Source organism: Sarcophilus harrisii, chromosome 2, assembly GCF_902635505.1.
Source record: "Sarcophilus harrisii chromosome 2, mSarHar1.11, whole genome shotgun sequence".
Lineage (NCBI taxonomy): Eukaryota > Metazoa > Chordata > Mammalia > Dasyuromorphia > Dasyuridae > Sarcophilus > Sarcophilus harrisii.
Genome location: NC_045427.1, coordinates 426,187,490 through 426,475,847, shown reverse-complemented (window position 1 = coordinate 426,475,847; position 288,358 = coordinate 426,187,490). Strand labels below are relative to the sequence as shown.

The window sequence follows — 288,358 nt, the reverse complement described above, 5'->3', positions numbered from 1 at the left end:
ATTAGTCATGCTACATTAAAAAATGGATAAAAAGGGGAAAAAAACCACAAGAAAAAAAGAAAAAGCTAAGGAAACAAAAAACAACAATAACAAAAAGGTGAAAATACTGTACTTTGACCTAAATTCAATCTCCATAGTTCTATCTATCTCTGGATGTGGATGGCACTTTACATCAAAAATCTGTTGGAATTGTCTTGAATCATCTCATTACAATCCATTTCTTTCTTTCTTTCTTTTTTTGCTGAGGCAATTAGGACTAAGTGACTTGCCCACGGTCTAGAAAGTGTTAAGTGTTTGAGATCAAAATTGAACTCGGGTCCTCCTGACTTTAGAGCTGGTGCTCTATCCACTGCAGCACCTAGCTGTCCCAAGATAGCTGTTTTTTTTGTCTTGGATCTTTTTTGTGAACTTTCTCAACCAGATACCTGATCTGTGCCTGCAGGCAGGACAGATGAAAAACTGAAAAGTAGAGGAATAATGACTTATGTGGTCATGATAGGTTTGAGTTCATTTCTAATTCAAAAACTGCTATTAATTTAGATAACATATGGGACAAAATGGTGGACTTGTATGCCACAATATATAATAGCATGTGTTTTTACTCCATGTAATGGCTTAGTAGAAATGCACCAGTTTTGACTATTTCAATTCAGTAAAAATTAATTAATCAGTTGCAAAGTGCTTCTTTTCATGTCAGTCTGCTCTCCCTTTTTTCCAAATTCATCCCACTTCAGGGATGCTTAGGAACTAGTACTCTTCACCTAGTGAAACTTGTAGACCTTACTTTATTTATTTATTTTTCTTTTCTTTTTAAATTTTAATCAAAGTTTTTTTTTTAATTTTCAAAACATATACATGGATAATTTTTCAACAATGATCCTTGCAAAACCTTGCATCTCAAATTCTTCTCCCTTCCCCCATCCCCTTCCTTAGTTGGCAAGTAATCCAATATATGTTAAGTATGTTAAATCCAAAATATACATACACATTTATACAATTATCCTGCTACACAAGAAAAATCAGACCAAAAAGGAAAAAAATGAGAAAGAAAATAAAATGCAAACAAACAACAACAAAAAGAATGAAAATACTATATTGTGCTCCACACTCAGTTCCCATCTCTCTGGGTGTAGATGGCTCTCTTCATCACGAGATCATTGGAACTGGCTTCAGTCATCTTATTATTAAAGAGACACACTCATCAGAATTGATCATTGCATAATTTTGTTGTTGAAGTATATAATGATCTCTTGGTTCTGTTCATTTCACTCAACATCAGTTCATGTAATTCTCTCCAAGCCTCTCTGTATTCATCCTGCTGCTTATTTCTTACAGAACAATAATATTCCATAACATTCATATACCACAATTTACCCAACCATTCTCCAATGGATGGGCATCCATTCATTTTCCAGCTTCTAGCCACTACAAAAAGGGCTGCCACAAACATTTTGGCACATGCAGGTCCCTTTCCCTTCTTTAGTATCTCCTTGGGGTATAAGCTCAGTAGAAACACTGCTGGATCAAAGGGTATGCACAGTTTGATAACTTTTTGAGCATAGTTCTAAATTGCTCTCCAGAATGGCTGGATGTGTCCACAATTCCACCCACAATGTATCAGTGTCCCAGTTTTCCCACATCCCCTCCAACATTAGTCATTATTTTTTCCTGTCATCTTAGCCAATCTGACAGGTGCGTAGTGGTATCTCAGAGTTGTCTTAATTTGCATTTCTCTGATCAGTAGTGATTTGGACACTTTCTCATGTGACTAGAAATGTAGGCCCTGCTTTAAAACGTGATTTGTAGCATTCACCAATTTCCAAGATATAAATATTCTCACTGAAACTTTAAGTCTACTCTCTATAGCCAGTCTAAGCTAGTTCCTCCCACCCTGCCCACAGCTTCTACCAGGAGGAGTTGGGCCCCTCCCTTGCTCCCTAAAGGTTTTTCTAATTAAAGGGGCAGAGCACCGAGAGGTCCTAGTTTCTTGTGAAAGGTATCTCTCCCTCTCCAGGGGCTGATCTGGGCTTTCCCCAGTCAGAAGGGGTGAGGAAGGGACAGTTGTAGACGTCAGTCTTCCCTTTTCTCTGTGAACCCCAGAACCAAACATCTGGAGCATCTGGATCCAGGTGAGAAGAAATGGATGGCAGGAGACCAGGAATCCCACCTGGAAGAGAGAATTGACTTGGAAGGGGACTGAAAGGGGGTGCAGGATTTGTTCCAAGGTCCAGCTAGTTTCCAGGAAAAATACTGTCTAGTGATTAAAGTACCTGGGGGTGGTATGACGCTGGATCTGTGTGTCTCCTGTCTCTCCCATCCCTCCATCCCTCCATTTTCTCATCCTCTCTTCCTTGAATATTCTGAAGCCTCAGACTGGGAACTCACACTCCTGGGGCTCCAGGTTCCCTTAGTTGGGTCTCTGAAGTAGCATTGCCTGTAGGGATAACTGGTATAAGGAGTGAGAGGGTACCAATAGCCAGAGATCCCTCCATCTTAAGTCAAGGGACACAGGGAAGGGAAAATCAATGTAATAACTGATCTTGCTGGCTCCCCCCCCCCCCACATCCCTACTCCCACCCCAATCTCAGGTTAGAGAGTAAAAGTGTGAAGGAATCTTTTTAATTTTAACATCACTTTTAGAAATGGATTGTAAGTCAATTAGCACGAAAGGCTGGGTAGAAATAGGAATTTAGATGGGCAGGAAAGACCCAGATCCAACCTAGCCAGCCGAACTACAAGAATTGGCTTGGAGAAAAGCCAAGAGACACAAGCAGGGATAGAGAGGATTTTTATTGTGTGCTCATCATATAGTCTGAACCTGGAATGTCCTGGGTTTTTTTGTTTGTTTCATTGGTCTTGCTCAATAAATTAAACAGTAAATGAATAAAAATAAATGTTCAATAAAATAATTTTTAAAAAAAGTCTTTCCGGCTGAGGGGATCATCACATCTTGTATCTGATACATTCTAGCAAGTCATTTAACTTCTTAGTGTTTTCCAGGGAACTCTCAAAAAACCCAAGTTCCAGTGCCATTTTGCATCAGTAGACAGATTTTTCCATTCCAAGAGTTATTCTTTCTCTCTCTCTTTTACTTTCTCAATATATATATACATATATATATATATATATATACATAAATACACATGTATATATACCTGAATATACACACATACATATACTCATATGCAAAAATGCATACACACATATATTTATATATACATACATACATACACATATAGTCTGAAAGGGGCAGAGTCAGGGTGTGCTAGTACATTTTAACAACTATCTCTCCAAGAATATATACAGGACACACTTTTAAGTTTAATCCATAATGTTAACATTTTCTCTATCACATTCTTAAGTCTAGACAAGCCACAAAACAATCAATCAATCCCCCAAATATAAATGCTCACAGTGAAAATTCAACAATTGGCTTTTGAGAGCTGGTATGACCTGCCTCTGGCCCACCCCTGGGAAAAATATATTTAATGACTGCAGGCCACATTTAGGTATTGGTATTATTAGGCTGGAACTGGTCCAGAGGAGGGCAACCAGAGAGAACATGGAGGGGACTGAAAATCATTCCACAGGAGGAATGGTTGAAAGATTTGTGAAGGATTAAATTGGAAGAGGAATTTGGGGAAAATGTTTACTGCTTTCAAATATTTCGAGGGTAATTATGGATTTAATTTGTTGCCACTGGCCCCAGAGAAGTGGGAGTGGTGGGTAGAGCTTCAGGGAAGAGGGATAGGGCATTTCTGATCAGACTGGTAGGAAAAGGATCTAACCCCAAGAAACTAGGATCCACCTTTCTCCCAGCCTGAGACTTCTTTGGGTCTGCTTGAATACCCTGAGTTCATTTGAACTCAACTGACCTGGAACTCCCTTGTTGGCTGCTTCAATCAGCAAGGGCTCTGGAGAATCCAGGCTGGTGCTGAAAAGTTCCCAGTGCCAGTACCAGGTCCTGGATAGGCAGGCATCCCCTCACTAGGCCCGTCTAGTCCCCTCATATCCCCTCAAATTCATCAGACTGTGGCCTTGGCTAGGTAACAGGATTGGTCTCCTTGGGTGGGCCTGCTTCTTAAAGAAGAGGCAGGGGATATGAAGTTGCATTTACCTCCAGATTGGGGAAGGGAGGGGAGGGAGGAACAAAGACACGTTTCCTCCCCGTGTTTCCGAGCAAAGCTGACACAGGGAACCCTGAGCTTCCTCACTCTGATGGTCCCTCTATCATAGGAACAATTGATTTGCCTGAGTGAAGACTCCCCTTCCTCCCCCATCCCTGCCTTGTAGAGGGGCTGCAGCTGGGGCTGCCCAATTGGGATCTGTGCCTGGGATTCCAGGAACTCCAGGTGTTTCACATCTGTCCCAGATGATTCCCTAACTGGAATACAGGGTGGAGTTTTTATACTGACCAGCCAGAGGTGTTCCCAGCTGCATGACCACATCATGTTATGGCAGCTCTATGATGGGTTCAGAAGCCCCTCTTTCTCCTGTTTCTGTCCATAGCCATGGACAGAGCCCAGCCCCTCATTTAATGGCAATCCTGGGCAATTACTATCTTGTCTATCAACCACCAGTTAAGATGAGGAGGATGAGGAGGAGGAAAAATGAGGAGGTGGAGGAAAAGAAGGAGAAGGAGGAGAAAGGAGAGGGAAGAGGAGGGGAGGTAAAGGAGGAGGAAAAAAGGAATAATTAGGTGAAATAAAGAGAAAGTGGAAGAGGAGAGCATGAAAGAGGAAGTTAAGAAGGAAATAGGAAGGAAGGGGGAGAAGAAAGTTGGGAGGGGGGAGCCAGCGAGATAGTGCAGTGGATAGAGCCCTGGCCCTGGAGTCAGGAGAACCCGAGTTCAAATCCAGATTCAGACACTTATTACTTACTAGTTCTGCGATCCTGGACAAGTCACTTAATCTCAATTGCCTTGCCAGACAAAAAAAGAAGAAAGGAAGAGAAGGAAGAAGGAAAAGGGGAAGAAGAAAGTAAAAGAAGAAAGAGTGAGGGGGGGGCAATGAAACAGAAGAGAAAGATTAGTAGGTAGAGGGAATAGTAAAAGAAGAAAAGAAAGAAAGAAAAGTGGTGATTGAGAATGAGGATAGGGAGGGAAAAGAGAATAATTATTTGTATAGAGTCTACTTATGTGCCAGGCACTTTATAATTATTATCTCATTTATCCTCATAATAACTCTGTGAAGTAGGTGCTACTATTCTTCATTTTACAATTGAGGAAAGTGAGTTTAAGTTTAAATGACTTGCTCAGGATCACACAGCTAGTAAGTACCTAAGGGCGAATATGAATTCAGGTCTTGACTCTATTGTGCCATTTAGCTGTGGGAACTGAGAAGGAGGTGGAGAAGGGGAGAGAGGGGGATACACAGTTCCTATCCTGAGGAGCTCCTAAACTGAATGGGGAGCAAGAATTTTACACAAGAAACCAGAACAATTTTGAAGTGACCCAGGTGAGTCAATGTGTGAGCATCATTAAGACACCCCCCAATCTGCACCCACTGTCATCCCCTATTAGCTGCAGGGAGTAGGGGCTTGCTAGAACTCTGATGTCATCATTCAGCTAGGATCCCTCTTCCCCAAATTTAGCCAGCAGAATTCAGGCCTCAGGTGTCTGTCCTTCACCATTACTATCCAATAGTATTAGAATTCAGATTGGTACTTTCCAGCTCCTTTCCTGGATGGTCCCCAGATTACCTGAGTCTTCTTATAGCCTGATCTTTTAGGTCACTGTCCTTCTTTATTAGTTTGCTCAGATTTTTACTTCCTCCACCTAGAACCAAAATTCAAAAGGTTTTGATCTCTGAAAGCAAAAGCTCCTTTCTGTCTGGCCCCTAAGACTCTTCTTGAGGCCAAGTCATAACCGCTTTTCCTGTGACCACCAAAAATCCACTACTCGGAACTCGGACCACATGCTTTTCTTGCATTTGACCCCTCATAGACTCAGAGACCTTTAGAGTGGGAAAGGATTTAAGAGATCATCGAATGATCTCATCTTTGTGTTACACATGGGGAAACCAAAGCCCAGAATGGGAGAGGGCAGAGGAAGGGCTTTGCCATGGCAATACAATTACAACTCAGTGACAGACCCCGGACTGACCTCCTGCCTCCCTGTCTACCCAGCTGCCTCTGTATTCTAACCACTTATCTCTTCTTATACTGAAGGCTCAGTCCCTTCCTTGTATTGTTCTGGCCTTTGCAGGTAGAACCACTCTCCTCCTCTCTACTCCTGAGTCTGGGTTTGAGACAATGTAGAACCTCAGGTCTTGGGGCACATCATAGAACCAGCCTCGCTAATAGTCTCATTCTGACATACTTCCTTTTTCTTTTATTGAAAAGTAAATTCTATTGTTATCTTTTGTTTTTACACATCCCAAATTTCCCTAGTATACCCCCTCAAAGAGTCATCCTATATAAGAAAAAGCGATCTGACTTGATTGTTAATATGTAAGCTCACTTGTTTCCTACTCTTCAAGACTCCATCTGGTTTTTTTTTTTTAAATTTTAAATTTTCCATTTGGGGTTTTCTTGGCATTTTAGCTCATTTTACAGATGAGGAAACTGAGGCACAGAATTACTGAAGACCTTCAGTAACTCTCAGTTTGATTGAGCCTGTATCCATTCAGTGATTAAGGTTAGGTATGAGTTCAAGACTTATCTTTAATACTTATTATCTGTGTGTCCTTTAATCCCTTAGCCTACTTAACCTGGGCCTCAGTTTCCCCATGACCTCTGGTCATTTCATTCTCTTCTCACCCAACTTTCTTTTTATGTCAGTGTCTTGCTTTAAATAATCCCTGATCTTGCTGCCAGAGGCATAGTGAAATGGTAGAAAGAGCAGAATTCAAATCCTGATTTTGATGTTATTGTAGCTGAGTGACCCTCAACTAGTTCCTGTAGACTACAAGATAGAGATAATATTCATGCTAGAACATACAATTATGCATAGGATAGTTTGACTTTGAATTACACAAATGATTCGTGGGATTCTTTATTTACACTAATCTGGACCCAATTATTCTTGTCTCACAGGGTTGTTGTAAGAAAAATACTTTTAGGAGCTTAAAATGCTATGTAAATGTGAGTTATTATGCAGCTATCCTTGGCTTTCCGCCATCCCTGGGATGTCTCACTTTTGGCCTCCTTCTAGTCTATCAGTTTCTGCCTCTCCTCCCTGAGCATCTCTTTATCTCCCCCAAGTCCCGGGATTATGCACAGCTTTCTGGTTCATGGATCCCAAGCACCCAATGTAATCCCTGAGTGGGATGCGCTAGAGTGTGGCTCAATTCTCTGCCGCTGGCGCTAATTTTGTCCTAACAGTGAACACCAAGAAAACAGAGGCTCTTCCTCAGCCAGCGCCACACCGTCCAGATGTGGAACCAGGTGACAGGAAATGCAGACATTTTGAATGCTGTGGGTAGCTTCATTTACTCTGGCAGTGTGCTTTCCAGGGATGCATTTGGGATATAAGTTGATATAAGATGAGCTAACTCATGTTTGGGAGCCCCCCAAAAAAAGTGTGGAAGAGGGGCTTTGTGTATGTTCAGGGAGCAGCTGAAGGAGGACCTTCTGTTCAGTAATGATGTAAGAGGACTCTGTGGTGCTCCAATCTTTGTGGGGGGTAGGCTTGGGTGACAGCCCCTCCCCACAAGATCCAGGGACCGTAGAGTCCTATGGCATCAGTATGGCTGAGCCAGGTAGGATACCTTGTGGGAGAGGCCATGGGTTAGACTGGCTACCAAACTGAAGGGCTAGCCTGCCATTGTGCCGACCTCGTCATTGTCTGCCTGTAAAACCCGGAGCATACCGGCGCCAGTTGGGAACCTGAATGGCTCCATTTGCATTATCCGGTGGGATAAAGTACCAGACCCTGGGTCCTTTCTGGCTCCAGCTGCCAAACCCTCCTGCAGAGAGCAGTCTGTAGGCTGGCCACGCTGCCCACTGACCAAGGCGGAGGAAGTGACCCAAGGATCCTCTTGGGGCAGGTCTGGGGAGACCCTGGCTCAGGATGGTCCAGCATGGGGTGCCCATGGCAAAGGAGGACTTTTCTCTAAACGAAGCAGAATTATGACGACTCAAAGGAAAGAAAGAGGGGCTCATCTGGTCATTCCCCCTCTATGGTCGTGTGGGACCTGTCTGGGAGAGCCTTTTGAGTTTGCCTTGGTCTGATCAGTCACAGCTGGAACTGTACGTTGATTTTGACTTAGTGATGTTGTTTTGATGCTCTTTGAACAACTTTGCAGATGTTTAGAGGAAGAGGCTGGCACTAGGAGGGCCCCAGGTATGGCCACCTGCTGACAGCCGTGGGCCTGAGTGGCTCCCACTACCGTTGGCAAAATCCAACATTGAAGAGGACCACGGTTGTCAGGGACTACTCAGATTTGCTCCCAGCCATATTTGTCAGGGAGGCTGAGGTCAGTAGTGTGGGCTCTAGGATCTGGAAGGCTCAATTCAAAAAACAAAAAACAAAAAAAACCTTTGACAAGGAGGGCTGACCAATGATGGAGCAGGTTGCCTCCTGAGGTGGTAATCTTCCTGACACTGGAAGAATCCAAGCTCTCCAGGCCCCCTGTAATCAAGGAGATTCTTGAGTCAGGTGCCAAGATTACAGTATCACAGATTAGAATGGGAAGGGAATTTAGGCCAATCTCTTCCATTTAAAGAGGACACAACTGAGCTCCAGAGATTGTTGCTTGCTCAAAGTCCCAAATTTGGATTAAATAATGTTTGAAGTCTCTTCTAAGAATATATAATTCTAGAATTATTTATCTGGACCGGGTGAGTGAATTGAAAGAAATCATGTTTGTTTATTCATTAGAAAGAGTCATTTGATGGAATGGACTTCTTGCAATAACACTGAAGCGTTCTCACGATTTCACAAGCCACAGGTTGGAAATGATCAAACTCTGAGTTCAAGTCTTCTGGAGACCCTCCATTGCCTGGACTTAGTCCAGATCCCAGAGGGTCCTGGCCAGCCTGTCCCCTCCCCCTAAATCCCTTGGGTCCTGAGTTGCCTCTGAGGCTCCCAGCATCTGGCACCAGCCTGGAGGTAGGGTGGGGCTGGGATGGAAAGAGAAGGGAAGTAGGGACCCCCGCCTACTCTGCCATAACATCTGGCCTCAAGCTCTCTAGTATTCCCGAGCCTTTAACCCACGGGGTGTCTTAGGAGCTATGTGTGTGTTCATGAGCAGCTGATGGAAGACCCCAAATAGTCTTTTCTCCTTCCTTCCCAGCACCTTCTGTTCACCATGGCTGAGCCAGGTAGGGACAGGAGCCTCACCTTGTGGACCTCACAGGCCATCTAATCCAGTCCCTTCTCACTTTACCAAAGGGGAAACTGGGGCCCAGGGAGTGTCTGAAGTCAGATCTGCAGAATCAGGGATCCTCATCTCCTGGGGGCCAGGCAAGGCGCATAGTAGGTCCTGTAAGAATGCTTATTGCCTTCCCCTTCATTGCTCCTCAGTTTCTCTGAAAAGCTCCTCTGTACTTTTTCTCAACTTTCCCCTCTCGGCGGTCCACATCTGGATCTTTCTAGCTTCCAATCATTCCTCCCCTCCTCCCCATAGGAAGTGACACATACCAGGGCCAGGCTTCCCGGTTTCCCGGTCCATTCTGTAAGAACATTAGCATTGTAAAAGGAAAATTTACATTTTGGTTGTTCCTACTTCAGCCAGGAAAGCCGCTCTCAAATATACATCCATACTGGAGAGGTTTTTAAATTTTATTTTATTTAAATTTTGTTTTTGTTGGTTTCTTACCTGGATCCCTTCTCTTCTGGGTAACCTAGCGTCTAAGGGACTCCACGTTATCGGGAAGGATTGTTCACCCCCAGCTGGGGGGCTGAGGGGGACTGGAAGGAGGCCACTGCGGAATACGCTGAGAGGAGGATCTTCAGATTTCTAAAAGGATTGACTTTCATCAGCCCTGGTTTGTTTAGAAGTAACTTGAAAAGTGCACGAGAACAGATGGGACAGTCTAAGTGGACACATGCAAACCAGATGCAAACATTATGCAAATCATATGCAAAATATCGAATCCATCCCGAACCCTTCCCTGCTCCACTAGCTCTTGCCCACACCAGATGTGTCCCTTGAGAAAATCCTAGATAGGAGTGGATTTTTGGTTCTCTTTTGCATGAAAGCTATGGAATAGCCTGGAATTCTCAGCAGATTCGGTCATCAGCCCAGGCTCCTTGAAGCGGAGTCTTGTTTGGGACCCCAATATCTCCTGGAGAGAGTCACTGACAGCAGGAACTTGGGGTACCCCTAACCTCTGTCCTACCCTGCAGGGATTAGCAAGCCTGGGTACAGGACAAGGCAGAGACCCAAGGGGGCCAGTTTGGAGGATTTTCACCAACCAGTCTAACTTCACCAACATCTGAACTGGGGTCCCTTCTTTCTTCTCTCCTTTTGGGCTGTTTGCTTGATCCCTGCTGCCTTTTTGTCACCCCAATCTTCTCCCAAGCAACCCTTCTTTCTAACCCAACTGATTTCTTTTTACAGCTCTCAGCTTGTGGGGTGAGCTCTCTCCTGGTTTGACTGTCTACTCACAGAGTCATTTACTGCCCCTTAGAGACTCAGAGAGACCACCCTGTACCTGCTCTCAGCTACTTGCTGTGGTCATTCACAGAAGAAACAGGAGTTAGAGACCCTGTGGCTCTGGATAAGAGACCACACACAATTCCAGCCACAGAACAAAAGGGGATGAGCCTCCTAACGGCGCCCTTAGCATCTGAGGTGTCCCTGTTGAACATCCTTTAGTCTCTTGGTTCCCATAATTCCCCACCCTTCCTGTCTTAACAGCCTCCTACAATTCATTTCCACTAAAGTTGCCTTATATGAAATATTTATGTTCCATGGAGTGCTGCATTTATTTCTGGGCTGGATATGAATTAGCGTTTCACAAACCAGTAATGAAGAATTATAGGCAAATTCATTTGAATTGGGGGAGAGAGCTCATGTTGGGTGTATGAATGTCTTTGAAATCTCACTCCTCATCTGGCATGTAAAACAATCACTCTTAAGACCTATGAATAGAATAGAGTGGGGTCCCAAGCCTGGAAGTGGTATAAAGTGGTCTGGCCACAGAAGACCACCACCCCAATTGAGGGCAGTCACCCAGAAAGTTTTCTCCTATACACATATGGCACCTGAGAGGAAGTAGAAAGGAGGGGGGATTAAGGAGGGGGCAGCAAGTAGAAAACATTGTGGTAAGGAGCAGATGGTTCCCAAGAGAAGAGTATGTGATTCCGGGACCTCCAGAATGATGGCAAGAGGCCAGGCAAGAGAATAGAGGCAGTTGTTCCAAGTGGAGTTGTACTAAGCTTTTGGGGGAGACAAAACTTGCCCCCTGAATGTTGGTGCCTTGTTACAAAACCCCAGTCTTAATGATAATCTCTTATATTTTTATATTGCTTTATGGTTTTCAAAGGAATTTCCTAGCCATTTTAAAATTGATCATAGATTCAAGATCTTGTAGAAGACCTTAATGATCTTACAATCTAATTCTCTTGTTTTACAGGTGAAGAAACTCAGGTCCAGAAAAGGGAAATCACTTGGTCAAGAGTAATAACTGGGAAAGCTGGGATTTTTGACCCAGGTCTTTGTTTTCCAAATCCAGGGTTCATTAGATCTTCATGACAACCTCTGAAGAAGGCAGTTCAGGGGTTATTTCATAGTTAAGGAAACTAAATCACAGAAGGGGAAAGTAATTTGCACAGTAAGTTCACTAGCTTGTGGCAGAGTCAGAATTCCATTCCTGGTGCCATGGATTCAGTGGTATGCTAGTAAATGTTTAACAACAAGCTCTGGGGAAGGAAAATGTACTCGCAACACAGTGTCATGTTTGATCTGCTTTATTAATATTTTCTCCGTTATTTTTTTCAAGTTTAGACACTCAAAAAAACCTTGATTTGTAGGATTTACAAACTTCTGAGGTATAAATGTTCACATTGAAACTTTGGCAGTCCTTTCTTGTGAGCTAGTTCAAGCTGAGTCTGATACACCCCCGTCTGAGTGCTGGGCCAAGGACTTTTGGGAGCAATGTGGTAGGATGGAAAGGCTGCTAGTCCTGGAATCAATCTGGGTTTGAATTCAGGCTCAACCACTTTCTATCTGTGTAAGGAGTGACCTAATGAGAGTCCTTTCGACTCTGAATCTAGGGCTTCTGCTCTGTATCCTTACCTACCCTGTATCCCAGGTAACTGCCAACTTTGGCTGTATCCCTGGGACTGGAGCATCCCCTGGAGCAGAGACCTTCCCACTTCCCCAACACCAAAGGCAGGACAAATAAGAGTTGGTGGGGTGATCTCTCTCATCTGGTCGTTTGTTATTATTTGTCTTTCCCAGAAATGGAGCCGGGGCTTGGAGGTAGGAGGAGGGAAGGACAGAGGGACGGGACAGGCTCAGACTGAAGAGCCCTGCTCAAACACAAGCATCAGCCCCGGCTGCTATGTCCCGCTGTGAGCCCTGTCCCCAGAATGGCACTCAAGGCTTTTACTGAGAAGAAAAAGCATAACAGTCCCTCGGTGACCTTCCCCAGAGACTCCTCTAGCCGGCCCCTATCGGCTGGCTTCCTGCCTCCTTCGGGTTAGATGGGGACTAAGCAGCCCTCCTCCGGGGATCAGTGTCCTAGTCCTTGCCTGACTCCAGACCTACTGTCCCTTGCCCCTCCGGGCTCTGAGGAGGGGACCCTCACAGATCAAGCAGGGTCCTGTCCTCTGCAGAGGGCTCTCCCCAAGAACTTCTGATCCCATCGATTGTGGCCTCTCACAGCCGGGGCGTCCTTGTCTGCTCTCGGAAGCAGCCTGAACGGGGCAGAGCTGTCTGGACCACAGAGCTAAACAGCCCGTGGTACTCAAAGCCACACACATATTTTCAGGAACAAATTTATCACCCCTTAACCTGTGTACTCCTTGGCTCTCATGGTCACGCTCAAAATATGCTCAAAATAGAATTCATCTGTCTCCACACAGATACTACCTTACCCTCTCCTAACGTTCCCATCTCTATTCCTCCAGGAACTCAGGTTTGCAACCTCAGAGTGATCCTCAGCTCTTCTTCTTCCCTCACCCCTAATATTCCATCAAAGATCATCTCTCGCTTCTGAATTCAGTCTTTCTCTGGCCTCCATCTCCCTTCTCTCACACCCAATCACCCTCGTCCAGGCCCTCCCTCCTCGCCTCCTGTCCAGACCAATTCCTGACTGGTCTCTGTATTTGGTATCTCTCTCTTCTCCAATTCATCCTTCCCAAACGGACGTTCCTGGAGCACAAGCCAGTCCCCTGCTCTAGAAGTGCTGCTGGCTTCCACTCGCCTCTTGGATCAAACGCAAATGTCTCTGTTCAGCTTTTACACTCTCACAGCTTGGCCCCAGCCTATCTTTCTAGGCTTATTGAGCATTCTTCTCCTTCGCGCGTGCTATTTTCCAGCCAGACCAGCCTATTTGTTGCTCCCTGTGCATGACATTCCATCTCCTGCCTCTGTGTCTTTCTAAGCCTGTCTCCCACGGCTGGGATACACTCCCTCCTCACCTTGCACTCTAAAACCCCTGGCTCCCTGCAGGCTCCTGCTGATACCATTTCTTACCTCAGCGGATCCTGGCATGCCCAGTTGTTATCTCCAGTTACTAGCGCCCTCCTTCCTCCCAAAATTATTTTGTGTCTATTTTCTATCAAGTTCTCTGTGCTTTTTTCTGCTGATAAGATGCCACACAGAGTAAGTGCTTCTCTCAGTGAGATGAGAGACCATCAGACCTTACAATTTGCTTTCCCACCTTGGGCTAAGGTCTCCTGGATCTGGCTATACTCCCCATCTCTTTGTTCTTTGTACCCACCCCATCCCCACACACATGTACTGCCATCTGAACTTTTAATGTTCCAAAGGAATCTGCCATCCCCCCTGCAGCAGCATCCTCAGACCTTCTGGTCTTCTTCATCCCCCCATGACTGAATTCCTTTTATATGTTGTCAGCTCCCTGGGAGTGGGACCATCTTCCTTTTTTGATCTTTTATCCCTGGCACTTAGAGCAAGTTTTGGCACAGAGTAAGTGCTTAATAACTGCTTTTTTCAGATTTTTTTTTGGTTCATGACATCAAGTATATGTATCTGTTTAGGGATGCCTGTAACTAGCCTTCAAACCTCTTTCTTCTGTTTCCTGCTGCTTGTCCTGAGCACAGGTGTTCCCAAGACTGATGCTCTAAGTCTTGGAAACATCCTTGTAAGTTGGAAAGATCAGACGTTCTTGGGTTCAGAGCCTGGTTGCTGAGCAGAAAGTAACTTCTAAAGCAATTTCTTGGGGAGAAGGTTATCACCGGGAGAACAAGTCAGAGCTATGCCCTAGTATCCTAAAAGATAGGAACTTTAACTGATTTGTTTGGAAAATGGATAACTGAGGTGAAAGTGGAAAGCCATACAAGCTTTATCATTGTTCTTATATGCTTATCACACTTTATTTTGTAAAGGAAGAAATAAATAGATGACCTATTTTGCACATTGGATCCTTTTTGAGGAGAAGACTTAAACCTGTGCTTTGCTTAAGTGATTGTATCCAGAGTTCATTTCTGGGATGGAGGCACAATGAGCCAGAGACAACCAAAAACAGCCTCTTAGATTTTCTCTGTAGAGGCCAGGCTACCTCAAGACTGACCAAAGGTCAGTGAGACCCCAGGACTGGATCTGAGCCTCCTGGGCCCATGAGTTGTTCCATTTACATCATTCTAAGACAGGGAAGTAAGTTCAAAAGGATGTTAGCACTGGAAGAGCTCTCAGAGCTCATCTAGACTAACTCATCCAACCAAGGATCCCATGTACAACAGCTTCCCAAAGTAGTCGCCTATCCTTCACTGGAAAACCTCAAGTGAGGGGAATCTCCTGAAGCAACTCTTTCCTCAGTAGCAATTTTAATTGTTAAGGAAGTTTTTCCAATTATTTGTTGAAATATGTTTCTCTACATTTTCTACCCATTTGCTTCTAGTCCTGCCAAAAAAGGATCTGTGGAATGCCTTTTCCCCATGAGAAACATTCACATTTAGAAAGTTACCATATATTCCCATCCCCATCCTCCACCCCCAAGTTTTCTTTTTTTTTTTTTTTTTTCCCGGCTAAATAAACAACAGCCTCAGTTTCTTTAACCAATCCCGCAGCACCCTTCTCCATTCCTTCAGAATCTCTCCGGATCATCAAAGTCTTTCTTGAAATGTGGTATGAAGAATTAAGCAAACAATTCCAATGTGGTCTGCCTACGGCAGAGTGGAAAGGGATTATCACCACCCATGTCCTGGACACACTGTCTTTATTTACACAGCCTAAGATTAATTTTTTTTTTTTTTTTTTTAGCAATTAGACTATGTTGTATTTAATAGAGGAAGTTCATGTTGAAGATGACACAATTGAAGGATTAATTTTCAAGGTATCCATTCACAAGGGGAAAATAACAAAAGTATTGAAAAATTTGGACTTTATTATTATGAAAAAGAGACAAAAGAGAGAATATTAATAATGAACCATCCAAATGTCCCTTTTCCCATTCATTGAAAAAAAATTTAAATGAAAACAGTTTATATGAATTTCAAGCATCATTGATGAAAACACAAGATGGGAATGGGTAAATGTTAAGAACAATATTCCATAGCAGACTCTATTTTTACAATCACACAATTGACTTAAAGGTGTCTTGATAATAATAAAGCATTTCATTCTACAAAGCAAATTCTTGCCTTAAATTCTCTCTTCCAATAAGGTATCTCCCATGTACATGTCAAAAACTGTACAAAATTCTGTGCAAATTGTAACCACATAAATACATTTGTTCAATGACTTCATCATTATTTTAAAACACATTTTATTGATATAATTTTTTACATTACCAGAATTTCTCCCAGTATCTCTCCTCATCTCTTTTCCAGAAAATCATTCCTAATAACAAATACTATTTTTAAAGAAAGAAGGAAAAGGTAGAATAGGAAAAGAAAGAGTAGGAGAAGAATAAGAACAAGAAGGAAAAGGAGAACCAAAAGAAGAAATTGTTAAAACTAATGAATACATTGAAAAAATCTGGACAGATATAAAAGGCACCACATCTATGGACTTTCTGCCTCTGGAAAGGAGAGAGAGATGGGGATTTCTTCTTATGTCCCTTTTTTGGGACCATATTTGACTTCTGTAATTTTTCAACATTCACTTTTGAATGTTTTATTGTTGTTCTATTTGCATTGTTGTAGTCATTGTGCATAGTATTTTCTTGCACTGCTGTGTTCATATAGATCTTTCCATACTTTTCATCACATCACATTATAGCATAGTCAGTACATATTCATGTACCACAATTTGTTTAGCTATTCCCTAATTTATAACATCAACATTCTTTCCAGTTCTTTGTTATCATAACAAGTGCTGCTAGAAATATTTTGATAGTTATGGAGATGATTCTTTCATTATTAACATAGAGCAAGGGATAAAACAGGAAGGTATATTTGCCAAAGGTATTTTCCACTGTCATGGAGAAAGTCCAGAGTAGAAACTAAATTGAAGGGATATTCCCTATAGATGGTCCTCCTGACGTTTCTATTTGCAGTTGACATTATTCTGATGTCTTTGAGTCTTGGAATATTGCAAAACTTCCCAAGTGATATCCATAATCACTGGAAAATTTCACTTTAACATCCATACGGGGATGGAGTTTTCCCCTTAGATGGAGAATTCCCAACTGTTCAGATATAATGTATAGTTGGATAAATAACTCTCTCTCTCTCTCTCTGTCTCTGTCTCTCTCTCTCTTTGTCTCTCTCTGTCTCTCTCTCTCCATATATATATAATACGTGTGTGTGTATATATGAGGAGGAAAAAGAGACAGGAAGAGGAGGAAGGCGGGAGAAGAGGAGAGGGAAGAGGAGGTGAGAGACAAAGAGAGGGAGAGGGGTAGGGGGGGAGAGAAGAGAGGCAGAGGCAGAGGCAGGCAACCTTGAAAGAGTATCTAGAGAGCCAACTTTGGCACCAGGAAGGACTGACTGGGTTGAATCCTCAGAAAATACTGGATCTGTTACTGGAGGCAAGTCATTTAGGCTCCGGCAATCCTCTAAGATTATAAATGACAGAATGAGAATGTATTTATCTGCATCAGTGAAGTGAACTTCCTCCGTGGGATTTCTCTAAACAGATTAAAATAATGCACATTTCTCTTTGCATTTCAAATATAGAACTGCTCCCCCCTGACTCAAACAGTCAATGCGTTGGGCCTGGAATTTAACGGGAAGAACAGAACAGTCTGTATTGACCTTGGGAAACTTTGCAGTGATTTTGAATCACTTCAAGCTTTTCCCTGAAACCAAGGTGCATCTCTGCTGTTCTCTGGTGATGTGACTGCAAGTGCTGTAACAGCTCAGTCCGCAAAGAATGGCAGTGGAAGCTCACCCAAAGGGCTATGAAGAGACACTTGATGGGTGTAAGCAGGTTGCAACACATTATAAGCAAAGCATTGTACAAGAGAATCACAGAATTTGAGAGGGATCCTGGCTTCCACCCAGCCCAACCTATACCCATACCAAAAACAATGCCCACTTTAATGCAGCCAGCTCTCCTTGAAGACCCCCTCTCTACAGCTGTCCTTGCTTTTTGAGATTGGGAAGGGGGGGTGCTAGGCCTTGAACAAGCAGGCATATAAAGGACTGTTGTGGGGAGGATAGGAGGAAGGGGTTTGTGCTGTGGCCAGCTCCTCCTAAAGCCTCCAGGTAAGGGGGGCTTTCTGGCCAATGGCTGCATTTCCCACCTTGCTGCTTCTTCCTGTCCCAGTCAGCTTCCCCACCCTGCCCTTTTTACCTAGGATAGTAAGTGCTTTGAGGGAAGGGACTCCCTTTTATTCACATTTCTGTCCCCAGCACTTTGCACAGTTCCTGGCACTTAGGAGATGCCTAAGATATTTAAAAAATATTGACCACAAGTGGCCGGTCATTGCTGGAGTCTGATCACGAGTAGAGGTCATTGCTGTGTCATTGTAGCACAGATAAACTGCATAAAGGACGGCAGGACCAGAAAAAAGATGGCCCTGGCCACCCAGCAGTGGAGAAGGATAAGCATTGTTCAGCCCACCAACCATGAGGGTATGACCCTGTGCCAGGGGGCACCAGGAGGCTTCCAGGGGGAGGGACCACGGGCAGACTGCATGAGAGTTGCCCAGTATCAGTGGGCACAGGCTGCACACTGCACTGTTGGGAGGAGAAGGCACATTGATAAGATCACGGATGCAATTAGAATACTGACGTATCTGGGTCACCACAAAAGGATGCTGAGAGGGGGTTAACTGGAGGGGCCGTTCTCCCTGGGCCTAATCTCCAATAGCCTCGTCTTCACCAACTCTTAGGTGAGGTGTAATGGAAAGAGCCAGGTTTTTGGAACCAGAAGACCTTATTTGAGAAACGGGAAGCTATAGATGCAAAATGAGACTTATATACAATGCAAGGCAAGGCCAAAGTTCTGAGTTGTTTTGCTTAACTGTATTTCTTTGTTTTGAAGACAGATGCTAGGACAGGGAAAGAGTAATGGGTAAGGGGAGTCATTGGAAGTGAGAGTGCTAGTAAACAAAAAAGAGGCATTGGTAAAACATTTAATTTTTTAAATGAACAATGTTTAAAAAAACAACCAAGAAAACAAAAATTCAGAAGCAGACCTCTTTCTTCCTTTAAAAGAATGAAAGTCAGGTCTAGGGCAGAGTAAGAAGACTTCTTTCCACCCAGACATATTTCACTGTCTCTTAAACTAAACATATCTAAAATTAAAATTCACCTTCCCCACTAAGGCAGCGGCCAGAAGCTTCTACAACTTCAGTTCCTAGCCCCTGGTCCCAATCCCCATTTTACAGATTAAAAGAAAATAAATGAGTCAGATTGGAAAAGTGACTTAACATAGCAAGCTTTTGTCAGAATCGGGACTAAAAACCAGGTCACAGACTATTCTTAGATAATACATTTAGATTTTATGTACTCCATTATCCTCATTTGACTGAAAAGGGAATCGAGGCTCAGCCTGGTGATCATAGAGTTAGGGCTGGAAGAGATCATCCAGTGGTTCTCCAAGCATGTTGAGGTATCTCTGAGAATCCAGATCCCTTCAGGGGCTTTTTGAGGTCAAACCTATTTTTATTATAATTATTAAGTGCTTTAATTCCTAATGTGGTAAATATCAATAGATGAAACCTACATAAACTCAATAATTTTTAGGAGTTTGAAGGGGTTTTAAGACCAAAAGCTTTGAGAATTGCTGATCTAGTCCAGCCCTTTCATTTCAGAGGAGGAGAGTAAGGGTAAGTGAGTTGTACAAGGTCACACAGTAAGTTTGGAATTTGGATCCAGGTCCTTTGGCTCAGTATCCAATACCCTTCCTTTCATACCTGCCCCTCAAGTGCAAACTCCTTGGCCTGTCATTTTCATCCAATAGGAAGTAAGTTTCTTGGGGCATGAACTGCTTCCTTTTCATCTTATATTTTCAGATCTTGGAAGATAGCCTGGCACAACGTAAGTGCTAATCAATGCTTATTGATTGAGTTATCAGTCATTTTTATCATCTAGTCCCAATCTATCTTTCCTGGCCTTTATCTCATTTTTCTCCTACATCGTGCTTTGGTTCAAGCCAAACTGTTCAACTCTTTCCCAAATTCATCTCCCGCCTCCGACACCCCCTGCCCCGTATACATACACTTTTCTCCTTCCTCCTTTCCTTTCCCTTCCCCCCTTCTCTTCCGCTTCCTTCCCCTCTCCTCTCCTCTAGGTGACGGTTAGAGCTAGTCCTGGGCTGGGGAGCTCAATCAGGGCAGTTTTCTGGCCCCTGCCCTAGGAAAGTATGACTCGGGAGAAAGAACATGCATCGGAGAACCCAAATTTGAATCTGGACTCTGCCGTTGTTGACTTTGTGACTGAGCAAATGACTTACCCTTTCTGGTCCTTAGCTATGGAATAAGGAGTGGAACTCTCTCCTAGGCCTTGACGGCCCAGCCCTTCTCACCCTGAACGTGGCTCATCTCTAGCTGTGTTAGGGAGTCCCAGGGAGAGAGCCTGCGGTCTCTCCAGCTTGGCACGGGGCTGGGTGGCCATGCCGGCCCACTGTGGGTCCCAGTGGCTCTGGGAACAGCTTGCTGTCTCATTCATCCACCCACACTAACCTGCCTATTCAAGAGCACTGGAGTAAAAACCAGACGGGATTTCCCAGGCAATGGAGGAGTCAGGCGTGTAATTGGCCCGGAATGAAGCTGCCAGACAAAGTCCCAGGGAGGGGGCCCAGCCCTGAAGCTGCCTCAGTGGCCAGGCTGGCAATGACCCGCAGGGCATTAACTTGGCCCCAAAGGAACTAGAACGGGACAAGCACATAATGCTCCTCTTATCTCTTTCCCTACATCTCATCCTAGGAAGCATCTGTGCTAAATTAAAAGCTCTAAAAGTTAGAGATCCTGACTGATTGAAACTTAGTCTTCCTTTCAGACACTGCTTAATAAAGTTGGTTAAGTGAATGAATGACCTTCTACCCCCACAGCTATGGGGGTCCGGGTCCTCATCCCCTGTCTCTGCACCTGCATCCCCACATTCTGCCAGCGTCATAGTCTCCATTATGCATCTCACTTGTATTCTTATCTCCTCTCCCTGGGTCTCCTCCAGCCCTCCCCCCGTCACTCTCACCCTCTCTGTTCTCGTTACACTCCCTACCTTGTCCTAATGGCCATGCTTCGTCCCCAGTCTGAGCCAAGACACAGAGGAAGTAGCAGCCAGCTCAAGAATGGAGACTTGGAGAGGTGATGAGCCCCCCTTCCTCTCCAGCTAACTCCCCCCCCCCCACCGCCCCAGCCCCGGTCCCTCGATAGCCAAGGTGAGGGCACGCTGCCACATTCTTAGGGAGAAATCACATCAAAAACAATTTCTTCTTCTAAAAATGTAGCGGTAACGGGTTCCAGATGTCAATTGTTATATAATGGGGTTTGTTTTAATAGTGTTGACTTCCAGATGTGCAGCCTGGAATCAAGGAGCCCATCCGTCTCCGGAGGGAACTGGCCCAAACAGCCAAGCCAGGCGAGCCAGGAGCTCCCCTTGGGAGGGAGAGGCTGGAGCAGAGACTCCCTCACACACACAGATGGACAGAGGGAGATTCAGGTCCGCCAGCACACAACGTCTCTCTCTCTCTTTGGGCACTTGGTGCTTGCTTCCCTTTTGCGATAGTCATTTTTCTGTAGGTACATCCTTTCTCCAAAACTAGATTGTAAGTTTCTAGAGGGCAGGAACCATTTCTTAGCTCACTCTGCATGCCCTACAGTGCAGGGCTGTATACTTTGCATTATACTAAGATTTGGCAAGTGATTAGATAAGGAGAATAAAGAGAGGAGGGGGAAGATTCTGAGTTTGCAAATATGGGAGACTGGTATCCTCGATAAAGAAAGGGAAATTAGGAGAAGGTTATGCTGGAGAAAAGGGGAGGAAAGAAAATGAGAATGAATGCATTTGGAATAACAGATTTTTCAGAGTTGGAAAAGATCTTGATCACTTCGTCCAATATTTTTCCCCATATAGGAGTCTCTTCATAACATCTTTGAAAGATAGTCTCTTACCCTCTACTTGACACCTCAAGAGACAGGGTGCTCACTGTTCAATAAGGCAGTTTATTACTTCATTATGCAGTTTTGGCTATTAGAAAGTTCTTTATATTAAACTGAATTTTGAGCCTTAACTATCATAGTTAATATGTACATAGAACAAGTACTCTCTCTCTTTCACTTAAATAGCATTAAATATTTGAAGGCAAAGACAACATTCCTCCCTCAATCTTCTCTTCTCTGGATGACATATTCCCCATTCTTTTAAGTGATCATTCTCATGGCAGGATCTTTAGACACCTCATCATCTGAATCCCCTCACAATCTAGCTCTCCCTTCTCTGATTATGCTCTAGCTTGTTAATTTTCCTCTTATAACGTGACATCTATAAGCAGACTTTGTGCTTTGAACATATGGGCTGATATGTGGTCCAAACAACTAAGAGGACAAGACTGTCATGTCTCTTGTTTTGGACATTTGGATCCTCCTAAGGCAGGCTAAACTCACATTAGCTTCATGAACAGCTGCAATATCTACCGTTGGCTCATGTCCTTGGCCTCCTAATCTCTCCTCTCTGCAGTTTCTCCCTTGATCAACTGGCCCTTTTAATAGCTTCAGTCTCTATGCAGATTCCTTCCTAGTCTATGTCTCCAGCTCCAATCTCTCTCCAGGTCTTCAAATCGGGCTCTTCGTGTGCTGCTGGTCATTTCTATCTATCTCATATATTTTGTTTATCTAAAATTAAACATATGATTCAATCAAACTAGGTTAGTGCTTCTCCAAACATGTCTGTTCCTGTTTTTAGTCACACTAATCTCCTCATCTGGAATATTCACCTCCGATTCTTTGCACAGACAAAACATACTCATCCATCCTTTAAGCTCAAAGCCCAACTTTTCTTTTTTTAAAATAGTATTTTATTTTTCCAAATACATGGAAAGATACTTTTAGACAATTACCTTTGGAAAACCTTGTGTTCCAAATTTTTCTCCCTCCTTCCCATATCTCCCCTCTTCCCCAAGACAGCAAGCAATCCGGGTTAAACATGTGCAGTTCTTCTAAACATATTTCCATATTTGTCATGTTGTGCAAAAATATCAGATCAAAAGGAGAAAAACCATAAGAAAGGAAAAAAGCAAACAAACAACAACAACAAAAAAGTGATCCACATTCAGTTTTCATAGTTCTCTCTCTGGATGTGAATGCCACTTTCTATCACAAGTCTATTGGAATTGCCTTGAAATTTCTCATTGTTGAAAAAACCAAGTACATCACAATTGATCATTGCATAATCTTGTTGCTTTGTACAATGTTCTTTGGTTCTGCTCACTTCACTCAGCATCAGTTCATGTAAGTCTTTCCAGGCTTTTCTGAAATCAGGCTGCTCATCATTTCTTATAGGACAATAATATTTCATAACATTCATATACTATAATTTATTCAGCCATTCTCTACCTGAGAGGCATCCACTTAGTTCTAGTTCCTTACCACTACAAAAAGAGCTACTACAAACGTTTTTGCACTCTTTTATGATCTCTTTGGGATCAGTAGAGACCCTGCCGGAACAAAGGGTACATACAGTTTGATAGCTTTTTGGACATAATTCCAAATTGCTCTTCAAAATGATTGGGTTATTTCATATTTCCATCAACAATACATTAATGTCCCAGTTTTCTCACATCCCCTTCAACATTTATCATTATCTTTTCCTATAATCATAGCAAAGTGGTGTGAAGGGGTGAAGTGATATCTCAGAATTGTCTTAATTTGCATTTCTTTAATCAATAGTGATTTAGAGCATATTTTCATATGACTAGAATTGGCTTTAATTTCTTTATCTGAAAATTGTCTGTTCATGTCCTTTGACCATTTATCAATTGGGGAATGAAAGCCCGACTTTTCTATGAAGCCTTCACCTGTCTTAACTCACACTGATCTACAGTTTAGTACTTCACTCAATTTGATTACCTCTGACATGGAGGATATTTTTCTCAGGATCTGAACAAAATTGGAATTCCTTATCAATTGCATTGGTAGGATTCTAATGTCCAAAACAAGAGAAATGATAATCTAATTGTCTTAGTTGTTTAGATTACATATGGACAAAGTTGAGTTTCTCCAGGTGTTTCTTTTTGTTGATTAATCTCTATTGATTGTATTAAATACAGAATACTATAGGATCTTATCAGTATTTATCAATAAGGCCATAGCTACTCAAAAGTGATAAACTTAGTCAATTCTAGCAGAAAAACAAAAGTACATGAAAAACACACATTGCTCATACCCCGGTAATATATAGTTGGATGGGTTGACTATACAGAACTGGACCAGGAACCAAGATGGAGATCAGGCTGGATTACATGGTGGCAATAAATAAACCTCGGATGCTTCACTGTATCTATAAAATATCAAAAGAACCAGAATAAGTCCCTGACATCTTGGGCAGGTCTTCCATGGATGATTTATAGAAAGTCATGGACAATAATTACATAGAAGATGTGGAAGAGATGCCCCATCCATGAGATGCTAATATATATATTCAATTCAAAAAGCACTTATCTAGCATTTATTCTGTATATTAGGGACATAAAGATGAAAAGGAAAGATCCCTTGCCTTCAAGGAGCATAATTCCACTGGGGGAAACAACACATTCATACATGCATGCACATATACATATGTATCTCACTTTAAGGTTTACAGAATATTTAACACATATTATTTTATTATATAGACAAAATAACTGGAGAGGGATGTAGAACACTACTAGCTAGAGGAAATCAGAAAAGGCTTTAAGGGCAGTTAGGTGGTGCCACAGTGCGCAGAGTGCCAACCCTGGAGTCAGGAAGACTCATCTCAAGACATTTATTAGCTGTGTGATCCTGGGCAAGTCACCTAACTTTGATTGCCTCAATTTCCTCATCTGTAAAATAAATTGGAGGAAAAAAATGGCAAACTACTCTAGTATCTTTGTCAAGAAAACTCCAGTGTTACAAAAAGTCAGACACGACTCAAACTATAAAACAGCAACAGGAATTGGTGTCTGAGTTGACCTGTGAAGAAAAACGATGGATTCCAAGAGAAGAGAGAACCTTCTAGGAATGAGGGGTAGCTTGAGGAAAGGACAAGGGAATGTGAGAAGGAATTCTCTGATGGAAGAGAAAATAGAGCAGTTTGGTTGGGAAGGACCATATGGGTCATAAATGAATAAGAAACAGCACGTTTGGCTAGAATATAAAAATTATGAAGAGGAGGCAAGAATCTGAAGTCTAGAGTATGGAATTTGATTTGAAGGAATTTAATTGTTTAGCAAAGAGATTGTGTTTTATTCTACAAACAATAGGAAGTTAATGAAATTTGTGGAACAGGAAAATGACACAGTTATACTTTAGGAATTTCAATGTGGCGACTGGTGAAGATGGGCCCAAGAGGAAAGATTATTGACGTGAATTGGGAAGTTTAGCTATGGTCCAGGTTGAGAGGTGACAAGGGCCTAAGCTAAGGTGATGGCTGTGTGAGTAAAATGGAACAAATGAGATAATTGCTAGGAAGGCAAAGCCAATAAGATTTGACAATTGATTAGATATGAAGGATGAAGGAGAGGGAAGAATCCAATCTAGTCGATTGGGACTATGGTGAAGTCTTCACCAGGGATAGGGAATTAGAAAGAGGGAAGGATTGGGGAGACTACAATGTTTTCTATCTTGGATGCTGAGTTAGAGATGATTATAGGATATCCAGGTGGAGATGTCTAACAGACATGGTAATGTTGAGCTGGATTTCAGGAAACAAATGAGAGCTCGATATGCAGTTCTGGGAATTATTTATAGAGATCATAGTTGACTCCATAGGAGATGATTATATTGCCAACAGAGAAAATGTAGAAAAAGAAGAGTAAAGAAGCTAGGAGAGAAACTTGAGGTTGTTTAGAGAACCCAGAGATGAAGATGTAGCAAAGGACAATGAAAAAGAGTGATTGAGCAGATAGGAAAAGAGCAGTGTCAGAATAACCTGAGGAAAGAATGTCTAAGAGGAGGCAGTGTTAAAGGAAGAGAAGGAAAAAAGAAAGGAAGGAAGGAGGGAGGAAGGGAAAGAGAAAGGGAGATAGGGAAAGAGAAAGGAAGATACAAAGGAATAAACAAAGTAAAAAAAAGAAAAGGTGACAAGATAGAAGGGGACACAGAACAAAAATGTTTTTTATCCTTTTGCTGTGTGTTCATTGATTTGGCTCAACTTTATTAAATGCTATAAGTTTTATGCAATGTTTTATTGCTTGTTTTGAATGCTTAATTTGATTATTTGGTTTTGTTCACATTAGGTTATTAGGTTAATAATAATTTTTAAAAAAAGATCTTGATATTTGAGAGCAATAGACATTATCCCTTCATCTGGATTTGCCTAGAACTCTTCTTCACCTTTGTTAAGCACTTGGGTCAGGGGGGCTCAGCCCTATTGGACATGGGCCCTCTTTAAGTTCTGCCTTACTGTCTGCCTTCAGCTTTTACAAGAGGATCCACACTTCCTTTATTCATCACTATTTTTGCACTGAAAGTCAACATCTTGTGTAAAACCATCTTGGGCAAGTCATTTAGCCTTGCCTTGGTTTCCTCATTTGTAAAATGAGCTAGAGAAAGAATGGCAAACACTTCAGTATCTTGGCCAAGAAAAACCCAAATGGGGTTATAAAGAGTTGGGTACAACTTAAAAAACAAATGAACAAAAATGGTTGAAGGTATTTTTATCCAGAAATCTATATAATAAAATCTACTGTGAATCTAATTCCAGATAGAGAAGTTTCTCTGTGGGGGAGTTTCTTTGACTTTTTTTTCATTGAAAATTTTTTATCTGGATGATTCTTTTTGTAGACTGGGAAGTTTTGTGTCAAAGTTATAGCTAAAAGTGCTGTTCTCTCAATAAGGATGCCTTTCAATATTTACTTTCTGCTTCATCTGGAAAATCTCTGTTCTGTGTCTTCAAATGGCTAAGGTGCTTTGATCTACCTCAAGATTCTTTGTAAATATCTAATCTAAATTTAATAATTTAATATTTATTAAAAAGTAATAATTAGATAATAAGTTTAGAGCTAGAAGGGACTTTGGATGTCATTGAGTCCAAACTCCTCAGTTTACAAAGAAACTGAGGCCTAGAAAGGTTGAGCAGTTAATAAGGGCAGAGCTAGGGCTCCTTGGCTAAGTGATCTGGGCTTTGAAGATAGATATCTAGGCTTTCCTCAAGTATGGTTAAGAGGGTCTTAAAGCATTTTAATGCAGAACCCAGTCAACATTATAAACGGGATCCTAGAATTACAGATTAATTTGTAAAAATAATAATACTTCCTATTTCTCTTGAGGCACTTGGGGTTAAGTGACTTGCCCAGGGTCACACAGGAAGTGTTAAGTGGGTGGGGTCACGTTAGAACTCAGGGCCTCCTGACTTCAGGGCTGGTGCTCTAACCGCTGTACCACTGGGCTGTCCCTTCTTGTTTTCCAAAATAGGTGCAAAGGTAGTTTTCACCTTTGCAAAACCTTGCGTTCCAAATTATTCCCCCCTCGCCTCATCAGCAAGCAGTCCAACAGAAGTTAAACACATGCAGGAATCACAGGGTTAGAAACGGAAGGATCTCGGAGTTCATGAGATATAAAATATCTCACTTTATATGTGAGGACCCGAGGTGCAAAGAAGCTAAGGGCTTGACCCAAGTCACACGAGGCGCTGCGCGCTGCCTGGAGTCTGAGCCCGGAGCTTCTGCGCCGCCCCGCGCCGCTTTTTCCACCGCAGTCACAAGCTGACTGAGAACTGCCTGCCCGGGCGGCCCGGGAGAGCGCTGTCGCCATTGCTCCTCGCTCGCACTCTGGGAGAGGAGAGATGAAGCGCGGGGGGGGGGGGGGGGGGCGCCCGGGGGGCGGGGGGGGGGGGCCGCCCCGGGGAACGGGCTGGTCAGTGCTGAAAGGGAGGCTGCCGGGAAGGATGGGCCGGGAATCACAAACAGAAGATAAACCGATCGTGTCTGAGCCCATGTGTTCCTATTCAGGCCGAGCTTAGCGAGAAGAGCATTTGGCCTGGGCTCCATCTGAGGCTGTGGGAGGGTCAGGGCCTGGTCCACAGCGAGGTCGGGCTTTGGGGTTCTGGCTGTGAGCTGGGCGCGGAGGTCCGCGCTCCGTTACCGGTCAGGGTTTGTGGGATCGGTCGGATGGGGGGATCGGTCCCTCTCCCGGCCAGCGCTCCCTCTCTCCCCCCCGGAGCGAGCAGTCGGGATGAGGAAGGGGAGCCGAGGCCTGTGGGGGGTGGAGAGCAGCTCGGTGGGGGGGGAGGGGGGGGTGGGGCCGCCCAGAGCTGGCGCCTGCTGTGCCTCTCTCTGGGCCGTCATCCTGGGAGAGAGGCTGCAGCTGCTGCGGGGCCTGGCACAGACAAAGGCCCTTTATTTCCCTGCACGTGGCCAGGTTGGTTTTTTCCTTGGGATCCAAAGCTCTCGTGAAAGGAGCCAGTTCTGGGCCAGGCCGACCCTGGGGAGGCTGATGCTAAGACGGGTAAATTGTGCTCAGGAGAGCGGGTGGGAGAGGGGGTGGGGGCGAGGTCTCCAGGCTGCTTCCTGCTTTTTGGAGCAGGCCCAGGCTTCCTTGTGGGTCTGCGGCGCAGTGCCCACGTGTACCTACAGCCCCCGTATGTGCACACGCGTATCTGCCTCTGCGCCCGTCCTACGTACCTGCGCGTCCTGCATGTAGCCAGAGGGGGCAGAGATCCCGGAAGTGGCTGAGGGAAAGGGTCGGGGCAGAGGGTGCCCCGGGGAGCAGAAGGGAGGGCCCGCCCGCGACGTCCCGGGGAGCAGAAGGGAGGGCCCGCCCGCGACGTCCCGGGGTGCAGAAGGGAGGCCCCGCCCGCGACGCCCCGGGAGCAGAAGGGAGGGCCCGCCCGCGACGCCCCGGCGCCCCGGGGAGCAGAAGGGAGGGCCCGCCCGCGACGCCCCGGGAGCAGAAGGGAGGCTCCTCTCCCAGGCCCGGGAGCGGAAGGGAGGGCCGCCCGCTGACGCGGAGGTGCGAAGGGAGGGCCCGCCAACGACTCGGGTCCGAGGAGCAGAAGGGAGGGCCTGCTCCTAAGCGCCCAGTGGTGCAAAGGGAGGAGCCCGCCTGCGATTCCGGTGCAGAAGGGAGGGCCCACTGCCGCGCTCCGGGTGCAGAAAGGGAGGGCCCGCGCGAGTCCCGGGTGAGAAGGGGAGGCGCACAGGCCCAGAGAGCAGAAGCGGCGCTCAAACGTCCCCGGGTGCAGAAGGAGGGCTCCCACGTTCCGGGTGCAGAAGGGGAGGGCCCGCCCGCGACGCCCCGGGGAGCAGAAGGGAGGGCCCGCCAACGTCCCGGCGCCCCGGGGAGCAGAAGGGAGGGCCACCGCGAGCCGGGAGCGAAGGGGATAAAGCCATCGCCGCCGGGTGCGGAAGGGAGGGGCCCAGCCATGCGCGGGCGCCTGGGAGCAGAAGGGAGGCCCCACGTCCAGGTGGCGAAGGGAGGGCCCCCCGAGAGTCCCAGGGAGCGAGGAAGGGCCCGCCAGAACGTCCCAGCGCCCGGGAGCAGAAGGGAGGGCTCGCCTGTGGCCAGGGAGCGGAAGGGAGGCGCCGCAAGACCCTCTCGGCAGCTGGAGCAGAAGGGAGGGTACCCTGCCACGCTCCGTGCGAAGGAGGTTTCCGCAATCGGGCTGGGAGAGAAAGGAAGGTGCTCCCAGAAGCTCGTAAAGGGAGGGCCACGCACTGGCCGCCCCGGCCCTGGGAGCAAAGGAGGCCCGCCAAAAGTCCAGTGGTGCAGAAGGGAGGGCCCGCCCGCAACGTCCCAGCGCCCCGGGGAGCAGAAGGGAGGGGCTGCCCGCAACGTCCCGGCGCCCCGGGGAGCAGAAGGGAGGGCCCGCCTCCAAGTCCCGGGGTGCAGAAGGGAGGGATGCTTCTATTGTCTTGGTAACTTGGAAAGAAAAGCCTGGTTTACACTGATGTTATATTCTCCTTTGTCTTCTCCTCTCCCTGGAGTTCTGGACAACTGGAAAATTCTAATCCCCTGGTTGGAGTAGGGGCAATGGGTGAAGGAAAATTGCTCCTATAAACCATAAACTAAAGAGGATTCCACATGTGTACGTAGGTCTCTGTGTTCACTTATGTGCCTATATTCATTTTTTCAACAAATATTTTTTGCCTTTATTAAATTTATTCTTTTCAATTGCCAATCATCTATTTTTCTCCTTCCAGCCTCCCACTAGAAAAACAAAAATACAAAAAAGGGACAAAGTCTTTGTAACAAAAAAGCATAATCAAGTGAAACAAGTTTCCATATCGATCAAGTCCAGCGATGCATGTCTCATTCAATATACTATTAGTCCATCATCTGTCAAGATTTGTTCAATGTTCTTCATTTGATAGCTCCCCTGGAATCATACTAAATCATCGCATGGATTTTAAGTTTTAATTCCTAAGATTCTTAAATGCTTCAAAATTGTTTATAATTCCACAAACATTTATTAAGCACCTACTATATGCTGGGGCAGATGCAGAATTTACATAAGACACAGTCTCTTCCTCATGGAGCTTATAGTCCAGTAAGGAGAGGAGACAGAAGCATTCATACATAGTGTGCTACTATTAGAATGTTACCCAACTATCTATCGGTGGCTATGTGAGGCTGAAGGAAAAGGCTACGCCGACGTGGAAGAGGTTCAGGGAAAGCTCCCTAGAAGCAGTGCTCTTTGAAATGAATGTTAAAAGCAGGTAGAAATTCAGTAAGGAATTAACATGTAATATCTGTGTGGGCAACTGGCTGGCACAGAGTTAGTGTCAGGTCTGCAGTCAGAAGTACTCATCTTCCTCAGTGCAAGGCTGGCCTCTGACACTCACTAGCCGTGTAACCCTGGGCAAGTCACTTAACCACATTTGTCTGTTTTCTTCTCTCAAATAAGCTGGAGAAGGAAATGGGAAACCAGCCCGCTGTCTTTGCCAAGAACACCCCAAATGGAGTCACAGATAGGACTGAGACCACCGAACGACAACCAACTGTCCCTGTATCTGTGTATGTGCCTGCGACGCTAGACTTCTGGATTGTCGGAGGTAAGCGGGACCCAGAAGATGGACCACGCAGAACGTTTGCCTGAGCAGGAATGCTTTCCACAGCCTCCCTGGTGAGTGGTCATTCGTGTGGGCTTCGGATCTGAGTATCTGTGAGTGTGTTTATACATACACATACATGTGCATTATAAATGTGTATGTATAACCAGTCCCACCAGGCTCCAGGATGCTGCGGAAACCGCCCTGAAAGTTCCTGAGCCTCCCTGCGGACACAGAGCCGCTCCCCACCTCATCTCTCCCAGGGATAACCTCACAAGTGAGGGGTTTGGGTACGGTAACGATTCTGTGACTTCTGATGTGGAGAAAATCCTGGAGGAAAAGCCAGGATGTAAACCTTTTCTTTTATGCTTTGTTCAAAGGGTCCAGTCCTTGTAGGAAAACTGTTACAAAGAAGCACCTGGAAAGCTTAGTCATGGAAAGCAAACGTTACTTTGGCCAAGCCTTTCAGTGTCCATTACCCAGCAATTGGGAGGGAAAAAGGGAAGAGACAAATGGGGGTCCAGGCGGACTCTATGTTACTGTAGGCAATTCTTCCCATGGCTGTGGCTTCCATGCTGTCCTTGGGACGTTTGTTCCGTTTTTGACACATAGAGTACAGTGGGAAAAAACAAACAAACAAACATTGGCTTTAAAAATAAGAGGACCTGAATTTCAATAGATTTGTGATGGAAAGAGCCATTTGCGTCCAGAAAGAGAACTTGGAGACTGATTGTGGGTAAAAGCATAGTATTTTCACCTTTTTTGTTGTTTGCTTGTTTGTTTCTTTCTCATGTTTTTCCCCTTTTGATTTGATTTTTCTTGTTCAGTATGATGAATATGGAAATATATTTAGAAGAATTGTACTTGTTTAACCTATATCTATCTTGGAGAAAAGTAAGGAAGGGAGAGAGGGAGAAAAATTCGGAGCATGTGGTTTTGTAAAGATGGATGTTGAAAACTATCTTTGCCTATATTTGGAAAAATAAAATATGATTAAAATTTTAAAAAAATTAAGAGGGCCTGGGTTTCAATCTTAGATTGGCCATTCCCTTTGCCTTTTCCCCCTGCTCTCCCCTTCTCTTCCCTTACTTTTCCCCTCTACTCCCTCTTCTCTCCTTCCCTTTCCTTTCCACTTTCCCTCCCTTTCCCTTTCCTCTCTTCTCCTCTCAATTTCCTTTCTTTCCCCTCCCTTTCTCTTCCTTTCTCCACCTCCCCACTTCCCTTTCCCTCCTTTCCTCTCTTTATTTACTGCCTTCTCCTCCCCTCCTTCTTTCCCATTTCCTTCCCACCTCTTCCTTGTTTTTTCTCCCTTTCTGTTCCCTTTTCTTTCCCTCCCCTCCCTTACTCTCTTCTTCCCTTTGGTTTCCTCGTCCTTAAAATGAGGAATAGATTTATGGCCTTTGAGGTTCCTTCTTAATTCACATCTTTGATCCAATGATCCCTCCCATCCTATATTATATGATTTAGTGAATTGCTGTGGCAAAACAAAAACAAAAACAAAAAACACCTAAATTCATCAGGTTGGTGATCAATTCTCTATTGCTAAGCTTTATGTTACATTTCTGTAGTGCTTATACTTGAGTTGAAGTCAGCTTCTGTTTGAGAATCCAAAGCCATCTCTATATCATGAGAAGCCATCTAAAAGAATTTCAATAGAAATAGGAGGATGATAGTGATGGTAAATGGCAATGTAAGTTGGTAATGTAAATGATGGCAGTGATGATGATGAAGGTGGCGGTGAAGATGGTGACGATCTGTTTTATGGAGATGGCCACCTTGCTGAGAAAGTCACTGAAATGTTCACTGAGGATTAAGATGATGACAAAATTTTTAGTATGCATGTCATAGCCCAGAATTATTGAAATGCTCTTTGGATGTAATATTTGATTTGATAAAACTTTTCCTCCTTTTTCATTTCTTTGGGGAAAAAATGCCTTGTTATAAGGAATGTATCACTGAGACAGGAACAAGGGGAAATCCAAGTGATATAAAAAATATCAATAAAATCAATTTGAAATGATAAATGGAATGTTATTGGGAATAGAATAAGGGTTTCACAATCAGCCAATTAATTATATTGCCCAATGAAATTTGTTTTTCTCCTGCTGCCCAGTGAATAAACTGCTAGATTTAAAGTTAGAAAGATACAAGTTCAAATCTAGTGTCAGACACTTACTAGCTAATATGACAATAAGCAAATCATGTAACCTTGGTCTGCTTCAATTTCCTCAACTATAAAATGGCAATAATATCAGCACCTACTTCTCAGGGCTGATGTGAGGATCAAACAAGGCCATATTATAAAGACCTCAGCACAGTGCATGACACATATTAGATGTTTAATAAATGCCTGTTTCCTTCCCTTCTTCTGCAGTGTCCTTACCTGTAAAATGGGAATAATAATAACATCTGCCCCCTAGGGCTCTTGTGAGGATCAAATGACATAATATTGGCAAAGTAGTTTGTATATCTTAAAGTGCTGTATAAATACTAGCCATTATTGGTTTAAGATTATGAAGTTTAACTGCATAGTATATTTTTGTGCTGATTTCAAATATGGTTTCCTATTTTATCATTTGCCCATTGTCTTCACAGGAACAATCATTCTCTATCCTTTTAAAATATTTTTTTAAATAAATAAAATTGTGTTCACTTAACTCAGCTGTAGCTTCTGACACTTTCCTGGTATATTGTGCCCATGCAGCTTCAGTCCTTAGCAAGCAGCAGTGTTTAGCCAGCATTCCTGGGCTCCCCTTACTTGGCTATGGTGGAGATTTCTGGATGCATGCATTCTCCATGCTCATTACTGATTGCAGTAGGTTTTCTGGGAAGAAGTCCAAATGTGAATCTCAGAAATGTATTTTGAATGACATGTTGCTTCCCATAATTCTATAGGCTTTGAGGAGATCATTGACAATTTCTTGGTAATTTTCTGCTTTATAGTTTCACAAAAAGGTTTGGTCACTCTTTAAGATGATTTCTATGCAGTTCCTTCAACTTCACTCAACTGTTTTTCAAAGTGTTCTTATTTCACAGACAAGCAGAGCAGAGTTGAAATACCAAGTAGCAACTGGGTAGTGCAGGAGAGGGAATCTTGTAGTCAGGAAGACCTAAGTTGAATTATTCCTCGGATTCTTATTAATCTATGTGACACTAGTCAAGTCATCTAACCTCTCTGAGTTTCAGTTTCCTCATCTGTAAAATAATGACATCAGGCTCGGTTATTCTTTAAGATTCCCTTTCTTTTTTAAAAAAAATATTATAGCTTTTTATTTACAAGATATATGCATAGGTAATTTTCAGCATTGACAATTGCAAATCCTTTTGTTCCAACTTTTTCCCTCCTTCCCCCCATCTCCTCCCCCAGATGACAGGTTGACCAATACATGTTAAATATGTTAAAGAATAAGTTAAATACAATATATGTATACATGTTCAAACAGTTAATTTGCTGTACAAAAAGAGTCAGACTTTGAAATAGTGTACAATTAGCCTGTGAAGGAAATCAAAAATGCAGGTGGACAAAAATAGAGGGATTGGGAATTCTATGTAGTGGTTCATAGTCATCTCCCAGAGTTCTTTCGCTAGGCATAGCTGGTTCAGTTCATTACTGCTCCATTGGAACTGATTTGGTTCATCTCATTGTTGAAGATGGCCACATCCATTAGAACTGATCATCATGTATTGTTATTGAAGTATATGATGATCTCTTGGTTCTTGCTCATTTCACTCAGCAACAGTTCATGTAAGTCTCTCCAGGTCTTTCTGAAATCATCCTGCTGGTCATTTCTTATAGAACAATAATATTCCATAACATTCATATACCACAATTTATTCAGCCATTCTCCAATTGATGGGCATCCATTCAGTTTCCAGTTTCTGGCCACTACAAACAGGGCTGCCACAACATTCTTGTACATACAGGTCCCTTTCCCTTCTTTAAAATTGCTTTAAATTTTTAATTTTAAAATTTTAATTTTAATTTTAAATTTTAAATTTAAAATAAGCCCAGTAGAAACACTGCTGGATCAAAGGGTATGCCCAGTTTGATAGCTTTTTGAGCATAGTTCCAAATTGCTCTCCAGAATGGCTGGATGTATTCACAATTCCACCAACAATGTTAAGATTCCTTTTCAATTCATGCTGCATGTCAGAGAAATTCAGGGCATCCTAAACAATCCTCTATTTCTGATTTTTGGATATTGGAGTGTTCATATTTAGATGTTTGTAAAATGTAAACGTTTATAAAACATTTGTTTGTAAAATTCATGGTAAAATAAAATGAGAAAACCTCAAAATATTGATTCAAGGGTACGTAAATATTCCTTTTATGATTCTAGCTTCACTAATTCATAGAAATTTATTTTTCAGATAAAGAAAATCAATATCCTCTTTAACTATTGCCTTTACAAAATTTTTCATTAAATTAAATTTAATATGAAAATGTGACAAGAACATCTCTTTTAGGATTAGTTAATAGTTGCTTACCTAATTTTCTTTTTAAGATTCAGTGCTTTCTTTTGGGAAACATTTTTACTTATGACCACCGTCTCCCTCAATCTACTGACCCTTCTTTCAGTCCCCTTCCTTTTTCTTTCCCCTTCCCTCTCCTACTTCTGTCCTCCCTTCTGTTCTCCCATCAGTCCCCTTTTTTCTTTCCCCTTTCCTCTCCCACTGAGTATGTGTTATTCCCTCTTTGAGCCAAATCTAACAAGAATAAGGTTCAAACTCTTGCTCACCCCTCCCCTTCCTTTCCTGTACTGTAATAGCATGCTTCTTGAAGTGATATAGTTTATGCCATTCTGCCTCCCCATTTCCTCTTCTAGTCCAATCCTTTTTTCACCCTTTAATTTTTTTTTAATCATTACATCAAAATCAAGTTATACTTATATTGTCTAAGTATACTTCTTCTAACTGCCTTAATAGAGATATAGTTCTCAAGAGTTACAAGTGTCATCTTCCCATGTAGGGATGTAAAACAATAAAGTTAAATATTGAATACCTTGTTTTGTTTCTTCCCTGTTTACCTTTTTGTGTTTCTCTTAAGTCTTGTGTTTGAAGATCAAATTTTCTGTTCATCTCCTTTTTTTTTTTCATCAGGAAATTTTGAAAGCCCCTTATTTCATTTAATATCCATCTTTTGCCCTGAAAAAAATATGTTCAATTTTGCTTGGTAGTTGACTCTTGGTTGGTTTGACTTGACAAAATTTTCCCCCTGCCTTCCAAACTCCTCTGCCTTCTGGGGATATCATATTCCAAGTCCTCTGATCACTTAATGTAGAAGCTGCTAAATCCTGTTTAAGCCTGACTGTCGCTCATTGATATTTGAATTGTTCCTTTCTGGTTGCTTACAGTACTTTCTCCTTGAGCTGATAGTTCTGGAATTTGACTACAATATTCCTTAGAGTTTTTTATTTTGGAATCTCTTTCACAAGATGATTAGGGGATTCTTTCAATGACTATTTTACTCTGTGGATATTAGGGTAGTTTTCCTTGATAATTTTTTAAATGAATTTTTTTTTTTTGCATAGGTTCTTTTTTTGGATCATGGTTTTCAGATATTCCAATATTTCTTAAATTATATCTCCTGGATTTATTTTCCAGATCAATTGTTTTTTCCAGGGAGGTATCTTACATTTTCTTCTATTTTTCCCATTCTTTTGATTTTTGTTCAATCGATTCTTGATGTCTCATAGTCATTAATTTTCACTTGCCCAATTCTAATTTTTAAGGAATTATTTTCTTCAGTTAACTTTTATACTTCTTTTCCCATTAGGCCAATTTTACTTTTAAAGGAGGTGTTTTTTCCAGTGGATTTTTCCCATTTGATTAATTCTATTTTTTAAAGAATTATCTTTTCAGTCAATTTTTGTGCTTTCTTTTGCAAACTATTGACTCCCCCCCCCCCCATAATTCTCTTGAATAACTCATTTCTTGCTACATTTTTTCTTCTACCTCTCTTACTTGATTTTAAAAATCCTTTTTGCACTCTTCCAAGAGAACATGTTGGGCTTGACCCCAGCTCATTTTCACCTTTGAGGCTTCACACAGAAGTATTTTAACATTGTAGGTCTCTTCTAAGTAAGTTTGTGTTTTGAGTTTTACCATCACCATGATATTTTTCTGTCGTTAAGACTCTTTTTTGTTTTTTACTCATTTAAAAAATCTGAGCTCTGTTCTTAGGGTATGGGCCCCTGTGCCAAGTTTCTTGCTCTGGAGGCCTAGGGCCTGGTCACTAGCTTCCTGGCTGGGGCCTCTGGAACTGGATAGTTGTACCTGTTGTGCCCTGGGGCTACGGTCTGCTTGCTGTGCTGGGCCAGGAGGGCTCATAGCTGGCTTGCTGTACCAATGGTGCAGCCTCGGTTGCTGATTTATGCTGTGGCTGAGGCTTCCCTCTGGCTTGTTCAGATATCCCCTGTATGGGGCTGTGTTTCCTTTTGTCCAAGTGAGACAAACCTTTTCTGAATCCATTCTAAGTATCTTGGATTGGAAAAATTGTTTCACTCCATCTTTTTGTGGATTCTGTCACTCCAGAATTATTTTAGAGGTTTGGTTTCATATTGTTTCCAAGGGAAACTGGGAAGAGCTCAGGCAACTTCCTGGCTTCTCTCCGCCATCTTGGCTCTGTTAGGGATAGTATTTTATAAAAATATAATGCCCTTTTCTGTCTCTGTTACCCCATTTACAATAAAGCAGCAGTGTAGTTTACCAAATCTCCTAGTAAAACAGTAGTCTCCTTCAAATTCCTATAGATATGCCAAAAATACTTTTCATATTTAATTCTTCTCAAGATAAATTTAAAAATTTGAACATATTTTGATGCCTTCTTGAAGACTATTCCATCCTTCTAGCCTAGAGGTAGGTTAAAAGTTCAACATGATTTTTGAGTAAGTTAAGATCAGCAACAAGATGGTTTAGATCTGCTTGAGCTGTTTTTTTCTATTTATTTTTCTAAATTTTTTTTTCAATCAAGCCTGCTTTCTCTCTCTCCTCCTTCCCTCCTTCTTTCCCCATTGAGAGAAGGAAAAAAAAAACCCAACCTGTTATAAATGTAGTTGGGGAGAACCCAAATTAGCCATCTTAAAAAAATTAAGTCCAAATCTCTCTTTTTTAAAAGAGTATTTTATTTCCAAATATGCATAAAGCTATTTTCAAAATTCATTTTTGTAACTTTGTGTTCCAAATTTTTCTCTCTTCCGCTTCAAGACAGCAAATAATCTGAAATAAGTTAAATGTGCACAATTCTTTTAAACATCTTTCCATATTTATCATGTTGTATGAGAAAAATCAGGCTAAAGGGAGAAAAACCATGAAAAAACCAAATAAACAAAAAAAGGTGACAGTACTCTGCTTTGGTCCACATTCATTCTCTATTCTATTCTTTCTCTTTCTGGATGCAGATGGTATTTTCCATCCCAAGTCTATTGGAATTGTCTTCAATCTCCTCACTGTTGAGAAGAGCCAAGTCCATCACAGTTGACCATCACATAATCTTGTTGCTGTGTAATGTCAGTCTGCTTTCTGAGTCTACCATCTCTCTAGCCAGAGGCAGGCTTCATCATGAGTCCTCTTGGATTGTGGTTTGTCGTTTCATTGGAGAAGAGTTCCTAAGTCTTTCAGAGTTGTTTGTTTTTGTAATATTTTTGTGACTGCATAAATTGTTGTTCTGGTTCTGCTCCCTTCACTCTATTAGTTCATACAAATCTCTCCAGGTTTCTATAAAACCATTCCCTTCATCATTTCAGCATATTTATGCCTTATAGCTTATTCAGTAATCCACTATTGGATTTGCCTCTTTGCCACTACACAAAGAGCTATTTTATGAATGTACACACGAACCCTTTTCATCTTTCTTTAATTTCTTTGAGGGTACAGAATGAGCAACAAAATCACTGGGTCAAAGGATATTCTGTTGGAGTTATTAAATGAGGAACTGAGGATGGAAGATCACTGCCAATGGGTAAGGGCTCCTTTGTTGTTCTCCTACCTTGTTATGCCAAATCTCATGGGCGCAAATTAAATCATTAGGTTCATTTTTAAAAACAAAAATCTGCATTTTTAAAACAGGTCTTTTAGCTGATGGTAGATTTAGATATGTACATGACATCTACATTTAGGGGCAGCTGGGTGGCTCAATGTATAAAGAGCTGGGCCTGGAGTCAGGAAGACCTGCATTCAAATTCAGCCTTAAACACTAGCTGTCCTATTATCCTGGGCAAATCATTTAACCTCTGCCTCAGTGTCCTCATTTGGAAAATGAGGATAACAATAGCACTTAACTTTAAGGGTTGTTGTGAAGATCAACTGAAAAAATATTTGTAGTGTTTAGCACAGTCTCTGGCATGCAATAAGAACTATATACATGTTAGCTATTGTTAATTCTGATATACTTGTTAAGCCAAAATAGCAATCTTTTGAATTGTCTTTTTGTTCTCTCCAAATAATATGGACCGCAGACAATATGGCTGAGATCCATTAAGTCAAACCAGTTAGTATTCCAACGCAAATGATATTACAGAAGGGAGGGGCCCAAACTTTATCCTGGACGTCCATTTTGCAACTAAATAGAGTTCATATGTTTTCTTTATTGGAAGAGTGAAATCTAGTCTGTGTGGGTTAAAAGTTAGCTCACTGCATACAAAACAAAAATGATTCAGATGACTGACACACTGGTGAATTTAAGTAATACACACCAACATGTACAAAGCATACACGAGAGAAAACATAACTTTGAAACAATAATGATTTTTAACAAGTGATGCTTGACTCTCCACTGATAGAATAGCCTGAGAGTTACATGCATGACTAAGCACATGTTACTATGTTCTGGCCCGCTCTGCCATGTAACACCTAAGGTAGATTTTATACAATATGGAAAAAAAAGTCAACCAGTGGCCCCTCATTATCTTATCTCCTTGCCCCCCTCAATCAAACCAATCTTGCATTATTATCACATCATATAATTTATATTATTTAAAAAATTGGCACTAAATAAGGGTAATAGATAAATTACATTTATCTTTTTAAATTCACTATCAAAAATGTATGTTAATTTAGAGCAAGGAAACAAAGGGAAACCTAGAAGGAAGCAAAATTGGAGGAGAAAGGAAAAAAATTGGGCAATTTTGAAAACAATGTGTAGTGTATATTATACACACACATATATTCTCTTGAAATGCAAATTTGTTTTATATTGAATCCTCTTATATTCTTCTGTGATTATGACAATTTTTCTTTTTCTCATTTTGTATTTGTTTAAAATAAATTTTAGAATTTACCAAAACAACATTAATTTAAGAAAATTCCTAAAAATTTCCATGCAAAAAATATATTAAATCCTTATACATAGTTAGTGAGTTAATAACTTATATTTGAGAGGATTTATCACAGCATGTTAGTTATTTTATTTCTTTTGAACTTTATTTCTTTTGAATCTAGTTCTTTATAGAGATTCTATTAACATCTTAGTTGATTCCGCATCTCAGAGTGAAAGTCCCTTGGGTATCTAAGTTAGGAGAAACTTAACATCATATCTGCCACAGGAACCCCTGATGAAGACCTTCTACCAAGTTTGTGTCAATAGAAGTTTATGTGAAATTGTGATTGCCTGTTGATAATACCTGTGCTAGTGTTACTACTGGGCTTATATCCCAAAGAGATCATAAAGAAGGGAAAGGGACCTGTATGTGCACGAATGTTTGTGGCAGCCCTTTTTGTAGTGGCTAGAAACTGGAAACTGAATGGATGCCCATCAGTTGGAGAATGGCTGAATAAATTGTGGTATATGAATATTATGGAATATTATTGTTCTGTAAGAAATGACCAACAGGATGATTTCAGAAAGGCCTGGAGAGACTTACACAAATTGATGCTGAGTAAAATGAGCAGGACCAGGAGATCCTTATATACTTCAACAACAGTACTATACGATGACCAGTTCTGATGGACCTGGCCATCCTCAGCAACGAGATAAACTAAATAATTTCCAAAGGAGCAGTAATGAACTGAATCAGCTATGCCCAGAGAAAGAACTCTGGGTGATGACTAAAAACCATTACATTGAATTCCCAATCCATATATTTATGCCCACCTGCATTTTTGATTTCCTTCACAAGCTAATTGTACAATATTTCAGAGTCTGATTCTTTTTGTACAGCAAAATAACGTTTTGGTCATGTATACTTATTGTGTATCTAATTTATATTTTAATATATGTAACATCTACTGGTCATCCTGCCATCTGGGGGAGAGGGTGGGGGGTTAAGAGGTGAAAAATTGGAACAAGAGGTTTGGCAATTGTTAATGCTGTAAAGTTACCCATGCATATATCCTGTAAATAAAAGGCTATTAAATTAAAAAAAAAAGATAATACCTATGTTAACAAGTCCCTAGAATTTAAAATACTTGAGTATAATGAAAAGTTTTATTATCATATTGTTATTAAAAAGTATAATTTTTAATATGAACAACTTATTAAAGGGTGAAAGTGTGTGATTATAGTGAAATACCATTTATCAACACCTGCAGTCAATTAACCCACTGGATCTAACTTCGTCCCCAACAACTTGGAGGGAGGCAACTGGAAGTGTGGACACAACCACCTGTTTAGGACTGCATGACCTTTGAGCTCAAGTCTCCAGATGTTAAGTCAAATCGCCTTTTCCCAACTGAGACAGCATAAATAAAACCAGATGATTGTACATTGACAGCTAGAGGTGACCCATGGGAAGGAAGAAGGATGGAGGGAAGGGCAGAATACAATCTAGACTCTGGAACATAAAGTGCATTTCCTTCCTTTCCCACTAGATGGGATATGTCTATGTTGGGCATGGGGACAGCAGTGTGTATGAGTGATGATCCTGATGAGGATGGCAGGACCACAAAATTTTAGAACTGGAAAGGAGAACTGTTTTCTAGCTATGTGACCTAATGCCAACCATTTGCCCCTTCTAGGCTACAATTCTTTAACTCTCAAAGTGGGTATTCTCCTTCCACCTCTTAATTTTGCAATCCTATGAAAGAGCCTAATCTCCTAATTTGGCAAATAAGGAAACTAACTATAATTCTGAGACTCATAAGGTGAAAGCATAACCCCAAGTTTTCCTTTTTGTAGATCATTACAGTGACAAAGGAGCGGGGGATCAGAAATCCAATACTCCTCGCACAGCAGCTAAGTCCCAAAGTAGATAAAGAACTGGACCTAGAGCCAGGAAGGTTTGAATTCAGTTTCAGACACTTACTATCTTCGTGATCCTAGACCAATCAGTTGTCTGTCTGTATGTCTGTCTTGAGTTTCCTCAATTATAAAAGGGGAATAATAAGGGCAACTACTTCCTAAAGTTATTATAAGGATCAAATGAGAAAATATTTGTAAAGCATAATCCCTGTCAACATAGTAGACACAATAAATGTCTTCTTAATAAAAATTATTAATTTTTATTAATAATTAATACATCTCCTTCATCCCCACCTTTCTTCCCATCTTAGTCAAGTACTTTTCCAACTATGTCAGCTTGTGAGTAGTAACCATCGAAAGCCACTCTCTAGTCCCACTTTTTGTTTGTTTGTTTGTATTTGCTGAGGCAATTGGGGTCAAGTGACTTGCCCAGGGTCACACAGCTAGGAAGTATTAAGTGTCTGAGGGCAGATTTGAACTCAGGTTCTTCTGACTTCAGAGCTGGTGCTCTATCCACTGTGCTATCTAGCTCCCCTGATAATGTTTCTTTAACAAGATGTTAAATCCTTGAAAAGGTGTGAATTCTAAAGGGATATCATAAGGAAGAAGAAGAAACTCAATTGACAAGAACAGAGGATAAGACAGACAGAAAATCAGGGGAAAAATAGATATGGTGTTTTGAGGAATTCTCTAAACAGGTAGATTAAAGGGTAGAGCTCTCTTGGACCAAACAGTCAGTGACAAGGGACAGAGTCATGTGAGAGCTCAACCTTCATTGGTTCTGTGAATTATAGACATTGTGCAGGTACAATGAAGAGCTGCATTCTCCAGCAATGTCAAATGTTGTCTCTTTTGGGGACTCTCATCCCCAGGGCAGAATGCTAAGTCTGAAGGACTTTGGGAGGTAGAGGCCCATTGGAGGGGAAAGGATAATTGCTTTAACTGTTTGTGGGCTTAAGAATAAGCTTTTGAGGTTAATTGTTCTCAGATTAATCAAAGTCTCTTCTATGTCTGATATGTTGTTAACCTGAGTGTTTATATGGGACCTAAGGACACTTTTCCTAGACAGAATCAAACCTTGGATGGGGGTGGGAGGGAGAGAGAATATATGTAAAAAGTAGATATTTAGTGAGAAACCCCATCTGTGTTTTGGTTCTTGGCCACCAGTTCTTGGCCACAAATAATATACAATGCTATATGGTAAGTGCATTAGAGAGGTGCAATGTGAAATCCAGGGGGAAAGAATAAGGAGGGAAGGGTTCAAGGAGTGGGACAATCTTTGTCCAGAGCTAGGTTTCTGTCAATCATGACCACAGAGTTAGGGCCTGAAAGGGCACACTGGATCTAGGGACAAGAAGTCTCTAAGATCTGCGGGTGTAATAAGGGCATTTACTAAGAAACTGCCAGAGCCCTAGGCAGAGGCTGAGAGGCATTCCAAGTTATTCATCAAAGCTTCCCGCTCCTTTTCTGGGCTCCTTCCTGGCCCTCTGAGGTCTGGGTGTAAGGAATGAAATTCCTCGACCGCCTCCGACCAGGAAACCAGGCAGCTGACTGCTTCTTGGATCTGGCCCACTCTCTCTGGCTTTTTTCCAGGAGGCCCTCGTTTCTTACTCCTTGTTCTTCCTCCTGGGAAAATTTCGTGTTTGGGGGAGGGAGGCTGATTAATAAAATCATAGAATATCAAAGCTATCAGAGGTAATGGGACCTTAGAGATGGAACCCCATTTTACAAATGGGGAAACTGAGGCCCAGAGAAAGAAAGGGACTGGCTCAAGGATGCATTAGCAATTTCATATCAGAGACAGGATAGAAGCCCTCCCTCAGGCAAAAGACTCAGGCTCCTGTAGGTGAGTCAGGTGGAGAGTCATGCCAATTAATATTCAACTCTTGTTATTCCCTAGTGGTCTCTTTAGCACTAAGGATGAGGTAGAGGAGAGAGGGGCAGGAGTGAATATATTTTAATGAATAATTAGATTGATGTGCATTCAGACTTCCAGCATACCATTTTTTGCTCTTATCCAATCCCAGTTGACCCCTCTCTCCATCCTAGCCCATGATAAGCTCTTTTTCCCCCCATCTAAAATGATCACCTAGTTTGCCAAATAGGATTGGTAATGGGTAGAATTTGGGTAAATCCATTATAATCCTGATCTCTGACCAGAGATTTGACCAACATAAATCCAGGCTGGTTCTCTCCCTCCTTAGTCATCTTGGTGATTTACTTAGGAGTTCTACAAATGGTTAAATCAAGATGAGAAGGCCAAGGCTAGACACGGCAGGATGAGCAAAGATGCATTGGGACAGTCCTGGACATCAAGGCTGGTGCCATACATAGGTAGAGTGGTCATGTTAACAAGTCTTCATTAAATGTTTACATTATGCTAAGCTCTAGGAAAACAAATAAAGTCAAACAAACAAAAACAAAAGCCTAGCTCCTGGTTTTAAGGAGCTCACATTCAAATATGGAGGACAACATGTGAATGACTATGTACATAAAGGATCTATACAGAATAAACTGAAGGTAAGGGAGGGAAGGCATTAGAATTAAGAAGCATTGGGAAAGGCTTCCTTTAGAAGCTGAAGTTTTATTGGGAACTTGAAGGAAACCAGAGAACCTGGAAAATGGAGATGATGAGCAGGGACAGCATTTGAGGCATGGAAGATAGAGGGTAAGGAGTCAGGAAATGGAGCTTCGTGTGTGAGGAACAGACAGGAGGTTAATAGAGAATTCACGAAGTACATAGAGGGGAGTAAAGTTCAGAAAGACTGGAAAGGTGGGAAGGGACCAGGTGGTGGAGGGGTTTAAAAGCCAAACAGAATTTTATATTTGATCCTGGAGTTATTACAGAAACATTGGAATTTAGTGAACTGGGGGAGGGGAAAAGTGTTATGTTTAATCTTGACATGGAATCCCAGTGTTAGAAAAACCCTCTGGGCTTATGTAGTGCATCTAGCCCTGTGAGATGATGCCCTCCCCTTTAAGCTGTCTTGGACAATTAGTCCTGAAGCCTCTTCCTAAACATTTCCACTTCTGGAAAGTCCACATTATAAAGAAGCCCATTCGATTGCTTTTTTTGGTTGTTGTTATTCAATTGTTTCAGGTAGCGACCTTTTTTGGGGTTTTATATGTAAAATACTGGAATACTCTATTTCCTTCTTTAGCTCATTTTACAGATGAGGAAATTGAGGGAAATGGGGTTAAGTGACTTGCCCAGGCTCACACAGCTCCTAAATGACTGAGGACAGGTTTGAATTCAGCAGGTTGAGCCTTCCTGACTCCAGGACCTGCAATCTATCTACTTCACCACCTATTGCTGGACAGCTCTAATTTTAGACTACAGAGACAATGGAAAGAACACTTTCCAATCATTTACAAAGAGGGTGATTCAGGACAAATAACTTAAATTCTTAACATTTGTTTTCAAAACTGAGTTCCAGATTCTCTCCTTTCTGTCCTGCTTCCCCTCTAAGACAGCACCTGTGAAGTTATGCAAAACATTTCTATAGTAACTTAAATTCTAATGAAGGCATTGGAGTGGATAGACAGTTCAGGGCTCTCTTCCTCTCTTTCTTTCAGTCTCTTCTATCCCTTGATCCTCTCCTCTTGGGGTCATTACATAATCCCAGGGCTTTGATATCTGCTTCCATCCTTAGTAGGGAAATACTAGGAAGGAGGCATATCTCAGAGTCCACAGGACCAAATCTCTTTACTTTTCCTTTCCCCAATCTCCCAGTTTTTCCCCACCCAAATCTGATGCTAGGGAGTCCCCCTAGGATTAGAATGCTCTCTCTCCTTTGAAACCCTGTAGCTCCCTTCAAGCCCAGCCCAAATTTTACATCCTACAAGATGCTTTTCCTGATGCCCTTAGTTGTTAGTTGCTTCCCTCACCTTCACCCCCTCATCACTGCATACTTATTTGGTATTCTATAAATATTTCTCTTTGATCATGTACCTGGGTGGCACAGTCAGTCTGAAGTCAGAAAGATCTGACTTCAAAATCCTGCCCTTGATATTTCCTAGTTGTGTGACCCTCAGCCTCTGGTTGCCTCAGTATCCTCAATTGTAAAATGGGAATTAATAAATTAAACACCTACTTTCCAGGGTTATTGCGAGGATCAAAAGAGAAAATATTTGTAAAGAATATATAATTATGTTAATTTGTGCTTATTCCCTTCCCCTTTCCTTCTTCTTGTAACTCCCTAGGAGAATGTAAGCTCTTTAAGGGCAAATTTTGTATTTGTATTCCTAGTGCTTAAAACACTGTTGGGTACATCCAGAGTAGGGATTCAATAAATGATTGACTCCAACCAATGTTGGGGCAGCTAGATAGTGCAGTGGATAAAACACTAACCCTGAAGTCTGGAGGCCTCAATTCAAAGCCAACTGCAGACTTGTAATACCTCCTAGCTGCGTGATTCTGAATAAGTCACTTAACCCTAATTGCTTTGACCAAAAACCAAGAAGACTATACTAGCTAATCTGTAAGGTTTCCCCATCCCTGACTTCTAAAATCTATGACCTAGGACTTTATGACTTGCCCCAAATCACAAAAGTTTAGAGAAGGAAGAAACTTGAGATTTGAATCTATCTTGGAATCTTGTGCTTTTTTTCACTGCATCACACACTTTGTTGTTCAGTTGCACTAACGGTGTCCGACTCCTTGTGACTCCATTTGGGGTATTCTTGGCAAAGATACTAGAGTTCTATTTCCTTTTTGAGCTCATTATACAGATGAAGAAATGAGGCAATTAAAGTTGCCCAGCACTGGAATCTGAGGCCTGATTTGAACTCTGGAAGTTGTCTTCTTGACTCCAAGTCCAGTCTCTATCCATTTAGCAAAAAGTCTAGTTGCCCCTTCATACACTCTCTCACATGCACTTTCCTTCTCCCTGCTCCAGAACCTGAAACACATGAGGGATAATGCTATCTTTCTCAGAAGTCATAGGGTTTCTAAGTGGAAGGGACCTTACTATTCATATCATTTAACTTTCACATTTTACAGATGGAAAAAGATACTCCAAAGTGATTAAAACCTAGCTCAAAGTTGTAAATCACAGAGCAGGGATTGGTCCTCTAATTCCAAATTTAGTGCTCCTTTCACTAAACCCACACTTGGTGTTCCATATATAAGGAGGGGACCAAACCTTGTGCCAAAGGAAGACAGCCCCAATGGAGGAATTTGAGGCATCAAGGAGACAGCTGAAGGGGGAAGGGAGGCATTTGCGAGTAACACTTTCAGTCTTGCCTCTTGACTCCTAGGACCCTCTAACTATTTCTCTTAAGACTTTAAAGCAGTCAGTTCTGATCAATGGCTGGGAGCTGGAACCTTGATTAATTGCTCTGTGGCTCAGCTGTCCCCCGATTTGAGGGTCAAGCATAGAGAGAATGTAGTTCCCTTACTTCATAAATTGAAATGGGGGGCAGAAACACCCATGCCAGGCTAGAGTGGCAGCATCCATCAAGCGCCTCTCTGTGGCGGGCACAGGGACAGTGACGGCAGAACCGGCCCAGGAGCTGGATGTTAGTTCCGGCCCTTGTCCTGGGTGACTCGGCAGGTACCTTCTCTCCGCCGGGTCCCACATCTGGGAAGGGGATAGTAAGCTCACCACTCTTCTACCTCTTCGCCTGCTTTTAGGGATTAGGTAGGAGCAGAGATGGAGAGACTTTGGTGGGACCTACCTTCTTAAAGAGAGTCTCTCTAGTGATGGTCAAAACTGGGACAGACCTTAGCCCTAGGGTCCTATCTTATAGAAGAGGAAACCGATCTTCAGAGATGGGGTGTGACTGGGGCAGAGACACACCTAGAAAGTAGCACAGTTCCAGTCCTTGGGTCCTGCAGCCGCCCATCGACCAGCTGAGTGACAGCTTCCCTCTTTCTTCCCATTGAGCCCAGGAGGCAGGGTACTTTCGGGGACTCAGGCCATGGCGACTGCCTATGGGATAGGAGGACAGGAGTGGGATGGAGGGGGTGGTGGTGACAAAGAACTCCTCCTCTTATTGGCCGCTTGTGTCATCACTCAGGAGTGCTGCTTTCAGCCAAAAGAACTCTTCCCTCCCCTCTTCCACGGTCCCCCCCCATCTCTATTCCCATCCCCCCCTGCCCCGGGTGTGTGTTTGAGGCTTCCCCAGGGATTGGTTGTTTGGTGGTCGGACCGTAAGCTCCCTCCTAGTTAGGGACAAGTGCCCCATTGTCCAGGCCGGCGCGGGCCTTAATTACATCCACATGCTGGGCAGGCGGGCGGGCAGGCGGGGCTGCTTTTTGGCTCTGGGATAGGGTTCTTTTTTGGGGGGGGAAGGAAGGGAAGGGGAAAACAGCTTGGCTGTTCTCACCAAAGGCCCGTTTTCCCCAATACAGCATTTCCCCCAACACCTTATATCTCCGTTCCTATAGATCTCTGACACCTATAGGTACTCTTAGGAGATGAGGGAGGTAAAAGTTTTCAAATGCTTCCCTTGGCGGGGGTGGAGGAGGCGGGGCTAAGCATCCCCTCTGTGGGATGCTGATCCAGCCCACACCTTCCCTCCTCCCAACACTCCATCATAAAAAAGGAGAATAATAACTACATTTATACAGCCTTCCACTTAAAGGCTTCATCTGATGCTTTCTCGACGCCTAGGACCCGACCCTCAGCTCTCAATGGTTGTGCCAACAGAGCACAGACTCTGCTAAATTGTATCAAGCAGAAAAGGCTTCCTGTGCCAGTCTGGCAACTGACTGCATGCACATTTGGCTCCAGAGGCCCAGATAAGCTTGTAGAAGCTTACGGTGATGAATGTTTTGGTCAAAGTAACCCTTGAACACCATCTACATAGTTTTTTAAATTTTATTTTGATATTTTCCAGTAACAAGCATTTATTTTCTCTCCTTCCCACCCTCTCTCTCATTGAAAAAGAAAAACAAGCCCTTTGTAACAAATATGCATAGCAAAACAAGACAAATTCCTGTATTGTCATATCCAAAAATAGTTCATTCAGCACCCTGAGTCCATCACCCCTCTGTCAGAAGGTAGGTAGCGCATATCATCATGAATGAGAATAGTGGTGAAAGTATGATTCTCCTTCTCCTTTCCCTTTACAGAGAAAATGGAGACATAGAGAAGGTGACTAGTTGTTCCTGTTGTTGAGTTGTTTCAATCATATCCAAAGCTTTGTGACCCCGTTTGGAGTTTTCTTGTTAAAGATATTGCAGTAGTTTGCCATTTCTTTCTTCAGCTCATTTTACAAATGAGAAACTGAGACAAACAGGGTTAAGTGACTTGCCTGGGTCACATAGCTAGTAAGTGTCTGAAGCCAGATTTGAACTCAAGGAGTCTTTCTGACTTCAGGTCGGGAAGTATTCACTGTGCCACCTAGATGCCCAAGATGATTAATACAAAGATCACAAAGCTAGTAAACATCAAGCCAAATTTCTATGAATTCAAGCAAAACCTTTTTTATACTCCCAGCCACTGGAAAGCTGGGAAAAGCACATATTCAGAAACAATAAAGAGAGCTTAGAATTGAAGTCATCTATCTGCTGAGAATGGTGTGGGCTAGACCTTTCTCATGAGGTCAGTCTCCTGCTTCCCTATGCCAGTGATGGGAGGTGGTAGTGGGTGGAATAGGTCTATCAGCATTGACCAGGCATCTCTCTTGACTCTTCCCAAAATTTTTGGTTTTCAGGGGAGACCAGGGAAGGATAGAAGTGGGGTGGTGGCTAATATCATAATAGTCTAACAGCAGCATATAAGAGAGGGAGATTGACTATAGACTGGTTGAAACAGTGCAGGGCCTGGGTTTGGCTGGTTGTCATTGGGATGGAAAGGAAAAAGGAACCAGAAGTATCTTGGAAATGGAAAGTCATGACAGTTTTGCCAACCTATTCATTGTGGGATCTTTGGAAAAGTTCTTCACATCTCTGGGCCCATACATAGCGTCTTCATCTCTAAAATGATGGAAGTTAGACTTGATATCTGCTAAGATTTCCACCAGCTTTGCTATTTTATAATACCCACGAGACAGATACGAAAAAGAATCAAAGGACTTGATGACTGGTTATGGTTAGGTGTGGGTACCATGTTTTAGAAGAGCACTGACAAGCTGGAGTGACTATAGAAGATAATTAAGATTGGGAGGGGACTAAAGAACATACCATATAAGGATGGGTGGAAGAAACTCAAGAAAAAAAATTTGGGAGGGGCAAGGGATTATTGCTTTCTTCAAGTATTTGAAGGGCTGTTAAATGGAAGATGGATTATATTTGTTCTGCTTGGCCACAGATGGCAGAACTAGGAATGGTGGGTAGGCATTTCAGAAAGCAGATTTTGGCTTGATGTATGGAAAACTTACATAAAATCAGATCTGTCCCAAAGAAGAATGGGCTGACTCATAAGATCTGAAATTTCCCATCACTGGAGGTCTTCAAGCAGAGGCTATATGGCCACTGCTCATGGATGCTGCATTAAGAACTTCAGCAATAGAGTTGGTTGGAAAAGATGGACTCTGAGGTCCATGTATACATATGTACACACATAAGTCCAAGCATATGTTGTGGGGGGAAGGGAGAGGAAGAGATGAGTCAAATGCAATATTTCATGAGTATAAGAAAAAAAATCCTTATCCTATTAACATAGTTAAATACATGCTGGAAGAAAAGCTGGAAAATGATATTTGGTTGGGTCTGTGGGGATGGCAGGACATCCAGATGGAAATTTCTGGAAGTGGCAGAGCATTTGGAACCAGAGATCAGTACTAGATATGTAGACCTGAGAATTATGTGCACTAAAGTGTTGGTTGAAGCTTTGAAACTGAAAGGGTGTGAATGAGATCTATAAAGGAGAGAATGATGAGAAGAGATCTGAGAATCAACTTTTGTGGAAAGCCCATAGACAAAGGGCTAGAAGAGAAAAAGAAGGCAGTGAAGCTGACAAAGTAAGCATAATGAAAAGCCTGGATAAAGTTATATATTAGAGCTATGTGAAAAGTGTTGGATTTAGAATGAGACTTGGCATTATAATCTGTAAACAAAATTTACAAGTAGTTATATGACCCAAGCATAGACCTTTCTTTCTTGGTCTGAGTTTCCTTCTCTATAAGATTCAGTGGTTGATCAGTTGACCTGATTGAGCAAGTAAGCAAAACTGCTTAAATTCCCTACATGTATTTTAGAAAAGAAAAAGCAAGAGTGCTACACTTAGTAAAGACTGAGAATAAGAGAGAAGCTATAGTGAATGTTTTCATTTAGCCTAAGGGGGACACCCAGGTTTCACAAATAATGTTTTCTGTTCTACTTTGCAAAAGGATATTTTGGGGGGTATTTTATAAAATTCAAATGAAAAAAATTTAAATTCAATGATTAGATTAGATGATTTCTTAATAGCTGTTCAATGCTGCAGAGAAATCAAAGATGATTAGGTCTGAGAAAGGTCATTAAAGATGGCCGTGAGGATCATTGTTGACTAGAGTCACCATTCAGTAAAATGATGAGAAGAGAAATGATATTGAAGGAAATTAGGGGGAATTGAATGTCAGGAAGGCAAAAATCAGCATATGTAGATAATCTATTGGATAAATTTAAATAGATCAGATTAATAGCTATAGAGACTTTTGGGTAAGGACCTTGTATATGGAGTGAAGGAGAAAAACTAAAAATGCTAGTGAGGAGCATTATTAAGAGATCAAACTAACTGGTTAATGAGACCATCACTTCCTGGCCAATTTCCACACCTTTCATTGCCTTCATACTCTCATCCTCCTCTCTACCTCTTGTGCTTTCCTAGTACTTAAAACAATCCCTGGCACAAAGTAAGTGTTTACTAGAGGCCTTCTATCTGTCTGTCTATCTATCTATCTGCTAAACTTATTACTCAACCTTAGTTGTTACCAGCCAGAGAATCTAGCTTCCTCAAAGTCCTTTATTTATTAAAGTTCTATGTCCTGAAGGTAAATGATCAAAACCTTCTAATGTACTCTAGGAAACCAAGAAGCTCTAGTTACATGAGGTTTCTCCTCTGAGAGCCTTGGGCGGGCACAAGGTTTTAGGGATCCAAATCTGTTCTGGATTTTCTGATGCACCTGTCCCTGATCTAAGGGAGATATAAGTTCTATTCCTCCTGAGCCTTGGACCTGATATACCTTTTGGTCAATGAGTTCAGGCTTAGTCTGGTCCTTTGAAGTCTCAAGAAGTCTCTGGCTAGGGAGGAGTGGAAAACGTGGATCAGAGCTGACTGGGGAGGGGAAAGGCAGAGAGGCCCAGGCTGAGGGGCTTGGGGAGAGCCAGGAAAGAAGCTTAGCACCTCATCAGAGCAAGTGAGTCACTGCCCCCAGCCCAACTCCCCCCACCTCAACCTACATAGTTAACAGTCCTTTCCCCTCTCCCCTCTCCCAGGACTTAGAAAGACCCTTTCCTCTTGGAAACCTTTCCCCTCTTTCAGCTCACAGCTCTATGCCCCCTTACCTTTGCACACCAGTCCATTCTTTGGGCACAGGCCTCTTATATAGAGGGTACAGTGGGGACTCACTAGTGGGAATGCAGGGTGGCAGGTAGCACCTTCCGTTCTGGCCTCCTCTAAAGAAAGTCCTTCCTGATCTTCCCAGTTGAAAATGATCTCTTCCTAATTTCACTAGAACATTTTGTCAAGTTCTTCTTCTGATCCCCTCACAATCTACTTCAGGCATCTTAGAGCAGTGAGAAACTACCTAACATGAAAGGATCCTTGACTACTTATTTCTGTCAATGTGATTTAACCTCTTTTGGCCCTAGTTTCCCTATCTACCAAATGAAGGGGTTGTATTAGATCAAAGCTTCTTAAATTATGGGCTGTGACGCTAGATAGGATTGTGTTAATAACTGTGGAGTCACAACATTAGGATTATTAGTAAATGTTTAATTTATATACTATATTCCTCTATACCCAGGATTGCCCAAAAATTTCTTGGGTGAAAAGAGGTCATGAATGGAAGTTTAAGAAGCCTTGGATTAGATCACCTGTGAGCTCCTTTTCCAGCTCTGAATCCATTATCTACCTATTATAGTAAAGACCTGACCTCCATTACCATTAGACTGGAATCTCCTTGAAAGCAGACTGAATTGTTTTTTTTTTTTTTTTTAAACTCTAACTCAGAGCACAGAACTTTTAAGAGTTTATTGAATTTAATTAAATTGATCTGGTGGAAAGGATGTGGAAGCAGAAAGGCTCTTCCAATGTCCTTTTCTGTTTTCCTAACAGCGCTCACTCTAGATTCTTGACATCTCAGGTATGTTTAATTCCTTCAGTATAAACAAACCCAATAGATTAATGGCTACAAGTCATGGGATAACACCATGTTGGAAGACTCAAATCCAGGGGGACCCAGGAAACAGAAAGTCATCGTATGGATGTGAGTCATGAACTTATCTGAGCTACATCCATGCATTAAAGCTAAGGTCATTGAGGACAACGTTGTTTTATATGTAAGGAAACCCAAGCATTGCACGAGAACAAAGGGTTGAGGAGCAGGACAGGCATTTGAACACAGGTTCTCTGAGTTCAGATTCAGAACTTTTCCTGCTATACCACTATTTTCAAGGCAAAGGGTTTCTGGTCAAAGTTTCTCTTCACCAACTCTGCCAGACCCATAAGAATCTTGCTTTCTCTAATCTTCCCATTTCTTTCCTTTAGCTTAATTCTCTTGTTTTGTATTGAGATTGTATTGAGATTCCAAATCTAAAATCTGTTTTTCTGTCTCTAAAAGTCATCTAAAAAATTATTTGTCTTTATCCTCCTCCTGTATTTATCTTCCTTCTCTATCATTATTTCAATGTCCTCCATTTAAACCAGTTTTGATGTACTCTACTCAGGAATTCATCATATACTTTTACAGTCACCAAGCCACAGAATCTCGCATTATGGGGAAAGTTTGTGCGTGAAGGTGCCTTCATGGCCCAATAGTCACGCTCCAAAGCAGGTTTGCTAGCTCTGGCAGCAGATTAGTTTTGTGGAATGGAACTCTTGACCGCAGAGAACAGTGATAACTACGGAAGAACAATTCTAATTGAGAAGGGAAGCTCTTCTTCCCTCTGTTTTGGGAAGGACCTAGTGTAGCTCACACCATCCTTGAACACCATCTCTACAACTTCCTTGACAAGTAATCATGCAATCTTTGTTTAAAGACCTGCAATGAAAGGGAACCTACCACTCCCCAAGCAGTGCATTCTACTTGTGAATGGCTCTATGCTCTGAGTCCAAGCATCCTCTTTCATTTAATAGACCTTCAGATAGTTGAGAGCTGTCATGCATCCCACCTGCAGCATGTTCTTCTCAGGCTAAATATTGAGTCTTCAACTGATATTCACATGACATCATTCTGAGGATTTTTCACTAATATGACCACCCTGTTTTTGTCCCAGGATGTTTTTCTTAATGTTTTCCCTTGAAGTTAAAAAACATTTTTTTTTTTAAAGGGGGACCTCCCAGATTTGTGATTCCATTCATATAGGGTGCTTGCCCTGCAATTCATAGACTTAGAAAGTTGTCTACAATACTGAGAAGTGACTTTTCTAGAGTTACTCAGCAGGTATGTCAAAGGGAAACTTGAATCCATCTCTTTCTGACTCCAAGAGAGAGGTTGGCTCTTTATCCATTATGCTATGGTTTCTGTTAAAGTAAACAAAATCTTCTATTTACATCGAAGCAGGCAGGAAGTATAGATGCTAAAAGCCGGGACTGAGAGGTAAAGCTTGAGTTCAAATCCTGCCTTGGATGTTTAATAGTTGTACCCTGGACCATTCAGTAAATGAGTGTTTATTTAAAAGTGCCTGCTATGTGCCAAGCACTGTGATTGGCAAGTCATCTGCCTCATATTCCTCATTTGTGAAATTTCTAAAATAATTGCATCTACCTTGTTTTGAAGACTAAATAAGATATTAAATCTCCTTTGCAAACTTTAAAGTATCCATATGTATGTTAATTATTGCTATTGGTATTGCTAACTACAAAAACATGAATTCCCTGTTCTTTGTATAGATTATCTTCTCTATCCCCAATTTTTTTTTTCAGGAAGTGTAGTATTATTTCATCCTCATCCCTCCATTGTTCCTGCTTTCCCAAATTATATAGATCTCAGTAGCATATCAATAGAAGAGCAGGGAAATTCTAGTGTTTTACTGGTATGCATAAAATACTAAAAGAATCAGAGGAAAGTCTCCAACACATTGGTATTTTTCTCCATTTTCACAAGTTTATGTGACAGTTTAGTGAGTACGGTGGACAGTGCTATATCTGGAAGCAGGAAGATACCAGTTCAATTCTTGCTTTAGACACTTACTATCATGTAATTCAGGCAAGTCAAGTAACCTCTCTCAGGCTCAGTTTTTCCATGAATTAAAAAAATGGGGATAATAATAGCACCTCTTGGGCAGGATTGTTGTGAGGATGGAATACAAGTAAAGTATATAAAGCACTTTGTAAATCTTCAAGTAAAAATATATATATGTATAGGTTATTGTTACTATGCTAAGAAAAACAATCACACAGCATGAGATATAGTGGGCTTGTCATCCATCCCCATACTGGCAGTATCTGCACCAGTGAAATCACATTTATAAAAGCACTGGAGAGAAAGAGAAAGGTTGTGGTTCCACCAGGGGAGACCAAATAATTCTGAAGAAAACACTATAATAACGGCCAACCCCAGCATCTTGATAGGATCAAAAGACAGAAAGGAGAAAGGCTGGAATCACCAAGAACACAGGACTCTCTAAGACTGAGTAGAAACTAGAAAGGGAGATGCCCAAATCCTTAGGCAGTGAGGTAAGAAAGCGATCTCAGTCTGAAAGAATTGGTCTTTAAGCCTGAATAGAGACATTAGGATTCAAGCAGCTGTTAAGGAAGACTGAATCTCCCAGAAGCTACTTTGGATAGGTCTCTCTCCCTGCTCAAGCCAGAAAAAAATGAGAAGCTTTTCCAGCTAATTTAGCACAATGGCTGGCATACCTATACGCCTTGTTCTCCATCTCCAAAGGTTCAGGGTAGGCTCCATCACCCCTTGGAAGGAGATCAGGTTTTTAGAAACCATTTTTTACATATTTAGGCAGTCATAGGATTTATCAACTTAACTAAGCTTCTTCCCACTCTCTTCTCCCATTTCTCCCCCCCCCCCAAAAAAAAAAAGGAAGAAGAGGAAAAGAACAAGGAGGAAAAATTGCTCTAGTCTGTGCCTGTAGGTTTTTCTCTTCCTGATATCCACTAGGTAAAATTTACTGACCAGTGGCATTGGGGAAAGAACCTTAGACTCAGTTCACCTATTTGTAAAATGAGGATTGAACTTTTTATGCTACCTAACTAGTAGTTAGGTAGTGTAGTTGATGGAATATGGGAATTAGACTCTCCTGGAAAACCTGAATTCAATTCCAGTCTCTGACAATAGCTGTGTGAACCTGGCAAGTCAGTTGTCTGCCCCAGTTTTCTCCACTATAAAATAAAAATAATAGCACCAAGCTCCTATGATTGTTCTAAGGATCAAGTGAGATTTTATATATACATATATATGTATATACATACATATATATGTATATATAAACTACTTTACAAACTTTCAAGTACTATGTAAATGCTATTACATTTAAGAAAACTTCTTAAACTTTAAAGCATTGTAGAAACTTTTGCAAATATATTCACTGAGCCAGAATGCCCATTCTAGGTGGTATTTAACCTTGACTTTTTTCCTCTCAGAGACTCTTTCATTTCTTTTCCTCAACTGAGTGCACTTCAAGGAACAGACTTCAGCACATTCTCTTCTCCAAGTGCAATCTTGTCCTTGGGGGCTCTCACACACTCCCACTCTTTTAATTACTCTTGATCCTTCTCTAGGCCAGCAGCCTCTTCTCCCAGACATTCTCACTGAGATTTTAGTTCTTTTGAAGTACTTTGTTAACTCATCTAGGTCTCCTATTTCTTCCCCTCTAAGTAGTTGATTTAGTTTCCTTGATCTTTATACCTTCCTCCTAATACCCTGAGCTCATCCATATCTTTGTCTTTACTATTCCTTTAGTTCAATGCATTTATTAGGCAACTATTGAAAAGCTATCCTCCTTCTATGTTGGTAATACAGGCAACACAAGATAGAATAAGTCTCTGCTCTCAAAGAACATCAAATCTAAGCGGGAAGATACTGATAATTCAATAGAAGGCAAACTTTGAAAAGTGCAACTCTTTTTTGACCTTTGGAGTCCCAGCTTATGGTGATTTTCTAAGCTTGTTTTTCATTTAAAATAACTTTGCTACTTATCACTTGCATTTGATGCTTGCTTTTGACCCTTTCTACCTTGTGACTATAGGCAAGTCACAACTTCTTTCTGCCTTAATTTCCTCATCTGTGACATGAAAATAATAGCAAATTTTGCCAGCTCCACTCCTTCACATAAGACTAGCACTCTGTCATCAGGCCTTAAAAAAATTTTTTTTGAAGGAAGTCTCACGTAAGTTATATGGATTCATACCAGCTGATTATGCTGACATTATGGTGATTATGAGTTAAAGCTATGTAACCCTAGGTAAGCCACTTAACCCCTTGGTGCCCTCAGACATATAAGACTAAAATTTTAGGGAAAGTGAAAATCTGCACTGATGGAGGCAATCTTCATGGGAGATTCTTTACACTGATGAAAACACCGATCCCATTATGTACACCCACGCACATACACATGAATGAAATCAAGTCAAAGGGCATCAGCCAACAGCAGGAAGCAATGCCCTCTAGCTGTTACTGAGTTATCTATTGGGGAGAAAAAAAGGGAAAGGAAAAAGAGGGGGAGAAAAAGAGGGATATCGAGGGAAAGGACAGAATAAGGTTAGAGGAATCTGTAGCAAAGAGAAAGCAACAAACTACTTCTTCTTACTGGTCTGTTTACATTTCCTGCTGGATATAGCCCCAATCATTTCCTGTAATATCCTGGAAAAATTCAGTACACTGTAATATATGACTGGCTGCACTGGCAAAGTTCTCTCTCAAGTCTTATTTCTAATAAACTGCCCAGATGTGATGCCTGCCTCCTTCCTCTCCCGGAGGCAATTACAAGCCTCTCCCTATTGTTCCTCTCCAGTTTGTTTTTTCAACTGAAGCTTTCTACCTATGGCTCTTTTTCCTTCTTGGGCTTGGGAACAAGCAAATGTTTTTTGTCACAGTGTTATGAAGATAAAATGAGATCATCCATGTGAAGGCACTTTAAAAAGTTATGTAGTACATAAATAAAACTTGTCATTTTCAGCCTAGTGCAATTCAACATTTTTTATCAATGACTTGGATGAAAACACAAAGGGTTCTTTGCCAAAATGTGAATGACACAAAGCTGGGAGAAAAAGCTAATATGCTGACTATAACTGGGATCCAGAAAAACATTTAGACTGGCTGAAGCAATTGGCGAAGGCTAATAAAGCACAGGGACCAGACCTGTGATTTCATAGGCACCTGGGTGACAAAATTCCCACCTTCTCCTTATACTCTGAGAGAACTGCCTAACTGAACTGAGAACTGAAGTCCAGGTTCAGTCTCTTATCAGAAGCAGGACTTGAACTGAGATCTTCATGGCTTGAGGCCAGCTCTCTAGCCATTAGATCATGATGCCTCCCTATTAAAACTTACTTAGATGAAACTGAGCAGAGATAAATGTTAGGTTTGCACTTAAGGGTCTAAACATCAACTGTACAAATATATTGGTGATAGAAGTTACATATGAAAAACTTTTTTTTTTTTTTAAAAAGTAAGATTGGAGAAACATAAATCAGTTTAAAAAAACAAACAAACACCCCCCCCCCCCCCCCCCCCCCCCCCGCAAGCCAAGCCAGGACAACCATCCCAATGTACTCTTGGATGCTATTATTATGAATAGTGTAGTGAACGAGGTAGGTGATAGTTCCTTGGTACTCTGCTCTGATCAAATCATTCTGGAGTATTTATATTGAGTTCTGAAGCCTTAATTTAAGAAAGGCCATTGACAACCTGGGTTAGATGGAGAGATCTATTATGTAAGGCTGGATGGAAGAGAAGATTCAAAGGAATCACTGTTTTCTTTAAATACTTGAAGGAATAAACCTTCTGCTTATCAGGCTGGTAATTATAAAGACTCAATACAAAAATATAGGTTTTCTAATATTACAGTTATCTGAAAATGGAATGGCAGTTCTGGGGGCAATGAAACCTTGGTCACTGGCAATATTCAGAGACTGAATGCATTCAAGAGACTGATGCTTCATATAGGATTGGCCTCTAAGGTCCCTTCTAACTTTAAGATTTAAAATCAAAACCTGGTGAGCTTATAAATTATAGACAGGTAATATAAATACATGCATACATGTATAATTTGACTTTGCTTTATAGGTTTCTTCTTCCTAACTCTCCCCATCTACTTCAAAACCTAGGCCAGTCTCCACTATCTTTGGAACTGTTGCCTTTGCTGTAATGCTTTATCTTTTATTCCCTCAAGTCAGATGAATTTACTCTTTAAGAAAACTCATATTCTTCTCCTCCCTTCCCCCCATGAAGTGCTAGGCAGTAGGACCTGTTTGGTCCTATTGAACTGTTTGGCTGTTACAGAATATTGTGGAGGTTCTTTTCAACCTCATGTGTTCCATTCAAGGATGTGTCATCATTCCCTTCAACTTTATCCTTGCTCTAGGTTTTCTATGTTATGACGCCTAAAGCAACCTCAGATGAACTCAATATCATTTATGGAGGCACAGCAAAGTTCAGAAAAAACTAAAATTCAGCATTATTTAACCAATATATCAGCTTAGCAGAATCCTACTTCTATTTTACCTCACTGTTAATATTTATCATTTCTAAGGGGCTAAGCTAGTTTTCACTAAGTTATACATCACTGAGAAACTTCTGAGCTCAATCACTGCTAAAACACAAAAGATAAATATTATGTCTTATGAAATATAATCATGGTTTTAAATTTATATCACTTTACATATTGTGATTATTTTGGGAAGTTGGATTTTGTGAAATGGGTTCATGTCTATTAACTTTTTGATCTCTATGTTTCAGAATCAAGGAAGATCACTCTAACCCTTTCAATAACATGTTTCTTGTTATCAATTATTCATTCTCTTTAGAGAAAAAAATAAGGCATCTGATGCAACAAAATTTTTATTCTAGGTCTGAATTCAATGTTTCTGGGAGAATTTTTTTTTTTTTTTAAAGGGAAAATAAGGCCCAACAGGCTCTTGCACAATAATTCTTGCATTGCAACACTTTAAAGAGTTTGAGGGAAATTAATCCATTACACAAAAAGATATTTTCCTAAGGATGTTTACACCATGGCACTTAAAGATGATCTTAATTTTTATTCCTACTTTGAATTCCAAATTTACTGAAATGTCATTTGTAACTTCTGACACTAGGAGTCTCCAAATCTAGCAATTAATGGATGCTTTGGTAAGCAGTTAGAAATAAGCAAGAATAATGTGCTGTCACTACAAAATAGTCATAGCAACTTCAGAAATGAGCTGGACTCTATTTACCAGTCCACTAGAATCTAGGTCAAGTCAACTCTATCTACTTACAATTAGATGGAAATAATGCCAACTTTTCTCTATTTCTTTCCCACAGATAATATAGAGACAGATTTGATCTTGACCAGTCTTTTCATCCTTGTTCCCCTTGACTCAATAACAGTTGATGTTGTTTTAAAAAAGAAACAATAAAACTAACATTTCACACCCCTTTTACGTAAATTCATTACTTAGGTGTCGAACAGTATGGAATTCTTATTACATGTATGCATGACGTTTGCTGAAAGCCGATTCTGTACTGGGAACCTGGGGAGAGATCAAAGATTAACAAGACCCCATTTTTGTACTTCCTGTGTTACTTTTCTTGTATTGAATTCCCTTTAGAAACCAGTTAGAGTAAAGCCTAGGCTTTCTTCAATGAAGAAATACTGAAACTTGATGGCTCATGCTACAAGGGGAAGATTTGGAACTTCTCTTACTAGGGGCTTTCTTGAAAGACTTTTTAAATGCAAACAAAAGTCACAATGAAACTTCTTAGTAGTTTATCCTAGATTGAGATTTTATGGAGGCAAAATATCTGCTTCAACCCATCAAAGATGAAACCCACCTGAAACTCAGAAAGGGTAGTTTTCCGACTGGAGCTCCACAGTTTGGAGAAGACAAGTATTTCCTAACTGGCTCCCTTAGGGACACCAATCTTGGCAAATGGCTACTCTTCCTTCTTCATCCATCCTCATAAACTATTTAATCAGGCTTGATTTTTGGACGGCTGCTAAATTGAAAAAAAGCATCACTGTTTCATCACCAATGAATACATGAATACATGACCCTAGGCACCACATAAACCCATCTGGTATAGTAAAAGTGTGTCAAATCTGCAGAAGATAACAAAGTATCACTAAAAACCTCAAATAAAAATCTGATTTTTCAACTTTTTTTTTTTTTTATCCAGGGTCAAGACCACAGACAATTTATTATATAGTACGATATGGATGAAGAATGATCAAGAGAAATTATGTTTATGAATGACATGGATTTTAAATGAAAAGATCCAAGTTATGGAAGGAAAGTTTAAATTTGGATTTTGCTTTTGGAAATGGATATCAAAATAGTCATAAGAAGCCACTAAAGCCTTACAGAGAAAATAATCCATAGTGTATCATTTTCATTTTGCAAACAGGGTCACAAGAGCAGTAAAATATAAGTCCAGATACCCAGAGAGTTAGTATACATGTCTGATAGGGAAGAAACAAGAAACTTGGCATGCTGTTAGCTATTTAAATAAAATCTATATTGAACCATTTCCTACTGATGGTGCAACCTGGGATAAAGCAAATTTCCCATAGAAACTACTACCCCCACCCTCCCAACTCTGCATAGATGTGTATAATACTCATTTTCAGTAAGGCTTTCAAAATATATGAAGTTTTATAGCATTTGTATTTTAAGGATTTAGGGCAAATACAGTTTTTTCTTCTACTTGATAAAAAGAAAATTAGTACTTAAAGGTTCAAAAATATATCAATCGAATTTTTTTTTACATAAATAAATTATATTGATTTTGGATTTAACAGCTGAAAAAACCCTTTCTGCTTCCACTGGAGGCAAAACTGAACAAAATGTTAGTTAAATAGAGAGCAGCATTTCTAAGAAATCTGTGGATAGATAGCATTATACAGCAGCTATGCTACAAGGGTGTTATTAAATACAACATGTTTAATTATTGGCTTCTTTGCTATATGATCAGTTACATAATTTCTGATTTACTCCTCTGATCCGTGAAACTGGGAATCTAGTTTCTGAAAATACACTTGGTTGGTTTTCAGTAATGGTTTAACAGACTTCTTTGAGATGCTAATTTTAACACGTACATAATTTATAATCCCAAATGTATAAAAGACAATGACAAGCATCATAAATAAATAATGCAAACTGAAATAGTTATGTCAAACATTTGGACCTTCTGATAAATTAGCAAAACTGTAACAGAAAAATGTAAAAAATACAGTAAATTGTGACAACAAAATGGACACTAGCAATACTTCCAACATTTCCAACTGTCCTGCTGCACTGTCCACTGCCCCCAGTGCACTCCACCACTATGAGTTTATTTCAAGTCTCAGGTCATGAATTCTACAAAGAAGCTAGACTAAGGGGACTGAAAAAATGTTAACTGGCTGGTGGAGAAGGGTGGTTTCTTCTTAGGCCAAGCTTCTGAAGATTGAGAGTCTAAGGAAGAATCAAAAATAATGTTAATTTGTAACATATTCTTGACTATCTCAATAATTTGCTGTTTGTATCCAATTGTCCAATATACAAATATAACAGAGAAGACATAAAGAAGTGGGAAGAAAAAAATAAACTTTCACAGTCTAACATTATAAAAGGCAGGATACTGGTGGTGGTGCTGGTGACAGAGGGGACACACTCAAGTTTTGAAAAACTTCAATGGTCATGACAAAGGACCTTCCAAAAACATAAAAGCTGCCATTCTATTGGACTATTTCTTGTAGGTTTCAGCAGAGGCACCCTTTTGGGTAAGGAACAAGGCAAAATAAAATCTATTACGTTTCCACATTCCTTGGATTCAGAGGGGGTGAATTCGTTACCAGTAAAAATCTAAAAACAAAAAAGCCCAACCCTCTGTAAAGAATATTAATGCCATAGATAAGAATAAAATACCAGTATAATTCTAAAGTAATAGGCTGTAAGTAATGTGACTGTTCCTCCCCTTTGCCCCTCTGCCCATAGCCTACCATGTGTAAAGCTTCCTCAGTCAAACTGAGAAAAAAATTTTTTTCAACTGTGGGGAAAGAGGGAACTGAAAATAAATTGAAATTGTCATTTAATAAAGTATAAAACAACATCTCCACTTGTTTCATGTACCTGAAAAGCCAGGAAAGGGGGAAATTATATTGCTACCAGTTATGTTTTTTTTTTTTTTTTTAAAAGAAATGAATATATGTTTTCAATCATTAGTTATATACCTCTGTCTATACTACTCAGCTAGTAATCATGATAACATAGGGAAAAGTAAATCAAAAATACATATTAGCACATAATACAGATGTGCTTCTGGTCCCCCAATACTGGTTTATTTGTTTTCCATTTAGTGTAACTCACAGAAAAAGGTTTTATTACCCTTGTTTCTGTCCTTCTGCATTTTAATTGTGGATACTAGACACATGCTTTCTTTTGCCTTTTTCTTTCTACCAAATAAGTAAAAAATTTGGAAGGGAATGGGGTAGGGCATGTCACCAAGTACTGAATTTACTATTGTTTGCTGGAATGAACAACTGGATAACAGAATAAGAATTCTGTGCCTCCCAGACTAGCTAGACAACACTTTTATCTAATAAAGTGGCGAGACCCTGAAACTATTAATAACTGTTATCATAGTTTCTGGACAGGGAATTAGGTAGGTAATATTACTTATGGAACACAGGTTTTTATGAAGGTGAAGTGAGGGAAATAACAAATCTTTACGGGATAAGAAACTTACAAGCCACAATAATTTTCTTAATGAAATAAAGTTCTAATTGGTGTCACTATGAGTTCCTTTTAAATTGCTTTGCTCAGCTTGTACATCATGTTCTTTATCTGAGGGCAAAAGTGGGGTGTGCTCAGAACAGTTCTGACCATTTCCAGATTCTTTTTCTGATATGGGAATAGTCTCTGGGTCTGGATTCAGGATATCCCCTTTCGCTTTCTTTCTCTTCCTCTTCTGGCTTTCTAGGCTTGTGTTCTCAGAATGTCTGGTCTGCTGCATGCCTGGCAATGTCATGCCAATGCCGGGAGAGAGAAACATTGATGGGTAGATCAGTCCAGGAGACATTCCTGGTAGGAGAAAAGGGTTAAAAGCTACAGGACTACTGGTAGTTATTGCAGGTTCAGACTGATCTGAAAAGGAGCTAGGAATAGGCTTGTCTTCAGCTAAAGTATCTTTTTTTACGTCATGGCTGTTCTGTTTGTCATCAGCAGCCTTTTCTGTGTTTGACGTACCACTTTTAGTTGTGCTTGTTAAAGACGTTGGAACTGTTGAAGTACAGGTAGTTGTCATCGGTGTGTTCAGAAGTCCCCCAACACCAAACATCTGGGGTACAGCTGCCATGCCTGGTAGCATCATAGGCAACATGCTGAGGGTACTTTTGACATCCTCTCCAGCAGGCACTGCTGCAAAGCCAGCAGGGAACCCAACCAGTCCTGTGAGAGGGATGCCTTGCATATTCCTCATATTCTGAAGTCCCACTAGATCCATTCCGGCAATGAGTCCATTCATGAACAGTGGTCCCATTCCTGAGGGAGAGTCTGCCACAATGCCAGGAGCCTTAATTAGGTCACTTCGTGGGCGCCTTCCTCTCCTTCGAGGACCAGCATCTCGTAGAACTGGCTCAGTTAGAATCTGACTGAATTTATTTTCTGGTAGAAAGCCCTAAAAATTTGAAGAAGAAACAAAATCCCTTAGTCACTACCTTATAGGAAATCATCTGGGGTGACTATAATTGCTCTCATATTGGCTCTATCTTCCACAGAAAGCATATTTAATAAAATGGATCAGCAAAGAAGGCAACTAACCCACCTAGGACTGGTGGGTATTTTACCCAATCATTTTGGTGATTTCTTACTGTGTACTTTATTTTCTAATTGGGCATTAAACAGATGCTGAGAGCATTTGTTAAAATTTTATCCAGAATCAAAATCACTGTTCTACTATAATATTCTAGACCTACTACTGGGCAGATCATCATTTGAACAAAGCTTCAAAGAAATACACAGACAAAAGCAGTCTTTATTCTTTAGAAAACTTGTGAAAATTATTAGGAATTAAAGTTAGAAATGATACCAACACTTCACTGGCAAGTACTAACAACCTGAAATGATTTCTCTAATATCACAGGATAGTCTTATTTTATTCAAATTCTATCCAGAATTAGCATCCCTATTTTATTGAATTGCTGCATAAATAATGGGTTACTGAGAATTTCTACTGTAAATATCATAATTATTTTTTAATATATTCTTCTTCTAAATTTTTATTTTTCAGTTAATAAGCATTTATTTTTCTCCTTATTCCTTCTATCTTTATGGGGTAAGAAACTTATAAGCCACAATAATTTTCTTAATGAAATAAAGTTCTAATTGGTGTCACTATGAGTTCCTTTTAAATTGCTTTGCTCACCTTGTACATTATATTCTTTATCTGTGGGCAAAAGTGGGGTGTGCTTGGAACCGTTCTTTGTGGAATGTGTGTGTGTGTGTGTGTGTGTGTGTCCCTAAACCAAATCCTTAGAAAAAATATACACAGTTCAGCAAGACAACTAACTGGTCATAATAACTGGCCTTCTTTAAGTCTACTGAAGTGCTTCTCATCATGGCATTGAGTTACCTCAACATTCTTTAAGGTTTTAACAGTGGAATACTGTAAGCTCTGGCATATTTTGCAAAACTGGATCCATGCTTAGGTAGTTTTCTAGAATAAGTTTTATGGCTCAATTGTTTCTAAACTAATGGAGATACTAAAAAAGTTCCCTATAATGGAATTAAAACCTTTTCCAAAGCTCTATCCTATTTAATATCTTCATTTCTGAAAGAAGCAGAGAGGAAGGCTACCTGGCTTAAAGAAGAAATAAAATCCCTTAGTCACTACCTTATAGGAAATCATTTGGGGTGACTATAATGCTCTCAATACTGGCTCAGCCTTCCACAGAAAGCATATTTAATAAAATATATGGATCAGCAAAGAAGTCAACTAACCCACCTAGGACTCAGAAGTACTTTAAATAGGTCTATAAACAATGATGTCATGAATATGGAAGCAGGAACAGATCTCTCCTGGAAAAATATTGATAGGCAAAAGAGATGATAATCTAGCCAATACCTGTGTCACATGGTAGTTTAAACAGTTTTACATAATGTAAAAAACTACAGAAATGTATGTTATTACCAGTTATAGGACATTTCTTAAGAGAATGCAATAATACATAGTTTCGAAATAATCTGTTTAAATATATCAGGTATAATGCCTATTAATAGAAACAATTGACATTTATGTGTTTCTTTGTTATAGGCACACTCTCTGGTTCCTAGGAACTGTAATAAACAATCATTTAAGAGGCAGCCTAATCTGGTTTGGGAATGCTGTCAGACAAATGTAATTGCTACTACACTACAAAATATTTCTAGTACTTCTTTACTGTAGGCCCACCCACTGTTAAATATTTCTTTTAGAGCAAATTTAATGTTGGTAAAAGTAATTGAGGCTGTTTTCATTCACCAGCCAGCTGCTCCATCCATTAAAAGGTGGAGTTCCATCTCTTACTCATTAGGTCTTGGAATTGCTAATTGCAATGTTAGACAACTTTCTGTTTGGAAAAAAATCATCAGTAGGTTTCAGAATAGTATTCAGTTATACTTCACTCTATTGGGTAATTTATTTCCTATCAATATTCCCTTAACAATGTCAGAGATTAACATATACTGTTTGGAATTCTAAAATCAGAGTAGATAAGAGAATTTTGGGCACTCTTGAGTGGTGTAAAATAGCTGGGTTAGCACATGTTTATTTTTAATCTCTCCTCTCAAACCCAAGGAGGAATAACAAAGTATTCTCCCAGAAGGGAAAGGGAAAAGTTCCTTGTCTGTGGACAACTGCTGGCAAGTATTTTAACCACTTCCTGTATGGTGAGAATCATCTAGTGACCCAGCAGCTGCTACCCCTTTAGTGAAGGCTTTTTCTCCCAGCTTTGAGTATTGTGGATGGCCACACACAGCAGTATACTGCTCCCTGGAAGCCTCTGCCCCTTGGTAATTACATACAGAACAATCCTACTCCCTTTCCATGAGAAGGCTAAATGGAAGAAAAAGAAAGGGAAAAATCATATACAGTAACAATGTCTGGAGCTAGGTATAGTTTTCTACATGATTTTAACTTTACTCTGAGATAAAAAGCTTGCCATTTAAGTGTATGGAGATCTTAGGAATAAGTAACTTCACACTTACATGTTAACTTTCTACCAAAAATAATGAATGAAAGTGCTGATAGAGAGAGCCAGGTGCAATCTTGGGTAATTCACCTGTTTGTCTCAGTTTCCTCATCTGTAAAATGAGGGTAATAACAGCACTGATTTTTTTTTGGCTGAGGCAACTGGGGTAAAGTGACTTGCCTAGGGTCATGCAGCTAGAAGTATTAAGTGTCTGAGGCTGGATTTGAACTCAGGTCCTCCATTGATTTTGAAGGGTTGTTGGAAGGATCAAATAAAATAATAATTACAAAGTGTATAACAGGGTCTGGCACATAGTAAGCATTATATAAATATTAGCTATCACGGAGTTATTATCTCTTGAATGCTTGCTGGAAATGAACATTTTAGTATCTAATTATGAAATATTTAATGTATGCAATTTTAGGGAGGTTGGTATATTTTGTTTTTAAAATTCAATTTTACTTTATTTTCTTTTTTCTTTCTTTCCTTTCTTTTTCTTTTTTTTTTTTTTTTCTGAGGCAATTGGAGTTAAGTGACTTGCCCAGTGTACACAGCTAGGAAGTGTTAAGTGTCTGAGACCAGATTTGAACTCAGATCTTCCTGACTTCAGGGCTGGTGCTCTATCCACTGCACCACCTAGCTGCCCCTTTAATTTATTTTCAATAGCAAATATTATCTTCTCCTTTACCTCTTCCTCTACCCATCAAAAAAGCAAGAAATATAATTCCCATCATACATATGAAGTTATGTAAAACAGGTTTCCATATTAGCCATATTCTGAAATAAAATAAAAACAAGAAAAAGAAAGAAAAAAAATGATTCGATCTGTATTCTGAATCCATTAATTCTTTATCTAGAGATGGATAGCATTTGTTTTTTTTTTTTTTTCCATTTTGAGTCCTTTGGAATTATGGTGGATCATTGGATTGATCAAAATTACTTATGTCTTACACAATTAATTGTTTACAATATTATAAATGTTTTCCTTGTTCTGCTCACTTCACTTTGTATCGGTTCATATAAGTCAAGTTTTTTCTGAAACCATCTCTTTTATCATTTCTTTTAGCACAACTATTTCATCAAATCATATACCATCACTTGTTAAATCATTCCTTAATTGATGGGAATCTCCTTAATTTCCAATTCCTTGTCACCACAAAAAGAGCTGCTATAAATATTTTTTTGTATGTATGGTCCCTTTTCCCTTTTATTTGCTGTCTCTGGAGTATGGATACAGTAGAAGTATTGGTGAATCAAGGAGTATACACGGAAAAACCTAGTATTGAAAAATAAATGGATTTTTTCTTGGAACTATATGTCAATGTTGTTTTCCTTTCTATTGCTTTTCTGGGGGGGAAGGAAGGGTGAATCTCTCTCCTCAAAGCTTTTTATTTTCAAAATATATGCATAGATTGTTTTCAATATTCACTCCTGTAAAATCTTGTGTTCCAAATTTTTTTCTCCTTCCTTTTCCCCTACCCTCCTCCCTCAGACAGCAATCCAATATATGTTAAACATGCAATTCTTCTATACATATTTCCACAATTATCATGCTGAATAAGAAAAATCAGATCAAGAAAGAAAAAAAAAAAGAAAGAAAACAAAGAGCAAAACAACAACAACAAAAAAAGTGAAAATATTATGTTATGATCCACACTCTGTTCCCACAGTCCCCTCTCTGGACGTAGATAGCTCTCTCCATCACAAGTCCATTGGAACTGAGGCTGATATATATTAAAGATCTATATCTTCCAGAGAAATTTGGTTTCCTATATATTGGACGCTCGTCCTGGCTGTTATACCTACGTACATGACCACTAAAATGGATAATGCCACCCAGTCTGAAATTAAGGACAGAAATAAATTTAGAGTGCAGAAATAGCCCTATGGATATTCACATAATATTTTTTTAAAAAATTAGATAAAGAGGCCACAGAGCATGATGGAAAAAAGCACTAAGAGTTTGGAGACATAGATTCTAGTCTTGCTGTGTGGTACTGGTAGTGACTTGCCTTTTCTGGGTTTAAGTTTCCTCATTTATAAAATGAAAAGGTTGAATTAGTTTATCTCTAACAGCTCTTTTAATTTTCTATGATCCTATGGAAATTCTTCTTCAGGTAAAGGCAGTAGAACAGAGCTAAAAAAAATGCTCTTGAGGGACTCTGTCAGTGATGCTAACAGATAATTTGGTTTTTATTTCTTGGCCGATGCTACCAAAAAGTAGCTGTCAGAACAGCTGTCAAATTCAAGTAGAAACTTAAGGACTGCAGCGGCCAGCATATTGCTTTGGTTTTAAAATATAATATTGTTTATATTTTATTGTATTTTAAAATTTATTTTGCTAAATATTTTCCCACTATATTTTAATATAGTTCAGTCTACATTTGGAAGTGCTATGGTCTGAGCGCTGGATATTTGACACTTTTGCTTTAGCACGAGGATTAGGTCCATTTAATAATGGAGGAGAAATACATTTGTGGCAAAAAGATGGTTAATAAAGAAGGCTTTAAAATAAATTTTGATTGTAAGTAATCAAGTACACCCTGGAGATGATAAAACTTGGCTTCTATAGTACACTAAGGAAATTCAGGTGAGAGTGAAATTCAAAAAAGGCATTAACAAAAACGCACAATTTTCTTAAATGTTTCTAAAATAAGGCTTAGAGCAAACAAAATAAGCATGAGAAATAAATTATCTAAGTCCTATTTCTATCATATTTTATGACTTAGAAAGCGTTTTCCCCAGTAATATTTATATAAAATAATATAATTACAGCTTAAAACTAATACATTTGGGATACTGTTTTACTTCCGTTTTATCAATGAGAAAACAGATTAAGTGACATGTACAAGGTCATACAGATTGTTTAGGCTCTGGAACAGGCCTCCAATTCAACAAACACTACTGAATGATTCAATACTACAAATACAACATTCTTTTCATTTGGCCTTAACAGAAGAAATGGAAATCTTAGTATATAAAGACAATGAATCTAGGTTTAACTCTTTGATCCTGGCCCTGACACACTTACTGCAGGACAATGCATGCTACTTTTAACTCCAAAGCACAGCTTCCACACTTGCAAAATGGGAACAATACTCTTATAGAGTTGCCAAGAAGAAAAAAACATGAGCTGTTATTACTATCATTGATGACTGCAACAATGAATACCCCATCAGCTAATTCTTGGTATGGAGGGTTTCCACCACCCTGGAATGTGAAGTCTGTTTAACTTAGGATGCTAAAGAAGACAAAGTAGGTGTAAAATGGGAGATGGCATTTGTTAACTTGTGTAGCAGATATTGTTATGTGCTCTTAGACCCAAGAAAAGAAACTAGGATTTTTTACTTAAACACTAAAAGGGCATCCCACCCCATCACAGCTTTTTATGGTCCAAGATAGAAAAGTCTCTTCTTCCTGTACTCCAATGTTTTGGAGAGGATATGGGGATGAGAGAGAACCTTATCGACTTAAACACTTGTAGGAAGAGTTAAAATATTATGTTGCAAATCAATGAATATTTTTAGAGAATATGTGAAAATGTACTTTTGAAAGTGTAAAAGAAAATGAATTGATCTTAGTAGGTTCCTTTCTTTGTTTTTAAATCTGATGCCAAGAGAAAAGAATGAAGAATGGATAGAAATGATACAAAATCATTATTTTTCCATATAATTAGTGGATTTAATAGCCTAAAGAAAGAAGAATCACTCAGCAACATAAGTGAGCTGATTAAGTTTAGTTGTATTCAGACACACAGCCATGGTGGGAAGGCCATGATACAGTATCCAAAACGATCTTGGGGTCTCATCCAAGGATGACACTGTGAAGTGGCTACAAGTATATTCATGTATAATCTGTATACCTAAGGGCACTGTGAAGCCTAGCCTTAATCAATTTTTAAGCTGAAAGGTTCTTGCCTTAACTAAAAGTCTTATTTTATTTTTTGGCCTAGATCTACTATTTCATTGGTGTAGATTCCTACTCCTGTTGCATACTAGCAACTGTTTGTAGGCAGTCAAAGGCTGCCTGGGGGCACAGAGAGGCTAAGTGACTTGCTCATGGTCAATGGTAGCAGGGCCAGAGGCAAGATATGAATCCAGCTCTTACCTATACCAAAGGCTGACCTTTATCAACTACACCATGGGATCTACTAGGGGGTTATAATTTTTCTATTAATCTACTCATGTCTACAAACCAAAAACTTAATTTAGTTTTACCACAGCAAATGACATTTTTGAACCAACTGCCAGTAAGGCTACTAGGGAGGAAATTAGCAGCTAAGGGAAGATTTGAGAGTTTTGAAGGAAAGTTAAGATTATAAAAAGCATAAGTGAAGTAGAGTGTATTCTAGGCAGAGATGAGGAAGGAGAGCATTGTGGACATGACAGAAAGCTGGAGAAAATGTTCATAGTTAAGCATTAGAAGGAGGCCAGTGACCCTGGACCACAGAATACATGGAAGGGAGTAAAGACTGGAAAGGTAGGAGGGGGCTATGAAAGGCTTTAAATGCAAAATGGAGGGTTTTATTTTTGATCCTGGAGGTGGCAGGGATCCACTAGAATTTACTGAAGAGAGGTGATACTGTCAGATCTATACTTAAGAAAGACCAATTTGATGACTGAATGAAGGAGTAGGGAGAGAAACCAGAAGGGATTTCAATCATTTAGACATGAGCTAATGAGGGCTGGCACCAGAGTAGTGACAGTATCAGGAGACAAAGGTTGTATACAAGAGATGTTATGAGGGTAGAAACAATGGGACTTGGAAATGATTTAATATGATAGGGAAAAGGGGGAGAAGGGAGAGTGAGGAGTAGAGGATGATCCCTAGGTCATAAGCCCAAATGACGAGAAGGATGGGGATACCCTCAACAGTATTAGGGAAGTTAGGAAGAAGGAAGGGTTTTGTGGAAAACAGTTTTAAAAACGTTGAGTTTATGTAATAGGCTTGGCTCTTTTCAACAATGAGGTGATTCAGACCAATTCCAATAGACTTGTGATGGAGAGAGCATTCTGCATCCAGAACAAGGACTATGGAGACTAAATGTAGATCACAGCATAGTACTTTCACCTTTTTTGTTGTTGTTTGCTTGCTTTTTTTTTTTTCTTCCTCATTTTTCCCCTTTTTGATCTGATTTTTTTTGTGCAGCATAATATGAAAATATGTTTAGAAGAATTGCACATATTTAATCTATAAATGGATAACTTGCAATTTAGGAGAGGGAGAAAAATTTGGAACACAAAGTTTTGCAAGGATGAATGTTGAAAACTATATCTGAATGTATTATGCAAATAAAAACTTAAAAATAAAAAAAAGAAATGAATTGAAGATGTCTATAGGACATTCAGTTAGAGAACAGAAGTCAGGAGAGTTTAGAGTTAGAAAGACGGATTTAAGAATCATTTGCAAAGAGAAAGGATTTGAATTTGTGGAAGCTGAAGGGATTAAGAATATATATAGAGAAGATGGCCTGGGAACAAGATTTGGGGGATACCTGTGATTAGTGGGTATGAGTTGGATGAGGATCCAGCAAAGGAGATCGAGATGGAGCAATCAGGTAAGAGGAGAACCAGGAGTGAAGTGTCACAAAAACCTAAGAAGTGGAGAAAATCAAGAAGAGGGTGACTGACAGTATTAAAGGCCAAGGTCAAGAATGAGGAGTGAGAAAAAGCCATTAGATTTGATAATTAAAAGATCACTTTTAGCTTTGAAGTAAGCAGTTTCAGTGGAATGATGAGGTCAGAAGTCAAATTGAAGAGCATTAAGAGTGAGAGAAAAGGAAGCACAAAGATGGGAGATGAATTGTTTAGTGTTAGAAACATCAAGAACATTTTAGCCAGTATGGTTCAAATTCAGAGTCAAGAAGATAAATGACGTGTGTGTGTGTGTGTGTGTGTGTGTACACACACACATATATATTTGTCTCAGTTTCCTCATCTGTAAAATGAGTTAGAGAAGGAAATGGCAAACCATTCCAATATCTCTGCAAAGAAAACCCCAAATGGAGTCACAGAGTTGGAAATGACTAATCCATAAAATCTATCGATAGATAGACAGGCAGGTTTTTGTGACACTGCTCTCCTGGTTCTCCTCTTATTTGTCCTACTGCTCCCTCTTGAGTCATCTTTGCTAGATTCTGTTCCAAGTTATACTCACTAATCATGAGGATCCCCTAAAGTTCTCCATGCCAGGTCATCTTCCTTCTATATATTTGTAATCTCATCAGTTTCCAGATTCAAAAATAATCTCTCTGTAGATGATTCTTAAATTGATTTTTCTAGTCCCAACCTCTCCTGACTTCCATTATGTATTATAAATTCTATTATACAGGCACTAAGAATATAAAATATGTGTGTGTGTGTGTGTGTATATATAATATATATGTTACATATTATATATATGTCATATATAATATATATGTGTATCTATCTATCTATATATCAATGCAATACAATATACACATACACCATATATGTAAATGCACACACACATGAATATGTATATACACACATATAAATTATATTATACACACACAAAAAAGATGCAATTAGGAGACAATGGAATTTATTGGGTAGAGGAATGACATGATCAGTTCTGTTCTTTAGGAAGTTTACTATGGTAGCTGTGTGGAGGATATATTGAATAGAAGAGACATAAGCCTAGGAGGCCAATTAAAAGGCTGTTGCAATAGTCTAGGGAAGAATGATAAGGGCTTAAGCTAGAATGGTGGTGGTATGGTCAGAGATAAAGGATAGAGTCAAGAATTATTATGGAGGTAGGGAAGATTTGGCAACTGATTAGATATGAATGAGGAAAAATTAAGAGATAAGGTTAATGCCAAGGCTTTACACATGGGTAACTGGAGGAACAGTACGTCTAACAAAAAGGGCAGAGGAATGGGCCTGAGAGGAAAAAAAATAAAGAATTCAGTTTTGGACACGTTAAGTTTAAGATGCTTAGAGGTGGGAAATATTTAATGTTTTTAGACCTATGTCTTTATCAAATTATTAAGTCATCTCTATCCTCCTCAATCTTCTTGTGGATAATATTATTTGGCAAATTACTTAGCAGACTTTTTAGCCTAGGCTCTGATCAATAATGAGGCTTCACTACACAATTTAATACAATATTCTCTGCATCTCCAATGTCCTCTCCCTTACCTGCCGTCCTGTCTCCTTATGGACAGCAGGGACTCTTTCTTCTCCACTTAGGGAGCCCATCTCCAATTTTCCTGGTTCTTTACAACGCTGTCTTCTCTGCTTCGGTTTGTCTGAAAAATTCTAAGAAGCAAAGAGAGCAAATATTAAAATGTTAAACTACTCTCCTGCTGCTTTCTGAGGAGCTGGTTGCTTATCCTATGTAGCTGTCTCTTTCACTACACTTATTTCTAAGAAATCAAATTAAAGGGAATGAAATACACCAGCAGCTAGCCCATGCTGGGCCTTTTCTTCATTTTCTCATTACTTTTAACAAAACGTAGATGAGAGTAAAAATATTTAGTAGAAAGTAAAACAATTATTTAAAGTTGTGTTTAGCTGTTCAATAGAAAAGGGTTTAGGTACTGTTTGTTCCAAGCTCCAAGCAGGTTAGAGACAGTTGACTCTGGGAGAGTCTATGATATTCTGAACCTACCAAAATTTTTCCCTCTGCATTTCTGCAATCGCTTTATGTGTTTATCCTTTTCTCTGGGGAGTGGGGGATGAAGGAGAGGTTAGTGGTAGAGGGGTTTTCTGTCTCTGAGTCTTATCCCCTCCTTTACATGATTTATTAGTGTAGTGGATTCTAAGATCAAGGGAGTGGAATTGACAGTTAATGGAGAAGACAGAAATTAAAAAAGGAGAAATTTAAAAGACAATTATATTTTTTCAAACTGTTATCCAAAGGATGATATTACCAAGGTAAAACAGAAGGAAAAGTTCCTAAAAGACAACTTTAAAGACAGTAGTGATTTAAAAAAAAAAGCACCACAATAACCACAAAACACTATGACTATAAATCATAAAAACATATGTAGCCTCCTATTTCATAATTTGATTTCTCATAAAACTATATCACTTATATGTTACAATGTGAGTAAGTGCTAAGTATCTGAGGTTTCAAAGAAGTGTTAATGAGGACAGATCTTTCATTGTTAAGTTTTGGCCACATTCACTTCTTTATAGATGTTACTGACATATGTTATATTAGAGGGTTACCTGGCATGGCAAAGGTCTTGGAACCACATATAAAAGGACTTTCTTTTTCAGTGATATTGCCTAGTCTTCATATATTTCCACTGAAACATATCTCATACTATTCTCTCTCATAAGCTCTTGATCTCAAAACTCAATCAAGATACATGTAAAGAGGGTAAAAAGAAGACACACATAATGTTTCCACTTACTGCCCCAAAGGTAGGAACTTCTAATGCATAATCAGATTGTTGCCTTAACCAGTCCAACAAACTCTTGTTGGGAATCGTCTTCTCAGCTGGGACACTGGTTGTTGTGACTGTGTGAGGAGATGAAGTAGCCGAGATTGGCCCATCAGGGAGGGTGCTGCTTGGTGAGGGCTGCTCTTGCTCTTCTTGGACCTCCTAATGAGAATAGAGGAAAAAACATAAGTATTTGGGAATATGCAATGTGAATATATTGTAATGGTTACTGGACTTAAAGTAAGAAGAGTTGATTTCAAATCTAGATTTGACTTTTATTAAGTATGGGATTTTACTCTCTCTGAGCAACAATTCTATGTCAAGAAGATTGGGGTAATACTGCTAATGCAACCTGTTTGGCAAGATTATGCAGATAGATAACATTTTATAAAATGTGTAGAAGTCTATAAAAATATGAAATACTAAGTACTTTAATGAGTAGAATAAGAGAATTTCTAAAAAAAATTGTTTTCATTTTTTCTTTATCTTTATAGACAGCACCAATAATATATTATTATATACTTAGTATACATTGATAAAATACATGCAACGTTCCAAAAATCATAGTAGATTTTTTTTTTAAATGAGGAAGATTAAAAACAAAAAACAGTTCTGTATAGCAAAGTCTTATTGATTGGACATGTTGATTGCCAAAGTAATTGACATGGAGAATTACAAAGAGTTAACAAGTCATCTTAAATAATCTATGGATATAAGGGTAAGATAGAAGGAGGCACAAAATAGGAAGAAGACTATTATGAGCATCAATAATTCATTAGGTATCCAAAGAAAGTACCATTTTTCTCTAGTTGCCTGGAAAAGTTACACAGAAATTACAAAATATAATTTCTGCCCATTGAGCTTAAAATTTAAAAAGGAAATCATGTGCAGAGAAATGTAATGGTGTTTAACAAAACATAATTATTCAAATGAGAGATAAGAACTATATCTAAAAAAAGTCTCTGAGTCTTAAAAAAATTATTTTTTTTTTTTGCAAAGAGGAAATCTTAAATGCTAAGAGACTAAATGATATAGCTAATATTCAAGGGTTATTACTGTATTTGAATTTTGAAATACTGCTTCTTACTCTTTAGATCTCAATGGTAGCTCCTCAGAAAACACTAAGTGACCTGGGTATTACTTCCAGGGGCATTATATACCTACCAAAATTCCTGTCTGAAGTGTTCTATCTTTCAAAAAGATGAGATCCATTCCACCTTCCACATTTTTCCTTCTCCCTCTTCGTCTCCTCATGGCAGCATCATCTCTTCTTAAGGTTCCATTGACAATCTGTCCTGTAACAGGGTGAATTAATCCAGCTTGCAAAATTCCAGACAAATCCATACCAAGGGATCCTTGAAGGGTGCTGACTGTTCCAATCTTGGGTGTGCTGGTGCTCAATGGGAAAGGGGAAGTAGTTGCTGGGGAACCATCAGGGGTACAAGACAGGTCTATGGCTGACTCCCCACGCCAGCCATTGAGCACAATAGGTGGGTGTCCATGGGAAGCAGAGAGCTGCTCTAGGCTCCGTGCCTTCAAATCTCTCTCCATGTCAAACTCATAGGGTCGTCTGTGTTTTCGTTCATCCTTGGCAAACACTGGAGCCAGGAAATTTTCCTATATGTAATATGGAATAACATTAATATCTTATTTTCAAAAAACTACTTACATACAAAGACAACTTTGTAATGTAGGCAAATTGGTGTCTTCTGTATGGATCCACACAGTTAGAAAATCGTTCTTGCTCTTTTATTCCTCCCCCAACTCTCCCTGAAAAAAATTTATTTGGTTTTTTAAATTATCTTGCCCCACAAGGTTAAAGAGAAATGACAGGAGAATGTTCATCCCTGATGGTAAATGAGACCTACCAGGATCTCAGGTCCCTAAAAAAAAAAAAGAAAAAAAAAAAGTGGTTTCTACAATGAATACAGCTTCTGTGATAAGTCTTCAGGACTTAATACTCAACAGAATACCCAACTTGTTTAAATGGAGCAGCAATGCTTTTGTTAAACTAAACCTTCTTCCACTGAGACAAAGCACTTTTGATCCCTCTTTAAGTTGAGAGGAAGTCCTCTCCTATGTTTGTGTGGGGAGGGGGCTGCTAAGAGTACCATTATTTTGAATAACTTGCCCTTCTGCTAGGGCTAAAAGCTAAACCTGCTTTTAGATAAGACATTAAGTAAGCATATGTATGTGGCATGTGCGTGCGCACATGTACACCCTCCTCCCCCCTCAAATCATTAAATTCCCTTCTTAAAAAAATGCTATTTTGTTGATGCTGTTTGTTTTTACTCATCCCTGCTCCCCAGACTGAATCATTTAAAACAATTAAAAATACCCAATACAAAAACTTGAACAGAAAAGTATATGATGTTTATTTAGTCTCAGCAGTCCCCCACCTCTCCATTATGAGAGTAGAGGTATATTCTGTTGTTTCTTCTCTAGGACCTTTTATTAGTTTTCCCATTATTCACAGCTCAGCCTTTTTCTGGTGATCACTGTATTTGCATTGTCAGAACCACCATCTATTGTATTCTTGGTTCTGCTTATTCCCTATCAGTTTAAATAAAGCTTCCCAAAATTCCCTTCTCCCTCAAATTCCTAAGAGTCTTCATTAATTACTGAATAATACTATTCCACTATAATAACAAATCACCTCCTTCCTCACCAAGCATTCCTCAATTAATAGATGCCCACTTTATTTTTAATTCTTTGCAACCAGAAAAAAAATGCTATAATGAATATTTTAGTATAGGATGGATTTTTGTTTCTGTCTTTGACATCTTCAGGAAACATGTTCAGAAGCGTGAACCACTGTCACTTTTCTTTCATAATTTCAAATGGAAATCCAGAATGGCAAGAATACTTCATAGGTCTATTAACAGTATATCAGGGTAACTGATCCTTTGCTTTTTTTCCTGGGGAGGAAGGAGGGGAAAACACATCTATTGTTATTTCTTTAAAAAAAAAAAAAAAAAGATAAGAGTTTTAAAAAATAATAACAAATTTAACAAAAACTCTAAATCTCTTCTGATCTTTGTCAATGTGCATACATAGGTTTTTATTAAATCAGCATGCTTCCATAAAAACATGTTAGGTGAAACAAAGTTAGAGAGAACTAAAAAATAGAAACAAGTTTATAAATGTCCTTAATAGACAAAATGTTTGTTACATAATTATAAAGATATTTACAGAGCCTATGTAGTTTTAATAATGGTAAAAAATTAAACAAAAACAATAAATACTAACACTCCAGAGAAATGCTATTAGGTTTCCATGCTAGTTTAGAGTCACTGGTGATCCAGCTTGTATCTTGGGTGATTACAAAATTACTCCTAGGTTACATGATGATAAGAGTGAAATTTGGTTAGGTAATATATTAATAATATTATTCTGAAATGATATTGGACAGAACAAGATATACCATACATTTTATTTTGTACTCTATTTTTCATTTAACATTATTTCATATAATTTTGCTGTGGCAATTTCAATAAATCTAATAACATTTTTTGTAGCACAGAATTTCAGAGACCTCAGAAGAACATTTAGCTCAAACTTGATTTTAACAAGAAACTCTTTTATAACAAAATCAGACAAATGGTCATCTGGTCTTTGCTTAAATATTTCCAATGAAGTGGTATCTACTGCCACTTAAGTCAGATGATGACACTTTTAAATAGTATGACACTTTTAAATAGTTTTAATTTTAGTAAATTGTTCCTTTTATCAAACCTACATCTATAGATTCTACCCATTATTCCAGTTTTCTTTTCTTGAGTGAGCTAGAATGAGTTTATTGTTTTTCACATGATAGTTTTGCAGACACTTAGGAATGAGGATCATGTTTTTCCCTAAGTCTTCTTCAGGTTAAACAATCTTAGTTTTTTCTTCACCTTTCTGGTATGACATTACTTTTAGCTTTATCACCATCTTGGTTGTCCCTTTCTCCTCCCCTCTCATCGACATCTCTCTAGTTGACTAAAGTTCTTCTTAAAATATGCCAAAAGACAATATTCAATATTCCAGATGTTGTCTGGTCTGGGCAGAGTATGGATGGTCTGTCACATACTAACTTAATCCTGGACATTATGTCAGTCTTAATGAAGTTTAAGTTTTGGTGAGCTATTTTGGCAGCTATATCACACCGATAATTTACAGAAATTTAAGCTGTTTTGTAGGGTTGATTTTTGTAGGGAATATTGTCTCTGTTAGACTGTCTACTTCCATAGGCTTGCTTTTCCTAGGGTTTGGTGTCTTGACAATGTGGATCCATATGCTGCTGTGCTGGATGAACAGATCATTCAGTGGTGTTGGCTCCTTACTAGGCTCTACTACTGTCAGGTGGTCAGGCTGCCACTGTCCAGCAGGTGCTGGATAGGCCCAGGCAGCCTGCTCTACCACAGAGTATATAGCACTTCTGCTCAAAGTGATCAGCTGGTTTTCTGGTTCTTTTTAGAGGATAGTTTCAGTATTTTCCCCTACCTTTAGACACTGGCCTGGTTGGACTGTGCTATACATTTTTCTGCTGGAGTATCATGCTTTTTTCAGCTGGATGGCTACAAAATTCTTTCAACTAAGGCAATAACCCTATGCTCAGGATCAGCAGAAACTTATTGCCTTTAACTCTAACAAAAAAGTTTTAGCTCTGAAATAATTTTGTTATCTCCAGGCAGGAAAAGTATTGCCTCTTTTACTGACCTTTTATAATGTTTTTGATAAGCTTCTGATCTGTCTTGTCCTTGGGAAGTTGTATTTTTTAAATTTAAAATTAACTATTTTTAATAAAATTTGTAAATTAAAAATTTTTTTAAATTATCTCTAAAATCTGGCTCACCACTTTAGCTTGTTGAGGTCTTTTTTGGGAGTGGGGAGAATGTTGATGTTATCATTTTGTATATTAGCTATGCCTACTATTTTTGTGTCATTGTAAAATTTGATAAGAGATTGACTTCTTTTTGTACTGAATGAGGACTCTTCTTTGGGTCTAGTGCCCTAATATTTCTGAGTCCACCTAACTATATAATCATCTAATCTACCTATATCTTGTCCACAGGCTCAACTGTCTTACCTAAATTTAGATAAATTAAAATCTATTTTCTTTATGAATATAAATAGCCATTTGTGTCTTAAGAGATTAAGAAACTAGTCTAGAATGGCTGTATACTAAGGACTATCAAAAAACATCTGAATATGAGGACCCACCTAACAAGACCATGTGAAGAAGATATTCTTCTAATAGTGACAGAACTCCTCAGGGGCAGAAACCAAGTCTCAGATAGAATGCCAAGCACTTATGATATATTTATTATATTTGTATCATTTTCTACTCTAAGTACGATTTCTTTGTCTATGTGTCTTAGGACCTCACTAAATTTTAAGTCCCTTAAAAGTCTAGACCATGTATCTTTGTATGTCTCTCAGTATTTATCATATATTATACATAGTAATCACTCAATAATTGTTTGTGGACTGATAAATGAAAATACTGATAATCTATTGACTTGTCATTTACATATCAAAGTATATTCCCATGGCCACACACCATCATTTACTTAATCACTTTCTTATTGTGAGATGCTTGGACTGTTCTCAGAATATGTTTCTATAAATTATCCTTTTATGAGACTGAAGTGGAAGGGGCCAGAAATTAGAGGAAGAAGAGGTGCTTATTTTTTTGAGGTTATGCTCCCTGAAGTTAAAGGGTAATAAGCTTTGAAGCTTTTCATCCGTGCTATCTGATCATACTTCTGGTTTAGGCTAGTTTACTGTACCACAATTAATGGAATTAGTTTCCCACAAACATTGGACTTTATTACTTAATTAATTTGTTAATTTAATAGGTATTTAACATCATATTGGCAGTCTGGCAAACAATAAGTGTTTAAATACTTTTTCATTCATTAAGATTATGCATCATGTTTCTACACTTCACTCAGTGAAAACTGTCCTCCCTTTGACTACTTATTAGGTGGAAGTCAAATAATAGTGTTATGTATTTGTATTAGGAAATGAAGAACTGGATCTTACTCTAGCTCTGCCACTGACCAGTGTGATCCTGGGTTTAGGGCTACCCTTTGTCTCCCAGTCTTTCCACTCAAGACCTTCCTACAAAGGACAAATAAAATAGTATAAGTACTTTGACAAAACATTATGAAAATAGCCTTTGTCTGGAGATGTAGGATCAACAGATTTCCAAATCTCTGAGACCCAAATGTCTCAAAGTGGAAGGGAGAATTATCCAGCAAACAAGTAACTAGGAGAATTATTCTCTTAGAGAGATTGTCAGGATCACAGTTATAAAGACAATGTTTTCATTTGGATATTCACTATCTATAAAGCATACAAGAACCAAAAAAAGCCAGTTCCTGAATTTAAGAAATTTACAAATGTAAATACTAAAGAATAAAATATGAAGATATAAGAAAGAACAAGAAATTTGAGGAAGCAGAAAAGATTCTAGAGGAAAGAAATAGACTGGTATTAGCATTTAGCATGGTGCTGGGCACATAGTAAGAATTAAATCAATGTTTGAAGACGACATTCAGGGAAATTCCCCAAAATACCATGTGCTGAAATTTCTACTGAATCAATGCATGAAGTAATCAAGCAGTAGCAAAAGCAGAAATAGCTCTTCTGTTAGGGTCAACATCATTACCTGCCTTCTCACCTTTGGGATCTGTGTGACTAATGCAGCTCCATTGCTGAAATTGGGGCCTGGTGTTTCTTGCTCTGCAAGGCTGTTTCGTGAGCCAGGACTGCTGATTAACACTGGAGCAGGAAGTGTGCTTGGCATTTCATATTGTTGGCTAGAAGGCCACTTGCCTTTTAAGACTGCATGGCAGATATTATCTATGCGGTTGATTATCACTCGATCCTGCAAATAAGAATGGCAACAGCAAATCTCTTACACTAGTACTGGGTAAAAGAAACTTAAATAGAACAAAAGTAAATTCACAAATATTTTCTTCCTAGCATTTCTTTTGAGAAAATTTGAATAGGTTATGGCAAGATGGAGTAAGAGAAAGAATTGGGGTACACACCCCAAACTACTGCATGGGAACATTTAAAACTATAAAAACACTTCATAAGCAGAGGACATAAAGATAAGAACTGAGTGTATAGTCAGTCACAACCAGTATTTCCTCAAAATTGATTGTACCCACTTTAGACTAAATGTGACAATAATGTACTATTTCTGATGCACAGAACTAATCGGGAGGGGAGGGGGGAGGAGAGGGAGAGAGAGTGCGCTATCTAAATCTAGACAGATATTCTTGATCATAATACTATATAATCATTCTGTGTATAAAATGACTTGAATTTAGTCAGAATCCCAGTTGGGTTCGAATTCTAGATCCTACCCCCTTACTACTACTAGGGTAATTTTAGGTAAGTCCTTTAACCTTTCTGATCCGTTTCCTCAAATGCAAAATGAGGGGGGGTTGGACTAAATGACTTTTAGGTCCTTTTTCCAGTTCCAGGACACAAATTTTGTTTTCTTAGGGCCTGTGTCTTTTAAAAGCACCCTAAAAGTAATTTTTACATAAAAGAGTATACTGTGTAAGTATACAGCAAAACCTACTAAAATCCAACAAAAATAGAAGTTTCACTTACATAGTTCCAAAAAATAAGTTGCTGGTGATTGAAATAGGTTTATTTGGATTTATTAACTAGAAAGTTTAATTCAATAAATTTTTACAGCTTCATTTCCTTGTCACATATACTTTAAGTTAAAAAAAACACTAACTTTTATAGTCTTTCAAATATTAGAGTTAAAACAAGTATTAAATAATTCTTTAAAATAAAAATATTGATAAAATGTTATTTTACTTAATGTACCCATGGCTCAAAACTTGTTAGTTTAAAATATCAACCATGAAGCATATGAGACTCTGTGTGTGTGTGTGTGTGTGTGTGTGTCTGTCTGGAGGTGAATATCATCACAGATTATCTTTTTGGTTCCAAATTCAAAAGTTCTATAGATGAGTCCCTGATCTTTCTAAATGCATCAGATATCCTTTTAGCTGTGAGTACTTTTAATGGACATTATAATGTTTGGAAGGCACCTTTGGCCATTCAGAGAAGGAATAAAGAGTTTTTTCTTGCAAAAGCTGAGCAATGGTTGGTGCTCGGGCTTCCTGGAGCTCGTCTCCAATGTCTCCTGCTATTCCAGAGGTAGAGCTCTTACTTTCTTCTTCAGAATATTTTCCTGGATAATCTGAGAATACAAAAATATGTGAATGAATTATATATCATTAACAGAGATACAATATTCAATTTATTCTTTCTTCTCTTTTTGGTGGTGGCACTAGTGATGGGTGACTATTTTGCCCAAGCTAAATACAGCAAACACTGATGGGCCCACTCCCACTACTTATCATTATCACCACAGAATTTTTTCTAAACTGTTAACCCCTAGTTAGCCCCTTTCTTTAGACAGACTGGTGGTCTTCTGCTCCTAAAAGCTTACCACATGAGTGCTGGATTTAGTGTCTTTGGCACTCTCAAACAGCTCAGTTATTATGATTTTATCAGTTTTTGTTAAATCATTTTTCAGTTATATCTGACTCTGATTCCTTTTGATGTTTTCTTGGCAAAGATACTGGAATGGTTTGCCATATCCTTCTCAGGCTCATTTTCAAATGAGGAAAATGAAGCAGAGTTAAATGACTTGCCCAAGATTTGACCTCTGGAAAATGAATCTTCCTGATTCCCAGTTCAGTGCTTTATTCACCATGCTACTTAACTACCTTTATCACTAGAAATGACATTAAAGAAGATTCATTACCATCTCTTTTCTTTTGTACCCTAAGCTCATGGAACTTTTCCATCTGACTTTCACACCTTCCATGTGTATAGTCATTCCCATTACCATGTGAATTCCTTGACAGCAGGGTTTACTTAGTTTTCTCCTACTTATTTGAAAACTCTTGCTTGTCTCCTTTGCTGGGTCTTCTTCCAGATTCTACTCTCTAACTATATGTGTCCCTCACAATTCTGTGGTAGGGTCTTCTCACTTGATCAAATCAACTCTCATGAATTTAATTACCATTTCTATACTGGGTAGCTAGATGGCACAGTGGATAAGAGTGCCAAACCTGAAGTTAGGAAGTATCTTCTTCCATAGTTAAATCTAGCTTCAGACACTTACAAGCGGTATGATTTTGGGCAGCTCACTTAAACCTGTTTGCCTCAGTTTCCTTATAAAAAGTAAAAGGAAATGGCAAATCACTCCAGTACCTTTGCCAAGAAAATCCCAAAGGTTGGGGTTTCAAAAATGTCTACTAGCTTAGACACCCATTCTTGCAAGAATGTAAAAATAAAATCATCCCAGATTCAAAAAGAAAAAAAAAAAAAAAAAAGAAAAAAACCCCCAAAAGTGACAAGAAGTGTTCAAAATGACTAAACAACAAAAATGCTGATTCTCAAATCTATCTATTCTGCCCCAAACACTTAACTGACCTCCAATGTCAGAACTCCAACTGCCTTTTAGATATCTCAAGCTGATACCCAAAACAACGCCTTTATTTTTCTTCCTAACCCCATCCCGTCTTCTCTATTACTATATAGGACAATCTATTCTCTCCATCCCTCAGGCTCCCAACCTAGGAGACATTTTAGACTCCTTACTGCCTCTTACCCTCCATATTCAATCTGTTGCTAAGGGTTGTCAATTTCACCTTTGGAACATGTCAAATATATCTCTATGTCTTTTCTGATGTTGCCATCACCACCTCATGCTTAGATTATTGAATAGTCTGCTTGTGGGATTTGCCTGCCCCATGTCTCTCCAGACCTTGATCTACCTTCCATCCATCCCCTAAAACGATTTTCTTCAAGTTCAGGTCTGATCATATCACACACCCCTGCCCCTGGCTTTCCCAACATAGACATAATCAATTCCAGTGACTTCTTATGGCTTTCAAAATCAAGTACAAAATGTTATTTGGTATTGAAAGGCCTTTATGACCTGCCTCTTCCTGCAACCTCCAATCTTCTTACACTCTATTCTTAGACATGTACTCTGTGAACTACAGATACTAGCCTCTGAGCTGTTCCACAAATAAGACACTTCCAACCATTTTCTCTGACTGTCCCCTATGCTTGGAATGATTTCCCTCTTCTGCCCCACCTAATGATCTTCCTGACTTCCTTTAAATCCCAACTAATATCCTTCCTTCCAGAGGAAGCTCTTCCCAAACCCTCTTAATTACAGTGCATTCCTTCTGTTATTTCCTACTTATTTCATATATAGTTTTTTTGGGGTATATATTTGTTTACATTATCTCCTCCATTATATTGTAAGCTCCTTGAGGGCAGGGATTGCTTTAGCCCAGTGCCTGGCACAGCAGGCACTTAATAAATGCTTTATTTTACTTCAAAAGACAGACATGAGAAGATGGTTTTTGAATGAAAGTTTTAAAACATAATGGAATGCATTGTTTTCCTTTGGACCACATATAGTTATGGACCTCTGATACCTCCTTTCCCTTACATCCCCAAGTTCTTGAGTATCTTTACATGTAAGCTAGCAGACTAAAATTTAAATTACAATTCCTGCTTTTTGTGTTCTTTAAGAGCTTTCCTATTAACACACCAGTAGTTCTCAGTCTCTACCCTAAGCTTAGAATTGCTTACTCTCTTTGTCTCATCTAGTTAAATGACTGTTTTCAGCTCATCTGACATGTTCTCACTTTTCTACTCCTAGAACAACTATAAACATATATCAGCACCTTCCTTTCTGGGAATAGTTCCTTTTTTCAATTATGTCAGCCAATATGATTCAAGAAATGCTTCCTGCATACAGAATACTACATTAAGAGTTATGACTGTTTAGGAAAGAAATAGAATGAGATTTCAATTAATCAGAACTCTCCCTTTCCTTGCTACATACAACTTTTAACAGAGAGAAGCAAAGTTGTCAAATGTCTTTTAAAACAAGATACCCTTTTAAGGTTTGTTGTGCCTTGTAGAGGATAGTTTCAGTTCATAGTTAGCTAAACATTCCATACTTATAGGACTATATATAGGACAATAGGGATTCATAGTTTGAAATGTAAGCCCTCAACAATTCCGAAATCCTGAGCTGTCAAACAAAGATTTAATTAAGTTTCATATACTGTACACACTGAGGTAGAAAGGAAGATTATTTTTACAAAGCTTTAAAAAGAATGAAACAAAATGGATTTTCTGTTTAATCATTAATTGATCAACCTTACTATGTGTAATATTTACCTGATAGAGCTACTATAAATGCCTATAATAGCAAGTATCTTTTTTTTGTTTGTTTGTTTTGCTTTGCATTTTTCTTAACACCCTCAAGAAAAACTTCCCTGCTTCTAAAAATAAAAGCTATTCATGACTTTATCTGCTAAGGAAAGGAAAGAGGTAACTATAAACTTCTAGCCCCTCATGTTTCTAGAGAGTGACTTCCTATAATCTGCCCAAGCTCTGTACTTGGTGGTGTACTTGAAACAGGTGGATGAATTTAACCACACAGAAATAGTAACTAGGATTGGTTCCTTATGAATCCAGATTTCACAATCATACCTTATACTAAGATTACAACAGGCCTCAGAAAAATAGGGTTGGGGTCGCAGTAAATGATTTGGACACAAAAAGAGAAAAGAAATGGTGAATGGCAGTCAGAAAAATACAAGTTCTCCATACTGTACCTTGACCCTGTAAATTTCCATCTTTATCATCATCATCTTCCTTATTCTCAAAGTCCACATCTTCTTGTTTTAGATCACTCCTTTCAAGAGGACATGTAGTATAACCTCTTCGCCTTTCTGCCTTATCTTCCCAGGAATCTTCTTTTAAAAATTCATGATCTACTTTCAAGGGCTCTGATAAAAGAGTTTTGTTTCCACCTTTGTATTCCACAGCAATAGTGTTAACAGCTTTACCTTTGTATAAGCCTGGATCGGGAAACCTGGTTTTTTCCATTTCAAAGTCCATAGTGTCACCCTGATTTTTCCACCTGTCTATAGGTTTGCAGTGACATTTACATACTGTTTGATCCATACGTCTTAGCTCTGCAGGATCACAGTTTTGGGTCTCGGGGACCCTTTCCTTAGTTTTATCTATAGTGAAGCCTCTCATTTCATTTGGTATGTTAATATCAAGATCAGTTTGACCTATACTCTCTGGTCTTTCTCTTATTTGTGTTCCTACTTCTGAATTTTCCTCCTCTTCTTCTTCCTCTTCCTCCTCTTCTTCATCACTATGATTCCGAGTCAACATTAATTTACCTTCTAGACTTTTATTTCCTAACAAATCAATTAGCTGTTGCCCTGAAGAGAGTTTTCTTTCAGAATTACAAACACTAAGGCTACACATTTCCATTAATCTACTTACATTCCCTTGCTCTATGGTTTGGGGAATACCATATTTTGCTTCAGGATGTCTTACAATTTCATGTCTTGGAGCAGGTATGTACTTGTTAGAGTCCAGGTCCTTTATAGTGAGGAGAGACAAATGCTTTTCATTTTTATTGCTCATTTGTTCTATTTTTGCTTCCAAATTACTCAAAGAACAGCGGTTTGTACCTATCTCCACTTCAAGGCTACCTGGTTGGTTCTCTTTATTTTTGCTTGCTAAGGCTAAAGAAACATCTTTCTTGCAATCAGTGCTGCTTAGGTTCTCTTGAATGAAAGAACTTGGCTCACTGTTGAAAACTTTTTCACCAAACATCATACACTCTAAAGAATCAGGTAATAAGCTTTCATCATGGTTAATAGAAATGATATCCTGAACTTTAGAAATAAAATTTTCACATGTTACATCAGGTAAGTTGCTTTCAGTGTGGCTGAGATTATCACCCATGCTTTCCATCTTTATTTGATTTTCATGTTCTGTATCTAGGGACTCACAAGTCCTTCCCATTTGAGTATATGTAAGGGATTCATAAAGTCTGGAGTTAGTCTGGTAGAGGCAACACGCATTGTCTGGGCCCTGAGTTTCAGTTCTTCTGTGCTGAGCATAGTTTCTATAGGCATCCAGAAAGGATAGCTGTGGATCATTCATGATGTAGTAGTCAGTACGACTGAGTCCATGCTTAGCTGTGCCAATGAGTAAGTCTCGGTCATGCTTCCCACACTCCCACCAGACTGGCAGATAGAGGCTAGGTCTGCAGAGCTGGAGGCGTTCATGCAACTGAGGGTATTTCAGTACTTGCTCTCGGACCTTCCGCAGAAGTTCAATGCGGTAGAGAGTTCTTGCAGCACGTTCTTCCGTGATTGGTTCAACATAGAGTGTGGGATCTGGTGGACCTAAAGAGATAAATAAATAGAAAATTAATTAATTACTTTATGTGGTTCTTGGAGACAATGGTATTTGACATATACAACTCGAATCTCTCTGGAATCATGGTTTGACTCTATATGAAACATAAAATTAAAACAATGTATGTAAACTAAGTTGATACAAATTATTGCTGCTGCAAATCTTGGTTTATTTCAGGGACTGCGATCAATTAGTAAATTCCCAAAGCCGAGTGAAATTAATCTCATGGAAGAAATATAGGCCAAAGGGAGGGTAAAAGGACAATTTGAAAATTGTTCTAGTTCTAATATGCATAACTTTTTGAAGTCATGGTGAAGGCAAGAACTGAAGTGTCCTTTTACACAAGTCAGTTCTGCCCTCATCCCTTCATGCTTCAACATATATACATGTCAGATCTTTGGAGGTACAGCAATGCTACTATAAGGTTTTTATCTATAAATATATAGTTTAAAGGGCAAAAACACACTCATTACAACTAGGTTATGGTAAAATTCCTGTGACCAGTTCAATACCATATTAAAGGATGACTACTTTCAGTATTTTTACCCTCAGATAAAGTTGTAGTTGTAATAGATTTTTTTAAGGTAAATGTGGTGCAGAAGTTCAGGTGTTCTAGAGCAATATAAATCAGCTCAACTTTTACAAGTTGAGACAATTTTTCTTTAACTATATTTTAAAGTCTTAACCTAATCTGAAATTTTTCTTGAACTAAGGTACATTTTTTGGTAGGGAAGCAGATCAAGAATAAATTATTTATTTTTTTGCAAGGATGGATACAACCAGCAGAATTCCACAAATTAGCAAAACTTTTTTTATTCTCTCAGGAACTCCTCATGTTAGAATATATACTGCTATAGTGATTAATTAACTAATTCCAAGACTTTCCTCCATTTACTCCACGATATATTAAAAATAGCATTTCTTACCATCATCTTTCCACATGGGGAGGCGACAAACATTTCTACACATGGCCATAAAACTATAAAAATATTTTTCTAGACTTTCATCTGTCTTCTTGTCTAAGCGTGAGATGACTCGAAATTGGGTCCAATCAAAGGATTTCTTTTCTTGGTCATAGACAACTCCAAAGGAGGACACTGTTCTATAGAAATCTGCTTGTTCTCTTCTTGTCCATCTTGAGGGTTAACATAAGGGAAGTTTAAAAAAAAAAAAAAAAAAAAAAAAGGTAAAATATTTCAAAATTCCCACACTGGACTTTTAACCCACATCCCCAGGGACCGTGTTAATTTTGGAAAAGAGGCTGCCACCCTCATAGGAGAAGACATGGCTACATAGAAATTTGAACTCAACCACCTCAGAGACTGCATCAGACTTCATACAATCATAAATTTACCATTGTGAAAACTTTAATGTTTTTTCCCCCTGTTTAATTCTGAGGATGTAATTAACCTTGGAAGAGAACATTTCCCTTTCATATGAACTTTTGGCTTAGCAATGAAAACTAATTTTCCTCACATTCTTAACTAGTATATATCATTTTACTATTACCTTTTTTGGATATCCTTGTTGATAGGGTCCATTTCAGTAGCTCTTCTAAACATATCTTCCTGGACCCAATATCCCTGGTTACCTGAGCCTAAAATTTCAGCTCGAGTGGGTTCCTTGCGATTACAACGTTGGTAAACAGTGACCAGGCGTCTCAACCGAGCAGTAAGGGCTGAGGAAACGGGCCACGGTGATCTGTCTGGGTCGGAGCCATCCTGGGCTTCAAACATCAGCGAAGATATTAGTAGTTACAAACAACTAAAATAAAGGTGATACTTTTTTTGTGTGCTATACCTTTAAAAATGAATACACTGGAATACAAAATCTTACAAAAATGAATGTTGAAAACTATCTTTACAGTATTTGGAAAAATAAAATGTTATTGAAGGGAAAAAACAAAACAAAACAAAACACTGACATTTTCAATAAATTTTACCCAAATGATAAAACACAGAGCTAGAGAGAAAAATGGCTCAGATAACTCAAAGCCATCATTATTTTCCAAATTAACATATTCTAAGGCATTTAATAACAAATTCAAGAATAAGGACTTAACAATAAGTATTAAAAATTTTGTGTTGTGCAAAATCTTAGGTATAACGTCCTATATCTATAAAGGATAAATACTTTTTTCTAGAGTGACCCACTTTGTAGGGGTGAAAGAGATCTTTGGAAATTTTAGATATATCTGATAGGAAGCATGAGATAAGAGGAATTCTGTTGCCTTCTTTATTTAGAACTGTAAAATATGATGTAGCTGGGTTTTCTTTCCCATTCCTATTTTAACTTAATAATTCTTGATCCATTAATTTTAAACCCTTACCTCCTTGTCCTGCAGAAGAATAACAGATGTTATCTTAGAATTTCAATGTCAACTAGATGATCAAAATCATTTTGATATCTATGTCAAAGGTGTTGATGGGTTTGAAAAAGATCAATCTTTCTTAAAGAGGTTTCTTAAAAGCTGTAGTTCTCTCTTAAAATATGAATTCTAGCATAATATGAGCTGAATGCTTTCTTCTTTGTCTTCTGAAGGGTATTGTCTCACCTGCCATGATTTCATCCTTCTTCTCACTTTCACCAAAACTGGTATCCTCCTAGGGACAAAGAAAGCCACCACAACCATCAAAGACTGATATAAACTCGTGCTTGATCATCATTACTAATTTTTACTACATGCTCTTATATACAAAGCATAAGAACATAAGAGACATATTCTTTGTGAGCTGTCACCAAATCTGGACAACTTGTTTACTGAATGTCTTCCATGTAGTGATTTTCACATTTTAAAAAATTACTAGAGAAGAGTTTATTAGTGTTTGCTCTTGTAATTGTATCAAGTAATATTTTCTGTACAAATTAACTTTTAAACATGATGGAATATAGCTGTTTCTTTAGTAATCCCATTTTGCAGAAATTCCGTTTTCATGATGAATTTAATTAGAAGCTTTACCAAAGGTACTTATAGTTTAGTGCTGCCATTTCATCAAGGCTGTATCTAACACTTATCATTACAGGGTTCATTATTCCTATCTTAATACATAGCAATATGAAACATTAATAAAGTACCATTACCCAATCAGAAAACCTAATAGGATAAATTGCCAGGAAGTTTAAGTTAAAATAATGAATCAAAGCTCCAAGTGAAACTGGGCTGTTATTAATGGTAGAGATAAGCTTCTGAAGGTGGTATTTTATTCAATTGGCACCAAAAGACATGCCTACAGAAAAGCTGACTTATTCTTATGAGAAGATCTTTCAAAGTCCTTATTCCCCAAAGAAATAAAACTTGAAGTATGAAGTATGACGGGTTTGCTTTCTGACAAGCTGTTTTCAGCCTAAATGATCATTTGGGGGATACAGATAAACCCCTGGTGGCATGAACAGGCTGCACATAACAATCTACTCTTTGATTCTATAGCTAAAGGTATCTGGCTACTGAGTCTAGAAAAAAAAGATACACCATGGAACCCCTAACTTATTTAAAATTCAGATAATTATCTTGGAGTCTGCTGCTTTGCAAAAAAACAAACAAAAAGAAACCACTATGAAAATGCGAAATAGAGGGATTGGGAATTCTATGTAGTGGTTCATAGTGCATGACATTATTTCTAAAGAAAAATCTAACGTGGAAGGTAGACACTTATTTGGTTCATAATCTAAATTTTAAATTAAAAATTTTAAAGGTATTTTCTATTTGTCTTTAGCTTATTTTTTTTTAGGCATAAAGTTTAAAGAATAAATTCTCATTTATATGGCTGCATTAATCATCTTGCTTCTCTAGCAGCTCAAGGGCTTGTGAAAGCATATCTTGAGAAAATTCTGATCTCTTAATATGAGAAAATGATAGTCCAACTTCAGTATAAATAAGAAAATGGAAATTACTCTGGGATAAACACAAAATCTGATCTTCTTTAGGACAGAGTTTTGTCAATCAATCAACAAACAATTACTAAATGCTTACTATATATAAAGTGTTTTATAGTAGAAACACAGAACTTCTGAGATGCAACAGCAGAAGGAATAAGCAAAAATATACAACTGGGAAAGATAACTTGTAGAACCTTCATATTCATAAGGCACTAATATATCTATCCAATGAAATGATAAAGGGCATTATCAGGACTCGAGGCAGGAGAAAACTTAGTCCATGAATTCTTAACCTTTTAATGTGTCATGGATTCCTCTTGGCAGTTTAGTCTATCCCTTTTCAGAACATTCATAAAGGAAAGAAATGCTAAATTTCATTTAGAGATTAGTGAAAACAAAGATAATTTTTTTTTTTCTCTACCAAGGTTCATATACCCCTTGAAATCTATCCACAGATCTCTTGGGGATTAGTGGACCAAGGTTAAGAATGTAACTTAATTAAATTATAATCATTCCCATTATTAGATTTAGAATCAGTCTACCACAGTGACATGTATTTTTTTGACCCTAGGAATCTATTTCTCTTAGGCAGTAGTGTCTCAAGCTCTCTTTGTCCAATGCTAAGTTGTGTAAGATGGTGACAATTTTTAAAAATAAGTAACATGAATAATTACTGCATATTTAACTTACCAACTGTTTCTGCAGACCATCTAATTTATCTTCAGTATGATCATCTTTATCCAGATTGCTTCTAGATGAAAGTCAGAGAAAAGATCACAAAATAACCAGGAAATGTTTCTGTTTATAGAGTACCAGAGTTGAAAAGGACTTTAGAGACTATCTAGTTACATCCAACAGTGTCATTCACCCTTTGCTTGAAAACCTTGAAAGAAAAAGAGCAGACTTCCTCCTGAGGCAACACATCATACTTTTGGACAGAGCCAGTGAAATTAAATTAAATGTAAACCTGCTTTTTTGCAATGTTCACTTGTCACTCTGAGTTTTTCTCTCTCTAGCCAATGTAATAAACTTGATTTTCCTCTGACATGACAACCTTTCACATAATTGAAGATAATGATTGTGTTTCCTCTTAAGTCTTATCTTTCTTAGGTTAAATGTTCCTACTTACTTTAGCAAGTAGTGCAGCCTGGAGAGTTATCTCTTTATTGGTCATCCCTCTCTACACATTCTACTGCTTATAAAATATTCTCTCTAAAATAAGGCTTACAGAACTGAATCCAATAGTGGTCTGGCTAGAGCAGAGTATAGCAGGATGGTTTTCTCACTACTACTAGACACCATGCCTCTCTCAATATAGTCTAAGATCACATTTGCTTTTTTTGGATGCAAAATCATACTGTTTTAAATCTGGAGTCCCCTGAAAGCCCCCAATTCTTTATTTTTATAAGTCCAAGATTCACCGAACAAAGGAAAGAATGATTAATAAATTCTGTAACACAATACTGTTATTGCAATGGTACTGTTGCAACTCCTGGAGACCACCAAGTAACTGTGAAGATGAAATAGGAACACAATTCATCCTATTCATTTTCACTGTCAGCAAAGACACAGCTTCAAGATCCCTGCAGGCAAGTTCAAAAGAAGTATTATATAACAGAGACAGCAGAAGGAAGTCAGTTATTGATAGGACAACCAAATAGATCCTATCTAAAGTGCTGTTTTCTAAATTAGCAACATTGATTTAAAAATACTCTAGTCAACAATGTGAAACAACGCATACCTACAAGTGAGTCTGAATGAGTCCTATCACTTCTGCTAAGAAGAAAGAGGTCAGAGTTCATATTTACATCCTTTCCATACTAATAATATGGCTATGTACTCATGTCATGCAGTTCCCACCATTCTGGTTTGCCTTGGGAGAGATGTATCTGAGGAGAAAGAATGTCATGCTGAATGTAAATGATAGGGCATAGCAGACTACTGGTAAGACAACCATTCACAGAAAAACTTAATTTGGTTTTACTCAGTTTATTTACATTTTTAAATAGAGTACCTCTGAAGCTAATGAGCTAGGAGTTTAAATATCCCTCCTAAGCTGGCACAATTAAAGGCTTTATCTTCAAGATAACTTTAATTTTTCCTAGTCTTTTTATGGAGACATGTTACATCTTATAGTTATACACCTGAAACACCCAGGACATTAAACACTAAAAATGTTCAGATAGTAAACCTGGGTTATATTTTATAGGCAATTCATTTAACATTTTAGAGCAGAAGTAGCAAACACATGGCCCACAACACATCCAGGTGCAGCCTAACCAGAGTAAGTATAATTGGGAAATATTTAATAAAATAAATAAAAATATAACAAAACATAGATAATAATTATATTTTAAAACTAAGTCAATATCTGGTCTGTAGGGGGCTTTGTATATAGTTGAATGGACCCCCTTTCTATTTGAGTTTTATACCACTAAGTCAGACACACTAATTCTTTTTTTTTTTTTTTTTTTGGCTGAGGCAATTGGGGTTAAGTGACTTGTCCAGGGTCATAGGAAGTGTCTGAGGTCACATGTGAACTCAGGTCCTCCTGATTTCAGGGCCGGTGCTCTATCCACTGTGCCACATAGCTGTCCTGACACACTAATTCTTTTGGAATTTGATGAGCTCTCCCTGAATCTACCCTAAACAATTAGGTAGGCAAGGCAGGAAAAGGGAGAAAACAAAGGAGCTCTTACAAAAGCTGACGAATACAAAAAGCCAGAGAAGAAACTGGAGCGGCTTTTGTTCTACAGTCTTGGTGGTCTTTCCTGACATTACTCAATACTGATCATTCAACATGTATTATGGTTGAAGGACAAGAACAGAATAGTTTTTCTTCTCTCTTCCTTTACTTGCAAGGCATATACATTAAGAGATACATCACATTTTACCTTCTGTTGACAATTTCTAAAAAACTTAAAGGTTCTGGGTATTAATAATTTTTGCTTCAAACTTGTGTTAGGGAAAATAATAGGTGCTTGATTTCACTACCCTAAGTACTTCCCACATTGACAAAGACCACAACTCTGTTCTGTGCCATTCTTATCTTTATTTCTTTAAGAAATCTTTCCAAAGGACATTTTCAAATTCAAATTCAAATTCAAAGGGAAGCCTTCCCTTCTTCCTTATGAAATCAGTAAGTTATTAGAAGCTTCTCTCATTTTCATCAAACAAATGAGTTACCTCTTTTTCTAGACATAAATGGTTGCCAAGGTTCTCCCACCTCTCTTTGTTAACACTAGAGAATGCTTATTTTACATTCACTATTTTAAAAAATGACATGTAATCTGTAGTTTTACTTCTTATGAAATGTTTTCTTCTACACTCTGCAGATATGTGAAATCACTAGTAGACTTATCTGTATTAGCTAGTTTTTTTTTTTTGAAGTACCAGTTAGTTGAGGGATCACCAGAAGTAACCCAAAATTTCTTATATTAGGTTATTCTATAAAATTAACCAAGAAATCCAACAAGATGCTTCAACACTTATTTGCAGGTAATCCTTGTGGAAGTCAAGAAATCTTTGCATTGGATAATAGAAATGACATTGTCACAGATTGAGAACTAAGTCTGTTGGAATAGAATTTCATGAAGTTCTTTAATCAGTCAGTCAATAAGCATTTATTAAGTGTGTAATGACACTTAATGTGTATGACTATGTGTAAGACACTGTGTTATGTACTAGAATACAAAGAAAGATAAGAATACAATCCCTGCTCTCAAAGAGCTCACATTCTAATACAAAAGATAACATTTTAAAAATTGTCTATAAAAGACATACACAATGTAAGTAGGAGGTAATTTTAGAGGAAAGGCACTAGCAGTGATGGGGAAGGATGGGCCTGGAAAAGCCTCCTGCAGAAGGTGGGCTATGAGTAGACTGAAGGATGGTTAAGGAAGTCAAGAGGTGAGGGGGTAGGGCAGCAGAGGCATGAGGGATAGCCTGTGAAAAAGCCAGGAGATGGAATGTCATGTGCAAGGAACAGTAAAAAGGACAGTGTAGCTGCATCAGAATGTAAATGAAAGAGAGTAAAGAGCAAGAAGTTTAGCAAGTTAGGAAGGTGCCAGGGTGTAAATGGAGTTGAAAGCCCTTTAAGGACTCTACACAGTCAGAACTGTCTCATCTAAAGAGCTCTTCAGCACAGAAGACTTGTGACCTCATTATGTCTTTCTTGGTCATCAGCTTGCAAGTAAAGCAGGAGACAAAGGTAATAAGGGGAATAAGGTAATAAGGGGTTCCCCATGCAGGGGAACCTGGCAAACCATCTTGGTCAATCTCCATATACAAAAAATTGCATTTGCACCAGCACTGTTTAGCAGCCATTGGACAAATCCAAGGGGCAGAATTGCATTTATAACGTGTACTTGATAGAAATTTTACAGGTTGCATGAGGAATGGCTTGCAAAGAGATATTAAAGACTAGAACATTATAATAAAATAATTATGGAAGGTGTTGGATAAGGGAGGAAGAGGTGGGATTTTCATGGCACAAAAGGTCATAGTTTTACCTTTGCCAGGGGTTTCTCACCTCTCTGAAATGTCTTGTGAACCATCAGTGACACCTTGTTCTGCAGAAAGGGACTTTTCATCTGGCATTCCAACTTTTTCCAGGAAGCAAAGAGCTGGATCTGCTCGCATAGCATTATACCTTTCATAACCTGGATGAAAATATCAAGGAGCATTAGAAATAGTATTAAACCTCAAAGTCTACCTCCATTTTACACCATAGGCTCTCAATTTCTTTCCTTAAATAGAATGTCACAATTTATACACATGTTCTTTAAAGGATAATAAACCTAAAAACCATGATCATATTCTTTTTCTTAACATGAAAATATTTCTAATGTGAAGTAGAATATAAAAGAATAAAAATAAATAAAATATAAATAATAAATAAAAAGAACAAAGAAAACTTAAAACACTTTGTAAGCAAATATTAATTAGGCACATGCATAATTCCACTTGTTTTTGGCTACTGGAACAATGGAGATATTTCCCACCTGATTGAATTATTAAGATTTCTCTGATTTCTCCACCAAACTCTAAGAACTTCATTTATGGGAATTTCATTCTACAGGACTGAACCAGTGTTGGTACCCATCCATCATATCTAACTCTCTACCCTTCAGATTAGAGGACAAAGCCATGAATTCTAAAAACCTCCATTTGAGGAGGGAGCTCAGGAAAGATATCTCACTTCCTATCTGGCAGTATTACTTTGGGGTTTCTCTGACTTCTCTACCATGTGCACCAAGTATTTCCATCTTGCTTTTCAGTTTCTTTTTGTATTTGTCTTTCCCTGTTAGATTTTAAGTTCATTGAAGGGAGAGAGTGACTGTTATAACTGTATCCTCAGTGCTTAATATAGAGCCTGGCACATAATAGATGTTTAACAAATGTTTGATGACTATTGAGATGATAAATGAATAGGAATCTGGTTCTAGAGCTCTTCATTTTGCATATTTTTTTCACCTTGTAGCAAACTGTGTGTTCAATTTTGGCCTGTTTCCTTCCATCATTGTTATCTTAACCCAAGGGATTACACAGATTAAAATGAAAAAGCCTGGCAATGTGATTAAAAAGAGTAAGTAAAAAAATTAATTATTATATAATTAAAAGTAACCCAATGACTACCAATCAGTAGTAGTACAAGCAAATTTAACTTAGCAAATGAGTTAGCATTTGCTAACTCTATATTAAGCTCTCTTCACTCTATATCAAGCTCTGAAAAGAAACAATTTAAAGATTCTTTCTAATCTGTAAATTGATCATACAAGATGTCACACAACAGAAAATTTTATTTCTTAGTCCCCTAAAACACAAATCTAAGTTTCCTAAAAATTAAATTGACTGGTTTTATAAGCAGATTAAGAAGAGATATGCCAGTGAAGTACTGTTGAATAGAAATCTCTAGAAGATATGACAGACACCTAGAAATACTTTTTTCTGAACTATTGCCAGCACATGATCATAATTCCCAGTTATAACTGATGAGTAGCTAATTTTATGTGAAAACATTCCAAGAGTTAATAGAACTCATTTTAATTTGTTGCTCCTTAGCTTCCTCATTAGCTTCGGCACCTCTGTTAGAAATATGCATTTGTTATGATGACGACGACGATGATGATGATGACAGAGACAATGATAATGAGTAGGATACTTATAGACAACAATTTTCTTTTCGGGTTTTTTTTGCTCTTAATCTAAAAGCACCATTAACATAACATGTGCTGTTTACTTATGTCGAGTAACATGTTAATGCTTCCATGAAATTCTTTTTATCAGTTAACATGTTATGATAGAAAGAACATTAGATTGCTGTCAGAAGATCCACGGGCCTTAATTCCTCATCTGTTTTGAATAAGTTGGACAACACGGAAGCTAAGGTCTTTTCCAACTTCAAATCTATATGTGATCTCTCCTCATAGTAACATAATATTAGGGACAAGGGAGAATGAGGCAAGAAAGTAGATTTGTAAGAATAATAGCTTTGCTCCTTTTATTTTGTCCACATGATCCTTTCCAAGAGAATGGACATAACTACTATAATCCAATTCTTTACACCTCTGATTTTCATCTTCACAAATCCAAGTTTCCTTAACAGCGAGGGGAAAAGTTGGAATAGTCATTTTACCTAAGCATGAGCAATCATGAACATAACAGAGAATAAAAGTTTTGCTCTGGAAACTTTTCTATTAACAAATGGAATGTCTATGCACAGCCTGAACTATCTAATGCATTAGGTTTTGATCAGCTTTGAAACAAACTTTAGGTGTTTTGTATTAACTTCAGCATTATTTCAACAGGTTCAACTAGTTTTAGATTATCAACTCCATGTAACATTCAGCAGTATTCTGTGTTAGTTAATATTGAAAGCAATAGAAAAAAAAGCAACCAAGGCAGGAAGAAGAATCTGAATGACATTTTAATTTCCAAATGTATTTATTTCTATCATTAAGACACTGGGACACAAAGAGGGAGAGATAATCTATATTTATCAGTCTCTTCTGAAAGAATCAAATTCATATTTATTCTTTATATTATTATATTCTGGCCTGCTTTTAAAATTTGCCCATCTTCAGAATACTGTGATCTCACTATATATCCTTAGGCTTTCAAGGTCATCTACTCTTTATAATCTAACACTAGTTATTACTGGGTTCTGAAACATCACATGCTTCCTTCTCTAAAATTAGGATTAAATGCTATCATTACCTCTAATAGCTAACCTTCTAATTAGGTTCTAAAAGAAGTTGTGCTACCGGACTATCCAAGAGTGAAAATCAAGTACCTGAATTTTAGATTATATTTAAGGAAATTTCCAAGAAAATATTAGTGCAAGCAACACATGGATCAGATTAATATCTTTGAGCATTCATTAACTGTTACTGAAATGCTAGAATTAACAATCTTTCAGAAGTAGTACAGAGACCAAATACACTACTTATTTAGTTGGGAACTGTGAGAGGTGGGGTATAGTACCCCTTACATCTCAAGTTATTATAATTTTAGGATCATAGTTTAATCATCAATTAACAGCTCATCATGGATTAGCAGTCAGTCAGCTGAGAGTACAAATGGGACATGTGATGGGACCTTGGTAGTGGAAAAGGACTCAATTTTTTAATTGTGGGAGAGGCATGAAATATAATTCTTATGTGCCCCAGACACATAAAAAGCTTCTTGAAACATTTGTTGCAGTAAATAAGCTGCCACAAAAATAGTTGTCTATCTATGGCCATATTTTACCTCTAGGCATTATATCAACAATACTAAGGAAATCCAGCACTTATTATAGTGCCTGGCATATAAGAGGTGTGTAATATGTATTTATGAATTAATTGGAATAGACTGGGAAAATAAAGATTATTTGGTTGATTTTGTATAACCATATGCAACTACATTTTTCTTCAAATATATTTGTGACAAAACTTTTCTAGACTTTGAATCTCTAACCTATGGAAGATATTCATGCTATTACCATAAAATATACATCCATTTTTGCTAATTTCCAAGATCTAGACATTAAATTTTATTGAAAATGAAAAATGTAACTTGACAATGACCAAATAGCCAAAAGTAAGTAATTATGTAAAAAACTTCAAAAGCCAGTGACCATGCATATTTTATTTCCTTCCTTACAACTGTCCAAGAGAAATTTTGCTTAATACATTTAAAAGCCTCTTTGACAGTAAGGTTTCCTAAAGCATACTTTTCCCTGAGGTGATCATTTATTAGGAAAAAATTGTTAAGTCACTTAGGAATACACACCATGCTTGACCACTCCAATAAGAAGCGACTTATCGGCCTCTGCATCCCACCAATCCACTGGAATCTCCACGTAGTCAATATCAGGCAATAAAACATCTAACTCTCTGTGAAAGACACAGCATGAATAGACATTTTTCTTTATACAGGCAAAAACGCAACATCCAACAATCCACTACCATACCTCATGGTCTCATTGGTATCATTTTTAAGAAAGGAAGCAACAATATTAAAAAAAAAGACAGTCTTCTTTGGAGAGTTCCATTTTGTTTAAATTATCTCAGATTGTTTAAGGCTGCTAAATTTATACATAATCAAATGCATGTGACTAAAATGAGAAGTTCAATATTCAATCTGATCAAAAAGTAGAAATTAAAATAACAATAATATTTGTACTAGTAAATTGACGAATTGGAGGAGGAATGATAAAGAAGGTGAGGGTTAGGAGAAGTGACATTATGGGAAGACTACTCAAAACTCTGTAAAGCAAAATATCTTTTACCTAGCTATATGGATAAATTCAACATTAAAAAAGAGTTCTACCAAACAGTGCTGTATCTCTCATTTGAAAAACATGTTTTCAGCCTTATTTAGAGGTTATGCTTCTGTATGGTTTTTACTATCACAGAATTACAGAATTCAAAATGCCTTAGAGGTCTTCTTATCCAGTCCACACCTGCCACAAGTGAATTCCCACTACAACATACGCAAATGTGATTCCTAAAATCCTGCCAAAGCATAATGCACTTCTTGAATGACTTAAATTAATTTAAAAGTTTTTAAACTACAATGGAAGCTTTATCCAAAAAGTCATCAGCTCTTCCCTATGTCTACTATATGAAATTATTCTAACTACAAATCACTCAAGATAGTAATTTTGGTAATAATGGCAATAGTCAACAAATTATAATCTTACTCTCAGGATAAACAAAGAAGTTTTAAGATATTGGTTTTCATATTCTTTTCAATGTTTTCCTCCTTTATAGCTCCCATGATCACCAATACATGGATGAAGGAAAGTTGAGAGCTCATTAAGTTGGTTATTTGCTGCTATCCTGAGCTTTGTTGATTCAGCATTTTCTCAGTACATGTGTTAAAAGGCAAAGAAAAGATGTAGCCTAAGGAAAGGATTCAAGAGACATAAACTGGCTCATCTTATGGTTTGCTACCAGCTCCCGCCAAAATTACTATTATGTTTTATTACTCTGGATCATGACCTCTAACTGTGGTCATTGCATTATTATCTTGGGTCTATATTCTGAGAGATATTGTGTTAAATCAAATGATCTATAAAGTAGCAATAAGAATATCACCTAAATGAGAGAGACAAATGTCTAAGAATACTAATGACCATCATGAGGAAGGTAACCAAAGAGAAGATTCCATGTAAAAGGTACAGGCCCTGAAGAAAACACATATGATTCTATGTTGATTTTGTACGTAGTCAAAGCTCTGGCCTGACAACAGTGGTTATACCTGGCAGAGATTCCTTCAAATGCTTTATCTGCTGCTTCTCCCAGAACTTCAGATTTCAGGTAGTATAGCATCCGAACTCGAAGAAGCACCCTAAGAAAGATGAACTGATTAATGTAAATAAACTAGAATATTTAGTTTGACTCTGTTCTTTGACACCATGTGCCTTGGTATATTCTGTATTTTCTCTTGATAATAATCTTGATAGAACATTTACTTCACTAATATATGAAAATGTTTTTAAAAGTACAAAGTAGTCTACAAATATGTCATGAATACTTCTACTTTACAAAGGGAGAAAAATACCTGTTTATTCAACCTAAGAAAAAAGAATATAACAAAAAGAGACATTCTTTCAATTGCTAGAAGATGACTTGAATACAGGCTTGAAGAGATTTTTTTTCTTTTCCAAGTTCCAACAAATAATCTTCATGACTCACTTCCAAGTGGCTGGTTACAGATTGGCTAGTTTGCCAAGATGGTAGTACATTTGATTGTGGCACAAAGCAGCTATATGAACATTTCCTAGGCAGGAATAAATCTAATTTTAATGAAAACATAGATCCTAGAATATTGTTTTTCTAGTCTTTGGATCAAAAACTCAGTACTAGCAGAGTAAATGTCTTCTAGTCTAAACACCTTATTTTCACAACGAGGGAACTAAATCCCAGAGAGGTGTCTCCTGACTCCACACTCAGCACTATCTACTACACCACACAGCTTCTGTGGTCAGTCACAGGAAATATCTTTTCTTCTCTAGCTACCTGAGCTCATCTTGGGAAGAAAGAAACTAATCAAGTATTTACTAAATATACCTAGCACTATGGTCATGGGCTCAGAAAAGAAGATTATGGAGTTTATAATATAAGTGGATGAATAATACAAATTAATATGTTATAGACTTAAGAAAGAAAAGAGATCAGAGTGCTTTGGATTAGCTAGGGAAAATAAAAGTACAAATTTTGATAGCACAAATTTGGACCAAAGAATATGAATTCCTCGAGAGCTTTCCACTTGTTTTCAACACTGCTGAGCACAGTATCTAGTACATAGGAGGTACTTAAAGAATTCTTATTGACTGAACCGCCTTAACTCAGCTTATTCTGTAACTTATTCTAGGAGCTAATGCTTAACACTGGTCACAAATTAGGTTCCACATTAAATTCATTGTCTGTGAATTTCTTAGAGGTTGTGATGGCCAGAGGATCTGGTATCATTATGAATGGAAATACTTAATAACTCCTCCCTTCCTCCACCCCAGCTCAGAACCAACAAAGCAAAGCTGAGCAGTAGCAGCAGCTATCAAGAGGGACTAGAGTGAGAATAGAAGTTTTCTGTGGCCTAAGAAGAGGAATTGAGGACACTGTCCCTTGGGATTCTGGTGCAGCTAGAATATCAAGGTTTTTTGTAGAAGCAAAATCATGGAAACCTGGAGCTAGAGAGCTGTTTCTATTTCAGCTGAAAGAAGGGACAACACATTTGTTGTAGAAAATATCTGTGATGTAAGAACAGAGTTCAAATCAGTGTTATTTGGTGTTCTCTAAATGATAGATTGGCCAAAAAATGTTAGCAAAAGCTGATTTGCTCTTCCCTGGACAGTGTTCCACCTGTACCCTGTCCTCCTGGAACGAGATGGTCTTTAAGAATTGCTAACATTTTACCTACACTGGATTGCTTACTGTCTGGGGAGTTGGGGAGGAGAAAAGGGGAAGTGGAAAAGGGAGGGAGAAAAATTTGGAATGCAAGATTTTACAAAGGTGAATGTTTAGAAGTATTTTTGCATGTATTTGAAAATATAAAAAGCTGTTATTTAAAAAAAAAAATTAAAGAAAAAAAGAGATAGTCTTCAAGCTGCTCTCAGGGGGTCTAGCAATCTTAGCTAATGTCTGAATTCAGAAAAAAAGCAAGAATAGAAGCCAAATACTGTTTTTAAAAGTAGTATTTTTAGAGTTTATATCTATTAATGATATAGGATCCTATCAGAAATTGCTGAGAACAGCTTTTCCATTATTTCTTAAAAATAAGACAGTAATGAAGAGCAATTGCCCCCTCCCCATTAACTATTCTCATCCTCCTTCTATAGTCTCTCCAACAAAACTTTTCTGGAGTTGGCCAGGTCAAGACTCTTAACCTCTCCCATACAGATCCTGCTTTTTCTAGATATCTTCTGAGCTTTTTTCCCATGCTATCTTTCCACCCTAGGAAGTAGAGTGCTTTTCTCTCCACCACATCCCTTTAAAATCCAACTCAAGATTTCCCTAAGATTCCAAATTCATTCTCAATTTTCTTTATTGTGGATTCCTATGCCTTCCTATTTGATTGATATTACATTATTTTGTATCTATTCCTATAGCACTTTGTTATTAATTCTCTATGTGTAAATCTTAAAGTCAAAGTGAATAGTAGGCTCCATTAAATTGGGAATGATGTCTTTAATATTTTTTAATTTCCACCCATAATACCTAATATGAAACAATGAAAAATTTATTTTTCAGTAATGCTTTTTAAATGAATCAAAATGAAGTAATGAAAAGACTTCAAGAGTTATTTATAAAAGATTGTAAGGAAAAAACTTGGGGAAAGATACTGGGAAGACCTGGATCCTCTTTAGCATAACAGTTTTGGCGTATTGCAGTTCCTATCCCCCAGAAGGTGATACAGTTGCCACTACAACCTAACAGAAATGAAACCATTTTTGAGAGTAAGATTCCCAACAAGAACTTCAAGCACATACAATGTGCATGTGGGACAGGGGACCAGGAAGAGGTGATGTGAAGAAAGTGAAAAATTTAAAAAGTATTTTAACCATTGAATTTCAAAATAACGTACAACATACATCTCCAACATTCTTCATCTTTTTGCTTGGAATAATTACTAGAATTATAGAGCCTTCCCTCCCACTCAAAGTATTTCTAATTTTGTAGACAAACTCTAAGGTAAGAGGAAAGCAGATCAGATATACTTACTTATTGCAATGTTGTTTAAGATGCTTCTTGTAGCTGTCATCATGCAAGACAACTTCAGGGTTGCAGGTGGCTAACCAATCTGCATTCTTTAACTCTGGAAGTAGCATCTGATTCTTTGTCTTCTTTCCCTTTCTCCCTCTGGGGACTGGGGCAGATAATCCTGAAACACAGGCAGTGTAGGGCATAAGAATGAATGAGGATTCACAAAGAAATTATCTTGCAAAGACAGGCAATTAGATAATATGTATGCCCTTTTGGTTTATAATCCATCTGGTTACTCCAGATGAGCATGTACCCAATTCCAAATTAGTAGAAGCAGAACATAAAAAAATTGCAGACCTAAACAAACAATATGCTTGATGCTAATTAAATATGACAATCCTTGTCTTCATGTAGTTTTCAATCTAGTTAGGGAAACAAAATACACAGAAAGCAGATATAATAGAAATGAAGAGCTAAGGTGTGTGACAAAGTCTAAGTGCAAAAGGAGTTCAAAGAAAGGTTTATTAGGCTTTAGGAATATAGTGGGCATCAATGGGTGCAAAGATATAGTATAATAGCAAATTTCTTGGTAGATGTAGACTTTGAGCATGGGTAGAATTTGGAGAGAGAAAGGGGAAAAAAGGATAAGGGATGAGAAGAGGAGGAAAGAAACAGCTCAGCAGCAGTGAGAATGAGTCAGCCTAAGAAAATACAAACTCAGAAAATAGGAACTATGTTAATCCTTTCAGTTTTATTGTGCGAGTTTGGGAGATAGGTAAACTTCACAGAAACGATTAAATGAACATGGACAAAATTCTATAGATGACAGTTAGCTATTAAAATAGTTCAAATTACAGAGCAGTACTAGCTAACAATGAGAAAGCCAAAACCTTGCAAAACAATGTGGGTCATTTGAAAAGGCAGCTACTAAAAGGAAGCTTGTGTGCCAAAATACTACGGCCCTCATGGTTTTTACCTGAGTGATTCTGGAGTGCCTGGTTCTGTCCATCTTTTGTAGGTGTGATAAGATCCCATATGAAACTCTTAATCTTCTCATCTCCCTTGTAGTGTTTGACACAGTATACTAGAAGAGCCCGGCAGATCATCTCCATGTCTTTTTCATTAAGATGCCACTTGAATCTTCCATGAGTCAAAATGTCCTTCCACCGTCCCCACCTGTCCAATGAAAACACCACACGTTATATAACCTATGAAAAACCAAGAATTCCAGAGCCACAGTGTGGTGAGAGAAACCTCCACAGACCAGGAATGACCAAAAATACTTCTAATTTCTTATGGTTATTTAGCTTGGTTTTTTTTAACTCTGGCCTGAGCGGTCCCAATGTGGTGCACATCATTGAGATGTTCAACACATAAGGCATTTCACATGAAACCATCAGAACCACAAGATAGGAGGAGCCAGCAATGAAACCAGTTTTAAATGATTACAAAACCTTCCTAGTAGCTACCCTCTTTGCCTCCAGTCTTTCCAATATCCCCACATTAAAAAAGTATGAGTATAAAGAACTCAGGTGAATAAAGCAGAGTCAAAACTAATACCTAGAATGTGTTATATTCTCACATGAAGACATGAATGCCAAAGCTTTCTCTTTCTACTTTAGCCAAAGGGATCGTGTGAATTTTTTCTTTAATTTTTTAGCACCGTTACATGAGGTTTATCTTCTTGGGTGAAAAGCAAATAGAAAAATAAAATAGAACCAAGTAGGACACTAGTTATAAAGGTGAAAATGAAAGAAGAGAAAATCATGGTGAGTAAAATACTCGAGGGAGAGAGAGAGAGAGAGAGAGCAAGAGAGCAGGGGTTTTCACAGTTTCCCAAGGGAACTTGAAGGTAAAAGACAATTGTGCTACCTTAACAGTGCCCTGACAATGTACAAAATACCAGGGAACTTAGAGAAAACTCAAAACCAGGGCTGACAGGACCTGTTAGATATCTCCAATAAACCTTGGAGGATTGGCGTGACAGAGAGGAACAGGCAGGTGTAACAGATACCCACCCGAAGATGAGCAGATTCTTCTCTACCCGGAAGCATTCTGCCCGGAGGTAGCGCCGGGTTTTCTCGTTTAGCCGCCTTGATCGGGTGGGCCTTTCATCAGAGTCACTGTCTAACTCAGAAAATTCCATCAGCTCGTCCTCCTCAAAGGAGTTGTAGTGTTTGGTCTGCTTTCTCACACGGGGCCGGTCGATCACTAAGCTTTCCTAGAGACAGAGAGAGGGGCTGTTGTGGGAGAAGCAACTCTTCTCTCTCTTTCTCATCCACACACAGCAGCAATCCTTTGCCAACCCTCTTTACATCTAAAAGAGTCATTCTCAGGCAAGAACCCCGGGAGCCTGGCTGCCTCCCAAAGCATAAATCTTATAGTAGGAAAAGTTGGAGAAATTCTCTTAAATAAGTTTGCCACTCCCTAACAATAACTGTGTGAATTTCTTTCTTTCTTTTTTTATTTTTAATAGGTGTGTTCCCCAGTCCACAGTACTGTCCATAGTCATCTGCTGTTGTGACAACCAATCTTAGAGATTTGGAAAGATAAATTTCCCATGGGGTCCAAAGTGGCAACCTGATCTTTCCAAGAGAAACACAGTGGTGAGCCCCAGTTACGTAGCTCAAAATGCAATGAACAAGCTGAACTCTATAGATTCCATCAGTTGTCCTTTTAGCTATCTGTTAAGAAACTTCCTGCTCATCCTGATTCATTATCTGTTACCAACGACAATGCCTTAGATATTTGAACTGTAGAAAAGCCTTTCACAGAAATATCTTTTCTAGCTCCAGAATTTCATCCATTGATACAGCTTCAAAGGGCATTTTCCTCAAGCTCAGTCAGTATGACTTTCCTGTCCCTACTGCCTATTAATTAGGTCTTCCTTCTAGCTTCCTATAATGTCTTCCATGCTGGTCTCACTGGCTAAAACCTACTTAAATATGGACAACAAAACTATTTATATTGGTCTAAAAGTCTTGCTTTGTGTCACTAAGGCCATATAGGTTATTTTCCTCCCCTATGTCAGAGAGAAGAACCTGACTGTCAAACAATGGATTTTTTTTTTTTTAATTAAGAAGGCAACAAACCCAGTAAAGTGGGGAGAACACTGAAAGTGGAGCCAGAAAATCCTTACCAACGGTGTGAGCCCAGTCCTCTGTCTGAGACTTAGTTTCACCCTTAGCAAAAAAAAGTAATTATACTTGCCTGCTTTATGGGATTGTTGTGAGGAAAGTACTTTGTAAATCTCAAAGCAAATGTGAATTACTTTTATTTATTTTAAAGTCTTTAATACAGTTTTTGAATTATATTAAACATTCCCTAAGAATGGGAAGTTAGATTTAAAGAATTCTGGAGATCCTGTGACCAGGTGGCTCTGAGGTACTGTCTAATATTCTATGGTGCTAATTAACTCTCTTCTACATCATTATCATGATAGTGATAGTCACTAAATTAGAGCCTATGAAACAAGTGTTCATTACTGGTTGCCCTTTAAAAAGCTGGAAGAATTTACTATATCATGAAAACTCTTGTGTAAGAGTCTGTGTAAAGTAGCATCAAAAGATGATCTACTAGGTCACTTAGGACAGGAAGCCTAATCATAATTCATAAGCCTTTTTGAGATCATTTTCTTTTTCCATAGGCTCTGTTCTGATCTCTGGAACCCTATGTCCTACTTCTCTATTGTTGACTGTCTCCTGATCTATATGAGGAATTTAGTTTGATAACAGTGAAAAAAATTTTTTTAAAGTAATAAGATAAAAAGTAGCAATAAAATTCTTCAAATAGAAAATTATTTGAAAATAGATGCAGTGTATGCATAATAAAACTGCACATCATAGAAATTATATTGAAAATTTATCTTTGCTAACCTTGCTATACACCTGAATGTAGTTCTTGGGAAACTTCTACCACAGGTCTAAATGATAAAAAAACAAACAAACAAAAAAAAAACATATTTTTTTGATACACCCACTAAAAGCAGACATATTCAGAGGGGTGCTAGTTGTTGGATGCTTATGTGTTTCTACTGGCACATTACACAAAAACAGCAGAGCACCATAAAAAATCCATGAGCTATATAAATTCAAATCTCAGCCCTGCTATTTACTGCCTCTCTGCGAACTCAGACAAGTCACAGTGCCTCTAGATCTTTAATTCCTCATGTGCAAAATGAAGACAATGAACTAGATGGCGTCCTAGATCACTTCAAATCCTAAAGCTTTAAAGCTCATGAATGGAGAAGTGGGTTTTTTTTGTGTTTCTTCCACTTCAAGAAATTTAGCTATCACAAGAATGAACACTCAGAAACAGAGATTACATTTTAAGTAATCTGTTTAATCTTTTTCACAGTTCAGGGATCACAAAAAGTTGGAGAAAGAAGGACGAGGAAAAGATGGGGCAGCTCTGCCGCCACTTTGGAATTTTTAATAATACTTTCATTGTATTTGTATCTAGGTAGGAAACATTGTGATGATAAAATGAAAAGAACATTAAGCTGCCAAACAGGAGATGATATGATCTAGGGCAAGTCATTTGCTTCTCTAGGACTTAATTTCTTCATCCGTAAACATAGATATCGATAGCAATTCTTTAGGGTACACATATATGTGTTTTTTAAAAGGGTATTATTTATTAAATATTCAAATATAAAGGCCACTTTTATTCCTCAAATAAACTGATCTAAAACTTCAACTTAACTTTAAAAAATTGATAATGAAACTGTATTAAAAATGCAAACTTTAAAAAGTGAATTTATAATATAAACTTTAAAAAATGAGACACAAGATACCAATTAAAAGAAAAAATATTAAAATGTGTCTGGAGAGGAGAGAAGTATGGATCATATGATCACTAACATCCTCTTTTGGCACAAAATTCAGATTTGAACTTCCCAGTGTAACTTGAATTGTGGGTATGCTTTTGTCCTAATGTTTTGTTCAGATAATACAGAAATACACAAATATAAACCAAAATATATTTGATACTCTACCTTCTCATTCTTTGCATCAGTATCCAGTTCAGCTATTTTAGCCCATTTCTGCCAAAAGTTGGGGTCATCTAAGGAAATGTCAGTCCTATTCCCTGAAGCCACAAAGCTAGCCTGTGAAGAAAGTAAAAGTCAATCAACAAATTGCTGTCAAACAGCATGAACTAATAATACACTCAAATTATTTCACACATTCAAAATCAAAACTTTCAAAAGAAGATAAAAAGCATATTCATTTATTAAAAGCCAGAATGAAATGGCTACATTTTAATCCATAGGCTCAGTGAATAGTAGTAAACTCAATTTTTGAAGTTCAAGCTCAACCCATATCTCTTCAAATAGAAAAAAGGAACATTATTGTTGCTGTTGTTCAGTCATATCTGACTCTTCATAACCAATTTTTTTTTTTTTTTTTTTTGGGCAGATACTGGAAGGGAGATTCATTTCTTTCTCTAGCTCATTTTAAACAGAAAAGGATCTGAGGCAAAAAGAGTTAAGTGATTTGCTCAGGATCATCAGTCTCTGAGGTCACATTTGAACTCAGTAAGTTAAGTCTTCCTGACTTCAGGCCCAGCGCTCTATCCACTAAGTCACCTTGCTATCCCCCAAAAGAAAATCAGAGAGATAGCAATCTTGTAAAAGTTTGATTCTAAAGAAGTACTCTTTCACTTTTATCTTATCATTGAAAAGCATTATTATTATCATTCTACTTATAAATTAAAGCATAAGCTGTCCTGATGAAAAATAAAAACTATAATACTGTAAGCGGAAAGGCCTTTCTTTTGGGTTGCAGAAAAATGGGGATTTAGGCAGCGATACAAAGCTGAGAAGTCATACTGCCATAGCATAAGGAGCACAGAGTACTGAATCAAAGAATCTGGTTTAAAGTCTGGTTGCTTGTGTAGTAGGTGAGCAAGTCAGTTAACATTGCTAAGTCTAGTTCTTTATTTGTAAAATGCGGAAATTAATGCCTGCCTCACAGGGAAAGCTGTGATAAGCAAATGAAAATCTATGTAAAGAACTTTATAAATTATTATCATGTTATTACTATCATCAACTCAGGCAAAATCTCTTATTCCCACAGAATTAAAAATACACAGATAAACACATGCAATATAAACCTTTATTATTTTTTAGAACTCAATTGTCCACAAGAATTTGTGCCTGACCCAAAGAAGACTAGTAGCAAGTGAACTAGTAGCAAGTGAAGGAATTAGGTGATTAGAAACAAAGCCCTGTACCTTGGCAAAGGTAGATCCCTTTCCTTCAGATTGGATGGTGATAGTATGGGTTCTTCTTTGTAGGATTTGATCTATGTCTTCTTCACAAAATTTGGAGCCTTCATCTTCTTCATCCATTAAGGCTCCATAAGCTCCTTTCCGAAGTAAATCTTCTACCTCAATTTTTGTGAGCTGCTGTACCTATTTAAAAAAAAAAAAAGCATTTGCCAAAATGAAAAGAAAAAAAAGTTTTCAAGGAAATAAGTTTTTACACTGAATTGACAATCAGTTGTACTATGAATATGTAATGTATACAAATTCTGAGCATGACACCATGTCCCAGGATTTAGCAAATCTGTATTGTTGCCAAATATCACAAATTACGAAAACAAAAGAAAATTCACACATACATTTCTGAAAGTGCAAAATTGGCATTTTGATTTCTTCAGTTTGACAAAATCCTTAAAAAATGTCCAAATGGAAAAAACTACATGAAAATGATGCAAAGTGAAGACAATATTGTACACAGTAACAGAAATATTATATGATGGTCAAGTAGGAATGACTTAGCTATTCTCAGTGATTCAATGATCCAAGACAATTCTGAAGGATTCATGATGAAAAAATGCTACCTACCTCTAGAGAAGTTTTCTTTCCTAACATTATTATGGAAATATGTTTTATACAACTGCACTCATGTAGCCTATATAGAATAGAGCTGGGAAGGGATCTTAAAGGTTCCTGAGTAAAACCTTTTTATCTGAGGTTTAGATAAGGAAATTGTTTCCGATATTTAATCTTTCTAATCCACAAAGTCAATTTTTATATAATAAGAGCTCTCCTTTGTTAAATTATTTTCATTATTTTAGCACTTTTTTTTTGTCCATCTTATGCCCTTACTATATTCTATTTTATAAAATTGCTATTAGTAACTCTATTTTATTCACACTCCTGGACTTTTAAGCTCTCATGAGAACAGAGTATGTTTGTTTTTTAAATGTTCTGTCTTCCTGAATGCCTGGTAGTTAATGCCAAGATATGATTACCTCAATTAGTTGTCCAAGTTAAATACAGAAAGAATTTCCTGATAAGAATGTGATTTTCTCTGCATCAATTATCACAGATTAAAACTGAGTTGATGATTTGATGTATTCATTACTCACTAGAGTAATAAGACACAGCAGCATTTGAAAATTTTAACTTAAAACACCATTCTATCTTATTTCAAAGACATTTTAGTTGCCTATTTCTCACAACATCCACAAGTTAAAATTCCAGGGAACAAGTTTTTTTTTTTTAAACATTCAAATTGTTTAGGCTTTTTCTTTCTTCATATTATTTTGTTATATTGGGAAGCTAGTCATGAGTAATGACAAGTTACTTAAGCTGTTCTTTATTTCTTTTTTTAAAATTTAGTATTTTATACTCTAAAACACTATTGATTAGAGAAATGCAAATTAAGATAATTCTTAAATACCATTTGATACATTTCACATTGGCTAAGATGACAGGAAAAGATAATAACAAATGTTGGAGGGGATGTGGAAAAACTGGGACACTAATGCATTGTTGATGGAATTGTGAACTGATACAATCATTCTGGATTTAAAACTATGCCCAAAAGGTTATCAAAGTGTGTCCAGCAGCGTCTTTATGAGTTTGGATCCCAAAAAGATCATAAAAGAGGAAAAAGACCCTCATGTGCAAAAATGTTTGTAGCAACCCTTTTTGTAATGCTAAGGAACTGGAAATTGAATGGATGCCCTTCAGTTGAGGAATGGCTGAAAAAGTTATGTTTTATAAAGCAATAATTACTGCTTTATAAATGATGAGAAGGCTAATTTCAGCCTGGGAAGACTTACATGTACTGATGCTGAGTGAAGTGAACAGAATCAAGAAAACATTGTACATAGCAACAAGAATGTGAGATGATCAATTGTGATGGATTTGGCTCCTTTCAATAACGAGGTGATTCAAGACAATTACAATAGACTTGTGATAGAAAGTAACATCCACATCTAGAGAAAGAATTATGAAGACTGAATGTGGATTAAAGCATACATAGCATTTTCTTCTTCTTCTTTTTTTTTTTTTTAAATTGTCTTCTCCCCTTTTAAATGTTTTATTTTTTTTCTCAGTATGAAGAATATGGAAATATCTTTAGAAAAAGTGCACAAGTTTGACCTATAGAAAATTGTTTGCTGTCGTGGGGAAGGGGAAAGACAGAAGAGAGGGACAAAATCTGGAACACAAAGTTTTGCAAAGGTGAATATTGAAAACTATCTGTGCATAATATACCACAAAAATTTAATATGTTATTTTCCCCCAATTACATGTAATTTTAAAAAACATTTGTTTTTTAAAATTTTGAGTTCCAAATTGTCTCTTTTCTTCTTCTTCTCCCCACTCACAGAGAAATCAAGTAATTTGATACATAAATTGCACATGTAGGGTCACAAAACTTACTTATGTATTATCATGTTGTGAAAGAAACTCCACTCTCCTCCTCTCACAAAACCCTTGGATTATACTTGGTCTCGCTGGGTAGATGATTCTTGATTATAGTCCTAGCTTCTTTGCCCTCTGAAATATCATATTACAAGCTCTCTGATCTTTTAATACATAAGCTACTAAATCTTATGTTATCCTGACTGTAGTTTCGTGGTATCTGAATTGTTATGCTTTGTTTTGTTTTTTCTTGTCTGCGTGCAATATTTTCTCCTTGACCTGGAAGCTTTGGAATTTGGGTATGATATTCCTGGGAGTTCTCATTTTAGGATCTCTTTCAGGAGGTGATCAGTAAAATCTTTCCATTTCTATTTTACTGTTTCTAGAATATCAGAGTGGTTTTCCTTAATAACTTCTTGAAAGATGTTTGGGTTCTTTTTGATCATGGTTTTCAACCTAATAGTTCTTAAATTGTTTCGACTGATCTCTTTTCCAGGTCAGTTGTTTTTCTAATGAGGCAGTTCACATTTTTTTTTTTTTTTTTTATTCTTTTGATTTTGTTTGTTTCTTGATGAATCATGGAATCATTAGCTTCCTCCTATCAAATTCTAATTTTTAAGGCATTATTTTCTTGAGTGAATACTTCTTTTTCTACTTGGTCAATTCTATATTTTAAGGAGTCCTCAGTGAATTTTTGCATATCTTTTACCATTTGGCTTACTCTAATTTTTAGGATACTGTTTTCTTCAGTATTTTTTAATGCTTCTTTTACAAAGCTTTTGATTCTTTTTTCCGATGATTTTCTTGAATCACTCTCTTTCTTTTTCTACTTTAACTTTCACATTTCTTATTTGATTTTTCAAATCCTTTTTGAGTTCAAGGAATTCCTTTTAGGCAAGAGATCAATTTACATTTTTCTTTGAGGCTTTGGATGTGGCAGTTTTGACTTTGTTGTCTTTTACTGAGCTGTTTTGATCTTCTTTGACCTACCGTAACATAATATGACCAGGTTCTGCCCCCTCATCTCCCTTATTTCCCTAGCATATTTCTTGACTTTTAGCTCTATGTTAAAGTGGATCTCTGCTTCCAGGTTAGAAGGGGCACCGTGCTCACTAACTTCTACTAAGACACTAACACATCCCTGAATAAGACTGCTGTGGTAGTGTTAAAGTGCTTTTTAATTGTTTATCACAAAATTTAATCCTATTATGTAAACTTCTGGCCTTGATTTTCTTCATTTGCAAAATGCAGCCAAGTAAGCCTTAATTATCCCCCAAGTGGAGTTTAAAATTTTTTTTACTAATAGTTTTTATTTTCAAAATACACACAAAGATAGTTTTCAACATTCACCCTTGCAAAACCTTGTGTTCCAAATTTTTCTCCCTCCATTCCTTCCATACCTCTTCCCCTAGATAGTAAGTATCTAAAATAGGTTAAACATACATGTGCAATTCTTCCAAACATTTTCATATTTATCATGCTATACAAGAAAAATCAGATCAAAAAGGGAAAAAATGAGAAAGAAAAATAAAAACAAAAAAGTGAAAATGCTAGGTTGGGATCTATACTCAGTCCCCACAGTCTTCTCTCTGGGGGCAGATGGCTCTCTCCATCACAAGTCTACTGGAATTGGACTGAATCATCCCACTGTTCAAAAGAGCCAAGTCCATAAGAGTTGATCATCACATAATTTTATGTTGCTGTGTACAATGTTCTTTTGGTTCTGTTCACTTCGCTCACCATCAGTACATGTAAGTCTCTCCAAGCCTTTCTGAAATCATTTTGCTGATCATTTCTCATAGAACAATAATATTCCATAACATTCGTATACCATAACTTATTTAGCCATTCCACAAGTGATGGGCATCCACTCAGTTTCCAGTTCCTTGACACCTCAAAAAGGGCTGCTACAAACGTTTTTGCACAGGTGGATCTTTTCCCCTTTTTTATGATCTCTTTGAAATACAGATTTGGTAGATACACTGCTAGATCAAAGGCTATGGATACTTTTATAGGCCTTTGGGCATAATTCCAAATTGCTCTCCAGAATGGTTGGATCAGTTCACAACTCCAGCAACAATGCATTAGTGTTCCAGTTTTCCCACATCCCCTCCAATATTTATCATTATCTTTTCCTATCATTTTAACCTGAGAGATATATATGATGCAAAGTGAATACTTGCCTGGAACAAGACTTACTGAGATCCTGATTATAGGTAAGAAAAATCCATAAATTACTCTGTAATAGTGCAGCTGTAGGAAAGACAGTTAGAAAGCATATGTTAGTTATACTCACCCCATTTGTGCTTCCTTTCCGATTAATATCCTGCAGGACAGCTTTGTCCAGGCCCAGCTTCAGACTGGCTTTGTCAAACATTTCTCGTTCATAGGAATTTCGAGTAATGAGACGATAGACCTTGACAGCCTTGCTTTGACCTATTCGGTGACAACGAGCTTGAGCCTAGTGGAATTAAGAAGGGCAAAGAACACATTAACTCCCTTATCTGATGAATTGTGAAGTCTTGCAGCTTTTTACCTCTACAACACTTCTTATATCTGGCCCATTTTTTCCAACTCACATGAAGACAATTTCTGGTTCTGGCCCTCCTCCTATTCACATAAACTATAGCTTCCTAACATCTTTCTTCTCTATCTCTCCTCCACATACCTGCCAATATTATTCCTAAACTCAGGCATAATCCATCTTGATCATCTGCCTAAAGGATCCCTTATGCCTCTAGGAAAAATACAAACTCCTCTTTGACATTTAAAACTCTTCATGGCCTGGGAGCAGCCCATCTTTCCAAACTTATTGTACTTCTACTTGTATACTCTAAGATCAGACAAATGGGACCTGGCTCTTCCTTAATCATTATAGTTTATGTTCCCCCTACCCACTTCCTATCTATCTTAGACTGTTTCCCATGCTTGAAATACACTAGTTTCCTTCAAAGATTAAGTTGAGGCTTTTCCTGATCTCCTTTAGCTGTTAGGGCCTCAGCTGACTCCATGTTATCTTGATATATTTTGCATTAATTTTACATGTATATTTTACTTTCCCTGAGAGATTGCAAGTTTCTTGAAGGCAGAGATGGTTTTCTTTTTGGCATTCTATCCCCAGAACCCAGCATATAGTAGGTGTTTAATAAAATGTTTATTGATTTAACAGGCAGAAGCAGTATTTTCCACTACAAGAAGTTACTTAATATAGAAGAATATGCCTTTAAAAAAATCAATGTAGGCAACTAAATTAAAGCTGAACTCTTCAAGTAAATGCTTATTCTAACAATGTTGCTATTTCTCAAAATATTCTTGGGAATTCCTTTGTTGTTGGCAATTCCTTTAGGGACTGAGGCACGTTCTTGGAAATTTGCTAAAAGGCAGGAAATCTTCATCATTTGAAAGTAATCTGATTTTTTGAAATAATCAAAAGTCAGAGACAGATTTGATATTTAAAAAAAGGTGAGTGGTTATAGTAACATAATTTTTGATTAAAATCAAGATATATTTGTAAAACAATGAGACTGTCATGTGTTATTTACACTTTTTTTTGTTTTTACTCAGTCTTGTCCCCATTATTGGTTTTTTTTTTTTTAATCAACAGAGATACTGGAATACTTTGCTATTTCCTTCTATAGCTCATTTTACAGATAAAGAAACTGAGGCAAAAAGGTGACTTGCCCAGGATCACAGTTAGTAAGCATCTGAGGCTGAATTTGAACTCGGGTCTTGCTGACTTCAGGCCCAGCACTTTAACTACTGTGTTACCTAGATGTCCAAAGTTCTTGCTTTATTTATCTTATATGATTGTTTAGACAACTGAATACACCAATATGAATATAATGTGCTTTGCAAACTGCCACACATAATTCTAAGATTTGCCAATGCTGTTCTTGTTCAAAGTAAAATTAGAAACTACTTTGGTTACATTAGAGCCTTTGTGTCTTTTCGATTCTTTTGGACTTGTACCCTTAGGGTCCTGAAAACAAAGCTATATCTAGAGCCACTGAGTCCCTAATTAATCTAGTATTCTTTTCTGTCACTGACAACAGTATGCTTGAACAGCTTCATTATTCTATCTTTGATTAATGTTGAATAACTAAGACAATTTCTATAAGTAGAACAAAAAAAATTATTTTCAAACAGGAAATTATCACTTCTCTTTGTGCATAACAGATTAACTTTTAAGGCCCTGACCAACTCCAAAATTCTGAGACTATGATTTTATATGACATAGAGACCATCAGGCACAATCTTCCCAAACTTCTTTACTTAAAAAATTAAATTCTTCCAATGTTCAAGGCTTAGAATTTCATTCAATAATGTCTTTAATACCTAATACTTTAAACTTCTTTACTTTCTTAAAAAGTCAAGTGTTTGGGAAGACTACCAAAACTTAAATTTCAAATTCTGACTTTTTCCCCAACTCTAGACCCACAACTCCATCTTGCTTTGATACATTTCTACTTGACTATCCTGCCACAACTTCAATTAATTGTCTAAAATGAAAATTATCCTGCTGTGCTCCCTTTGTTCCATTTTTCCTTTTCAAATACCCTCTATCTGATAGTGGTATTATCATTCTTTCATTTATTTAGGCTTAAAATCTTATTGCTATATTTTAACCCATTTCTAAGTTCCAATGATTTTTTAATTCAAGGATAGGATTTGAATAGAAGTCTTCTAAACTCTAAGGCCAATTCTTTATCCACTTTACAATATTGCTTATTTAGAGTAAGCAAAGTAAAGTAAGTAGAGTAAGAGTAAGTAAAATCAGAAGAAAACAACATATGATAACAAAAACAAGCAAAATGACTCATTTTGGCCCTGGAGAAAAGAAGAGGAAATTACTCCTTCATATCAAAAGGAGGTAGGGAACTAAAGCTTGAGAGTTATATATATGTATATCCTGTTGGAGCAGTCACTCTGATAATTTTGTAAAATTGGTTTTGTCTATTATAAGAGATTTATGTAGTAATTATGGTGGGTGGGCATGACTTGTAAAAACAAAAGGAATTAATAAATTTATTTTAAAAATAGCATCCAGAAGGCAGAAGTGATTGGTTCCACTAATTAATTTTAGTGGTGTAGGAATTGGGAGAATAGAAGGATGTGAATACCAAATGTAAAACCTTGAGTGCTTCCAAGAAAAACTTAACTTTGACCCAAACATCAACTGATCCTCAATAGATAGTTTTGGGATAAGGTTTAACTAATTTGTCCAAAGTTCTACTCCAATGCTTCATTGTGGCATGGAGGTAAATCCTGGATTCTTAGAAAGGCTCTTCCAGAAGAGCTCTAATAGCTCTTCTCAGCTGAGAATGGCTTTGAACATATCCCTGAAGAAAAACTGTCTCTTGTCCAAGCATACTAGTTAAGCTTTAGAAGTTTTATCAGAAAATTGGCCAGCAGCTGATGAATTTTTTTGATCATGGTTATGAAATAATCATCTAAAATTACTTAAATAATGATGATAGTTACTAATGTTTCATATTTCTATAGCACTTTAATTTGAAAAAAAGCACTTTATGTCAACTTATTTGATTTTCACAGTAACTATGGGGTAATGTTAGCATCATATCCATTTTTATAGATTAGGAAAGTGAGTAGCTAGGAGTAAAGAGTCATAACACTACTAAGTATCTGAAATAGTATCTGAACTTGTCATCCTGATTCTAACTGCAGCCCTTATCATATCATCTATGAAAATGTTGGCATTTGTGCTGATGAAAGAATAGCCACATCAATAAAATCATGGGTTTTTAAAATAACATCAATCTGAGTTAATATTGCAATTCTATGTAGACAGTAATGAATCCTATTTAGTTGGAAGAGTTAATGTTACCTTCTTAAGTTTTCCTATCTAACCTAGATATTTAGTGCATACTACAATGCTGGACAAAAATATCCTTTTCTAGCATGAATTTGCACCTATAATATTAATTTTAAGAAATCGAGGGGTGACCAATATTTATCAATCTTATAGTTGATATAGTTACCTGCAAATCATTTTGTGGGTTCCAATCTGAATCAAAAATGATGCAGGTATCAGCAGCAGTGAGATTGATACCAAGGCCTCCAGCTCGGGTACACAGGAGAAAGACAAAGCGATCTGAGTCTGGCTTACAGAAACGATCGATAGCGGCTTGGCGCAGGTTTCCTCGTACTCGGCCATCAATCCGTTCATATGTATATCTGGAAGTACCCCAAAAGAATAAGAGTTCAGGCATCAAAATGAGCACATTTTAAAGGGAGAATAGTTAAAACATAGGAAATTTATTCGTCTAGGACTTTAATTTCATACTTTCTATATGCATACCATAGTACAATGGTCAAAAAGGAATTTTTTTTTCTTAGGCAAAATATGTTATTACTATTACACTGGGAAATAATATTTTCCTCTAATACATTAGTTATTAAATAACATAAGTATCAAAATTTGAAAAGGGCAGGTAAAAAAGAAATGGAGCAATATTTATCTTCTTTATAAATCTTTACAAAGTCAACTCCAAATATATTCAATGGTTTAACTTTATACAATTGTCAGTTTAATTTTTCTTTAAAGGGAAAGTAAAATGACATTAAATCTGATCATAAGGCTCAGGCAGCAAAAGTCTCAGGAAAATACTTTCAACATTAAGCAAAAAATTCAGTCAAAAATTTTTAAATAATTAAACAAAACCTTACACCTTTTATGGTAGCTTGAAAATGATAACCTCATCAGGATCTTACTCAAATGCCTTGCTATGTATTTTAAGCTGAGCAGGTCATTACCAAGTTAGCCTGTTTACTCTAAGATACTTTATTATGTGAGAACAAAGTATATGCTAAAATCTCATAGTCTTCAAATGATGATAAATTCTTTGCGTAAAAGCAACATTTTGAAGACATATGGTTAGATGATCTTCTAAGGCTGTGTGGAGAGACAGAAAAATGACAAGGCACATACCAATGTGGAAAAACGGTGGACTGTAGCGGAATATTGTGTTTGGCAAAAAATAATCCAAATCATATTTTGAATATTAATGAGTTTGTTTATCAAACAGGAAAGGAATCAATGTAAACTTATTACACTAAACTCGAGAAATGGGTACCAAGAAGTCATCAGGTATGACATGGATACTCTGAATAATTCTTTGGAAAAAATATCATTGAAGACAGGATTAACACAGATGACTTCCAAGAGGTTTCCATTGTCCAGAATATGGATAACACAAAGTAAAAGAATAATTTTAGCACAAAATGATGAAGAAAAGAATTCATGAATAGAAACCAAAATGAAAGGGTTTATATACCTTGTTCCAAATAAATACATCTCAAAGAACCTTTGTGAAAACAGTACTAGATGTTAGTAAGATATGCCTGTACAAAAATCTATGTACCAGAGGGAAAAGCACAATGAACAACAACTGGGCAAGGAAAATGGTTAAGAGACACAAGTATAATTGCTAAAGGAACATATTTTAAACTTGGTCAAAAATGATGGTGACAAAGGACACTTCAACTATCTAGTCATGTGCCAGACATTCCATTCTGTTAAAAACAGATCTTAAATTCTTGATTTTATTGATTACTGGATAGGTGAGCAACTATATTTCAAAGGATGTTGATTAATTTATGAATGTTAACAAAAGGAATATCTACTTTGCCTTGCTTGAGAAAGATATAAAGAGTACATTTAAGATTTTGATGATTACAAAAGAGGCTGATAGGGACACTATATTCTCTCTCAAGAGTTCCCAACCTTTTTTGGTTCCTTCATCTTACAACTTTCAGTAAACCTTCCTTAGGATCAAGAGTAATACTTCCTATTTAATATGTAAAGAAATAAATTCTAGAGTTTACTATGCATGTACATACCAAATAAATCTTTAAGACTTTTGATTCTGTTTCTCATCAACAAACAGTTTTATTCTGGGAATGGATTTTGAAAGTGATTTCTACACATTATGTTCAGCTTCTAGTTTGTTTCTTACTTTGTATTTGATTAAAAATAGGACTGAGAATGTTGATTCATAAAGATAAATTGTTATAAAGGGAATTAAAGTTTAAGTTTTATAAGCATGCTTAGTAAGAATGGGCTGTTTTTGCTTAGGGAATATTAAAAGTTATGGAAAGTTCTTTAGAACTTTGGTTATTACCAAGTTCTATTAGTTTCTGGTTTTTCGGGGGGGAAGGAGGAGGAGAGACGGTTCATACTCTCTTGATTTTTTCCCCCCTGGTTTAGTATGAAAGGGGTTTTGTATTAAAACCTCATATGGCTTGACTGAGTGGAATCATTCCTCCAATTATCTCTTTGAAATTTTTCAGAGCCAATAAAATGTTTTCTATTTTTCCACCCCATCCCACTTCTAGATCACCATTCTTTGTCCTCCAATCCACAATTTTTCTCACTAACTTATACCTATTTCAATAGGATAATATAGTTATCTACCAAATATTCTCCATGCTTCCATGACAAGTTTCTTGCATTCTCCCTTGGAATATACTCTGGTGAAATAAGTAACCCCTATGTCATTTGAAAGAAATCAGAATTAAAAATTATTGGAAAGATAGGCTGAAATTAACAAGGGATCAATAGGGACAAATGTAAATAAGATTAGTACAATCAAGTTTCATTCAGAAAGGGAAGTAAAAGTTTCAATGTATTCTGCAACAGAGAGGCCACATATGGCTATTCATTACTAAGAATCATACTTTAAGTGCAATGATGGCAAATTTGTAGTGTATCCAGAAAAGAAAAAATTAGAAATGGAAACTATCATAGGAGGAATTGTTGAAGGAACTTGAGATGTTTATCCTGAAAGAAAAAATACTTAGGATAAAGATAATTATTGTTTTCAAACACATTGGACATGCTTTGAGAATGATAAAGTATCCTTATTCCATGTGACTTAAAGAGTAAAACTAGGATTAATGGGTAGAAGAAAGGCTAATTTGGATTAAAAAACTAACAATTAACATCTCTCCCAAAACAGAATAGGTTATGCTGGAAATAGAAGAGTTATAAAGTTAGAGCTAGAAATTTTTTCATCTAGGGCAAAAACAGCTGAAGAGGCAAGGCATTTCATGAGTTCACAAAACAGAAGAGAGATTGAGAACAGAGGGAAAAGCCAGGTTGGGAAGAGGGATGCCAGAGTACAAAGTTCTGGCTGCAAGACTATACCATGAGGAAGCACCAGGAGATTCTGTGAACAGTGGTTGTCACAAGAAAGAAAAGCACAATCCTGACTGTGCCTCCACTCTTTTGCTGGAACCTTGAGGCAAAGCCCCATTTGCCCTGTGCTAGTTCTGGCTTTGCACTCAATGAAATATTCAAAACCAGGCACCATGTGATCAAAGATTTTTATGAGTAATTCTTGCAAAAGACCAACACAAAACTGAACATCCTTAGGAATGAAATCAGCTTCAAAATAGAAATCATCATCCCTTTTTATATTTCTGGTACAAAGTCAAGATGTATGCATACATCTTCTATGTAGTTCTGGCTGCTACATCTTAAGAAAGCTAAAGAGGAGTTGGAAAAGGCACAGAAAAAAGTGGCTCAAATTATCAAGTGACTAATGGGGTAGCACAGCTTCCATGTGAGACTAGAATAAAAAAGACTAAAACTTCAGACTGGAAGGACAAAGATGAAAAGGGAATACAATGGAGAACTGCCTATAAAATTACAAAATGGTATGGGGGTAGAACAAGCAAGGCTTTGTCACCAAATTCCAGTATATTAAAAATTAAAAGATATCTATTAAAATAAAAAAATACAATATGTGAAGCAAATATATGCCACAAAATGGATACTAAACTTATTAAAAACCATTATGTTAAGGGACTGTCAAAGCAGAAAACATTACCTTAGAAAATGAGATTACCTCACAGATAAGGAAAATTATATTTATATAAAGATATCTTCCTTATCTTTCAATACTTAAATCTTGAAATAAAACAACAGCTTGAGGCAGCTGATGGCACAGTAGATAGAGCACTGGCCCTTGACACTTAACACTTCATAGCTGTATGAATATTCAAGTCACTTAACCCCAAATGTCTATCAAACAATAAAATAAAATAAATTGACAGCCTTCCATAAGTCCCTTAGTACACTGTGAAAGAGAGATAACTGGGATGAATATTACCATGAATATGATGTTTACTCTTACAGCCTGAAATCATCAACAGGCATGACAAGGCCATTAAACTTGGAAAGAAAACCCTGCTACAGTTAAGTCAAATTTATTAACTTGTTCATCTCACATACTTTAAAAATTTCAAAAGAGTGGTTAAAATAAGTCCCTGATATACAGGAAGTTTCCTGAAGGCAGCACCTGTTTTACTTTCTGAATTCTCAGAATCTTGGTCAGTGCGGGGCCCACAGAGGAACTTAATAAATTATTTGTATGATTAGCGGATTCTTAGATTATTCCTTCATGTTTGCCTCAAAGCCTCATGCAAAATTAAATATGATTAAAGCTAAATAGATACTATGAGAAAGGGAAGTCAACTCAAGAAGAGGAAGAAAAAAACTTGAATCTAAAAACTTGGCAATTAACTTCATTATCAATGCTGTGAAGACTATTTTTTTTTTTAAGAATCGATATAATCCACCAATCTGGTAATTCAGAGTTAATAATTTTTAAATAATGAAGACCAACTGGTTCACTGCACAAAGTTTTATTTTTTAGAATGTGAGGAGAAGAAAATGCATTAAGACTCAGGATCAGAAGACCAATATTTAATTATTAGGGCCACCACCTTGGGAAAAATAGGCAGATTCTCTCAGTCTTAGTTTTTTCTTCTGTAAAAAGGGGATAAAATCTCTTCCCTGTCTGTGTCACAGGGTGAACCAAGAAGATCAATGTAGATCACATATGCGAAAGTACCTTGCTTAATAAATGGTAATTCTTATTAGTGGTTTCCTGGCAAACTCATGTAGTATTAATGATAAGAAATACTCAAGTCAGAAAGCCACAAGGACAATACTATGAGGAAAAAAAAAAAGCTTTCTGTTTGCCTTAACCCAAAAAGATAAATAAGATGTGATAAAGATGGTAAAGAAACTTTTACTTGATTAATACACACAAACACAGACACACACATATGTACATCTGATAATTCTGGGAATTAACTCATAATTGTTCTACATTCATATCAGTTTATACAGACCTTCCCAGGTTTCTCTGAATTCATCCCTTTTTACTGCCCAGAGAAGAATCTTTATGGAGAAGGGCATGTTATCAAGGCAACACCAACATGAGTTACTGATAAACTATCACCAAGGGGGGCAGGGAAGAAGCTAGTCTAGTTGAAGCAGCGAAGTATTATGAGGGAGAAACAGGAGTCAATATATGCAAGGAAGGTCAAATCACTGCCTTGACCACTATCTCCTCTCATACCCTTGTAGAGATAACACAGGCCTCTGTATCTAAGAGCCCTGGAAATAGTACTGCCCTTTAACTCACTGATTCTGTTTGCAGTTTAGTCAGAACAACTCTGGCAGAGACTTGACCTGGCAAATGCCTCTGCAGATAGTATAGTTCCTGTGTATTAGCAGCTACAACTACTGAAGATTGGAGAAATTCCTCAACATTAAATGCTTGGTATTGCCAAATAGTTCAAAAACCAGAAATGCATACCTTATATCAAAGAAAATATATTACTACCTGACATTACTTTTGTACATTTAGGACCACAGGGACTTCCCAAATGTTTCATAGCTGAATTCTCTTATATGTGCTATTCCCTGTTAGGATATGAATTTATTGAGAATATTTTGATGTGTAACGCCAGTGACTAGTACAATGTTTGGCGCAGAATGATAATTTTTCATTCATTGTTCTACTCATTTATTTAATAGCTTTCAATCCTGTTAATTTCACTCCATCACATATTTTGTGCATTTCTGTGATCAAATATACAAAAAAAGGGAGTAAATAGTACCTGTCACATAGGTCTTCCAGGATACTACTCACCGTCTCTGGATGAGATAATCTTCTAGTATATCAAGGCAACGCACCATCTGGGAGAAGATGAGCACTTTATGTCCACCAGCAATGAGCTTGGGGAGTAGTTTATCAATTAGCACCAGTTTGCCTGCTGCCTGAATCATGGCCTGCAGCTGAAAGTCCAAAGAATCAGGACTATGCGTTTTACGAAAGTCTTCCAGAATTTTCTCTTCTGCTCCTAAAAAGGAACAGAACAAAACCATTCTTTGCACAAATTACCAGGGTGAAAGAGATTGTCTGTTTCTTGGAAAAGAATAGCTCAAAAGCCAAAGAAGAAAAAATAAAGCAATGTCTGAAAAGTTAATTTCTAGATATCAAATCCCAAATCCCCTAGAACTGTGCATCCAAATGAAATAAAGAGATTCAACCGGGGCGACAGCAGAGTTAGCCTTGCCCTTTCCTACACAAGGACTCTTTCTCAGTTATTAAGAGTATTCTAGAAGCCACATCCTAAGCTTTCCTATGAGACTGAAAAATGCTTCACAGAAAGCTAACAAGAAATTCTATATTACAGCCTTTAAAAAAATGCATATCAGAAAGACTAAACCAATTAGAACTCAAACTGAATATTGTTTTAACAAGTTCTCTTTTCTTTATGAAAATTCTCAATTAGTAAATCTTCACCACCTGTCAATATATCTGTATAGATACTTTAAACATCTTTAGGACATTTTCATCTATCTCTTGTTTTGCCTCTTTAAGTAACCTTTGTGACAGAGCATTTCGCTGCTATCAGAGGCCGGCAGCATGGAGCAAAAACAAACACTGAGATCTTAAGTCCAAAGACCTAGGTTCAAGTCAGGGCTTTGTCACCCAGTTGCAAGGTGGCAATTAACAAGGACAGTCACAACTACTAAGAACCTCAGTTTTCCTTACTTGTAAAATGAAAATAAAATACGTGTACTACAAACTTCATGAAAGTGAGAGGGTTAAATGAATTAATATAAAGCACTTTGTAAACTGTAAGACATAATTTAAATTTAGCTCCATCATAGTAATAACAAAAATAATCATAACAATGGGGTTTAGTTGGAGAAGAGAACAAAACTAGTCATCTTTCTAGCTCCTGGTAAATTTGGTTTTTATTGTATAGCTTTATTCTTTCATTTGAAGTGTCATGAATTCCAAAAGCATATACACCCATAGTCAAAGTATGAAGATACATTCCAAAGCCAAATAAAAAATGACTTCTGGATTATCCATACCACTATTCCCCTCACCCCCCTTAACACAGACTATTGAGAGTCAACTACTACAGCTTTCAATTTCAAACTATCACTAACTGCATATTATGTAATCTCTCAATTGATATACCCATACATCTTGACAAAATATGCCACAGATACAACCAAACACCTTTTTGCTAGAATGCCATCTTTCCTAGAACTTCTATTTTCCTCACTAGCTAGCAAAGATTTACCCATTAATGCCAGAGTTCTCTATGTCCCAGTTCAACTTCCCATAACTAATGATAGCTGTAACTAAAAACTGACTTGTGTACATGTACACACACCCACCTGTGAACACACTGTATACCATACTGGATCTCTGAAGCACCATCTCCAATGAAGTTAATTCTCCCTCTTTCAGCTACTCCAGTCCCATATTCTGTGGTTTTTAGGAAATGTAAAATCATGCATTGATCTTGCGTACTTGAAAGCAAAGGCGCAACGTCCTAACCAAAGCCAGCCAAGGCAGAACAATGCTGGAGATAAACAACTTACACATATACCACTCTGACCCCAGACCTATATATCACTGCTGCTTTTCCCCATTTCCAATCTGCTTCAAAATCATCATCCACTTTCTGGATTGTTTCTGACCCCAAATTCTCCTAGCTTTGTTGTGTTTCCTCTCTGCCAAATATCTCTCCTGTTCCATTTTATGCTATACCAGTTATTAATTCTTGAAGATTGGTGCTGATAATTCATTCAGGACTAGTTAAATTAAAAAAAAAAAATTGGGATAGAAACCATTTCTTGCAAGGGAACAAGTCAGAAATACCCCAAATATTGAGACAGCCAAAATGCCAAGTAATTGTCTCCACATACACATATGCTCAGTCAAAGGGCCTAAGAGGGAAACAAACAATGTATTCATTTGGCTTGGAATACTTTGCTTAATTCCAACTTCTTCTTCTCAGGGGTCAGTGGCAAGATTTAACCCTACCTTGCTCCCCCCCTGGCTCACCATTGATCAAATAAGGGTGATTACAGCACTTTCTCAGCTCCATCATGGTGTTGATGAGATTAGGCATGTTATGCTGATTTGCCCCCTTGGCCAGGAAGGAAAAGTTCTTCTCTAAAATGGCTCGATAATACTTTTTCTGGATATTAGTCAACTCTACTTCAATGATTGTCTCTTGTTTGGGAGCTAGGTTCTTTTCCACATCATCTTTTAGCCGCCGCAACATCATGGGCTTCAAAATGGACTGCAACTTCTTCACCTGCCCAGGAAAATAAGACTAATTTATCTCTTTGAAGAAAGATGAAGTGAGCACCAAGATTTTTCAATCATTAATACATATTTACTGAACTCAATCAGCATAACAAACAAATATGTGTTGAATATCAGCTATGGAAGGAACTAAAAGAGAGGATGGGCCCCTTGCATTCAGAAAATTTATAACCTGTAAAAGGGTACAAGAGATAGAATGCTGAAAAGAGAGACACTGATGAGAAAGAGCTAGTGAAGACCACTAGCTTAGTTCCCGAGTCTCAAGATGAAGAACATTGTCTTTAGTCTGAGGCACTTCTCTCAGCCCTGGTCAAAATTACTTACAATAATACAATACATAATTGCGTAAAAACAACCACCATCTACCACCAAAAAATACACTAAAGATGACAAGAAAAATGGCTAACTTTTCCCATGTAAAAAAAGATGGCTTAACAGAAAATGAATTTGAGTTCTTTTTCTAGGAGAAATAAATATACATTGCGCCTTCTATATCCTCTCAATCATTGTGATACAACATAAAGCAGCTAGATGGGGTGGGTCAAGAATAATGGATAGCCATAAAAAAGAGTTAGCTAAACTGACTTACACAAGCTTGGGACCTTGGTGTCAGATGCATTATTACCATCTGAACAAATTATATTCAAGTTAGAACTCCAGTCTCTTTACTTACCACAAAGAAAAGGTACAAAGATAACTTTGATCATTATGTTTGCTATGAATGAAAGACATGTACTAGCTTACAATCAATTCAATAAACATTAACTAAGTACCTAAGATGTACAAAGCATGGTGTTAGGAACTAAGGGGATAAAAAGATGAAGTCAAAATGGTCCATGTTTTTGAGGAGGTTCAAGAAGGAGGAAAAAAAAAAATAACATAAAGGAGGAACTTTATTTCATGTTTCTCAAGTGTGATTCCTGATGTCATGAAGTGATTGCATTATTTGATAGCATACTATGTACTTCTAGAGTTTTGGTCATTGAAAGGTATCAGGCACTCAGACATGAGAGGGTGTGGCCCAGAGTGAGAGCAATTAAAAGCAAAAGTGGGAGAGAGGAAAAATGAAAGCAAGTGGAAAGAAGATTTTGAATTTTGAAACAGAAGAGTTCTCAAAGATTATCTATCTGAAGTAGAGAAGATTTACAGACCCCAATATGAAGGAGAAGAGAAATCATTTCAGAAAATGTTAGAATATATATATACAAAGTAAAGAGAAAGTGAGAAGCTACTACAAGTGCTTGAGTAAATGATTTCTGTGGTATGACACATATTATTTGGATTTTTTAAATGTTAAAATAAGACAGTCAATTGTTAAAAAGAGTAATTGTAACGAGTAAAAAGTCCTCCTCTTGTTCAGTTAGGAAAAACTAAATGGCTTTGGCTTTAGTAAGCAACATATCAAAAGGAGAGAGGACAAAAAGAGGATCAATGTGGGAGGGAGGCAGGGGGAAGAAAATACATATTCATAGTTCTTTACCCTGGTAGTAAATACAACAAAAGCTGGGAACTACAGAACACTTGCTGTTGGAGTTCCAGAAACTTAACCAGAAGTAGGTAACTCAGTCATAGTATCTGGAAATACAAGGACATTTCAATTAAAAAGTTCAGCCCAAGCAACAATTGTGCTAAGATATCTAGAACTGGAGGCACTTATTATAAATGGATAAAAATATACCAATTACTCTCCTCATCTATAATTGTCTACCAGTACAATTATTTGTACTGGTTCCTCACCATCTGCAACACTTTTTTTTAGCTGTACTCAAGCATTCAAATACTGGCTTAAGCATGTTTCATGTTGTTAATAAAAGAGCAGACATAGGAATTAAGGGAGGGTTCTATTCCTATTAAAGCAGCCATAAGCAAGATCGTTAAGCCTTCAGGTAGAAATGAAGACCAAGAAATTTCCATGCTCTCGATGGCTCTCATTTATAATTTGATTTATAAACTTGGTACATTTTAGTTATGGTTAATTAGTTTTCTCACTTAGAAAAGATGAAAATAATATCACAGAACACTATGCAAGAGTTCATTTATCATTCCTTCCAGAGAGTTCTGCTGACTCCTTGAAAGAAAGGCACTTTGCAAAGGGCAATACTGTGTCTTTTCAATTTCTCCAGATTCTCACTTACTTGTTCCTCTGTCTTCAGATCTCCAAATTCCTCCAGAAAAGCTGTCTCTGAAGGAAACTGTGATGGTTCGAGGAAATTCAGTAAGCTAAAGAGTTCTTCTACGGAGTTTTGTAAGGGAGTTCCAGTCAGCAGCACTTTATGTTCCTGTACAAATTAAAACACATTATTAAGCATCTGAACACTGATTTATGGTGACAATCTAATGCTGGGGCTGCCTACATTCTTTATATGCCCTTCTGTCATAATTTCCTTAAGAAAAAAAAAAAGAGGAGGTATGAATAATAATAATGGTGACAAAAATATAGTAACTGACATCTATCTGGGGTATTTTAAAATATCCAAAATGCTTTCCAAATAAATACCCAATGAGGAAGGAGATCAAGCATTGTAACCTTCAATTCTTTAAAGAGGAATCAAGGACAAATAAGTTGACAATCAAGGTCATAAGAACTGGATGAGAGAGTTATGACTCAAACCTAGGGTTTCTGATATTGCCTCTGTATAAATGACAAATTTTCTGAGTGTAAAAAGCACAAAGCTGAATTAGAGTCAAAAGTAATATTATTGGTTTGGTTCCTATATTAAAAAAAAATTCGAAACCCCTTGTTATAGTTATTTATTTTTTTGCTTCCAGGCTCCTTGGATTAGAGACCTTGAGAAATTACTGAGTGTCTTCAGGTTTAAAAGCTTGTAAACTCTCACCAAAGCCATGAGTTTCAATCCCTCCAGAAGTTTGCAGTTCCTGTTTTTCAGTCTGTGTGCTTCATCAATTATCACACAACTCCAATGAATCTTCTTCAGCTCTGGGCAATCAGCCAATATCATCTCAAATGTTGTGATAACAACATGGAATTTGAAGATTCCAGAGAGGGGGTTGCCCTGAGAATGACATAAATTAAAAAAACAGATATAGAGTCCTATCAGTGGGAATTGCTGAACTTTGGAGCAAAGTAAATTCTTATATGATTGCTGGAAGGAACAATATTAACATTATGAATAAGATGGTACCAAAGGACAAAATGCATTGCAGTACATATGTCTACAAAAGAACTTAATACAGACAAAGGATTATCAAGGCCCTCAAGCATTCTTTCCATTCCCTATGATAATTCAAAGGCCAAGAAGCCTGACTTCTAGTCTGGCTTTTAAAACTACTTTCAACTTATTTATTAAAGGAAATCTTAAATTATATAATAAATATTTCAAAGATTCATTATTTCACTGTCACTCCTTCAGTATCTTGATAGATATCAGTAGTTCAATGAGCTGCAGGGACCCCAAAACTTCCCTTGGTGGACAACCTTCTTCTTCCTTTTTTTTTCTTTGACATTTAATAACTAAATTTTTTAAAATAATAGCTTTTGATTTTCAAAATACATGCAGATACTTATCAACATTCACCCTTGCAAAACACTGTGTTCCGAATTTTTCTTCCTCCCTTCCTCCCACTCCCTCCCCTAGAAAGCAAGTAATCTATATTATACATGTGCAATTCTTCTATACGTATATCATTTATCATGCTGCACGAGAAAAATCAGATTAAAAAGGTAAAAATTGAGAAAGAAAACAAAAAGCAAACAAGTAACAAAAAAGGTGAGAATACTATTTTGTGATCCACATAGTCCTCTCTCTGGATGCAGATGGCTCTCTCTATTACAAGTCTATTGGAATTGGCCTAAATCACCTCATTGTTGAAAAGAGCCAAGTCCATCACACATCACAGTTGGTCATCACATAATCTTGTTGCTGTGCACAATGTTCTCTTGGTTCTGCTTACTTCACTTAGCATCTGTTCATGTTAAGTCTCTCCAGGCCTCTCTGAAATCCTCCTCGTGATCATTTCTTATAAAACAATAATATTCATATAACATAATTAATTCAGCCATTCCCCAACTGATGGGCATCCACTCAGTTGTGGACATCCTTCTGAGAGTAAGCCTTTCTGTACCAAGACTTATTTTTGGACAGTAGAAACCCACATTATCCACTTGGCCTATAACAAAGCTTTTCACCTTCATAGAATCTAATAGATTTGTGCTGTACTGGCATATCTATCACTAATCTGGGTTATCTATATATAATGATAAGGCACTGCAATAGAACCTAAGTTGAGGTTTCACTAAACCACACAAAACGAAGAGAAAGAGAGCCAATGTGGAAAAGACAGGAAGCACGTGAGATGACAGGAAGCAATTTTTTGTAAATTGCTATAATAAATCAACAGGTGACCCATTTTTACTTCAAAGTCCCAGACAAAATGATATCAAGGCATGTACTGAATGAATACTAATGAAAACCTTAGTGACACACACTATAACACATTTTATTTGCATTGATAAAAATGAAGATGGGAACTCTCTTGGGGCAAGGACTACCAGTTAGTAGGTGCCAAGCCATCTAATTAGTACCAACCCCTAGAGTCAGTTTTAAAAAACAGAGCTGAGGGCTTATATCCCAAAGAGATATTAAAGAAGGGAACAGGACCTGTATGTGCCAAAATGTTTGTGGTAGTGGCTAGAAAGAGGAAAATGAATGGATGCCCATCAATTGGATAATGGTTGGATAAATTGTGGCATATGAATGTTATGGAATATTATTGTTCTGTAAGAAATGACCAGCAGGATGAATACAGAGAGGCCTGGAGAGACTTACATGAACTGATGCTGAGTAAAATGAGCAGAACCAGGAGATTATTATACACTTCAACAACAATACTATATGAGGATGTATTCTGATGGAAGTAGATTTCTTTGACAAAGAGAAGATCCAATTCAGTTCCAACTGATCAATGACAGACAGAATCAGCTATACCCAGAGAAACAACACTGGGAAATGAATGTGGACTACTTGCATTTTTGTTTTTCTTCCCACGTTATTTTTACCTTTCTAAATCCAATTTTTCTTGTGCAACAAGAGAACTGTATGGATGTGCACATATATATTGTATTTAAGATATACTTTACCATGTTTAACATGCATGAGACTGCCTGCCATCTAAGGGAGAGGGTAGAGGGAGGGAAGGGAAAAGTTGCAACAGAAGTGATTATGAGAGGCAATGTGAAAAATTATCCATGCATATGTTCTGTCAATAAAAAGCTGTAATTAAAAAAAAAAAAGCAGAGCTGACCTAATACAGCCTTATTTTGTACTGCTTCCATGTCACTTTCTACCTCCTTCTGAAACCTTGGAAAAACAATAGATTTATTCTAGTTGAGAAAATTCAAATTATCTAAATCAATTTCTAATTCTCCTATGTATAATGACTTGCCCTGGTACAATGTATATAGTAATATGCAGTATATATTCATTTAATTTTCATTTTATTTTATTACAAATATCTGTGCCCAATGTATAATACTTCTTAAGTAAATTCAGTGGATGATTTCCACTGAAGGGAAGGGAAAAACGCTTTGTTTTTATGTAACAAAGGCTGAGCTTTCTCTCGATTCTTAAAACAGAATTCATTTCCGGCTCTCTTTCTGAATTTCAATGCTTGTCCAAAAACGACTGTTTTGTTTGTAGTCTACATAGCAACTACATGACAACTCATTTTGACCAGAAGAAGTCAGGCTTCTTGATTTTTTAAAATATTACAGGGAATGGAAAAAATACTTGAGGATCATTATTAATAATACAACATCAGAAAGATGAAAAGAATGTTCTCTATAAGACCAGTGTCTTAAGATACAGAAATACCAAACTTCTAGATGCTAGATAGGAAAACATTTAAAGGAAAGATTCTACTTTATAGATTATCACACTAAGCAATTTATGCTATAACTTGACAATTTACTCCAGTTTTACCTGGGCATCTCTGTAGAGCATCTCATATTGTTGGATCATCTGCCTGCTAATCTGGCTTCCATGATACACAATGGCATTCATCTCTGTCCATGTCCGGAATTCTCGTTCCCAGTTGGTAATGGTGGACAGTGGAGCAATAATGAGGAAAGGACCATGTATTCCCATCAGGAATATTTCTGAGAGAAATGTGATGGACTGAATGGTTTTCCCTAGGCCCATCTCATCAGCCAAAATACAGTTTTTTCTGAAGAAAAAACAAATAAACATGTTTTATTACCAATACAGCAGAGAGAAAGCTGAAAAGCAAAAATGGGCAAAACTTCTGAAATGGGGTTGGGGGGCAGGGTGGGGAATCCCACTAACAGTGTGAAATTTACAGAATAGTTCTAATACATACCCTTTAAAGTAAATTCTTCCTTAAGAAGAAATGAAAACCTTTTGGAAGATTCTAAATAAGTAGACATTGAAGACTTTATTTCCTAACCTAGGAGTCTTGAGGCTCTGATCCTACAATGCTAGAAATGACTTTTGGAAGAGATTGTCAGTCACATAAGAGTCTTTGCTACTTGGCCCTCAGTCCCCTTCCATAAATTTATAGTAGCTCATTAAGCTGAGAAACCTGTATGGTATTTCACAATTTACAAAGCATTTTTACATCTATTACCTCATTTGATCTTGACATTTCTTGTGAGGGAATTTACATTAAAGAAATGGACTTGAGAGGTTAACTTAATTATCCAAAGTCACAAGCCTAGTGGACACTTTAATGTCATTCTCCTTCTGAAGAAAGATCTAAGAGACAATCAGCTTGGAAGATTCCCAGGATCATTCTCTATCTTCATTTTTTTGAAAATAAACCTTCAGTTCTAAGCTATTCAGAAAATCAAAACATGAAGACAATGATTTGTAAAAGAATATTCCATATCACCAAAATGCCCTATGACAGCAAATTAAGTCTGAATACAGAATAGAAGTGTTATCCTAAAAATTATGTTAGCTTTGTTCTTTAATTCATTCAATAATAATTTAATCAAATATTTACTATGTGCAAAAGCCCAATGTGTTAAGTACTTGAGTAGAAAAGTTTTTGTTAGCTTTGTTCTTTAATTCATTCAATAATAATTTAATCAAATATTTACTATGTGCAAAAGCCCAATGTGTTAAGTACTTGAGTAGAAAAGTTTTTGCTACACATTTCTATCTAATACTTTCAATTCCAAAATAGTCAGACTAATGATGCTAGGTTGGTCATTCCTTTAAATTATACACATTTTGAAAAGACACAGTTTAGGGAGATGGCACATGTGGTTTGGCTTCTCACCTATTATACCAGTTAAAAAGGAGCCAGTTCATCCCCTCGAGCTGGTATTCTCGAAGTTGGTTATTGTTCTTGTACTCCCGAGACTTTTCGAGTTTCTGCCATGAATCTGAAGCTGGACGCTCCTAATAAACAAAGCAGAGAGCAAAATGCATGAAAAGACAATGCTTTAGGGGAGTTTCACAGATATGATTATAGTATACATGAAAAGATTGACAGAAAAGCAAATATCAACATTTCTACTGAATTTGCAAATCAGTTAAGAAGGGTACCGAGATCTGGCTGCTTTTGACTTCAAAACAATGCTGAGATTATTTTAGCCCTGAATGTGTTGTGCTATATTCATTGTGTGTATATATGTTGTGTGAGCATATGTATGTGGTTTTTTAATAGGGAGGAGAGGAAGATATGATATCAATTTAGGACGCTCTCTCAGTGAAATTTCATCTATCAACACAGATCGGCACTCTCTTTGTAATTTGTAATGACTAGTACTGCCTCCCAAAGGTAGTAGGTATATAAAGGCAGGACTTGATCTCCTAAAGTCAGTTCTTCCTCAGAAACCAACTCTAATATATCATTCTGCATTTTTATATAGATTTTTGAAATTAACTTATTAATTTCAATTGAAAAGTAACTTGTTACTTTTCAAATTTTAATTTTTCCCAAGGGGCCCAACAATGACTTTATTTGCTTCTATTTTCACAATCTGTTCTGCCTCTTTGGGAGTGGTTTCCTTCTTTGTGCATGGTGCATCAGTGAGGCAGCTTTGGGGAAAAACTAATATGCATGTAAGTGCACATCACAGATCCTAGGGATAGTTTCCTAACATATAGTTAATTCAAGATAGTCTGAAGTGCTGAAACTTAAAAAGGAATGAACATTCTGCAGAGGCTCTAATGGAAATGAGATGCAACAAAATTTTACTTAATGGGAGTATCACCTCCTTGTTAACAAAAATTCCTTAAATTCCTAAAGATGAAATGACACCATTAAGACCAAATTGGGGAGTACAAAGCTTACAAGGAATTGTAGAGTTAAGAAACAAAGGGATTTTCCGATATTCATTATAATAAAAGATTGACCTTATTTCCTTTTTATGGCACAGTTAAATGCAACCAGTACATGAGGGGTAATGCCACAAAGAATATCATAAAATGTCAGCAAAGCAATCAATAAAACTCCTATGATATTTTGTGGATAAAATGGTGAAACAAAAGCTACATGAGAGTATGAGTAGGTGGATTTACAAACAATCTAACAAATATAGTCAAAGAGATACTGAAAATTAGGCTGATAGCAAGATGGAAAAAAGTGACTAGAATAAGTAGTAATACCACATGGCCATGGACTTGTCTTATTGTGTCAATAGATGAAGACATTAAAAATGAATTGTTTGTGAGATTTGTGGATAACACAATGATGAAAGATATATGTAATATAATAGTTCAAAGAATCAAGATGCAAAATGGCTTCAGCAGCCTAGAATGCTGGACTCTTAAAAAGAAATGTGGTAGGGATTAATATAAAATCTTACTTTCAGTTTTTTAAAAAAAATCAATTTTGCAAGATGAGGAAGCCTCAGAATCATTACTTTTGAAATCAGAAGATTTCTGTCTTCCGATATTTGAAAGGCCGTCATAAAGAAGGATTATTATTTTTACAAAGATCTACATAATATTACTGGGATTAAAGAGTAGAATTTATAATGAGGTAGATATTATCTTGAATAATTCAGCAAGTATTTACTAAATACCTACTAAATGTCAGAATTTTAGTGCTGGAACAACCTAAAAAATGTATCAGAAGGAGAGCTCCACTTACTCATTTTGAAGATGAGAGAAACCAAGGTTTAAAGGAGGTAAAATTATTTGCTCATTTGGAGTTTACACAACTCCAAACACACTTAACACAGGCAATATATAATACAGTCTTCTTGATTCCTGGGGAACTAGGTGCTGATCAAAAAAGAAAATCCAAAATAAAACTCAGAAGGTATGATAATGTTTAATACATGAATTTTTATAACATATCTTTTACATATGAAGATCCCAAATAGATGCTAATTATAGTTAGGCTACTAATTGGAATATTAAGATTTATTCTCTAGCAATTGCCAAGTCACATTTCAAAAACCTACTTTTACACTCTTGGATTTGACAGAAGAGCCTCAGGTCCATCCCATAGAGAAATACTTGACTGGAAGTAGAGCACTTTGCAAAAACTGACTTTTGTATGATAGTTTCAATTTAGGGGTTCCTTATACAATGTGAGATGACTCTAAATAATTGCAACATTTGATGCATTCCTGCAAATTGCCACAAGGAAACTCTACTCTTAAAGCTTGAAGAGGTTTTAGAGGTCAGCTGGGACAAACTTCTACTTCATGCTTGTAAATTCTGAGCCTGAGAACAGCAACCATGAAAAAAAATCTAGGATTTTGGTGGACTATAAGCTCAATATGATCTAAAGTGATCAAAGGCTAATAAAGTATTAGGGTGAATTAATGGAAATAGTAGAGGAGGAGAGGGGCAAAGGAAAGAAAGGAAGTGAACCTTATTCTCATAAAAATTGGCTCCAAGAGGAAATATAGGTATATAAATTTATCTTACTCCGTAGGAAAATTAGAAGGGGAAGGGTGAAGGGTAACAGAAGAGAAGGCATATTGAGGGAGGGGGTGGTCAATATGAAAACTTTCGAGGAGGGTTGGGGCAAAAGGAGAGAGAATAGATTAAATGGGGAGGGGAAAATTCACTTAGTAATAGTAATTGGGAAAAGAATTTTGAAGAAAATTTCTCTGATGAAAGCCTCATTTCACAAATGTAAAGAGAATCGAGTCAATTTTTTATTAAAAAATAAGAATCATTTTCCAATGAGCAAAAGTTATGAAATAGGCTCAAAAGCCAAAAGCCCCAAAGGCTATAAAAATCATGTATATCCTCGGACCTAACAATACCTCTACTAGGCATAAATCCCAAAAGAGATTTTTAAAAAAGAAAAAGGACCTATATGTACAAAATATTTATAGCTCTCTTCACAGGGCAAAGAATTGGAAATTGAGGGAATGCCTATCAATTGGGAAATGGCTAAATAAATTATGGTATATGATCATGAAGGAATATTATTCTATGGGAAATGATGAGCAGGATGCTCCCAGAAAAACTTGGAATGTTCTCCATGAACTCAAGTAAAGTGAAACGTACTGTGTACAAAGTAATAGCAATGTTATGGGATGATTGGATATGAATGACTACTATTCTCAATAATACAATGATCTGTGATTACTATATTATATTTTATGCATTTGGAAACACGAGTTTGAGAAAGATTTCACACGACTTTTTCAACTGCTTATGAGGAGATGGGTCCATAACAAAAACAAAGATTAAGAAGCACTGTTCCAAATGGACTTTATTTTATTTTAATTTTTTTTTGTTGTTTCAGTTTCTTACTTGGTAAGGTGGAGATAACAGTACCTATTTTCACAGGTCTGCTGTGACAGACAAAAATGATATCATGCATCAAATACACTGCAAAACTTCATTCATGTTTTACATCAGTGATTAAAAATCTAACTTTTATTCAATCCAGATAAGATAGAATTTGTGGTAGATAGGAGGAAAGAACTAAAAAACATGGCAACAATAATTGTGTTACCTCATTTGAGGGCTTGTCTTTGCCACTTAACTTCACATGCAACCTTAAAAGTTTCCTGAAGTTTTACTGAAAATGTGGTCAACTGTGGACTTCAAAACTATCATGTAAGCTTTTGTCACTTCTACTTTGGACAATTACCTTAAAAAAATTCTTTTTAAGTAAAAATATCTGTCACAGTATTAAACAACTCAGTATAAAGCTGATATTAAGTAACAAGCAGAATATTCCAACTATAAGCTTTCATACTGTAACAAATAAAGTGCAACAATATATTGCTATTTCTTCAGGGGACATGACTGAATCTAATACTATAGAATATATAGGATGGCAGGGCAGTTTCTAACAGGATAATAAAAAAGTCTGTAATTATGGTTATTTAGATTTCATGAGAAAGGAATGCCATTCCACAAATAATAAATCTTCTAGGAGATAAAATTAAATTCTTCAGCTCTGCATATAGTAACTTCCATTATGATCCCAGCAAAAGTAAGATTCAATGACACAATGAAGACTCTTCCTCTCTAAGTAACTACAAATCAATCCAGCAAGCACTGAAAAAAAATATAGTTCTTGCTCTCAGGAAGTTTGCCTTTTACTCAGATAAACAAGACAGAAATACAGATAAGCAAATGCAAACTAAGTAGAAAGTTAGTTGGAGAGGAGTAGGGTGAGGTAAGGCAGCAAGCTTTAACAATGGGAATGATGAGAAAAAGCCTTGTGAGTAAAGTGAAACCTGAAGTGAACCTTAAAGGGGTTTAGGGATTCCAAAAAACTTCCAAAAGAAGTGAGGAGGAAGAGTATTCTAGGCATAGAAATCAGAACAGGCAATGAGGTAGGAGTTAGAATGCCCCATATGGTCAATGTAACTGGAATATAGCTTGGAATACAGAATATGCTTGAAGGGAACGATGTAAAATCAACATGGAAAAGCAGGTTGGAATTAGAGTGTGAAAAACTTTAAATGTTAATGAGAAGATTTGTATTTTATTCTAGGAAAAATAGGAAAGTCAAAAAAGCTTCTTCAGCAGTAGAGTGACCTGATTCTCACTCCAGCAGATGAATGATGGAGGCAGAGACTAGAATTAGGGAAACCAATCAAAAGGTTCCTCTATTATTCTACGATCCTCATACTAATTAACACATGGTCTTTTCCTTTAGGATTTGTTGTTACATTATGTTTAATGGAAAGATCATTGATTTTCTGTTTCAAGGTTTTCAAAGCATAAGCCCCAAAATTTCATGTGAAAGCTTCTCTTACTGAAGAATACAATAAAATCAGTATTAACTAGATCAAACTATACATTATCCTAGTAGAACTATCCAATTGTCACTAATTTGAATTTAATATACAATGCTTACTCAATAAACAACAACAAGAACAACAACAAAAATCTACTGTTTATAGAACACTTTCCAAAGCTGAAGGAGATGACAAAATTCAAGCAAGATTGTCTGTTTTCATGGGGCATACAATCAAGGAGATAAGACCTACACCAAAAAGTGACATGCATGCCTCAGAGAGGAGTAAAAAAATGATGACTAAAGGAATATTGACAGGGAGGGAAAGCTGTATATGGGCAGGCATATGTGTTTGACTTTCAAGGGGTGAGGAGGTAGGGCAAGACAGCTGGGACATAGAAAAATACAAGCAAAAGGTGATGGAGAATGGAGTGGAAAAGTATTGGTCCTGACTACCAGAAATTCTTTTCCTATGAACTATTATTATTGATACCACTTGTTTACCTCCCTTGTTGAAAGGAAAAGTCAGTCGAGTCTTTCTTCCTTCCTTTGAACCAATTTTAGCTGGGACACTTTTGTCTATACTATTCCCTGTCCAATAGATTATTTATTTTTTTCAAAAAAGGTTTCTTTGAGATAAGTATTATCCTTGTTTAAAAACAAAACCAAACCAAACGGAAAATCCTTCTATTTTAACTGCTTTTATTTTCAGTACCATCACAGGCCAGTATCATTTAATGTAATGACTAGTGAAAGCACAAAACACATTGCCTAGGGAACATAGTAATGATATTATGAAAGAAAGCTAATTCCCAAGTGGCCAAATTGTAGAAAACAAAAGCTTAAATTGGCCTCTATAGAGATGTGAGACCATAATGATCTCTGGTTGGGGTTACTGATTGCTATCAATAAAAGATCTGAAACTTGATACCCAATCATCAGACAGACTCTTGAAGTTTATGATTCTGAGAGGGTGGAGGCAGGAAAAGGAAGTATTTGGTTTTGGGAAGAACAGTAGAAAATCAAGCATCTAGGAAGGGGACTGAGGAGGAATAACCCCTTCTGGCATAAGAATATCATAAACTCCAGCTTACTATCTCACTAAAGAAAAAAAAAACTCTCCCATAAATATGAACATTTCTATCCCCAACAAAAATTCATTGTCTACAGCTGGGGGAAAATGACCATATTCCCCAGAGGAAAAAAGCAATGGAAAAGTGCTGAGGTCTAAGGCAAAGTTTGGACAGACCACAGGAAATGAGACACAGACCCACAGGATTCAGGAGCTAAGATTTCCTAAAACCCATTTTCAAGTGATTGGAAAAGTATTGCAACTAATATAATAATGGCCTTCAACTTGTAGAAAATTGAATTGACTCTAAAAAATCTCAAGCACATTTTTTCCTATACTCTTTTCTTTATATTCCTGATGCTGCTCCACAGAGAAATTAACTCAGTACTTCCTTTGTAAATAGGTTTTATTAGGTAAGTGTAGTACCCTTAAAAGTTAACTGACTACGAAATTACTTAATCTCTGTGATATTTAAAAACTGAAGCTACAAAAATTTTCACACTAGGTACCAATCTGAAAGACTTTTTAGTGAAGCTTAGTTAGAAAAATACTTCCAGGGAACTTTATGTGGATGCCTGCACCTATTTTTGGAGTATCGCCTCTGAAGTAAAATTTGAAAATTCCACTATAGTACTGTTGTTTTTAAATTGGGGGCAGGGGGGGAGAGAAGAGGGAGGAAGGATTCACTATTTGATAAGAGAAATAGTGACATAATTAATAGTAACAAGTGAAGAAAAGAAGACAGCTTCAAAGAAATGGGGAGTTTTGCTTCTGTCAAATATGTCTAATGAAGCAGAAAAACAGTTTGTTTGGTAGTCTGGATCAAGGCAGAAAAAGAAACTCTCCAGGTAAAGGGCTGCACATGCACAGGTACCCACATTCATTCTGCATATGCAAATACAAATAACTTTTTTTATGTATCATGATCAATAAGTCCACATATCTATTAAACATTATTTAAAAGGACTTAAGTGAAAAACAGAGGCATATTACCACATGTTTAATTTCAGGAAGAATTTGAAGAGACTCAAATTCTTTCACTTTAGCTGGATCAACATCTTCTTCCAATTCCCAGGTGCTTTCTTCATATGGCAGGGAACACCATTTCACTAAATAATGAGTCACCTCCTGATTGGGAGCAAAGAGGAGAGAAGAGAAATCCGAGTCACTTACCACAAGAACACAGGGACTAGGACTGGTCCTACCTTGGCCAGGTATTTGAAAATCACTGCAATTAAATAACAGATGTATGGAATTCAAAGAAGGGTTACAAAATTAACCTTGATGGAATAAGTACCACCCAAACACACAGCAGGAATGAAAGAGACTTCAGGGTGTAGAAGCACTTACTTCCCCTGTATCGGAGTCCTTGGTGTGAGCCACTTCTAAGATACGATCAACTTCTACATAGTCTGGATTGAACAAATCTTCATCAGGCTAATGCAAACAGAGAAAGGCAGTTTAAAAAAAAGCCAGTAGACCAAAAAAGTCCATCCCTTTGTATACAGATAGATTTTCTTTAAAAGTTAGCCAACAAATATCAGTTATTTTAAGATCTGCCACATTACAATTCAAGAATTCTTTAATAGTGAAAGTTTCAAGAAGGTAAAGGATAATTTTGCTTAAGTTGCTTTCTAGAGGAACCTAAAATTTCTCTTACTCCCTTAGGATTCCTTCTACAGAATCCCTGACAAATCATGAAGTAGACAGGTGAAAGGGACCTCCAAAGCCATCTTATACAGTCTGTTCATTTTACATGAGTAAACACAGATAATGAAAAGAGATGAAATGACTTGCACATGGTCACACTAGTAGTGTCAGATAAACATCTAATCTCAGCCAAAAAAACATTTTCAGTGGTTAGATCACTACTCCAATAAGCAACATTTAAAAAAAATTAACTTAGTCAATATTGACAAATATAAGTATCATCATAGACAAAGAACTGAAAGAGACCTGCATATAAAACCCCACATCTCCACTGCATACTGCCAGCATATCATTAAAAATATAATAAATCTCATATATTAGTTTCAAAGTTGACTTGCTTACCTAAGTTTCCTTAACTTTTTTCTTTTCACTTTAAAAAATATGCTACATTGATCTACCCTTCTCTGGTATCACTGTCATTGATATCACTGATCTCCTTTTATCAACTTCCATCCTCCCAAATAAAACAAAGCATAATTACCCTTGTATAAAAGGAGCAGAATCAAACAAAACAAATCCACACATTGGCCAAGTCTAAAAATGTACTTCTCAACCTAAACTATTCAAACTACTTCTCTACCTCCTTGCTGGGCTATAAGCAATTATAACCTCATCCTTACTTCTCTGCAGTCATGGTTGTGCACTGCACTGATCAGAGAGCTTCAGTCTCTTGATTTTGTTTTTCTTTACAAGGCTGTAGTTCCTATATAATTTTTTCCCCTGATTCTGCTCACTTCATTTTGCAGCATCAAAAAGATCAACATTTCACCAATACTTTTCAAAACTGTATATTTTGTTTCCTTTGAACTTTTTAAAACCAAAAAACGAACCAAAACATTTGCATTAAAATTTTCTCCAATTTGAAAACAAAAGTCTCCACATTTAGTTAAGGCATAATGTGGCTCTTTTTTAATGAAAGTATGTAAATTGTCATTTTAGTTACTGATCTGTATGCTATTAAATTCCTAAGAAAAGTTCTGTTGAATGGGCAGAGCTATGATGGTAGAGAAAAGGCAGGGCCCACCTAAGCTCTCCCTCAAATCTCTCCAAAAATCTTTAAATAATACCCTAAAACAAATATTAAAGTAGCAGAACCCAGAAAACAGTGGAGTGAAACAATTTCCAGCCCAAGCAACTTGAAAGTCTGGTAGGAAAAAATCTATTATACTGAAGTGAGAATGGAGCACAATCCAGTGCAGACCACACTAGCAAAGACCAGGCTCTAGCAAACCAGAAGCCACCTTTGAGACTGAATGAATCAGCAGCTGAAGCAGATGCTTCTAGAACTCTTAGGCCACAGATGGTAAGATGGTCAAATACCTGGTCAGAAGGAAATTACAAGAATCTCTTTGCTGGTTTTGGGGGCAGGACTCTGTTGTTTTTTGGATCTGGGTCACAGTCCTGGGAAGCAATCTCAGGACAAGGAAGAGTACTAGCATATCAGAGCTTGCAGGCACAGGGGAGCAAGAACCCCTTCTTTATTTCCAAGGCAGAAAAAAGTGCTTGTGCTCACTCATAGTCCAGAGCACAGACCAAAAGATTAGTAAACACACATTTCCTTAGATCATACTACTTTGGAAGAACTGAAAACCTACAGATCCCCATAACTATCTCTGAAAACATCTGCAGAAAACTCTTTAAGTTTAGAACAGTGCACCCTCCACCCTTGTAAACAGAGTCCAACGTTAGCAAAGAGTTAAAAGTCAAGAATTAAGCAGGGAAAATGAGTAAACAATAGAAAAAAATTTCAACCATAGAAAGTAAGTATGGTGACAAGGAAGATCAAAACACACTCTCAGAAGAAAGCAATGTTAAAATTGCTATATCCAAAGCCTCCAAAAAAACCATGAGTTGGTCTCAGGCCATGGAAGAGCTCAAAAAGGATTTTAAAAATCAAATAAGGAAAGCAGAGGAAAAACTGGGAAGAAAAATGAGAATGATGCAAGAAAATCATGAAAAAAAGTGTCAACAGCTTGGTAAAAGGCACAAAAAACACTGAAGAAAATAACACTTTAAAAACAGACTAGACTAAATGATAAAAGAAATTCAAAAATCCAATGAGAAGAATGTCTTGATAAGTAGAATTGCCCAAATGAATAAAAGCATACGAAAATTCACTGAAGAGAAGAACTCAAACCCCCCCCCCCAAAAAAAAAAACAAAATTAGAATTGGCCAAATAGAAAAGCAGGAACAAAACCAAAAAAATGGAAAAATAGAAGACAATATGAAATGTCTTATGACAAAAACAACTGACCAAGAAAACAGATCCAAGACAGATAATTTAAAAATTATTATACTACCTAAAAGCCATGATCAACCAAAGAGCCCAGACATTATTTTTCAAGAAAAACTGCCTTGATATTCTGGAATGAAAGGGTAAGATAGAAATTAAAAGAATACACTGATCATCTCCTGAAAGAGATCCCAGGAATATTGTAACCAAATTTCAGGGTTCCCAGGTTAAGGAAAAATATTGCAAATAGTTAGAAAGAAATAGTTTAAGTATCATGGAGTCACAATCAGGATAGCACAAGTTTTAGGAGCTTTTACAGTAAAGAATCAGAGAGAACGTGGAATATAATATTCCGAGGGCAAAGGAACTGGGATTACAACCAGGAATCACCTACTCAGCAAAATTGAATATAATCCTTCAGAGAGAAAAATGGATATTCAATGAACATTGAGGCTTTTCAAACATTCTTCATGACAAGACCATAAATGAATAGAAAATTGACTTCCAAATACCAGACTTGAAGGAAGCATAAAAAGGTAAAAGAGAAAAGGGAAATCATAAGGGACTTGATAAAGTTAAATTGTTTATATTCCTACATGGGAGGATAATAATTATAACACAAAAGAAATTTATCCTTATTGGGGTAATTAGAAGGAGAATATATAGACAGAGGGAACAATATGATTAATATGAGGATATGTTTTCTGTGATCATACATGTATAATCTATATAAAATTGCTTGCTTTCTCAAAGAGAAGAGTGGGGAGGGAAATTACAACTCAATTTTAAAAATAAATGCTGAAAATTATTTTTACAGGTAATTGGGAAAAAAAATAAAACATTAAAAAAGAAATGTTCCACCAAGTTTTCACATTCTACTTGGAAGTGTCCAATACTATCTAACCTTATGTGGCCAATGATTAACTTAAATATGCCACTAGATCAGTTTTTCTTTAGCATTAATTTGGTTCAACAACTTGAGAAAAACAGTGGGTTTACAGAAAGCCACAACAAATTACTCTTAAACCCCAAGCCAAATTTTCAAAACTCAAAGAAGAACTGAAGCCACATTAATTACTAACTGTCATTTTACCTCAGTAAAAATGTGCTTCATTTGTGCTTGCTTATTTCTGAAGCGCTTTATCTTCTGAGAGATTCGAGGATCTTTTTCCAGCTCTTCCATTGTTGCCCATTTACAATGCAAGTAGGAACTGCTCAAAGATAAAAAAAAAACTTAATCCAGGAACAGTAACACATCTTTTTTGTTTTAACTGTTACTTGTTTAAATGTAATTAAGTTTAAATTTAATTTAACCTAATTAAATTTAATTAGTGATATTTAAATCTTGCTTTAACTGTTTAAAAATCAGCTATTAAACATAAAAACAGCTGATTGTCATAAATAGCAAAAACTAAACTCTCATCTTAAAAATCAATGTACTTTTAAGGGATTTGTCCTTTGGGAGAGAGAAAAGTCAGGGATAAATTATAAGTAGTTGTGTCCCTGCAAGAACTGACATTAATAGGAAAATGGTGACTTTAGACTTTAATGCTCATCATTGAGAACAAGAGAGAAATAGAACAAAACTAAACGAAGAGCAGCAAGAAAAAAAAAGAATGATTTTACTTCAATAAAACTCAAAGAGATAAAATTCTAAGAGCTATTCTAAAAATACATGAAAGACATGGGACATTTTGTTAAAAATTGGGGGGGGGAAGAACATCCTTTTTATGTTTAAGAAATACAATGGAAAAAATTAAAAGTTGTAAACAAGTAAATACATACAAGTTCCTGTACTTGACGTAGAATAGCTCCATGTCAAAAGGAAGTTCCCCAGGGTGAACCTGTGGCCAACAAGAAGATTATCAGTTCTGTCCCTATGGCAGATGCCACTCTGCATGAATAATTCATATTTTAAATGAAAATATATAGATTTTTAGCAAGGCTTACTTAAGAAAACTGTTTCTGCTGACAAGTAAAGACCTTGGTTCATGAAAGTAAAACACAGCTAAAAAATATGGATTAAAGCTCTATTTTTCTATAGTCTTGCAAGACTCAAGCTAGGACTGAATTCCATGTTATTCTTCTGATTACACAATTAGCATAGATATTTAGGATAAACCTAGAGTAAAAAGGAATATTTTTATAGCCAAACCCCACATGATAGAGGTTCCGAAAACACTATTTTGCAACATGACCCCCAAACTCCAATTCATTTGAATAAACCCTGACTGTAATACTATAAAGCTGACTTCCAATTGTTCCTATGATCTAACTATCCTAGACATTAGCAGGTACTATTTTGCCTGACAAAGTCAATATATAATTTTTCTTATGACAGCCCAACAAATCACCTGTAGCATACAGGCTTAAAGAAACGAAACTTCCTTAAATATTTAATTTAAGGACAAAAAGTAAATTCTCATTAACATCATGTCCCAATAGTCTTCTTTCTCTTAAAATTTTCCTCCTAATTTCTCTTTGCTAATTCTGGGATACTTCACTTCAAATTAATCAAATCAATCTAGAAGACATCTCTGATATACTACTCAATGTCTCCTCTGTTAGTCCTCAACTAATGAAAGTAGTAATTGTGGAATAAATTATCTCTATATGCAAAGAAAAAGGAAAAAAAAAATCACTTTGCTTTTGATTAAGTTATATGTCACAAAATCTATTATAAAAGACAAATGAATGATAAATGTCAAAAAGTATTCTGATACAATCCTCACTGCTACCAAGATATTACAATCCCTATTCCACCTTCACTTTCTTTGCTCTGCCCCTTCCCCATGCCTTCCCCCAAGCTTGTTTTTATTAAGTGGCTAAAGTAAAAATTACAAATCATAAGCCACTGACCTCCTTCTGTACCATCTTGGATGCCAGAATCTTCTCAATGATATTAGCATCATCTTCTGGAGGCTCCTAAAGATAATAAGGGGGAAAAGTAATGGTCATTATTCTACTGATAACAAGGAAGATTTCATCAGAAGTACCACAGCTGGCATTGTTTGGTACAGAAGTTTACTAATCCTTAATAAACATCAACTTATAGCATGAACCACTATTATAAAATAAGGTGTTTATGACTATAATGAAGGGGTTCTAGTACTGCATAAACGATGGCAGAACAAGGCAAAACAGACAGAACTAACTGAAAAACTTTCACAAGGAATCACAAGGAACTCCTAGGGAGGAAAAAAAATCTTAAGTTAACAATATAAAACATTAGAAAATTTCTATGGTACTAACGGGGACAACATTCTAATAATAAGAGCAACAGCTCACATTTGCATAATATATTTATCATTTAAAAAGAGATTTTCTCAAAGTAATCCTGTGATACAGGTAATATGAGCAATATTAACCACATTTTAGAATCAAATATATGGAAAGTCAGGGTGGTAAAGTGGTCTGTTGATTATCAGCCAAGAAATAAGTAAGTAGTAGCTCCGTATTTCCAGGAAATATTTTCAAACATTCCTGAATCTTTTATTTTATAATGCTTATTTTAATTAGATTTTTCCTATTTTTTCTTTATATATATATATATATATATGTATATATATGTATGTATATGTATATTTGGCAATATGGCAGAAAGACAAGATAATTTTATTTATATATGTATACACACACACACACATATAGTGCTACTTCACTAAAATTATTATTTTAATTAAGTTTTTAGTTCAATTTTTAGTATGCTCAAGGTAAAATACTACATCATGTGCAAAAAAGAAAATTTTGTTTTCTCCCTCCCTATGATTATTATCTTAATTTCTTTTTGTCTTACATGTTCAGTCATTTTTCTGTGATATTAGATTCTATGTGGTCCTGTTTGGAGGTTTGGTAATTTCTTCACAAAATTCTGGAGTGTTTTGCCATTTCCTTCTTCAGCACATTTTATAGCTGGGAACACTGTGGCAAACAGTGACATGTCCAGAGTCACAAAGCTAGTGTGTAAGGGCTGATTTGAGGCCTAGCACTCTATTCATTGCATCATCTGGCTGCCCATCATATCTATAGTTGGCATTTCTAGAATTACATAAACGTGTTGATTTATTCATGGACATCATTTCTTTGCTTTTGATCTTAATGGAATATGTGGCTATACAGATTCTCTATAATAAGAAAAAGGTCCATTTATTGTGATGCTTCTTAATGCCTTTTTTTTTTTAAACAGAAAACTATGTTTTATCAAAAATTTTTCTTTTCATCTGTTGGAATAATTATGTTTTATACCTGTCGAGATAAGTGATTTTCAAAATTTCTATTATTAATGACCTGTTGCACTTAATTTTACTTAAATTTAACAAATCATTAATCGCTCATAGGTCTCCAAATGGTTACATTATATAAATTTTAATGTGTTAAGGCCACTTTACTTAATATTTTACACAAACATTCATTATGGATAGTAGTCTATAGTTTTTCTGATTTGGTGCTTCTTGGCTTAGGGATCAAATCATATTTCTATTATTGAAGAAATTTGACAGGCTACTATTTCTTCCAAATTATTATGAATTATTTTTTGAATGTCTCATAGAATTTATTTATCAATCTCATCCTTTTATTTTGGTTTGTTTTCCCTTTGGGGAATTCATTTGTGGTTTGTTTATCTTTTGAGAGTGGATTATTTAAAATCTTCATTTCTTATTCTGTTAATTGGAACATTTTCATAAATATTCATCCATTTCATATCAGTTTTGCTGACATAGATAATTGGGCAAAAGTGTTCATAACAATTTTCTTTATTTTCTCTTCCTCCATCTTCATTTTTGTTGTTCATGTTTGCTTTTCCTCCCTCTTAAAAAAAAATTATCTATTTTATTAGGTTTTTTCTTTCCTTGTTTTAAAAAACAGCTTATGGTTTTAGCTATCATCTCAATGACTTCTTTGTTTTCTATTTTGTTAGTCTTCTACTTTGGTTTTCAGAAATTCCACTTTGGTGTTTGGCTGAGATGTTTTTATTTAATTTTTAAAACTTTTTTGGTTGATGCTCAGTGAATATACTGATCTATTTTTTTCTCTTTTTTGTTGATTAAAGGTTTTAAGAGACATGAATTTTCTTCTTAGTTCTTCATTGGCTCCATCCCAAAGGTTTTTTTTTTTTTTTTTAAAACGTTTTCTGAATATTTTATTTATCCTCTTTATTACATGTAAAAACAATTTTTAAATTTTTTTTTTAAAATTTGCATTGCAAATTCTCTGCCTCCTTATACCCCCCTTTCCTCCTCATTGAGAAGTCAAGCAATTTGATATATATTATACAAAACCCATGCAGTCATGCAAAACATATTTCACTATTAGTCATATTGTGAAAGAAATACAGACACCTCATCCTCCAGACCCCCCCCCCAAAAAAAAAAAAAATCTAAGAATCAAGTAAAAAAAAGTTTGATTCAGTCTGCATTCAGATGCTAGTTTTTTCTCTGGAGGTGGAAAGAATTTTTGCAGCATAAATCCTTTGGAATTATCTCAGATCATTGTATTGGTGAGATTGCTAAGTCATTCATAGTTGACCAACACACAATATTACTGTTACTTTGTACAATGTTTTCCTGCTTCTGATCATTTCATTTTTCATCAATTCGTGTAAGTTCTTTCAGATTTTTCTGAAAGCATCCTGCTTGTCATTTCTTATAGCACAAGAATATTTCAATATAATCACGTACTTACAACTTGTTCCTTAATTGATGAGCATCCCCTCAATTTCCAATTCTTTGTTAGTACAAAAAGAGCTTATATAAATATTTTCCTGGTTTTTCCTGGTTTTTTTTCCCCTTTGGGATACACATCTAGAGGTGGTCTGGCTGGCTCAAAGAGTATACAAAGGTTTATAACTCTTCAAACATGGTTCCAAATTGCTCTCTAGAAAGGTTCAAACAGTTCATAACACCAACAGTGCTTTAATGGTTCAATTTTCCCGCAACTGTATAAGCGTCTTCTTTCTGGTGCTAGCAAACAGTCTCTGTAATCTTCTGACCTGTTGTCTGACCTTTTTACCATTTGTGGGCTTAGAGATTGCTGCCACAGATTTAGTTGCTCCCAAAGCCTATTGCTGACTTGTTGAGTATGGCCGGGTTGGACTGCACTTCACTCACCCCAGTGAGACAGATCCTTCCTGATAATCTCCTAACTTGTTTTGGGGTGTAAAACTGTTTCATCTTGTCCTTTTGCAGGTTCTGCCACTCCAGAATTTGTTTTGAGGTGTTATTTTAACAAACCATGTTAAATTTGAGAATGAGAAATTTGAGAGTGCTCAGGAAAGTTCCTGCTTATACTCTACCATCTTGGCTCTCCCTCCTTATTCCAAAAGTTTTGATAAAACTGTTTCATTACTGTCATGTTCATTGATGAAATTATTTATCACTTCTAAATAACAATGATTTAAAATTAAATTATTTAATTTCTAGCTAAATTTGAATTTTTTATTTGAAGATATTTTATGGTCTATATTCTATTATAGTCAGCATATGGCTTATTTGTTGTGGTACTTATTTATGAGATTTATATGCCAGGCCTGCCACACACAACAAAGGTCCTTTGTAAAGGGGCCATACACAACAAAGAAATTCTATTTATTTGTTTCCATTTCATATTTGTCAGAATAATATGTAACAATTAAAATTCTATTCAAGTCCTTGTTTCCAGTTTATCTTTCTGTCTGATTTGTCTGAAAGGGGTTCAGTGAAGTCTTTATCTATAGTTTTACTATTTTCCCCTTTAAATACTTAGATGCTAAGACATTCAATGCCATGTATTAAGTTCTGATATTATTTACTTATCTATGATGTCTTTAAACATAATATAGTTTCCTATAAACATAGTTTATCTTTTCTAAAAATTTATTTTTACTATTGCCCTTATCTTCACTGACACTTTCTATTTTTCTGGGTTTGCTTGAAGCACACTAAAAACTGTTCCAAACCTTATTTTAATTTTATGAATCTTTATATTTCAAGAATTTCTTATAAAACAAATTTTGTTGAATTATATTTTCTAATCCATTCTGACAGTCTTTTCTGTTTTCATGAATGAATCCTTTATATTATTGGTCTTTACAAATAAGGTATGCATTTCCCTTCATCATATATCCCTAATCTACCCCATTCCATCTGTTATAAAAGAGGTAAGAGAGAAGGAATGAGATCAACACTGATTATCGATACTTAAATGATTTGCTTCTAATAAACTGCCCTTTTTAATCCAGATTCAGCTCACTCATTTTAAAATGTTATTTCTTTTAATTGTCTTTCTCCATTTACACTCTGAAATGGATCTTTGTTTTGTTGGCCAATGTACTATTTTATCCAGACTCTATCCTCACTCTTAAAGCCCCTTTCCTGTCTCATTCCTGCTTCCCTGTGAAAGTTAGTTAATGTTTTTCTGTACAGTCCTTTTGGTTCAACTATCAATTTATCTTTCTGACAAGAGACCCATTCTCTCTACTCTTTGCATATTCTCAGATGAGAAGTTGAAGGTTCCATATTGGTGTTCCTCAATTTATTCAGGGTATTTTCTTTCCCCACTACTTTTTCTTTGTTTCTTAATCTCAAAAGGGAGCATATCCCAAGTCCCTTTTTAATTTTATCTGACTTCCTCTGTGACATTGGAAGACAATAGCATTCTACAGCGACCCTTGTTTCTTTTGTAGGTAAGTATACTACCACAGTTTAACTCCTAACTAATTAAACATATTTATTTTTCTAAGTTTCTCTTGATTTCTGTGTAAGTATTCCAAAATTTCTACATATATCTGGTCTTTTATCAGTATTGCTAGAAAGTACTATACACCATGAAAATACCACCCTCAGTTCTGTTAGCCAGTAAATTACACTAAATCTTGCAAAATTATTCTTTGGTTGCAAGCATTTTATCTTTTGACTTTTGGAATGTCATGCTCCAAGATTTTCTTAATTTCATATTAGTTGCTGCCAAGTTTTCTGGGCTCCCGAAAATCTTTAGTGTTCAAACTTTATTTATGTCTAAAAGAATTTTTCTTTGACCAAGAAGCTCTTGATTTTGATTATAACATTTCTGAGACTTTCCTTTAAGTAGGAATGATGGTTCTCCTTTTATTTTCACTTAGCCCTGTCCTTCGAATAGCTCTGGACAGTTTTCATTTATTATTTCTTGATAAATATTATCTAAGTTCTTTGTTTAGTTACTGTTTTTGGTAACTCATGATTCTTCAATTCTCCTCCTTTCCCTGTTTTCCAGTGGATACCTTTCTTTAGGTCTATTTTAAAAATATTTTTATCTTGTTCTAAAATTTCTTCTTCAGAGATATGTTTCACTTTTATCATTCTATGACTTTTACTTTTGCCATTATAATTTTCAGGGCATCTCCCATTACTTGAATAAGATTTTCTACTTTTTTTTTTTCTTTACTGAGGCAACTGGGGTCAAGTGATTTGCTTAAGGTCACACAGCTAAGAAGTATTAAGTGTCTGAGGCCAAATTTGAACTCAGGTCCTCTTGATTTCAGGGCTGGTGCTCTATCCACTGCACCACCTAGTTTCTGCCCCCCTTCTACTTTCTTAAAAAAAAAAAAAATCAGTGGATTAAAAAAAATATATATCAAATATAAAAAAGAACAAAAAAAATATAGGTAAATGTGTAAGTTTCTTTATTACATATAATTTGCTTTTTAAAAAAAATTACAGTTCTTCTCGGCAACACAATGATCCAAGACAAGTACCAAAAAAAAAAAAAAAAAAAAAAAAAAAAGAATGCTATTCATAACTAAACTAAGAACTGATGGACTTTGAATGCATATCAAGACTTTTTTCATTTGCCTTATTCTTTCTTGTGCCCCCTCCCCCTTTTTAATCTGTTTCTTTTTTTATAACTGTGACTAATATGGAAATGTTTTACATGATAGTACATGTATAAATTACTGCCTCCCATTTTTAGAAAAGGGGAGGATGGGAGAAAAATTTGGAACTCAAAATCTTGTAAAAATGAGTGCTAAAATTTTTCTTGACACATAATTGGGAAAAATACTGTTTAAAAATATTATAAATTCAATATATTACTATCAAAGATTTCTTGCCCCTGTGTTTCTTTCTAGGCATTTTAAAAAATGCTTCAATGACCCAAAAAAATTTTTATTTTCATTTTGAGGGGCAAGGAAGACAGTCAAGGGAGGCAATACTATTAGTGGCACTATTCTCTCCTCCCTGAATACCAAACCCCTCATAAAGAAAAACAGACTTTGTAAGAAAAAAGCATTGTTAAGCAAAACAAAATCACATATTTGCCATCTACAAAAAGAAGTCTCATTTTGCACCTGACATCCATTATCTACTCTCATGACAATTTACTTTTATTGTCCCAATTCTTTCCCCCAAAGCTCTAACTTTACTGCTTATCCTTTCATTTCTTCCAAGTACTCTTGTAGTTTTTTTGAAACTAATTTCTTTTCTTTGAAGTTACATTTATAGTTACTGTGGAGTTATTCTATCCTTTTCAGTTTACTCTTTGGGCATTTTTTTGGCTTGTTTTTCTTTATAGTGTTACCTTCTGTTTGCTCACATGACAGCTTCATTTGAAATGGAATTTTGAGTCACCACCAAACTCTGTCCTCTCTCACACTCTCTGATGGAACGGTCAGGCTTGTTTGGTCCTAAAGTCAATCATGGTGGGGCTTTTGCTAATGGTTTCTACCTTCCACACAAAGTGCTGGCAGGTTTAGGTCCAGTTCACTTGTTTGGATTCGGGGCTTTTTTGGTCTTCAGGGACCTCAAGACAGTCTCCAGTGTAAAGTGCTATTAACTTCTAGGTTCTGGACAATGATCATATAACCATTAAGCTCTGTTCCATGATTATAATGCTGTAGGTTTTTAAGAAGCTTTGAGAAATATTACTCAGAATATTTTGGGTTCACTGTCACTAACAAAAGTACTGTGGATTTTCCAATATCCAGGATTGACCCAATCTCACCAACAACTTAACTATCAACTCCCCACAGATCCTAATGGACAAAGCCCAGGATCCAAGCCCAAAAGCACTAAAAATCATTCCTATTGGAGGTTCAGCCTAGCAATTGCTTCTGCAGATGATACAATCATAGCTATTGAAGGAAAGTTCTTGTTACCAAAGTCCTTGACACTATTAAATAGGTTAAACATTAGGAACTGATAAGAAAAAAACAAATAAAAAACATCAAATCATGTTATGGGCCAGAACTCTGAAACAAGGATTCTTACAAGGTGTTAAGTCAGTGGAATTGATAAATACAATGGTTATCTAGTTTAGCATGGTGCTTAATAGTTCTCTAAGTTCAGGATGACTGATTTAATCTTGCAATAAATAATGGTTTCCTGGTGATATAATGATTGGTTTATACTCAGTGTAGAGCATATAAGCTGAGACAAACTCAGCCAAAGAAGGCAGAGACAGATTCATTCTGCCATCCACCTTTGGTGGTGGCTGGAGGCTGAAGAACAAATCCTTGGACTCAGACTCACTTCATTTCACACCACCATTGTGGTCTATCCTGCTGCATTTTCTCCACTGAAACCAAGTCCATGAGAAAGCTAGCAGAGTACCAGATGAAGGAGACAATAAAGACTTTTGGACTTTAACACCTGGCTATTCTTATGCTGATTACTCTACTGAAAAGAAGGCTGCTCCCAAGACCTCCAGAAAACTCAACCAAGAACATTACAAAATCAATGCAAGTGACATTAAAGAAGCAACAGTAATCTTTGCCTTGCTATTATACCTTAAAGACCATAGGATTTCCACCTAATTTGCAGTTGAAATGTCTTGTTTTCCCCATCATATGTAAGTTTGTTGAGAGCAGGGACTATTTTGCTTTTCTGTTTTTGTCTCTAACTGCTTATTAATTTATTTCATCATGAACCCCCACAATGCCGAGTGTTTCCCACCCCCCAAAACACTTTCAATATCCAGGCACTTTAGAATTCTTATTTGAATCAAGTATTTCAGGTTTTAGACACTCCTAAAGCATTATGGTCAGAGTACTAGCAGATTGCTAATTTGTTTCCCTGTCCTCAAGTTGGCTTCCCTGGCAAAAGGTAGTCCATAAACTTCTGGCTAGCTTTTAAAAAAAATTAACATTTGTATTTTTTGTTCTTGAATTGCTTAAGTTTCCTCCTGCACATCACCAACTTCTTGACAATCATATCTTTGTAACATACTGTCTCTTTAAGGTTCCTTTTAAAAGGAGCAGTTAATGATGGAAAAGAACAGAAAAGGTATTTCTGTGTAAAGGAAGAGTCTGTATCAATTATTAAAGGATTTAAGATATTGTTGATGTTGCAGATGAACATTATGATGCCTAAAATGAATATAAAAAGAATTTTACTTTAACATAAGTTGCTAAAAATGCATATGAAGAAACATAGCTTTCAAATAGGATTTGAACAGTTTGGAACAACACAATCTGTACAAAAGTAAGAATTGATTTGGAGCTTTCTGTCAACAATGTGGAGTGATGTTATGTTTGTGTGGGAACAGTTGAATGTTATGAGGAAGCAGAAAAAGATCATTATTCATTAAAAATCATAGAGAAATAGGACTGTAAAAAAAGGCAGTCTATCAAGGACACTTGAGGGAGAGACCTTTTCAGTGCCGTCAGAACTAAGGCATAAGAGATCCCTCAGCTAATCTGCATATCTGTCACATAAGTGAAGTGGATAAAACTAAGAAAATGAGAAATTAATGTTTGGACACTGAGATAAATTTAAAAGCTTATTAAGTTTGTAAGTTTAAAAGGGAACTATTGATTTGTTGGGGAAATTTGGGGTGTTGTGATTTTTTAAAGTCAAAAATGAGTGACTAAGAATTAGGAGGAGGGTCTCACAAGCAAGTATCAAAACAGAGAAGGCAGCAAAGAAAGGTAAGGAACCTTCAGAAAAGAAAAGAAGTAAAAAGAAAGCAGGGGATTGAAAAGTGGTTCCACCGGAACAGAACAACAGTTACAGAAGGAATGCTTTGATTGATGAATCCTGATTGGCCAGAAAAAAGTGAATTCATAGATCAAGAGCTCCAGCACCCAGCCACCCAGGGTGGGAGAAAGGTGAGTAGCTCTCTGCTACCACTTCTGTATGCAAAAGGGAATTACAGCTGCTTTGATGGCCTAGTGAGGAGGAGGGTAAGGGTGCTGCTGTGAGTTCTATTCTGAATGGGTTGTGAAATTTTTGGATAGGGAATGGGAAATACCCAGCATTCTGGTGGAGGATGCAGAATGAGAGGTAAAGGAGTTCATTATTAAGTGCTTACTATATACAGCATCTAAGTGAGTAAATAAAAGGCTTGGGCTGCTTTGTAGAGCCCCAAGAGAGCCAGTTTGTTGAGCTCTGCAGTTCTCTGGCTAGAGAGTTACTATGTATATTAATAGCTAACATCTTTTAATACTTTCTTTAAAGATGATGATTATTTGAAAGATCTTATAAAATATTATGTTTAAGTGAAAAAGAGTATTTCCCCAGATTGAATGGTGAAAATCAACAGTAAAGTAGTGAGGAGAAAAGTAGTTTAATATGGTACATATGTTTCCCAATGGAGAACTAAAACTGCAGTCTAGAACTGAATAATTTGAATAATAAGAGTTGGCTTTTCCCTTGAGTATTTATAATCTAAGTTACTATAAGTTTGTACTATTACTTGCTGTAGCATTTGAGAAAATTGGTATGAGTATAATATGGATATCTAAGTATTGTTATATATTACAAACATCATTATACTTTAATATGTTAGTATCTATAATGTTTTATATATATATATATATATAAATAAAACATTTACTGTTAATTAAATGATATTTCAAATCTAAAAGTCTCCATTAGCCAATCAAAAAATACATGGATGCTAGAGTAGTTTAAGCGGGGAAGTATATATTTGTCCTCAACAGGATTATATCTACTCCTAAGATCCTAAGAGAGTTTAAATTTAATTGTGTGCTAGTGATCTATTTCTGGCAACTTAGACCTGCTACTGTGCAGGAGGGAATAAAACAAATCCAGAAAAAGAAGTGGGGTGTCTTAAGAGGCCTAAACAAAGAGGATGAGTTACTCAAGGTATAGACATTAAAACTCCACTGGGTGGGCTCTACTGTACAGCATTTATTAATGTTAAGCATGGGGACAGTAGATACTATTTTGCATATGACTTTCCATATCTCATGTCACTTCTTTGCAATTTTCACTTTCAATTGTTTTACGCTTGCTGTAGTTTCCATTTAATTGTTGTAGTCATTCATTATGTCTATTGTTTTCTGGTCTCTGTTTACATCACTCTCCAGCAGCTCATAGAGTTTTCACCATGCTTCATAATAGTCATCATTTTTTACAATCCAGCACTCTTCCATTAAATTCATATACCAAAATATATTTAGATATTTTCTAATTGATGAATATTTACTTTGCTTTCAATTCTTTGCTATTCCCAAAATGTAGTACTATAAATATTTTGATAGGAGATTTTCTTCTTGTTAGTGGCTTCAATGGGATTTAAGAATGTTGATGGAATCGCTGGGTCAAAGTGTATGGAAATTTTAGTAATTTTATTTGCTTAATTTCAAATTGCTTTCCAAAATGGTTACAGTGATTCACAGCACCAACAATACATTAGTATGCCTGACTTTCTGCAACCTCTCAGCCCCTGACTATTCCAATTTTTTGTTATCTTTGTCACTTTGCTGGGTATAAGGTAAAACTTGAAGTTGTTTTGATTTGTGTTTCTCTCATTATTAGTGCTTTGGAGCATCTTTCATATGGTTGTTAACAGTTTGTAATTTTTTTGAGAACTATTTTCTGACTAGCCTTTTATGCAGTCTTAGATTAGATAAGATGGTTTGTAATGGTTTGTAAATAACCATTCAAGTGACAGAGTGCCTTTAAAATGTTTTCATTGTGTTTATGTAAATAATTTGGTTTCCTTTAAGACTTTCCATGTAATCACACTAACTAGAAGACTTACGTATGTGTTCTTTCTACTCTTAACATGCTGCCAAATGATATTCCTAAAAAACTCCTAAATAACTAAGGGCCAATATTGTCATTCCTGTTTTTGGACTTAACACCTGGTTTGCACCAAATTATGTTTCCCTATTCCCTGCTCCTACTAAAATTTTCAATTAATAAACAATCTATCCATATATTACTGCATACTCTTTTCTACTACTAAAACTACAAACTTTTTTCTCTGTATACCTTCCTATAGTAATTTTATGTAGTGCTTACTATAAAATGTCTTGTCATTTCAAATTTTTACTAAGAGCCATTTTTTCTTCCCTGAGATACAAATCTTGATTTCTAAATTGCTACCTACTTATAACCGAGTTATAAAACATTTATCAGCATTTGATTGATATCAAAAGTGACAAACTTAAAAAGGATATATTACATATGGACAGTTTTTCTTTTTGCTATATTCTTTCTAGTACTTTATTTGGTCAGTATTTTTTTATGAGAAACTGTGTCTGGGTAATTATGATAAATACTAGATGCCAAATTAACTCATTCATGTCCATGACTTTTTTTTTTTTTTTTAAATTTAATAGCCTTTTATTTACAGGTTATATGCATGGATAACTTTACAGCGTTAACAATTGCCAAACCTCTTGTTCCAATTTTTCACCTCTTACCCCCCACCCCCTCCCCTAGATGGCAGGATGACCAGTAGATGTTAAATACATTAAAATATAAATTAGATACACAATAAGTATACATGACCAAAACATTATTTTGCTGTATAAAAAGAATCAGCATGTCCATGACTTTCACACTAATAATAAAAGAACTCTTCTTCACTAGTTGAAATAGTAAAAATATTCATAATCTATATCACTATCTTTATTTCATCTATTTTTTGGCTGTAATGACTCCAACTGTTTGAAATCTCATCCCAGACACATAGCATTTAATTTCCTGAGTATTAACAGATTAAGTACTTATACTTTTTATGGAAAAAGGATGCAAAAAGGCTTAGACGAATGAGATAACATAAAATACATATGAACAGCAGTGTAATAAGGGTGCTCACAAAAGTCAGTATTATGTGAGATGATTATTCTTTCTTATATTAGTAACCATTAACTGAGATTAAAATTCTCCTTTCTATTTCCTCATTCAGAAAGAAACCTATTATACAGCCAGTCTCTGAATGGTGCATATTTGGTTGGGATCCCACTCAATTAGAAAACCTACTAAAGAGAACTTTACTCACTAAAGGTAAATAATCCAGGCCTACTGCATCCTATTCAGGCAAGCTTGGATGGAGGTAAATCCCTTGATCTAGACTGCTGGAGGCTCGGGGTGATTTGGGTAGAGAGGACTAAGAATGACATAATTAAGGTCACTGTCCCCAGTACCTCCACAATGACCACAATGAAAATGCTAAGAATAACAACACAACTCAAAAGGAATATTGCAAAGTAAGAACAAGCTTGGTCCCAAAAAAGAAGGATGAGAAGATGCCCCCCCCCCCCCCCCCCCCCCCCCCCCCCCGTCCTCGTCACCAGGGATGAGATGAGGAGTAATGAGGAGGGAAAAGGGAGAAAAACTTGACAGTACAAAAACTATATCAATAAAACTACTTAAATTTTAAAAAATAAAAAAAATTATTATTTTTTTTAAATCTAAAGATTTAATCTAATGGATTAAAGAATCTAGTAGAAGGGGGAGGATTCTTCGAAGATGGCAAATCTAAATGAAGAAACCAGTCTAAATCAGTGATCAATTAAGTGTAAATCACATATTAATTAAGAGCATAACATGTGCAGAACTCTGTGATAGGCAGGAGAGAAGATATAGAGCCAATGAGGTTATCTCTGTTACCAGTATCAGAGAGCAAGAGTCTAAGAACACATGAATGAATCTTAAAGATATTCTCCTATAAAAAACAACAACAAAAGTGTAAAGAAGTTAGGTAAAAAAAAGGACAAAAATGTACAACAGGAAGCAATAGGAAGGACTAAGTCAGAAAACCTAGATTTGACTATGGCAGAGTCACTTAAGGAAACTGAAATTATATCTAAAACAAAGGGGTTGATTACTAAAATACCTTCTGGCTCTAAATCCTAGGATTCTAAGAAGTAGGAACCTTGGCAAAGTTTTTATCTTATTTTTCTAAAACAAAAGTGTTAATGAATTATAGTCTACCAAATTCCTCTAGATTAAGCATGCCAAAATGTTCTTTCGGAGGATAATGGATTACTTAATGTTGCAAATATTCCAATAGATACTGTAATAAGTTCAACATAAAAGCAAATAGTAGGAGAAAAAATTTATCTAGAATAATTGTCATGGAAACCTGAAAGTCAAATAAATGCCCTATTTAGTCAGGTCTTATTTCTAGTGATCATACCTCTGCTTGCCAGGCCAAAGTGGAAGCGGAGAGAGCTGAAGTGCGACCAGCCCCTAGAACTGCAATTGTTTCCCCATCATCATCCACCACTTTGAAGTCCAGGTCTTCATTATACTTTCTTCTCTTCACCTGTCGTCCTGAGCGCCGTTTCTACAGAACAAACAAATCTAATCAGGGAGGAACTGTTCTTTCCGTCAAAGTTAAATTTCAGGGATCTAAGATCCATAAGATTTAGGAGGGAAGTACCATTTCTTTTTCAGAATGGCACAAAAGAATCCTGTGAGTTTTACCAGCATTTATTCAAGTATGTGTATATTCTTCCCTTGGAAAACTCAACACACAAAAATCACACTTCACAAAGTTAGTGTTTTCACACTTTGTCAAACAATCCTTTTCTATGAAGTATGGAATCTGACTTAAATCAAAAACTACATGCTTCTCTATCTGGTTTGTGTGATCTCCAAACTCTTAAATTTTATTATTTCAAGTAACTTCTAAATAAGAGGACTAAGTACCAGCCCCCAAGTCAGGAGGACCCAAGTTCAAATTTGGCCTCAGACACTTAACACTTCTGAGCTGTGTGACCCTGAGCAAGTCACTTAACCCCAATTGCCTCAGGGGGGAAAAAGACAAATAAATAAACAAACAAACAAATAAATGAATAAATAAGAGGACTATAAAGTAATTTTAAGGAATCCCAAATCTGAAAGCCATTTTCATTACTCTGTCACACTAACTACATCTTTTTTTTGATTCATGAAGATTACTAGCCTTATGGATCCCAAGCCCCACCAATTTCTATCACTTTCACATGCTTACTATTCTCCTTTCTTCGCCTTGCCTTTCCTATTTGCTAACTCTCAATCTTTCTCACATGATACACAAATTGTGAAACAATAACAAAAAATCTATGCTCTACTAGTTTACAAGCAGTGTTTTTATTTTGCATGCCAGAATACTGACTATGCTCAGATACTGACCTACTCCTGGCTGTAAATCTATAATTCTATGATTAACACAATTTTGGAGGGTTTGAAAGGTAGAAAAGGTCCACAAAAAAGGCTGCATTGCGTGATCATAGATGATTCATTAAAAACAGAACAGCCCAATTGGATAGCTGGGAGAAGTTCAGGAAATTGAGCATTTCCAGGACTTTCAAAAGAAGTTGAAGATTCCATGAATCTTCCATGAACTTCATGAGGTTCCATGAATAGTTGTTGAATTGTTGTTGTTGTTGTTTTTCTCTTTGTATCTCTAGTACCCACTATAGTACCCTACACATATAACTAATGAATGTTTGTTGATTCAAAGGGGGAAAAAAGACAACTCAATTTATGAGTGGAGGTGGGAGTGGGGAAAGGAAGTTCTACTTAAAGCAGTTTTTAGGAATGAGATTTAGGTGGGCTTTAAAATGGCTTTGGTGACCCTGCCAAACTGTCCTGAAATAAGGAGCACATTCATGTCTCTAGCCCATTTTAAAGTATTCAGATATAAAAATTTCTTATATAAACAGTGATAATATTCTGAACCCTAAAATTCTTAGAAGGACATAACTCCCTCTGAAAAGAATACTGGTCCCCAAAAAATACACTATTCACTATTTTCTGTATCTCTGACCAAGACCTATGACTCAGATTTATAGAAGTAAACCAAAGGCAGGCATAAATTAGTAATAAAGTGGCAAAAAGCAAGATCTCATCTGGAAGCTTTCGTCCAAAGTGGTTCCCAGTCATAGCTATACCTGGCTGTCAGCAGATTCAGTGGATTCCTCTGGGTTCCGATTAGATGGACTCAGTAGGCCCTGATCCAACTCTAAGTTTTCCACAGATGTATCATTTTTCCTCTTCCCTTTCTTCCTTTTCTCTACAGGGGTTGGTCCTTGCTCCTTACTATAAAAAAAAATTGACAAGTTAAATTTCTTGACATAATGACTTAAATCTCTTGGGCAGTTAAAAAACTCTAACATCAAATATGCCCATAGATGATAAGACTACTTTTTCAAGAAGAACACACAGGTTGGAAAAGGACTCAGAAAATATGAATTAAAGTCTGGCAAAAACAAAAATTCAAAAACCAAAAAAAATCTAAACCCAGATATCATGGCCCCAAGACCAAAAGAGTATTAACAGGATTTTTAGTTTTTCATGAGAACAGAAGTTGTATTTATGTTAACTATAAGCAAAAGTCTTTTCAAGATTTACTGATCTATGTGGAAGAGAGCAATTTTCCTAGGTCAGATCCTTAGCCAAATAAACTCCAATTCCTTTTCATTTCACTTAATCTAGATACAGTCCTCATATGCTAAAGTAAGCCAGAGTATTTAACATTTCCAGAATAGATGTGAAAGAGATAAGGAATAATGACCACTAGAAAGATGCTGACCTGGCCTTCTTGGTTTTCATCCTGGGTGTAGAATCTGTGCTGCCCCTTTTGTCTTTAGCATCCTTGGAGAGTCTGGGCTCTCTTGGTTTCCTAGCTTTCTTAACAGTCTCCTTTTGTTTCGGCTCCTTCTGCTTTTTAGGCTCTTTGGCCTTTTTAGGTTCTTTTGGTTCTTTAGGTTCTCTCTTCCTCTTTGGTTTCGGTTCTCTATCCTTGACTTCTTTCTCCACAGCTTCTTGTTCACTTGGATCCTTTTTCTTCCGTTTCTTCTTCACCCCCGTGCCTCCACCTCCACTATCCTCCATCCCATTATGGGAAGTCATTTTCCTAGGAAAAAGGTGGTCAGCGTCTTCAGCTGGATAGAGGTCCTTCTGAAGGATACAATGACTGGCCAAATCTGTAATTTTCTCTTCCTGATCAGTGCTGCTAACAAATGAAGACTGAGACTTGTACTCACAAGTAACAGAGGCATCAGACATTGGGGAGCGACTCAGAACTTTTAAATTTGAAAACTGCTGGAAATACAAGAAAAAAAAAAGATTAAATTTCCTGTTAGTATTCAATACTTAAAAGATTTGCTATGCACTTAAATGCATTGTAGAGTTCCCTCTACACACTTCATAAACGAGAAGTGAAAACCAGCACATACTAAGGTTTTATGAGTTCTTATGATATAGACATAAACGTTCATGAGTGATATTCTGGAGGGTACCTACCATTCTCTTCCACCAAAAAGTCTCTGGCACCAATGTCAAACACAAAATAACAAGTATGCTGTCCTAATCTAGGAAGGCATTTCTTATAACTCTCTTATCTTAATTTGCTGAGTAAAAAAGAACTAAATGTGAACATAATATCTGGAAAAGATAAAATGACTAGATTCCATCCAATCTATTCTGTCTTATTCCCTCTCTTAAGTCTACCCTCTCTTTACTTCCTTGTTCAAATGTGAAATTCAGAGGCAAACACAGTATAGCATACTATGGCCAAAAATGTGAAACAAGGCAAGCAAAATTAGTTTTGTTACTTTAAAGCTATAGCTCATTTCTGACCTGAAAGAATATTACCTAGCTTCAATAACCTATCAATGAATAAATTTATTAAACTCCTATAGTATGACAGAACTTCCCCTCCCCCGCCAAAAAAATTCTTGATCTCAAGAAGCTTACAATATATTGAGGGGGGAGAAGGGATGACAACAATACATACATACATATATGTATATACAAAAGAAATATAAGGTAATATTGGTGGGGGAGAGGAAATGAGCAGCAAGGAAAATTACATCAAGAAAGATTTCCTTCAAGTAATGGGGTTTGAACCAAGTACTGAAGGAAACAAAGGGTTCTAAGAAGAATGAGGACTACGGTACTAACAAGAAGGTTGTCTAGTGTGAAGGCCTGGAGACAGGAAAGGCCATATATGAGAAAGAGCAAGGTAGTCATTTGGGCTAGATCATGGAAAATAAGAAAGGAAGTAATGTATAAGAAAGTTAGAAGGTGGATTGGGGGTCAGGAGAAAGAACTTTAAAGGCCTAAAAGAGATTATATTTGATTCTGTAGCAGGTAATATATCAGGTAGATCAGAGTTGTACTTCAGGAAAATCATTTGAGGCAAAGTATACAGTTCTGTATATTGTAATACTATACCATATATATTTCTATGGGTCATATTTTTGGACAAGGAAATAAAGAAGATAGACTAGGGGAATAAGGCAATAAAGCTTGAATATAATCTCATCATTTTACTTCTTCCAAATATTTTATCTACATTCAGTTCTTTTTTTTACTCCATAAATTAAGATATGAGATAAGCTGAAGAGATGCCATATATAATCACAGTAATCTTATTTGTGATAAAAGTTAGAAAACAAGATAGGCAACCAATAAAGTATCATATAAAAGTGCAATGGAATTATTGGTATACTTTAAGGAATGAAAAATACAAATAATACAGAGAAACATGAGAAAGCCTAAATAGATGCTATAGGGTGAGGAAAATAGAACCAAAAGAACAATATACATATAAGCTTCAACAATCAATAAAATTAACACTGAGAAACAACAAAACTCTGGTGAAATACAACAGTCAAATGTTATGCTAAAAACCTAGATTAATTAAATCTACAACAATCTGCTTGCTGATCTACTAGTTTATTAGCCTGTCCAAAAAAAAAAAAAAAAAAGGAAATAAGATTATTCTAGCATGACATAAACTTGATGAAACCATGCTGGTTCTTTTGTGATTACAATTTCCTTTTTCAGATGTGTACTAACGTCCCTTTAATACAAAAAAAGATCTAAAATTGTTCAAGGAATACTGGTCTACAGTTTGTAGATTTCATTTTCTTATCTCTTCAGAAAATTAGGGGTTTCGTTTTGGTCTCTCTTCAATCTTTTAGGCCTCTGCCTACTCTCTCTATATCTCTGTCATCTCTCAAAACTAACTGACAGCAGCTCAGCATATACATCTAACAGTTACCTGAGAGGCCATCAATACAGTTCAACAAAGCTTAGTGCTTTGACTTTTGAGTATCAAAGGCAACTAAATGTTCTCATATTTTAGTCCCTATATATTGAATACCATTTTGTTTTTTCTACTCCAATACAGTCAGAATTAATCAGCTAGAAAGTCAATAAAAACTCATTAAGATCATATTATATGGTAGGAATTATATAAAGAATTAAGACTATAAACTTGCCACTAATGAAGAGGAAATTAGAGCAATAATTAGGAATTACTTTGCCCAACTTTATGCCAATAAATTCGACAACTTAAATGAAATGGAAGAATACCTTCAAAAATATAGCTTGCCCAGATTAACAGAGGAAGAAGTAAATAGACAGTCCCATTTTAGAAAAAGAAATAGAACAAGCTATTAACCAACTACCTAAGAAAAAATCCCCAGGACCAGATGGATTTACATGTGAATTCTACCAAACATATAAAGAACAATTAACTCCAATGCTATATAAACTATTTGAAAAAATAGGGACTGAAGGAGTCCTACCAAATTCCTTTTATGACACAGACATAGTACTGATACCTAAACCAGGTAGGATGAAAACAGAGAAAGAAAATTATAAACCAATCTCCCTAATTAACATTGATGCTAAAATCTTAAATAAAATATTACCAAAAAGATTACAGAAAATCATCCCCAGGATAATACACTATGATCAAGTAGGATTTATACCAGGAATGCAGAGCTGGTTCAATATTAGGAAAACTATTAGCATAATTGATTATATCAATAACCAAATTAACAAAAACCATATGATCATCTCAATAGATGCAGAAAAAGCATTTGATAAAATCCAACATCCATTCCTAATAAAAACACTTGAGAGTATAGGAATAAATGGACTTTTCCTTAAAATAGTCAGGAGCATATATTTAAAACTGTCAGTTAAGTATCATATGCAATGGGGAAAAACTGGAACCTTTCCCAGTTAGATCAGGAGACAAACAAGGTTGCCCACTATCACCATTATTATTCAATACTGTATTAGAAATGCTAGCCTCGGCAATAAGAGTCGAGAAAGAGATTAAAGGAATTAGAGTAGGTAATGAAGAAACCAAACCATCACTCTTTGCAGATGATATGATCTCTCTACTTAGAGAACCCCAGAGATTCTACTAAAAAGCTTTTAGAAATAATACATAACTTTAGCAAAGTTGCAGAATACAAAATAAATCTACATAAATCCTCAGCATTTTTATACATCACCAACAAAATCCAACAGCAAGACATATAAAGAGAAATTCCATTAAAAATAACTGTCGATAGCATAAAATATTTGGGAATCTATCTAGCAAAGAAAAGTCAGGAATTATATGAGCAAAATTACAAAGCACTTTCCACACAAATAACGTCAGATTTAAATAATTGGAAAAATATTAAGTGCTCTTGGATAGGCAAAGCGAATATAATAAAAATGACTATACTCCCTAAAGTAATCTATTTATTTAGTGCTATACCAATCAGACTCCCAAGAAACTATTTTAATGACCAAAGAATAACTAGAGATCATTATTGATCATAAAATAGAAAATTTTGATTCTATCAAATTAAAAAGCCTTTGTGTAAACAAAACTAATGCAAACAAATTAGAAGGGAAGCAACAAACTGGGAAAACATTTTTACAGTTAAAGGATCTGATAAAGGCCTCATTTCCAAAATATATAGAGAACTGACTCTCATTTATAAGAAATCACGCCATTCTCCAATTGATAAATGGTCAAAGGATATGAATAGACAATTTTCAGATGATGAAATTGAAACTATTTCCACTCATGAAAGAGTGTTCCAAATCATTATTGGTCAGAGAAATGCAAATTAAGACAACTCTGAGATACCACTACATCCCTGTCAGATTGGCTAAGATGACAAGAAAAAATAATGATGAATGTCGGAGGGGATGCAGGAAAACTGAGACACTGATGCATTGTTGGTGGAGTTGTGAATGAATCCAACCATTTTGGAGAGCAATCTGGAATTATGCCCAAAAAGTTATCAAACTGTGCATACCCTTTGATCCAACTGTGTTATTACTGGGCTTATATCCCAAAGAAATACTAAAGAAGGGAAAGGGACCAGCATGTGCCAAAATGTTTGTGGTGGCCCTGTTTGTAGTTGTTAGAAAGTGGAAAATGAATGGATGCCCATCAATTTGAGAATGGTTGGTAAATTGTGGTATATGAATATTATTGTTCTGTAAGAAATGGCCAGCAGGATGAATACAGAGAGGCTTGGAGAGACTTACATGAACTGATGCTAAGTGAAATGAGCAGAACCAGGAGATCATTATATACCTCACCAACGATACTGTATGAGGATGTATTCTGATGGAAGAGGATTTCTTCGACAAAGAGAAGACCTAATTCAGTTCCAGCTGATCAATGATGGACAGAAGCAGCTACACCCAAAGAAAGAACACTGGGAAATGAGTGTAAACTGTTTGCATTTTTGTTTTTCTTCCCAGGTTATTTTTACCTTCTGGTAAAAAGGATTGGATATCAATCCTTCCTGTGCAACAAGAGAACTGTTCGGTTCTGCACACATATCCTGTAGTTAGGATATACTATAACATATTTAACATATATAAGACTGCTTGCCATCTAGGGGAGGGAATGGAGGGAGGGAAGGGAAAAGTTGGAACAGAAGTGAGTGCAAGGGATAATGTTGTAAAAAATAACCCATGCATATGTTCTGTCAATAAAAAGTTACAATAAAAAAAAAGAGAAAAATTGCCCATGCACATATCTTGTAAATAAAAAGCTATTAAAAAAAAAAACCAATTGAGAATATAAAGAAAAGCAAACAGTGCTTACCTCCAAGGAATTCAAATTCTAATGAGAAAGACAATATTCAAATAACTACATGTATACAAGAACTATATAGATGGAATACAATCTCAAGATGGAAATTACTTAGAATGGGGAGAACCAGAAACAGCCTCCTGAAGAAGGCAGGATTTGATCTGAGACTTAAAGGAAGCCAAGAGGCAGAGGTGAGAAGGGAAAACATTTCCAAGCATGGGGGTCTAGAAATTAATATGGCTGGATCATATTGTATATGAATTGTACAGTGTACAAAGAATAGAATGATAGGAAGGAACAGATTGAAAAACATTTTAATGCCAAACACAGTCCTTTATATGCAACACTGGAGATATTTTCTATGATTTAGTATAATTCCCTCATTTTACAGGTCAGGAAACAGGCTTAGCAAGGCTGTAGCTTGCCCAAAGCTCATAGCTATTAAATAGTATGGGGAGACTTAAACTGTGAGCTTCTATATCTAAATTCAGAACTCTTCCCCCACTATACCCTGCATTTTTGGAATGCCTCTTTGGAAAAGAAAACAGAACCAAAATAAGAAGTGAGCAGCTCTTCCTTCTAACTTTACCATATTATCATAGACCCCAAGAAATAGTCCTACCATTTCCTTGATGTTCCATCTTGCTCCAATGTACCTAAGATGTGTCTTCTATTTCATTTCTCTGCTTTTCTTGCTAATCTCAACCTAAACCTTTTGTCTCTTGGCAGTATTACATTACAGGGTTCTAGCATGTGCTTTTGTAACCATCCTCTGATAGATAACCTGCCTCAGCTTTTTAATTTGGTGATTTATATCATTTCTAAGCATGGTCATCTCTTCAAAAAAAAAATGACATTTATAGAGCTATATATATAGTGATATATATATATATATATATAGTTTTAAAGTGCTATAGAGCACTTTAAAAGGCTTTATACATTATGTTTTTGGAGCTTCCAAACAACCCTCTAAAGTATGTGTTATGGTTATTACCATCTTGAATTTATTGTTGAGGAAATGGAGATCAGAGAAATTAAGTGCTTTGCCCAGAATTGCATAGCTAATTGGTGTTAGAGGCAGGATTCAAAGACTCATTTTCCTTACTACAAAATTCAGTGTTAAGTTCTTTTTCCTCTCATCAAATTATTTGCCTTTGTGGCTTCAGAATTTTATTCCTCCCTCCCCCACCCCCTGCCTCCCTGAGGCAATTGGGGTTAAGTGACTTGCCCAGGATCACACACCCAGGAAGAGTTAGTTAAGTGTCTTGATACCAGATGTGAACTCAGGTCCTCCTGACTTCAGGGACTGTGTGCTCTACCCACTGTGCCACCTAGCTGCCCCCACAATTTTATTCTTGACACAGTTTCTTAATCCCATTGGAACATGGAATGTGGAATCAGATCCAAGTTAAAATCTCAATGCTGCCAGTTGCTAATTGTGGACAGTAAGTAAGTATCTGTGCCTTATTTTTCTCATTTATAAAATGAGATTGTACAATATGATCTCTAAGATTCTTTCCAGTTTTAAATCTGTGATTTAGGCCATCAGAGTCTATCTGTTCTTTTTGTGAACCCTTTAGAATGTGAGATCTCAAAATCTAAGATATATATTAATCCATTCCTAGTTTTCCTCTCCTCTATCACAAACCAACCAATCAATGAACATGTTTAGAAAAACAAACCAGGAGAAAGAGAAATAGCCTTAGTATGAGAAAGAATACCCAAGGGTTAGAGCTATTTATATCTCTAGGACAAAAGGAATGACTACAGGGTAAAGGAGATAACTATAGCATCAATATTATAAAAGGCCAGATCTGAAAAGAATCTTTGACTACCAGAGGACTTTTTAACACCCAAGTAAACAAGGGTTCAAGACCTCAACAAGAGGTCCACAGCCAGCCCACAAACTTAAAATAGCAAAAAAGGGGACTCCAAAATGTGTGGAAGACAGGCTGAAGTCCAGGGAAGGTCTCAGCAGAGGAAAGGAAAATATACAAGGAAGATTTCTCTCTTGGTAATCTCATCCCATGAATTTAACTATTATCTTTATGCAGATGACCCACTGATTTATATATTTTTTTCTAAATCTTTCCCATGAGCTCTAGTCCTAGCACACCAACTACCTATGGGAAATTTCAAACTGAATATCCCAGAATCATTTAAAACTCAATATGTCCAAAACTGAACTCACTATTTTCTAGTCCTCCCCCCCCCTCAAAATCATCCCATCTTCCAAACTTGCCTGTTTCTATCAAAGATAATAGTTTCCTATCACTTTCCCAATTTTAGTTGCTTCAGCCTTTTCCTGGATTTCCAACTCTTCCTCATCCCACATATGCAATCAGTTTTCAAATCTTGTTCTTTCTACTGCCACATCTCTTGTACCTTGACCCTTCTTTTCATACCCAGCTACCATTTTAGTTTAGATTCTCAACAACCTCTTAACTGGTCTACCTGCTTCAAGTCTTTCACTACTTCAATCTATCTTATCCAAAGCAATTTTTCTTTTAGGTTAAACATATGCAATTTTAAAAAACACATTTCTACAGTTATTGTTCTGTATAAGAAAAATAAAAAAAAAATAAAAAACATGAGAGAAAAACAAACAAACAAGCAAATAACAAGAAAAAGGTGAAAACACTATGCTCCAATCCACATTTTATCTCCAACCTTTGGATGTGGTTGGCATTTTCCAACTCAAAGCTATTGGAATTGCCTTGAATCACCTCACTGTTGAAAAGAGCCACTTCCATCACAGTTGATCCTCACATAATCTTGTTGCTGCTATGTACAATTTTCTCTTGGTTCTGCTCACTTCACTCAGCATCAGTTCAAGCAAATCATCCCAAGTCTTTCTGAAATCAGCCTCCTCATCATTTCTTATGTCATCAATAATATTCCACCACATTCATACACCATAACTTATTCAACCATTTCCCAACATCCACTCAATTTCATCCACTCAGGCATCCACTCAATTTCCAGTTCCTTGCCACTACAAAAAGAATTGCTACAAACATTTTTGCATGTGTCAATCCTTTTCCACCATTTATGATCTTTTTGGGAAACAGATCCAGAAGTGATCAAAGGGCATGCACAGTTTGATAGCCCTTTGGGCATAGTTCCAAATTGCCCTTCAGAATGGCTGAATCATTTCACAACTTCACCAACAATGTATTAGTGTTCCAGTTTTCCCACATCTCCTTCAACATTTATCATTCTCTTTTCCTGTAATCTTAGCCAATTGGAAAGATATGAAGTGGTACCCTCAGGGTTGTCTTAATTTGCACTGGCATTGTCTAATCAATAGTGATTTAGAGCATTTTTCCATACAAAGCAATTTTTCTTAAATGCACATCAGTCCATGTGACTCCCCTATTCAATCATTCCAGTGCTACCTATTTTCCCAGAATAAAATATGAACTCTAGCTTTTAAAAAGCCTGATCCCAATATATTTTTTCGGTCTCACTATAGTTTATTATTCATGTTACTATGCCATGCAATTCAGTTAAATTGCCATCCTTTTATTCATTCACACATCTCCATTTCCATTTCCATACCTTTGTTTTGGCCATCCCATATAGCTGGAATAAACTCTCTTTCTACCTCTGGTTCTTTCTCTCTCTTCCTTTAAGATATACCTTGTGATCATCTTATATATTATTTCTTTCCTAATCATCTCAATTGATAGTGCTTTACCTCTCAAATTACCCTGTATTGAACCACTTTGTATACATTTGTATTTAGTCCACTATTTACATTGTATGTATACATAGTAGAGATTATTTTAATCTTTGTACTATTATCACAGTTCATAGAAGGCATTCTATAAAAATTCCCTACTGTGTTTAATAGTTAGAAGCAATAGTACTGGTAAAGGAAAACAAATTTAGGTACCCTGGGTTTTGTGACAGAACAAAGAAAAGATCACAAAAGATGCATTAAATCTTATGGTATCATTGAATAACACACAGCAAATTTTTTTTTGGGGGGGGGGAAGTACCCAGACCTATGATTTCATTACTACTTAGAATGAGTGAAAAAAACTACTCTTAATGGAAATTTGCAGCTATGTATGACTTACTCTAAAAGAATTATCCAGGACTGTGAAGTGATTTGTACAGGGTCTTAAATCTCATCTATAACCGAGCAGCACTTGAACCAAGGTCTTGTCTTCCTGATTCTTGGGCTCTAGTTCCAATATTATATTCTTTCTCAACACTGACAACAATTTTCTTAAAATTCATTACATATCAACCATATCATGCTTTCCCTCCCTTTTGTTGTTTACTTACTATTATTCAAAATGTCAAAAAGAATGGTTTTAATCATTCCAAATACATTTTCACTTTCAAAGAAATATGTATATTTGGGAGTTTTCTTCGCATTCCCTCATAATCCATGCCAACAAAAGTAAAGAATCTAAAGCAATCTAATTTACAACAGGGGTCTACAAATTATTACTCATAGCTAAAATCAGGTCAAATGTGATTAGGTTTTCCTTTCTTCTAGTTAGCAGTTCAATTAGAAATTATTAGTGATTTTACCAGTTTCTTTTTAAATTTGAAATAAATGTTGGTAGAGTAACAATTCTTTAAAAAGTCTTTCAAAAATTCATTTATATTTTGTGAGGTTTTTCAATTTTTGCTCATAAGGAGAAAAAACAAGGTGACTCCATTTCAAATTCACTATATACACCAGCTCTTGAGTATGGTGTGTTGCCTCTAAGGAGTTCCGAGCAAATGCCATTTCCATACTCCCCCTACACCATCAGTAGGGGTTATACAACCATTTTTTAAAGTAATTTGGGATTATGCAAACAAAATGACTAAAATGCCCATACCTTTTGACTCAGACATTCTACTACTCAGCATACACTCCAAATAGTTCACTGACAAAAGAAAAGTTCCATATACAGCAAACTATTTTACAGCACAATTTTTCTGTGGTAGCAAAGAACTGGAAACAAAGTAGATATCCATTGATTAGGAAATAGTAAATAACTGTGGTATATAAATGTAATGCTGTGTTATAAAAAATATATGAAATATGAACACAGAAAATTGTGGAAAGATTTAGATGAACTGATATGCAATAATCAGATCAAAGAAAATAATACACAGAACAGCTAGAACCACAACCACTACAAAATAATAAAAATTAATGTAAAATTACAAAGAACAAGCATGCCCCCCAAGAAGAGGTATGAAAAGATACCTCCTCACCCTCCTTTGCAAAGGTGAGAGTTTCATAGCATGGAAATGCATATATTTTCAGACTTTAATGATATATTCATCAAGGTTCACCAGGTTCAAAATACAGGGCTACATAGCATACATATGTTACTACATAGGTCCAGGTATCTTTTGAGCACAATTAAGAGATCCCAGTCAAACACAAAGGATTTTGCAGTAACAACAATTACAAATGACCAAATCCTATAATGAACCCATCTTTGCTAGGAAACAGCAATTCAAAATATCAGCAACTCACTCCTATCATGATACTTAGAACAAAAGAGCTCAGATAACTTACTATCAAATCCTTTAATCAATCATTTAAAATTGTGAAAGAAGAACCAAATACACAAACAATGACCAATAATAGGAGAACAAGAACAGAATCTGTGATTTCACTGGCATAAGGAATTATTGGAGAAGAAAACTCATTCTAGAACCATTTGGCACTTTCCAAAATTTAATCTTAGAGTACTGTCTATAAGCAGGGGTATAACTCTCAGCTAACTCAAACCTACTCAAATTTAAAATTGTCAATGTGAACATTTACATCTCAGAAATAGGCAAACTAAAAATTAAGGTTGATTATTCTTCTGCTGATTATTTAAACTTAAGAAACTGCTAATAAGCAGATTAAACTTAATGTCAGGCATACAGGTTGTTAAATATTTAGCAACAAATCCTGGCCTGGAGCACAAGGGGGTCAAAGAATTTGCCTAGGATCATAAAGCCAGTATGGGTCAGAGGCAATATTTGAACTCAGATCAACCTGGTTTTAAGGTCAAATCTATCTACTATGTCATATTACTTCACTTAGCAATCATAATAAACAACGTACATCTTATACATAAAAGCAACGATATTTCAGTAAAATAAGTTAAATAAGGAAAAAAATTCTTCCCTGAACTCCTTTTAATGTTCTAATTTGAAATATATTCAGAAATTATCTGTCAAACTCTCTGAGGTTATACTGAATAAGGAAAGAAATCAGGGACTGAGATTCCCTGATTCATGGAGCTAAGTTTTAAGCCACTTGCAGACATAGGAACAAACTAGTAGACATCCTCAGAAACTAGAGAATGATAATAATGCTGCCATCACTACCTCTCATTACCATCTACCTAGACATTTTAAAAAGAAATTCAAAGGAGATATAGTCACCAACCTGTTTCTCTTTCTTTTGTATTTTCATTATCATCAACTGGAGGCAACAATCTTATTTCTGTAAAACAAAACAAATGACTCAAGGTGAAATTCAAAAAAATATTGTTAATTTAAAAACATTTTGCTCAAAACTTATAATACAAAGAGAATGTTAAGAGGAATTATTTTTATAGTCTATTTCTATCAAAATCTTAAATTTTGTCTTCTTAGAGAAAGGTTAAAATCTAAGTATGAAGTGAATAGTTAAAATTATATACTGAATCTTACATGAAATACTCATTGATGGAGACAGTAAGGTAAGACAGTCCATTTCCTATTTTCATGGAAATTGCAGTATAATGGGGAGATAAGGTATGTCAGCAAAATCACTAAAAAAAGGCAGGATAAAATTTAAAAGCATCACATGAGAGGTACAAAATGCTAATGGGAATTCAGGGGATGGCCTTAATACACCTACTGCTTCAGATCACTAATTTAGTTAGATTTAAAGGCCCATTGAAAATTTTCTCCTATTATTAAGAAATATTGATGCTTATGTACTCAAATATGAACCCTTGAAATTGATACAATTTAGTAGAATTTTCATCTTCCAGATACTTGATAAAATTCATTATTAGGAAATGAGAGCCTCAAACTCACTTCTTATACATGATTCTTTGTGCTAAGAATTACATTAGATAGCACACAAAACCAATTTACAGAACTTACAAACAAAGTTTTTGAAGGAAAAAACATGTATAATATTTTACAAAACTATTATTAGTGGAGGAATATGCTGAAATTACTTATTCCCAAAGATATGATAGTGATGTCAAAACTAATAAGTAAAAAGGAATACATATATGTATATTTAGAAATCATAGGCTGTAAAATGTTAGTTTACTTTCAGTATCATCAAAAACTCATAAACAAAATAATTCAGTCCTTTAAGGCACAATGGAAAAATTTCTGTCTCATCATAAAAATCTGTGCAATCATAGTCAAGTAACAATCTTTCTGGGCCTCAGTTTCCTCATCTATAAAATTAGAGGGAGGGGTGAGGAAATGGACTGCATAATTTCTAAGGTTTCTTCCAGCTCTGGAGTTATGATCCAAGAATGTTACTCTTCTATCTGATAAATACTCCCCATTCAAAGGTAGTTAGAAATTATATTTGATAAGTATATCCCTTTCTCATTTGGCCTCTATTATCAATTATATATATATTTTTAAAATCATGAACAAGCATTACTGGATATCTCTGGTAAAAGATGCTATGTACATACAGAAGTCTAAGAAAGTTTCTTGACTATGGGAAACTTCCACTCTAGATGAAAAGAAACAACAAATATAATAAAAGAGAAATGTTTATATAAAGGTAGGATATGTTAAAGACTAAATTCAGAATGAACTTATTTTGTTTTATATCCTGTTGAGCTGACAAACATTTACCTGCTGAGGAAAATGGAAAACAGCACACAAAAGCAAAAGTAAGAGATAAGACAAAAATGTTAAGAATAGTTTCAAGGACATACTGAATCATTTAATACGAAAATCCAGCCACACGATGCATTAAAACAGATCTACTACATATCAAGCATGTTTTAAGAGGTTTTCAAGTTAGTATGGAGCACAGTCTCATGGGTTTGTCTCATCAGATCTAAACAACTGGAAAACTATTAAGTGCTCTTAGGCCGAGTGAATATAATAGATGACAATACTACCTAAACTAATCTTTTTATTTAGTGCTATACCAATCAAACTCAAAAGAAATTATTTTACTGACCTAGGAAAAATAACAACAAAATTCATATGGAAGAACAAAAGGTCAAGAATTTCAAGGGAATTAATGAAAAAAAAAATCAAATGAAGGTGGCCTACCTGTACCTGATCTAAAACTATATTATAAAGCAGCAGTGACCAAAACCATTTGGTATTGGCTAAGAAATAGATTAATTGATCAGTGGAATAGGTTAGGTTCACAGGACAAAATAGTCAATAACTATAATAATCTAATATGTGACAAACCCCAAGACCCCAGCTTTTGGGATAAAAATTCACTATTTGCAAAAACTGCTGGGAAAATTGGAAATTAATGTGGCAGAAACTAGGCATTGACCCACACTTAACAGCATACACTAAGATAAGATCAAAATGGGTTAATGATTTAGGTATAAAGAATGAGATTATAAATAAATTAGAAGAACATAGGATAGTTTACCTTTCAGACTTGTGGAGGAGGAATTTGTGACCAAAGAAAAACTAGAGATCATTATTGATCACAAAATAGAAAATTTTGATTATTTTAAGTTAAAAAGCTTTTGTACAAACAAAACTAATACAAACAAGATTAGAAGGGAAGCAATAAACTGGGAAAAATTTTTTACATTCAAGGGCTTTGATAAAGGCCTCATTTCCAAATTATATAGAGAACTGACTCAAATTGGTAAGAAATCACGCCATTCTCCAATTGATAAGTGGTCAAAGGATATGAACAGACAATTTTCAGGTGATGAAATTGAAACTATTTCTACTCATATGAAAGAGTGTTCCAAATCATTACTGATCAGAGAAATGCAAATTAAGACAACTCTGAGATACCACTACATACCTGTCAGATTGGCTAAAATAACAGGAAAAGACAATGACGATTGTTGGAGGGAATGCAGGAAAACTGGGACACTGATGCATTGTTGGTGGTGTTGTGAACACATCCAGTCATTCTGGAGAGCAATTTGGAACTATGCTCAAAAAGTTATCGAACTGTGCATACCCTTTGATCCAGCAGTGTTACTACTGGGCTTATATCCCAAAGAAATATTAAATAAGGGAAAGGGACCTGTGTGTGCAAAAATATTTGTGGCAGCCCTTTTTGTAGTGGCTAGAAACTGGAAACTGAATGGATGCCCATCAACTGGAAAGCTATGAAAGAAAGAGAAAGAAAGAGAAGCGAAGGAGGAAGGAAGAAAGGAAGGGAGGGAGGAAGGGAAGAAGGAAGATGAGATGCAGGCTAATAATACCACAATATACACCTAAATCTCCTTGAAATGGTACTGAAAGTACTAAGGGAATCTGGAGGCAAGAGACTCTATGGGTGTGGCAATCAGCCTTGAAAGTCAGGTAGGATTTGGAAAGGAGATGGTGAAATGGGATACCTTGAAATAATGTAGAGAAATAAGGAAAGCATGTTATGGCATAAGGATATTGAAGACAGCACCCTGCTTGGAAAACAGAAATCTAGTGAAACATTAAGAAATGTTTTTAGGGTCAGATGCTAGAATACTTTGAAAGCAGCATATAATCTGGAACGGAATGGAGGATACAGAATTATAGTTAAAAAAAACTGGATTTTAAAGGAGCACCTGTGACAAAAATAGTTGTACAACCATGGTAAAAATCATTTAACTTCTCTATATCTCACTTTTTTCATCTCGTAAAACAATGATGATAACTGTAGAAAGACTAACATGGTATAGGCCAGCCTTGCAATCAGAAAGTCCTGAAATTAAGTACTTCCTCTTGACATATATTAGTTGTGTTAACTATAGGCAAGTCATTTAAGGTCTCCAGACAACTCTAAGAATAAGTTTTTGTAGAGTTGCCAAGCTTCATTGGAGAAATGAGTTTCTACTTTGGAAATTCCCTACATGAATGAAATCACAAATCCAGACCAAAAAAGCCCCCACCCTAAAACCCAAAATACTTTTAGTACCTACTTATCTTACAGTGTCATCATGAGGTTCAAAAGACATAATATATGAAGGATGCTACATGAAGCTTAAAGTACTGTTAGCTATTAATGTCAAGCTGAGAATCTTGTGCTTTCTCCTACTGGCAACAGATGTTGCAAGGTGAAAATGAAATTGAATCGAGTAGTGGTATGGAGTGACTGGAGGGGAAAGAAAAAGAGACTAGAGTCAAAGATTACAACAGTCTATGAATAAGATAAAAACCTGAATTAAAGCAAAAGCAATAGCAAGGAAAAAGGAGAGGAAAATAGGGATATGCGATATTTCAAATGAAGTTGAAGCCAAAATTAAAAGAGAAAACCCTCAATCAAAACAACAAATAATTGTTTAACACTACTTCATACATGGTAGATGCAGGATCCCAGATAAAATCAAAGATGTTTCTAAAATTCCTACCCTGATTATTAGAATGATGGCAATGAGGGGATAAAGAAAGAAACAAGCTGGAAAGAAATGTGAGAGAAAATAAAAAAATTTCATTTTGGTTATGTTGAATTTAAAATAACAAGCACATACAAATGGAAAGATGATAGAATCATAAAAATTTAGAATTTCAGAGCTGAATAGTATCTTGGGGAATTAATCTGGTCCATTCCCTTTACTTTACAAATGAGGAAACTAAAGCCTAGACAGCAAAGTAATTTGCCCAATGTCAATAGAAATGCTAATACTAAAACTCAGGTCCACAGACCTGAATACTCTTTCTACTTTTAATGAAGATTGTTTTTTAATAGATAGCTGAAAATTAGGAGAGCAGGCAAATGATTGGGTCAATAAGAGAAGCAGTTTTGGAACTCTTCTGTCATAGGAACAGATGAGATTTTTCAGGTGAAATGTGGAGGAAGCTACATAACTAGACCAGGTCACTCCACTCATAGTTTCCCTATGGAAGCCCTGGGAATCAAAAAGTATTACTTATCCACTGAGTATTTCACTTTCATGTGTTTTCCTATGGCTATATTTCTAGCATTTTGGTTTGAGAGTAAATGGTAGAAGACTGGGGAAACATACAGGGATACTTCCCAATGTAGTAGAAGATTTACATGAACCATTTTAGGGAAGATTAACTGAATCTTAAGATTCAATAGGATTGAAGACTTTGAATAACTTATAAGTTATAAGATAACTTAAAAGTCTTGAGGGATATAACTGAAATTGATTCTGCTAAATCATAATATTTAAAACATTTAATTTGATTTTGAAATGTTAAAAAGTGTATAAAATAAACTATTTTTTGAGTAACACACCTAGAAATACCTAGATACCTAGAAATCCACGTGGTTCCAGATGTCACAAGTAGATTGTCCTCATATCCCTAGAGGCAGTATGACATACCATTATCTAAAATGCTGGGTTTGGAAGCAGGAAGTCCGGGTTTCAAATTTCATATCACATCAGGGGAAATAATTTACAACCTCTAAGTACTTCATGGCAAATCCCTAGGATAGGAGGATCACAGAATTAGAGCTGGAAGGAATGTTGGAGGTCATCAACTCCTTCATCTTAAAGATGAAAAAACTGTGGCACAAAAAAGTGAAGTGATTTGATAGCTTGGTGATAATTTCAGGGAGACAACTTTCATACCCAAAAGAGAACAATTTATCTAATCCAAAACTGTGGGAAACAAAATTATCACAAGTAGAAACGAACACTGGTTCAAAAACAGCAATAAATATTTTGCTTTTTGACTCCACCTTAAAAACTAATTTTTCTAGTGATGTCTGGAATGTCACAACTACTCTAGGGCCAATATGAAAAATAATATAAAAGTATGGTCACCACAAGAATGAAAGGAATTTAAGATCTTCCAGTTTCACCCAAATGAAACTATGGGATTATTCATAGATAGAAAAAACATGGAATGAAGATTTTGCTAGGAGTTTTTCTATTTTAAGATTCTATGATGAAAACTTGGATACAACATCTCTCTCACAAGTGCTTCTGCTTCTGCATTTTCAAGATACCTGGAGTGATGATAGCAGAAGTAGTGGTGGTAGCAAATTAAAAAGCAATGACTGTTCTAGAGCAAAGATCAAAGATCTAGAACCAAGCCAAGAATTGGGTAAGCATAGAGGATACTAAAGTGTGACAATGGTGTGGCCTGTTAGAGCATTGAAAGGCACATTCTCTCCACTGTTCACCACCCCAACACTTACACACTAGTTTTGTTGTGGTGGTTGAGTTTCTGGGAGGGAAGGAAGAAGGAGCAAAGGAGAAACCATATCTGCTCAAGCACTCAGAACTTGCTTGAGTAAGCAGATTCCTGAAGATTGTCAATAGTTTCCTTTGAGATTTGCTCACAACCATAAAATACACCCCCTTATAGGACCAATCTTCTAAACTAAGCACCAACTAAATATGATTCTCTAATTCATTCAAAGTAATAAAATCGTGGGAAACTTCTTAATCATCTTTCATGAAGTAAAACTGTTAGAAGTACAAAGAGTTCTCTCTTTTTTCTATTTTGCTCATCTGATTGCCAACATGCAGTGAAAAAGAACTTTTCATCAATAATTTGTTCATTCCTTCATTTCCAATACTTCTCTCCCTCTTCAGTACAAAAATTCATTTACTTAAGACACAGGGGTGTCATCTAGTGGCAAAAAAGAGTAATAGCAGATTTCCTAATTTATAGGATATAAATCCAACTTTATGGGCAATGGGTAGAAAAATGGGCCACTTTGAACTTCACCACATTACATACACATTACATATGGAGGGAGAGGAACAATGGGTTGCTGAAATACTCACGGAATTTCAAAGTGGGAACAGATCTTAGAGACAATCCTAGTCTAGCCCCAAACAAGATTCACCACTACAACATAGCTGAAAAGTGGTTAGCTAGAGTTTGCATGAAGACCTCTAGCAAGGAGAAACTTAATACCTTAGGAAAGAGCATTTGGAGAGGCATCTGTGTCAGTAGACTTGGAAAAAAGATCAGTAAGTTAGGAATCGGTATCAAATCTTGCTTCTAATACAAACAAATCATCTAATTTTTATAAGGCTCATCTATAAAATGGGAATAGGCACACAGACAAGAGATGGAATGCCTTGTATAAGAAACAAAGAGAGGCCAGTTTTGCTGAATCATAGAGGATAAGAGGGAGAATAAAGTCCAACAAAGATAGAAAGGTAGGTTGGAGAGCTGAGTTGCTCTCCTTGCTTTTTCAAGCCAACTCCTCTAAAAATTTGTCTCAATTATTTATTGTTATTTTCTCCTCTCACTATTCAGCACTTCACAATCTGGTTCTAATCCCATCATTCAAATGAAGCCACTCTTCCCAAAGTTACCAAATGGGTCTTTTCTCATCCAAAATTTCCCTGACCTATCCACTTCATCTGACACTGGTGACCAACTTGTCCTTCAGGATCCTCTCCCCCTCCAGCTTTTTGTGATGTTGCTCTTTCCTGATTTTCTTCCTAACCATCTGATTTCTCCTCAGTTTCTAGGAAGCTCATTATTTACATTATATCCTTTGACTGTAAGTATTTCCCAAGGCTGTGTCCTAAGCCCTAACTTCATATGTTTTTGTTCTTCCAATCCAATAAAAGCTTATTTTCTTAATGAATCTTAAGTATATCTTTGCTAGTTTCTGCTTTAATAGCTCTGCTCATACTGTTTAACCCTGTCTGAAATGCCTTTCCCTCATTTATGACCAATCCATAGGATTGTGGAGAGGAAGGGGAGATGGGTAGTTCAAAAATCTCAAGATCTTTTAACTATATCCAAACAACAATTAATTAGAACATAGCTGAAAAGTGATTATCTAGCTTTTGCTTGAAGACTTCTGCAAAGGAGAAACCAATATCTCATGGAAAATCTCATTTTACTTCTAGCTAGCTCTAATACTTGGAGAGAAAGGTAAATCGGTAGACTTGGAAGTGTAGAGAAAGTTGGCATCAAATCCTGCCTCTAAAATAAGTCATTATTTTTTCTAAGTTTTAACTTCATCATTCATCACTTCCTTCAAGATTCAATTAAATGTACCACTTTTCCAAAATGATTTCTTTTACTATTTCCTACCCATGTTTCATCCTTTGGGTTAATTTTCTTAACAGCCAAGTCAGCAAACACTAATTGTTTTACTATGTGCCTAGAACCAAATTAAGCCCTGATAATATAAATACTGTAAGAAAGCCCCTGCCCTAATTATAAGAGGGTCAAAACAACACATAAAAGAAAGCTAAAATCTTGAAAAGGATAGAAAAGATACCCACTCATGCAAGTGCATGGTAGAGGAAGTCCATGAGTGAAGTTGAGAGAGGAATCAAGGCACAGTTGCCCTCAATGTTTTCCTTAAAATGGGAGTTTCTAGGAGTAAACAGTCAAAGGAAAGATGTATACTCTGCAAGGACAAAGCGTACTTTCAGCATAAAAACACCAGGAGTTGAGGGAATTTTCAGAGTGACAAGACATGTTGAACCAAGTCTAGAGTTAGGAGGGAAGCCTAAGGAGGAATGTAATACATGTTTGCATGTGTTATCATTAATCATTAACTTATTTGTGTTTTTTCTTTATATGTTTATGTTGTCCATAGCTTAAGCATAACTCAAGGACAAAAACCATGTCTCACTTCTTTTGGCATGAACTGGGCTAGATAGTAATTAAGGTCCCTTCCAACTTGCAAAAGCAGTGATTCTGCTGCTCTGGTATAATTCACAGGGCCTAAAAGTAATAGTTAAACAGAATCTGAGACAACAATAAACATCTGCAGTCCAGACCAATTTCCAATTTAAAAGATGAAGAAATTATATCATTTCATTACTCTGGATCTTAGTTTCCTCAGTGGTAGAATGACTTCTAAGATCTTCTCTGACCTTCTATGTTCCTACGAGATCCATCCAGAGTTTGAATTTGACTTCTAGCTGGGACTAAAGACTAGATCTCCTGATTCCTGTTTAGTATTCATTACACTATACTATATTACACTTAATGATAACAAAAAAAAAAAAAAAAAAAAGAGTAGAACTAGGAGTGGTAAAGAATTTAAATCTTAAAAATATCTCTGAAGGATCTACTATGTACAAAGTACTGTGACAGACATTAACAATAAAAAAAACATGGAAGCAGTCCTTGCTTCAAGAAATTTTGCATATTGTAGTAAGGGAATACCTTTCTCTACACACACACACACACACACACACACACACACACACACACACACACACACCCCATCTGGAGGATCCAAAAAGTTTCGTGGAAGAAACAGATTTTTAAAGAAAAATAAGGACTCTAAGAAGCAAAAATGGAGAGTGCATGAACCACCTTTTCTGATTAGCTGGTTCCTCCCAGAAACTCCAGTTTAAGGAAAGTTCTAAGGAGGTACAGAAGGAGGCTTGCAGGCATTTATAGAGGTAGGAGATGAAGACTCTAGTTTGAAAAAAGGACTAGCAATCCAGTTTGATTGGTTTAAGCAGTTTATGAAGAAGAGCAATTGGCCAGGCTGTATAGACAAGTAGGAACTATAATATATATGAACTTAAAAGTTAAGGGGTTAAATCTTAAAGTCTACTATACACAGACTAATAATAATGGTATGACAACTTAAAATGATTCTTAAAGAAAACCTTAATCTTTTCTTAGACTTATAAAGTAGGCATCATCCCTGAGTTAATAATGAGAAGACTGAAGTACAGAATCAGTTTCTATTTATAGAAAGATGGGAGTAGAACTTAGGTCTAGGGATAACTCATCCTAGATTTTTTTCCAATAGCTTTTTTTTTTTTAAATGGATCTCTGATTTGAAAGAATTCACAAATGACAAACTTCCTCTAACAATGCAGATTCATGCCTTCTAATTTTTAGTTTCCTGGGACACCAAAAGATTAAATGACTTGCCTACAATTAAAACCCAATCTGTGAATAATCTGGGTCTTCTAGGCTAAGACAAGCTGCTCTAACAGATGCTGCCTATTTACTAGTAATAATACTAAATGATGAAAATACATTTTACACTATACCTGATTCTCATCAGTTCTGCCTCTCATCTATGAGATTATGGTGCATCATTTTTGAAGCATCATTTTCATACAATACCTATAACATAAGATGAAAGACAGTATGGCAGAGTATAAACACAGTTGGCCTTAGAATCAGAAAATGGTCTTCAAGCTCCATCCTTCACACTACCTGTTTTACTAATAACTTAACCTCTCAGTGCTTTAGAAAATTCTGTAAAGACATTTAAGCTACAGAGAAGTTTTTCCTGCAGTAACACAAGTAGATTCCTCATCCAGGGAATTCCCTTCAGTAATGAAGTCACAACTTCAGTCTCTTTCATACTTAAGATACATTTTGATGATAATAACACTGAATTACTTGATGTAACTAGCAAAGGACCTCTAAGGACAGCAAAAGGACCAACCAAAAAGGGCTTTTATATATATACACACACACACACATTATAATATAAAACATAATATAATATGTGTGTATGTGTATATATATACTGATGATAGATTTTAAAATATTTTCAAGAGTCTTATATTATGGGCCAGAACTCTTGTACTTAAAACAAGGATTCTTACAAGATGCCAATTAAATGGAATTAATAAGACAATGGTTTTGTAGTTTAGTATGGCAATTAATCGTTTTCTAGTTCTGTACATGTACTTACTACCTAATATAGTTCCACAAGATTCACACCTATGATAATGTAATTATAATAGAGTATATAACATCCAGCAAGGACTGGATGAGACTTATTCCATCTTTAGTCAGGCTCCTGTTGGGTCTCCTAGGGTTCTGAAGGATGCAGAGATAGATTCATTCCCTCATCCACCTTTGTGGTGACTGGAGGCTGAAGCACAAGCCCTCAGACTTAGAGCCAGATTCATTCACTCCATCTCACATAGCCTTGGTGGCAGGCTCTCCACCTTTGCTTCTCCACTGAAACCAAGACTCCAGAAGGCCTCTAAGAAAGCTAGCCCAGGCCCCAGGTAAGGAAACTAGACTGTGAAGGAGATAATAAAGGATTTGGACTTTAACACCTAGCTATTCTCGTGGTGATTACTCAACTGAAATGAAGACTGCTTCCAAGACCTCCAGAAAACCACCAAGAACATTACAGTCTTACATTAAAAAAATACAAATCCTCCAAACTGAGCAGAAATAGTTAAAAATAAAACAGGATAATATAGTATGATCCTGTACAAAAAGTTTGTTTCCTTCTCTTCAACTTCTTTAAGACAAGAAGATGAGATTATCTATGATTTTCAGTGTAGAGGTTGAGAATGATTGTTTTTTCTTTGGTGCTGCATACCACCTATACTTCCTCTAATTTAAATAAATGCCCTAAAATTGGGGCATTTGGATGTCTGTGAAGAAAGAACATAATTGTTCCAACCACTATTCTATATTGGGTATGGCAAGTGATAGTATACATGTCAACAATAAGATTTTGGAAAAACTGTGAACTGCTTTGGGGCAAGTTTTATTTCACTTTTGTCCTCTGTATGCCCAATACTTTCCACAGTTAATAAATGCTTGGTGATTGAATTGAAACTACACTGTAAAGAATTCTCTTTGATGCACTATCTGCAGTGACAACTGGAATTCCGCTCATCCATAACTACAAGCAGAGGGAAATGATAGTTCTCTCACATCAAAGGATAAGCCAAGAGATCAAAAAACAGATTTTAGAATCCAGAAGAGACCCCTTAAAGGAAAAGCACTTTCAGACTCTATAAATCAAGGTTATCTCAGTTACAATAGTTCACCTCTGAGGGTAGAGTCACAGAGTCCTAACCAGAATGTAACATAGTCAGTCAATAAATGTGTATTAGACTGATACTATGTATCAGTCACTGTGCTAAGTGCTGGGAATACAATGAAAAGTAAATGTTTGAGGCCAGATTTTAACTTAAAGAGCTCACAATCTAATAGAAGAGTTTACATGCAACCAACAATTCATAAACAGGCTATATAAATAGGAAATAATAAAAAATGAGAAGGCATTAGAAGTAAGAGAGGTTTGGAAAACTTTCCTATAGAAGGTAAGATTCAATCAGGGCGGGACTTGAGAAAAGCCAAGATCTGAGAATGAAAAAGAAGAGCATTCCAGGTGTGGGAGATAGCCAATGAAAGTGTCTGCAGTTGGGAGATAAAATGTCTTGTACAAGAAATGACAAAGAGGCTGCAATCATTGAGTCAGGAGAGTATGTAACATGGGTGTAAAATTCAAGACTGTAAAGGTAGAGGTGGGAGGCCAGATTACAAATGATTGAACCTCAGAAGATTTTATATTAGATATTGGAAATGATAATCATTGGAGTTTATTGGGGGAAAAGAAAGGGTAACATGGTTAGACCTATGCTTAAGAAAAATCAAATCTGGTGGCTGAACAGAAGGTGGACTAGAGAGGAGAAACTTGAGGCAGGCAGCAGGTTTCTATCCCACTGTGAAGACATGAAAGCCTACAGCAAGACAGTGACAGAATCAAGGAAGGGAAAGGAAAGGAGAATAGGCAAGAAATTTTATGCAGGCAGAGTTGACAGTGCTTGGTAACAAATTGGAAATGAAGATGAATTCTTTGAAGATTGTGGTGCTCTATACGTGGAAGCCTTACAACATAATTGGAAGAATAGTTATTAAAAAGATGAATTTTAGTGTTACAAAGTGGGCTGAACAAAGTTTTGCAAAGTTGACTATCTTTGCATGTATTTGGAAAAATATTATTAAAAATTTTTTAAAAACAAAGTTTTTTTCAGCTAGAACAGAAAAAAATAAGCAGTATGAGATCACTAAAAATGTTGTCATTTCCTAAATGCAGTTTAGTCTCTTCTATTGCCTACACTACTAAATTCTGGGCCCAGCAATTTGTTTATCTATATATATAGTGCTTGTCCAAGCTACATATGATCAATGGTCTACCCATCCAACTGTATATAATTTGATCAGTAAGTATGTTTGTGCATCTGACTTTTCCTTGTGGATTATGAAGCCTCTTTTTAGTAGCCACAGACCTTACTGAGGAGACTCTTTTAATATTTACATGTTGATGTAATCAACACTATGTCATCCACAAATAAATGCATCTGGCAGCCTTATCATCTATGGTGAATCTCTCCTCCATTTGGAGTCATTGCAGAAATGATCCACAAGAGCAAACAAAATGATAAAAATAGTTTTCTGGTATATCCCTCAATTTATATTGACAGTCATAGTATAGATACCTATAGTCATGTCCCATATTTCCTACTGCTTTGCTTCTTAAAATCCAAACAAAGGTTAATTTGACCTACAATTAATATGTTAACTATAATAAACATTAACTACTTCCTTAATAAAAATTCTACTTGTTTATTTAGATTGTGAATTAAGAGAATGAAGCCAAATCTCTTTAAAAAGTTATTTGCCAACATGGTAATTGTGGAAATATGCATAGATGAATGTACATATTTAACATATTGGATTACTTGCTATATAGGGGAGGAGGTGGTGGGAAGGGAAGGAAAAAAATTTTGGAACACAAGGTTTTTGCAAAAGTGAATGTTGAAAATTATGCATATTTTTTGAAAATAAAAAGCTTTAATCAAAAAAAAAACCCTTTTAATTAAAAATTGTAAAAATTAACTTTCCTTTCCACAAATGAAATGGGAAAAAAAAAGTTATTTGTCATTACAAGAGATTAAATAGAAAAGAAATTGGTAAGGTACTCAGGATTGTGTTGATTGCATAAAATTCTGGAGTAATGCAGAGCTTCCTAAATAAAATCCAAAGCAATCAAAAGAAATAAAAATATCTAACTATTTAGAATACCAAACAGATGAAGAACATCTACAGTCTAGATTATGATATGTTGTATTGACAGTAATAGAACTAGTACTTTTATTTTGGACAGGTACTAAATCTGGACAATGAGCAGGTTTCAGAATTGAACAAAAGGAAGTGAACATATGCATAAATGACATGAAATTGCCTATCTACCATCTCCAGAAGAGGGAAGAGAAGGGAGAAAAATTTAGAATTCAAAATCTTTTTTTTTAACCTTAAAAAAAGGCAATAGCTTTTTATTTTTCAAAATACATGCAAAGATAGTTTTCAACATTCACCTTTGAAAGACCATATGTTCCAAATTTTTCTCCCTCTCTCCCCAATTCTCCTACACAGCAAGTAATCCAATATAGGTTAAATATATGCAATTCTTCTAAACATATTTCCACATTTATCATGCTTCACAAGTGCTTTTAATGATCTCAAACTTCTCCCTGAAATAAAGGACCATCTCTTGAATATCAATATTCTTTTAGTAAAGCTAAATGGCTATGAGTCATGGAATACCAATCTTTGAAAAATAAAAGTTCCTACCACTCAAAACTAAAGGAAATGTACACTGCATTAGATGACTGCAGCAAATTACTACAGAATTACATATAAGTGTAATTAAAGATATCATCAAAGCTTTTTAATTGGAAAAGAAATATGCTAGTCCTATAATGAAAGGAAAAATTCATGTACTCCACTTGTATCCATACAATATCAAAAAAGCTAGAATTAACATGTTAGGTGGACTCCCCATTAAGAACAGACAAAAAGAGTCTTATGTGAAGAGATAGCACACAGGGGCTATGTTGTATTCACCTGAAGGAAGTGTCTATGTTAATAACATCACAGATATAGAGATAAATTAACATTTATATAATATTTCAATGAACATACAATCTCAGTGACAATGCTCAACTGGAAAGATTCCAACTCTTTTACATTTTCTCATTTTGAGCGATTCACCTCTTTCTGTGTTCTTTCACAAAGTCTCCATAAAAACAACAAAAACAAAGAAAAAAAAAAAACACCACCCAACAACTTACCCAATGAGCTAAATGTCTTCTCTAGATTTTTTGAGTCATGGACCCCTTTGGCATCTGGTGAAATCTATCAATCCCTTCTAAGCATGTTTGCTCTTTTTATATTCATAATAGAAAGATATGCTAAATTTCAATTAGAGATTAGTAAAAAATAAAGATCATTTTCCATCTCAGTTCATGTACCCCCAGAAATCTATCCATGGACCCTCTGGTGACACATGGACAAGGAAAGAAAGAAGGGAAAGGAATAAGATATAAAGAATATATAAATATATATAATAAATATATAATATATAAATATATATAATATATAAAGATATAAAGGAATCAAGCCTAAGATTTGACTCTCACAATAACATAGATGCTAATATTATATTTTTTGCAATTGAAGAAACTGAGGTTAAGTGATTTGCCCAGGAATTTAGATTTTCCTAACTCCAGGCCCAATATTCAAAACATTGTACCACTTCACTGCCTCTTCATTGCCAGATCTATGGATCCCAAGTTAAGAAGCCCTGTTTTAGAACTTTAAAATTATTATTAGTTCAATACTTGGTCGCTCAATTATTATTATCCCTTAATCTCACAATACCTTTGGCCTACCTACTTTTCAGAGTATACATTTCTTGCATTTCTCTTATGTGATTTCTTGCTTATGTTTTTAGTTAGAGCAAGAATTATAACACTGATATGATTCAGTGATCCCTGTTATCTATAAAAACTCACTGATCATTAAACAAAGATTTTACACTTACAGTACCAAAATTAAAATTAATGTTTGTACAAGACATAAAAGTAACACTGTCCTTAGCACTTTCTACCTTACTTTCAGCCTATTCTGCTACTGTCACTGAAGAAGTAGAAAAGAGCTCAGATAATGCTCTACAACAAAGTTCTATTCTGATACCTACCTATTATGATGGCATGGGTAACCTGCATTCTCAAATGCTATATACCAAAAGAATGTAAGCTCTAATAGTTACTACCCAACTTAAAAGTATTCAAAATACAACCTTATAAACATTATGTTCTTGCCATTTGAGCTTAGTATAAAAAAGTAAATGGATCTTCAGATTGTGTATTAAAATTGTACATAAATAGTAGTTAAATAGCCACTTAATCTTTGAAACAAAGAAAATGAAATATTCCAACGGACTAAGTATAAAGAAAGATAGAGGATTTCAAAATGCCAAAGAAGAAAGAACCAATAACAGAGAGCCATAAGCAGAATGCAGATGTTTCTGCTAAAAATTTCAAAGGAGTTAAAAGTTCTAAGTTAATAAGCACTTAATTTTGAATAATCAAAAGACAAAGCCCAGTAGGTTCTCTAAAATGGCATAGTCATTCAGTCAATATAGTTCTTAGCCTTATAATTCTGTTGGAGGAGACAAAACTTATATACATGAAACAAAATACAAGATAAGGTTGTGATCAAGTGATAAATTGTAAACTAGATATGACATAAGTAAGCTTTGAATGTCTATACAATCAATGAACAAGCTCTTATTAATTGCCATATGCCACTACGATAAGTATTGAAGCTAAAGTAATAGCTCCTGATCTAAAGGGGCTTACATTTTATTGTTTTACATTGAAAATAACTCAAAGACTAAAGATACGGTATTTTTTCCTTCCCAAGGTAATTTTTATGGTTTTTTGTTTGTTTGTTTTGTTTACAAGGTACTAGAATCATTAAGATGAATCACTTATCTCTTTCAAGGTCTGTTTCTCAAAGAAGGAAATTGTACCACCAAGTTATCATTTTGTACCAGAAAGCAAACAACTTAAAAACTAGAAGCAATCAAAATTCTACAGAGGAAAAAAAACCAGACTTTTCTGGGAAATAAAAAGCTGTAAATTATAAAAACCCATAAAACTTAAGAAGGAAAATCCTTTAGGAACTAGAGAAATTGTAGTTAAAAGTTTTATTTTTTCCCCTTATTAAGTGGTAAGTGGTAAATAGAATGTCTTAGTTGAAATATTTCTGTTTTAAAATAAACAAAATTCCTAAGACAGTGGAGAAAGAACCCTAGGATTCAAGGCTTAAAAGTTGGTGAAGTGACAATAGATGATTCAAGGTCTGAAGAGTAGATAAGTAACCCATTTTAAAAGTACAGACCTAATACATGAAAATCAAAAATGGCCATGGGTTCATCACATCTCAAATCTCTGTGCAATTCTGGAAATTAACATTGTGAAAATGAACCAGAGAAAAATACTCTTGTTCAAACTATAACATTCACTCTAATGGTGAGCCCATTGATTTTGCTAATTAGTACCTTAGAGCTGAATGAGGTACCACAGATGGATAATAAGGTGGATCCAAGACAGACTAGATGGGGGAAAAAACACAGTCTACACAGAATCCAGGAAACAATACCTCATTTTCAATGAATGACACATCTTTTTAACACTAGTATTCTTTCAGTGTTTGTAATAATACAACAATCTTTTTAGAATTGAAAATGAAAGTCACATGATGGTCAATTTTGATGGACATGGCCCTCTTCAACAATGAGGTGAAACAAATCAGTTCCAATAGAGCAGTAATGAATTGAACCAGCTACACCCAGGGAAAGAACTCTGGGAGATGAGTATGAACCACTACATAGAATTCTTAATCCCTCTATTTTTGTCCACTTGTATTTTTGATTTCCTTCACAGGCTAATAGTACACTATTTCAAAGTCCGATTCTTTTTGTACAGAAAAATGACTATATGGACATGTATACATATATTGTATTTAACTTACACTTGAACATATTTAACATGTATTGGTCAACCTGCCATCTGGGAAGGATGTGGAGGGAAGGAGGGGAAAAGTTGGAACAAAAGGTTTTGCAACTGTCAATGCTGAAAAATTACCCATGCATATATCTTGTAAATAAAAAGCTATAATAAAAAAAGAAAAAAAAAAAACTAACGTTACATAGAAGACAATGGAGTGACAAAAGGTAGTTGTTAGCACACTGTACCACATATCAAAAAAAGAGCTTTGAAGGACTAAGTGTAAATGATGTGTATGATCAAAAAAGAAGAGAGGTTGATCCTGTCATGACGGATGACATTTGGGAAGAAAGCCCAAGGGCTCCATTGAGAGTTTAGAATGTTAGGAAAAGGCAAGAAGAATCCCGACATCCTTCCAATCAATCACCTCTTCTCACAGAGCCAACATTCCAGTCTAAGTTTTAAGCAACTGTCCCCTGGATCAGTGTAACAGCTTTTTTAATTGGTTTCTCTCTTGGTTTCTTTTCTCTAATCCATCCTTTGGACAAACAGCAAAGTAATCTATTTTGCTCTGATTCTCCATTACTTCTAGAATAAAATATAAACTTCTAAATTAAATATCTTAGGTCCTCCACAATTTGACTCTCATCTGCCATCCCAGCCAATTTTATTTATTTTTAAAGTAGTTATCTTGTTTTTTCCAATTAATGTAGATAAAGTTTTCAGCATTCATATTTTATAAAATTTTACTTCCAAATTTTTCCTTCTTTCCTTTTTCCTATCTTTACCTCACTAACGGTGGGGCAATTGGCAATATGGCAGGGCATTCTGATAAAGATCATACATATGCAATCACATAAATGTATTTCCACATTTGTTTTATCATAAAAGAAGAAAATAAAAAAGGAAAAGCCACAAAAGAAAACAAAAAGTATAAATGGTAAGCTTTGATCTGCATTCAGACCTCAGAGTCCTTTCTCTGGATGTGGACACATTTTCCTTCATGTATTTTTTGGAATTAACTTGGATAATTACCGCTGAGAAGAGCTAAGCCAATCATAATTGATCACAGTCCAATGTTGCTGCTACTGTGTATACAACATTCTGCTTCTACTAATTTAATTCAGCCTCATGTCTCTAAGACATGAGGTTTTTCTGAAATCTGCATGCTCATCGTTTCTTTTAAAATAATAATATTTATTCTATTACATTCAGGATATCACAGCTTGTTCAGCCTTTCTCCAGTTGATGGGCAACCTCAAAATCCTGAATTTCCAGTTCATTGCCATTACAAAAAGTGCTGCTATAAATATTTTTGAATAGCTTTCCTTTTCTTTTTTTTATTATCCTTTGGAATACAGACTTAGTACTGGTATTGTTGGATCAAAGGGTATGCAATTTGATTGCTCTTTGGGCACAGTTCCAAACTGCTTTCCAGAATGGTTGGATTAGTTCACAATACCATCAACAATGCACCAGTGCCCCAATTTTCCCATATCTTCTCCAATAGTTTTCATTTCCTTTTCTGCCATATTAACCCATCTGATAGGGGTGAGGTGATACCTCAAAATTACTGTAATTTGCATTTCTCTAAATAATAGTGATTTAGGACATTTTTTCATGGTATAAATGGCTTTAATTTCTTCATCTGAAAACTGTCTTTTCACATTCTTTATCAATTTATCAGTTGGGAAATGACTAGTACTCATAATTTTGAATCAATTCTCTATATCTGAGAAATGAAACCTTTATTTCTCAGCTTTCTACTTTTCTTTTAATCTTGGGTACATTTGATTGTGCAAAAACTTTCAAATTTTATGTAATCAAAATTATGTTTTTTGCATTTCACAATGTTCTCTACCTGTTGTTTAGTCATTAATTCTTCCTTTCTCCATAGATCTTACAGGTAAACTATCCCTTGCTCCTCTAATCTGCTTATATCATCCTTCATGTCTAAATAATGTACCCATTTTGATCTTATCTTGGTATGATTAGTTATTCTATAGCTAGTTTCTGCCATACTATTTTCCAGTTTTCCCTGCAATTATGCTCAAATATTAAGTTCTTATCCAAAAAACTGGATTTATTAAATAGATGTGAGTTTATCAAACAGTAGATTACTAGAGCCCTTTAACACTGTCTCATGTACCTACTGATCTACAACTCTATTAGCTAGTACCAAATAGTTCCAATGATTGCAGCTTTATAACAGTTTTAAATCTGGTATGGCCACCTTCCTTTGAATTATTTTTATTAATTCCCTTGATATTCTTGACTTTTTGTTCTTCTAGATAAATTTTGCCATTTTATCTAGATTTATAAATGATTTTTGGTAAATTGGCATAGCACTGAATAAGTAAATTGATTCAAGTAAAATTGTCATTTTTATTATAGTACCTTGGCCTACCTATAAACAATTGATATTTTTCCAATTGTTTAGTGCTGATTTTGTGCGAGAAGTTTTGTAATTATGTTTTATCATTTGTAATTGTGTTCATGTAGTTCCTGAGTTTGTCTTGGCAGGTAAACTCCAAAATACTTTATATTCTACAATTATTTTACATAGAATTTCTCTCTCGCTACTATATTTTGTTGATAATAGAAATGCTAATAATTGATGAGTTTAATTTATAATCAGCAACTTTGCTAAAGTCATTAGTTATTTCTACTAGTTTTTTAGTTGACCCTTTAGGACTCTAAGTATAATATTATATCACCTGAAAAGAGTTTTACTTCCTCACTGCTTATTCTAATTCCTTCAATTCCCTTTTCTTCTCCTATTGTTAAAGCTAACATTTTTAGTACAATATTTAATAATAATAATACTGATGATGGGCATCTTTATTTTACCCTGATCTTACTGGGAAAGTTTCTAGCTTATTCCCTTTACTTGCTGATGCTTGCTAATGGTTTTAGAAAGATATTACTTACCATTTTAAGGAAAGTTCCATTTATTCTTATGCTCTCTAGTGTTTTTAATAGGAACAGGTGCTGTATTTTGTCAAAAATTTTCAAAAGCTTTTTCTATTGAGATAATCATATTAGTTCTTTTGGTTTTGTTATTAATATGGTCAATTCTGTATAGTTTTCCTAATGTGGAACTAGTCCTGCATTCCTGGTAGAAGTTGCATATGGTCATAGTGCAGTAATCCTGGTGTTAAATCACTATAATCTCTTTGCTAATATTTTATCTAAAGTTTTTGCATCAATATTCAATAGGGAAATTGGTATGTAATTTTCTTTCTGTTTTGGCTCTTCCTGATTTAGGAATCAGCACCACACCTGTATCATAAAAGGATTTTATTTGGACACACTCAACTGGATATAGAAATTTACTTGATGCTACAGGAAAGGAGAGAAAGTGTGTGTGTGTGTGTGTGTAAAAAGGGAGGGAGTAATCAGAAGCAAAACACAAAATAGGGGAGAGCATAGAATAAACTGGAGTGGGGGGAGGTAGGATATGAAGGGGGAATGCAATTAGCAATAGTAAAAAATATCTGAAGCAAGTTTCTCTGATAAACACCTCATTTCTCAAACATATAGAGAACTGAGTCAAATTTATAAAAATAAGAGCTATTCCCTAATTGATAAATGACCAAAAGATATTAAGTTTTTGGATGAAGTAATCAAAAATATCTATAGCCATATGAAAAAATGCTTTAACTATTGATTGGGAAAATGCAAATTAATACAATTCAGAGGTACTATCTCATACCTATTGGATTGATTATAGGACAGAGGGCAATGACAAATCGTGGTGAGAATGTGGAAAATATGAGACATTGATGCACTGTTGCTGGAATTGTGAAATGATTCAAACATTCTGTGTAGCAATTTGAAGCTATGTCCAAAGGGCTACAAAACCATTCATGTTCTTTGATCTATCAAAATACCACTATTAGGCATGTTTCCCCAAAGGGATTAAACACACACACACACACACACACACACACACACACAGACAGAGAAAAGTATCAATATGAGCAAAAATATGTATATCAAGTCTATTCTGGAGGCAAAGAATTGAAAATCTAGGGGAAAACCATCAATTGGGGAATGGCTAAAAATGTATGTAATTTTGATTAAATGCTATTTTGCTGTAAGAAATGATGAACAGGATACTCTCAGAAAAATCTGGAAAACTTCCATGAGTTCATGTAAAGTGAAATGTACTGTGTACAAAGTAACAGTAAAATGATCAACTATGAATGACTTCTCAGCAATCCAGTAATCCAAAGTAGTTCTGAAGGATTTGTGATAAAAAGTGCTATCTTTCCCCAGAAAAGACTCTGAATACAGATTCAATCATACTTTAAAAAAATTTTCCCTGTGTGTGTGTGTGTTCTTTTTTTTTTTTTTGGGGGGGAGGCCTATGTTTTCTTTTACAACATGACTATTAGGGAGCTATTTTACATGCCTTTACATGTATAAACTGTATTAAATTGATTATCTTCTTGAGGCAGGGCCAATGGGGATAGTAGTAGAAGGGGGAATTTGAGAGGGAGGGAGAGAATCTAGAACTCAGAATTTTTTTTTATGAGTGTTACTACTTGTTGATGGTTTTTCTTATCATGTTAAGGAAAACTTCATTTATTCTTTTGCCTTTTAGTATTTCTTAATAAGAATGACTTCTATATTTTGTCAAAAGTTTTTTTTTTATCTATTGAGATAACCATGATTTCTATTGATTTTGTTATTGATATGATCAATTATGCTGATAGTTTTCAAAATATTCAACCAGCCCCCCATTCTTGATATAAATATTATTGGGTCACAGTATATTATCCTGGCGATAATCTCTTAATATTTAATTTAAGATTTTTACATCAATATTCATTAGGGAGATGGGTCTGTAACTTTCTTTCTTTGTTTTGGCACGGGTTTAGTTATCAGCAGTATATTTGTGTCATAAAAAAATTTGGTAGGACTCCTCAATTTTTTTCAAATAGCGCATAGCAGTAAAACTAATTGTTCTTGCCATGTTTGGTAGAATTCACTTGTAAATCCAACTGGTCCTAGAAATTTTTATTAATGAGTTCATGATGGCTTGTTCAATTTCTTTTTCTAAACTAGCTTTAGATATTTTATTTCCTTTTCTGTTAATCTGGACAATTTATATTTTTAAATAAATAGGCATCCATTACACTCAGATGGTCAAATTTATTGGTATACAGTTGAACAAAATAGATCCTAATTATTTTAATTTTCTTTTCTTTGATAATGAATTCATTCTGGTTTCCTTTTTTTATTTAAATCAAAAGTTTACTTTTTTCTCCCCATAAAAATAGTTCTTAGTTTTACTTATTAGTTCGATAGTTTTCTTATTTTCAGTTTTATTATCTCTCCTTTGATTTTCAAATTACTAATCTGGTATTTAATTAGGGTTTTTTATTTGTTCTTTTTCTAATTTTTTAATTGCATATTCAATTCATTTATCTTCTCTTTCTCTATTTTATTCACGTGAGCATTTAGAGATGCAAAATTTTGCCTAAGTACTGTTTTGGCTGCATTCATAAATGTTGTCTCATTGTTGTCATTCTCTTTGATGAAATTATTGTTTTTATGATTTGTTGTTTGACATATTCTTTGAGATGAGATTTCCAATTCATTTTTGATTTATCTTTCCATGGCTTTTTATCACTGGTAACTTTTTATTGCATCATGATCTGAAAAGGATGCATTTAACATTTTTGCCTTTCTACCTCTGATTGCAAAGATGCCATATATTACTAAGAAAAATGTGTATTCCTTTCTATCCCCATTCAATTTTTTCCAGAGATCTATCATATCTAACTTTCCTAAAATTCTATTTACCTTTTAAACTTCTTCCTTATTTTATGATTAGATTTGTCTATGTCTGAGAGGGGGAGGTTGAGATCCTCCACCAGTATAGTTTTGTTGTATATTTCTTCCTATAATTTACTTAACTTCACCTCTAAGCATATGGATGTTATATCACTTGCTACTGATGTTACTTCATTGTCTATGATATCTTCCTGCAAGATATAGTTTCCTTTCTTGTCTCTTTTAATTAGATATTTTTCTTCTTTCTTTTGCTCTTCATCTTTTGCTTTGAGATCAGGATTGTGACCTCTTTTTTATTTTTTTTAAACTTTAGCAGAAGCATATTGCATTCTGCTTCAGTCCCTTACCTTTTGCTCTGTGTGTATCTCTGCTTCAAATGTGTTTTTGGTAAACAACATACTGTAGTTTTCTGATTTAAATCTACTGCTACTCAGTTCCAATTTATGGAAGAGTTCATCTCATTCATATTCACAATTATGCTTACCAATTGTATATTTTCATCCTTCCTATTTTCTCCATTTTATATCTTTTCTCCCTCTTTTTTTCATACTGTCCCACCCTCAGTGTTTTGCTTTTGACTATTTTCTCCCTCAATCTGTCTCTTCTTCTATGAGTGCCTTCCCCCTCTTTCTTTTCCATTTTCCTTCCTACTTCTCTATAAGGTTAAGAGATTTCTTTACCCAAGTGAGTGTGAATGTTATTCTCTTCTTGAACCAAATCCAAGCCCCCCAAAATGCTTCCTCTCTCCCTTTTTTCCATTGTAACAGGTTTTTCATGCCTCTTCATATAATTTACCCCATTTGGTTTCTCTCTTTCCTCTTCTCCCAGTACAATCCTTTTTTTTTTTTTTTTAATTCCCAATTGGTTTTATCTTTTTATTATCACATCAAAGTTAATTTATCTTCTAAGTATATTCTTTCATATCCTTTCTCTAAGAGAGATATAGGTTTTAAGAGTTACAAGTATCATCTTCCTATGTAGGTATGGGAAATTTAACTTTGTAAATGTTTTTGCCTTCTCCTTTACCTTTCTACGCTTCTCTTGGGTGTTTATATTTCTGTTCAGCTCTGCTCTATATATCAGAAAAATTTGAAAGCCCTCTATTTCAGTTAATATCTACTTTTTCCCCAAAAAGATTATGCTCAATTTTGCTGGGTAGCTGATTCTTGGTTGTAATCCAAACTCTTCTTATTTAATTTTCTTATTTTTTCTTATTTTATTCCAAGCCTTCTGGAGCCCTTAATGTAAAAGCTGCTAAATACTGTGTAATCCTGATTATGGGTCCCTGATGTCTGAATTGTATCTTTCTGGTTCCTTGTAGTATTTTCTCCTGATAGTTTTGGAATTTGACTACAATATTCCTTGGGAGTTTTTATTTTAGGATCTTTTTCAAAACGTGACTGGTGGATTCTTTCAATTATTATTTTACCTTCTGGTTCTAGTATATCAGGGCAGTTTTCCTGCATGATGTCTTGAAAAATACTGTCCAGGAAACTGAATGGATGTCCATCAGTTGGAGAATGGCTGAATAAATTGTGGTATATGAATATTATGGAATATTACTGTTCTGTAAGAAATGGCCAACAGGATGATTTCAGAAAGGCCTGGAGAGACTTACACGAACCGATGCTGAGTGAAATGAGCAGGACCAGGAGATCATTATATACTTCAACAACAATACTATATGATGACCAGTTCTGATGGACCTGGCCATCCTCAGCAACGAGATCAACCAAATCATTTCCAATGGAGCAGTGATGAACTGAGCCAGCTATGCCCAGAGAAAGAACTCTGGGAGATGACTAAAAACCATTACATTGAATTCCCAATCCCTATATTTATGCCCACCTGCATTTTTTTATTTCCTTCACAAGCTAATTGTACAATATTTCAGAGTCTGATTCTTTTTGTACAGCAAAATAACGTTTTGGTCATGTATACTTATTGTGTATCTAATTTATATTTTAATGTACTTAACATCTACTGGTCATCCTGCCATCTGGGGGAGGATGGGGTAAGAGGTGGAAAATTGGAACAAGAGGTTTGGCAATTGTTGATGCTGTAAAGTTACCCATGCATATATCCTGTAAATAAAAGGCTATTAAAAAAAAATACTGTGCAGGGTCTTTTCTTTTAATTAAAGAGTTCAGGTAGCTCAATAATTCTTAAATTTTATCTCCTGGATCTATTTTCCAGGTCAATTGTTTTTTTCCAATTAGGTTATTTTACATTTTCTTCTATTTTTTTCCATTCCTCTGATTTTGTTTGATTTATTTTTTGATATCACATGGCATCATTAGCTTCCAAATGTCCAATTCTAATTTTTAAGAAATTTTCTTCAATTAGCTTTTGTACTTCCTTTTCCATTTGGTCAATTCTACTTTAAAAAGAGGTGAAGTTTTCTTCAATGGATCTTTTCCCATTTGTTCAATTCTAATTTTTTAAGGACTTGTTGTTCTTCAGTTAATTTTTGTGCTGTTGCTTCCAGGTTGCTCTTTTCTCATAATTATCTTGTATAACTCTCATTTCTTTTCTCAATTTTACTTCTGTCTTTATTTTTAAAATACTTTTTGACTTCTTCCAAGAAGACATTTTGGGATTGAAACCAACTCATCTTCCATTTTGAGGCTTTGCATGTAGGCATTTTGACATTGTTGTCTTTTTCTGAGTTTGTGTTTTGATCTTCCCTTTTGCCATAGTAGCTTTCTATGGTTGTGACTCTTTTTTTGTTTTTTGTTTTTGCTCACTTTTAAAAGTTGAGTTCTGCTCCTACAGTATAAGAGGCATTATACCAAGCATCTTACATTGGAGATCTGAGGTCTGTGTCAGAACCTATGGGATTGCCCAGTCTAACCATGCCTGTTGTGCCCTGGTTTTCAATGTTGGCAGTTTGCCTGCTGCATAGGGCTGGAGCTTCACAACTAGCCTGCTGAGTCAGAACCACAGGATATACACTACTGCTCTCAGTTGTGGCTAAGAGCCTCCCACTAGGATGCCTGGACACCACCTCTACTGGGCTTCATTCCCCTTACCCAAGAGTGAGCCAGATCTTGCCTGAAGTCCTTCAAAGTTATCATAGGCTAGAAAACAATTTATCTCCAGAATTCTTTTAGAAGCTTAATTAAATGCTGTTTCCAAGGCAAACTGGAGGAAGGTCAGGAAACTTCTTGGTTTCTCTTCATCATCTTGACTCTGCTCCTCCAACCTTGTTTTAAAACTACTCCTGGGGCAGCTAGGTGGTGCAGTGGATAGAGTACCAGCCCTGAAGTCAAGAGGATCTGAGTTCAAATTTGACCCCAAACACTTCACACTTCCTACCCGTGTGACCTTGGGCAAGTCACTTAACCCCAATTACCTCAGCAAAAATAAATAAATAAAATCACTACTCTTTCAACTTCAACTTTTTAACTAAATTATACTACTGGTTTTGCAACTGTATTTTCCATCTCTCCCTTTCTCTTCGAGGTTTTTATATATTCCTTGTCCTATGACTAGAATATAATCTTACCTCAACTCTGCGTCTCAGAATCTTTTCCTTCCTTCCGGGTAAAGGTGGAATATGCCAACTCTTCTATGAGACCACCTGGTTCCCCCTATTGTTAATGTTCTCTTTCTCCTCAATTTTTTGATACCATACTTTTGTTATAAACCTCATCACTACCATCACAAGAGTATAAGATCTTTAAGGGTATGATTGTTTCTATTTTGTCTTTTTACTTTTAATTTCCGGCACTAAGTCTCCCAAATAGCAGCCACCTCAGCACTGTTGAATTAATAAGGTGCCAATTTCACAGAAATTCAAGTTATGATGCACATTACTCATGGCTCTTTATATACAAAATGAGAGAAGCCAGATCCCATTAGTCAATCAATGACATGTCTAACACCATTACAACTAAAGGAAGAGGAAGTTGATAGTGGAATGACATCAGCATCAATTCTTATATCAAAAATAAAATAATGGTGGGTGTTTCATGGTAGTCTTAGATTTCCTTTTTTATCATTTTCTAATATTAGCATATACAATAAACAGCTTTTATTAGAAAATTAGAAAAGCTGTTTATTTATTTTGGGTAATTACAGAAACAGTAAATGAATTGGTATTTTTCTAAAAAAGGCGAGCCAACAGGTCTTCTAAACTATATGAGAATTCCTGGTGATGGAATGGTTAAAAGAAAGAATGCTTTAAAGTTCCAACTCTGGAGGAAAGCTTCTGTGGAGAACAACAAGCCAAATACCATGCCATAATTATCATTATTATTAATATTATACTAAAATTTCTGAATTAAGAAAATTACCAGGAGATGGTTTTCATCTATTTTAAGCATTATTTGTTATGACAAAATTGCAATATGATAAAATAAATAATTTCCCCCCCTCCCAAGTGGATTTCTTTATATCAGCATTTTACCTGAATTTCCAAGGAAGTAGTAATATGAAATTTTAAGAAGAATGGTATAAAAAGGCATTAAAAAAAAAAAATCTCTTAGAAATAACCTAAACAGTTTATTTCTTATCCCTAAGGGGAAGTATAAAGTGATTTAAATACTACCTGCAAGTATAACATTGGTCTTTTATAAGATAGAAATTAGTTGTTTTCAGTTTCTTCCTTGTGAATATATAATGTGGCAAGGTGAAAAACTACATAAAAACAGTTTAGATTATACATAATAAAGAATTTTTTTAGGATACAGATTATTTATCAGTAAAATAAGTTACCAAAGGAAGTTTAAAAATTATTTTCTGGGGGATCACTGGAGAAAAAATTAGTTGACACAGTTTAGACTCTTCCTTTATAGATTCTTTTTTTTTTTTATATATGGGCATAAAATCCTAGTTGTAGAACTGGGAAGTGGTCTTACTAGTTATACAGCACAGTTCAATCATCTTGATGAATAAGAAACTGAAAGAAATTAAATGACTTCTAAAATCATACAGATAGTGAGAAGTAGGACCAGAATGTGAATCAAGTCTCTGATTCCAAATCCAGTGTTCTACCTACTAAATTTTATGTGACATCCTTGTTTCTTGGATAAATTATAGGGCAGATAATAAAACAAAATTATCGTTTCTTTAAGCCAGTCCCTCCACCTAACTTTAACTATTTTTATTAATGAACTTATACTATCATTCTCATGCACTTAGGAATTGTCTTCTTCCCCAAATTTGACGTATTTTTTTTTTGATCAAATAACACAAACAGATTTCTCTGTTTCCCATTCAAGCACATTAAAAAAAAAGAAAAAAAAATCTTGTGATAAATATATATCATCAAACAAAACAATTAGTTTTGTTAAAAAATAAAGTCTTATTTTACTTAGGCACTGTGTTGATATTAGTTCTTAAATCTTTATAAGTTCTTAACCTGTTCTATGGTTCACCTGAATTCAGTATATACAAGGTTTCATTGAAGTTGTCCTTTTCTATCCTTTCAAGAAAATGTGAGAAGATTTATAAAACAGATAAAAGTAAAGTGAGCAGAACCAAGAGATCAATTTACATAGTAACAACAATAACATAAACATAATCAACTGTGAAAGTAATTCTGATCAATACACTGACCTACCATAGTTTAAAAGTCTCAAGATAAAAAATAATCTTCACCGAAAGTTAGAGAATTAATAGATTTAGAGTAAAGACTAAGGCATTTTCCCCCTTTCTTTCCCTTTTTGTTTGTTTTTGTTTTCCTTTTCAGATATGACTAATGCAGAAATTTGTTTTGCGTGACTTCATATTTTAAATAGTAATAGACTCTGTGTTTCTTGCCTTCTCACTGGAATAGATGGGGGCAGGTAAAAGACAGAAGAGAATCTAGAACCAAAAGTTAAATAAAATTGAATGGGGCAGGAGAAAGAAGAAACCATTTCTTTCATAATTTCTTATGGCACAATAGTATTCTATTCCATTCACATAACAATTTGTATAGCCAAGTCATCAACTGATGGGCACCCCGAGTTTCCAATTCTCGGCTCCTACAAAAGGAACTGCTATAAATTTTGTACAAGTAGGTCTTTTCATCTTTCTCTGATCTCTCTGGACTACCAGTCTGGTAGTGATATTGCTGGGTCAAAAACATATAGTTTAATGACTTCAGGAACATAATTCCAAAATAGCTCTAACCATTAACATCAGTGTGTCTATCTTTCGATAATTCCTTCAATAATGTCATTTTTCTTTTTGGTCAACCTTGCCAATTGTTTTAGTTTGTACTTCTCTCTCTGTTTTTTTAGAGATTTAGAGTGTTTATCTCACATGGCTATTGACCACATGATAGTTTTCAGGTCCTTTTGCTTGTCATTTTTTTTATTTTTTATTTGTATCTTTGGTACTTAGCAAAGATTTGACAAAATAAAATTTTAATAAATTATTTTTCAGTCATTTAGGCATTTAATTGATCCTTATATAACAAAAAGGGACTAAAGCCCTTTTCCCATCCTATTTGCTCTCCTCTGGAGTTGATCCAAATTTTCAATGTCCTTAAAACGAGAAGCCCAGAATTTAAAAAAAAACTCTATATCAGAAATGTCAAACTCACAGATCTGAAGTCCAAGAGGATTAAAAGGTAATCTGGAAATATTTGATTAAAAAAATATAATATAATGTTAATTTGTGGCTTTCTAAGTCAATATGTGGTTAGCAGTGACTAATTTCTGCTACCAATTCTCTAAATGATGTCTGTCCATGGCAAAGTAGATGCGACTATCACCTCCCTATCCTAAAAGCTATTTCTTATATGAATGTCATGGAATATTATTGTTCTGTAAGAAATGTCCAGCAGGAAGATTTCAGAAAAGTCTGGAGAAACTTACATAAACTGATGCTGAGTGAAATGAGCAGGACCAGGAGACCATTAACCATACTATATGATGATCAATTCTGATGAATGTGGCTCTCTTCAACAATGAGATGAACCACATCAGTTCCATTTGCTCAATAATGAATAAAACCAGCTATACCTAGTGAAAGAACTATGGGAAATGAGTGTGAACCACTACATAGCATTTCCAGTCCCTCTGTTTTTATGCGCTTGCATTTTTTACTTCCTTCTCAGGTTAATTTTACCTTATTTCAAAGTCCGATTCTTCTTGTGCAGCAAAATAACTATATGGATATGTATACATATATTGTATTTAACATATACTTTAACATATTTAATATGTATTGGTCTACCTCCCATCTGGGGGAAGGGGTGGGGAAATGGAGAGGAAAAGTTGAAAAGGAGGTTTTGCAAAGGTCAATGCTGAAAAATTACCCATGCATATATCTTGTAAATAAAAAGCTATAATAAAAAATAAAATAAAATAAAATAAAAGTGGCCCATCAAATAAAAGACAAACTTTTGGATGATGATAAATTTGTAATCAGAGAGCCTGGGTTTGAATCTAGCTCTCTGCCCTGTGACAGTGTAAAAATCATTTCCCTCCTCCGGAGCCTCGGTTTTCTCCTTTGTATTACCTTATTTTAGATAGCTTCCAACTCTAAATATCTACTCCTATGATTTTAAGTTATAACACAACTATATCCCCAAAACTCAGAACAGCAACTTGCACGCAGGTGGCAAGTAAAATTTGCTGAACAGATTTGAATTTGGTTCCTCAGTTACTTTTTCAGACTTACCTTAGACTACACTATTTCACATAACTAAACAACACATCAAAAATCATTTCCTGCTATCAGATCCTATGCACATATGGAGTTATAACATCTCTTACATAACTTTAATGTACTCTTAGAGAATTTTTATATGTGCTTACAGAGACATCCAAAGCATTTTGAAAACAAGAAAAATATCAAAAAACAGAAGATTCTCTATAGTTTTTTTTTCTAGTCTCTTAAAAATCTTGGACACTCAACTTTGAAATGCTATGGAAAATTTTCTTAAGTACAGATTCCAATGAAATTCATCACTATTCTCGGTTTTCTTCATACCATATTCTTACGATCCTTAACAAGTTGATCTCCAGAATCTTTAGATTTGGGATATAAAGCAAACTACACACCAACCATTCTCCCAGTAATTTTTTCCATTGACAACAATTTTCAAACAAAGGGAAAGTAATAATTCTAGCTCAGAGTTTGGAGAGGTTAAACAATAAACTCCAGAACATTGATGATACCATAAAATGTTCAGATTCATAAGATATTTAGAACTTATTATGCCAGGCACTGTACTAAAAGCTGAGGATACAAAGAAAAGTAAAAGACCTTACTTTCAAGGAGCTCTCAGTGTAATAGGGGAGACAATAGTGTAAAAACAAGATATTAAAGAGAGGATAAGCTGGAAAAAAAATCAACAGAAGGAAGAAAATAGCATTAAGAGAGACTAGCATTAAGAAGGGCTTCTTATAATAATGGGTTTTTAAATGGGGCTTAAAAGAAGCCACAAAAATCAAGAGGCAGAAATGAGGAGGGAGAGGAGAGTATTCTAGGAATGGGGAACAGCCAGTGGAAATGCCTCAAATTGCAAGATAGGGTCTTGTGCAAGAAACAACTAGGTGACCTATTATTACTGGAATTCAAAGTATATGGAGGGGGAATAAGGTCTAAGACTGGAAAAGTAGTAAGGGCAAGGTTGTAAAGGGCTTTGAACTCCAAACATAAGATTTTATATCTGATCCTGAAGGTAATTAGAAGTCACTTGAATGGGAAAGTAATATGATCAGATTTGAGCTTTAGGAAAATTAATTTGACAGCTCAGTAGAGGATGGAATGTAGTGGAGAAAGATTTACAGAAGGAATATTAACTAGCAGATAAATGTATTAGTATAGGTGTGAAGTGAAGAGTCTGAACCACTGTGGTAGTAGTGTCAGTGGAGAAAAGGGAGAATATTAGAGAGAGGTTACTACATAGGTAAAATTAACAGGACTTGGCAAAAGGCCAGCAAAGGAGACTCAGAAGAAATAATAAGAAAAGTAGTTCAAGAACCAGAGGAAAGAAGACTCCCAAAAAACTTAGAGAGAATGAGTATAAAGTGTCAAAGGCTGCAGAGATGCCAAGAAAGGTAAGGATTGAGAAAAGACCATTAAATTTGACAATTAAAAGATCCTAAGTAATTCTGGAGAAAGTAATTTTGATTGAATGATGAAGCTGGAAGCCATGCTATGGAGGGTTAAAATAAAAAAGGGAAGAAGGTAGAATGACTGATTCCAGAGGTGTGGAATAGTTACAGAGATAGATGGGATCAAGTTAAGTTTTATGAGGATGGAAAAGATATGAACATATTTGTAGTCAGTAGGGAAGCAGTCAGTAGGGAAGCAGTCAGTAGACAAGGAGAGACTGAAGATGAAGACAGAAGGAGCAATTTGCTAGAGAAGGGGGTATGGAATGGCATTACTTGTGCACATGGAAGAATTTGCATTGGCAAGAAAAAGGGTCATGGAGACAGGGATGAAGTTAGATAGTAATAGATTTCTTAGACAATCACAATGTCTTCACTAGAAAAAAAAGACCAGAAAACATAAATGGTAAGACACTTAAGAATGTTGAACAGATTCCATATTTCCAAAAGAAAACTTTCCTCAAAAAGTTTCATAATGGCAAATCCAACATTAACTTAATAAGTATTTCTTTAGATCCTGAGAAAATGAATGAATCACATCAAAAAAAAATCAAACCTGCACAATAGTGGACAACCGAAATCTCTAATTCCTAAAAAGTGTATATGCATATTAAGAAAAAAGAAATGTTGAGGAAGTTGTCAAATCCTCTAGCTAAGCTGCTATGATGGAATTAATCTGTATTAGGGTTCACTTTAGGGTCAAGAACAGCAAGCCAAATCATCAAGTATTAAATCAGGAGTTAGAATCATATTACCAGGCAGGAGATAGAATCAGAGATGAAAAACTGAAGGGAAGCAACTACAGCCAATAGAAAATAAGGTCAAGAATGCTAGGTGTCACAATTGGGCTGTGTATGTGCTACAATGATATGAATGGGACCTAAAGAGACCCACAGCATTTGGGATCACACAATGTTGCTAGGACAGGGCCAGAGTGGAAAAGCAAAGGCAAATATGGCAGGCAGTCTTAATTTCAGTGATTTTTTTTGTGATATCTCTTCAACTACTATGGATATCTACTAATGGACAATACTGAGCCTAAAATCAGGAAGACAAGTTCAAATTCTCTCCATGCCATGCTATATGGTCATGAACAAAGTTGCTAACTCTCTGAACTTCAATTTCTTCTTCCATAAAATGAAGATGATGTTAAAATCTAAAAGAGGAGGTCATTTTGAAGCTCAAATAAAATTTATATGGGTGTGTACTTTCTTAAAATACTATGTTAGTTATTATTATTCTTAAAGCAGATAATATTGTCAGATGTCCTGTTAACAGGGGTCCTCAAACTACGGCCAGCAGGCCAGATGCAGCAGCTGAGGATGATTATCCCCCTTACCCAGGGGCTATGAAATTTCTTTATTTAAAGGCCCACAAAACAAAGTTTTTGTTTTTACCATAGTCTGGCCCTCCAACAGTCTGAGGGACAGTGAACTGGCCCCCTATTTAAAAAGTTTGAGAACCCCTACGTCTAATAGAGCTTAAGAGCAGAGTTTTGAAATTAGGAAAAAATAGTAGAATCACAACTATGGAACATCTTTCTAATACATTAAGATTATGAATAAACTAATATTAGCTTTAAGCTCTTAAAATGGGTCATATTTTCAGGTCAGACATGGTGTGTCTTTATGAATAAGGTGATAAAATAATTTTTAAAGATGCTTTTCAGCCCCATGAATGAATGAAAAATAATTCTATTTTGTACTTTACTATGTGCCAAATATTGTGCTGTGCATTAGGAATATAGATAGAAGGGATCAGCCTCAGGGCACATGAAAAGGATGCATAGTACTTAAGATTTAGAGGCAAGGCACAAGATAAGGTCCAGTAGTCCTTAAGAATAGAAAGGCAAGGCCTTAGGGATCCAGAAGGGAAGATAATAAAACCTAATTGTTCTCCACCTTACTAAAATTATAGTTTGTCACTGTATGTTCATTGAAGCAATTATGTGTGACCATGTCTGCCTGAAGAGGAAATAAGAAGATAAAATGGAGACCTAGGCCATAACCTTTAGAAATGGGAAGTGAGTCCAAGTGTCAGAAGAGAGTTGGTGCTCAAGACAGAGTACAGCTAGTAGGAAAGAACAGGAAAGGGTCATTAACAGGAAGGTTGATGGTAAAAGGTACATACAACTCTTGCTTCTGTTGGGCCTTCCAGTACAAGTATTAATAAATCAGGATTGTGTACCATATACTCTATGAGTTAAATTTCATGGTACTAGGTTCAAATTTATTAAACCTAAATGGATGCATTAAGATCATCAATTTAATTCTTTTTATACAGTCAGAAATGAAAGTTTCATCAATTTTTAAGGTCGTCTAAGAATGTAAAAATACCTACAATGTGTAAGCACATAAAGCCTTATATTTATTATAGTTAGAAGAGAGGTCTTGTTTATTAGCATCACATGAACAAAGTTTATCTAAGAAGCCCTTTGCACCCAGTGTCTTTATCTTTTATCCACTGATTTCCAGTAACAGAACTAACAGTGAGTAAAACTTGTCTTTGGTAGCCCTCTACTTATATCTTGTGCCTTCTGCTGACTTTTAGTCACATGTTTAAATGCCTCCCCTTGGCATTCCAGATCCTTATTTTACAATAGCTAAATCACTATATTAAGAACTCTAAAGTGCTGAACAAGATCTAAGAGATCAACTGGATTTCATTTTACAGATGAGTAAAATGACTAGAAGTTTAAATGTCTTGTTCCAGGGCACATGAATAATAAGTAGCATAACCACAATTCAGATCCAGGTTGACAGACTCCATTTCTAATGTTCTTTTTATTCCACAGTTCTCTGGGCTAATCTCAGATCTTCCCCTATAAATCTTAGAGGCCATCAAATCTGACTGAGAGAACTGAGAAAAATTAAAGGACTCTTTCAAGGTGACAAAGATGACAGCAGCTAATTAGATAAATAACTTCCTCATGTAAATAGTTTTCCAAATACTTTAATATCTTAATCTAATCAAAATGTGGGGAATTCAAAACAAACTAGTAAGGGAGACAATCAGGAGAACTTTGGGGGCAATAACTATGACATAATGAAGAGAAAGCAAACAAGGAATAGAGAGGTCACAGGAAATAAAACAGACAATTCTGATTACAAGAAATTGAAACATTTCTGCAAAAGGAAAATCAGTGAAGTTAAAATCAGAATGAAAATAGTTAAGTGATTTTTTAAAAAACCATGTAGGTTTAGATGAAAAAGGTTTGCCATCCAAGAGAGGAAATATGTTAATTATGAATAGAAAACTGGCCTTAGAACCAGGAAGACATATACTTAAATTCTAAATTTTCTCCATACTATGTGATCCTGGAAAATCCACTTAACTTAGGCAACTCTCTAAAATTATAAATTGCAAAAAAGGGGATTTTCATTATCTGAAAGTTCCTTACACAATTGAAATCACAGATCCAATCCCTATCCCAATCTATATGCAAAACACATGGGAATCTGATTCAGATATTTAAGAACAAAAACAATATTCCTGAACAGATAAATGGTCAAAAGATAAACAAGCAATTCTTGTTCATGTACCAACAACCATATGAAAAAACATTCCAAATCACTACCAAAAAAAAAAAATGCAAAAATTAAAACAATTAAAAATTTCTATTTCACATTTATCATATTGCAAAGATGACAAAAAGGGAAAATGACAATTGTTGGGAGCGGACTATCGAACAAACACATTAATATAGTTTTAGTGAAGATGTGAATAATTTCCCAAAAGGAATATGAAAATACCCCCCCAAATCACTGAATTGTGCATTCCCATTGACCCGATGATACCACTACCAGGCATATTTCTAAAAGAAATAGCAGAAAAAGGAAAAGGATTGATTTGTGCAAAAATATTAGCAGCAGTAATTTTTGATGGTCCCAAAGATCTGGAAACAATAGAACATATACATCAATTTGGAAATGACTGAAAAAATAGTATATGACTAAGACATGACAAAAGGAATTGATTCAGCATAATCAGGGATATATTTGCATGAACTAATATAAAATGAAGTGAGCAACAGAACCAGAAGAACAATTTATACAAATGATTATAATTTTATAAATAAAACTAACTTTGAAGGAATTAAACTCTGATCAAAGCAATGGTAACCATAACTCCAGAAAATTAATCATGAAGCATACTTCTTCCTATCTCCTGACAGAGACATGATGGAATAAAGAATATGAACAGGCAATGCTCAAAAAGAAGACATACAAATTATCATCAATCATGTAAAAAAAAAAATGCTCAAAATAACTAAAAATTAAAATGCAAATCAAACAATTCTTTAGTTGTACTTGACATCCATTAGATTGGTAAAGATGACAAACTGACACATAAATTTTCAGACATGGCCAGTATGATTTGTTGCCTGACTATGCTTATTTTTTGAAAGCAAAGGTCTGGTAATGTCAAAAAGAAAAAAAAGTCATCAATCTTTTTTCAAATGTACAGAAGAGAGCAAAAGAAAGTTCAAAGGAAGACAAAATTGAAAACAGGTTTTAAATTAACATGTTAAATGTGTTTTTTTTTTAAACAACACCTTCACATGATAGTGATTTGGATTTTTATATAAAAAAAGATTAAATAGTGGGTTGGGTTTGTTTTTTGTTTTATTTTGCTTCTGCTACTCATCGATGGAGATTAATGCTCTACAATATCTTGGAAAATAGTTCCAAAAGATTAGGTGTTAGAAAATTTCATAGCCATTATGGATCTAGAATTAGATGGATTAATAGAGATTTCATTTTTCTTGCTTTTTCAATAGGGTGGGGGAGGAAAAGTAGAGTGAAATAAGGTAGATCTTTATTTGCAAATAAAATTTAAAGAAAAAGAACTAGAAAGGACCTCAAAGTCAATGAATTCAATCTTCTGATTTGACAAAAAAAGAAATTAAAGTTAAAAAAAAAAAAAAGTTGTGACTTGATAATAGATCAGTAACTTGGTAATAGATCAGAAGTTAAGGCCGAACTTGGGTTACATGAGCAAAAAGGAAGTGCTCTTAAAAAAAAAAACAAAAAAACTCTCTCAGTCTCTCTCTCTCTCTATATATATATATAAAATTTTTGCTTTTACATCCATTACATTTCCTAATATTTCCCTTCTCCTTTCCCAAAGAGGGTAAAAAGAGAAGGTAAAAAAAATCTAAACAAACATCAATCAAATCCAATGTGGATTTCCATACCATGATTGCTGCCCTTACCTTTCCAAAGCATATAGTTTTTTTCATTCTGCTGACATCACATTGCATTAATATAAACAAATCTTTTGATGCTCCTCTATATTCATCAAATTCATGGTTTCTTATAGCACAGTAATATTCTATTATATTCATACGCTCTAAGTTAGTTTAGTCATGCCCCAATTAGTGGGTATCTACAATGCTTCTAGTTTTCTGCTCCTACAAAAAAGTGCTGATATAAATATCTTCATGTATATGGGGCTTTGGGATTTTTCTTTTTCTTTTTGATCTTTTTGGAGTACAGGTCCACAGTGGAATCTCTGGGTCAAAGTGTGTGAATATTTTACTCACTATCCTGCATAATTACAAACTGCTTTCTAGAATGGCTAGCTTGATTCATAGCTCTGCCAACAGTGCATTTTCATATCTGTCTTTCCTCAGCATTTCTGACATAAAATATTTCCATGTTTTGTCATCTATCTCAATTTGTTGAATGTAAGATGGAAATTTCAGAATTGTTTTGATTTGCATTTCTCCTATTACATAAGATAACGAATAATCTTTCTTATGGTTAACAGAATTTACCATTATATTGAGAATTGCTTATTCATATTCTTTGACTTATTGACTTTTGATATTAAAATAATGAATTAGTTTCCTACATGTTTTGGACATAAAACCCTAATCAAGACAGTAGATGCAAATATTCTCCTCCCTTCCTCCACACCCAATTATCTGTTATGATCCTAATGCACAGTTTACCCATAATGGCTCCTAAAGTTTAGGCAGAGACTTGATCTGGCAGAAAATGTAGTCATTAAAAGTAGTAGAGGAAAAAATAGGATTTTGGGTGCGATCATATCAGTTTTTTGGGGTTCTGTTTCCAGCTCTGCCACTTACCACTTGTATGACCTTATGCAAGTCACAAGAACTTTACACTTCTATTGTCTATTGTAAAATGAGGGAATTGGTGCAGATCAGATGATCTCTAAGGGTCCCTTCTAGTTTTACAATTCTGAAACAGAGAGTTAACAAAGAAGATTTAATTTGGGAGAAACTAAAATTCTTATACTGAACTAAAATATTATTATGCTAATATATAACATTTTAAAAATGAAAATAGCTGCTACATCAATAACAATATAGCAGCATATGTCAATAGAAATCCTTCTGTAAACTGCCTTCCAAAAATTAGACCAGCTAAAATAAAAATTTTCAGTAGTAAAGATGAAGGTAAAAATATAATCACTGTGTGAATATAAAAAAATAGAGACAAATTTTTATGTGTATAGCTTATGTCAGTACTTTTTATGGCATCCCATACTGGTAACTCCTTGGAAGCAATGGCAACTGTGGAGATAAGATAACATTATAAAATCCCTAATAATTTTGGAATCAAATCTCTGTACATGTTAAATTCTAAATTCCTAAATGAGGAGTTGTGCTTTTTTATCCCATGATATTTCACCATATCCAGTTCATAAACCAAAATATATTTCTAATAAATTCTGTTTACTAACTCATTGACATAAGAAATATACTCATTTATTATGACAAATGACACAAAATGTTGAAAGTCTGTAAAGTTAAATTTGTTAAAAAAAAGAATCCATGAAATGGGTTTATTGAAAAAACAAAATTTACCATTAAACAGATTTTTGACCCATAACTGTTTTAGATAATTAAAAACCCCAGAGGCAACCTATCTGATTCCGAATTGCCAATGAAAAAAAAAATTCTAACACTTTACCAGAACTTTTAAGTAACACCAATGAGAAAGAACTATTAATTATAGCCAGAAGCAAAAGAATAATTATTGTCATCATATAAACATGTTGACTATAGAAGACCCATAGTGATTATGATTTTGAACTATGGTCTAGATAATTTTTTAAAAAAGCTCTGTGAGGCATAAATCAAATTTATTGATATTTTTTTTTTCTGGAGTGGAAGTAAAAAAGGGAATACATTTTTAGATATAGATGTACATGGAAGCATATCCATAAATCATAACATATAGAAAGCTAAAAATTTTATCTTGAGGTAATACACATGTCTATTCTCCAAATCCTGTCTTTTTCTTATTTCTAACTATGGGGGGGGGGGGGGGAGAACCAACTTCCTGGGGGGGGGGGGGGAAGAGGGAGAGGGGCATATTAAATCTCATTTAAAAAATTTTTCCCCTTTGAAGCATTCTTACAATTATATAGGTATGTAAGAGACCATAAATAAAAACAATTTCTTCTACTTCCTTCTTCTGCTTTCACTTCCTCTTAAGGAATAAATATTGGCAGAAATTCCATTAAGAAGAATATCTTATTCCCTTACATAGCAGTTAACTAAAGTAATCCCCTATTAGGTTTGCTTAAAACAGTATATACCCAACTATTACTATGGATCCAATTCCTTAGGGTGACTTCACTTAATCAAGCAGGTTGACTGAAGAACTCCTTAACTTTAATGCAACACAGTTGGGTTTAAGATAGCAAATACTAGGGGGTAGCTAGATGGTGCAGTGGATAGAGTACCAGCCCTGAAGTCAGGAGGACTTGAGTTCAAATTTGACCTCAGATACTAAATACCTCCTAGCTTTGTGACCCTAGGCAAGTCACTTAACCCCAATTGCCTCAACAACAACAAAAAATATAAATACTGCCAAAAAAATTTAAACTAAAAGAGTTTCCATGAATAAATCTATTATGTTAAATATAATTTGGTAAACTAACACCTCTGCTCTAGAAACAACTTACCAACTTGGAACTATCCTTAGATGAATTTCTAACACTAATAATGATTTTCCTCAAACCAAAGCAAACACAGCCCAGATATATTTCTTTACTAGTATGAAGTGAATCAAATATTCTTATGCCCTGCTCCAAATTAATCCAAGCCCAGATGTGTCAATGTGTACATCATAACAAACAAGAAATTTGCTCACCAATAATTTTTTCTCAACTGACAAGACCAACAGATTTTTGTAACTACTATAGGTCAAATCCCACCTCAACTCCAAGAGATTATCATAATTTCTTTACTGTACAGGGATTTTGTTCTATAAAAAGTTGCTTAAGCTATTCAAATAACTGAACTCTCATAAAAATGTGTAATAATTTTCTTGGTGGGTGGGGGAGAGAATTTCCGTGTTAAAACAGAATTAGAACTATACATCTAGTCTATAAGTGGAACTTACATACATATCTAGATAAATTTTCAAGAGTACTTTTATTTAGCAGCCTATACTGACTTATGTGCTTGTAAAAAATATTTTCTACTGGCATTAAAGGAATAGAAAAATTGAGTATTTCCGATAGAATCATCTTAAATATTATCAAAATAAAACTTAGTATTTAATCAAGCATTAACAAAATTAATGTGACTTTCAGTATAACATGGACAAGGGAGTTTAGTTCATCTCTCAGGAAAAAAGAAAGCTCAAGAAATATCTGCTGCCATTCATATCAATAGTGAGGAGAAGGCAATCCAGAACCTGGGATCCTTCCAAGACTGTTCTAATATTTCCCTAATCCTAACTTAGTCTCCCCTAGCTCTCCTTTCAGGCTCCATGAATGATAGGAAAGAACTCTCCCATTATAACCAAAGGGATAAGTTTCAGGGGATGGCTCAGAAAAGAAGGATCCAGTGAAGACAAGCCCTGAGTCAATAAGAAACAGCAGCAAATCTAGAAACAAGAACTACAGAGTAGTCCTATACAAGACTGTTAAGAAAAGACCCTAGAGGCCTACTTCAAATTGGTACAAAGCTTTTCTCTAAAACACCAGAATTATGAAGAAATGACTTAATATTTTACTAGGAACAAAAGGTCAATATAACCACAGTAGTTGACAGAGACTGAGTATAATAAACATATAGCCTGTCCTTTTAAACATGAAGCCCATTGGTGGTGATGAATTGCAACTTCTAAAAGTCAATAACTTTGGTCAAATAATCAACAAGCATTTATTAAATGCATACTCTGTAACAGGCACATATACTGGGGAAAAAAATGAAAGAAATTGCCAGAAGTTAACTAGTGTAAAAACAACAAACGACCCTATAAAAGTAACACACGGATGTTTCCAGTGCAAATTATAGGATAGAAAGTTTCAAACTATAGATATATGTATGTATGTGTGTATGTATGTATGTATATGTCAGAGTAGAAGACATTTAGAAAACAACATAAATTTGAGGGAACACAGTATAGTAGAAATAGTTGATTTTAGAAGATTTGGATTCTCATCTTAGTTCTATTACTTAATCCCTGTGCAGTCAAATTTGGGACGGTCAATATTATTCTCGGGACCTCAGAATGCTCAACTGGAAAATAAAGACACTGAAGACGATGACCTCTAAGATCTTTTCTCACTCCAAATTCTATAAGCAAATGAAATTTTAAAAATTGTCTGTATTATTTAACTCCTCAAAAGGATTTTCTTAAGAAAACACCTTTTACAAATTGAAATAACTATCCATTAGTGTCTCTATTTTGGAAATAGAACTTTTTGTTTACTTGGCTTTATACTTGTTTTAATAAAAAATTAACTTAAAAATAAATATTGCTTGTCAGTTTTCCTAAAATTTCTAAATACTATTTTTAGGGTTTTCTTCTTTTTAAATAAGAAACGAAAAAAGCCAGTAGAAGGAAATCTGATTTACTCCAATCTTCCTTCTTTATTAAAAAGTTCTAGTCCTTTTTTGGCTAAGAAAAAAAAGGATAGTCTTTTAACTGAATTCAAGTTCTGTTATATATGGAAGCTATTATAATATTATTATTTAGTACATTATTATAGCACTACCAATGTGCCTTTGATTCAGATAGCTAAAAGAGACAAAAAATCTCATAGTCAAAAATCTCTAAATGTTTTTTTTTTATAGGCCCCTCACTTATTTCAATAATAATTCATTAGGACCAAAAAAAATATGTGGACTGTATTGGAATTCAATGTACAAGTCAAAACATGTTATTAAACTGAAGTTCTGTATAGAGGAATGGAATTATAAACAGAGATTCCAAGACCTTCCAAACCAATAGAAATATACTCTGAATTCTAAAATACTGTCAAACTTCTGTAGAACTTATAGATACCATGTATTTCCCAATAGAAATATCCTAATTCCAATGCTACCAAGATATTTGAGACCTACATTTACTCTTTATAATTTTCACAAAACTCTTAAGTTCCTGGCTTTAAAGCTTCCGTTGATTGTGGAACCCTTTCTTCAGTATTATTTAACATAAATTCAAACCACCTCTGGGATAGAGTGATGTTTTCTTAAAACACCTACAGATGCCCCATAAAAATCTCTGTTATATATCAAAGACAAGATCTATAGAACATATATATAGAGAACATAATATATATATTATTAGAAGTTTGCTATTATTAATTGATCATCTACAACATGGGAAAAATTATTTGATTTCTACAAATATACATATTATTATAGATAGTTAATATTATTTAAAGTAGTTATCAGAAAAATAAATCAATAAGTTTAGATACATGATGCTAGTTCATAAGTCACATACATATCTAGATAAATTCTCAAGAGTATTTTTATTAGCAGACTATACTGACTGATGTGCTTGTAAAAATACTTTCTACTGATATTAAAGGAATAGAAAAATTTGATTATCCCATCCAGTTTGCCAAAGATTTTCTGGAAATTCAGAAATATTAAGTCAGGATTCTTCTCTTCTACTGTTTTTTTTTTTTTTTTTTAACATCTTCCGTGGTTTACTTTATTATTTTTAAAAAATAGAATACCAAACAACAAAATTAAAGGTGATTAGATTCAAGCACCTTGCAATACCATTATTTAATATATTGTTCTGAGATACATTCATTGTATAAGATGTGATGGCACCATACCTAAGCATAACTTCAAATTCATAATATCTATATTTGCTTGGGGGGAAGAGACCAAAGAAACTGTCACAACAATAACAATTATTCAATTGGTTTTACTTTTGGGGAAAAAATCTGGCCTTTAATATGCTATTAATCAATAATGATGTTTTTTTTTAAATGGAGGGTTGGTGATCATCCTATAATATCTGTATTACTAAACTGCTTTTCTCAAACTTATTTTGTTATTTTACATTTTATTCAGGCCTTTGATTATAAGCAAGTACCAAAGCTAACACTACAAGCTCCAGTTAAGATAAGCCAAGCTATAATATTGTAACATAAAGATTCATGCCTAACTTCTGTCATGCATTGATTTTAAATATAACCTTTGTTTCTATCTGCCTCTCACATACAGACAAATTTATGATATAGTGGGAAGAATACTGTCTTTACAGCTTAGTTTCCTCATCTGAAAAATGAGAGAACTGATTTAGAATGACTTTTAAGCTCTTTTTCCATTTGTACAACCTTTGAAAACATATAACATGGTAAAAGAAGTTAATACTATTGAACTATATCATTCACTGGAAATATAATTGTGTTCATTAGAACCAACTTTAAAAGGACTACATATGTGATATGAAAATGCCTCTCCAACTGGGGATTGTTAGAATGGTATCCATATACAAAGAAAGAACCTGGCATAGACAGATGTCTTTGGAGCCAAGATCTGAGTTCAAGTCTCTTCTCAGTCACATACTGGCTGTGTGATCCTGAACTGACTGTGTCATGTAACATCTCAGTGCTCTAAGCTTTCTCAGACTGGGCCTTTTTTTTTAAGACACGGACCCGGTTGGCAGCCTGGTAAAATCTATAGACCCCTTCTTAGAATAAAGTTTGTTGTCTATATTCACAGTTGAAGGGAATGCTAATTTTCGGTTATAAGTTAGGAAAAATAAAAAGGAAATTTTCTTATTCCATCCAAATTCACCAACCCCCTGAAATCCCAAGGTTAAGACTAAAAATCATTGGTAGAGGAATTCCCCTCACCAAGGAGTTCCCCAAAGCAAAAAAAAAATAATACACAGGTCCAGGACTTATCCTATACGTACATACATATACGCACACAAAAAAAGAGAAATGTTCTCAATTTTCAAATTTCCCAAAAATATGTAATTTCTTGATTTCAAGTTTTCTATTCTTTTCCAGCTATTATCAATGTCCTGGAGCTCCACAAATATGCAGCAGAGATTAGAGGAGCAGAGTACCCCCAAGAGGCAAGTGAGCAAGAGCAAGGTAACACACACAGAATCCCTAAGGAATGGAAATTCGGGATGCCCAGCTTTCATCAAAAAGCTTAGCCAGACCAAATGGTCCACAGGCTCCAATTTAAAGAACAGAGGCCTACAAACTCACAAGTGAATTATACTGCCTAATTAAATATTGCAGTACACAAATGCCAGTCATATTCATCATAACTGCGACTTTATACACACATTTAAGCGTCGACTTATGTTTTTCCAATTAGTTCAAACAAAATTATGGCTGAAAATTCAAACTCAACAGGGAGATTTCCTCTAAACACCTTGAAAAATGCAAGGGCCTGCCAATCATTCACCATGCATTCCCTGGGAAATTCGGAGGTGACACCTTTACAACTTAACCCAAAGGAAGAACCCAGAAGAGCGGATTTTTTCCATTCTACCCTCCTCCCCCGCACCTCAAAAAGCATGCAGCCCCACAGGACACGAAACTTGGCTCTGGGTTATCTCGGATACTGGTTCCTAATCACGGCTCCCCATCGCAGCGAGGAACCCCAGCCAAGGCGCGAGCAAGGGTGGGTGGGGGCGGGAGAACTTGGTCCTCCGGCTGCGGGACCTCGAAGATGACAATCCAGGGAAAGCGCCTGGGGATCCTGAAAGCGCAGGGGGAAACCATCATTACCTGGGGCTCGACCTCTCCAATACTGCAGAAGGATGGAACAACTTCTCCGGGGTCCCGAGGGTAACCCCCCACCCCCGCTTCCCGCCAGCCTCAGAGCCCACGCGGAAGGGAGTCAGTGTGAGGGGGTAGGGTCTTGCCCCGCAGCGCAGCCGGGGCCCGCGCCAGTTCCCAAGGACAGCGGCGCGCACCCTCTTGACAGACTCGGTGAGGCCACAGACTGACTGACGGGTGGACCGACGGACTGACGGACGTGGGAGGGGGTGCGCGGCGCGGCCAGGCCGGGCCCAGGGAGGCCCAGCTGGGATCATCCCCCCCCCACACACACCCCTCCCCCCGCCACCTCCCCTCTTCTTCCCCTCCCCCTCCCCGGTCGCCCGCTGCCTCCTTCGCTCCCTCGCACCGCGGCCGGCCCAGCTCTCAGCCCCCGTCCCCAGCCCGGCCCCCGGCGACCGCGCAGCCCCGCTCCTCCCGGCTTCATTCATAGGGACAGACCGGCTGAACCTGAGGGGTGCGATCTTGGATAGGCGGGCACGGCCGACCCGCGGAGACCGGGGCGGAAAATAAAAAGTTAAGAGAAGAACTTACCTAAAATGGCTCCTGCAGCAGCCAAAATACAAACAGCTATTATTTGGTGAAGTTTAGCTCAGACACCCTGCAAGGACACCCTAACCCGGATCGGGCCCGCCTCCTCGGCTACGCCATTGGACTTCCTTGGCCCTAGACATAAACTCATTGGTCACAGTGGCCATCGCTCAGACGGCAACCCGTTTCAAGCTTGCTTGCAGGAGCGAGTGATGGGCTCGCTCCATTGTGCTCATATTTGCATGGATGTGATAGCGGTGCTGATTGGCCCGCTAGCGGGGCCGCACCGCCCCCCACGCGCCTCCCCCGGCGCCCCCGCGACAACGTCGCCCCCTCCCCTCTCCTTTCCTTTCCTTCCCCCTCCTTTTCCCCTCCCCCCGCGGGCTGCGCACCCCCGGCCCTGCAGAAGGAAGGGAGGGAGGGAGAGAGCTAGAGAGAGAAGAAGAGAGAAAAAGAGAGAGAGAGGGAGGGAGGGAGGGAGCAGCGTGACCAGCCCAACGGGGATCCAGCCCCTTAGCGGGGCGGGACCGAAATCCCCGCCCACAAACCTCGGAGCCGAAGCCTCGGGGAGGACTGGAGAGAGAGAGCGCGCGCGCACGGAATAAGATTCTGAAGGGAGGGAAGAAGAGGAAAATAGACAAGAAAAGGAAGGGGAAAGAAAAGAAAAAAGCAGGGGAACGGGAAAGCAAGAGAATAGGGAAGGCGAAGGAGGGAAGCAGAGGAGGCAGGGAGAAGAAGGAATAGAAACACAAAAGAGGAGGGGGTAAATGGAGAAAAACGCTGATAAGGGAGGGGAATAGGAAGAGAAGGAAAAGGGGGAGGTTAGGAAAAGAAAAACATTAAGGAGGAGAAGGACAGAAAGAGAGGAAGAAAAGGAAGTAAAGAAGAGAGAATAGGGGAAAAGGAAAATGAGAAGATTTGGGAAATGCTGGGGTGCAGCAAGTGGAGAAGGAAGACCTGCGCCCCCACACAACTGAAACATCGCTCAGCAAATAGTTGGCAGTGTAGCTAATGCCAGACACTCAGTGCTGATGTCCAGTAGAAAGACCTCACAAAATATCGTGCTTCAGCCCTATAACAGCTTTACAATGTTGACTTCTCTTAATGACATCTTTAATACCAAATGAGCCAGATGGCCTTTCCCCCTAGGTCCAGTGGTCCCCAAACCCTGGCAGAATATGGCATTGGCTCCGAGGAGTCTTGGAATCATATGAGCAGACTTAAACATCTTGGGTGGGGCTCTGAGAATCCACAGCATAGTGCCAGTCCTAGAAGCTGTTAGTGGCCTGGCATCTTAGTAGTGTGCCCTGATTTGCTGGAGAGCTTTTCCTTTGTCTGCTTGCTCTCTTTGAGCAGGTGTTTACCTTTGATTTCAACTGGATATTTCCAAAATGTTGATAATAGAAAAGTTGTTTAACTCAATATGTTTATTCAAAGTAGGATGTAATTTAAAGCAACTGATGTGCCCTAGCCAACTACATACCCTGTTTTTCTTCAGTAAAAATAGAAGTAATCTGAATCCTGTTCATTCACAGACCTCTTTTTTTTTTCCTGGTCACATGCATTTCAAATTAGCAAGGTTTTAGTTTATTAGTAACATCTGTTATTGTTAACAGCAATAACAAAAATAAAACTCTTCCATTCTGAATAAAGAGGGGTTGTAAAATTTTGTTTGAAAACCTCTTTTTCCACATTTTAAACTCTTCTTTCCGAGTATGATGTTGGATATCAACTTTTTTTTTTTTTTAACTGATGTTAAACTTTATTCCAACTCCAAACATTTTAAACTTCATTCATGTTCATTGGCTTAGCCTCTGCCACCTCTCTGCTCAATAATTGCAGATTTCTTCAGGCTGGCTAAAATTCAGAAATATCATAGATTTATAAGTAGAAATGCCCTTGGAGTGTATACTTTATGTATATTTTAAACTTTTATTGATATCTTTCATTTTTACATCACTTTCATTTCTTATTGTTTCTCCTCATATTTTTTACTTTCCCAGGGACCCATCCCTTACAATTAATTATAATTATAATTAAAAGAAAGAAGACTCAGCAAAGCCAACCAATATATCACCTAATTTTGACATTATAAGCAATATCCCTCATTTGGAGGCCCCTCTCCTCACACTTCATATCCCTTCTTTAGGGGGCCAAGCATTCTGTTTTAATATTTTTCTTTATACATTAGTGTGGTCATTGTGTATGCTGTTGTCCTAATTTTGTTTACTTCACATTGAAACAGGAAACATGCTTCTTCTCTTGTCATTTTATTCATTGTTTCTTTTAGCAAAGTAATATTTCATTACATCCATGTACCACATTTTGTAAACCTCAGTTGATAGTTACGTTGTTTCCAGTTCTTTGTAACTACAAAAAGTTCTGCTATAAATATCTTCATGTTTATGGAACTTTGACCTCCTTGGAGTTGGTCTAATAGTGGGAGCTCTGAATCAAATGGTGTGGACTATTTAGTCACTTTCTTAGTGTAATTGTAAAGTGCTTTCTAGGGTATTGGGACATCCGAAGCTCTGCCAAGGGTGTATTGATGTGCCTGTCTTTTTACAACCTTTCTAATATTGACTACTCTCATTATCATCATCCTTGCCAATTTCCTGAGTCTCAGGTGAAACCTGAATTGCTTCAATTTGCATTTCTCTTATTAGTAATTTGGAATAATCTTTCATATAGCAAGCCTTACATTTTACAGATGAGGAAATTGAAGCCGGGAAAAGGGGAAAACAATTAGTCTGATGAAATACTTGGAGAGTTAGGATTTGAACTTGTGTTCCTCTTCTAAACCAAGGTAAGTGCTGTTTCCATTATACATAAAAATAAGCAAAACCTCTTTGCTGTAAATCAAATAAAACACAATATAAGCACATGAGCAGCAGGCACTAATGTACTAAGGACAGAGAAGGCATGATCATTTCCTTTCACAAGATCAATAAATCAGCCAGCATTTATATTAGGATCCCACTAGGTGCTAGGAATTGTGCTGAGCATAGGGGATACAGAGTCAAAAGACAGAACAGTTCTTGATCTTGTGGCGCTTACATGCCATGAAAATATATAAGAATATAAAGAATAAATACAAGACAGTGAAAACATGCTAACTATGGAGGAGGGATATAAAAGTAAACTATACAGCTCAAGCATCATCTTCTGCATAAAACTTTTTCTGCTCTCTCCAACTACCAGGATCCTCCTTCCCAAATGACAGTGTATTTTACTGCTTTGTATATATATTTGTTTAATTGTATGTTTATGCTGTGGATATCTGATGCATACTTGTTTTCTCCCTCATTAGATTGTTATCTTGCAAGTAGGGTTAGTATCATTCTTTGTACTTTTATTTTCAGCACCTATCACAATAATTGGCATATAGTAGGCAATATATAAATCCTTGTTGATTGAATTGGAGGGATTGGGGAAAGTTTCATGTAGGTAGTAGTCCCTGAGCTGCATATTTCTTAAATTTTTTTTTCCAGTAAAAAATTTTTTTTCTTTCCCATCCCATCTCAACCCCAAATTGAGAACAAAAGAACAACAAAGCTCCTGTTAGTAAACATTTATGGTCAGGCAAAACAAATTTTCTCATTGGCGATATCCTATGCATGTATGTATATGTAGACAGACATAAATAGAAAAGTTAAAGATAACAGATAGATACAGATATCTATCTCCATCTATCTATGTGTCTTATTCTACATTATGACTCACCTAACAACAGATGAGTGTCATGTTTCATAATTAGCCCTCTGGATTCATGGAGGGTTATGATGGTGATCAGAGTTCTCAAATCTTTCAAAGTAAATTGTCTTTATAATATTGTCTTCATTTTATAAATTGTTCTCTTGGTTCTGTTTACTTCACTCTGCATCAATTTTTCCAAGTCTTCCCCAATTTCTCTGACACAATATTTTATCACATTTATGTACCTCTTTAGATTCCTATTCTTTGCCACTTGGAAGGAAAAGCTATAAATATTTTTGTATATCCTTAGAATTTGTTTTGCTTAGAACTAATCCCTTAATTTTTCCTCCTTTTCTCCTATTCCTCCTATTTCTCTGTTGAGTGATATATATATATATATATATATATATATATATATATATATATATATATTTTTAAACCCAAATGAGTGTGTGTATGTGTTTGGTTCTCCTTTGACTGGTTTAGATGAGAGTGAAGTTCTGAGCTTCATTTTGAAGAGGTGAAGGATTCCATGAGATACAAGTGAGGAGACAATATGTTACATGGATGATGGGGATGGCCAGGCTTGAAGACAGGAATTTGAGTATTGTGTGTGATGAACAGAGAAGAGGCCTGTTGTATGAAAAAGAGGGAAAGATGGGTTGGGATAAGGTTGAAAAAGTTTTAAAAGCCACAAAGAGAAATTTATATTTGATCCTGATAGTCACTACAATTTGTTCAGCAGAGCAGCAAGATGGTCAAATTTGCTTTAAGGAAAGTCACTTTGATGGCTGTGTAGAGGATGGATGGCAGTGAGAAGAAGTGTAAAGCAAGGAGAGCTATTAGGCAACCATTTCAATATTCCAGATGGAAGGTGGTAAAGGCCTAAACTTAGATGATGATTGTGTGAATACTGAGAAAGGAATTAATTCAAGACATGATGTAGAAGTAGAAGCATTAAGATTTGGCAAATAATTGAATATATGCAGTGATTGTGAAGAGTTAAGAATAATGCAGAGGGTGTGAAATTTGAAGGCTACAAGAACATGTATGTCCTTGGCAGAGATAAAAAAGCTCAGTAGAAGAGTAAGTTTGAGGGGAAATCATGAATTCTGTTTTAGACAAGGAATGTGAAAAGTCTATGGAATATCCATTTAAAAATAGTCACTTGCTGCTACTGCTGCTGGATTGGAACTCAGGTTATATAAATCCATGGGTCATTTGCATAAAGACTGTGATTAAATCCAAGGGAAGTCACCAAGAAATTGTATACAGAGAAAAAGAGAACTTTGAGGAACATCTGTGGTTGGGGGGGGGCGGAAGGGGAGAAATATTATGTGAATAATGGTCTAGCAAAGGAGGCTGAGAAGTGATTTGACAGATAAAAGGAGAACCAAGACAGAGCAGTATCACAAAAACCTAGAGAAGAGTATCTAGGATCACAGTATGCTTCATGGAGGAGTTGGTATTTGAGTTAGGTCTTAAAAATGAAGAAGGACTCAGCAGATCAGAGTGGGAAGAAGCCATTCTGGACATGGATAACAAGATGAACAAAGGCATGATAGAATGTAGACTAATGAATTTATACTTTTCGAGTTCTGAGCAGAAGAGGGGCATGATCACATCATTAATAAAGATTAATCTGTCATTAGTGTAAAAGCTAGATTAGAAGGCGAGGCTAGAAATGGAGTGACTAATTATGGACCATTTTCAAGTGAATAATGATGAGAACTAGGTTCATCTGTGAGGCTATGAAACGAAAAAGTGTGGGGAGCAAAATAAGGAAAAATAAAGAGGTGAAAGAATTTAAGCAGGTTGAGGGGACAATGATCAATCTAACTCAACCAAAGCAATTTGTTATACATATAATCTAGTGTGTCTGCTGTCCTGTTTCAAGCACTAAAGATACAAAGATAGTCAATTTGTGAAGGACATTTTTATATTATAGAGCAGATTGCAATGTATAGAGTTTAAAGCTGGAGATCAATGGTTGTCTTCCTCTATTAGATTGTAAACTCCTTGAGGGCAGGAGGAATTGTCTTTGTTTTTCATATTGGTACTTGATAAGTACTTAATAAATGGTTGTTGAATTAAATTTAAAATGTATGGAGCTCAGAACAGAAGTCTAGGTTTAAGATAGAGATTTGGAAATCTTTGTTATAGATTTGATAGGTGAAAGTATAGAATTGAAGCTTATAGAATGGCATAATTTTCTTTTCTTTTTTTTTTCCTTTTCCATATTGTTTTTCCAACTCTCTTCTGATTTTCCTATTTTTGTTGAGGGTACTTCTATCTTTCTAGCCACACAGGTTTGCAGATCTGAAATCATCCTTAGCTCCTCATTCTCCTTCACTTAATTCATTCTAACAATGGCCAAGACTTGTGAATTATTTCCTCAAAACTGTTTCACATCTATCACCTTTTTTACACATGGATATGACCGTAGTGCAGGTTTCATCACCTCCCTCAGATGATTGCCATAGTCTCCTTCTTGGTTTTTCTGTCTCAGCCTCTCCCCTTTCCAATCCAATGAAGATACAGTTGTCAAAGTAATATTCTCAAAGCCCAGATCTGGCTGCTCCCCTACTAAATAAATTCCAGTGGCTTCCTGTTATCTCTGAGATCAAATATAACCTCTGTTTGGTATTTGAAATGCTATACAACCTGACTCCAACCCACATTTCAAGGTTTATTATACATTACTCTCTGTCCTTTTTTCCTGTTCTTCACACAGGACATTCTATTTCCCATCTCTGACCCTTTTGTATAGACTGGCCCTATTTCTAGAATATACTCTTCTCACCACCTCTTCTTAGAACCCCTTTCCTTCAAAGCTAAATGCAAGTACTAGCTTTGACCTGAGATCTTACCTATCCTACATACCTCAGCTGCTATTGCCTCCTCCTCCAGTGAAGTCAGAAAGATTTAAGTTCAAATTCACTTTCAGATACCACCTGTGTGACCTTGAACAAGTCACTTAAATCATTCGTCTACTTCATTGAGTTGTTGGTAGGATTCAATGAAATATTTGTAAAATGCACAAGGACGGTGCTTAGCATATAGTAGGCACTATATGTAAATATTAGCATTAATAACAATCATTGTGTGTTTGAGTGTGTGTGTGTGTGTTACCTTATCTGACACATGGAAAGTCCTAGAGGTTAGACAAAATTTCATTTTTGGTTTTGTGTCCCTGGTGTCTAACATATAGGATTGGACCTGTGATTTCATTGATATAAGGAACTCCAGATATGGAAACTCTTTTCACCAGTGCAGGTCAGCACCTTCTCTGAAACACATGGTTTTAGAGCATGACCTAAGCATAAGGGAGTAAGTGGACCTCATACATACTATATGTCGGAGCAAGTCTTGACCCAGGTCTTCCTAGGTTGAATCAATCTCTCTCTTTCCTTCTCTCTCTCTCTCTCTCTCTCTCTCTCTCTCCCTCCCTCCCTCTTAAATAATAGCTTTTTATTTTCAAAATATATGGAAAGATAGTTTTTGACATTCACCCTTGCAAACCATGTGTTCCAAAATTTTCTCCCTTCCTTCTCCTCCCCTAGATAGCTAGTAATCCAATATATATTTAAAATGTGCAATTTTTCTATACATATTTCCACAATTATGTTGCACAAGAAAAATCATCTGAAAAAGGGAAAAAATAAGAAAGAAAACAAAAAGCAAGCAAACAATAAGAAAAAAGGTGAAAATACTATGTCATGATCCACATTCAATCCCCTTTCTCTAGATACAGATTCTTCTCTCCATGACAAAGTCTATTGGAATTGATCTGAATCACCTCATTGTTGGAAAGAGCCATGTCCCTCAGAATTAATCATCACATAATCTTCTTGCTGCTGTGAGGGTTCTACTCACTTCACTTAGTATCAGTTTCATGTAAGTCTCTCCAGGCCTTTCTAAAATCATCCTGCTGATCATTTCTTATAGAATAATAGTATTCTACAACATTCACATACCATAATTTATTCAGTCATTCCCCAACTGATGGGCATCCACTCAATTTCTAGTTCCTTGCTACTACAAAAAGGGCTGCTACAATCATTTTTGTACATGTGGATCTTTTTTTTCCTTTTTATGATTCCTTTGGGATATGGACCTAATAGAGACATTGATGGATCAAAGACATGCACAGTTTGATAGTCCTTTGGGCATAGTTCCAAATTGCTCTCCAAAATGGTTGGATCAGTTCACAATTCCACCAATTTTCCCATATCCACTCCAAAATTTATAATTATCTTTTCCTTCATCTTAGTCAATCTGAGAGGTGATACCTCAGATTTATCTTAATTTGCATTTTTCCAATCAATAATAATTTAGAACATTTTTTCAAATGCTTAGAAATGGTTTTAATTTTTTCATCTGAAAATTATCTCTTCATATCTTTTCACCATTTATCAGTTGGACAATGCTTTGTATTCTTATACATTTGAGTCAATTCTCTATATATTTTAGAAATTAGGCCAAGCTGGATCTTTATTCATCATACTATCCTGCCTCAGAAAATCTTGGTAACTGATTTATTTCATCTTCTGTTTGCTTGTATTTTTATTATCTAGGTTGGTTGATGGCTTAATATTAACACTTGTCCAATTATCCATATGGCTTATATCCACTGTTGAACTGTAAACTTTATGAGGGTAAGGATCATGCCCTAAATATCTTTATTCCCCTTCCACAGCTACAGAGTGCACTGTATAAAGATAAAACTTATTAAGTAATTTTACAAATGAATTAATTTAAGTCAATAAACAGTCAATAAGGTTTAAGTACCTTAGTGACGATAATGCAATAAGAAACAAAATACATCCCTGCCCTCAAATTGTTCTCAATCTAATAAAAAAAGCAGAAAAAATAGAAAAATAATTAAATACAAACAAGCTTATATATGGGATAAATAAAAAATGATTAAGAGATTAATGGCATTAGAATTAAAAGTGTTCAGGAAAGGCTTTTTGTAGAAGATAGGATTTTAACCGGAACTTAAAGGAAGCTGAAGTTGCTGAGGAGGGAGGGCATTCTAAACATGGAAGGAAAAAATCCCTGAAGCCAAGAAGGTCAGATTGACACATTCTATCCAGAATATTTGCACATTGTGGCTTAGGCTTCCTTTATAGCATGGCACATTCTGTTTCATTTTATATTCAGATTTTCAAAGCACTCTTTCACTCAAACTGGCGCTTGAATGATTCAGACCTGTCATAAAGATATACTGTTGTCCTGTTTCAGGCCATATATTCTTTCTCACACAGCATTAGAGGTTCTGTTTTTGTCAAGCATAGTTTTCTTCGATATAAAGGATGACAAAGTAATAAAATTGGTATCGGAACAAGGACATCATAACTTTGGCTATCTCTGCCTTGTCTCTTTCCTCTCTGTTCTATTCAGGGCACAGCTGCCAAATTGATATTCCTAAGGCATAGGTCCTACCCTTTCTTCCTTGATTAAGAAGTATCTGTTGCTCCCTAGTGCTTCCATTCAATAAAATAAAAAGTCTTTCTGTTGATCTGGAAAGCCCTTTACTATCTCATTCTCCTACCTTTTCAGGTGTAATAGGGGTCTGATTATATGAGCAGCTGATCCAGTTTCTCCATATAGAAGCATCTGATAAGCCTGCTTTCAATAGAATCATGAAAGTGCCTGGGAGAGATTTAGGAAATTCATAGACATTTTCTAACCATGTGTAGTAAGAGATATTCCTTTAGGAATATCTGGCCATGAACATCTCCCTGATGTCATGGTCCTCTTGGAGAACAAAGGACAAACAATAACAGTTCCTTTAGGGAAAAACGCCTTGGGTCCTCTTCCTGGAAAAACAGTACAGGCTCCATAAATGCAGGCCTCAGTGCTTTGCTTTCCCTGGTGTTTGTTCTTTCAACTTCAACTTCAGGTGAAAGAGATCAGTTTAGAGGCTACAATTTTACAAGTTTCTGCATGTCAGAAGAGTGAGCCTCTGAGAATGCAGAAGTCTAGAAGTCAAATCCATACTGAGTTTTGCAGCTTGTCCAGTATCAAAGATTTTAAGAATGAAAAGTAACCTTTGCGATCCAGACTAGCAATGCCCAAGACAGGCCTCACTGAGGATTTTTGGCATAAGCTTGATGGACCAATGCTATTTAGAAACTACCTAGTCTGAGCCCACTCTCTCTGTAGATCAAATGGAATAAATAGAATAAGAGAGAACATTATCTAAGGTGATGGGAGAGGGAATGTTTTTATCTTTGTTATTGCTATATTTTCAAAGTAACTATCCCTTTGTAATTGATGTTACTTCATTAAATGGAATTAGGGTGCTGGTCTCTCCCTGGTAGCTAATGGTGATGGTGGAAAAAATTCCCCAACCCTTTAGAGGTACCCAGAAAACTCAAGGAAGAAGCTTCTGTGTTGAAGACACAGAATATATTCAATACAATCACTTATTGTACCTCATTCTTCTTCACACATCGAGGCAGCTAATTGATTCAGTGGATAGAGCATTGGATCTGGAGTCAGAAAGACCAGAGTTCTAATTTTGCTTTAGACATTTTCTATCTATGTGATGCTGAGCAAATCACTTAATCCCTGCCTAAAACTGAAAAAGGAAATTACAAAAGGTTCCAGTAACTTTGTCAAGAGAACCCCATGGATAGTTTGTCCACAGGGTCATCAAGAGTCAGACAAGACTGAATGACGGAACAGCTACAACCTCGCCACACAGTTTATGTTCCAATCAAATTGACCCACTTGATGTTCCCCATTTACAACCTTTCATCTGTCATCACTGTGCATTATATGGACTCATCCATTATGCTTGAAATGTACTGCTTCCTCACCTCCTTATTTCAGTTTCATCTTCTATTCCAGACCTTCTTGATTCCCCTCTCACTTGTTAGTTTTTTCTATATTCTGTAATTAGCTTACATTTATTTACATTTTACATTTATTTACATTTATATTTTGTATTTACTTCTTAGTATACATGCTGTTTCTTCTCTATTTGCTTTTTTGCTTATTGAAAGCAGGAACTGTTTCTTTTTAGTTTTGAACTTTCAGCATCCAGCATTGTGATTTGGTACATAGTAGGTGTTTAGTAAATTTGGACTTCTTAAACTTTTTTGTAACATGGACCCTATAGATAATTTCGTGAAACCTATGAACCCCTTATCAAATTAATATTTTTCCATGTAATAGTATTTTTCCCAATTATATGTAAATACAGTTTTCAATATTTACTTTTATAAGATTTTCATTTCCATTTTTTTCTCCCTCCCTCTCTCTGTTCCTTGTCTCCTCCCCAAGACAAGCAGGCAATCTGATATAGGTTATACATATGCAATCATATCAAATATATTTCTTCATTAGTTATGTTGTAAAAGAAGAAATCAGCACAAAAGTGAAAAAAACCACAAGAAAAAAAACAAAGTAAAATTATTATATTTTGATCTGCAGTCATACTCCCTAGTTATCCCTCCTAGTTTTCTATTATGAGTTTTTTAGAATTGTCTCAGATCATTGTATTGCTGAGAAGAGCTAAGTCTACCATAATTGATCATCACACAGTGTTGCTGTTACTATGTACAATCATCTCCTTATCTACTCACTTCACTCAGTATCAATTCATGTTAGTCTTTCCAGGATTTTCTGAAAGCTGCCCGCTCATCATTTCTTACAGAACAATAGTATTCCATTACATTCATATACCACATTTTGTTCATCTATTCCCCAGTTGATGGCCATCCCCTTAATTTCCAGTTCTTTGCCACCAAATAGAGAGATGCTATAAGCATTTCAAAATAATTTATAAAGTAAAAGGGAATAGGATTGTAAAAGAAACTAATAGTGAAATAGTTTTTAATTTAAAAAAAATGTTCATAGATTACAGGTAAAAATCCATGTAATAAATATTTGTTGAAAGAAGGAAGGGAGGAAGAATTGAAGAAAAGGAAGAAAGGGAGGGAGGGAATAAGGGAAGAAGAGACAAAGAAGGGAAGGAAGGAAAGAAAGAAGGGAGGAAGAAAAAGTATGAGGGAAAGATAATGGAAGGGAGGAAGAGAGGGAGAAAGAACAGAAGGAAGGAAGGCAATCAGTGGGTTGACTTTCAATGGCAGTAAACCTGATATTGCTCAAAATATTGCTGGGACTCCTCTTTGAAAATTATGTGATAATTGACTGTGTTTTGAGCACCAACCATTCTAATCTGAACAAAAAGAATATCTCACTATAGCATGCCCTCTTTTTTTAGCTGTAGATAAACATAGTTTTGAACACATAAATTTGATTAATCTGAGGCTTCTTTCCAAGTCTGAACTTGCTGTGGAATTTTTTGTAGATCTGCAAAGTATACCCCATTCTTAAGCTTCATTGCGTCAAACTGTGATCAGCATTACAGATCAATTCTACCAGCCTGCACTATGTCTTGCTGCAAAAGTGGCTCCTCATTCTTGCAATATCAAAACAATACAAGGGTATATAGTCATTACTGCTCTTATGTATTCTTCCTATTATAAAGTGATTCTTAGTTTTCCTTGCACTTATATAGGTGACATTTATAATTAGTACTCAAGTTTCCACTGGGCTATTTTATGTTAGTGAAACATATATAATCGTCTTGTTCTCAGCACTGCTTCTAAAATCTCCACAATCTCAATATATCAATGATCTGTAACTTTGTCTATGTAGATATCCTTTGCTAATGAAGATCACAATCTCCCTATAGCTTAATGGATGAGAAGCAGCCTTCTATAATGTATATGTATTGGATTGTTATCATGTAAGCTCTGGGTTTGAATTCTCCTCAGATACTAGTTGTGTGTCACTGGGCAATTCATTTGATCTTTCTCAATCTTAGTTTCTTCATCTGTAAAATGGTCATAATAATACCTGTAATACAACCTCTCAAAGTCTTTGTGATGCTCAAATGAGATAATGAACATGAAGTATTTTTCAAACCTGAAGATACTGTTATTGCTGCTATTATTCTTTGAGAGTTGCTTTAGCCAAAACAATTGAGCACTCTATTCCAAGAGTACTTAACCGTGTGTGTGTGTGTGTGTGTGTGTGTGTGTGTGTGTGTGAGAGAGAGAGAGAGAGAGAGAGAGAGAGAGAGAGAGAGAAAGAGAGAGGGAAAGAGAGAGGAGACAGACAGACAGACAGACAGAGATCTTTGGCAGTATGATGAATCCAATGGCACTCTTCTCAGAATGTTTTAAATGCAAAAAATAAATTACACAGAGTCACAAAGAAACCAATTATGTTGAAATACACTTATCAAAATATTATTTTATAAAAGTTTGTAAAATCCAGGTTAAGAAGTTCTGTTCTATGGTCAATCCTGGAATGAGTCTCTCCTTAGATTGGTCATTTGATAGTAGACATACAAGTTCATCACTGGTCCAGGGCTGTTCTTAGAATTTTTCCAAGGAACCTGCCAAGACATGGGTTCTTCTAGACTTTGATAAGCCAGGGGCAATTTCACTTCATGATAAGGCATTAGAGGAGATCTTGTCTTTTTTCCCCTTCCCTTGTTCCCTCCCTAAGACAGCAAGCAATCTGATATGTTATACATGTAGCAATAATTTTAAATATATTTCCATATTAATCATATTGTGAATGAAAAATCAGAACAAAAAGGAAAAACTATGAAAAAGAAAAAAACCAAAAAAAGTGAAAATAGTATGCTTTGATCAACATTTAGTCTCTATAGTTCTTTCTCTGTATGTGGATGGCATTTTCTGTCACAAGTCTATAGAAATTGCCTTGGATCACTGCATTGCTGAGAAGAGCTAAATTTGTCATAGCTTATCATCACACAATCTTGCAGTTACTATGTACAAAATTCTCCTGATTCTGCTAATTTTACTTCAGTTCATGTAAGTCTTTCCATGATTTTCTGAAGTTAGCTCATCATTTCTTACAACATAATAGTATTCCATTATATTCATATACCCCAACTTACTCAATCATTCCCCAATTGATGAGCATTCAGAGGCCTTTAATTCTTATTTTGTTGATACATGTTGATAAATCTCCATCATTTCTTCAACTGCTATGGTTCAATCCAGTTCAATTCAACAAAGATGTATTGATAATGTTCTCTGTGACCTTTCAATTATAGAAAGGTATTGATATTGATATTCCATTGTCATTAATTTGAACTTTCCTATGAATTAGTAAATTGTTTCAGTGCCTTCATTGACCTGAATTTCTCTAAGTTCCTCCATTTGTATCTTGTATAATTATTACTTTAAATACTAAAATGAGATATTTGTCAACTATTTAACACAGTGCCTGGCACATAATAGACACTATATAAATACTTATTGCCTTCTACTCAGTGAAATAGCTATTGCCATGATATCTACCTGGACCACACAGTGTCTCATTCTGTTTCTCTTCTTGATATAAATATCCAAGGAGTGTGAAAGCAGGGCATTAAGCTGTCCTCAGAGCTGGCTTTTTCACATGAGACTACCAGCCCTGTCCCCATCTAACTTCTTTTCTTTGCTCTTGAACTGGGTGGTGCAATTAATATGGCAGAGTAAAGTTTGGGGAGGGGAGAGGTAGGAGGAAGAAAGAGAGCAAGAAGGGACAGAGAATGAAATGTGACAGGCAGAAAAACTCACCTCAAGCTTTTCTTTAAGGGCAGAGACCTGGGAAGGAAAGGAGAGAAGGCCCTTTGGTTCATTGTGTTAAAAACAAACAACTTTTAATGGTCAACACCATGGTTTACCTTCTTGCTGTCCTATATTCTATACAAATTTTAAAAAACAAGAAAAGAAAAGAAAAGAAAAGAAAGCTTCAGGTCCACAAAGAATTCACAATCTAAAGTTTAAAGATGATAAAACTGAGACTCATGCATGACAAAATACATCCACACAAATGCATTCAAATCCAATTCTCCTTATGTACTAGCGGGAATTGGCTCATATAATAACGTGTGCTGACATGCCAGTGAATGTTTATAACAGGAAAAAGGGATGGAATGCTCAGTCTAACTCAACGTGTATATATAAGCGTACATACACATACACCACACACACATACCACATACACACACCACACACACACACACACCACACACATACCACACACACACACACCACACACACACACACCACACACACACCACACACACATACCACATACACACACACCACACACACATACTACATACACACACACACCACACACATACCACACACACACTACACACACATCACGCACTCCTGCAGCTCTAGGCTATTTACCAGAACTAGATTATGACTCTTTTGGAGGTGTGTGGTTGATCAGAATTAAAGATAGGAAGGGGCCCAGCTGGGATAAGGGCAGGAATGATGATGAAATAGATTGGGAGAACTTTAAGAAAGGTTAGGGGTATCAACGTTCCTGCCAGAGTTAAAGTTAAATTTTAGATGTTTAGGTCAATGGCATGGAGAACAAGAGCCATATCCTCCTACAATACATCACTGGATAATCCTAGAGCACATCACTTTTTTTAAAAAACAAAGTTCTTTAATCATAGTAAAACTATAAGGTAGTCAAAGCAAGTATGATAACCCTTATTTTACAAATAGAGAAACTCAGGCTTGGAGAAGTTAAGTGACTTGCTTATGGCTACATAGTTAATGAATATCAGAGCCTGGACTGGAACTCAGGTCTTTTGGCATGAAACTCAGTATGCTGGCTATATGCTGACTTCAGAGACTCCTACATAGTTTTGAATCCCACAGTATTAAATTGGCAGAACTTGGACTTAAATTCACTTAGTTCTCTAACTGTAATATATTTTCTAGTTCTCCATAGAATACCAGTTGGGTGCATCTGATGTTTGGCTTTTTATGTAACAGAAGGATGATATCTATATGTCTATATATATGTGCATATATATACATGCACACATATATGTATATATGTACATATTTTAAAATATGGTTTCCCTATCTCAACTAGGCTAACAGTAAAGTGACCCCTCATAGTTTGCATCCTATTGCTGATCAATCCTAGAGCTTTGACCCACTCCTTTTTCAATCTGAGCTAGTTCACCCCTCTTTAGTCAATCTGATGGTTTCTCATTCTTCGAGATTCACCATCCTGGTGTTGGACTTAGTACAGACAATAGATCAGTTTAGCTCATTCAGAGAACCTGAGCTCTAGTGGTCCTCATAGATCTCCTCTAACTCTTAAGGAGTTCATCAGAAGAAAGCTTTAGTAGAGTGACTTTTTGTGGCTCAAACTAGCTTTCAGGTTCAAGGTCCATGAAGTTCCATGCAACTTCCTAGATTGAGGCATTGGGGATTACCATGCTATCCTTCCTATGGATTTTCTCATTTGGTTTCTTGTCCTACTGAACTATGTCCATATTTTCCTAAAGCACTGGCATTAGGATGCTTTTTATGAAAATTTTCTTAATTTTGTTTTGTTTTGTTTAATTTGTTTTGAAATATTCCTTCAGAGCTCATAGGAACATAGGATTTAGAACTAGAAGGGACCTTAGAGATTGTTTGATTCGATCTTCTCATTTTATAGAGAAGAAAACTAAGGCCCAGGAAGGAAAAATATGATAGAGATAAGTAAATAACTCACTTGTAAAAAATATTGAATTGTATTCCTGGAACCATTCTGACTTTGACAGATGGACTTTTGCCCTATTTTACCCACACCTAGGCCTTCACTTTCTGGCAGTCTCCATACCATGCTGCCTCTACTCCTGCCTTTCTTTGCACTGGAAATTGGGACAATTGTCCTGAACACCTCACCCTACCCCCTATCTTCCAGTTCTTTTTTATATGTTGCCTTCCCTCTTATTAGTCATAAGGACCTCGAAGGTAGGGATTATCTTATTTTTTTTCCCTGTATCTCCAACAACTAACAATGCATAATAAGTATATAATAAATGTTACAAGAAGTTGTATATGTATGTATCTGCATACTTATCTACCTATTTTATCTCTCTCTATATCCATCTCTGTCTATCTTTTATCTCCCTCTCTTCATCCCTTCCTCAGGTTTTTAATATTAAAGGGCCCCAGAAGAATCCAGATTTTAGGGATATAAAATCTGTTATAACATTTACCACTTTCCTTGAGTGATCCTGGCAGCTCTTCCCTATACAATGCTAAGTAACTCCTACAAATGCAATCCTACCCCAGTTTTAGTTTGGAGCATTTGAACTCTGACCTGGGTTGCCTTAAATGTGTCAATAATACTTAGCAAGGATTCAAATATTGCCTCTAGCTGATATTCCCAGATCTGGGGATAGGGACCATCATCTTTTTCCTTCACTTTTTTCCTTCCTTTTCTTCAGTCTTTCTCTGCCTTTATCTTTATATTCTGTTTTGATTGTCCTTTCTCAATTTCTATGTCCCTATGTCAGCTCCTACAAGTATGACCTTCTCATCTGATATGTTGACAGAGGTTTTTTTGGGAGGAGAGGGAAGAAAGGAGGGAAAGAATGGTTTTCTAGTCTCCAAGTACAGACCCAGGAAGCAGTTTTATTTGAGATCCATCAAGGGGTCTAACCAAATAGAGGGCTTGAGCTTGAGAGAACAGTACTTATGGGAGCACTAGACTTTGTCAAGAACTTTTTCGAGGAGCTCTCCAGCTTACTGAATTATTCTTGCTTAAAGCCGTCCCTTACCTAAAGGCTGAGACTTCTGTCTCAGTGCCTGACCTTTATTTGCATTGCTGATCCTTCTGACTTTAGCTACTCTTGACATCAGTAGTCTAATATAATTTGTGTCTGACTTGATCGTGGACTACTTTTTTTTTTTTTCACCATGCCTACCAGAATCTCAATTACCACTTGTTCCTCCAAATTATCTTAGCTCTCTGTGCCTAATTCCCTAGCTATAATCTTTACATTTTGCCCAGAACAAGTGAATTGAATGGAGTTCAATTTCCTCATTTGGTCCAACATCTGGAGACTTCACTTCTTTCCAGTTACCAGTCACTAGGGGCTTTTCATTTCACCCACATCTGTTACTTATTCTGGTTTTCTTTTTCTATTACTGTCCCTTCCAGTATCCAGTTGGCACAACTTTCTATACCGCTTCCCTCCTCCCCAACCTAGTTTTCTTGGAAACTATTACAGTCTTTGAAGACCTGTTTGGTTTCAGCTTGTGGTTTGTCTTAGCCTATTTTTACAAAGATCGTTTTTGTTTTCTCTCCTTTTTGATCTTTTTCTTTTCTTTTTCTTCTATTGTCAGTAATGTGGTTCTTCTTTCTACTTTCCTATCATCTGTCTTTAAAGCATTTTCTAGGCATCATAAAATAGTAGTACATAAAACCGAATTGTCGTCTATTTTCATGTGCTCTAAATACCATAACTCATCTATGCATTGGTCATTTTTTTGTCATTCAGGCATTACTAAAGCATATGAAAGTACTAAAGAAAATTCTTTATTCACATTGAGAGACTAAAAAAATCAAAATTCACACTTTAGAAAACTGTAAGGAAAATACATATCCTCTCCAGGGCCAAGCTCTCATGCAACAAGCATCAGCTTGTAACTAATTCCTCCAGTCAAGATGTACCCTCTTAAGAGACTGTTTATAGTAGAAACTCAGCACAAATGAAAATAACTGCAGCATTGTTATTTGTATGGGGGTGGGTAGGTAATGAGGAGTAGTGGTATTTGCATTTTGTGAAAAAGAATTTTTTCCATGGCTCTCTTCTCCTCTGAGCCAAAACCTTCCCAACTTAGAAGGGGGGTCCTTGATGCACAGGAAATGTATGTAAAATACAAGGAAATCCTTGAGAATTCTAGACTTTCCTGACTATTCTCTGCCTCATTTCTTTATCCCAAATATATGAGAGTAGATGCTCTAGTTAGGACACTTGTCAAATATAAGAAAGAAGGCATTTTTTTCATGTATGAGTTCGACTAGATTGTTGCTCCATTCTAACTCTCAATTTTCTGCCTTTTTCAGGGATTTCTCTAGATCTCAATTTCCTTGTCTGTAAAATGTAATACATACTTCACTGGAAAGTTGTGAAGAAGGAACTTTATAAATTAAAATAAGTGAGCTCTTAGTATTATAGATAATAATAATAATAATAATAGTAAAGTCTTATAATCCTCTATGTAGCTCCTCTGAAAAGAAATGACGTATTTATTTTTTCTCCCTCTGAAGAACATCATGATAGGACAATTACAGGAACCTTAGAGCGGTGGATGGCAGAGGAGAGAAGATAGGCAGTCATAGACATTGTCTTTACTCCCAGCACAACATCCCAAGGGTGTATCTAATAGAGTCACCCTAAGCAACTAATTCTTTGATGACCATAGAATAGTTCCTCTGTAGGCCCATGGCAGGCAACTGCTCTTTACTTATATCATAAAACCAGATCTTTGACACACTTTGGACCATCTTTGAACTATAATACTTTATGAATACAACTTATTTCTCCCCTAAAGCATGCCAGGCCTATAGTCCCATAAAATTTATTTTCTTCTAAGGTAGACTTCTGAACTCTGTCCAAACTAAGAGTAAACAGATTGTTGGATCCTAAGAGGGTGGTTACCTGTTCATGGCACTGCTTTCCTCAAGGACCTTTATCAGTTCCCTTTTGTCTACTGAATAATGTCTCAACCATTTGACATAAGATTCAAGGCTCTTCACCATCTGGATAAAATGCAACTTTAGACTTAGGCTACTCCTCAAGGTCTATGTGCCGTAGATAAATTGTACTAGTGAACTAACTGTTCCCCAAACATGGCTAACACTTTCCTTCCTCTATGTTTTTGCTCATACCTAGAAATATTTGAGCTGTACTTTATGAAAATTGATCTTCAAGGAATGAAGACTGGATTGGAGAGAGAAGAAATTTCTTCAAGGAGAGTACTGAAAAACTATTTGCTCTTGAAAAAGTGTAGACAAAAGGTAATAATGGAGTTTTTTTTTAATAGCACGTTCCAGGGTATATCTTGAAGTTGAATTAAAATTTATTTTAGTCTCTTACATATTTTGTATTTGTGTGATATAGTGAATAAAGTGCTAGATTTGGATCTAGGGGACTTGAGCTTGAGTCCGCTTACTAGTGGCAGCTCACCACTCTTACTCTCAGTTTCTTCATCTGTAAAATATCAATTGTATTACCTACTTCATTGAACTACTGGGAAGAAAGCATTTGATAAGTTTCTAAGTGAAGGAGTTATTATTAACATAAATTGTGACTAGCAACCATGCTAAGTTATCTCTCCAGTTCCTTTTTTAAATTAAAAAAATTATTTATTCATTTTTGACATTTACCTTTATAAGATTTTGATTTCCATTTTTTCCCCTTGATTCCTCTCCCCTTCCTAAGATGGCAATCAATATGATAGAAATTATACATGTACAATGATATTACACATATTTTCACATTAGTCATGTTGTGAAAGAAGAATCAGAACAAAAAAGAAAAAGCCCTAAGAAAGAAAGAAAAAATAAGGAAAAGGTGAAAATAGCATGGTTTACTCTGCACTCAGATTACATAGTTTTTATTTTATATATATGGATAGTATTTTCCATCATGAGCCTTTTAAAATTGTCTTGGATCATATTGCTGAAAAGAGCAAAGGCCATCAAAGTTGATCATTGCACAATGTTACTATTATTGTATATAATATTTTTCTTAATTCACTCAGTATCAGTTCATGAAAATCTTTCCAGAATTTTCTGAAATCTTCCTGCTCACAATTTGTTTAGTCATTTCTGAATTGATAGACATCTCCCTGATTTCCAGTTCCTTGCCACCACAAAAAGAGCTGCTATAAACATTTTTGGTGTACGGTGTGAGATGTTAGTCTATGCCTATTTTCTGCCATACTATTTTCCATTTTTTTCCAGCAGTTTTTTTTTTTTTTGAATAGTGAATTCTTATCCCAAAAGCTGGAATCTTTGGGTTAATCAAGCAGTAGATTAGTCATTGCTATTGTATCTTGTGTACCAAACCTATTCCAATGATCCACTACTCTATTTCTTGGTGATTGCTACTTTATAATGTAATTTTGGATTTAATATGACTGGTATGCCTTTCTTTGAATTTTTTCATTATTTCCTTTAATATTTTTGACCTTTAATTCTTCCAGATGAATTTTGTTATTATTTTTCTAGTTCTATAACTTTTTTTTGCCAATTTGATTGATATGTCAATGAATAAGTAAACTAATTTAGGTAGAATTGTCATTTTTATTATATTAGCTTAGTCTACCCATGAGCAAATGATATTTTCCTAGTTATTTAGATCTGACACTATTTCTGTGAAAAGTGTTTTGTAATTGTATTCATACAGTTCCTGGATTTGTCAAATATTTTATATTGTCTACTTTTTTGTTTTGATTTTTTAAATTTAATTTTATTATTTAGGTTATACATGCACATTCATTTTTTAAAAACATGTTTCTATATGAGTCTTGTTGGGAGAGAAAAATCAGGGAAAAATCATGAGAAAAAAACAAAACAAAACAAAAAGGTGAAAAATAGTATGCATTGATCCATATTCAGTCTCCATAGTTATCTCTCTAGATGTGGATGGTGTTTTCCATCCAAAGTTTATTAGAATTGCCTTGGATCACTGAATTCCTGAGAAGAACCAAATCCATCACAATTGATTATCACACAGTCTTGTTGCTCTATATAATGTTTTCTTGGTTCTGCTTATTTCTCTCAGTATCACTTCATGTAAATCTTTCTAGGCTTTTCTAAAATCATCCCATTGGTAATTTTTTTTAATCAACAATAATATTCCATTACTTTCACACACTATAACTTTCTCAGCTGTTCCCCAACTTGTGGACATCCACTAATTTTTCAATTCTTTCCCACAATATAAAGAGCTGCTATAAACATTTTTGCACATGTGGGTCCTTTTCCTTCTTTTTTTATTTTTTTTTTTTGGGAGATACAGACCCAATAGTGGCATGTTTACACTTATCTTAAGTGAAATTTTTCTTTCTATCTCTTACTGCTGGTTTTGTTGATAATATATAGAAATGCTGATGATCTATATGGGTTTGATTTATATCCTTCAAATTCAAGTAGTTTTTTTTTGATTGATTCTTTAAGTATACTATCATATCATCTGCAAAGATGCTATTATTTACTCATTACCTATTCTAATGCTTCATTTTCTTTTTCTTCCCTTATTGCTAATGCTAACATTTATAGTACTATATTGAATAGTGGTTATAGTGGTTATAATGGGCATCCTTGTTTCACCCCTGATCTTATTGGGAAGACTTCTATCTCCATTACATATAATGTTTATTGATATTTTCGGATAGATACTACTTATCATTTTAAGGAAAACTCCATTCATTCTTATGTTCTCTAATATTTTAATAAGAATGAGTTTGTGTTTTGTCAAAGGCTTTTTCTCCATCTATTGAGATAATCATGTAATTTCTGTTGGTTTTGTTATTCAAAATGGTCCATTATGCTGATAGTTTTCCTAATATTGAACCAGTCTTTCTGCATAGAATTTTTTAAGTAGTATTTTGGTTTTTTTAATCCCGTTACATGTGAAGACAATTTTTAGCATTTATTTTTACAAGATTTCGAACTCCAAATTTTTCTTCCTCCATTCCTTCCCCTCCCCTCTTCCTAAAGTGGTAGGTAATTAGTATAGGTTATACATGTACTAATATATATATATATATACACACACACATACACACACACACACACATACACACATACATATAGTGTTGCTGATAGTATGTACATTATTTTCTTAGTTCTGCTTATTTTACTTTCTAGATTTTTCTGAAATCTGTCTGTTCATCGTTTCTTATTGGACAATCATGCAACTGTATTCCATTACATTCATATATCACAATTTGTTCAGCCATTTCCGAATTGTTGGAGTATCCCCTATATTTCCAATATTTTGCCATCTCAAAAAAGGATTTCTACAATCTTTTTTTACATATGTAGGTCCTTTCCCTTCTTTTGTGATCTCTTTAGGATGCAAATCTAGTAGTGGTATTGCTGGATCAAAGTGCATGCACCATTTGGTTATCCTTTGGTCATAGTTTCAAATTGTTCTCTAGGATGGTTGGATCAATTAACAACTCCATCAACAATGCATTAGTGTCCTAATTTCCCTACATTCTCTTCAACATTTGTCATTTTTCTTTTATATATAATATAATTTTTTATATATATGTTTTTATACATATATTTTATACATATATTTTTATACATATATTTTTTATATATAATATTACAATAACAATATTAGTCAATCTGATAGTTATGATAGTTATCAGAATTATTTTACTTTGCATTTCTCCAATCAAAAGTGATTTAGGGCTTCTTCAACTTTTTTCACTTGCAATCCTTTTTCATCCAAAAATTTTTTACATGACCTCAGGTAAATAGTATGTAAATCAAACATTTATTAATAATAAATCATATTTGTGATCCTCAGATTCAGTTATATGACCCAACAAGGAGTCCTGACCCACAATTTATTTAGTTTTAATTTAGAGCTTTGATTTCTTCATCTGAAAACTGCCTATTCATATTCTTTGACCATTTATCCGTTGGGGAATGGCTTATATTTTTATAAATTTGACTCAGTTCTCTATATATTTGAGAATTGAGGCATTTATCAGAAACTCTGGCTATAAAGATTGTGTTCCATATTTCTTTTCTTTTCTTCTAACCTTGGTTGCATTGGTTTTGTTTGTACAAAAGATTTTAAATTTAATATAATCAAAATTATCTATTTTATATTTTGTAATGCTCTCTATACTTGGCTAGTCATGAACCTATAACTCACTTAACTTCTTTAAGAATTTGGATTCTATATCACTTGGTGTGTTTATGTTTAATATTGATATTGTTTCATTGCCTATGATACTTTTTTTAAAGCAATATGTAGTTTCCTTTCTTATCTCTTTTAATTAAATTTATTTTTATTTTTGCTCTACTCTCTTACTCTGTGTGTAACTCTGTTCAAATGTATTTCTTGTAAACAACATATTTTAGAATTCTCGTTTTTGATACACTGCTGAACATTTCTGTATTATAGGAGAGTTCATCTCATTCATGTTCACAGTTATAATAACTAACTGTGTATTATCTCTTCTGGATCTATTTCCAGGGCAGTTGTTTTTCCAATGAGGTATTTTACATTTTCTTCTATTTTTTTCATTCTTTTGAATTTGCTTGATTACTTCTTGATGTCTAATAGAGTCATTAGTTTCCCCTTGCCCAATTCTAACTTTTAAGGAGTTATTTTCATTAGTTAGCTTTTGTACTTTCTTTTCCATTTGTCCAACTGTATTTTTAAGGAGTTATTTTCAGTAGATTGTTGTTTCTCCTTTTCCAATTGGTCAATTCTACTTTTTGAGCAGTTGTTTTCTTTTTCCAAAGTATTAACTCTTTTTTTCTCCATAATTCTCTTGCATCACTTTTGTTTCTTTTCCCAAAATTTTCTCCCTCCCTTTCTTATATGATTTTTAAGCTCCTTTTTGAGCTCTTCCATGAGTTCTTTCTGGGGTTGAGACTACTTCCCGTTTTTCTTTGGAGTTTTGCCCATAGATGGGTTTTTACATTATTATTATTATAGCTTTTTATTTACAAAACATATGCACAGGTAATTTTTCAACATTGACCCTTGCAAAATCTTCTGTTCCAACTTTTCCCCTCCTTTCCCCACCTCCTCCCCTAGATGGCAGGTAGTCCAATACATGTTAAATGTGTTAAAGTATATGTTAAATTCAATATAGTATACATATTTATACAGTTATTTTGCTGCACAAGAAAAAAATTGGATCTAGAAAGAAAGAAAAAAGGGAAGGGAAACAAAAATGCAAGCAAACCATCACAGAAAGAGTGGAAATGCTATGTTGTGGTCCATACTCATTTCCCATAGTTCTCTTTCTGAGTGTAGCTGACTCTTTTCATTATTAAACAAGTGGAACTAGTTTGAATTATCTCATTATTGAAGAGAGCTACATCCATAAGAATTGATTGTAGAGAGCCAGAACTCTGGGGAAGTATACTTGAAACAAGGTGTTAACTCAGAGGAATTGATGAGACAATGGTTATCTAGTTTACATACATACTTAGTACTTAGCATGGTGATATAATGGTTCTCTAAGTTCACACATAATCAATATACTGTAATGATGTAATTACAATAAGGTATATAAGAGCCAATAAGGACTAGAAGAAAGACATTCCATCTCTCACTAATCTGGTGGCTCTCTTGTCTTCTCCACTTCTCCACTGAGACCAAGGCCCATCTGAAGGTCTCCCAGAAAGCTAGCCCAGCCCCAGGCAAAGAAGACAGATTGTGAAGGAGATAATAAAGACTTTGGACTTTATTCCTGACTATTCTTGTGGTGATTATTCTGCTGAGACCTCAAAGCCTTCCAGAAAGGTAGTCAGAACATTACAATTGATCATGGTATAATTATTTTTAAATAATAATTTTTTATTTTCAAAATATATGAAAAGATAATTTTCAACATTTACCCTTGCAAAATCTTATCTCCTGAATTTTTCTCTCTCCCTCCTCCCCCATTCTCTCTCCTACACAGAAGATAACCTAATATATCCTAAACATGTACAATTCTAAACATGTTTCCACATTTACATGGTATTTTGTTGTTGCCGTTTATAATGATCTTCTGGCTCCACTCATTTTACCTTAGCATCAATCCATGTAAGTCTCTCCAGGCCTCTCTGAAATCATCCTGTTGGTCATTTTCCATAACTGTTGGTCAATATTCCATAACATTCATATACCACAACTTATTCAGCCATTCTCCAGTTGATGGCATCCACTTAGTTTCCAGTTTCTTGCCACTACAAAAAGGGATGCCACAAAAATTTTTGCACATGTGGGTCTCTTGCTCTTCTTTAAGATCTCTTTGGGATATAGGCCCAGTAGAAACATTGCTGGGTCAAAGAGTATGCACAATTTGATAACATTTTTAGCATAGTTCCAGATAGCTCTCCAGAATAATTGGATTCATTCACAATTCCACCAACAATGTATCAGTATTCCAGTTTTCCCACATCCCCTCCAGCATTCTTCACTATCTTTTCCTGTCATCTTAGTCAATCAGACAGATGTGTAGTGGTATCTCAGACTTGTCTTAATTTGCATTTCTCTGATCAATAGTGATTTGGAACACCTTTTCATAGGGCTAGAAATAGTTTCCATTTCTTCATCTGAAAATTGTCTGTTAATATCCTTTGACCATTTATCAATTGGAGAATGGCTTGAACTATTATAAATTTGAGTCAATTCTCTATATAATTTGGAAACGAGGCCTTTATCAGAGCCTCTGAATGTAAAATTTTTTCCCAGTTTATCGCTTTCCTTCTAATCTTGTTTGCATTAGTTTTATTTGTACAAAAACTTTTTTACTTAATATAATCAAAATTATTTATTTTGTGATCAATAATGATCTCTAGTTTTTCTTTGGTCACAAATTCCTTCCTCTTCCATAAGTCTGAGAGGTAAGCTAGCCTATTTTCTTTTAATTTATTTATCATCTCATTCTTTATATTTAGATCATGAACCCATTTTGATTTTATCTTGGTATATGGTATTAAGTGTGGGTCAATAACTAATTTCTGCTAGACTGGTTTCCAATTTTCCCAGTAGTTTTTGTCAAATAGTGAATTCTTATCCCAAAAGCTGGGGTTTTGGGATTTGTCAAATATTAGATTACTATATTTGTTGACTATTTTTTCCTGTGAACCTCACCTATTTCACTGATCAATTAGTCTATTTCTTAGCCAGTATTAAATGGTTTTAATGACCGTTGCTTTATAATATGGTTTTAGATCTGGTACAGCTAGGCCACCTTCATTTGATTTTTTCTCATTAGTTCCCTTGAAATTATTGACCTTTTGTTCTTTCAGATGAATTTTGTTGTTATTGTTTCTAGGTCAGTAAAATAGTTTCTTGGGAGTTTGATTGGTATAGCACTAAATAAATAGATTAGTTTAGATAGTATTGTCATATTTATTATATTTGCTCGACTTGTCCAAGAGCACTTAATATTTTTCCAAATGTTTAGATCTGATTTTATTTGTGTGGAAAGTGTTTTGTAGTTTGGCTTTTATTTCCTAATTTTCCCTTGGCAAATAGATTTCCAAATATTTTGTAATATCGACAGTTATTTTAAATGGAATTTCTCTTTGTGTCTTTTGCTGTTGGATTTTGTTAGTGATGTATAAAAATGCTGATAATTTATGTGAATTTATTTTGTATCCTGCAATTTTGCTAAAGTTGTGGATTATTTCTAATAGCTTTTTGGTAGATTCTCTGGGGTTCTCTAAATATACCATCATATCATCTGCAAAGAGTAATAATTTGGTTTCCTCATTACCTATTCTAATTCCTTTAATCTCTTTTTCTTCTCTTATTGCCAAAGCTAGCATTTCTAATACAATATTGAATAGTAATGGTGATAGTGGGCAACTTTGTTTCACCCCTGATCTTATTGGGAATGGTTCTAGTTTTTCCCCATTACATATGATGCTTACTGATGGTTTTAGATAGCTGCTACTGACTATTTTAAGAAGAGTCCATTTATTCCTAAACTCTCTAGTGTTTTTAATAGGAATGGGTATTGGATTTTATCAAATGCTTTTTGTTAAATTTGTTAATTTGGTTATAGATACAGTCAATTATGCTAATAGTTTTCCTAATATTGAACCAGCCTTGCATTCCTGGTATAAATCTTATTTGATCATGGAGTATTAATCCTGGGGATGATTTTCTGTAATCTCTGCTAATATTTTATTTAGGATTTTTGCATTAATATTCATTAGGGAGAGATTAGTCTATAATTTTCTTTCTCTGTTTTTGACTTACCTGGTTTAGGTATCAGTACCATGTCTGTGTCATAAAAGGAACTTGGTAGGAGTCCTTCATTTCCTATTTTTTCAGATAGTTTATATAGTATTGGAGTTAATTGTTCTTTGAATGTTTGGTAGAATTCACATATAAATCCATCTGGTTCTGGGGATTTTTTCTTAGGAAGCTGATTAATAGCTTTTTCTATTTCTATTTCTAACATGGGACTATTTACGCTATTTACTTCCTCCTCTGTTAATCTGGGCAACCTATATTTTTGTTGGTATTTCTCTATTTCACTTAGGTTATCAAATTTATAGGCATAAAGTTGGGCAAAGTAACTCCTGATTATTGTTCTAATTTCCTCTTCATTAGTGGAAAGTTCTTTCTTTTCATTTTTAAGACTAACAATTTGATTTTCCTCTTTCCTTTTTCTAATCAGATTTACCAAAGGTTTATATATTTTGTTGTTTTTTTTTCATAAAACCAATTCTTAGTTGTATTTATTAATTCAATAGTTTTTTTTTAGTTGCAAGCCCAATTCATTGATCTTCTTTTTCTCTGTTTTATGCAAGTAAGCCTCTAGAGATATAAAATTTCCCTTTATTACCACTTTGGCTGTATCCCACAAATTTTGGTATGTTGTCTCATTATTGTCATTCTCTTAGATGAAATTATTAATTGTGTCTATGATTTGCTGTTTCACACATTCATTCTTTAGGATGAGATTATTTAGTTTCCAATTACCTTTGGTCTATTTTACCCTAGGTTTTTATTAATGTAGTTTTTATTACATCATGATCTGAAAAGAATGCATTTACTATTTCTGCTGTTCTACATTTGATTTTGAGGTCTATGTCCTAATATATATTCAATTTTGTATAAGTTCCATGAACTACCTAGAAGAAAGTGTACTCCTTTCTGTCTCCATTCAGTTTTCTCCAAAGATCTATCATGCCTAACTTTTCTAGTATTCTATTTATCTCTTTCACTTCTTTCTTATTTATTTTGTGGTTTGATTTATCTAGTTCTGAGAGTGCAAGGTTGAAATCTCTCACTATTATAGTTTTGCTGTCTATTTCTTCTTCAGATCTCTTAACTTCTCTTTTAGGAATTTAGATGCTATACCACCTGGTGCATATATGTTTAGTATTCATTATGCTTCCCTTTAGCAGGATATAGTGTCCTTTCTTATCTCTTTTAATTAGCTTTTTGCTTTTGCTTGATTCAAGATCAGGATGGCTGTCCCTGCTTTATTTTCCCCCTTCACCTGAAGCATAATAGATTCTGTGCCAGCCTTTTTACTTTTACTCTGTATGTATCACCCTGCTTTAAATGTGTTTCCTATAAACAATATATTATAGGATTATGGTTTTTATTCCAGTCTGCTATTCACCTCTGCTTTATGGGAGAGTTCACCTCATTCACATTTATGGTTAAAACTACTAATTTTGCATTTCCTGTCATCTTATTATCCTCAGATTATACTTTTTCTTTTTCCTTTTACCCCACTCCCCAATATTTAGCTTATGGGCACCACTTGCCTCAAGTAGACCTTCCCCTTTATTATATTTTTCCTCTACTATTTCTGTATTCCCTTCTATTTAGCCTACCCCTTCCCTTTTCGTTTTTCCCCTCCCACTTTTCAGTAAGGTGAGAGAAGTTTCTTTGTAAACCAAAATGTCTAATATTTTCTCTTTGAGCCAAATCTGATGAGAGTAAGATTCATACACTGTTCATCCCTCTCCCTTCTTTCCCTCAAATACAATGGGTTTCCTTTGTCTCTTCATGAGATGCAATTTCTATTTATCCCTACTTGTTAGAATCCTAGTGTTAACTCAATGGAATTGATACAATGCTTACTGATTCACACATTAGAGCAAATCCTTACAAGGTGTTAAGTCACTAATATTGATAGAAACAATGCTTAAGTTAACACCTTTGAGAAGTTTATACATTAGCTCACATGTTTGGGAGATTTCAGGATTCAGTATGAGATATCCAAATTCAACCTTTGAGTTAACATCTCTAAAAGAGCATAAAAACAGCTGAGCTCAGTTAGGGGAGTCGAGTTGAAAAGATTGAGAGGGGAGTGTCAGTTGGAGATTGAGTATCCACAAGTCGGAGTTGAGCTAGAGGCAGAAGTTGGAAGAGCTAAAAGACAAGCCGCAAGAGCTCCTGGAACCAAGGATGGAGATAGACTTCTAAGAAAGCTACCTGGGCCCAAGGAAAGAGACAAGACTTGGAAGGAGAAAATAAACATTTGGATTTTAACAGCTGCCTGCATTTGAGGTTATTATTGACTTGAACTGATACTAAGGCTGCCTTCAGAAAACCTCCCCAAGAAACCTGCTCCCAGAGAGAAAGATTATATTATATAAAAGAAGAGAACACCACACCTACTTTTCCTTTGTTTTTGGTTCCTTTTTTCCATCTGTAGTTCCTTTTTTATATTATAATAGTAAAATCAAATTATACATGCACTCTCTATATGTATATACCCATAATAGAAATGTAGTTCTCAAGAGTTATTTTTACCTTTTTATGTTTCTCTTGAGTCCTATGTTTGGAGGTCAAATTTTTGTTTAGCTCTGGTTTTTTCATCAGGAATAAATGGAATTCACCTGTTTCATTGAATGCCCATCTACTTCCCTGGAAGAAAATGCTCAGTTTAGCAGGGTAATTTATTCTTGATTGCATTCCAAGTTCCTTTGCCTTTTGGAATATCACATTTCAGGTCCTTTCATCCTTTAATGTGGAAGCTGCTATATCTTGAGTAATCCTTATTGTGGGTCCTTGGTATTTGAATTGTTTTTTTTTTTTCTGGCTGATTGTAATATTTTTTCCTTGGTCTGATAGTTCTGAAATTTAGCCACAATATTCCTTGAAGTTTTAATTTTGGGGTCTCTTTCAGGAGATATTTGGTGAATTTTTTAATGGCTATTTTGCCTTCTGATTCTATGACATCTAGGCAATTTCTCTTTGATGATTTACTGAAAAATAGTGTCTAGCCTCTTTTTTTCATCATGGTTTTCAGAGAGTCCAATAATTCTTAGGTTTTTCTCTCCTAGATCTATTTTCCAGGTCTGTTGTTTTCCCAAGTAGGCATTTAACATTTTTTTCTATTTTTTAATTTTTGGGGGGTTTTGTTTGACTCATTCTTGATGTCTCATCAAGTCATTCATTTCCATTTGTTCAGTTCTGATTTTTAATGAATTATTTTCTTCATTTACTTTTTTTTAAACTTCTTTTTGTATTTGTCCAATTGAGTTTTAAAATGGGTTGTGGTGTTCTATGTCATTTTTTTCTATTTCACAAATTTTTTTTTAACGAATTATTTCCTTTTTCCAATTCACAACTTCTGTTTTCCTGGGAGTTCTTTATCTTTCCCAATTCACAAATTCTGTTCTTCAGGGAGTTGTTTTCTTTTCCCACTCTATTTTTTAATGAGTTATATTTTTTCCCAGACCCTCTTGCAAAGTTTTCTTTACTTTCTTTATTCTTCTAACCCTTTTTTAATATTCTTTAAAATTTTTTCTAGGAGAGCCTTGTGTGATAGGGACCAGGTTATATTCCCCTTTGGGGGTTCATCTGGAGACAATCTGTTTTAAGTCTCCTCAGTGTTTTCTTTCAGTATAGAAGCTGTCTATAGTTAGAGCTTGCTTTGCCTTTTTACTCAAAAAAAAATTGGGATCTGCTTTTAGGGCAAGGAGGGCTTTTCAGGCCTCCTTTACAAGCAGCACAAAGTAGCAGTGGCTGTGCAGGGATTGCACTGAGTCACTCCCAGTGCGGTGGGTGTAGGTAGGTCCTGTGAGACTCCAGAGCTTTGGGGTACACTCTTTACCTTTTGTGTTTGTGTTGGATAGTTTATAACTTCTTTGCTGATCTCCTGGCTTACAACCAGGGTAGAGTGGCCAACACTGTGGTAGAGTCCTCCCTGTAGATTCTTTACCCCATGGAGACCGCACTTCCTCCTGATCTGCTCAGTGTGGGCTGGCCTTTGTGCTCTGCTTCCCTGCCTGCACCTGGCCTCCTTCTCCCCTGCCATCAAAACAGAGCTTTGCTGGCAATCTTAGAAATTATCTTCTACTGGTAATTTGCTGAACTCCCAATATTTGTGGGTTTGGCCAGTCCGGCACTATTTTGGAGGCTGAATTTCATAATTAATGTGAGGGTAGTAGGAGAGCTCAGGAAACAAGCATGTGTCCTCTCTGCCATCTTGGCTACCCCCCTCCCCTCAGATGTTTTAGCATTGTGATTCTCTTCTGAGCTTGTGTCTTGATCTTCCTTGTCATCATAATAACTTTCTGTGGTCAGATTCATTTGTTGTTGTTTTTTGCTCACCTTTTTGGGACTTTTTTTCTTTCTTTTAAATTTGAGTTCCGTTCCTGAGATGAAAGAAGGACCATCTCAGGGTTTTTTTTTTTTTGCCAGAACCTGTAGGCCCTGAGTGTTTACCACCTGCTGCATTGATGTTGCTCTGAGGTCCCCAGGGGCCTCATGTCTGGTCCTCTAGTGAGGGGATGGGGTAGGGGTGAGTTGCTGATGCTGTTAGAGGCCAAAGATCTGGCAGCTTCCTCGATTGTAAGCCAGAGTCCTAGTGCTGGTGTCTGATGTATGCTAAGGCGGGTAGGGTGTTTCTTTGTTTCCCCAGAGCTACACTGAAGTACTTGTAATTCTGGCTGCTGGCAGCTGCCTGTTTGCTTAGGCACCTATAGGACTGACACAAACCTGTTTGCTACAGATTATGCTAAGGCACTTGGCACTTATTGGAGCTGGAGGCTGTTCTTTTCCCTGCCTATGCTGAAACATGTACAAAGACCTGACATAGGTGTTTGCCAGCTCCATGGCACTGGGGCGCAGGATCTTCTGATGGTTTGTGGGGGTAGAGCTTGCTGCTGTCTTGCTGGGATACTTTTTGTCCTGAAATGAATTCCCTTATTATCTGAGACAGACTTTTCTTGCTGATCTTCCAAGTTTTTTGGGCTAAAAGATTATTTCATCCCATCTTTTTGCTGGTAATGATGTTCCAGGGTTTGATTCCAGGTACTATTTTATGGTTGTTTGGAGGTGGATATAGGAAAGTCATAGTAACTTACTGCTTATTCCACCATTTTGGCACCCAGAAATTTCTATCATATAATCTTGTATGACTTTAATGTATTTCTTTTTTTTTTTTTTGAGAATCCTCAAAGCTACATTTCCTCCTAGCCAAGTAAATGCATGTAAATACATATATGTATGTATATATACCTATATCTTAAAGTTAACAAATAATTACTATAGAAGGAGCTTGTGTTCTCTATAACTTTCAGATTACTGTGACTGTGAAGATATAGTTTATTGTAGAAAATTGTGATAACATAACATTTCCTTCTCACATTTCACCACTACTATTTATATGTATAATTCTGACAAATATTTTATTGAAATGAAATGTTAGACATATGATTCAATAGCTACTCATGTCTCAATCTCCTTTTAAAAAGTAATAATACTGTCTGTCTTTTTCCTCTAGTCATTTGTTATATTCCTGTCTTTGACATATTTTGGAAATCAGAATCTTGATTTTTTTTTAAAGTGTCACTTTCAGAATACTGTATTTTATTTAATTTCATCTAGCTGCTTCTTCGGTCCTCTTTCATATCATTTTCACTTCTTCACCTAGAACATAGGGGACTGAGGTGTTAAAATCTAAAGGTAGTAGTTCCATTGTTATTGAAAATGAAAATGGTTTATTATAGACAGATCTGTTCTAGTTTTCATTTCTTTGTTGTATTCCTTACAGTTTCACCTATGGATTTCTTTAGGATGAATTGCCTTAGTTAGGACTCATGGCACACTTTCTGAAAACTCATTTTTCCCTTCACTGCTCCAAGGTGATTTGAAATGCTCAATGACTTCTTTTTAGATCCTGACATTCAATCAGTTTCAACTCTATCTAACTATGCTATTGTCTAACTTGATGGATCTTTCCATTTTTATTTATCAGAATAATGTGAGAAGCTGTGTCAAATTTCTTGCTAAATTCTAGCAAAACTGTTTTTACAGCATTCTTCTGACTTATCAATCCAAAAACCTATAAAAAAGTAAATTACATTGATCTAACATAACCTGTTTTGGATGAAACTGTATTAGCTCTTTGGGCTCATCATTTCATCTTCTAGGTGGCCATTGATCATCCCTTTAATAAGATATTCTAGAATTTTTCTAGGAATAAGCTCACTGGCCTGCAGTTTGCTGATTCAATTTTCTTCCCTTTTTATGAGAATTTTCTCTGGTTCTCTTCTAATAACCAAAACCTTTTACTCTTCTTGGCTCTACTTCATTGCTGTGCATCAATTTATACAAATCTATCACTGTTTGTCTCAATTCTGCATATTGCTATACCATGATATTTCCATGCCACAATTTGTTCAGGTATCATCACAGTGATGGATACTTACTTTGTTTTCTTTTTTTCCCCCCAACCATAACACTAGTACTAAAATATTTAGGCATATATGCAACCTTTCTCCTTTCCTGAATTTGATGTCAAATAAATATTTTGTAACATTCCATAATTTTCAAAAATTCTGACAACTGCTTAACAATCACATTCATTGGTTGTTTCAGCATCTTTTGGCTTGATAATTTAAACTCATTAGGTATAGCTAAGCAGTGTCTTAGTGTTTCCCATTTTATCTTATGTTTTTACTTCTCTTTAAGAATTTTTATTCTGTTCTTCTCATTCCAGAAATCTTTCTTCTTATTAGAAAAACTTCATTTTCTCTTTATCATCAATCATTATTATTCCATCCACCCCAAACAGTGGTCCTAGTCCTTCTTTGATCTTTCTTTTCTCACAACACCTTTGTTTGTTGTGCTTAGTTAGCTTTCCTTACCATCTGCAGCTAATTTGGAGCTTTAGCCCTCCCAAAATTATTCTTACAGAATTGTACCATACTTTTGTTTTTAATTCTCCTATACATGACTTTTCTTCCATCTTCTGTAAATTTTTAAAGAATCTGTATTGGTTGTTGAGTTTCCGGTGTATTCTTATTCATTTCTTTAGGTAACTCCTACTCTTTGGAAATGTTTCTTGTAATTTCAAGATTCCATTTCTGTGCTAATTTTTTATTGTAGAATTTTAGGGTATTGAATCTTTCTTTTGAAATTTGTACTCCCCAAATCTAGCGTTTTTGTCGGACTATGTCTTTCCTTTTTTTTTCCTATCACAATTAATAATATGATGAAATAATTATTTCCCCACAATGTTACTATCATTTCTATACCAACAAACAGTTCCTCTTTATTGGTGAGAATCAGATCCATTTTGACAGTTCCCCTTGTTGGTTCCTCTATCTTTTCAAGGAAGAAATTATTGTTAAGGCAAGCAAAGAAATTACTAGCCAATTTGCTTCTGGCAGAGAGAGTTTCAGCAGATGTTTGAATAATTGACCTCTCCCATTGCTACTATATTCTGCTTTTGTGCCAGGATCTGATTCTCAAACTCTTTATCTAGTTCTTCTTTCTGATCAGGTTGTCTTAATAAAATCTGATGACAATATCACATTTTTTTGTTGTTGTTTCTTGATCTTTATCCATATAATCTCTACTATTTATATCTCCTCTGGTTCCTGAGATTTCTCCCATTGAGGCTATTCACTCTCTTTTAAGTTATTAAAATAAAACTGTGCTAAGACTTTTGGGAATTCCTATATAACACTATTCCATAGCTTCTTTTGTTACCTAGGTTTTTTTTTTTTTTGGTATTGTATATATTTTTTCTATAGTTATATTACAGTCATGGGTCTCATTTTACAAAAAACCACTTGTATATATGAGGTTGTATTTACTTTTTTTCATTAAGATATTGGTTTCTATTGCCTGTTAATTCAAACATTGCTGCTAATTTGTGTATTTGTATATAAACAGCTGAAGCCATTGGTTTTATTATTGGCTTCCTTTTTTGGATGTTGTTGAATTTCTGAGGGTCTTTAATACTACTTTTCTTCTTGCATTATAACTACTTTGTATGGTATCTACTCTGGTAGATGTGGGCAGTTTTCTCTCTCATCCTTCCTTTTTAATTTAAAGCCTTCATTAGATGCATTCCATTCCTGGTCAGAAGTCTCTATCATTCTGATATTTTAAGCTGTGGTACAAAAATCCAAATTCCATTCTCAGATACCCTTTTATTAACCAGAAGTTCTCTATAGAGAAAACCAATAAGAAAAATTATAAAAAGTAAAAGAAGAATCTAAACCTGTGGCAAGAATTCAAAGGGTAGAAGAATTTGCTTGGAGACTTATGGATCTGATACTTAGGTCTTTTAACCAAAAAAAAAAAATGGAAAAAAGGCAAAAACTTCCCAGAAATATTTGTTAAGCAAGGTGCAAAGTAAGAAGAATCATAGGGAAAAAAAGAATGTCAGTAAAGATCAATAATTCAAAGGAAATAATACTCCAGAAGAGTGCCTATCATCTCTATTAATGAAAAGAATCAATTTTTTTTTTATAACTGGGACTTAATAGAATAGAACTCATAACTTGAAAATGAATCTAAAAAGATATAAAATTCTATTTTGGAAGTTTATACCTTATTTAAAAGGCACTGAATAGATAAAAAGGTACAATGGAATATAATTATATAAAATAGGATTTTAGGGGTTAATTTCACTTATAGCTTGCTACTGATTCTTTATCATACTCATTCTCATCATCATGAGCTCTAGGATAATCTAGAAATATATAAGATATTTCCTTATTAATGAATAAAATTGCAATATTTTCTTCATTAATCAATAAATTAGGTTGAAATTCCTACCCCTAAAACTAGAGAAATACCTTTCCCCATAAACTATTATTTATCTCTCTATGTTTATCAACTCCTTATTTCATAGGATTATATAAATATTAAAGTTAAAGCCATGCAATTTATTTGCAATATAATCAAAAATACAAAGATACAAAATTATTTTCAGTGTTTTAATTATGAGGAAGATCTCATCCGGGATCATTATAAATATTACTGGAAACATATGCCATTCAGTTTCTCAGAAATACTCTTCATCTTCTCCACAAGGTAAAAGTTAAAATAGTTTTTTTTTCTCTCTAGCAAAGAAGATACTTCTATCTTCTCTCTCTCTTTTCTAGCTTCTCTTCACTATGATGGGAAAATACTTTATTCTCTCAAGCCATCAGTTTAAAAAATTTTTAGTGTTTTATTTTCCCCAGTTACATGTAAGAACAATTTTTAACATTTGTTTTTAAAACTTTGAATGCCAGATTTCTCACTCTTTGTTATGCATGTATAGTCATGCAAAATATTTTCCACAACCTCCTCAAGAAAAAACAAAGTTAAAAAAAGTATGCTTCAATCTGTATTCAGACACTATCAATTCATTCTCTGGGTATGGATAGCATTTTCATTATAAATTCTTCACAGTTATCTTGGATCATTGTATTGCTGAGAATAGGTATGCCATTCACAGCTGATCATCTTGCAATATTGTTGCTACTTTCTATGTAGTACACTTCAATTTGCATCAGCTCAGAGAAGTCTTTCTAAGTTTTTCTGAGAGCATCCTGCTTATCATTTCTTATAGCAAAATAGTATTCAACTATAATTACATACTGTAATTTGTTAAGCCATTCCACAATTGATGAGCATTTCCAATTCTTTGCCTCCCAAAAGATCTATAAATGCTTTTGTCCATACAGATCATTTTCCTTGTTTGTTTGTTTTTTAATCTCTTTTGGGACACATGCCTTACAGTTGTGGTTTTACTAGACTGAAAGGCATGGGTGGTTTTTTAGCCCTTTAGGCATAATTCCAAAGTGCTCTATAAAATGGTTGTCAGTTAATAATTCCACCAAGAGTGCATCAATGGGTCATTTTTATTACATTTCCACCACTATTTGTTTTCCTCCTCTAACCTATTAGCCAATACAATAGGTAGGAGGTAGTATCTCAGAATTAATTTAATTTGCATTTTTCCAATCAACAGTGAGTTAGAGCATTTTTTTCAAATGGCTATAAATAGTTTTGATTACTTCATCCCATAACTGTTTATATCTTTTGATCATTTATCAATTGAGTAATTGCTATTATTTTTATAAATTTGATTCTGTTCTCTATATGTTTGAGAAATGAGGTCTTTATCAGAGAAACATGTTTCAATTTTTTTTCCCACAATTACTATTGCTAACTGTATTTCCTTCCATCCTATTTCTCCCCACTCTTTTATTCTATTTCCTCTCTCTCCTTTCACCCTCAGACCTTGCTCCACTCTCAATCTGGTACAACAGGCCTTTTTGGATGATTTTCTAAACTGTCTTGGGATGGGATATTATTCTACTTCATCTTTGTGCAGGTTCTGATGCTCTAGAATTTGGTCATTATTAAAAGGTATTTGGAGGGATTTGGGAGAGAGCTCAGATGAGTCTCTGCTTATACTTCATGATCTTTGCTCTGCCTCAAACCAGCACTATTAATAGTGTCTCTGCAGACTCACTCTACAAAATACTCTGTTTCTTCATAAATTAAGGTGATAGTTTTACCAAGAACTAGATTTTCCTCGTTTACTTTCTTTTTTTTTCCTTCATTTCAGTTCCTCATAGTTCTCCTTACTTCTTTCTTCTCAGTCTTTCAAAAACTGTAAATATCAACTTCCAAGTCAGATATATTCTATTTGGCTTTTAAAACTGTACACCAAAAATTAGGAGAAGCAATGGACATTGGATATATTTAGAAGATTCACTCATATGAAATCATACAGGAATCTTAGGGAAGAAACATAGTGGAGGTCATTTAGGTGAAGATCAACAGGGAGGAAAAAAGAAGAAATAGTATTATATTGATGTGCTACAGACTATCTGGACAGAAGAACAAAATAAATAATAACCAGTGAGACTGTCTCAATGGTTATTTTGTTCTACTTACTCAATGAGGTGCAAATGATGAGATTAGTGGTAGTTGAGATGAGGTGTGAGAATTGGGGTGGGGAATCCCTTTTGGTCAGGCACAGGTCCAATATGAAGGAATTTGCAAACCCAAAATCTGTGTGGCAAAAGGGATTTTTATTGGCACTGAGAAGCCAGCCACTTCTCAGTGGGTAAAAAGGTCCTGTTAGGGGATAACAAAGGTTAACACTGAGAAGAGAATATCTTCACCAGTGGACAAAGACCTGGCAGGACAGCTTACCAAGAAGAGAGCTTCCTGGGCAAGCATAATCCTGTTTAGGACTTCTGCAAAGATTTGGGGTTCAGAGTTATCTTTTATTAGCGGTCTGAGGCTTGGGCTTCCATTCAAAATTGAATGAGATTTCACTCAATGTTGTCAATTAGAGATCACTTAAAATCTTAGGAGTTTGAGCTATTGGGCTAATTTTCAACTCAATAGAGGGACAGATCATATCTCTGGTCAGATCTCCAACTGAATGTAACCACTTAACTAGGTGTTGTCTGGGAAAGGTGTGCTTTTCCCAGAGGAGAGCCATAGACCCCCAAATCATCCTTATTTTACAGAATAAAGAAGACACAGTTTCAGGGTTCACCCCCATCATTACCTCTGCCTAAAGTGTTGCTGGTATGAATTTTTCAAGTTATTTAAATCAAGGGTTGAAAGGGATCTCAGAGGATTCCTAGTCTTTTCACTTTACAGGTGAAGAAATAGAGAAAGAGTGAGATTAAATCATTCTCCCAAGGTCAGAGGTATGATTAGAACTCAAATCCTGAAACTTCAGAGTCAGTTCATGTTCTACTATGCATCACTAGACTTAATTTTCCTCATTTGAAAAATGAGGGGTTTGGATAAAATAATCTCTAAATTCCCTTCCTTCCATTAATCTGTGTTTTATGATCTATGAGATTAGAAGCTCTGGAAATAGATCATCAATTTCATATAGAGTCATGATTTTGTTTTTAGTGAGGACTTCAGCTCTCTCGTTATCTGATGGTGCTCCTTTTCAATCCCAGACAAAGAAGCTGATAAAGTTTTGACTTGCGATCATGATAGTTTCATTCTTCAAGAGATGGCAGAGACAAGGAAAAATATTCTGAACTTGAACTTTAATAAAAAGGATGAACAAGTTACTGGGACAGAAATCATAAGAATATTGAATACAAATGATCATAGATTTTGTGATACAGGAGATGAAAAACAGATTTTTTCAATTCATCAACTAACAGTTTAAAAACTTTGCTTTTATTTTTCTATGGATAAATTAATACATTAAATTAAGCAAGGCTTCTGAAGATTGGCAATATTCTAACATTCTGTTTATTAAAAAATGTTTTAAAACCAAAACCAAAATGCAAAACAGAAGCCTCAACAGGTTAGTTGCTTCATGTTAACACCCATAATCCATAGCCCATACATAAAATACTTTCTTTCTACAGGAATGATGTTCTTTTTATCCCAATTGCAATTAATTATTGCTAGATGCTCAAAATTTTGTTGCTTAGTATTTGACTGAACTCTATGGAAAGTGAAGTCCTGAAATAGTTGACATTTGTATATTGCTTCAATATTTACAGAGTACTTTCTATATATTATCTCACTTGATCATCATAACAATCATGTGAAGTAAGTGCTATTATTATTCCTTCTCCCTCCCCCATTTTACAGATTAGGAAAAGGGTGAGGTAAGGACAAAATATTCTCAAGAATTAAAATTTAATGACACAAAAACAAATGATTCCATTGAAGAAGAGATGGGGAAAAAGACATGGATACACAGGAAACTGAGTCAACTTGATCTTTAAAAACAATAGACCTGTATAGGAGAAAAAAACAAGTATAACTCACATAGCAGGATGGTGTGTGGTAAGAAGAACCCAAGAACACTAAAATGCAATATTAGCAGAGGCTGGCAATTAGGATAAAAGGAATTAGTGTGAGTTTTAACTATGCTGGGGACAAGAGAAAGAGGAAAAACACCTTTGTTCAGATTAAATGGAATGATAATAACAGAGAGAAGGTAAAATTATTTATTTTTTATTTTGCTTCTCTTTGCCAAGGAAGATAATTTTTGGACCAGGAATGACAAATTAACAAATGGTTAACAAAAAAAAATAGTTTTTAGAAGCTTTGATTCTGAGTTAAATGATACCTTAAAAGTCATCTGTTGTGATGCCTTCATTTTACAGATGAGGAAGTTGAGGCCCCCATATTAAGTAAGTTACTGAAGATCATATATCTAGTTAATGTTAAGGCTGGTCTTCTGATTCCAGATCTAGCATCTATGCCTTGGTATCACACTATCTCCATTGACTTAGCTGAAGCACAAATTAGTGAGGAGATAAGAGAGCTCTTTGCATCCCTTAATAAGTTCAAGTCACCAGGCCCAGATGAAAGACATCCCAGAATGAAAGAACTTGTGGATGTGATTATTGAGTTCCTGTCAGTAATCTTTGAAAACTCATAGCACAGAGGAGAGCTGCTGCTATAAGACTGGAAATGGACAAATGTCCCAGTTTTTATAAAGGAAGAGGGTAGAATCTTTAAACTACAAACTTGGGATTTTTACTTTAATTCCTAGCAAAATTGTAGAGCATATGATTAAAGGGATTACATGTAAGCATTGAAAAAAAGGACAGTGGTAATGATACAGAGACAGCATTACTTCATAAAAAATAGGTCATTCAGTCTAAATTCATTTTATATTTTGACAGGATCATTATAGATACAATACATATAAAGTTCATCAAGATATTGGGCAAAGTTTCTTGTGGTATCCTCAGGAACAAAATAGAGAGAAATAGATTGAATGGTAGTATAGTTTGGTAGATTTGGGATTAGTTGAAGGATCAGACCCAAAAAATAATTGTTAATATGTTGGTGTTAACTTAAAGTAGAGTGCTCTATGGAGCTATTGGCCCTGTGCTGTGTAATGTTTTTTATATTGACTTGGATTAGAAAATAAACTATATGTTTATAAAATTTATAGACAACATCAAGCTTAGAGGGATAGATAATACATAGGATGATAGAATAAAAAAGAATCTGAACAGGATTGAATAATGAGATGAATTTTAAAAGAGCAATTCTAATAGGAATAAATAAGAAGTTCTACATTCAGATTCATATAATCAACTTTGCCCATATTGGATAGAGGGTGTATTGTTAAACAATGATCTGGGGAAAAAAACCTAGGAGTTTTAGTGAATTGCATACTTAATATGACTTCATAATGCAATTCAGCAGCCAAAAAAACTTAGACTGTGTTAAGAGAGGCATAATAGCCAGAATGAAGGAGATGACAATCCAGCTATATTCTGGTCTGGCAAATTACACTTAGGGGTTATAGTTAATTGCACAGTTAGGGTGCAATACCTTGAGGAGAACAGCAACAAGCCTAGTGAGTGTCCAGAGCAGAGTGATTAGGATAATTAAAGATCTGAATATCATACTATAATAGGCCAATCTGTTGAAGGAGCTGAGGTTGTTTAACCTGTAGAAAAGAAAACTTGGAAGGTTTTTTTTATGATAATTATCTTCAAGCATTTGAAGTGCTGTACTGTATATGAATCAATCACTTGTAAATATGACTCTAGAAGGCAGAATTGGGAGCAATGGGAGGATACTGTTGAAAGGTAGGTATAGCCTTCACAAGCTAATTGTACAATATTTCAGAGTCTGATTCTTTTTATACAGCAAAATAACGTTTTGGTCATGTATACTTATTGTGTATCTAATTTATATTTTAATGTATTTAACATCTACTGGTCATCCTGCTATCTAGGGGAGGAGGTGGGGGGTAAGAGGTGAAAAATTGGAACAAGAGGTTTGGCAATTGTTAACGCTGTAAAGTTACCCATGCATATAACCTGTAAATAAAAGGCTATTAAATAAAAAAAAAGAAAAGAAAAGAAAAAAAAAAAGAAAGGTAGGTATAGACTTCATATAAGGAACAACAATTAAACAATTAAAAGTTGTCCAATAGAATGAGCTCCATTGGAAATTAGTTGTTTCCCTTCACTGGGGAATCTTTATATAGAGACTAGATGTCCACTTGTTGAAAACGTCATAGAGGGGATTCTTGTGCACAGCCAGAGCATGGCTGTGTCAGGTTGAGAAAAACCTTGCAGTTGGAGGTCATGAATATTAATGAAGATGATGATGATGATACCTATATAGCACTTTAAATTTTGCAAAGTTTTATTTATGTTATCTTATTTGATCCTGACAAGAACTCTGTAAGGATGATACTATTTTCCCTATTTTGTAGGTGAGGAAATAGAGGTAAGCTGAGATTAAATGACTTGTACAAAGTCATATAACCAGTAAGTATCTGAGGCAGGATTTGAATTCAAGACTTTCTGACTCCAAGTTCAGTACTTCAGCTACTGTACTATTTAGCTGACTCAAGGTTCTTATAGTGTATAAGGTTGGGCTATGGTTTCTACTTGAGCCTTCCTCCCAATATCATCAATAAAACTCTAACCCATCTTTGCACACTGATATCTGTTAAATGGAGTCATGAAGAGTTGGAGATAACTGAAAATTACTAAACAACAACAACAATTTGTCCCATTACTCTGCTTCACATAATCTATATAAAGAAAGAGTGAGTAGAGGCCCCATATACGTAAAGAGGACCATGTTTGGCTAGAGTTTGACCTTGTGTGTGGCTGGAAAGGACACAGAATAGGTATCTTTAGCTTCTCATCCCACCATCATTCTTCAAAGAAAGACTTTCCTTGCTGCTAGGAGGGGAAGGGGAAGCAGGAAATTAGAAACAGAGGTCATCACTCTGCTCTCCTTTGAGAGAGGGTGTACTAGGCTAGAAGTGCATTTATCTGCTCTCTTAAATATTATTAGTCTACAGAATATGATAGGATTTGAGTTAACTTTTGATCACTTTGTAATTTCTGAAAGGAAGGGGGACCTCAAGGTCTACATCCAAGGCTTGATCCTTTTCCCACCAAATACCCATTCCTTAAGGAACATATATAGAGAAAAATAACAAAGAAGCCCATTTATCCCATTGCTCCATAGCAAAATGGAAATCAAAGAAGGTATACATAGAAGAATAAATACCTGGCAATACAGAATGAAATCACTCTTCCATTAGGAGTGAGATACAACCAAAAGAGAGTGTCCTAGATCTCACCCAAGGGGGAATCTCCCCAAAGTCTCTATAGTACCAAACTAGGGATTGGGACATTATAGAGACAGTTTTCTCCTTTTGTGCTTTCACAGAGAACCTGAACATATCTTCCACAATCTGACCTCTTCTATCTTCCTTCTTGAATTTGGAAGCCAAGGAGCCCCTGCATGATGAATACCCAAAAGGGCACTTGGCTGTGAACTTGAATGAGATGGGGTGAGATTTCTCGACAATTGTGAAAATCGAGTAAGGCTTCATCTACTTCAGAATTGGAGTATGCCTGAAGGTCCTTGAGCATTGATCCAAGGGCATACCTAAGTTCCCTTCCTGCTATCTTCCCATGATATCATTTTCTTCCTACTCCAATCAAATATGGGCAACTATGTATTTATTGACCAAGTTCAATTTCTTGGGTAGTTCCTGCATTTAGAATGTAAAACCCTCAGTCAGTGAGGATTATGGTCAGTGGTGGGAGGGGTATTTTCAGTAGGGACTATTTAAAGTATAAAACCTGTCCCAAAAGATGCTTCCTCCTTTTGATTCTTTGCTTGACAAGAGGGACACTTGCTTTTCCCAAGAAAGTACAATTAACTTTTGCTTTGCTCCTAGAGATCTCTCCAGCTTTTTATTAAATAGTGACCAGTCACCATTCTGAGCCACACAAACTGAAGCCCTTGCCTCCCATCAACTCCCCTCCAAAGTGCAGGGTCTTCATTTCCGTCAATGAGAGAGCTCCATATCAGTGACCTTTGGGACAAGGGTTACATCCCGTTCTAGTCAAACTGGCTTATTAAGTTGGTCTCATGTATTCTATTTCCTATGCTTTTTGAAAGACTATCCCCATGTCTGAAATTCTTTCCCTTTTCCCTTTCCCCTTTTAGATCCTTAGAATTTCTAGCTTCATTCAAGGTTCAGCTAAAGTATCATCCTCTAAAGAAAGATTTCCTAGACCCGCCCCCCTTTACACATGTGTCAGTACTCTCAAGTTATTCTGTATTTACTTTGTGTGTGTGAATCTCTCTCTATGTGTGTATACACACATATAAATATATTTTTTGGTATGTTGTTTTCCATTCTACTTCCATTCTCAGTAAAATCTCAGTTTCTTCAGGACAAGGGACTATTTTCACCTTTGACTATGTTTCCTTCCATGCCCAACAGTGCCCAGAACATAGTTATTCATTCTTTATTTTTGGAGAGGACCAATAATATGATGGATGATGTCTTAATTGTTCTTGAATTGGACTTAAGTGAAGCAAAGTTGCAGAAAGTCATCAGTCTTACTCTTTTTTCCAGAGAGGGTGTCATTGAAGTTTAGAGGGAACACAAAAGTCAGAACATTTGGTGATGCAATGGATGACCTTGGCATCTTGGATGTCTCCACAGTGCCTTTTTCAGCCATCTTTATGGCTGTTGGAACAAATGGTTTTCAGTCTCTCATTCTGCCAGGAAAAGTCTTCATATGCTTGGGGTAGACATCCTCCTAACTCACTGAGGGGTTTGAGGCCTGTTGGTTATCCTCAACCTGGTTTAGCCTGTCTGTTGAGACACTTTCACTGGGTATTGTTGCTTTGCATTATATAGCTTCTTGAAGTCACAGGTAAGAGCTAGGTCAGTCAGGTAGATACCAAAGATAAATTAGCAGCCCTAATCGGGGTGCTAATCCTCTTCCCAAACACCCCACAGACTTCTGGAGCATAGAAGTTATTTAATAAATCTTTTTAAAAATTGAATACTTATATTCTTTAGTAATTCGACTTCCTTGGACATCAATACCTTTCCTCATCTATAAAATAGGAGTAAGAAATACTTTCCAGCTCTAGAGCGATGATCCCATGATCCTGTAGTAATCTAGAGCTATTTATCTGACCTGCACAAGGTGTATGATGGTTGCCCACTCTCCCTAAATCCTGTAATCTTTGAGCTATTCCCCCTTTTGCACCTAAAACATTTGGTGTGCCAAGCCCCCAGCCCTTTATAATGACTATTACCTGCTCTTAGCCATGGGGCAGCTAACATCGGTCAGCATGTCTGTTTTCTGATCGTCTGGAACATCCTGCATATTCTGGCCCCATATTGGGCAAAGTAGCTGAGTCACTCCCTTATCAGAGAGCGTCCTGCAGCAGTGCGAGAGAAATCAATAGTGTGGAAGAAAATTAGCTCATTATACAGCCATAAACACCAATCCAAGGATTGCTCACAATGTTCACACTCACACGCAGGGACCCATTTGCTTCTATGTACTCTGGCAGATAAAGGAGGTGTAGAAGGAATACAGGCCGGATGGCTGTTCTTTTCTACCTCTGGACAGGGATGATTTGTTCTGTGGCAGGCCAGCTCAGGCCTGGCCTGATGACTCAGTGTAAAATCTTAGAGCCCCTGCAGTCCCTGGACCATTCTAATGATGGATGGAATCTGTTTAGGACCACGCAGACTCCAGGACTATTGTCATGCCCGACCACCCCAGATGTGTTCTGCTTTTGGGTTGAGTGAGCAAGACCGATGTGAGGCTGCTCTTTTTCTCGGGGTGGAGGAATAGAAAGATTGGGATCTTTCTACTCAAGCATTACAGAGGAGGCTTGGGTATGAAGGACAAACGTGATTTGGGAGCAGAACTGAAACAAATGTAGAGACAGAGAGAAAGCAAAATTAATTATCATGGTGATTAAGGGGGCTCCACATCTACTACATGTCTGAAGGACATGAATTTTGTGACCTTGATCAGTCTGGTATTGGGAAAGAGCACTGGATTTGGAACTAGAAGAACTGGATTCAAATCCTGATTGTGATATTTTCGTTTGCTGTTCTGGAGCTGTGATTTTATTTCTATTGAAAATGAAGTTAACCAATGAAGACCAGTAATACTTCTATGTATAGTCTTCAAGAGTGCTCAGGCACTGAGAGGGAGGCAGTTAGTTGATCAGTCTCACACAGCTAGTATATATCAGAGATTAGAAGTCGCATTCTGAAGCTTATTTTGCATCCTGAATCCGTCTGCCAATCTTGTGAAGCCTATGGGTTTCTCAGAATAATGTTTTAAAATGCATTATATGAAATATGAAGAAAACAAATTATGTTGAAATCAAGTTGTAATTTTTTCTCCTATTCAAGTTTATGGATATCCACAGACCACTTTGCTACACCACACGGCTGTGATCTGGTACTATCTGTTTCAATTCAGGCAGGTCCCTTCTCTCTGGGCTTCACTTTCCCACTCTCATAAAATGAGGGCATTGAACCAATCTCTTCCCACTCTGATATTCAATGACTCAGGAGAGAGTACTTCAGGACACCTGTGATATCATCCTGATAATATCTCAGAATGAGCTAGCACTTTATGGTTATAAAATGCTTCATATACTTTATCTCATCTGATTCTCCCAACTGTCCCATAAAGGAGGTCATGAAAGTATAATTATTCCCATTTTATAGATGAAGAAACTGAAAGTCAAAGAGGTCATGTAACTTATTTGAGGTCACACAGCTAATAAGAGCCAGCACTGACACAAGAAGCCATATTTCTTGCTTCCTGGGTCCCCACAGATAAGGGAACTTTTTCTGGAAAATCCTTGAATCTCTTTTAAAGCCCATAGTGGAAAATAGAACACTATGTTGTCATGGATCCTGCTTTGAGGAATTTGCATTGGAATTCATGACTGACCTGGCCACATTGAGTTACCAAAGGCCTTTCTTTCTTGTTAAGTACCTTAACTTTAAAAGAGTTCCAAGTTAGAGAGGATCCTTAGGGGTTCCAGGATCTGGTCTAAGTCCTAAAGACATTCCTTTTTTCTGAATGCTTGCTTAGCAAGGCCAAGAGGATGGTCAAAGAGGTTTCTAGCTCAACTAGCTTAATCTAAATCTGGGCAGTGTCTTTCAAGTGTTGGCCCCAGACCTGAAAAGACTGAAAGGAGCATGGGTTTGGAGAGAGAGGGAGCAGTTTCTATTTCCTCTTAGATACCTCCAGTGCCCAGATTTGGACTATTGGCCAGTATGTCTGAGCACAGCTGAAGCACTTATGTCTCTGTGAGCTTGGCCTGATTGTAATGACCACAAACCATTTGGGATTCGGAAAATAGCAATCCTGGGATTTAGTCCTGGGATCAATGGATATAGAGCTGGAAGGGAACTCAGATACTATCTGAAGAAGTTCTGGGTAGCTAAGTGGATGTTAATAGAGAAAACCTGGAGCTCGATAGGTTATAATACTCCCTGAAGCAACTTGGGAAAGGTACAGATAGAATTACCTCAGCCTCAAGTGATCCTTTTGTTCTTAAGTAGGTCTTTTGTTCAAGTGGACTTTCCAATTGCAGTATAGATCTTTGCTAACTCCTTTTAGGGCAAGCCCACCATGGGGTACCCCATGGCATCTTTCTCATCATAATTAACTCTTTTAGGGTGCTAAATCCCTTTCAGGATTTGCCTGCCAATCAATGATGTAATATCTTTCCTCTGCTAACCCCGATTTGGGATCAATCCGCTAAACTTCTCTATAGATTTAGTCCTACAGTCAATGGCATACTACTACTTCATGGTGTCTTCCCTTTCATGGTGTCTTTCTCCTAGTTAATTGTGAGTTCCACTAGGGAACTTCTCTTTCTCCTTACTGTTAAAACCCCTTTCCTTGCTAATTCTGGTGTGCTCTTCATATAATAAAATAGTAAAATCTTTGTAACCTGTGGGGGATGACAGAACTGTAACCAAATATCTATTATACTATTTTTATATTTGCAATTGTGCTCTCCCAAATCTATTGCTCTCCCCAATTTCTTTACCACTTCTGGTACTTATTTTACCTCTTTACTATTTATCCTGGTCTTTTCATTCTTCAGATGAGGAAATTGAGACTCACAGAGGCTAAAAGGCTTATCCAAAATCATACAGGGAGTAGCAGACAGGATTCAAAAGTCAATCTTCTAACTTTACATTGAGACTTTCTATATAGCAAGTGCACAGTTCTTCAGCCTTGAATTATTTTTGGAAGTAAACAGATTGGGAAATTGGAAGATTTGAGAATTCCTTTATATATCTAGAATGGATACTTTAAACCCAGAAGTGGAAGCTCACCTTCTCTAAGACTGTTCTGCCTACAGCCTTAAGTGACCCAGGAAAATCCCTTCTGGTGATAATAAGGACATTATAATGTCCTAATGAAAGCACAGTTAAAAAAAACCAAGCATTTCTTTATTTGTATATAAAATGTATATAATAAAAGCCAATTATCATCATGTGAGACAGTTGCACTATTTCATTTTCACTGTTTGGATGATTAAATACCGAAGTAAAACATAACATTAAAGTAAATTTTAGAAATGGAGCAAATTCGAGATCTTTCTGAGAACTGTGGTAGTTTATATGGCAAATACATAGATAAATGACAAAAAGGAGGAGCTGGGCTGGGGAAGTAAGTATCACTGAGTTCTTTCTTTTCCATTTATGATAGGCAGCTACATAGACTGAAAAGAAGGAGGCAGGGCTGGGCTTCACCAGGGTAGCAGAAAACTCTGTATCCAGGAAATCTGAAGATAATACATTTGTTACCCCTAATAAGTGTAAGGGGTAGGATTTTAAATGGTCTGTGATATTGAAAGCCGATTGACTCTATTATTAAACACTGCTTCCCAGAGTCCTCCCTTATCAGGTCTCTCCCACCCCCCCTACCCCCTTTTGAGCCATCATATCTTCACTTAGGGCTAATTTGCTTTGCTTGAGTAATGATGGTCTTACAGGTTCTCCATCAGCCAATACCACCCTATCCATATGTGGAACCATCAGTTACAGTAAATGGTGAAGTTTTGAATGTTGTGGATAAATTCTCTTACCTTAGCATATACTTTCCAGGGATGTCCACATTGATAATGAGATCGACACACTCGTTGCCAGAGCTAGCTCAGGTTTGGGAGGCTCCTAAGGAAATTGTGAGAGGAGAAGGTCTACAGAGCCGTTGTGCTGACCTGATGATTGTGAAACCTGGACAGTGGACCAGTGCCATGCCAGGAGACTGAATCGGTTCCATTTGAATTGTTAGGAAGATTCTGAAGATCAGGTGGCAGAATAAAATGCCAGACACTGAGATCCTTTCCTGGAGTAAACTGCCAAACATTCCAATTCTATTGCAGAGAGCACATTGGGCTGACCACATTGTGAACAAATGTATGCTTGCCAAAATACATTTTTTTTTTTATGGAGAACACACACACAGGGCAAGCACTCACAGAAATGATCCAAGGACAGTTTCAAGATATCTCTTAAGAACTTTAGAATTGATTTTATGATAGGGGAGATATTGGCACAGGATCACATGCCCTCATCAGACAAGGTGCTGTACTGTGTGAGCAAAATAGAATTGAATTAACCCAAAAGAAATGCAAAGAAGCACAAAATAGAGAAACTGCCCCAAATGTTCATATGGACTATTTGTGTCTGACCTATGGCAGAGCATTTGTTTGTATTGGTTTGATCAGCCACAGTCAGATACACTGTAAGTCGATTCTGACATAGTGATGTTATTATTTTGGTCTTCTCAAGAATGAAGGACAACAACCAACCAACTTTGCTTGAGTACTAAGAACAAAGGATTTCCTACCTGAGGTAATTAGGTCCTCTATTCTCTTCACCACAGTTCTTGCATCTGTCCCCTATTCTCTCATCTCTGATAAAGATCTGATATCTAGTATTTATAAGAAACATTCAAATATAGGAGAAGAATCATCATTCAAAAGACAAAATATATGAATAGTCAATTTTCAAAGAAAAAAGTTCTATCAACAACCTTATTTTTTAAATGCTCTAAATTAATAATAATTAGAGAAATTTAAATTAAAGCAATTTTAAAATTCTAACTCATTTAAATTGCTAGAGAAACTACAGGAAACCAGGTACAATAATTAAGTATTGGGGCAACTAGATGGCACAGTGGATAAAGCATTGGCCCTGAAGTCAGGAGGACCTGATTTTAAATCAGGCCTTAGACACTTAACACTTAACTAGCTGTGTGAACCTAGTCATTTAACCCTAATTGCCTCAATAACAAAAAATTAAGTATTGATGAACTAGTCTGGCCATTCTGGGCCGCAATTTGGAATCATATCCAAAAATTACTAAGCTATATGTACTCATTGGTACAGGGATACCATTATATCTCAAAGAGATCAAAGAAAGAACAAAAAGACTGATATTAACAAAAATATTCAATTATTTTTGGAATAGCAAAGACTTGGAAATTAAAGGGATATCCATCAATTAGGTAATGGTTAAACAAATTATGTCATATGAATGGAAGGTATTATAATTGCACCATAAAAATGATGAAAGGGATATTTTCAGAGAAACCTGGGAACATTTATATTAATTGATGCAAATTGAATAGAAACCAAAGACCAACTTATATAATATCAATAATTAAAAAAAATTTTTAAAGACTTAAGAACTCTAAGAAAACGACCAATTCTGATTCCAGATTACCCATGATGCTACTCATTTCTTCCTAGAAAAGGGATGGCCAAGGTGCAAAATGAATATATAATTTTAGGTATGGCCAATGTGGGGAATTTGTTTTGCTTGGTAGGGCTTATTTGCTACAAGGCTTGTCTCTTTTTTTTTTTTTTGGAGGGAGGCAATCAGGGTTAAATGACTTGCCCAGGGACACAAAGCTAGTAAGTATCTGAGGCTGAATTTGAACTCAGGTCCTGACTCCAGGGCCACTGCTATATCCACTGTGCCACTTAGTTGTCCCCCTTTTTTTCTTAAAGACGGGGAACTAAAAGGAGAGAATAGTTAGTAATGTGGTTGCCATGCAAAAGAAAAAAGGTCACTGAAGTATTTTTAAAATGTACAGAAGACAACAGAATTATATATTTAAGAAAAAAAGCAAGCCACACAATTATGTCACGATTTCATATATAATTCTTCTTTTCTATTATAAAAGATTTTTTAAAAAACCTGTTATGCCATTTTCTGTATCTTTTTATCCTCAAATTTTCCGAGATCATTTTTCTTGGAACTTTTCTCTTTTTCTTATTACTTTCTACTTATTGTCCATGTCCATATTTCATCCCCAGTTCCAGTAGAACGTACGAGCTCCTTGAGAGTAGGAACTGTGTTATTGATCATCTTTGTGTTCTTAAACCTAGCACACTCACCTTGACTACTTAGTAAATGTTACTTAAAGGTATGATGTCTCTTTTGGTCTCTGTCTTTGGAACCACCTTTCTCAAACTGGGAAGACTTCTCATGTTTTTGACCCATGCTTTGGATATACCTTATGCTACATCTGGAGGCCCACAGCTAATGGCTGCTCTGTCCTTCTTTTCCCAAAAGTGAGGGCTGTCTTTGAGAATAAGATTAATAAATTATGGAATTAGTCACTAAATGTAACATAAAAAACAACCAAAGAAGTGCTTGCTAGTAAAGCCAGGTGAGTGAATGCTGCAGGTGTCTACTTCCAGGGAACTACAAAGCACATGGATTACAAAGGACACTAGACTTGAATTCCAAGGTTTTACATGGGTAGAAAAGAATAAATGGTATAGGGCAGGCTGATGCCCTCACAATTCTGCCTGCTTGTTCAACTATAATAGTAGTGACTGGCTTGGCTCTAGCCAGCATCCACTCTAGTTGGAGTAAGTTCTGGCTTAAGGGCTTTAGGATCAATTCATCTTCAGGAAGGGAAGAAAGCTTGGGTTCCTAAGCATCAGTTCAGGTTCTTCCCTACCCTACTTCACCTGGATTCTAACAAATGGTCTTTGGACATGTTTTTTTTCCTTTTAAAAATACATTTGGTTACTCTCTTTTTGTTTTTACATCCAAGTTTTTTCAAACATTTATTTCTTTAAGATGAACCTTGTGAGAAAGAAAAATGATTGTGCAAAACATTTGATGTGCTGACTGCAGCTGACAATGTATTCTATGTCACCTCTCTTCTATGAAAGAAACATTTGTTTTGTGGGAATTTTCAACTACCCAGAGTTTTACTTCCTTTTAATAAGCATTTCATTTGCATTATTGTAGTTATTGTGCAGAGTTCTCTTACTTCATATTGATGCGGGTTGTGGTCCCTTTAAGAATTGATTTATTCCTTTCTTTCTGATTCCCAAACCCCTCCTCGGTGATGCATTATCAATCCAGGAAGCTAGGATCTTTTGATTCACAAATCCTGGTCAAAAGCATCCCTTTGAATTCCAATGAGAGATCAGGCTCTCCCAGCCCCTATTGGATCTGAGCCAACTTGGGCTGTCCCAGGCCCCATTCTAATGATCTCCTCAGGTTTCCCAACCCCCATCAAGCAGACTCTAGCCCTCACTGGAACCCAGCAAGGAGCCAACTTGGGACTCCACCCACAGGACCCTCTAGCTAAATCTCTCATTACAAAAGAGCCAAACTGGAGTCCTCTTTTTGCAGAAGGTCAAAACATGTCAGCTCCATGCCTGGTATCCCAAGGACTCTCTGTACACTGGAATCCTGTTTCCGGTGCCCTCCTCTCTTTATCCTCACCTATTTCCTTAACTAGACTTTAATCTTACTTTCAAACTCCATAAAAAACCTCTTTTTATCAATTTAGGTTTTTGGGCCTGTAAATTCCTTTACAGGGGACTCTTGTGCCGCTTCTAGACCTCATTTAACTCTCCACCCTTGCTCCGAATCCAAAGGGGTTGCAGGGGAGCTCTATTTGACACTGTATGCCGAACCAGCCACTAGACCTCAATTAAACCCTAATTTCATTTAGGTACCCCATATCTAGACCTCACCAATACAACATCAAAGAGTGAAATAAAAATTGTCATAAATTGAACAAGTATTCTCATATAAATAAATTCTTCATATTTGTTATTGCTTACTGTGCAATCATCAATCAATATTTAAAAAAAAAATTTGTTATACTGAAAGACCTAAGGAAAGATCTCATGAAATAGGTGCCTCTTGAGCTGAGATTTAAGGGGAACTAAGAATCTCAGGAGACCCTGGTAAGAAAAAGATACTTTCTTCAATCAGTTCAGTACAAAAGCACAGAGATGGGATGAAGTGTCTGTGAGGGGCAACAAGAAAGCTGGTTATATTGAATCATAATGTGTATGGAAAGGAGGAATTAGTTTAAGGAGGATGAAAGGGTAGATTGGAGTCAGGTTGAAAGAGCTTTAACTACCAAACTGTGGCAGCTGGGTACCATGGTAGACAAAGCACTGGGCTTGGAGTCAAGAAGACAATCTCTTTCTGAGTTCAAATCCAGTCTCAGATACTTATTAGCTGTGTGACCCTTGGCAAGTCACTTAATCCTGTTTGCTTCAGTTTCCTCATCTGTAAAATGAGCTAAAGAAGGAAATGGCAAACTACTTTAGTATCTTTGTCAAGAAAACCCCAAATAAGGTCATAAAAAGATAGACATGACTGAACAATAACAACAAAATACTAGAGGATTTTATATTTGATCCTATAAATGATAGGTAGTCAGTGAAATTTATTGAATAGGTGGTAGAGGGGAAGTTGACATGATCAGATGTGATGAAGCAAAATTGGAATGGTGAAAGATGAGACAGGAAGATCAGTCAAGAGGCTAATGCAATAATGTAGGGCCTAAACTAGAGTAGTGGTTGTGTGAATGGAGGGAAGGGTAATGTGAGTAAATCTGGGAAAGCAGAAACAGCAAATGTAGCAACTAATTTGGGATGAGTGGGAATGAGGTGTCAAGAATATGATGATTAACATTTGTTAAGGCCTACCAGCTACCAGGCCCTTTGCTAAGTACTGGGAATACAAATAAAAGAAAGAAAGACAGTTTATCCCCTCAAAGAACTTATAGTCTAATAGGGAGAGGCAATATACAAAAAGAAACTGAAAAGGGAGGTGAGAAATACCAGAGAATGGCCAGTGCCAGGGGCACTGTGAATAAATTGAAATCAAGCAGAAAATTAAGATATAGCTGACATTTTGATTCCTTTATAAAGGGGAGGAGTGTTTTTTGCTCTGCTTTTCAGCCCTTCAGTTAAAGAGGCAGAAGCAACTGAAAGCACTGATGAATGTGAGGAGCAAAGCTGAAGCAACCTTCATGTTGAGTTTCCTAGTGATGAGTTTATCCTGGGCAGGATGTAATGAAAATGATGGAATTGAAAAGCAGAGCAACTGGTGATGAATAAAGAAAGGATGATACTGAGATTGAGGGACTAGAATGGTGGTGGTTACCTCAACAGAAATGGGGAAGTTTGAAAGAGTAATGGATTTTGGTGAAAAGACAATGAGTTCTGTTGGAAACATGCTGAATTTGAGATGCTATGGCACATTTAATTCTAAATGTCCAATAGGTAGTGATGCAGTACTGAAGATCAGAAGAGAGATTAGAAATTATTGTTAAATCCATGGGAGCTAAAGAGACTACCAAGTGAAGGAATATGTAAAGAAAAGAGAAAACAAGACAGAGACTTGGAGAATACCCATAATTCATGAGTGATGTCTAAAAACAAAAACAAAAACAAAAACAACAAACTTATCTGCAGCATTTGATACGGTTAACCACTCTCTCCACCTATTCTCTTTTCTCTGGGTTCTCATGACAAAATTATCTCTTGGTTCTTTTCAAATCAATAGCTATGTATTTTATTTCCAGTATTTTCTACCACAAGGAGAGCTGTTGTGAATATTTTAATATATATTGAACTTTTGTTCTCATCTTTGACTTCCTTGGAATTTATGCTCAATAATAGGATTGCAGAGTCAAAACATATGGAAAGCTTAGTCAATTTTATGCATATTTCTTTTTAAAAATCATACCTGCCTCCTCTTATTTCCACTAACAATTAAAGAAAAATAAATCCCTAGTCATTAGCAATATAGGCAAGCAGAACAAATTTCCACGTTGGCTGTCTATACATAGAAACACATTCTCTCTCACACACACAAATATATGCACACATCTTACTCTGCAGTCTGAATCTTTTATCTCTCAACCAGAAGAAGGTAGGTATTATATTTCATTGTTGATCCTCTAGAATTGTCATTAGTCATATGCTGATCAGTGTTTCTAATTCCTTTAAAATGGTTTGGTTTTTTTACCTTTTTTTTTTTTTTTTTTTGATAACTTGTTCTTCTGATTCTGTTTTCTTCACTTTGTATCAGTTCATATAGATCTTCCCATGATTTTCTGACTATAGCCTTCATCATTTCAATGGTACAATAATTGTCCAGCACATTCATATGCCACAACTTGTTCAGCCATTACCTAATATATGGATACCCCCTCTGATTCTCATTCTTTACAACTTTAAAAAGAGCTACAAATAAGAATGTATTTGTGTACATTCTTAAAGTTTTTATTATTATTTTGCTTAAGACTATTTAATACGCCCTTCCTCTAATTCTTTTTCCTCTCCTTTCTTTTCTATTTTCTCCATTGAGTAAAATATATTTCTGTATCCAGCCTCAGTGGAGTGTGGGCATGTGTACTTTTCCTCTTTTTGACGAGGTTAATGGGAGCAAGGTTTGAGTGGTACATGTTTCCCTCCTTCCTTTCTTCTTATCTGCTTGCAACATTTTTTTTCTTTGACCAAGAAGCTTTGGAATTTGTCTATGATGTTCCCAGCAGCTTTCATTTTGGATTTGCTTTCTGAAGATAATTGTCAGATTCTTTCTGTTTCCAATTTGCCTTCTGGTTCTAACAGATCTGATCAGTTTTCTTTTCGGATCACACAACTTGTAGTTGTCAAGTGTCTCAAGCTGGATTTGAACTCAGGTCCTCCTGACTTCAGGGCTGGCACTCAATCCATTATACCACCTACCTGTCCCTAAGATTTCTTGAAAAATATCCAGGCTCTTTTGTATCATGGTATTCATGTAGTACAAAAATTTTAAATTTTTTTCTCTCTTAGATTTCCTTTCCAGGACAGCTGTTTTTGCTATGAGATAACTCAGTTTTTTGGCTTTAATATTTCTTGTCTTATGGAGTCATTGGCTTTTATTTGGTCCATTCTAATTTTCAGGGAGTTTGTGGCTTGGGCAAAGTTTATGCTGCTTGTGCCGCACCATTAATTCTATGTCCAATTTTTATTCTGTAATTCTTATTCCTTTTCCAGTTTTTTCCTCTAGCACTCTCATTTAGTTGATTAAAAACATTTTCAACTCTTCAATTCTAGTTGAGTTTGTGCCAAATCTGTGTTTCTGTTTGAAGTTTTGCTTATAGATATTTCAGAGTCATTATCTTCTTCTAGATTGAATGTTCTTATCACCTTAGTAGCTTTTTATGATGAGAGACTTTTATTTGCTCAGTCTTCTAACTTATTTCCTGCCTTTTTGCTCCTGAAGTCTATACTAACCCTGGTCTGAGTTCTGCAAATTCCTGAGCTGGGTTTAGTTCTGAGCAAGAGGAGACTGCTGCTGGATTCAGTCACTATTACTCCTTTGGGAATCTCTGTTGCTTCCCTTGTGGTCTGAGATTCCTGCTCTTTGTATACCTCTGAAGGCTGAGCTAAATGCTGGAACACTGTCCCTCTGCTCCTGTAATCCGAAGCAAACAGCTGCTGCATACTTCTGAACTTCCTCCTCTCTCTGGAATTCCTTATCCCTCCTCAGTCGGCCCTGGGTTTGTGACCTGGAACTGGGAAGTGTGTGGCAAAGCTGCTATTTGGCCTCTGTTATCCATGGTATAGATCTGAGGGTGCCTCAGAGGGGGGTAGGACTTCCTTCTGCCTGCTGCTGAATACTCTTTTCAAAGCTGTTCCTGGCTAGAACATATCCCAGTCCACAGACTTGACCTGTATGACTCTCTATGCAGACTTGGACTGGAAAGGTGGCTCACTTTGACTCTTCTTGATTTCTTCATCAGGATTGGAGGGCTTTGGAGGTAGAGGTGGGAGAAGCTTACTTACTTCCTTGCTCCTTGGTCTTGGTTCCATTTTCTTCTCCTGTCTCTTTGTAAATTGGTATCTAGAACAATTGGACCCCTTCATAGTCCTACCAACAGACAGTGTGCCTGTCTTCCTACAATCCATTTGACTCGGAATATTCCTATTTCTTGTTTTCTTTGCCAGTCCCCAGAAGGTGGGGCTAAAAGAGTTCAAGAGTTGTTTAAGTTTGCTTTTCTCTTAGGATTTGGAACATACTTTCCTGTGGTCATTTGTAGTTTCATTTTTTTCTTTTGAAAATGTCATATTCTGTGATCACTAATTTATATATTATTATTTCCAGGAGCAAATATGAAATGTTCTATAACATGTTTCCCTCCTACCTCTCCAGTTTTCTTATACCTTACTCAACATTTCCTTTTCAATTCAGTGACACTGGTTTCCTGGATGACCATAAACAAGACACTTTCTTGCATGTCATTCTCTCTGGTTGTTCCTCATGCCTGGGATGCTCTCCTTCCTCCACCTCGGCTACTCACTTTCCTGGCTTCCCCTACTAAAACCCCATGTCCTATAGGAAGCTTTCTCTCAGTTCCTTTTAATTCCAGTGTTTTTTCTCTTTATTATTTCCTATTTATTTTTGTGTATTCTTGTGTAGTTTCTTTGTATATATTTGCTTTCATGTTGTTTCCCCCACTGGATTATCAGTTCTATGAAAGCAGGTACTATATATTGCTTCTTTTTGTATCTCCAGTGCTTAGTACATTGTACAGGACATAGTAGTCATCTAATAAATATTTACTGAATTGAATATTATGGAATGACACTTGATACTATTTATTCTGTATATATTTGCTTTCATGTTGTTTCCCCCACTGGATTATAAACTCTATGAGGGCAGGTACTATATATTGCTTCTTTTTGTATCTCCAGTCCTTAGTACATTGTCTAGGACATAGTAGTCATCTAATAAATATTTACTGAATTGTATATTATGGAATGACACTTGATGCTATTTATTTATATTAAATCCTGTCAATCAACAACTATTTATTAAGCACTTATGTACCAGGCACTGTACTATGTGCTGGAAAGCTAAGGAAAGGCAAAAGCAGTACCTCCTCTCAAGAAGCTTATATTCTAATAGAGGAGGCAACATGAAAAAAATTATGTTGGCCAAATATATATAGTGTAAAAGAAAGATAGTCTCAGAGGCATGGCATTAGTAGTAGGGGGAATTGGGAAAGGTGTCCTACAGAAGATGGGATTTGAGCTGAATCTTCAAGCAAGACAGGGAAGCAGAAGAAGAGAGAGTTTTCTGAACATGGAGACAGCTAGAACAAAAGCAGGGAGTCAGGAGAAGAGTGTGGAGGAAAAGCAAGTTCAGTGTCATTGAAGCACAGAGTAAGCAGAGGACTGTAAAGTAGAAGGATCCAGATTGTGAAGGGCTTTAAAAGTCAAATAAGAGGGAGCCATTGAAATTTATTGAGGAGGAGATGACATTGTGGGCTTGTCTTTTAGGAAAATTGCTGTGATAGCTGAATAGAGGTTAGATTACAACGGGGATAGAATTCAAACAAGGAAATCATCCAGAAGGCTATGATCTGGGTAGAAAGTAACAAAGAAGTCAGATTCTAACCAAACTAGTGATTATATGAATGGAGAGAAGAGGATATATATGAAATATTGAAAAGGTAGAAGTGATAAAATTTGGCAATAGATTCTATTTTCATTGATTTCATTTATATAAAATTGACTTGTTTCTTGTGTAATAGTACTGCTATTTGGATCCTATCCAGACACAGAAGTTTATTCCTCATTTATCTCCTGTGTTTTTTATCTAGGAGTATGCATAAATCATGACATAATAGTAACAAGCCTCCACTCCCACCTAACAGCCATAGTCCTTCATTTCCAGACTTGGTAAGTTATGTCAGTCACTCAGTCCAAGCAAGGTCATAGTTGGGCAATAGTTAATTATATTACATTTTTTCTTTTTCTTTTTTTTCTCAATAGTATTTTTTCCAAATATAGGTAAAGATAGTTTTCAACATTCATTTTTGTAAGACTGTGTTCCAAACTTTTCTCCCTTTCTCCTTTACTCCTTCCCTGCTGAAGACAGCAAGGAATCTGATATAGATTATATATGAGCATGTTACATTTTTCAGTTGGTAAAATTAAAAGCCTCAGCCACATATCAAAAAGCACAACAATTCACTTTCTTCTAATTTCATCCAAAGCAACCCTAACCCTAAATTTGCCCCTCCCCCCAAAAAACACATCATCTGTTTTAATTTGGAGTTTGGTTCCTGTCTTTAGTCTCCCAAATCCAGCCCAGGAGCTCACTTGTCTTATAATGGATCTTCCTTCTGTTCCAAATGTGACAATAAAGAGAAAGAACACTACTATCACTTCTATGGTAAGTCCATACTGGGATGAGCCCTCAGCTTCTCTAGTACCAGCATATCTGTTGCTTCCATGGATGCTGGAAGATGGTAACTATAGTAATAACCATCATCATCATCATCATCATCACTGGAATTTATATAGAACTATACAATTTACAGTTTTCTACATACATCATTTTTTTGATCCCTATAACCTTGTGAATAGATGTTACTATTATCCTTTTTTAAAATTAGAAAATATAGTTTCAGAGAGGTTGTGTCCTGTCCATGGTTGCCTCAACTGGTAAGTTTAAAGTCAGATCTTGTTGATTCCAGTACTTAGCAGTGTGCCTGGCACATAATTGATGCTTGACAGATGTTTATTGATTGATTCCATACCTAATACTCTATCCACTCCTTCTCTATATCTCACTTTCAGGAACAGGATGAAGCTTGTTCATCTTGTTCCTTCCAAGTCTCCCACTCCATGGCGCATCAGTCTGGTTTCCAGTAATATTTATCTGTCTTTGGAGCATTTCTCATAGGAAAGGGGACACTCCTAAGGAAAAAGCTCCTAGGGCCGATGCCATCCAGAATACACAGACTACTAATTAATAAACATTTCTTAAATGTCTACTATGTGCCAGGTTCTGTGCTGTGTTAGAATTACAAAAAAAAAAAAAGACAGTTCCTGCTACCAAGGAGCTTACAATCTAATGTGTTTGTGTATAAGATTTGACACTGGTAAGGGATAGGGGAAGGGTTACTCTAGCTCTGTGATTTTACTCCTGTCTCTATTGTTTCCAAGTGTCCGATACTTATTTCTATGCTAAAAATTTCTGCATATGATGACTATGGAACTATGTTTAGAAGAATTGCACATGTTTAACCCATATTGGATTGCTTGCTGTCTTGGGGAAGGGGAAGAGAGGGAGAAAAATTTAGAACACAAGGTTTTACAAAGGTAAATGTTGAAAACTATCTCGGCATGTATTTGAAAAAATAAAATACTCTTTAAAAATAAAATTAAAATAAAAAATGAAATATATTAAAAAAAACCTTTCTGCATAGTCTTGTATGACTTCGGTTCCTTCCTATTGACTATTTGCAGGTATTATGCATGTTAAGAGGCAACTCTCCTCAAAAAAACCACACACACACACACACACACACACACACAACACAAGAAAATGAAGCTTAGAAAAAAGCAAATGAAGTTTTTATGACATTAGAACTCTGATACAAACAACACAGGATGTTCCTCTTTATCCTTGAAAATAAATTTTCACTTGGAACCTAGTCCTAAACCTTTGAAACCTGTCTCATGGTCTGATTCTTCAAGGACCAGGATCTGTTCTATGCTGTGTTTTGTCAGAACTCCTTAAGTTTAATTTTTACCTGCCTTCATGTCTGTCTCCCATTTACCTAATTAATCACTTATGTCAGCAGAAGCCTATTTCTGTGATCTTCCCATATTGTCTACCCACCCTGTTTTAGTCCCTAATGTCTTAGAATCTTGATTTGGACTGCTTCACTATTTAATGAGCTAGGGTTATGACAGTTGTCCTTCTTACTCTGTCTGCTTATCACTGAGAAGTACTATGAAGTCCTGGATTTGGAGTCATCAGGATTTGAATCCCATTTCTCCTATTTGTTAGCTTTGTAGTCTTGGGCAAGTCACTTAATTTTAGGCCATAGGTCTTTCATCTGTTAGATGGAATCATATTTATTCTGCCCATCTTATAGGGTTGAAGGGTGAAGAAAGTATCTTGTAAATCTTGGAGTAATATAGAAATGTTGTGTGTGTTTGTATATGTATATATATTTCATGGTTCACATTATATAGATGGTGCCATATATAAATGTGCATTGTGAAAATATATAATATTCTTCATCTCATTTTTCTGTCTATACCTGTGTTCTTTCCTCTTTGCCTCTGTCTACTTGTCTTTTCTAGGCAAATTGGGTGTTCTGGGGTAGGAGCCTTGGGAAAGGAGGCCTAACATGGCAGCCCATGGGGCCCATAACATTTTCTTATGAATTTCTTTCTGTTTCAAGAGAGTCTGGCACAGGATTATATGTGGAGTTAAGCCTTGCATTCTGGATCAGCCTAATCTGACTTTCTATAGCAAGTCATTTTGGGAGACTGGAGTAATCTCTGTTTTTGTTGTTTCTGGTGCTAACTCAAATTTGGTAAACCCATGCAATCTGGCTGGTTAGTCCCATTTCCCATATTTGGTTATCAATCATTCAGATATAGACTAAAGCAGGAGAATTCACTCACTGAGTAAATTTTTCAAATTAAAATCCAGACTTCCCCAACTGCAAACCCTGAGCCCCCTTCAAGGAGCCAAGAGGAAGGAAGGTCATGGAGCTTGCCATGATTGTTGCTAGGAAACAGTTTACTGGGTCTCTATGTGTTCCTGTCACGTGGTTCCTGTTGCCAAGGAAACGAGTCCCTTGATATCCATGTGCTCAGCATGGCTTGGGCCCAACCCAGCAGTGTTGTCTCTGAGTGTTTTTTCCTTTTTGGAGACGGGTAGATCATGTAAAAAAAAAAAAATGTGAGGACAAACAAGACCACGATATCCAGCACTCTCTTGTCCATAAGGGGTGGAAGCACAGGATGAAAAGCCTGCTCTCCCAGAATGTGCCAGGAAATGTTTTCCTGTGTCCTTGTATTGTCAGCAATGGTAATCCACAGTACAAAATTCTCTTGAAGATGCTGGGGAAAATTCAACCTCCATCCTCCCAAGCTGATGGTCCCAACCTTAGGAACCTCTAGCTGTTGTCCAGTTCCCTGGACTAAAAGGCACCCTCTAGCCTGATACTTTTCCTTGTTGTATAGGAAGAAATAGATCTTCTGTATTCAGAATTGACCTCCTCATAACCATAGTCCCCCTGGGATCTTTGGCTTTATTGAGGTTATGCTTAATTTTGTGCTGGCCCTGTGGACCCTGGTTAATGGTATTGCTGGTTCACTGAGGCTGTCTTTGGTAAGGTGAAAGTTTGAAAATTTTCCTTGTGCTGTAACTATGATGTAATGAGGTAGCTACATATAGGGGAAGAAACACTTGATTTTAGTTTAGAGGATCTGGATTCAAATCTCAGCCCTACTAATTATTTAACTTATGTATGACCTTGAGCAAGCCACTTAGCTCTGTAGATCTCAGTTTTGTTATCTGTGGAATGAGGACTGTCTCTAGGGCTCTTCCCAACTTTAAATCCCAGGAGCCTATAAGGAACACTGATCCCCTGGCTCCCTGTCCTCCTTTTGGGGAATGGCAGTTTGATGTTTGCTCTTTGCTCCAGCTTGGTCCTGGATTTTAGCACAAAAAAAATCCCCCTCAGTTTAACTCTTTACTTTATTCTTTTCTTTAGCAAGCATTCCCTTGAAATGTCCAGTACTCTGTTTGGAAGGTGTGGGGAGGAGAATATAAAACAACAGGAAATGTCAAAAGGAACTACAATACAGGACAATGATATAAAAGGCATCAGGAAGCAAGACATCCTTTTTATTTCTTTTTCCCCAGTCTTGACAGAATCAGTAATTTTCCAGCCAGCCCCAAATGAATGAAAGCACTTTTCTCCTCTCCAGTCTAGATTCTAGGAGTTCGCTCTAGAGTTGTAGTTCATAACCCATCCATGCCTGAATATCCCACACAAATCTTGTTATGTTCTCCCAAAAGCTCACTGTAGGGGATCTATCCAATGTTCTGGAAGCCTTCTTTGCTTTTTCTTGGGCTTGCAAGGGTACTAGTTCACTCTAGTTGTGTATGTTATCCCTGGCTCTTGTCACATGACCAGCAATTTTTTTCTTCTTGTCATCTAATTTTTTGATGACATCCTTAATTCCTCATCTTTGGAGTTTCTCCTTTTTTGTGGATTGCTGACTATCTCCCTTCCCTGCCTTCTATTCATACTCTACCCCCTACATACTCCTTTCATGAACCTCTCCAATTGCCTTCTAAAAATGTATGATACTCATCTTTTGTTCTTTAGAGACTAAAGCATCCTGCCCATTGCCTTACAGGAATTATGGTAAAACATGAGCATTAGTAAGATGATCTTTTGCTTTCATGGGAAGCTTGGGGTCAATAAAACAGTCTTGCAATTTCCCCCACACAATCAATCTAGTTTCCTTTTCAACACTAGCTCCAATTGATTATTTATCTCTACTGTCTATACTAAATGTACACACTGCTGGACAAACAGTATAGGGAATAGGTTTTGTAAATACCTGTCTAAAAGCACAAGTCTGACTATTTTATGTCCCTTACTTAATAAACTTCAATGACTCCCCATTATCTTCAGGATCAAATATATCTTCTGCTTGGCATTCTGCTTGGCATATTAAGTCCTTCATAACCTGTCACCTCCCTCCTTCCAGTTTTCTTATATCTTACATACCTCCCCCAAAGTATTCTTTGACATATTAACAATGATGGTGCCATTCCTTGAGTAAGACACTCACTTCTCATCTCTGGACATTCTCACTGGCTGTCTTCATGAATGGAATACTCTGCCTCCTGGATTCCCTAACTTCCATCAAGTCCCAATTAAAATCTAGCTTTCTATAGGAAGTTTTATTTAATCTCTTTTAATTCCAGTGCCTTCCCTCTGAGATTATTTCTAATTTATATAATATCTATTGTGTTTGTACACAATCGTATGTACATCTGTCCCTTTTGATAGACTGTTGTGAACTCCATAAGAACAGGGATTATTTTTTGTCTTTCTTTGTATCCCCAGAGTTTAGCACAATGTCTGGACCATAGTAAGTGCTTAATCAATTTTTTAAATTATCTATATAAATAGAATCTATATCTTCAAGCTGAAGTTCTGATCTTAGACTGAAGTTAGTTTTGGGAGCTTCTTACATAATTGTACTTTTTGACTACTCACCTCTTCCGAGGACCTCTCTGGTCTTCAAGACCCAGAATATGACTGTGGGGTTGAGGCTTCCCTGCAAGGGAAGTTTAACTATAGTATAACTCAAGGGGAGTTTAACTGCATGTTTGCTAAAGAAATGAAGTAAAGAGTTAAGCTTAGATTTTTTTGTGCTAAAACTTGGGGTTGTAAGATTCTCCACTCTGGTAAGTTTCCACCTCCTGAAGGGATGTGTACAGTCCTTTAGAATGTCCTGGGACATAGAGGAAAGCCCTCAGGATTGTCTAAGAGTCTATCCTTCCTTGCTGCTGTACATCCACATAAATCATAATCTAGTGGAGGGCAAGACTCAGGCTCTGTCCCTTGTAGCTCCTGAATTCCAATTATGCTTTGGCATTTTCATTTGACTACTCTCTGCTCTGAAATTCCCAGCTTGGCTCAGAAACTCCTCATCAGTTAGTCACTATCTCCATTCACTGCCATCCCTGGAGCTATGGTTCCTTGGAAAGATAACACAGTATTTTCTGCAGAGACTGAATTTGTGTTTTTATTTTATTAGTTTTTTTCCCCCTCTAACTTTTTAATAATTGTTTCCCTTCTCTGTGGCCTTATGCTTCTGCCATCTATTTTATTTATTTATTTTTCAAATACATGCAAAGATAGCTTTCAATGTTTACTTTTGCAAAACTTGTGTTCCAAATTTTTATCCTTCTCCCCCCTAAGACAGCAAGCAATCTGATATAGATTAAGCATGGGTAATTATACTAAATATATTTTCATATTCATCATGCTGCACAAGAAAAATCAGATCAAAAAGGAAAAACTATGAGAAAGAAAAAAAAAACCAAGCAAACAAATAACAACCACTCAAAAAAGGTGGAAAATACTGTGCTTTGATCCACATTCAGTCTCTATAGTAATCTCTCTGGATGTAGATGGTACTTTCCTTTCCAAATCTATTGGAATTGCCTTGATTTATCTCATTGCTGAAAAGAACCAAGTCTATCACAGTTGATCAGTACATAATTTTGTTACAGTGTACAATATTCTCTTAGTTCTGCTCACTTCATTTAGCATCAGTTTATGTAAATCTTTCCAAGCTTTTTTGAAATCAACGTGCTCATTATGTCTTATACATTTATATACTGTAATTTATTCAGTCATTCCTCAGCTGGTGAGCATCCACTTAGTTTCTAATTTCTTGCCACTAAAAAAATTCTGCTATAAACAGTTTTTGCACATGTGGGTCCTTTTCCCTCTTTTATAATATTTGGGATACAGACCAGTAGAGACATTGCTGGATCAAAGGGTATGCACAGGTTTTTAAAAATTTAATTTTATTAACTAAATTAAATATTTAACAAAATCGATAAAAATGCAATAAAACATAGATGTTAATATGTGGTTTTTAAGTTAGTATGCACCAACAGGGATCTTTACGTTCTGTGTATTTGTCTTTCTATTTGAGTTTGACACCCCTGATCTGGATCATACCAAGGAAGAAATGGCACCTTCCCTACAATGTCAGCACTTTAGTTCTTGGCCCTCCTATCTCCCCAAATTCCATTTATATTAACTTTGCTTGCACTTTGCATTTATTTATCTGGGCACACAGTTATTTCTCTCCAGTAGACTATAAGCACCTTGAAGGTAGCTTTTATTTTTGCCTTTGCATTGACAGTTTTTTTT

At 36.3% G+C, this 288,358-nt stretch overlaps 1 protein-coding gene across 10 annotated transcripts; it reads right to left on the bottom strand.

Annotated features, from left to right (window-relative positions):
- Window positions 1-59,931: 59,931 nt before the first annotated feature.
- On the bottom strand, window positions 59,932-222,214 carry CHD6 (chromodomain helicase DNA binding protein 6). 10 transcript variants are annotated; one of them, XM_031953997.1, is made up of 39 exons: window positions 221,972-222,213; window positions 176,273-176,329; window positions 174,714-174,829; window positions 164,551-165,062; window positions 163,910-164,057; window positions 162,169-162,318; window positions 148,684-148,749; window positions 147,610-147,668; window positions 146,918-147,035; window positions 143,231-143,317; window positions 142,874-143,008; window positions 135,916-136,037; window positions 134,595-134,838; window positions 131,493-131,669; window positions 130,791-130,934; window positions 128,389-128,644; window positions 126,166-126,376; window positions 120,199-120,394; window positions 116,496-116,660; window positions 111,773-111,952; window positions 110,535-110,645; window positions 107,557-107,759; window positions 106,515-106,714; window positions 105,557-105,716; window positions 102,594-102,683; window positions 101,121-101,224; window positions 97,378-97,507; window positions 93,537-93,597; window positions 91,525-91,573; window positions 90,480-90,696; window positions 89,897-90,105; window positions 87,359-88,957; window positions 83,750-83,901; window positions 82,351-82,557; window positions 81,711-81,788; window positions 76,845-77,297; window positions 75,651-75,842; window positions 74,428-74,547; window positions 59,932-64,716 (listed from the first exon to the last, which is right to left on the bottom strand). In XM_031953997.1, the coding sequence occupies exons 4-39, from the start codon at window positions 165,024-165,026 to the stop codon at window positions 63,820-63,822; spliced, it is 8,166 nt and encodes a 2,721-aa protein (XP_031809857.1). In that variant the 5' UTR covers window positions 165,027-165,062; window positions 174,714-174,829; window positions 176,273-176,329; window positions 221,972-222,213; the 3' UTR covers window positions 59,932-63,819. The 10 variants fall into 10 exon arrangements, with proteins under 10 accessions (XP_031809857.1, XP_031809858.1, XP_031809853.1 ...); XM_031953998.1 differs by having other exon boundaries at window positions 164,551-165,059; XM_031953993.1 differs by lacking the exon at window positions 174,714-174,829 and having other exon boundaries at window positions 59,932-62,513; window positions 63,787-64,716.
- Between the last annotated feature and the right edge of the window lie 66,144 nt (window positions 222,215-288,358).

Bases quoted from the DNA above. Each gene is read 5' to 3' on its own strand.
- CHD6 (XM_031953991.1), bottom strand. From the start codon at position 176,305: ATGATAATGAAAATACAAAAGAAAGAGAAACAG. The intron at 107,760-110,534 runs GTAGAGTATCAA...CTCTGTCTCTAG, and splicing joins CTGATGCAAAGAATGAGAAG to GAAAGCTTAGTGATCGACCG. The intron at 83,902-87,358 runs GTACAGTATGGA...TTGTATTCTCAG, and splicing joins TGGAAATTTACAGGGTCAAG to ATTATCCAGGAAAATATTCT.